The sequence below is a fragment of the Condylostylus longicornis genome, unplaced genomic scaffold (genome assembly GCF_029603195.1).
Source record: "Condylostylus longicornis isolate FDR11 unplaced genomic scaffold, ASM2960319v2 ptg000048l, whole genome shotgun sequence".
NCBI lineage: Eukaryota > Metazoa > Arthropoda > Insecta > Diptera > Dolichopodidae > Condylostylus > Condylostylus longicornis.
The window spans coordinates 2,347,213-2,635,570 of NW_026578017.1; the positions used below are offsets into that span (position 1 = coordinate 2,347,213).

Genomic DNA, 288,358 nt, shown 5'->3' on the forward strand with positions numbered 1-288,358 from the left:
TCGCTTCTGGTCATAACCTCCCAGGAGCTTCTTGGCTTGCCGCAGCTCCGGAAGACTCCTCCAGCGCTCCGACCGCCTTCTTTCTGATTCCTTCCTTAATTCCCAACGAATGTGTTCCGATTCCGCAGAGGGGCTCCGGCCCAAGAAGAGCTGTGTTTGCCCCTTTCCTCGCAAGCGCATCAGCACGCCCACATGGCCCGGCACCCAACACAGTGTGACCCGGTTGCATCTGCCTAACTCATTGAGCTTCTCAAAACAGCCTCATACTGCCGCGGAGGATACTGAAAACGAGTTCAGTGCTCCGATCGCAGCTCGGCTATCCGACATATTTTGAGGAGTTTAATAAAAAGCATAAATTCAAACGCTCCTTTTGCTTTATATTAATTCTCAAAAATAGACAATTTTTCGCTAAAGTAGTCATTCTAAAATGCAATATTTTCTTTATGAACTGTTTTTGATAAAAAATTAAATTTAAAGTATAACTAGTTTTAGAAAAAAGTTCCAATTCATTTATTTATTCGAGTGCTTTTAACAATTAAATCTTTAGCAGAGTCGTCATACCACTTAAAATACTGACTGTTATTATTTCGCTTATCTCAACTTTCGGGGACTAGTTTCACAGTTAGAATGTATATTTAATTTTATGCTTCCAGTGAAATTCTTTCCTGGCGTTTCTGAAATTTCTAAAGAAATTTTTTGAAGTTTAATTTGAATTTATTAATGGAAACCATTATGGCATTTAGTCTCCAAGCCAGAAGGCATCTTCAGCTCGTAGTTTTTCAAAGCCCATGCTAGTCGAAATGTAATCGTCAATGATGGCGCCTATCTATAGATGATTTAAGGTTTTCTAAAATGCAGTAGTTCTAAGGTACCAAAAGGTGATGTCGATAGGATGGCGACAAATGCCACATAGCACGCATAACTACTTTGCGGCTATAAAATATAATGCGTTCAGTACTTTCGTGTTTTGGGGCTGTCAATGTATAAAGAAAAAGAATCATTTTCAAATTATAATTTGTGAAAGATATACATACGCGGTAGCCTTTCAATATGGAACGAGTTGCACTAAAATAAATTTTTGTTCGGTCTCTTAGTTTTTCTTGTGTAGTCATTTTAATTCTTATTTTGTATGTTGGAACAGCTTAAGCTTTAAAATTTGTTTTATTTGTGCCAAGTGTTACTTTTTTAAAAATTTAGGTCCTTGAAAATTTTTTTGCAACGGTAGAAGTTGTTCAATTTTCAATGTAAGGTTCGCTAACAAACTTTATTTACTCTTGTTTCTCTGTATGTTAAAATAAGCCTCACTCTTTTTAGGGTTTATTTAATAAGTATTAACAAAAATAAAATATAATTACATTGTTCTTCTCCTAAACATGCTTCTAGCTACTAAAACTCTTTAAAATTTTTGAATTATTGTTTTTAACTTTTACATTATGCCATTTTCAATAAAGTACAAATAGAAATAAATAAAAAAGGATGTAAGTATTCTCCAAATATACTCGTATATATATATATATATATATATATATATAAATTTATTAAATTTATTATAAAGATAAAGAACAAGAGAAAAAGGATAATAATTTCAATGTCATCAAAAAAAAATTTAAACAACAAAAAAAAAGTTTACAGACAAAGTTGATGACTTTATCTGAAGCTAGCAGCAATCCGTCATCAAAAAAATTTTATACTTCATCATGACGTTGTAACTTTAAAGTTGTTTTTAATTTTATTTATTACAATATAATGACTTGAGCAAACCCAATATGCGAATGGGTTGAATTCGGAGTAATGAAAACTTTTATTGAACTAACATTGAACAGTTGATTCGATTAATACTAATTTTGTTAAATTTATGCGTTTGTTAGACAAAGTACACCTGTTATTAATATACTTATATTTGTATATATATACCTGCAAGTATTTTTTCTGTATTCATATTTCGCATCATCCTAAACAATTTTCAATGAAATTCATATATTTGTAGATTGCTGATTGTTATAGTGGGTTTTTGATGCACCGGGATGCAAAAGAATAAACAAGACATACTATATCTTTTTATATTCATTTAAAATTTGGTTTTAATTGTAGTAAATTTAGTTATATTCGAGTTTTCTTCAAAAATTTATCATTATCACCAAAAAGTGGATTACCCACATAAATTGGATAAAGTGATTTTTTTGTGTTATTATTCTTATTAAAAAAATCATTTTCATTTTTTAATTGACATCATCTGGAGTAAAAATAATTATTCAATCTGACACTTTCATTAAAAAGCAATTTAGAAATTTTGCTTACCGGAAAATTTTGTTTCCGAAACCTTTTTCATTTTTCTACTCGTGCTTACTTTATTAAATAGAAATTAGTAGAGAAGTGCTATATGAGCAGGAAGTTTTTTTTTTTTTGATACATACATAACATTACAATAATGTAATAACTAAGAATTTACCAAATATTATTTAATATCATAAAAAACGTGAATATACAAACGTGCCACAATTTAATTAGAATTCAATTTGTGGAGAGAAGGAATAAGACAATTTCAATATGATAATCCTAATTGTAATTATCCTAAGTGGAAGCTGAATTAAAATATCCTGGCATGTAAATATAATTTTAGTTAAACAGCAAAAATATTAAGTCCTTTTTAAAGAAGCGTTTTCAGACTATTTTGTTTTTTATCGCCCTTAAGGTATTGCCCAATTGAAATTACCTTTTAATTGAAATTAGAATTTGAACAGATATCATAACACATCCATACATATATGTTGATATTTGTTGTTATTCTTGTTTAATCCTGATTTATAGAAAAAATTATTGTCATAAATCCTTAGCACATGGCCCTTGTTTGATTCCTTAAAATCTCCAACAAACAAATAAAAACAAAATTTTAATATGAATACGCGATTTAATACAAAGAGATTTGTTCTAAAGATCACAATTACAAGTAAAATATTATTAAAAGTATACATTTTTATTAAAATTTTAAAAATTGCCTTGTTTCAAAATTTTCTGTAAGTTAATTTAACATTACCTGATGTTATTTAAGTAATATAAGTAATTAATTTAAACACGAAATGTTAAAAATATCATCCGGAAGTGAACTTTAATTTTTCAATTGATGCATAAAAATAGAAGCTATCTGTACCGGGAGCTTTCCATATATAGGAATAAAGTATTGAATTGGCTTACAAAATGTTAGATGAGGGCTTAAATAAAAATCACAATTTTTATTAATATTAAGGTTGAAGACAAGAAGCTTGACTTCCTCAAGCAGCTTTTTGTCTTCCATTGTGTTTAAGTTTTGCAAACAGGTTCACGGACAGACGGACTAACAGAGTGAAACTAAAAAGCAGTTTTGGGACCATGTTTAACTAACATACAGCGTTTTGTTTGTTAGTTAAACATGATCCCAAATAATTTCAATCATTTCAGATTAATTTAAAAATTATTATGAATTTATATAGTTTATGATAGTTCAACATAAAAAAGAATCATTTTTATATGTATAATTAAATTTCAAATTTTTAAAGTAACGTAGATTCTTATCGATTTTGAATAGAAAATCATCAAAATTATTTAGAAAAACTTTCCTTTATTTCAATATACTTTTTTATATAAATAATTTATGGTTCCTTGAAATATGTGACCTTTAAAAAAAATTATCAACTAATTTTGTGTAACATGTGAAAATTATTTTGGTATATAGACACGTTTAATATGATAGATAACGTTAAATGAATACAATATCCTTATTCATTTAACTCACATGCAATATTTATATCTAAAATTACTAATTCTTTCTTTTCGGCAAAATCTGGTTATATTTAAGTTTTACATATATGTGTATAAGGTATGTACCACTACATCTTTATATATTTAATATGAAAGTTAAAACACTAAAATAAAGGCCCGAAGTATACAATAAATTTCATGAATTTTATCCATTATGTGAGAAGTTTGTGTTTTATTCAACTGAGTTGCATATTGACATTTACTTGTCAAATTATACGACATATTTACTTGTCAAATTTACGACATTATTACAACATAATTACTCGTCAAATTTATTATTTGTACCATAGTGTATAGTTGTCAGTACTTTTAATAAAGTTCAATTTGCACATTTTTTTCATGGCTTATCACTTCGAATTTCAAAAAAGAAATTTTATTGCTCGCTGAAAGTTTCGATGTTCTTATAAAGAAAGGTGCTGTACCAAGTTCATATAAACAGAAACGTAAATAAATTAATTTAAATTTTAGAATAAATTCAAATCAAATCAATGGTTGGCAAAAAAGCTCTTTTCCTTTGAACAATAATTTTTCTATTAGGTCTAGTGAAAATACTAATAAACAATCTTTATTCTCTTTAAAATAACAAAATTGTTTTATGCAATAAGTAACTATTACTTGTAAACAATAATTTTTTATAGCACAAATTACTTTTAGGTGGTAAAACTCAAAAGTGTTGAACCGGTAGACAAGTGAGTTTAGATCTAATAATAAACTTTTTGATGTCAAAAAATATACCTTTATTTTTTGTAAAGAAATTTATAGCTTTGAATACATATGAAGCGGAAGATTAAGGTTTTTACTAATTTCAAAATTAATTGATTATATCTAGAAACTTTTAAATATTCCGAATTTTCAGCATTTGAAAAATTCGAAAAATGTGGAAAAATTTAAAACCAATTTATTTATATAATTTTAAATAAAGTAGTTCTACTGTACATTAAATAATATTACATGAAATAATACAGGTGTAGTAATACTACTGTATAAAAGTTTTTTAATAAACACATAAAAATAATTATGACGGAAGCGGCGGAATAAGAAGTGTGTTCTTTTTTTGTGTATTATAAAATTAATATCCTTGAACTTTTCCAAAAAAATCATTAACAACATCAGACATTGGTGTTTTTTTTTATTTTTTTTTGCTAAAAAGAAAAACGTTAATTTTTATTGAAATAAAAAAAAAATCTGATGTGATCGGCACATAACCCACCGCAATGTGTATTGCCTAGTTTTGTGAAAATGTTACAGAAACTTTTAAAAATGAATTATTAACCATTCTTTTCAATTTTGAGGAAGTTAGTAAGCTTTTACATAACATACCTAGCAAAAAGTAAATTTATTGGCCACTCGAACTCCTTAAAAAGTTCACCAGTTAATTTCGGTAACAACCTAAACTCAAATACTAAATTTTAAGAAATTCCATCAATCCGTTCTATAAATATGTTAAAAGAGGTAAAAGCGGCTTTATAGATTCATTGCTTTAACACCTTGAATTTGAATATTAAATTTCAAGGAAATTGGTTGATAATTACCCTTTATATACGCAGAAATGTATGTATAATCGATGCGCAAAATAATTTAGTTGCCAAAGTCTGACATATTCCAAAAGTTGATCAATCCGTGCGAGAGTTAAAATAAGCACACATATATAATTTTATTAAAATCGGTTTTGCCAAATTTGAGATACACGCGTCCACACACAGACCGACAGAATCGACAAACCCACATGTCTCTAAAAGAAGTTTATCTACGCTTGCTTACTATTGAGAAGTCCGTTTCCACAGAAAACTCGACATCCGAAATTTGGTGCCATCACATGACCTCTCTTGTTATATGCAACGCGGTCGGTAAAAAGCTCAATATTAATAATGTAAAATTATGTTGGCGGATATTTTTGATGATTTCCTGTAACATGTGCTTTTGAAAAATTGAAAACAATTTAAATATATTTGCATACGTATATAACGATATATTCGTATATTGTATTTCTGAGAAATTTTTAATAGTGGGCCGCATCTCAAGTATGAGTAATTATTTTTGTATATGTGTGAAAATATTTAAGGATACGTAAGAAATATTTTAGGAACACTGTCAGAACAAAATTACATATTGTAAATTTAAATTTTAATTAAAATTATTTAATTTGTTTTTTATTTCTATATAAAAATAAAATTATAATTACATAATTTTCATACCTGTGATTAACACCAAAAATTGTGACAATCAAAAATTCATTATGTAGACACATGCAATTATAATAAATTTGGAAAGGATGCATATAGCTTTATGGAAATATTATGGAAAGTCTATTCAATATACATAATCTTATTACTTAAGCAAGTATGAGAATTAAATAACTATGCACACCCACAAAATTTTATCTTCTTTTATTTTCGTATTGTTTGTTAAACTCAATTAATTATATATTAAAAATATAATTATGTAATATTTACGAATTTAAAAAATTCGGTGCATCGGAATGCCGATTATCGGAGAAGTATCCGAGTAAAACTTGTGTAGCTCTTTGAAACCTCTCCACCTATATGTCGCATGACCACAATTTTTGCAAATTTTTCTGTTATAAATGTATGGATTTTAAATTTTGAATAAAAGAGTTTCAGAAATCTTTTTAATTACTACTTACATAATATTTTACATTAAATTTAAGTCTCACTTGTAAAATATTTAATTTTAAAATATGTTACTGAAATAAATGTGCACATACGAATTCTTAAATTAGGAAGTTGTTGCTTAAAACAGCAATGTGTTTGACAAAATTGGTTAAGTATACCCACAATTTAATGTGGTATATTATTTATTAAGCTCGTAGGTAAGGACTGGGAGAGTCATACTATATCTTCCTTTTTTATCCTCCTTAAAATAGAATTTTGTACGATTGATTAAATTTTTGTTTACGATTGAATAAATAAATAAATCTTTTGATAGAAATCATCTACTAGTATATAAAGTAATATTTTACCTACATTTACATATATATTTCTGCGTATTGCATTATTGTGTGAAGTTCAAATAACTGAAAGAAAAACTAATAAACTGGTCGACTTAAACAGCTAGTTGAATCAGTTACAACATATACATAAGTATTTTAGTTTTGTAAAAAATTGTTAATTTTAGAGCAGACTGCTTAAGAAATTAAATATGCTAACTATGAAAGGCATCAACTTTCGACAGGAAAAAGGCAATAAGATGCCTTTTTAGTACTTTTCAAAAAAAAAATTTGAAAAGAAGTGCTTATTGGTTTCACTCTGTGCGTATTGGTCCGTCCGAACCGTCTGTCCGTGGACATGTTTAAAAAACTTCTACACCCTTGAAGATAGAAAGCTGAAATTTTATATGTACGTAGATCTTTACGAGAAACTTATTTCCATAGAAAATTTTTACCTATCTTTCCCACTCTCTAAAACCCTGAAAATGGCATTCTTTAACTATTTATTGCAGTGAAAGTATAAGCATTTTTCAAACTTCGCAAAAGCAGAAGAATAGTGGCTGACTCCTTTAAAAAATTAAAAATTGCCATTAAAATTTATCGTTATTTTAAATTGGTTTTTTCTAAATTTTTTTCATTGTTTTCTTCTAAACTCCATAGGTTAGAAAAAATTTTTTTCCTACCTCTTTCCCCTCGAATATGGTCGGTTCTCGAAATTTGGAAAATTTGAATTTTAAGAATCTTATATTTCCGAAACTATAAGCTTTTGAAAGCATCTTATATTTCCGAAACTAAGCTAACGGTAAACTTTATTAAAATATATAATGAACGAAAGTAATTCTAATAGAGTTGTATAGGTATACGCATTGAATGTTTTTAAAACCTGTACACACCAAGCAAGTAAAGTGCTACATTACAAACCATTGGCTTGACCTAATTTTATTTAACTTAATAGAGAGGAAGTTCAAATATTATCTTCTTTAAAAATAACATATTTCAGAAAATTATTCGAATGCAGATTTTCTTAAAATTTTTTTATTTGAAGTGTTTATTTGTATATGAAACGCTAATTCTAATCGGTTCTATTAAATGAACTAACTAACAATTAAGTTTGGTGGCATTAACATGAATTAAATTTAGCAAAGCAGAATTTCCGAAAATTTTTATCGAAAAAAGTCATTATTAAGGTTAAATTTCAAGAGGTAAGTAGTTCTATATAATTAGCTGCTCAAATTTTTTTTTAAATGTAATGTTATCTGGCTTTAGTTCAAGTTGCGTGAAAAACTTAAAACCTGTATATATTATGTACTAGAAGCTGCTCATGTTATATTACATTAAAATACAGTACTATTGCTGCTAGCAGGGGATAGATTTTATACAAATATATTGATTAGAAATTTAAATTGAATATATGCATGGATAGAGTATATTTGACTACACATACAGTCTTCATAAGAGCATATTATTGGATTTAAATTTACTTATTACTCGGAAGCGCAATAATATTAATTTTTCCCATAAGTCGGAAATATTTCTCCCACGACTGATAAATTTTGATTTCATTTAAATACATTTTTAGTACTTCAAGTGTTTGGGCGTATTTGTAAACAATTTTGTAAAAGCTGAGTAAAAGAAAATATATTGGTGTATGTTGAAAGTATGTAATTTATATAGATGTATGTGAATTGAATTTTCAAGGTAATTTTATTATACATAATAATAAATATATATGTATAAACATTCTAGTATGCCTTTGGGCAAATAATTTTCTGAATAAAGTATGAGGTCAAATAACTTGACGATACAGATTTATAAATTGGATTACGTACCTAGAGTTAACTGAATAACCAAGAGTTATTTGCATTTTAAATTGAATGCTTTCCAATTCATCCCACGTAAATAACATTTATATGCAATAAAATTTCAACAAACTTAAATATAAAATTTGTTTATGTACATATATGTATGTGTTCAGTTCATATAATCGTAAATAATACGAAATTTTAAACATAGTTTGTACTTTAATTATTTGGTTACATAATTTGCTAGTTATTTTGTCTCAAGGTCTAATTTTCTTTCGAAAAAAAAAATCATTTTCCATTGGCAATGAAAAACTTTTACCTTGATAACGTTGAAAAGAAAAAGAAGAAGAAAAGAACCCAAAAAATCTGAAAAGAAAGAAGAAGAAATCTAAAAAGAAACACGATTAATATAAAAAGTGTTTAAATTTTTTTTCGTTTGATGTAGGTCTGATATAATGTATAAAATAAATTAGGATGCTCGGCTATGTGCTGAACTAAATACATATGTACACACATAATGTGTTTCTGTTTGTATATTTGATTTTGATTTGTGTTTTCTTTGTATTTTTTATTATTTTTTTTTTTTCAAGGCAATTACGGGCTACTAGATAGGGGTTAATATACATTAGCTTTTTTTCCCTTTTTTTAAAAAAATTATTCTTCGTTTATTTAGAAAAATTTCGGTTGGTTTTCTTGCGGCTTCAAAGTTTGTATGTCATGTGTGATATTTTTTCGTATGCTTTACGTTGATTAGCCTTAGTGAAATTTATTTTTAAAGTTTTGTAACAAAATATCGATTTTTATGTTTCTTTGAGATTTTATTTTAATTTATTATCTTGTTTTTGTAGCATTCATACAATAAATATTTTTTTTTGGGAAATGATTTGGTACCTTACTTAGTAAACTTGATTAAAGCATGTTTAGAGATAAGTATTTTGTTAGGGTTTCTAAGAAATTTGGAAAATTAAAAGAAATTTTATATAAAACCTTTATTTAAATAATAAACATTAAAAAGAAGTTGGTGTACTAGAAACTAAATTGCAGTATTGAATTAAAAGAATATTTTGTTATAAAAAGTTGTGGTAAAAAAACCTGTTTATTTTAAAGACCATTTAGTCATGAATTTTTGTGTCCAAATTAATACGATTTTCCAAAAGATTTTAAATTAAAAAATTTTAAGAATACAACGAAAATAAATTTTATGAATTACCGCAGAATTTTTGATGTTTCTGATAAGCTCTGAAAAGTTTATTTTATTTTTGTGTCGCTCGAGGCCAATGAATTTATATGTCAATGGTCTAAAAATCTGATTTGCATTTTTGGATTACATGTGAATTTTTTGAATTACTCACATAATAGATTCATTTGGAACTTTTGTATTTTTCAAAATTTAGCAAAAGCGATACATAATCGTACACAAAATTATTTGGCTTGCAAAATATTTTCAAAGTGCATAAAATTTATAGTGTAAATTGATTCACAAAAATTACGTGATCTCAAAAATTACCTTTAGTTTATAAAACTCCAATCAGAAAATCGTAAAATTCTACATAATTAGTTAATTTTAAAATTACAGAAAACGTTTTTCGAAATTATTGTCATGTTTTGTTTTAGAAGTTCATTAAAAATTAACTTTAAAAGGCCGCCAAAAAATGTTTAGCTATAAAAAATTTTAAGAAAAAACCTATTTTAACTCCGAAATTTGTATGAAAAAATTTTATTAATCAAACTGTTCTTCCTCAATGTTGACTTTTAAATTAATTTATGTAAACATTTTTTACGATTTTACTTGAAAAGCACTGAATTTTCTCTGTTAACAGTTTTAAACAAAATTTTCTTTTTAATATTTTGAGGTTTTAGGAGATTTTAACATTTTGAATATGCAATTTTTATAGATTTTTTATGTTGAAATTACTTTGATAATGGCAAATACTAAGGATTTTAAATTTTGAAATTCTCATTGTTATGAAAACAACGAATGTTGTATTTTTTGTTTTTTTTCATTTACTGTAAAATTTATAACATCTATTTAAATTTATACGTTTTTCATGTTGGCTTATCCTGGTGCCATTGAAAATATTAATATTATAATAACGAAAAATGTAAATTTCAAATTCAATTAAAGTTTCTCTTGCAAAATTTCTTACTTTAAACCTAAATGGAATTTTATTTAAATTTATACGTTTAAGAAATGAAATAAATTGTATATGACATAGCATTGCACCTATTTTAATTGACTTAAATGTCGCCTAGAAATTTACTGCAGGAAGCAGAATTTACAATTCATATTTTAAAGTTTATGCAGCAGAGACTGAGATTTAATTAACTTAAATTGTTAAAACTCAAATATAAAAGTATAAAGAAACATGATTACTCTATCATAAGTATTCTAACATGCAATTTAACAATAAAACAATGTGAAGTTAAGAATACGACATAAGAGAGATTTCACGACAATAGTTAATGCAATATATGTTGTCAACTTTTCTTCATTGTAAAAGTAATTAATTGGATCTGGTTTAATGGAGACAGTGGTTGCAACCTTATTCAAATTAATTTGTTAAAAAAAATTTAAGATGAAAACTTTGTATATTTACATTCTACCGCATGACTAGTAAATCAGAAAATAATATATCAGAAAGCAACAAATTATCAGAAAGAGGTCGTAATCGGATTTTGAAAACAAAGTACAGAGAAAATGCATTTCGACAAATACATTTCAAATGTAATTGTGATTGTAGACGAAATTCTAACTACAGCAGAGATTTAATATAAGAAAGTGTGACTGAAGAAACAGAAATTAAAAAAAAAAAAAGGACAATAAACTGTAAACAAAACATAAATGAACAAGTGGATTCAAACTTTTTAACAATGTATGCAGAGCCTAATGCCCTCGTATTAGTTCAGTTGGAAACTGTAGGAAATAAGTTAATAATTTAAATAGTTAAAAATTGAATTTAAAATTGCTTGATTTTTTTTTCTGAAAAAAAAACAAAGTATTTAATTTTCAGCGTAAAATTGAAATTGGAAATATTTCAAAATATAAAATAAATTTTAAATATTTAAAGTCGAAGAAAAACAAAATTAGAAAAATGCTACCAACCTATAAAAACTATTCTTAATTTATAAAAAATTTCAATATTAAATTCAAGTTTACCAAATTTAAAGTTATAGGAAGTTGTTTGTTACAATGAAATGTTTAGAGAATTGCAATGAAACGTTTAGAGAATCGAAATAAATTTTGGCAAAAGAAGAAACTTAAGAAAATTGGAAAAAAATATTGTTTGAAAATTATAGTTAGAAATCTACAAGAAAGGATTAGGGTTTTCGTTAGATAATAGTTTGGCATTATTTTTGCGAGTTGTCATTTACCTTTCAATAGTTTTCCTTTCTTATTTTACTTTCGAATTTCGAATAATGTTTCTTTCGGTATGGGAAATACCATTTTTAAGTTAATATTACCATTGAATTGTTTTTGTAATTTTTTTAGTTAAAGAAATTGTAAATTTTCAATTTTCATACGCTTTTTTTATTTGCCATTTTATAAATATTAATAAACATTTTTTTTACAAATTTTCAACAAAATTAACAAAAAACATTTTTTTTACTCTTTTGTCAATTTTCTAAAAATTCTACACAATTTAGGATAGAAAGCTTATATTTCCTAGATTTTAAGTCTAGATTCTGATTTCTAGAAACCATAACAATTTTTTAAATATTGCAAGCGTACAAATACAAAGACTTGCAATTCTTCTACCGTGAAAAAGCATAAGTAACAGTTTATTAAACTAACTAACAATTACTCTAATTAACTAACAGTAAATAACTTCCTGTTGAAATATAATTACGATTGTCTTATCCGTGTTTAATTCCAACAAGCCGTAAACTTCGGCAATTTAGTTAATGCCTTCTAATAAATCCTAAAAGTATGCAATCATGCTGCTGCGTTAGTAACACAATTATCTCAATAAGTCATTGTTTTCTTGAAAGAAGACACAATAGCTTATAAGATAAATGTGCTTCTTTACGAACCATTGATTTCAACTTTTAACTGAATTTATTTCATTTTTATTCCTTTATAATCGGATTTTTTGCCTTTTCCGAAACTCTTTTTACTTTTTTGAATTTAAAGAAAGATTTTTACTTCCAGGACTTAAAAAGGAAAGGAAAAATATTTTTGACAAAACAAAAAAAAGCACAACTGAAATATTATTTAGTTAAGTTTGCACGTTTATGTTTTTTGGAATGAGTGTAGATACAAAAATCCTTCTAGGTATAATGGGAAATGATGAATAGTAAAACGCGAAACTTGTTTCTGATTTTCTTTGTCTCTTTTTCATCTTATTTTCCAACTTTCTTTGTTATTTTTGCCTTTAACTTGCTTTTTGTTGCTTCAAACGGAAATGCCTTAAAAAATGGATCACCTTTTGATCCTTTTCAAAAGATATTTAAATAAAAACGAAGTCTTGTTTCTGTGAAAAAATTATTCGAAATTGGATAAATTTTGAATAAATTTTTAATGCAATAAAGGAATATTTCAAAATGTAAATTTTAAAGCTCTCTTCTTCTTTTACTATAACAGTACTTATGAACTTCGTTGATGATATGAAATAAAAAATTTATATATAAAATAGGCAATTGCAAAAGATGTCCTTTTTCTAATACATTACACTTTGACTTTTTAATAGAATAATGCACAAGCTCAAACGCAGTATTAAATCTGTATAATAAATTAAGTAACAAGTTTTAAATGAACGAACGTTCGAACTTATGTTCGAAGCGTATATTAAATTTGCTTTACTCTTTGTAACGTTAAGAAATAATGGTCTAAGATATAGACTCAAGTATACATTTTTGATCAGCATCGAATTTTGAGTCGATTTAGCTTTGTTTGTCAGTCTGTCCGTCCATTCGCCAGCTCATCCGGCCGCCCGACCTTCAAAACGATAACTCAAAAACTAATTGAGCTAAGTTCATCAAACTTTCTCAAATGGTTTATAATACTAAATGCCAGATCCCTATTTGAATTGGATATAATCGAGGTACTAGTTCGGGTAGCTGCCATACAATTTCTAAATTTGTTTGGCTTTATCTCAGGAATTATAGAATCCATATTATTGAAATTTCGCACAAGCAAATATATTATTAAGATCATTGTGTTTGATTAAAGTCTTTGAAATTGCTTGGCCCCTTCTGGTAGCTGCCGCACAACTTAAATATAGAAATTTCGTGAAAACAAGTGTATTATTAGTGGTAGTTGCCATACAACTTTAATAGTAGTTTGGTCATATCTTAAAAAATATTGAAAAGACAGTACTGAAATTTTGCATAAATTAATATGGTAATACGGCAACTTATAGTCATAGTCTGTCCCATGGACAGCTATGGCATATTTACTCGCATATAGGATAACAAATTCGTACGGGTATTACAGAGTTGATACGGTCACCTCTATTTTTTCTCGTTTTTGAATCATTATTTACCTGTACAATTCCATAAAATTACTATCACGGCAATATTTCATTTTTGGACTTTTAAATAACGTAACCCAATAATAATTTGAGTGATTCTAACAAAAGGGTTATTCTAACTAAATTGAATACGTACATAAAACTTTATAATAAGAAAGGATTACTAAGAGCTACTCAAAATAAATAATTATTGCTTGCTGAAAAAATTTAAGAAAAAAGATTCGATATTAATCCGGAAAACACTCAAATTTGATTAAAGCTATATAAATTTCAAAGAAGGTATCATACAAGTTATAGAATTTTTATAAATATTTGTTCATTTAATGATTTTTTTGCCTACTTATGATACGCACAATGAAAACCTCTTTATTTCTGTAAATAATTCAACCTACATGCAATCATGGTTTTATTTTTGTAAATTTGAGCAATGGACTTTCAAACTTTTTGTTTTTATTCCTTTTTTAAATTTTTGAGTTCAAAGTTCGTTCAATTTTTTGTACAAGTTTGCAAAATTTAAAGGCGTTTCGTAGAAAAAGGATGAACTTTTATAACATTTATGGTTTAAAAAATTTTCAAAATTCAGTTGAATAATAGTCACTTGAATCATATAAAATAATACATTATAAATTCAAAAATGAATCGGTAAGATACTTTAAACTTAGTTTAAAATTTACTTTGATTGAAAGTGAAAAGGCTACAGCAAAAAATAATTTGAACATACGAATTCAATAGAAATACACAGAAATTTGTTCAGAAATTTTCTAAAATTATGTTGAGAATGAATCCATTTTTCAAAAAGTTTATGTTTTGAGTATGAATTCGAATGAATTTCAAGAGCGACGTGGTATTCGGAAAAAAGATATAAGACGTTTATCAGAAGAAGAAAAAAACTGAATAATAAAATTCATAGAAATTAGTTTTTAAAAAATTTCTAGAAAAATATTTTATAAGTTGTAAGTAATTTAAAATAAAAAAAAATTTCTTTTTTTTAATAATCAACAAAGCATACAATATTTTTATATTTTTTGTACAGGAGCGTGTTTTAGATTTTCACTCATTCACTTAATGACAGCACAAAAATAAATATATTATAATAAATAAGTTCATATTACGATTATAATAACCAGATGGCGTTGATTTTATTTACATATTTTAAATACATATGTCGAGTTATGGCTTTTCTCTAGTACTGTAAGAATGTAAGTAATCTGAAAACTGAAAATCTCACAACCTAAATTTTTCTTATGCATCAATGTCGTAGTGTAAATGTCTCATTTCGGAACAAATTATAAAATGCCAAATTATAAAAATGATGAATAGATCAGAAAACGGAAATATAGAGGACAAGTGAGATATGAAGTCACGTTTGATTATTATGATTTTTATTTTATTTGGAAAATACTTGAAATAGCTACCTACATACGTCAAAACTCAAAAAAATCAAAATTCTTTGTTTTTGCTTAATTAATTTTTGAAAGGCACCATAATTTATTACCCATTATATATTACTAAATGGATTATCAATAAATTTTTCTATGCTTTCTGGTCATACTTTGAATGAATTTTAAACAGTGATTTTAAATTTTTTTTCAAGACTTTTAAATGTAATTTAGGGAATTTTATATTAACTCATTTGAGAAGATTGAATTTAATTGAGTTTGAAAAGAAGTAATTGAATATTAAAGTTAAATTGAGAAGAAATATTAATATGTACAAAAATCAAATTGGACTGTAATTTAATTATTGTGGTTATGACTCGTGATTAGTACGCAATAAGAACCAAAATTAAGCCCATTTAATGTTTTTGACAAACAGATATTTTAAATTGGAATAGAAGAATTGGAATTGAAAATTTTAAATTTCTCCTGTAAAGAACTAGGTTAAATGAATTTCTTTATTTATACATGTCTACATACACACGATCTTTATTATGACTTGATATATACAAACGTACTGTTTGTAGTTGTTCATATTTCTTTTCATATTAATATCAATATAATATGTATGTACACCCTTTATATATTTTTTTGCTAATATATTTAGCTGTACCTACATAGGCACATCTATTGTATACATATTACGTTGTTCACCATTTTGAAATATTTTTCTTTGATATAGAAAACAATGGTAATAAAGACGGTTACTAAGACAATTGTTGCCGCACAGATTCCTTTTTTATGTCGCAATGTATTTGGTTTTATTATAAATAATGATTTTTTTATGCTCCCATTCATATGTGAATGCTCCTGTTATTAGCCACATAGAAATTTCTAATTTTATAAAAGCAGGTACACTGTAAAAAATTTTAGTATATAATTAATACATTTCGCCTATATATATAATATAAATCCAATATTATAAATATTAATAATTTAAATAATAATTAATTAATTAATTGCTTATAATCTTATTAATTTCGAAATCAAAATTATATTGTACGCTATATAATAAAATCTGATGTGGTCAGTACAAAATTAACCGTAAAGTCTAGTTTAGGAAAATGTTTCACAAGATTATGAAAATGCTTTTAAACATTTCTTCCAAATTTTAAAGACATCAGTAAACTTTTAGTTATTTTAGACATCAGTAACTTGTCTTTTAATAGAGTTTCGCTTTGCGCTACCCGAATTCAGGTAATAAACAAAAACCCCAATATTTAATTTCAAGAAATTCCGTCCATAGTTTTTTTTTCCTAGAACATACGTGGCGTCGTACAAACACTAATATATTTTATAGAATTTAATTTTATATGTAGATAACATATAAAATTATATTCTATATAAACAGAAAACTAATAATTTCAAAAATTTCCAAACAAGGACAATAAAAAGGTATATTGATATTTACAAGCTAATGTAAAAAACTTACAATCTAACAAATCCAACAAATTTAAAATTAAAACCCAAAAAGCTAATAATAATATTAATACTCGTATAATTCATATAGACTATTACGTTTTTATTATATTTCTCATAATATTTTTTCCTTAGATATGGTAAAAAAATGTAAAATCGGCCCCTAATGAAGTTCAGTTTCCGGGTCCCGATATTCCCAAAAAATTTATAAGTTCATTGTTTTCACATCTTATATTCAAATATTAAATTTCTCTTTATATGCATAAAAATAAAATATGGTCCATACTAAAAGTTCAATTGCTTGATTACCTTCAAAAGCTATGGGATTTCGTGTACAATTAAGTGAAACAATATACATATATATAATTTCACGTTAATCGGTTGAATATTTTCTTAAAAATAATCAAAAATATAGAATTGGCCCGACAAAAGGTCAGTTCTCAAGGCCTGGTGTATCCCAAAACTTGATCAAACCGTCTCACTTTCAAAGCAAACTCATATATAAAATTTCATCAAAATCGAACTTTAGATTCTGACCTGCACAGACATATCGACAGACATCTCTGTAAAAATAGTTTACTCGTATATCACCTCCCTTATTGTAAAAACAGTTTTAATATTTTTTAATAATTAACTATAATATTTTTAGTTTAATAATATTAAGAGACTAGCTATACATAATGTATAAATATGAGTTTTATTAGACAATTAATAACTGAGTATTCTTTTAAAATTTTGAAATTTATATTTAATGTACGAAAAATCTGACATTAGGTTTGTATGTATATACAATAAAATACACATACTAATAAATTATATTCCTAAATTTTTAATAGTGTACGAGAATAGCATTAACTTTTTGTAAATTATTCTGTTTTAGGTGTTTTCCATTAAAATTGGAAAACTGTCCATTCGTCTGTTCTTGCATCTGATTAAAAAATTTTTAAATTCCTTAAAATTTATAGTTAAAATTTCATACACAAATTAATTTTTGTGACAAACTTTTTTTTTAGAAGAACATTTTTACATAACCTCCTTTTCTATAAGCAACACTCTTTCAAAGTCCTTAATATGTAATTTTTTTGACAATTTATCGTATCGAAACCATAAAAAATTTGATTCTTCCTTTCCAAGTTATCGCCTTTCGAATTGAGTAAAATGACAATTTTCAGCACGTTATATTTTGATCATTATGCTAATATGTATTTTTTTCTAATTTTTCTTTCTTCTCCGAAAAAAATGTATATTTTTTCTCTTTAATGTAATTTGGATAATATCGACGGAATAGTTTAAATAGACAATTGTTAATTTTTTAAAAGTAGGCATATTGTTTAAAGGAAAAGTGCTACTTTATAAACCAATGGATTGATCCAATTTTATATTTATTTGAACCAAGAATAGAAGTTTAAATTTCATGTTCTTTATTTCTCCATCCTACGCTTCAATAGCAAAATTATCAAAGGTAAATTATATAGAAAAGATGTTGTCATAACTACCATTTTGCTGTCTGAATTTATTTGGAATTTTTTATTTATTCTTGTCTTTCACATACACATATGAAAATCAAAATGTGTTCTTTTTTTTGTCAATAAATTTTTTATTTTACACAAGGTCAACGGAATATTGCCCGTAACCAAAAAATTTTGTGTTTGAATTCTATTGAGGCAAATGTGCATTTTACATACAATCCTTCAGCTAGATGATTTTTAGTTTGTGTGATCAATTTTATTTTCGTAAAATACCGCCTATGCTTTATATTAAAATTTAGTGGATTTTATTACATTTGATTTATGTATAGCTATATTATTACTACTTTTAAAATTAAAACTAATTTTAAAAGTAAAATTTATTTAAACAGAAGCATTTTATTAACAAGAACAATTCAAAATTTTGTTTTTATAAGATTACATTTGAAATGATAAAATACAGAAAAATAAATCGGCAGTAAACGGATTCTTATTAACATCTTACACGCAGAAGTTTTTCGTGAATTTCTTTTTCTGTTGGTTTGGCTTTTAATTTATGTTACAAACAACGTACATTTATTTTGGTGCATGACCATCGTTAAGAGTAAATTTGAAATGGTTCAATAAAAAAAAAAATTTGATGTGCTCAGCACATAACCGACCGCATTGTATATTGTCTAGTTAACTGAAAGGGTTACAGAATATTATAAAAATGTCTTTTAAATACGTCTTTCCAATTTTTAGGACATTAGTAAGCTTATAGTTAACATAGTAAGAAAAATGTAAATTTGGCTCTTAGTACAGTTTCGCTTTGTGCTACCCGAATTCCCTAAAATGTTCGCCAGTAAGTTTCGGTAACAACCAGAACTCAAATATCAAATTTCAAGAAATTCCATCAATTCGTTCCGTAGATATGGTGAAAAATGTAAAATCGGCCCGCAAATCAGTTTTCGAGCCCTGATCGTTGCAAAAAATTTATATGTTCATTGTTTTAATACGAGGAATTCAGATATTAAATTTCAATGAAATCGGTCAATTATTTCTCTTTATATTCGCAAAAATGTATATTTGGCCCGTAGTAAACGTCCAGTTGCTGATGCCTGATTTGTCCCAAAAGCTAGGAGGTTTCGCGGACGGTCGAGCAAAGCTCATATATGAAATTTTAAAGTAAATCGGATGAATATTTTCTTCAAAATGGTGAAAAATGTAAAATCGGCCCGCAAATCAGTTTCCGAGCCCTGATCTTTCCAAAAAATATGTTCATTGTTTTAATACGAGGAATTCAAATATTAAATTTCAATGAAATCGGTCAATTATTTCTCTTTATATTCGCAAAAATGTATATTTGGCCCGTAGTAAACGTCCAGTTGCTGATGCCTGATTTGTCCCAAAAGCTAGGAGGTTTCGCGGACGGTCGAGCAAAGCTCATATATGAAATTTTAAAGTAAATCGGATGAATATTTTCTTCAAAATGGTGAAAAATGTAAAATCGGCCCGCAAATCAGTTTCCGAGCCCTGATCTTTCCAAAAAATATGTTCATTGTTTTAATACGAGGAATTCAAATATTAAATTTCAATGAAATCGGTCAATTATTTCTCTTTATATACGCAAAAATGTATATTTGGCCCGTAGTAAACGCCCAGTTGCTGATGCCTGATTTCTTCCAAAAGTTGAAAATTTTTACGGACGGTCGAGAAAAGCTTATATATGAAATTTCAAGTAAATCGGTTAAATACTTTCTTCAAAATGTTCAAAAATGTAAAACAGGCCCGCTAAAAAGTGCAGTTCCCGAGGCCTGATATATACCAAAAGTTGATCAATCCGTGCCATGGTGGAAATAAACTTACATATAAAATTTCATCAAAATCGGTTCAGCAGAACTTGAGATACACGCGTGCACACACAGACCGACAGACGGACAGACCGACAAACCGACAGACCGACAGACCGACAGACCGACAGACCGATAGACCAACAGACCGACGGACCGACAGGTTGCTAAAAATAGTTTACTTACACTTCCCTACTATGGAGAAGTGCATTCCCACCGAAAACTCGATATCCAAAATTAGTTGCCATCACATAACCTACCTATTGTTTACACAATACGGTCGGTAAAAAATCGGATAAATGCAAACTGTTCTACAATAGCATTAATTATGTCACGGATTGATCAATTTTTTGGATATATGTATAATGCTTTCGGAAATGAACCTTTTTGTGAGCCGATTTTATGTTTTTGTGCATATAAAAAGAAATAATCAACAAATATTCTTGAAATTTAATACTCAAATGCAGGATTTTAAAACAATGAACCTATAATTTTTTGGAAAGAATTTTACATTTTTCACCATATCTAGATTGATGGAATTTCTCGAAATTTTATATTTGAGTTCTGTTTGTTAACGAAATTATCTGTTAAACTTTTCAGCGAATCTAAATGGCACGTAGCGAAACTCTACTTAGAGCCAAATTCACATTTTTCTAGATATTGTAACAAAAAGCTTACTAGCGTTCCTAAAATTGGAGAGAAATGTTTAAAAGGCATTTTTCTAATATTCTGTAATATTTTCGCTAAACTAGACAATACTTGCGGTCGGGTTTGTGCCGATCACATCAGATTTTTTTATTAGCTGTTGTATGTAGATTTTATTATGTTAATCGTTAGTAATTCTTAAATTTAAGGTACGTATATTTCTTAATTACGTCCAAATGCTTTATAACGTATTTATTAAAGTGTTTTTGTATATTATGTTTTTGTTACTGTTTTAAAAGGGATTTCCAAGTGATCAAATTAGTATGACAGAGGACTTTTAAAAGTATTGCGAGAGATAATGAAAAGGTTATTTTCATACACATACTAATTTAAAATTTTAAGAATTTGTTTCGTTATAATTGAATAGTCTTTTGTTTTTCCAATTAAACAAAATTCGCGAAATTTTACACATCCAACTTTTATAAATTTTTTTTTATCAAACAAAATCCATAAAGAATGTTTGATATAGGAAAAGATGCCTAAATCGCTGCAATTTTCAGCAAAATTTATTATCATAATTTATTATTTGTTTATAATAATAATATATATAAAGAATTATACTCAAAATTACTCATGGGCTCAAAATATGAATTTGATCCGATTTGCCCCAAAATCGACTAATCATTCGCAAAGTAAACATAGATTTACTACATAAATGCATTTTAGTTAAAAGCTACACATACGAAATTTGTTACGATCACAATATCTTCCTTTCATCTATGCATGGCGATCGTTATGTAACTGACTATAGTAAATCAAAATAAATGCAATATTGTTGGCTACACTTGCGGAAAATTGGCTAAAACTATATGGCTCGGGTTGAAGTGAAATTTTTTATGTTAGTTGCTTCATGAATATTGCTATGAAACAAATTAATAGCAGAGATTTTACAATTAAGTTTGTTGCTAGCTAGTCTATTCTAATATATTTTTGTTTCATTACTTTAAATATTTAGGTTAAGAATAATAAATGGATTGCCCATGTTCTGATTATGGGATGTGAAATCACTTTGAGCATTTTTCCAAAAAAAAATTGGAAAAAAATACTTTTTTTCACTCTGTTCGTGCGCCTGTCCAAGCTTCCACACCCTTTAAGATAAAAAGATGAAATTTTGTATACAAATAGATCTCTATTAGAGCCTTATTTCTAAAATGTTAAGAAAATTTTTACTTCTAAATATCCCTATCTAATATGTAATTTTTTGACTAATTATTGGTTCGAAACCACAGAAAAGTGACTGGTTTCTTCTGTCATGATATTATCAAACATTAAAGTGACAAAATGGCCGTTGAAATTAACCGATACCTGAAACCAGTTTTTTTCAAATTTATATCGTATTTGTTCAAGACTGTAATTTATAGTGGCCTAAAATTTTACCTTCTTTTAGACACTAAAAAATTGTTTATTTTATTAATAGTTTTAATATTTTTTTCCACCTCAACCTCTTCCCAAATTATCGTCTCGCGAAATTCGTGAAACTTCAATTCTCAACGCCTTGTATTTTCGAAACTTTAAGTTTTTTCAAATTTCTATATGCCATGCCATCCAGAAATATACTTATTTATTTTAACTGATTTAACTTCCGATTTTGATCACTGTGTTGCCTCTTCTTTGAATTTTTATTTGCTCATCCTAAATATGTGCATTATATTGATATATGGATGAAAAAATATAATTTAAAAGCAATATTTTCACTTGTTCAAGTGAAAAGTGCTACGTTACAAGCCCTTGTTTTAACTCAGCTTTGTAAGAATTACATTGAGTAAAATAACCGGAATTTGTGGTCAATTTATTAAAATTTCATTCTTAAATATTATACAAAAATAACTAAAAACTTAAATAATATTTTCTTATTCTTATTAACTTTCATTATATTTTTTGAATAATTTTAACATTTTTTTATTATTTTGTATTTTCATTATTGTAGTTTGATGTTTTTTGTGCACATTAAATTTTCGTTTTTGTTATCTAATTATTGTAGAAGCAGAACGCAAAGTAATAAAAATATTTAAACAAAAAACAAAAAGCAAAATGAAGAAAATCTGAATAAATTCAATATTTATAAAACAATAAAAATTTCCATATGAAAGTTAAAAGAATTTTGCTCCTTTTTAGCACTTTTCCAAAAAATTTTTGAAAAAAGTGCTTATTAGTTTCACTCTGTCCGTCCGTCCGTCCGTCCGTCCGTCCGTCCGTCCGTCCGTCCGTCCGTCTGTTCGTCCGTCTGTCCGTCCGTCCGTCCGTCTGTCCATGTGTCTGTTTACAAAACTTCTACACCCTTGAAGATAGAAAGCTGAAATTTTGTATGTACATAGATCTTTACTAGAAACTTATTTCCGTAGAACAAAATTTTTACCTATCTCCCCCCCTCTAGAAGTTATACCCCCCAAAAACCTTAAAAATGGCCTTTTTAACTATTTTTTGCAATGAAACCATAAGCATTTTTGAAATTTTGCAAACGCAGAAAGGCAGTGGCTTGCTTCCCCTTGCGCGGTATACTATAGTTCAACTTAAGAAAAACAAAATGGCCGCTAAAATTTACCGTTATTTAAAGTCTTTTTTTTCCAAATTTTTGATATCGTTTTTCTTCTAGACCCCAGACTGTAGAAGCTTGAAATTTTAGGGGCTTTTAGACATTAACAAATAGTTCATTTTGTTAGAAGAAAATTTTTTTCCATCTCTACCCCCTCTCAAGTTATCACCTCTTGAAATTCGTAAAACTTGAATTTTTGACACCTTATATTTCCGAAACCGCAAGCTTTTCCAAATTTTTATAAACGCAAAAAGCTAACGGTAAATTCCGTGAAATTAAAAAATATAATTATTTTTCTTAACTCACACAATTAACCCTTAAAATCGAGCATTATGTTAACCCCTTTTTATATTAATTTTTGCTTTATTTCAAAGACTGCATATATGCGTCATCCTAAATATATGCAATCCTAGAAATAGTTTTGTATATGAATGAAAATAATTTTAATAGTGTGATAGCTATACATAGACTGTATTTAAAAGCAGAATTTTCACTTGTTGAAGGGAAAAGTGCTACAATACAAACCATTGGTTTGACCCAACTTTATTTTCTTTTACTTTTGAGATTTTTAAATTCTACATTTATATTCAATGTATGTGCATAATATGTATGTAAAAACAAATTACAAAGAATGAAGGAGAAAAATATCAAGAAAAATAAGGGAACGTAAACAAAGTTCTTTCTCATATTATTTTTTTTTTATTCCGAGTATTTAATTTATTTAATTTTATATAATATTCTTTGCAGTCACTCCTGCAGCAAAAAAAAAATAAAGTTGCTTTGCAAGTTTTTTTAAAATTTGTTATAATTTGCATTAATTTATAAAAAAAAATCCAATTAGGAAAAAAAATGGTAAATCATCCAAACTTTTATTTTTGGTTTATATATCATTTACATGACATACATATATATACGATATTAAAAGATCTTTGTTACAGGAATACCTCGAACATTATGATTGATTGGTTTGTTATTATTTGAAATTATGCTCTTCGATAGTTTGAAACAAAATTGAATTCTACGTATATATACATATATATATACATATATATATTTTTTTTCGAAAACAAAAAAATATTCAATTCAGAAAAAATCATAAAGAAGACAAGCATTACAAAATGTAATGTAAATCATACTATTATTTCTCAGTGTTATGGGCAAAGTGGTTATATTTATAATACTTTAAGCAGCCCAGATGTTACTTATTTTGCACCCTCGACCATTTTAGAAAATTGTGTTCCCTACTCTATATTAAAAGTTTTAAGTCATTTCTGGAAGTCGAATTACTGCAAATAATATTTGATGTGCAAGTTACACCAAGCAAAGTGCTTTTCATTTGGTTATCCGTCTCGCATTGGTACCAATTTATTAAAGATAATTCCTCTTTATATGATTTTTACAATCCCCTAACAATATATACCGATAGATTATCTTTAGTAATTCTTATATAATATGAAGAAGTTGTAAAATATGATATTTGAACTTTACTTAACTTTTTCATTTTTTTCATTTGTGCATGAAGTCATAAATTAAAAAAAAATTGTTAAAAATTTCAGATTTTTCAAAAAAAAATAATAAAAATGCTTTCAAATTTCTTTGCATTTTTTTTATCAAACGGCACTTTTATTTTGAAAAGCTCGGTGCAAGTTGCATATTTCGCATTTATATTGGAACAGATCTTGACTGGTATGTATTTCAAAGCTGTTCAACCTATATTGTGCGGATATCCATTAACAATGAGGTGCTTAAGCTTCAAATATAAGGAACTTGATAGTACGTTAATTGATTTTCAAGTTATTCAAGTGTTTGAATTGAGATTTTTTAATATTTGAGATTTTGTGGTTACCGAAATTAATTTATGAACTTTTTAGCGAATTCGGATGACAAAAAGCGAAATTCTAGTAAGAGCCAAATTTACACTTTGCTAGGTATGTCAGCTTAAAACTTGCTAACTTCCTTAAAATTTAAAGGAAGTGTTCAAAATGCATTTTCATAATCTTCTGTAAAACTTTCACTAAACTATTCAATACGAGTATACATTGCGTTCGGTTATGTGCTGATCACATCGAATTTTTTTTAATAGTTTCTTGAAATTTTTATTTTTCAGTGGGAAGTTAAAATTAAGTATCTACGAGTATGTACATATATACGAGAAATTATTGAGTTGAAAATTTAATACACTCATAACCAAAGCATATTTTGGAATTCAATACAAAATTTTTAGATTTAAAGAGTAGATGATATTTTAAATGTCATTCTCACTTTTGTGAAGGTGTGTTATTTGCCAAAATATCTTCGAAAACAAAAATTTTTTATAAAAACCAACATACATATATATTACATGCAGCCTATAAATATTACATTTTCCTATTGTGTAAACATTTTATGAATTTAAAATTCTGTAGATTTAAGAATATTTCAATAATAACAAATATGGATTATAATAAAAAAAAATTTTCAATGTCTTTACCAAGAAAGTGTTAATTGCCATACAAAATCTATTACGCGAAAATGTCTGCAATTTCATCACTGTCACTTTGACCATCAGTGATGAAATTGCAATAAACACGATTATTTTACAATCCTCTGTTTTGATGAAATTTTTTGCTCTACCATTTAGAAGATTTTTTTAGAATTCTTTGAAAACTAGAATTTATATTTAAGTCTTTTTTTTTCTAAAGAATTTCTGGTAAAGAATACCTGGGACTTTAATTTTTATATTTTATTTTAGACAAGTTTAACCGAGACACTCAATTTTATTTAGTACTTTAAGATTATATAAACTGCATATAAAATGAAAAAACCCCTTCCAAATATGTGTGAATAATTTTCCGCAAGCCACGTATTTCTCTTTTATTTTAAATATTTTTCATTAAACCAAATTTTTACTGTTTTTTTCTGCGTTGTTTTCCTTTAATTGTCTTGATGTTTACAATTTTGTGTTAAGTAATATTGTTATTGCCCAAGGTAATTTTCCCGCTAAGGAGTTATAATATTTGTTTTCATTATTATTTTTTTTTGAAAGAAAACATTATATTAAATAAAATTAGAATGAAGGATTTACATTTAATTTTGTTTTATTTCTTTGCCGCTGCTTACTTTTTATATATTGGTGTTTTTTTGACAATTATCATTTATATTATATTTCTAGAGGAAAATTAATTATTTTCTTAGCAAAAGATAAGCCTGAATACTCATTGTGCTAGAATGAGTTCTGAGAATATTCAATTATTTGAAAAAACTGTTTATAGTCGCGTATGCAAACATAAATTATAAATAAGGTAGAAAACAGATGTTGTACACAAGTTAATTGTACAACAAAGTGACATAGAACTTAAAAAAAAAACGAATTTGCATTTGGAATCTACTCATTATAGCCGTACGAACGTATGATCGAAGAGTATACTAAATTTGCCTTACCGTTTGTAACGCTAAGAAATAACGATCTGAGATATAGACCCAAGTGTACGTTTCTGGTCAGCGTCGAATTCTGAATCGATTTAACTTTGTCTGTTCGTCTGTACGTCCGTCCGTCCGTCCCAACGATTACTTAAAAACTAATTGAACTAGGTTCACCAAATTTTCACAAAAGATTTATTGTGGTAAGTGCCAGAACCATATTTAAATTGCACATGATCGGGGTACTGGTTCATGTAGCTGCCATACAACTTCAAAATTTATTTGGCTATATCTTAGAAAATATGAAGTTGTGGTATTGAAATTTCGTACACGTAAATATATTAGTAGGACCAATGTGTTTAATAAAAAATTTTTGAAACTACTTGGCTCCTCCTGGTAGGAGCCTTACAACTTCAAAAGTTAATTGGCTAAATCTCAGAAATTGTAAGAGCTGTGATATTGAAATTTCGCACAAGTAAATATATAAGCAGGTCCGATATGTTTTGATAAAACTTGTTGAAATTTCTTGGCACTTTGCGGTAGCTGCATACAACTTCAAAAGTTATTTGACGTTATCATGTTTTAGAAAATATTAAAAACACAGTACTGAAATTTTGTATAAATTAATATGGCAATACGGCAATTTAAAGTCATAGTCTGTCCCATAGTCAGCTATGGCATATTTAATCGCACACAGCATAACAAATTTGTACGGGTATTACAGAGTTGACACGATCAACTCTAGTTTTCTCGTTTTTGAATCATTATTTACCTGTACAATTCCATAAAATTACTATCACGGCAATATTTCATTTTTGGACTTTTAAGTGACATAACGCAATAATAATTTAAGTGATTCTAACAAAAGGGTTATTCATATTTAACAAGGTGACAAATTTGAATTTAAATTAAAGCACATTTTTCCGCTTTATTCACGAGATGATAAAGCTGAAAAATAGAAAATTTCATTAGGATTTTAAAGCCTGGTTGTGCCAATTTTAATAGGCGATAATGTGGTATAAGGAATCAAAAATCCAAACTATTACTTTTGTAATAGACATTTAATTGTAACTTTTGAACAAAACATATGTAACGTAAAGATGTCAATTACGTTTTTATCTATCAAACAAGTTTTGAATTTTCTACCTAATTTGTACTTTATTTCATAAATAACGTTACGTACATAAACATATCTCAATCCTATACATAGAGTATACATATGTCGTTTACAAAAACCGTGCTCATTTATGCGTAAAATTTTTTGTATATGCAATGTACGAGTATGTATGTGATCTTAAAATATACGAGCAATTCAAACAAAGTGGCAAAAATAATAATACAAAAAGAATTTGTTTTATTCACTGATGTGATGAATGAATTATAACATACATTATTATGGTAAAGAAGTAAAATTTGAATTAAATATACATACAATTTAGGTAAATAATATTACAAAATAACAAAATATTTACTCATAGCTATGTATTATGCATGTACATATATATATTGCATTTATAATAGAATATATTTAACTGTTTTCATCTTTATAATCATTTACTTTATTGATAAGGATGCTGAGGATGCTGGTTTATGTACAAATTGTGCTGTATATACATAATATACATATACATATAGGAATATAACAGATCCTAAGTATGTATATGCATATTATGTACCTAAAATATATGTAGGTCGTTTTTATATACAATATATTTAATATTGTAGTCAAGGATAAGAATATGTCACATTACACACGAATCCTTAATTTATGAGTTTTATATACATTATTATTTATGTTAATGGAAATAAGATGTACAAGGAGCGTGGAAGAAACAATAATAATAATAATAACAAGTAATAGAATATTTATATAAAAGTATACTTTATAGGTAAGGTATAACTTGTGTAGCATTATAAAACGTTTCAGTAGATGTTCTTGCGATATTTATTCTTTTATCAAATTATTAAAGTCATCCGTCAACAACGCAATATATTATAAAAAAATATTATGAGATTAATATCAGTTTTTCATAGCTTTTAATTTGTTTAAAATGAACTTATAAAATGATTAATATGTTAGAACATTTTGGTTCCATATACATATAATATGTTTGATTATATCTGCCTATTATACGAGTATTCCGCCTCGTTTGATTATATTTCCTGTTGATAATATGCATGTTTACATTGCATTGAATGTGTATTAAATTTTTAATACAGTGAGATTGGTAATGATATTCTGGAAGATTATCAAAAATTTTATTTTATTAAAATATTAATTAAATTATTGGCTAGATATAATGTACTTTTAAATGTATATTTTATTACATGGCAGCTAGCAGTTTGCCATTTAATGTAAAATGTTATAGAGTTAATATATTATGGAGTAATATATACAATTTCTCTACATATTGTTTTCAATTTGATAATTCAAATTTACTTTTTCATAATTATTAGAATTACTTTGAAATAAATATACTCATATATACTCGTATGAAAAATGAAAATATTTGTATAGTACACGGTGTTGGTGTGAGTAATGGATTGGAATAAATTATAGTCTGACAATATGAAATGAATTATAAAATTATTTTAAATATTGTATAGTATTGTTAACAATAAAATATTTTTCCAAAATACATACTGTACTTATGTATACATATATCATTACAACTATCATGTGTTAGGGAAATTTGTTCAGCTTGTTATTGAATAGATAAACCTACTCAGTTGAATTAGATGAAATAACCTATTCGATGCGAATTAAAAGAGATTAAATATAAAATGTAAATGTTTGCAATTTGCCAGAAATTGTATTTGAAGTCATCAAATTTTGTAGATTGACTGATAAATGAAGGTAGTTCTTATTTAAACTCGAACAATAAAACATATTTCATCAATTACAATTAAATCATCACGTTTCATGATATTTTGGAAAGAAAAATTATGATTACCAGTTCCTTTTCTTCGATTTTCCTACATTGTCGTAAATTAATAACTCATGTGGTTGATATTAAACCGTAATTTAGTCAGTTAATGCTTATTAATTTTATAGCATAGAAAATAAAAAGCTAACAAAATTATATTACACTGATTTGCTAGCAAATTCTTCAAGATGTACGAATAAATTTTTATAGATGACATTTTTAATATACCCGTATTAAAATACAACATTTGGCAACGGTATGATATGACGTATAGATATATTTGTACTACGCTATATTATATAGATTTTTCAACCTTTTCCAGCCGCGGATGAAAATTATTAAAATATATTTTTACTTATATACCATTACAAAATGGTTTCGTACATAATATTTTTATAAATACGTATTATAAAATGACATTGTATTTTATTGTCTTCATATATGTATGTAGATATATGTACATACAACCAGGTTTATAGTAGCTCTAGAAAAATAAAATTTTCTTCAATCATAATTTTATTTTTGGTTTTGTTTCTTTTTTACCTTAAGTGGAATGAAATTTAAGGAACAGGTGTAATATTTTTATTTTATATTATTTAAAAAAAAAGTAATTTTGTTTTCTGTTTTGTTGTATAACGTTAATGAAAATTATAGGATAGGAAATTATTTTTTACGAATGCCTTACAATTATACTTGTGGGTAAATTTTATGTGTAAAGGATATATATGCATATCGAAATATATGTATAATAAACAACTCTATATTTTAAGTATACTTTTGCAAGTAATTAAACTTAATGCTTTTTTAAATCGTTCCTTAAGTCATTTTTTATTCTGTTTAATTCTTAAAAGATTAAATAATTTAGAAATATCGTTTTAATACCATTTCAAGCCTCTTTGTTATTACCTACGCCAATGAGAATAGATAAAGGATTTAAACTCAATTTTAAATATTGTAAATTTAAATTGCAAATAAATTCGCTCTTTATATGTTTTTGATGCATAAAAATAAATGATATTATTAATTTCAAATAAAATGTATGGCTTACCCGTACATACATAAGCACTTTTGTAATCTAACTAATAGATTTACTTTTAATTTTAATTTGTTAATTTTAGAAACGAAATCAAACACATAATTTAATGAAATATAATAAAATTGTTCACGGTAAGCAAAACTATTCACTCACATACAGTATTGCAATGGTAGTGTCAATTTCTGATGACTAGGTTCGCATTAATATAACGTCTGTAAATAAAGGAAAATATTTAGTTAAAAGGGTAAAAAATATAGACTGTTTGATTTTATAATATTACCTTTCTTTTTGAAAGTAGAAATATTTTTTAATAACTTAAGAGTGAGTTCTATTCGGAGCGTAAAGGTTTGGTTCTATTACTAATCTATCTCATTTTATCCTTCACTGAGTACGCATATGTATTTGTAATATAATATTATAGCAACATTATCAATCTATATAAATAATCATACCCTCACTCCGCAATTATATACTCGTATACTCATAAAAGGCAAACATAATTTTTGAATGTCCAACAAAATAGTTTTCAGAGCAACGATCGTAACTCAGATTAATATTTAATGGTAAGATGATAAATTATGTGGTAGTTCACTGCAAAATTGATATACCAATTTGCAGGCCCGGTTTTGGCTTGATTTTTTCAGTTATTTTTTTTTTAATTTTTAATGCCACTCCTGTTCTCCGGCACTCATTGCAAATGCTTACTTGGCATATATGGAAGATCCGGCTCTGCCATATTGTATAAAGAGTTTAAATTTATAATTAATTAATTTAAAAAACAAAATTGTTTACACTAAAAATATTTTCTAAATAAAGGTACATTGAGCTAATTATAAAGGCTAAAAGCACTTGCATATTTAAAATATGTATATAATTTTGTGTATTTTGGCAATATTTATCCGTATAAAAATTATAATTAAAATTTAATTAAGTTAACTTCAATTCAGCTCTATACAAAAAATCTACGTATGTTTACTATAACCATTTTGCTACTCTATGCAAAAATAAATTTTCAAAATATTCAATTATTTATTGTGTTGTGTAACAATTATTTAATTTTTAAATTTAAAAGGCTTATGTATTGTACAGGTGATATATTTATGTGAATATTATATAAAATTGTATGTGTGCAATATAAATTTAGATTTTGGTCTGTCTTGCAATGTAAATTTGAATAATGTAATTAAAAATTTAATTTCAATAGTATAAGTGATTCCCATAATTTTGTTATCCCTAAATTAAATTTCGTTTCCATTTTATATATTTATTTATTTATTAAAATGTGAAAAACACAGTGTTTTTTTTTGGAGAATAATGTAAGGGTGGAAACTGAATGTCAGATGTACAGGAGATTTAAAATGAATCACGTGTTAAAAAAGAAATTTTGCAAAATAATTAAAAGTCATTGTTTAATTGAATGATCAACACTAAAATAAGTTAAAATATTAAAAACTGCTTGTTAGAATGAAAAAACGAATGATTTTTAGAATCGAGGGAAATGCAAGTAAATAATATTAAAAATATTGTTATTCGACAAAAAATTTGCTGGTTTGAGAATGTCTTCTTAAGACTTGTTCTTGAAGTTCCTTCGGGTGTTGAACGAAAATATTCAGCTGAATTTTAAAAAAAATTAAGTTTTGTATTCTGCGTCACAGATGGGAACAATACTAAAACATTCTTTTGTTACTTTAGCACGATCGGAACAAAAACGATTTATTAATTTTTATTTAAAAAATTTTAAATGTTAAAATTAAATTCTAAATGTTTTAATTTAAATGTTAGCAATATTGGCAGTTTATTAAAATTAATGTTTTGGTTTTCAAATAATAATGTAAACTGAAAACCAAGGTAAAACTTTCTAATACTATTCTAATAAAAATTGAAAAGTTGGTTGAAAGCTCTTGATTAACATTACAATAAAATATTGATTGCAGAAATAGATTTACAACAGTGTAGAAAATTATTAGAATTAAGGTAAAATAAATTATTTTGTATATACATAATTATATTAGAGTATTTGGGTTCAACATTAATCTAAATATCTTCTGGTAAAGCATTATCTATTCAGTTATTTTTAACTAAAGTTTTTAAAGAGTTAATTAGCGTTAAAAAAATTAACATTTTCTAAAGGATCTGGTTATTTTCCACAATTCTTAGAAATTGTTTTCATCCGAAAACTCAATTTTGCCTAAACATATTATTACAATAAGGGTTTTTTTGTTATTTACGTAGATATATGTATATGTAATTTATCCCTTCTTGTTAATTTATTTTACGTTGGCACCAGCCGCGTACTGATAATTTGTAACACTTTTTTTTCATTGTCGCCACATATTGTCGTCCTTGGCTCATTTTAACTTAGGTTTTTTTTGTTAGACTTCAGAGAATATTTTCAATTTTCCGCCAAAGTGTGTTTTTTCTCTTTTTTCACTTATATAAGAAAATAAAATACAAGCTTACATAAATGTGTTTTTATTAAATAAATTCATGTATATATTTACAGGCTTTTATCAGGTATACACAAATACACATATTATAGACTTGTTTTTTTATATAATATACACATATAACAAGGTAAAGTACATACGTGATGTGCTTGTTTTTGACAAGGTAATATGAATTAAGTACAAAAAAAATTCAATAAACAGTGCAGGGAGGGTGAGGAAACAGAACTCAAAACATGGGATGTTTTCAAAAAATTACATTTAATTTAAGATTCTGTCATAATTTTTGACTTTTATTAAAAATAAATTTAATATAGAAATCTGATGTAAACTTTTTTTTCGGTCTTATTAAATTTCAAAACATTCGGACACAAAAAATTTTATCAGTCTAAAGTATATTTAGGTGTATAAAAATTGTCAAATACTTAACAATCATGTCTTTTATAAGATTTTAATGACCTGACAATTATTATAGAAAAATTCGTAACATATGGTATGTTACGAATCAACATACCATATGTTACGAATTTACTTAACTTTTATAAATAATCTCGCAAAAAATATTGTATACTTGATCTTATTGAATGAATTTTAAAGCAATGAATGCGTACTTACACACGCTGTTTTGAGCTGAAAGTCATTCAAAATATGATTATGGTTAAGGACAGCTTTTTACACTTTTATTGTCTAATTTATTGTCTTATTTTACTCTCTGACACCTCATGGTTTTGTTGCAGAAATGAGTGGTGTGAAAAATTAAAACAGGATTTCATAATATAAAGAATATATGAGCATGTTCGTTTTATTTGATCGCATTGCATTGATGGAAATACATTACTAGCATAGGAATACAGTACTAGGAGATTGTAATCCCACTAAATTTTACATGGCAATTATTTTTCCATCTGATCGAAACAGAAACAAACTATTAACATGATGTCGATCTATTTATCTGTCGCTCTGTTTATTTTGTCACTCTGTCAGGCTAATTGATCTTCAAGAATTGAAAATGAATTCAAAGTACTTCAATTTCCTTAGCAAACATTTAGCAATATTGACATTGGAATATTTAATAGAATGTAAAAATATTTTTCTATTACATTTGAATAATAATTTCAAAATGAAAAAAAATTTAAAATTGCCATTTTATTAAGAATTTTCTTAACAAAATATGAAGTATTTTTCATAAAACCAATTTTTTTTTGCAGTACAATGCTGTAAATCATTTTTTGTTTTTATTTATGATTTTCATGGTGTAATATTTATACCCGTACGAACGTATGTTCGAAGGGTGTACTAAATTTGCCTTACCGTTTGTAACGCTAAGAAATAACGGTGTTAGATATAGACTCAAGTGTATGTTTTTGATCAGCGTCAAATTCTGAGTTGATTTAGCTTTGTCTTTCCGTCCGTCCGTCCGTCCGTCCGTCCATCCCAACGATAACTCAAAAACTAATTGCGCTAAGTTCACCAAATTTTCACAAATGAAAATATTTGGCTATATCTAAGAAACTATAAAAGCTATGGTATTGAAATTTCACACAAGGGAATATATTAGTAGGGCCGATGTGCTTGATAAAATTCGTTAAAATTTCTTGGCTCTTTCTGGTAGCTGCCATACAACTTCAACAGTAGTTTGGCACACACAGTATTTTGAAAAACACATTGTACTGAAATTTTTCATAAATCAATATACGGCAACTACATAGTCAGTTATGGCATCTTTATTCGCACATAGGATAACGAATTCGTACGGGTATCACAGAGTTGACAAGGTCAACTCTATTGTTTTCTCGTTTTAATATGTGACACCTTAAGTTGAATTAAAAAATATTAAATATGCGGGCCGATTTTACATTTTTCACCATATCTACGGAGCGAATTGATGGAATTTCTTGAAATTTGATATTTGAGTTCTGGATGTTACCCACTAACTGGCGAGAATTTCAGGGAATTCGGGTAACAGCGAAATTCTGCTAAGAGCCAAATTTACATTTTTGTAGCTATTTTAACTATAAGTTTACTAATGCCCTAAAAATTGGAAAGAAGTATTTAACAGACATTTTTATTCTGTAACATTTTCACTCAACTAGACAATACACATTGCGGTCGGTTATGTGCTGATCAAATCAGATTTTTTTTAATGTTAAGTATTACATTCGTTATACGAATCTTTTACAAAGAAACAAAAACGTGTGACACATAGAGATGAATTGCTTAACAGTTCATGTGCATTTTGGGTGGAAAACAATTATTCTTTAATTAAATTATCATGACAAATATTAATTAAACAAAAATATTGTTTTGTGAAAATAATATGAGACGTTAAAGTATAAACGTTAAGTTAGTTTGTGATGAAAAAGTTTCGCAGACATAAAAGTAATCATGAGAAATTTAATTCAAATTCACAATTTTTATATTACATAACATGTGTGTGTGCAATGTCCATATGTGTTTAATACTTATCTAAATAATTAATATGAAATATAAAATTTTTCAATTTCTTTTACAAAAATTTCTAAGAATTTCTCATAAAAATAACCTTTTTTTTATTATTATAGAATTTAAAAAATTTAAAATATGTATGTAATAAATTAAGATTTTAATTTTCATCTAAATTATTTATAGCACAATAATTTCAAGATGAAAAACAAAATTATTTTAAATTCTCTAAAACGGTACAACTTTTCAAATTTAGTATTCGTATATTAAAAGAAATTTGTATTTATTATCCTTTTCACGATACAATTCCTATTTTCTAATATTAAATATTTACGTCCGGATCCTCAATTATCATTAGATAATTCAATAAAATAAAATATTCAGTTTCCTTTTTTGTGCCTTATTTAGGGTCTCGAACTTTTTTTTTAGTATTTCACATCACGTACGAAATAATTAATTCATTAGTATAATTCCTTTCGTCGCCGGAGCTTGAAAGTTTTGCTATTGTGTGAAGTATTGTATAATAAAGGCTAAAATATAAAGAGAACAAAATAATGACACAACATAATATTAATTGTTTATATATGTATAGCTGTGGTACACAATATGTGTTTATATATATATATATATATTCATGTATAATTTAGATAAACATTAATTAATTAGAAACACTTGCTTGTGTTATTATGTACAGAAAGTGGACAGTGTGTAAAATTTTCGACATCAATAAACTGATGTTGAAAATTAAAATTAGGTATATTAAGGACTATAATGTCGAAAGGCAAAAAAAATCTTGGGAAAGCGAAAAAATATTAGAAAACTTGTAAAATTAAAGAAACTTCAAAAGAGATGTCGATTTATCTGTTTTAAAACTATAAAAGTAAAGACAAATTTAACTATTTTCGCTTCATTTGAAGCATGAGGAAGGCTAATGTGATAACATACATTTCTTATGTCCTTATATATTTGAAATTTTTAGTAATTTTCTGTCTTTTTATAGGTTTTGCCTTATTTGAAGTAAATTTGAAGTCTTTGACTTATTTAAAGTAAAGTTATTTGACTTCATATACTTTGAACAATATTTGAACGATTGTAAACTTAGAATGTGATAATACAATTGCGATACGATATAGGTATAATGCTGTTGCTATAGTAGAAGCATGCAGAAATTTATATATTTTTGGTATTAAAGTGTTTAATCCTTTTCATTTTACTCTTAAATTTGTTACTACCTATATAACTAATTTTGTTGTTAATATCAAAAATCTTGAAAATACTTTTCAATGATTGTCTAAATATTTAATTAAAATTATAAGTTTGTCAGAATATATCGAAATATTACTTTGAAAGGAAATATTGTTACAATCAAAAGTTCAAAAAATTACTTGATTCACAAAATCTTCCAAGAATGCGTCTGAATGTTAGGAATTTAATGTGATTTACTAAATAAATTAGTTTTTATGTCTGTCCAATTTAAAATCCACAATATTAATGAGTTTATCATTTATTATTAATCAATTTAATTTTGATTAGAATAAATCAAAAATCAAATAAAATATAATTACATTTTCTTTACTTAGTTTTTTTGCAATAGGACTAAGTGTATTAAAATATTTCTGCTTTAACATTTATATCGTACATAATATTTATATAGCTTTAAAACTGAAAATATAAAATGTAGAAACACATATTTGCATATTCGAAAGTATTCAATTTTTATTACAACATTATTAATTCATTAAATGTTGTAGAATCTTTATACTTCGAATAACAGTATTAATTAAATAATTTAACTTAAGTTAAAAGTAAAGTAAGTTAATACAGCTTAAGGTTTATGGTTTTATTTATATTGATGACATTCAGTTTGCGATATTGAGCTCTTGTAAGAACTAAAAATTTAAAACATACATGCAGGGACAAATTACAAATCTAATTCTGTTTTGTGAAATACTGTGAGAGCCAGAGCGATGTTATGGATGTGTAAAAACTTTTTTTTGGCAATACTTACCGCAACGCTCCTAGCAAAAGACTGTGGCTATGCACGCTTTGTTAGGCTTATTGACACCTACGCATCAATTGTAAAATGCCGCGATATTCAACAAACGAGTCTGCCGGGGAGTTATCGGAGCAATGTTAACGACTTACTGCTTTTTCTATGGCGTGAATAAGGCAGGAAAAGAAGTTGGCTTGTACAACTCACAAAAACTTCACTGAACGTCCGTATCCTATTCTGAGAATAATCATGTCGAATTTTAGCCCGGCATGTTACAACTTCGACTGCAAATACAGGATCCTGTTTCCCAACCGGTTGATGAGGAGTCAAGTACTTGTGTCGAGTTTAAGTGTGTGGTGCAAGGATGATTTTGAAACGATGTCAGGTGCCTTTCAGAGCACTGCCTTCTACCTTTGTGGGGCTGCATGGAGGGGTGTCGTCAAGCGAAGGTATCTCTTCTATTGTGCTTAGAGAAGTTTTAAGTTATTGGAGATGAAATGAAATTGCAAATTTCTTTACCTGACCCTGCCTAGTAAAATGCCATTTGCACAAACTGGAAACATCGGGTTCTCTCTTGTAAAAATTCTTTGTGGACAGTGATGAAATATACATTCCATCATTTGCGATCTATATACGGGAGCGTAGCGCTTGCAATAAGTGTCGAGTAGCTGCTGTGATTCGGTGGAAAATGTCCTCATTTGATAATTTTAATTCCTACGCAATGCAATTTTACACTTTTTTAATTTTATCTTTTTGAATAATTTATTATTTTCTTAACTTATTAAGACAAAATACATTCGAAAATGTTTTTATATTTAAAATGTTTTTGTTCAAACAGGACTTTAGAGTCGAAGTTTAGATTAAATTTCATCTGTAAATCCTTTTCAAACGACAATTTTTTTAAAATGCTAATTTTCAAACAATACTTTCTTAAATTATGTTAAAATGTTTCTTAACTTATTCAGTGCTATACAATTATATTGAATATTTTAAAAATGATTGTGTTATTGTTGATATTTAAAGAATTTTCAACATTCGCAAAAATAATTCAAATGGAATTGGTTTTAACATAATCATTGTGAATTGATCATTATTATAGGCTTTCAGCTTAACGAATTAAAATTTTGAACGAATTAGAATTTTAAATTGAATTGAAATACAAATTGAACAATATTTCTTGTTGTTCGCATTTTAAGTGGGTTAAATGAACTTTTCTTATACTTGTGCTGTATTCTACCTCTGATTGTGTTTTATATTATTATTTTACAAATATACATACATATGTATGTAACGAAAAAAAATAATGGTCTGAGATGTAAACATTAAAGTATAATCTGTTGACACACCACTGAATTTTTCTAAATGTATATCCGTTTATCACTATGATTTTTCTTAAACTAATTTCAGTCAATTCACCACAGTTCTTTCAAAAAAGGTTTCAAGGGATCACGGTCCATTGAATTATCACAGAGAAGACGTCGCAGTTTTATTATTTTCTTTTCTACACAAAATTTTGAATTTTCGTTCAAAATTTCGCTGCAATTCGTAAAAGCTATGTAGGTATAGTTTAGAACTTTTAAATACATACACAGTCTTTATTAAATAAAAAATAATGAAAATTTTAATTGATTTGAAAAAAAAATTCTTAAAAAATTATTACTAATATTATGATGTTATGCTTTAAATAGTTTTACTTAGAAACACTTTAAATAGTTAGTTCTAAAATTAAAAAAGGTTTTTTGTTTGATTCTAAATACATAGATATATTCAAACTAGTTAAATAATATACATATGCATATGTATATACAATATACAAACATATTTGTATATGCACAAGCAGGTTATATTTTCATTTATCTATCTGTTAGATTTTTTTTTTATTTTGGGATTCTTTGAGATATTTTTGGTTTAAAGTTGCTATAGCTCTTCTATATTATTTTATATGTTTGCCACTAACATATTAAATGAATTTGTACATACAAACCATAATTTTACATGCCCGCAATATGTGGTTCATTTACCTTCTATTTTATATAATGCTAAATTCTTTCAATGAGGTACTTATGTCGATGCTAAATTATATAATGAAAAAGTTTTCCAAATCAAGGAGTCTTCTTTTTTTTTTTGGAATGCTTTACTTTATCTGTTTGGGGTAAAGGTTCTTTTTAATAAAAATCTTATCGATTTTTTAGTTTTTTTTTCTGGGATAGCTTTTCCTCCTTTTGGAAATATTCATAAGTTTTGTATGTAAATAAATTTTTAATTTCTGTTTCACAATAATACATAGAATTAGTGTTGTACATAAAATGTAGTTCTGGGAGTGGTGTAGATTTAATATTTGCAGATAAAAATTTAAAAATTTTAAAAATTTTATTTAAAACTTTGATAAACCCAAAATGAAAATTTTTTAACTTCAAGGTTTTCACAATCGTTGTAAAAATTTTTTCAATTCCTGTTATGGTTTTGCTTTTAATTTTTAATAAAACTAAAAACATGCAGTTACAATAAATTTAAAAGTTGTATTGTAAAATTTTTAAGCTTAAATTTTTAATTCTCTTCTATTTTTTTCCATTACAAGATGCAGGACAATAATGAACAAAACATCAAACAAAATAGTAGAAAAAAATAATCATTATATAATGTGAAGAATGTTAAAGACTTTATTCAAGATTTAATCTTGGATTTTGGTGTAAACAGTACATCAAAACTTTTACTTTATGGTATATAAAAATAAATAAAGTTGGATAAAACATAATGGTTGAACTGGACGTTTAAGTAAAGTTTAACTACCTCACTTAACCCGCAAATGACTATGCATTATAGAAGTTTGCAATTCGGAGCCCTTATGTTCAGAAATTCGAACTTTGTGAATTTCAAGAAGCGATAACTTGGGCGAGGATTGTGATGGAAAAAAATTTATTTCTAACGAAATAAGTTAATTTTAATGTCCAAGAGCTGTCAAATATTACACTTGTTCAACTTAACACGTAGGAGAAAAATATCGGAAATAAATAGCGAAAGCGTGGCATTTTTGTCTAAACATTTTGTCTTAGACATTTTTCATTTAATTTGTATACGGTTTAACTAAATTCTTTTTTTTGGTTCTATGTGGGTATTATGTATAATTCGTAATAGAATTTAAAGCACCACCGTATAAGATTCCGAAAGTATTCAAATTTATTCAATTTAATTAAAAATCAAAAGTTTTCTAATCTGATTAGATTCGAAACAGTCCTACTTTTTACTAAAATGTGGTACTAACTGTTAGTACCACGTTTTAATGTAATATAATCGAAAAATATTGGTGATTTTTCTTTAAGTTTTATTAACTTTGCTGTGCAGTATAATAAATTTCTAGATACATATTATGTCTATGTTCCTGTAGAACTTTCAACTTAGCATTTTCTAAAAGGAATAAAAGATTTTGTAAAGTTTTGAAATAATGAGGTTATTAAATATTAAATTCTATATTCATAGTACCATTTTTTCAGTATATAGCCACAACCCATAAATTACTTGTGCTTTTAATTCTTCTATGAATGTATTGAACTTTTCTGTATACACGCACAAATATAAAATATTTCTAGTACCTTTGTACATACTTAGGTAATTATCAAATAAATTTATTTAACTAGTCAAAAAACAAAACAAGAAAACTTTACTACCACATAGTTTTTTTTGTTGTTTTAATTTTTACTTAGAAAGGGTATTTATCTCCAGGTAATTTTTAAGAATAGCTTTTAAATTTAAAATAATACAATAAGAATTTTAATCGACTGCCATAATATTTTTCCAATTAATTATTATAAGAAATGCAAATGGTATTAGATTAGTTCTCCAAACCGTCTCAGAACATTGAGCATATTTAATGAGGATTTGCATCGCACATTCACAACTGATTGTAAGAAGAAATACAAAATGGGAAATGATTTAGCTAACAGATAAATATTGTGTCTAAAATAATTTGATGTTTTTGCTTTAATCCTGCTGCAGATATCTTAAAACGCAAACAGAAGGGGACAAATTGTGTTTTATTCGTTATTGAAAGAAAATTTAACATATTATTATATTTCTTACGATATATTTCAACTCCAATTATTTGTTTCAGCTAAAATATAATTAACATTAAAATTACGATAAATTACTTTTAAGAAAAGAAAAAATGGATGCGTTCCGGACGTAGCTTTTTTCTGATTTGGCGAAAGTGTTGCAAAAGATAAGGAACTTGTCTAGAAAGAAGATGCCTAGAAAAATGTAAATTTGAAAAGTTCGCAAATTAGTTCCTGTAACAAGGAGACTTTATATACTAAGTTTCAAGAAAATGACAGGTAATTTCATTTAAAGATATGGCAAAAAATGTATATTGATGAGAGTTGCGATGTTCTGAATAAAATAAAAAGTTCTCAAGCTTTTATATAAATTTCATATTAATCTCCCAAGTAACAATCCAAGAGACACTCCAATACTCTCATAATTTTGTTTTTCTTTTTTTTGTTTTTATGCAACTCTCGTAAGGTTCTTATAATAAAGAATTAGCACTTGTAGTGTTAAAAATTCTGGTACTCTCATAGCAAAACTACTTGCAGCAAGCCATAAAAAATTATAATTCTCATAAAATATTTTTTATAAAATATTTTTATAAATAAATCATATACTTCTTAAAAGTTGTTAGGCACAGCCATTTTAGTATTGTCATTTTTTCTTATCTAAATTTTAACCCTAATGAGACTGAGAATTCTTTTTCTTGGAAAGAAGCTTGAAAAATATTTACTGTACAGAAATTATTAAATTAAAGGTAATGAAATGCAAAATTATAGTTTTATTTGAATATAATAAAGCTTTAGTTGGAATTTATGCACATTAGAATATTTATTTTTTGCTTGATAATTCTTAAATTTTAAAATTTATGTAAAAAAAATAGAATTAAGATATTATAGGGTTAATAAATCTGTATAAAAATTTTTTAAATTTTAATTATTTTTAGTTGGCGTTCAATATCAACTTTTATCAATAAAATTTTAATGCCAGTAACTTTTTGATTTATAATTATGGCAAGAAAATTATTTTAATTTTCCATATTTATAATTTTATAATATGAAATTTTTAAACACAAATGTTTATTGATTACATATCATATACATATGTACGTAAACATATATACATATGTATATTTTGTTTCAATTTTGTTAAAAAAATAATTATTAAAATCGAAGTAGATTAATATTTCTTATAAAGTTCGAAGAAAGACCGATATATTTATTCTACAATGTATTGCTTTCTCTTTCTAGTAACACTATTATAAATGGCTTGTGAGAGTTTTCGTATACCAAAACTGGTATACGGAGCTTAACTCTCATTAGAAGAATTAATAACTCTAGTAATTGCGCTCTTTTGATCTTATAAAGATCTCATTAGGGTCTTTAAGTGTCCTACAAGACTGAAATTATAAGAGCAATATTTTTAAAGAATTCTTAATATAGCTTTACAAGAGTCTTATGAGATAAAAATTGTTACTTGGGGCATTACTATAATTAAATTCATTGCTCTTTAATTTCATTGCTAAAAATCGATGATTTTTTAAGATTTACATTTTTCTTTGGAAAAAATCCTATTTTCACTGAATATATAGTTGACTGTATAACTAAATATATAACTGAAAAGGGAAAAAGAGTTTTTAAAAACTATTTCGGAGTGTTTTTAGCAATTTCTACATAATATATTGGCTGATGCAACACAACAATTTTTCTCTGGGTTTCAATCAAGATGGAATATCTTTGAAAAGATTCAAAGATATTTCGAAAGCTACAATATGTGTTTTCCATTTTTGACGAAACTTTGAAAATGAACATTTTAACACATCTTTAAATAATTTATTTTAATTTTTTTTCCATGTTTCTAATAATTTATACAATATAAAACTTCCTATAAGCCTGTGATAATTTCCTTAAGGTTTTTGGGTTAAAAAATTTTCTATATTTTAATGAAAGATATAAGAAAACCCACAATCATTCATTTTTAACTAAATGTGAAACAATAAGTTGTTTCTTGTATTTCCTACCCAAAAATGAAGAAAAAAAAAAATGAAAATAAAAAATTAACAACAATAAAATTTGTAAAGTTTCCGTGGTTTTGCTAGAAAATCTTATTTCATTAAATATTTTCATGCTATTCTGAAAAAAAGGGTTGTTCACTTTAATTTTTTCTTTCAAGTTTATTCAGAAAATTTTGTCACATACAAACAAACAAGTATCGCATTTTTAGAAATAGTTTGCAAATATTTTTTTTGCAAATAAAAATTTTCTGGAGCTACACTACAATATATAATAACACTACAATGTATGATGTTTTGTGTTATCGAAAACTCTTGCTAGTATACAATGAATAAAAATATTCACTATAGAGAAACAGTTGAATATTGCGGTTACTGTCATAATTTTGTATAAAATGTGAAGCATTGCATTATTTTCGGATACTACAGGAAAATTAATGTAAGGGTAACATAAAAGTTACATACTATTTAAATTGAGTTTGAAAGTGTTACCTAACTTGCTTATAATTAAATGTTAATTCTTAGTAGAATGATAGAATATTTATACTTGAGAGCGCATTTTTCCATCTATAATAAACAGGATGTGAGCCAGAATTCAAGTATTAGAATAATCTTATCTTGTTTTATTAATTATTTCCCTTTATTAAATATAATTTTAGTTTTACTTGTTTTACTTACTTTTACAGTGGATAACACACGCAAAGATTTAGGCGGTTCTTAACAAAAAATATATTTGTTTATCAGAATTTGAAATGGAATTGGAATAAAAAAACAAAATCTGATGTGGTCAGCACATAACCGACCGCAATGTGTATTGTCTAGTTAAGTGAAAGTGTTACAGAATATTATAAAAATGCCTGTTAATTACCTCTTTCCAATTTTTAGGACATTAGTAAGCTTATAGTTAACATACCTAGAAAAATGTAAATTTGGCTCTTAGTAGAGTTTCGCTTTGTGCTACCCGAATTCCCCTGAAATGCTCACCAGTTAGTTTCGGTAACAACCAGAACTCAAATATCAAATTTAAGAAATTCCATCAATTCGTTCCGTAGATATGGTGAAAAATGTAAAATCGGCCCGCAAATCAGTTTTCGAGCCCTGATCTTTCCAAAAAATTTATATGTTCATAGTTTTCATTCGAGGAATTTAAATATTAAATTTCAATGAAATCGGTTGATTATTTCTCTTTATATACACAAAAATGTATATTTGGCCCGTAGTAAACGTCCAGTTGCTGACGCCTGATTTCTTCCAAAAGTCAGGAGGTTTCATCGCCGGTAGAGCAAAACTTATATATGAAATTTCAAGTAAATCGGTTGAATATGTTCTTCAAAATGTTCAAAAATGTAAAACAGGCCCGCTAAAAAGTGCAGTTCCCGAGGCCTGATATATACCAAAAGTTGATCAATCCGTGCCATGGTGGAAATAAACTTACAGATAAAATTTCATCAAAATTGGTTCAGCCGAGATACACGCGTCCACACACAGATCGACAGACCGACAAACCGACAGGTTGCTAAAAATAGTTTATTTACACTTCCCTACTATGGAGAAGTACGTTCCCACCGAAAACTCGATATGCAAAATTTGTTGCCATCACATAACCTACCTATTGTTTACATAATACGGTCGGTAACAAGAGTTAGTTTTTGTAAAGCCAAAAAATTTTTATTCCACTTTTAAATTATTGTTTGTGAGCAACCGTAAAGAAAAACGAAACATATTCATATTTATTAAATTACTTCTTAGACGATATTAGGGTTGATTTGAGGGAGTAATATACATATATTCTACAATTAAGTAGAGTCATATTAAGTAGGTTCTTTCTTCCGATACAAATAATCTAAATTGAAAATAAAACTGTTATATTATTAAATAATAAAACAGTTAAAATATTCGATTGAAATATTCAAAAACCAAAGACGAGATTTTTCAATTGAGGTGGAGAGTTTTTAAAACTACATACCCAGTTAACGAGGACAACATTCATTATATTATATTTTGGAGATCTCTTATCAATAAATGATTCTTCATTTCTTCCTATTCTACAAATTTTTACCGACCGTACTGTGTAAACAATAGGTAGGTTATGTGATGGCAACAAATTTTGCATATCGAGTTTTCGGTGGGAACGTACTTCTCCATAGTAGGGAAGTGTAAATAAACTATTTTTAGCAACCTGTCTGTCTGTCGGTCTGTCGGTCTGTGTGTGCACGCGTGTATCTCAAGTTCGGCTGAACCGATTTTGATGAAATTTTATATGTAAGTTTATTTGCACCATGGCACGGATCGATCAACTTTTGGTATATATCAGGCCTCGGGAACTGCACTTTTTAGTGGGCCTGTTTTACATTTTTGAACATTTTGAAGAAAATATTCAACCGATTTACTTGAAATTTTATATATAAGCTTAGCTCGACCGTCCGCGAAAATTTCTATGTTTTGGAAGACATAATCAGGCATCGACAACTAGACGTTTACTACGGGCCAAATATACATTTTTGTGTATATAAAGAGAAATAATCAACCGATTTCATGTAAATTTATTATATGAATTCCTCGTATTAAAATAATGAACATATAAATTTTTTGGAAAGATCAGGGCTCGAAAACTGATTTGCGGGCCGATTTTACATTTTTCACCATATCTACGAAACGAATTGATGGAATTTCTTGAAATTTGATATTTGAGTTCTGGTTGTAACCGAAACTAACTGGCGAGCATTTCAGGGAATTCAGATAGCACAAAGCGAAACTCTACTATGAGCCAAATTTACATTTTTCTAGGTATGTTAACTATAAGCTTACTAATATCTTAAAAATTGGGAAGGAGTATTTAACAGACATTCTTATAATATTCTATAACACTTTCATTTAACTAGATAATACACAATGCGGTCGGTTATGTGCTGACCACACCAGCTATAATTATATGTGTTCGCATATAATTAATCTTGCGTTCTCGTGACATTTATAAGCATAAATAGAATTTATGTGTTATCATAGTGTGTGTATTTGGTTTTGTGATGTTTTGAACTCGTGTCTTTTCCAATTAACATTAGTTTGCATTTTTATGTAAATAACTGCAACTATTAAAGTTTAATTACATTATGTGAAAAGGTTATGAAGTATGCACACAAAATTGGCTTAGAAAAGTGTTCTACTAAAAGCAAATAATTCAGACACGAATGTGTATAAATTTTATGCTAGTTTACAGTAATACAATGCGTTTTTGATTTTTTTTCCATATATACTTATAATACTATAGTTGGTTAAAAGAGTCTTTAAAAAGCAGCTCAAAAAAACTGGATCAGTATAGAATCAAAGTTCAAATTCTATCCAATTCAAGTGGTGCAATCTATCCAATTAAATAAAATAGCAAAGTGGAATTTCAATAGTAAAATTCAATCAAAATTACAAACCGAAGGCTTTTGTAATTTGAAATAGTTTCGTATAAGGATTTTTTACACCAACTGCATTAGGTTTTAAAAAATACATCCAAGTGTAGTTTTTGGTACATAGATGTATGTTAAACCTTTATATATAGAATGTACATATGTAATTTTGTTACAAGATCTTGGAAAAAGTTTACTTTATAAAAGCCGCATTGAAAGTTAAAATGTTCGTATTTTGTCAAACAAAAAATTTTAAATTAAGTTTATTTAAGTAAATATAGTTCTATGTACACTTTTAAATTAAATTAACCCCCAGGAAATTTTAAACTTTACAGCAAAACTTTTAGATGAATTAAATCACATTCTTTAAAAAATCTGTATTTATGTGAAAGTTATGGATGTACTTATACAAATACGATAAAATATAAACTAATTGAGGTTTTCAGTTTTTGAACTTAAACTTTTAAATTAAATGAGCGTAACCCGTAAAGAAATACAAACGATGCATCAAATTTTGACCTAACCTTAATTAATTTTTTAAAAATATTTTAATAAAATTTGAAAAGAAAATTTTTTTAGTTAAATTCTTATTTAAATCGAATTCAATTGAGGTAGCAATTTGCCTAGCTGCCTTCAAACTTTAAAAACAATTTAATTATTTTTTTGAAATCAAAAGTGAAATCAAATTAAGACGAAATTTTAAGGAATTTTACTTGTTTTAATGGGCATTAAAAAAAAAATACGACATTTTATTTATTTCTTCGCTTATTACATTAAATTGGAATTTCATTGCAATTGGGAATAAACTAAAACTTTTTTTAAGAATTGAAGCAATCTCTGCTTTAACCGACCATTGCATACAAAAGGGAAGGTCATATGATTAATCCAAATTTTACTTTTAACTCTTGAGTAGAAATGTATTTCTCCATGATAAAAAAGCGATGCTGATTTGTCTGTATATTCGTGTATTTAATTTTGGACTTACTCAATGTTGGGAAATTTAAATCTGAGTTTTAAAATGTGAATAGGCAGAGTATGTTAGGCACCAGTTACTATCACATTTTCTAGAAAGTTTTTTAATAAGCTTCTTTTAAAAATACAACCCGTCTAGCTTGTTAAGAAATTTAGTGTCATTAATTAGCAATTTCATCGACTTCTATCATTATATTAACGCTTCTTTAAATTTTCTTCTATGCTTTTCTTCTTATTCAAAATGTATGTACTATAAATGCGTAGCAGAATGTTCTATTACGTTGGTTCAAGAGAAAGATGCTACATTGCAAATCATTGGTTTTACCAGAATTCATTTTCTTATTATACACAATACCTTTGAAATATGTATATTTCAATGATTAAACTTGTTAGTTTCGTTAGTTTATTGTTAATGAACAAGAGTTGAATTATGAGATAATTTATCCATGTCCGTTCGTCCAAATTGTTTAATTCAAATTTATTAAAAAAAAAATATTCAATAATTTCGTAATCTTATAATATTAACTCTAATATTATATATGTATGTAGTAGAACACATTTTCTGATTTTTCATAGAAATATTTTACATTTCTTATAGCAATATTGGAGTGTTATCTTGAAAATTTTTTGAAAATTGTAGTCTTTTATTCATTTTGTGTAAAAACCAAATTTTTTTCAAATTATTTGAATACATGAACTTAAGTGTAATCATAATTAATCCCCTATGATAATGTTCTGTGATGGTCTTTTCTAACTATAAGCCGTAACAATCTTGAAAAAATATAGGAAAAACAAAAAATTTATATGATAAATAAGCGCTCATTTTGTAGTTATTAAAGGACATTTGCTAAGGGAATATTTTGTCATAAGATTATATTTGAGTAGTACATTTAAAAAAATCTCTTTTTTAGCAAAAAGTTTTGAAATTAATACGGGAAAAAGTTTTTTTTTTCCTGTTATGGAAAGTAGTAGATATTTTTGCTTTTCGCAGTCTTTTTTTTCGAACACATCTTTAAGATAATTTGAATATAAACGATCTTCAAATTAATTTCAACATGGGACATTAATTTGAAATTTAATAAAATACTAAATTTGAAGTATGTATGTACATTATATACATATGTATATTGAAAAATTTCTCGGAATATTTCATTACATTAAGTCTTTTTGTGGAAAAAAGAGCCTGTTCTGTTTTTTTCATTCATCAAGGGATAAAAAATTGCGAAATTAAAATGAATAGAATATTCATAATTTTATTTCAGTTAAATAATTTATTTATAATTTTGTTCTTCTTTGAGGTCCTTTGTCAACAAAAGGCCGAATAATTTAAGGATGTCCTTGAATATACGAGTATTTTAAATAATCAAATAGAAGATTATGAATATAATCTATAGCACGGTTATATTATATTTATATAAAGAATGAGTGGGTATGGTTGTAGGTATTCTTAGCGATTACAATTTGTTATATTCTTGTTTAAACTTTTTGTGGTTCCAGTTTTTTTATACTTTAATGTGATAAAGTAATATAAAATAGTGAAATTGTACAAGAAATTCAACTTCTGGAGCAAAGCTAACATTCTTTTTAGAGTAAACTCTGACGAATTTTTGTAACTCATATAGCATATTTTCCATAATTAGAGAAGTTTGTAATAAAACATTTTAAGGCAGTTTTAAAAATATATTTTATGTCATGAATATAATTACCGACCGTATTGTGTAAACAATAGGTAGGTTATGTGATGGCAACAAATTTTGCATATCGATTTTTCGGTGGGAACGTACTTCTCCATAGTAGGGAAGTGTAAATAAACTATTTTTAGCAAACTGTCGGTCTGTCGGTCTGTCCGTCTGTAGGTCTGTCGGTCTGTGTGTGCACGAAATTTTATATGTAAGTTTGTTTCCACCATGGCACGGATTGATCAACTTTTGGTATATATCAGGCCTCGGGAACTGCACTTTTTAGCGGGCCTGTTTTACATTTTTGAACATTTTGAAGAAAATATTCAACCGATTTACTTCAAATTTTATATATAAGCTCAGCTCGACCGTCCGCAAAAACTCGTATGTTTTGGAAGAAATCAGGCATCGGCAACTAGACGTTTACTACGGGCCAAATATACATTTTTGTGTATATAAAGAGAAATAATCAACCGATTTCATTGAAATTTAATATATGAACTCCTCGTATTAAAACAATGAACATATAAATTTTTTGGAAAGATCAGTGCTCGAAAACGGATTTGCGGGCCGATTTTACATTTTTCACCGTTTTGAAGAAAGTATTCAACCGATTTACTTGAAATTTCATATATAAGCTTTGCTCGATCATACGCAAAAATTTCTAACTTTTGGAAGAAATCAGGCATCAGCAACTGGGCGTTTACTACGGGCCAAATATACATTTTTGTGTATATAAAGAGAAATAATCAACCGATTTCATTGAAATTTAATATTTGAAATCCTCGTATTAAAACAATGAACATGTAAATTTTTTGGAAAGATCAGGCATCGGCAACTAGACGTTTACTACGGGCCAAACCTACACTTTTGTGTATATAAAGAGAAATAATCAACCGATTTCATTGAAATTTAACATATGAATTCATGTTAAAGCAATGAACATATAACTTTTTTGGAAAGATCAGGGCTCGAGAACTGATTTGCGGGCCGATTTTACATTTTTCACCATATCCACAGAACAAATTGATGGAATTTCTTGAAATTTGATATTTGAGTTCTGGTTGTTACCGAAACTAACTGGCGAGCATTTCAGGGAATTCGGGTAGCACAAAGCGAAACTCTACTAAGAGCCAAATTTACATTTTTCTAAGTATGTTAACTATAAGCTTACTAATGTCCTAAAAATTGGAAAGAAGTATTTAACAGACATTTTTATAATATTCTGTAACACTTTCATTTAACTAGACAATACACAATGCGGTCGGTTATATGCTGACCACATCAGATTTTTTTTTTTATGTATTCATTTACGCATTACATGTTGTAGAGATTCTTAATAGGTCGAACGATTTCATTGTTAAATAGTTTCTTCTTCATGCTTTACAAATCGAAAACTGTTTCCTAAAATGTTCTTCACAGTTTTCTTAAGAATGGGTAAATTCAAGAGTAAAATATATATTTTAAATTTTCAGATTTATTTAAGCAAAAGCAGCTTATTCATAATTTGGGGTATTATATCAATGTCTACTGTCTACTATGCAATTAGATTAATGTTTTCAATAGTACTTGTGTCCAGAATTGAATCGTGATTGATATTGAATCGTGGTTGATATTGAAAAATTAACAAAAATAATATGGAATAATATGACAAAATTTAAGATGCGAACTTTGTTTGCTCAGAAATCATCAATAGCTTAGTTTTTCCTTTAAAAATAAGAATTATGCGCTAAATGGAAGATCAATAACAATAGGATATTTCACATATTTTAAAAATTCCAATGCATGCACTTCACGTTTTTGTATATATGCTTTAATTTTGCTCTTAAGTCTAAAATAGCTCAATATAATCAATAAATGATGTTTGTAAACACAATAACAAAGTATATGATCAATCATTCTGTCTGCGGTGAACATTTTAACAATTTACAATTAATTGAAAAAACTAAACATTTGGTTTTGATATGTAGACAATAAAATTTCAACAAGTATTAATAGTATTGTGGCTAGGGGTTGCTTTATAAATTATTGAATTTAAATTTATTGTCATATTATTATACTAAATATAATATTAAAGTAGATTGCAACGATAATGTTATGGCACATTGTTGAAGACGGTTGCAAAATTTTGTCTAGACACTTAAAAAAAAAATGTTGTGTAAATTATTTGAAATGGTAAAAAAAAAACTATTGATGCTTTTTTGTTGAAAATATCACGTATTGCTGTTAAAATAATTGGTCAGATTTGACCTTGAAAGTATTTATCCTCCATCTATATACTGTAAATATGTATATGTATAAAATATACTTTTTATTTATTTCTGAAAAGGAATATTTTTATTTATTAAGTGGGCGGGATATTTTGATAAAAGCAAATAATATATAATAGTTCTAGAAAAAAATCATCCTCGTTATTATAGGGAAAAAATATTGAGCAAATATTACTAATTAAATTTATTGGTAACTGTAAAGGTACAGAAAAAAGTAAAAATGAATTGGACAATCTATTAACAACTTCTAACTTATCAATATTTTTTTTATAGAATACTCGTAAGAATTTTAAGAAATATCCGAATTACTCAGTCATGCGAATATTCAAAAAGCTTTTAAGTAATATTAAGGATATTTAATAAGAAGTTATGAGCTCACTCCCTTTGCCGACAATTTTTTACTGTCATGTAAAATATTCTATGGTATTCATTTAATTTTTTTGAGAAAATAAAATAAACCCAAGGTAAATTTTTAATCTTCCTTTTAATAAATCCTTTTTCTATTTTTAAAGTCCTTCTTACTTTTTCCAATACAAAATTTAGGCTGCCACAGCGAAATATTGCTTGAATGCTTTTTTTTAACTGCTTTCATTGTCCTTTTTATTTCAAAAATTAGAAAATTTTTTCTCTTAAAACGTAAAAATAAAAACTAAAATTAACAGTTTAAGAAATTAGTATAAAACACTAGTAAACTAGCAACAAAGATAAGAAAATTCTTCAATTGATTTGCGCGGCTTTAAAAAGTTTATATGGTTCTTAATAACATAGACGAAACTATAAAACAATAAAATATACATAAAAGTTTCCCTAATTGTTTATTTTTTTGTTAAAATTGAAAAATTTTTTAGGGTTTTTTTTTAATATCAAAGTTAAATGGTTAAAGATAGAATTTATGGATACACAAAAATTCCTAAACTTTTTGTAATATTCAAATATTTGATGAGAATAAAATTTTTACTGAAAAGAAAAGAGAATGTCCTTGAAAGGACATTCTCTTTTCTTTTCAGTAAAAATTAGAAGTAACATGTACACTTCTATATGTAAGCATACATTATGTAAATTTTTAGTCTATTCAATATTACGCATAAATATAATGTATTTATTAGATAAATTTTATTGCCGTTTAATACAAATAAAATATTTATTAAGAAGAAAATATAAGATAGTGTATTTTTGTGTATGTACATTATGTATGTATGTATGTAGATAAGACTAAAATTTTATATTATTTACAAACAATAAAATATCCACAACATAAAACAAATATACTCATAGTATTTTGAAAGGACAGGGTGCAATTATTAAAATTGGATTTGTAGGCTGCAAATTGAATAGAAATAATTGTTGGGGAATATGAACTGAATGAAAACTATACCTTTCGAAGAATTTTACATGATTTTCTACTGCAATTTGAAACTAAAAATGCAAAACGAATGTACGATCGTTGTTGTTACTTCTCATAAAATCAATTTGATCGAAAACGCTGATTCGGTATTCCAGGAAAAATATACAATTAGTTATCAATTACATTGGCAAAATATCACGGAATCTGTTAATTTTTATGGCAATGTATTGTATAATTTATTTAGCGCTAATGCGGATAAGATAAATATTCGCCTTGATAATTTACCTGATTGCACATTCTACTTGTATATTTCCACATCAATAGCCACTGCAGTGTTTTATCAAATTTGTGTTTCAAATGATGTGTGGTGTGACCTCTCAGCTAATATTTCTGCCATACAATTTTGGATATCATTTTACATCATAAATATCTTTAATTACTTCTATTTTTGGGAAAAATATTTGCTGCCATTTTCTTGGAAAACTTTTTGTTTAGTATTTCCAATTATAAATTCCCCTGTAATCCAAATTTCGTTTTATTTATGTTTATACTTTCTTTATACTTGTTGTTTGTTATATGCTAAATTTGACAATTTTGATAAAGATAATAAAAACTTTTGCTTTAAACTTCTAATATTCGTTTAATGTTGATATAAAAATATAGTTTTTGAATTGAATAGAATATATTGTTGTTATGTATGTATATTTATTATGATAAAAATTTCATTATCATTTTTCAAACAAAAGAAAGAGAAAACAAAGAAAGTTTCTAACTTTAAAGTAAATGGAAAAAATTAAAAAATAAAGATAATAAATAAAGAAAGATTTGAACTGATGAAAGTCTGAAACACCTATAGGATATTATGCCATTAAGTTGTTAAATTTTTCAGTTTAAATGACTAGAATATCATCAAGCCTTGAAACACTTTCAAGTATTAAACTGAATGCTAATTCGAAAAAATTCTTGTCTCCTTAAAATTACATGATTTGTTACTCAACTGTTAATTAAAATAGTGAGATACACATTATCTAAATCTTTAATTTCTTTTTAAATTTGTATATATGTATGTAAGTTTCAATAATTTTCGAATAATTTTTGAGTATAATAAGTGAAATTCTTAATTCCGTTATTATTTGAAAATGGCAATAGAGAGAGAAATCGCATTCAATTTCAGAAAGACATTCGTTACTATTCAAGTACACAATGTATTTCAATGTCCGTATGGTATTGAGTTTTAATGGTTCTATATTTATATGGACTTTTCTTTTAGGTTTATATATGGAACAATGAATTCATAAGACATTTCCAGTAATGAAAATTATATGAAGTATTCCTATAAATTTTTCATTTCAATCTGAAAAAAAATTGAAGCTTAGTATCTAAGTTTAAAGTTAAAGAACTTTTTCAAGGATGTTTCGTAAAAAAAATTTTATAAATTTTTTTTTTTGAAGTAAGTGAATTTTCTCATTAATTTTTTTTTTTACAATAAAAAGGATATGAAAAAAAAATTATTATTAAAAATGGTTCTAAGAAATCTAATTATTCCATTTAAATTTTTGATATCAAACAAAATTGAGGAAGTTTTAAACCTTTTTAAAACAATATTGTTTTTTTATTTTTTGCGTTTTTCCAACAAAATTCGAAGAAAAATGTTTATTAGTTTCACTTTGTCTGTTCGTCTTTGAAATTTTACATAAAAATAGACCTTTAATAGAAATTTATTTTAGTACAAGAAAATTTTTTCCCAATTCGCCCACTCCAAAAGTTGTAGTTCTTGAAAGTGCTAAGAAAATTTCGATATCATTTTTTTTCTTTAAACGCAAGCTATAGAATAGTTTCTAGGAATAAATGTATAATAATTTTTTGATTCCCTTCTATTTATTTCAAAATTGTCACTTGCTAAATAAGTAAAATTTCAATTTTCGGTACCATTGAACTGCAAGCTTATCCAAATTTCGAGATAGAAGAACCAAGGAATGTCTTGCAATCAAAAAATATAAATGCTCACCTCAACTCACCTATACTTAATTTTCCAATTCGAACTTTACAATATTAACGTTTCTTTTATTATGGTCTATGCTCCGAAAAGTATGTAATATTATTATCATAAAAATTCATAAAAACATCAGCATTGAAGTGTGCAGGAGAATTATATATAAAAGGGCGTCTATCCTTTCTACAAAAGATTTGATGATTTTATTATATATGATCAATTATTATTTAATTAAGATAAAAAAGCAAACGCTTACATGATAATTACTTTTTACTGCTTTGTACATGCATGATTAATTACCTTGTTTAAGTTAAAACAACTTTTTTGCTTTAATAATACACAAGTAAATTAGACATAAATAATCATTTATCAAAAATTGAATAACCATATAACTACCGAATTAATTCTTAAGTAACTTGGTATAGTTAAATTTATAAATGGAAAAATATGTAAAGGTAGAGGTGGTGTGCCCAGAATACAAGAGAAAATATTAACATATTTTCAATTTCATCGAAAGATTCGATAAATATTTCATAACCAAACTTATTTGAGATAGTGGCATATTGAAATATCAATAGCGTTCTTGATTTCGATTAATAATAATTTCTTTCAGCTCGTATAATTCAGGAAATAAAATAAACCTAAAGTTTAAAACTTTTTGCGAAGTACATACCTAAACATTAGTTTTGATAGAAGTTGGCTTTTTCGCATAGCTCTACCTTTGTATAAAGGCTGGGCAAGTAAATCAAAAACCCAAACATTAATCTACACACCATGTTAAAAAAGAGTTTTCTTTGCTACTTTATTATCAAAAAAAAAGTACATTCCTGTCAAGATATCGATATAGAAAATTTGATGGAAAAGCAATACTTTCACTATTTTTTATTGAATGACATAAAATAAATAAAGAAAATCGATACTAAAAAAGCTGATTTTAAATGTTGGTTTTATTAATATATTTTATATGATATTTACATTAACATTAACTAGGCTGACCAGATTTTTACGAAGTAAAAAGAGTATTATGAATGAAAATGAAACAAATGTGAGGCTTTAAAAATAAAAACTTTTTAAAGATTACCTTTTTGGGAACAGAACAAAAATGTAGGCTTTATACTTATAAAGCCCAAAATAACCCAAAAAAAAATGTAAACCGATTCACAAACTAATTTCGAAACTTACTATTTTTCGCTATACTAGAGTTTTAATTACGTATAATTTACTGTTTCGCTGTTAGCACCATTATTAGTAATAATTTGTTAATAATTTCTTAAGAATCGGAACTAGATACGCTAATTTTCAGTTTTATAACATTTTCTAATGTATTTTTCTAAAACAAAGCCGCAGTTACCTAAAGATACGATCTAAAATCATTATATATGCATTCCAACAAGAAAGGTGAGCTTTTGGATCATATGCTGATACTTACATAATATGATAGTGATAGTAAATAACTTCCTGTTTATTCAGGTCTGTATATAAATAAAGACAAATATTACATCAGATAGCAGTAAGGTAACAACAATAGAAATATCAGTATCTATAATTGAAAAAAACACAGTTATCTATTAAAAATCTTTACGAGTATTTTATATTTCATTTAAAAAGAGTATTTTTTATGTATGTTGAAGAAGTGAATAGTAAATGGTATTCTAAGAGCGTATATCTGGTCAGTCTACTTAACCCAATTAATGTGCTCGTGTTGATTTATGCCTGTTGGTAAAGTTCAAATAACATAGAAATATACGCAATTATTATATTCATGACGACAGAAAAAATAACCAAAGATCATAAATTTATTACTTTGACTTATTGATATTTTTATACGCTTAATTAAACTATTATTAATTATTATATATCGAAACAGCTCTAATTTGGAGCACACGCAGAAAAAAAGAAATGAAAAAAGTTTTTATAAACTTTTGTAAGTTTAGAGCATTAAAATTTAAGTATTATTAAAACAAGGGAGTGGAAAACTTTTAAGGAATTTCCAGTGACAAGATATGATAAATAATCAGTTTTTATACCCGTACGAACGTATGTTCGAAGGGTATACTAAATTTGCCTTACCGTTTGTAACGCTAAGAAATAACGGTGTTAGATATAGACTCAAGTGTATGTTTTTGATCAGCGTCAAATTCTGAGTTGATTTAGCTTTGTCTGTCCGTCCGTCCGTCCGTCCGTCCGTCCGTCCGTCCGTCCGTCCGTCCGTCCGTCCGTCCGAACGATAACTCAAAAACTAATTGAGCTAAGTTCACCAAATTTTCACAAATGATTTATTGTAGTAAGTGCCAGAACCCTATTTAAATTGGACATGATCGGGGTACCGGTTGGGGTAGCTGCCATACAACTTCAAAATTTATTTGGCTATATCTCAGAAACTATAAAAGTTATGGTATTGAAATTTCACACAAACGAATATATTAGTAGGGCCATTATGCCCCATAAAAGTCGTTGAAATTACTTGGCTCCTTCTGGTACCTGCCATACAACTTCAAAAGTTATTTAACTATATCTCAGAAACTATAAAAGCTGTGATATTGAGATTTCACACAAGTGAATATATTAGTAGGGCCGATGTATCTGGTAAAAGTCGTTGAAATTACTTGGCTCCTTCTGGTACCTGCCATACAACTTCAAAAGTTATTTGACTATATTTCAGAAACTATTAAAGCTATGGTATTGAAATTTCACACAAACGAATATATTAGTAGGGCCAATGTGTCTCATAAAAGTCGTTGAAATTACTTGGCTCCTTCTGGTTCCTGCCATACAACTTCAAAAGTTATTTGACTATATCACAGAAACTATAAAAGCTGTGATATTGAGATTTCACACAAGTGAGTATATTAGTAGGGCCGATGTGCTTGATAAAATTCGCTAAAATTTCTTGGCTCTTTCTGGTAGCTGCCATACAACATCAATAGTAGTTTGGCACAACCAGTATTTTGAATAACACATAGTACTGAAATTTTGCATAAATTAATATGGTAATACGGGAACTTAAAGTCATAGTCTGCCCCATAGTTAGTTATGGCACATTAGTTATTCGCACATAGGATAACAAATTCGTACGGGTATCACAGAGTTGACAAGGTCAACTCTATTTTTTTCTCGTTTATTTTAATTTTAGCTACCGCTTTGTTCTATATTTTACGTCATTTACTATTATTTTTAGCACTTTTCCAAAAATTTTTGAAAAAAAGTGCTTATTAGTTTTACTCTGTCCGTCCGTTCGTGGACACTTTTTTTGTTTACAAAACTTCTACACCCTTGAAGATAGAAAGCTGAAATTTAATATGTACATAGATCTTTACTAGAAACTTATTACCGTAGAACAAAATTTTTACCTATCTCCCCCCCTCTAGAAGTTATACCACCGTTATAAAACCCTAAAGTTAGAAGTTATAAAACCCTAAAAATGGCCTTTTTCAACTATTTGTTGCAATAAAACCATAAGTATTTTTCAAATTTTACAAACGCAGAAAGGCAGTGGCTTGCTTCTCCTAGCGCGGTATACTATAGCTAAACTTTAGAAAAAAAAAATGGCCGTTCAAATTTACCGTCATCTAAAGTCCGTTTTTCCCAAATTTTTGATGTCGTTTTTCTTCTAGACCGCAGCCTGTAGAAGCTTGAAATTTTAAATATAAACATATATAACATTATAACATTAAAATAACATTAACTATAATTATTTTTCTTAACTCACACAATTAACCCTTGAAATCGAGCGTTATATATTGATTATATAATGCGATATTAATTTTCGCTTTATTTCAAAGACTGCATAAATCGTTCATCCTAAATATATGCAATCCTAGAAATAGTTTCGTTTATGAATGAAAATAATTTTAATAGTGTGGTAGGTGTACATATAGTGTATTTAAAAGCAGCATTTTCACTTGTTCAAGGGAAAAGCGCTACAATACAAACCATTGGTTTGACCCAACTTTATTATTTGGTAAAATCTCCTCAGCTATTTCGTTTACATTATGTATGTAGGTATTTAACACAGTTAAATGTCTGTTCGTACAGTAATTGAATAGAGAATAAAAGTACCTACCTTTGTATGTTTTGAAGTCCCGTAGCCTGATAGATTAATATGCACAGTTTTATTTTAACTTATAAAGGTATGCCTCAATTTATATCTTTTTGCTCTGGTTGGTTTCTTTTTGAACTAAAAAATTACCTAAATGACCTAGCTTAAATGTATTAATAAAATGGAGAAATCGGCGAAGTTAGTAGTTATTTTTATAAAATTATTTTTACGGATGGAATTTTTATTTTTATTAGCGCTTACAATTTTCTTTTATATTTTGGGTTCAAACCGCATCTTCTGCATCATATTTATGTAATTCGACTTCTATCTCAGCACTAATAATGAAAGTCAAAGAAATTGAAATATTTTCTGTCTTTTTTCTAGTCATTTTGATGACAATTTATATTTGAGTTTTCTTTAACCATGTCAAAGATTGATCAACTTTTAGGATATTTCAGGTTTTACAAGTTTTACTACTGGCCGATTTTATATTTGGTCATTTAAAAAAAATATATATAAGTAAATGATCAATTAATTTGCTTGAAATTTAGTATATCTACACAGATTGTTAAAATAATAAATTAGTGAATTTTTTTGAGATATGACTTTGGCAAGCAAATATTTGGAGCCGATTTCACATTTTTTACAATAATATTTGAAGAACTAGTGGACGAAAGTAATATTTGGGTTCTGTTTGCCAACGGAAACGGAACTAACCGACGAACTTTTTTAAGAGTCAAAATCATGTATTCTTGGATATCTAAATTGTCACTAGCTTTCTTAGACTTTGAAATAAGTGTCAAAAGGACAATTTGACGAAACCTTTGTTGAATACTTTTTGTTTTGTTGAGGTGTCCAAAAACTTATTATTTTTATTATAAATATTTCATAAATGCTTTGAAAATCAATTATTAAATAAAATTGAAAATAAAATTTAGAAATCATAGTTCACCTATAAAAGCAATTATAATCGAAAAATTATACATATTTAAATATTTTATTAGACATTTCTGAAATGCCATTGCGAATTGAACATACAATTTATTGTCGAATGCTTTAATCGAAATTATTTTCATTATATTGAAATTAGCGATTTTTCTTAGTTTTGAAATCAAAAATTTATTATGCTTTTTTTTAATAATAATGAAACTAATGTTCTTTTTTATTTTTATACTTTCAGGTTTTCAACATTTTCGTTTCTGTATCAGGAATTTAATTCGATATTAAACTTTTAACTTTCAACCTTTCTACATGGAACAATTTGCAATATAATTTTTGTAATAAAGAAGAAATAATAGTTACTAATATACACATATTAAACTACTGTTGCTATTACAAGAATTCTTATAACAGCAATGTTATAGGTATTAGAAATAAAATATTACTAAAAAACCAAAGGGAACAAAGTAAAAAAGTATTAAATAAAAAAATCGCAATAACAGCAGTGATAAAATTACAATGTTTGTAATAATTTACCATTATAAATTATCATTATGTTCAGTAAAATTATTCAGAAATGTTATTGGTAGTTTATAGGATGTAAAAAAGTGGGTAATAATGTATTTTCTAATGTTAAAAGTTCGTATAAAAACTAAAAGGTAACTAAAAAATACCTTAAATCCCAATAAAAACAAATTAAATAAAAAAAATTTGAAATTCTACATGTGTATGTGTGTTAAAATTTCATGCCATTTATAACAAAAAAAAATGAAAAATTAATTTAAACCTTAAATAAAATCTATAGAACAAAGTAATCAAAGATTGAAAAGTTATAAGGTATATAAAGTTTTATAAATATAGGAAATTTCTATAGTGTTCGCACAAATTCTTATATTTAATAAATAAATTATATTGTCGCGCATGTTGCATGTTCATTAATCAAAAATTGAACAGGCGGGAAAAATAATTTTACATTAGTCGGTTTTATAATAATTTCATCCCCAAATGTTGTACCAATTCTTTAAATATATATTGCATAAATTGTTATTATAAAAATATAAATTTTTTGGAAGCGTAGGCGACGATCTCTAGGAAAATAAAAAAAAAATATACCTACATAAACATAATTAAAGATAATTTATGTGCATATAAATATAAGATGTGTATTTGAAATTTCTAAAACTTTATGAATGGTGTCGTATAATCAAATCATTGGAAAATTTTAGGATCAATTTGTACAGGAAAATTTTGCTGAAGGGAAAAGCCAGGAGTCTATATAATACATATTATTATGAATTAGAAGTATTCCAAATACATAAGAAAAATAATAATAATAATATTTAATATAATAATATTGAATTGCTCCAAATACGAAATTTATAGGTATAAAAGGACATAAAATACAAAAATTATAATAAAAAATTAATGAGAAAATTTATGTGTGCGTTATATGTATATTAAACCATTATGCAATAAATTCAAATGTAAGTAACCTTTCAACTCTAAGAGATAATTTCACTACTAAGCAATATTGTCGAGTTGAATACACTTTATTCAGGATTTGAACTTAAAGTATACTGAAATAGATGACCTTAAAGTATATAAAATTGCAATGATACAATAATGTGTTTTTTTTCTTAAAAATAGAGCATAAATTTAAAAAACGTAAAATATTGAATTAAATTAAAAATCGTAGCCTAAAATATTACACTAAAATCAAACATATCTGATAACACCTTTTTTAAAATAATAATATAATTTAAAATAAGTGCCATTTTTTAAGAACCACACTCAAGAACAAGTATATATTATAAAAATCATAAACAAAAATCAAAAGGAAAATTCAAATAAAGTAATAATTATGCTGGCGTTTGATAATAAAAACCGTTCTAACAAAAGATTAACTTCAACTTTGTCATCATTGTTATTATTGTTATTATATTATAATATTATTAACAAATTTATTTTAAAAACAATCGATTATGTAGGTAAAATTTATAAAATTTTTCAATTAATTATTTTAATTTTAATTATAAATCAAATCACAACTGTGATAATTATTGTTGAAGCCACTGTTTCTAATACTTCTAATATGATTAATTTCGATGGTAATATTGATAATAATGAAGTTATAAAAATTAATAATTACAATACGAATGGGGTTAGCGATAGTGATAATACAAATAATTTAATAACAAACGATAATAATAACTATGGTAACATGATGTCACAATCTCCATTATCGTCATCTACATCATCAAATGATATGTTATTTATACGTCATGGTCGTTCAAGAGTACGTCATTCGAACGAAAAAGATCATATTAGATGGGGTCTTCAAGCATTCGATAATTTAACATTAGATTATGATATTGATGCATATGATAATGATAGTATAATTATTAATACAGGTAACGGTAATTTCTTATTTGGTAGTGATTTATGGGCATTAACTGACAACAATGGCAGCAACTATTTTAATCAAACATCATTATTATTTAATACGAATATTAATAATATACAAAAATCACGTGGCTATCAATCATACAATGAAAATGGTAATACTGTAAATGAATATGGCAATGCAAATGAAGATTACAATAACAAAATATTGCATCAACAACAAAATTCAATAATTCCTACAGTACAATTACAATATTCAATACCAACACAATCACCATCATTAACAACAACATTTCCAAAAAAAAAATTACGCAAAAAGAAAATTATGGAAAATATTAAGAAAAATGTTGATAAAGGTTTAGAATATTTAAAATCACATAAAGATTTAGATGAAGAAAATTTAAAATTACCTATACCAGTTGTAGTTGTTGAAATAAAGCAATCAATACCACAATCAACAATGCAGCTACAACAACAAAAATTATCAAAAGATGACAAATTAATTTTCAAAAAGCATTTAAGATTAAAAAAGAAAAAACATAAAACAGACAACAATTATAATGTAGATTTTTACAAAAAAGGAAATATTTATGAAAATGTCAACGATAGTATTGATAGTGGCAATGATGATGATGATGGTGGTGATTCAAGTTTTGTTAGCAATGACGACATCAACAATAATAATAACAACAATATTATTAAAAATAAAATTCATGATAATAGTGATGATAATAGCAACGATTTTCAAAATGATAGTCCCACAAGTAATACTGACATAAATAGCGATAACAGTAATAGTGAGTTCTCTTTTCATACTAATTTGCAAGAAAAAAATATGTACACAAAAACAAATGTAATGTTTCTTGAATCCAATGAAGAACCTAAGTTCAGTGAAAATGTAAACAGTAATAGTAACAGTAATAGTGACAAAAGTAATATTAATAGTAAAAGTACCATTAATAGTAGCAAGAATAATAAAAAATTACTCAATGATAATAACAACGACAATGATAGAACTTCCCAGAGAATTGAGCGTATTATTAAAGAAAATGGTGATGTCAACGAGAATAAAGAAATATCTCATAGGATTATCCATCATCCTAAGGATAAAGAGAACGTCAACTTTGATGTTTTTGTGGTAAGTTGTAATTGTATAATATAGTAAATAAATAGGGAGTTTTTTAATATTTAAATATTTATTATGTGTATAATAGAATTTTTTATGGAAATTTATAGCTTTTTTAGTTTTCTAATTTATTTGTTAGAGTGGTATTCTAAAGACGTGTAAATTAGCGAGATTTTTTTTACTTGAAATATAAAAATATAAACTACTTACCTCATTTGTTAATTAAATGAAAAATTAAAACTAATTAGTCTACCATACAAAATTCGATTACTTTACGTTTTATGTTTGTCATTGAAAGTACGGAGTATTACTAAAAATTAATTGTTTTTATGAAAAACTTTTGAATTTTATTAAAAAAAAATCTGATGTAGTCAGCACATAACCGACCGCATTGTATATTGTCTAGTTAAGTGAAAGGGTTACAGAATATTATAAAAATGTCTGTTAAATACTTCTTTCCAATTTTTAGGACATTAGTAAGCTTATAGTTAATATACCTAGAAAAATGTAAATTTGACTCTTAGTAGAATTTCGCTTTGTGTTACCCGAATTCCATGAAATGCTCGCCAGTTAGTTTCGGTAACAACCACAACTCAAATATCAACTTTCAAGAAATTCCATCAATTCGCTCCGTAGATATGGTGAAAAAAATAAAATCGGCCCGCAGATCAGTTTTTGTCCCCTGATCTTTCCAAAAAATTTATATGTTCATTGTTTTAATTCGAGGAATTCAAATATTAAATTTCAATGAAATCGGTCAATTATTTCCTCTTTATATACGCAAAAATGTATATTTGGCCCGTAGTAAACGTTCAGTTGCTGATGCCTGATTTCTTTCAAAAGTTAGCAATTTTCGCGAACGATCGAGCAAAGTTCATATATGAAATTTCAAGTAAATCGGTTGAATACTTTCTTCAAAATGTTGAAAAATTCCACCAAGTAAAACAGGCCCGCTAAAAAGTGCAGTTCCCGAGGCCTGATATATCCCAAAAGATGATATATATTGATCAATCCTTGCCATGGTGGAAATAAACTTACATATAAATTTTCATCAAAATCCGTTCAGCAGAACTTGAGATACACGTGTGCACACACAGACCGACAGACCGACGGACCGACAGGTTGCTAAAAATAGTTTACTTACACTTCCCTACTATGGAGAAGTGCATTCCCACTGAAAACTCGATATGCAAAATTTGTTGCCATCACATAACCTACCTATTGTTTACACAATACGGTCGGTAAAAATATTCGATTTCTAATAATTCTTAAGGAAAAAGGTCTAGGCTATAATAGGAAAGTAATGGATGCAGCAAGGATGTGCAATCATGTAAAAATCATGGAAAATGCATCAATACAGTAATACTTTAAAGTTTGGTGTCCAAATATGTCAAGAATACATACGTATCGTGTGCGCATCATATTAAATGAGTCGCGCATCAATTTTTTTTGCGATTTTGTATTGATGCAAAGTTTTTTAAGTGGAAGCTGAGAAGCAAATAATTTATTATTTTAACCAGTGGTCGAAGTGGGATACTCAAAGTGGTGGGATGGTTAAAAAAAAAAAAGTATTATTTTAGTTATTTTTTATAAAAATAACTCAACAAAATTTACCAAACTTTGGAAGTAAACTAACGAGAATATTTATATTCAAAATTAAATCAACTAAAAATTGAATCAGAAACTGTGCAAATTGTTGCCAAAGAAATGCATAGACTACTATGTAGTAACGAAAATTTCACTAATAGAAAAAAATTATACGTTACTATTTGAAATTGGTCTTATTTAGAATTACATATATTTAATTTTTTGTTAAAAAAATATTTAAAATTAATTAGAAAATATTCTTAAATTTTAAAAAACGTTCCGGAACGCATTTTTCTCTCCTATTAAGTAGTGGGATGGATTTCCAATTATTTAAAAGTACTGGGATGGCATCCCACTCCATCCCGCCTCACTTCGAGCACTGATTTTAACTCAATAACTAAGAAAGTTAATTATTTCTTTGTGCACGGTATTAATATTTTTAAATGTTCCATGGAATTAAAATCTCCAAACCTAAATTGAAATTAAAAAATTTTTAATAGATTTTCAGTTGTTAATAATTTTACACAAAACCTTTTCAAAATAAACGCCAAAAAACATATAATTTAGAAAGTGTCCAAAAAGTCAAAATAATATTGCATTAGCAAGGTAAACGCATCACAGATTTACTTTGAAGATAAGACGACTTCGGGTATCATCGGGTAACATAAAGTGATTCATAAGAGCAGCACGTAAAGTGAATTATTAAGAACAAAATTATAATAGGTACATATATTAAATTTGGAAGAAGTGCTCACAGGCTATTCCCATAATCTTACGCAATCATCCCATAATCATTCTGGTCGATCCACATCTGTTTTTTTTCTTATATTTTGCCTTATTCTAATGTGGTAAAATATTTAGTTGTTTAACTTATTAGATACCAAATTTTGATCATTTTTTTTAAAGAGAATTAGAAAAAGGTGAAAATGTTACTAAACTTAGTTTTGGTTAAAATTTTTTTATTAGTTTTTTTCAGTTTTTTTATGGATATCGCCTTTTGGGAATCACGGTTTTTATAGCGAAGAAAAATTATTCGTATTTTTGTTTTGTATTTTCGTTTAATTCCCACTAAAATAATAGTTTATTCCAGAAACAAATTATTGCATTGCAAACAATTCTAACTCAACAAATAAAAATTTCTCAAATTTGTTCTACGGTTTATGTTATAAAAAAATCAGTCACCAACAAAAAAAAGAGTTTATTCTTTGAGCGAATATTTTCGATACTTTGAAATTGCATTTATTTTCGGAATTTTAAAACAATTTTAGTATGGAAAGTACTAAACGTTATCGTTTTTCTAATTGCAAAATTTAAAGTACGTTTGTTTGAACAATTTTGTTTTTCTAACTTCTAATTTAAAAGTGTGAGAGTTGTCAACGTCAATTTTTACCGACCGTATTGTGTAAACAATAGGTAGGTTATGTGATGGCAACAAATTTTGCATATCGAGTTTTCGGTGGGAATGCACTTCTCCATAGTAGGGAAGTGTAAATAAACTATTTTTAGCAACCTGTCGGTCTGTGTGTGCACGCGTGTATCTCGAGTTCGGCTGAACCGATTTTGATGAAATTTTATATGTAAGTTTATTTCCACCATGGCACGGATTGATCAACTTTTGGGATATATCAGGCCTCGGGAACTGCACTTTTTAGCGGGCCTGTGTTACATTTTTGAACATTTTGAAGAAAATATTCAACCGATTTACTTGAAATTTTATATGTAAGCTTTTCTCGACCGTCCGCGAAAATTTCTATATTTTTGAAGAAATCAGGCATCGGCAACTAGACGTTTACTACGGGCCAAATATACATTTTTGTTTATATAAAGAGAAATAATCAACTGATTTCATTGAAATTTAATATATGAATTCCTCATATTAAAGCAATGAACATATAAATTTTTTGGAAAGATCAGGGCTCGAAAACTGATTTGCGGGCCGATTTTACATTTTTCACCATTTTGAAGAAAATATTCAACCGATTTCATTGAAATTTAATATTTGAATTCCTCGTACTTAAACAATGAATATACAAATTTTTTGGAAAGATCAGGGCACAAAAACTGATCTGCGGGCCGATTTTACTTTTTTCACCATATCCACAGAACAAATTGATGGAATTTCTTGAAATTTGATATTTGAGTTCTGGTTGTTATCGAAACTAACTGGCGAGCATTTCAGGGAATTCAGGTAGCACAAAGCGAAACTCTACTAAGAGCCAAATTTACATTTTTCTAGGTATGTTAACTATAAGCTTACTAATGTCCTAAAAATTGGAAAGGAGTATTTAACAGACATTTTTATAATATTCTGTAACACTTTCATTTAACTAGACAATAGACAATGCGGTCGGTTATGTGCTGACCACATCAGATTTTTTTTATTACTTTCATGTTAAATTTTAATTAGAATACGCCCTATTTGCCAATCAAAGCAATCTTCTCTATTTTTTCAAAAAAATAAAAGGAGCAAGTTATCAAATAAGATATATGCTTAGTTATAGAAAATTAACTTTCAAAAGTTAAAAAAAATTGTGCCATAAGAAGAGTATTTCTGATAAATAAACCTTAGTTTTGAAAAGACCAATATCATATTTTAGAAAATAAAAGCAGCGAATGAAAACATATGCAATTATTTCGGAAAACTAAGTTGTACTAGCCTTCCCTTTAGCAATAAAATTGACCTTGGTAAATGGTATGATGGTTTAATAGTATGTATGATTTTGCATTGTTTTTTTAATAATGACAGAGAAAATACACACACTTACGTTCCTTTGATTTCCAAGAATATGTTTAGCAGAATAAATTTATTGTATAAAACAAAAATTGTGAAAACATACAATTATACTGCCTTATGTAGAAAGTTTTCAACCTTGCCAAAACACAAAATTACAATATTATTTTATAACAGTACAGTGTTTACCTTAATTTTTGGTAAACTCTGGTAGGCTTTTAGTATGTACCTACCGAATTAATTTAAAAAGTTATACCAAAGTTACCTATCAAAAGTTTTCAAAACCCAAATAAATTATAACAAATTAGATATATACATTATATTTCTAGCACTACTATAGAAGTAGAAACAAATAATATAGAAATATTAAAAGTAATTTTTTCCAAGATCTAGTTCGTTGAATAGTGCCGTACCTTTTGCAATAATTTTACAGGTGTCTTAATTTAAAGTTAATCAAAATGTACAAAAATCAATTTTACTCTGTAAAAACTCACTTCACATACATTGCCCAAGCATAGTTTTTTTTGTTTGTTTTAATTTACATATACATTCATTGAGGAAAACACCTTTTTTATGCATATAAAAATCTATCCTTTTAGTATTCTGAACATTATCTGGGAAAATGAAAATGGGAAACTTTTTCAATTATTTCCACTCTTTGTGGTAATAATTTGTAATGAAGTCATTTTTCTGTTGATTAAGGAAAAGACATGACCAAAAAATTCTAAAATGAAGTAAAAATAATCATGAAAAAAAACTTGCCAAAATGGAAAACTTTTCATTAATTGATCTTTATAATAAAATTTCGTATGTATGTTATGTGCTAGTATGTAAATATTATGTATAAAAAAAACTAGTACAAATTAATTGCTAAAACAAAAGAAAAAATGTGGACGTTGACTTGCTGGCAGTTTTGATTTCCAAACATACTTATTACAAATTTTGCATATCAAGTTTTGGGTGGGAATGCACTTCTCCATAGTAGGGAATTGTAAGTAAGCTATTTTTAGCAAATTGTCGGTCTGTCGGTCTGTGTGTGCACACGTGTGTCTCAAGTTCGGTTGAACCGATTTGGATTTTGGGCCTGTTTTACATTTTTGAACATTTTGAAGAAAATATTCAACCGATTTCTTTGAAATTTAATATTTAAATTTTTCATATTAAAACAATAAACATATAAATTTTTTGGAAAGATCAGGGCTCGAAAACTGATCTGTGGGGCGATTTTACATTTTCACCATATCTACGGAACGAATCGATGGAATTTCTTGAAATTTTCAGTGAATTCGGGTAGCACAAAGTGAAACTCTACTAATAGTCAAATTTACATTTTTCTAGGTATGTTAACTATAAGCTTACTAATGTCCTAAAAATTGGAAAGAAGTATTTAACAGACATTTTTATAATATTCTGTAACACTTTCACTTAACTAGACAATACACATTGCGGTCGGTTATGAGCTGACCACATCAGATTTTGTGTTAGTACTATATATATGTATATATGTATTAATGTATACATATATGTGTGCAATTACCCGAGTCTATTTTTGAACTGTAATCATGCATTCCCATCACAACTGGTTTAATAATAACGGGTGGTACTTTTTTGTACTTAATTATAAACGACAGTATTTACCTATACTACGTGGTAGTTTAATAAAAAAAACACTGTAAATAATGGAGATTAACAATTTAAGATATTTCATTGAAAACAAGCTTAATATAAATACAAATGTCAGTGTATAAATTTTTACCGACCGCATTGTATACAATAATGGAGTTTATGTGATGGCACAAAATTTCGTATCGCAACTCAACGGAACTATTTTTAGTAAGATGTCGGTCTGTTCGTCTATCGATATGTCGGTCTGTTTGTCTGTTTGTTTGAGTAGATGTAAAGTTGAGATACAATTGCGGTTCAATCAGTTTCCTCGAAAATTAATATCTGAGTTTACTTTGGTTATTTAACGGATTGATCAACTTTTGGTATATGTCACAGGAGCTGGATCTTTACTACGGGTTCATTATAATATATTTGGTAATTTTTAAGATAATATTCAATAGATTAACTTGAAATTTTATATATAAGCTTCGTTCGACAGTGTAGGATACAATCCAACATTTGGTAGAAATCAGGTGGCAGCAACCGGACGTTTGTTTACGGGCCAAACTTATATTTTTGCGCATATGAAAAGAAATAATCAACCGATTGCCTTGATTAAAAAGTGAGTAACTATCATATGTTTGTATAATTTAATTTTCGAATGAGAATAATTATTAGGTATTGCGCATCCCGTTTTTCTCTAAAATGTATACAAAATTTTTTCACTTTGTTTTTAAAAGTGAGACGTTCAGTCGATAATTTAAGAAAAAATGCAAATATCCAATTGAAAAAACGAGTAACCTTATTTGAAAAATGGAATATCCATTAAAAAATGGAGAGTTTTGATTTGAAAATGAATAAAAAGTGAGTAAAAAAGCGAATTACACGGTTGTGTTGTTAATATATGAATTCAGGGTTTTAAAACCATGAACCTCTAAAATTTTGGGTAGTATACAAGGCTCACAAATCGATTTTACATTTCCTGTTATATCTAAGTCGCCAACTGACGCGATTTTCTGAAATAGTTTAGTTTGCTACTAAAAGAAATTGATGAATTTCTCATAGAATTCGGATGGTATAAAGTAAACATTTTTTTTAGATGTGTTAGCATACTTAAAACTATAGCATACTTAAAATTGGAAACAAATTTTTCTAATATTCTGTAACACTTTACGCTAAACTGGAGAATACACGTTGCGTACGGTTATATGCTAATCACATCATACTTTTTAATTTTTTTGTTGTTTTGAAGAAAATATGGAAAAAGTCACATTTTCTATGATAAGGTTGCTTGCATTTACCACATCCAAAAGTACCACAAGTGCTTTTCTTTAAACGGTGATGTTTTTTATGTATGAATTACATTGTATTTCGTGCAAAAAAACATTGTGTGAAAATTTTCTATTTTTATGGCGGGCAAAATATCAATTCATAATTTAGGAATTCTAGTTTAAACATTAATGAAACTGAAATTTGGGAGTCCCATGTTTAATTATAGGACAGACATATATAGATTTTTATGGATTAATTTGACAGGTTCTAGTAAGCCATACAACCATTAAACCTAGTTCTAAATATTTCAAAAAGAAGATTTTATACTCAGATTATTAAGGTGCAGGGTATAATACAGTCCGTTTAGACTATTTGAAACGTTTTTATTTGTTTTTAAATTTTATTTATTTATAAAATTCAGCTCCAAATTTCCAAAATTTTTGCAGTGAAAATTATTTTAAAAACAGGACTTTTACAAAACATTATTATTTATTATGAATTTTAGAATTCAGTGGCAAGTTGAATTATCGACCAGTTTGTAAATATGTAATTATTTTTTTGGTGTCAAGTTTATTACTTTATAATAAATTGAGACTCAACATCAACTGGACTAAATATTCTATTTAGGTAAACATATTTTTCAATTATTGTTAATTTATTTTCAAAATAATATATAATTTGTCACAAGATTTTTTGTGTGATTTATGATTTATTCATATTGGCGCCATTGTGTAAAATAAAAAGAAAAAGAAATTTTGATAATATTATGGTGTGGAGTGAGTTTTTTTACTTACATATTTTAAAATAAGTTGAAATGTGTTACAATTCATTTTTAACAATTTGATATACTAGAACAGAAATTTTAATTTTGAATTTAGAATATGTACATATTATGTACATATAACTCTTACTTGACTTCTTAGTTTAATGATTCTAGATACGCATGAATCACACCTATTCTTTTCATTAAATTATTACTTACCTTTTATTAAATAATATACTTACATTATCGTTTTGAACGATATAAATCATATTTTATTCGCGTCATCTACATTTGTTTACGTGAAATTATACTTTGGGTAGATACATATACGTACCTATAAGTATTTACATGAGAAAGTACGTACATACATATACATTCGTTAGTTATATTGCGTCAATGAGAATGTATATGAAATTAAATAACAATCCTTAAGGATACAAAAATTTAATTTCATAATAAAAATAATGCGTATTAAAGAAAAATATCTCAATTGATAAACATAAGTACATAATGCATGTACATATGTATGTACGTACCCGTACATATAATGCTCTAGCGATATTCTACTGTCTGATCAAGCTTTCTACTTTCCCGACCATATGCAAGAATTTTGTTTTGGCAGATTTTCGGTAATTTGTTACATCTGATTCTATCAACACAAATCTGACGACATTGTCCATGTATAAATTGAAATACGTATTACTATAATTTATAAAGACTAAAGTTTTCGCAACGAAGCCAGCATTTGCAAATTATTAAATAACTTTAATAAGTAAATTATAGAATTTAAGTTCAAGTACCTTTTTGCACTATTTTCAGAAAGTTAAAGGATTAAACTATTGCCAATATCAGTAAAGTTTTAGAAAATAAACTTAGATCAAATGGTTAACTGAATGGTAAAGTGGAATTTATTTATGTCATGCCTATAACGTCCCGAAATATTCTAAGTTAATGAAAATTCCTTGGTTTAAAAAACTAATAAATATTAAACAAAGTGAATAGTTACTCTTTATTGAGAAAAAAACAAATATGCAGATAACCAACACGACAATTTAATTTTTTATTCTGTTTAAAACCGGGAAAATAATCATCCAAAGTGGATGAAAAGTGAAATCATAATTTTTGTTTTTCTATATTTTGATAAAAATAAATTATTCCATTTTCGTTTCACAAAAGTTTTCATACTAAAAATATTTTTTTATCTATATTTTATATTTTACCTTTGTTTTTGCAGGATTCTTCAATGGAATATCAACAGCAAGAACCTGAACATCGTGAGTATAGTAGAAAACATTCGCATAAACAATCAAATATATCACCATCACACAATGTAAGGATCAACAATGGCAATGGCAAACAGGGATTTGAAAGATCTGAAAATGTTGAAAAGAAAAATCATAAACAAGGGTATGGAAAACGAAGTCATATGAAAGTGAAAGAGGAAAATAATAATTTTTCTTCTTTTAATTCGTATGATGATGATCAAATAATAAATAACTCAGCCGGGCAGCAATATGCCCAACAACAAAAAAATGACCAATATTATTTACAAGAACATAAGAACAAAAAACACTCAAACAATGATGAAGTTAGTGCAATTTATGAGAATAATCCCAATAGTAAAGAGGAAATCATTCAGCATAAAAAATTTGAAAATGGTACCGACAATAAAACTCACCTGAATCCAAATTCCTATGAAGGTGAAGAAACAAATCTAACAATAATCAAAAGTAATGTTGATGAGATGAAGGAATCAGAATTTGAGACAAATGTAAAAAGTTTTAACAGCAACCAATTTGAGAGTTCTACCAATAATAATAGATTAATTGTAAAGAATAATGTTGATGACTTCTCTAGATACTTTGATGACACTGATAATTATAACAATAATAAAAACGAAAACAAAGTTATAAATACTAAACAGAACCATGCGGTGTTTAAAGATTCTGAAGACAATCACCATAAAAACGAACAAACACGTCAACAAAATTATCAATTATCAAATAATAATAATCAAAAACTAAGCTTGTCTGATCAGAATACAAAGTATAATTTAATAATTGCTAATTCAAAAGTTGATGCTAGTAATAATGTGAATTATAAGCTAGATGTAGTTGAAGATAAAACTATTCAAGGTTTTGAGGAAGAACATAAATCAATAAAAGATGGAAATGAAATTCTTTATTATCACCCTAATAATGAACAGAAAAATATTGGCTCGATTAACAGTAACAGCAGTAATAGAAGCAGTAATAACAATAATGATAATAAATTTTATCATAAAGATGAAAATAATAAGAATCATAAAAATATTGATAAATATGATGAAATGATATACGACACTATGAATGATGAAACATTTACTGGGGATACAAATATTAATTCAGATCAGGATACAATTTTGTTCGATGATGATGGTATTGGAACGAATGTTGGTGGCATTATTATAGGTAGTGGTGGCACCAGTGATGACAGCAGTATTGAATTAAATTCAGATTTAGAATTAGATACAAAATATCCGGGTACTGTTAAACCTGATGATAATGATAATATTGATAATGATGATTATGATGATATTAGTAGAAAAAATCGTTTAAATTTGGTTAAAGGACGTGATGTGGTTACAAAATTTTTACAAATTGTTGAAACTCAACATTTACTTGGAGCAAATTGTAAAGCTGGTACTGCATTAAATTTAGGAGAAGGTGTAGTGGATCGATATGCACAGGATAGATTCCGTGTTGAAGCAGAGGTGGCTGTAAATCGTGCAAATATGTTGACAAGGTATGAAAATTTTTTGAAAAAAAGCATTATGAAAAATTTATTTATTCGAAATATTGTAGTAGGAATAAGGATATTATTTTCCCTCAACAGATTTTTTTTCTGTCGTTCCTTCTTTGTCATACCTTTTATTTTTTTGTAAGGTTTCATTTTCATATAGTGAAATCATTTGTTAACCAAATCAGCAAACTGAATTTCAAACAGTATTCAAATTTACATTATTAGAATTTTTCTTGGGATTTTTACGTGTTATAATTATGATATTGTTTCTAATTTGTTTTTATAAGTATAAAACTTGTTGAGTATAAAATCTGGGTTTTTCTTTTTATAGAATAAATTTTTACAATATATTTGGTTAATAAAGTATTTAGTCTAGAATTCTGTACACCAGTAGCTTTCCAGTTTCAGTTTTTGTGAAGTGGTTACTCTTACACCGCAAAATAAAACTTGTATATCCTATATGTATTTATCAATGTAAATATTTTATCAATATTCTTTCAGAAATTTATTGATAATATAAATGGAAATTAAAAAAAAAAAACCATTTTAAATAACTGTATAATTCTTATTAATTTTGATTTGAAAGTTTAATTCTATCAAAAGTCGTTGTCATCAGAAACGTATTTAATAAGCATCAGTTTCGAAAGAATAATGAAGAATGAGTTTCACTTTCTTTAATTAAACTTTTTTTTAACTTTCTTCTTTTATTTTATGTTACACGTGAGAAGTTGCTAGAGAAATCCTTTTAATTTTTTTTAAGAACTTTCCGCCTGTTTTACTGTCTCAGTGAATGGTAGAATTCCACTGAAAAATTGATTTTAGAAAAATTCAAAGCTTCATAATAAAAGTAATATAATTAATGATATACATAGGACAGATATGTATGTAATTTCATTATTCAATCAAAGAGCATGTATATCATAAGTCAGAAGCAGTTCTTATGTAGAAAGACAATCTCCCATTTGCCAATCGTTGTAATTACTAAATCGGTAATAATAAAAATTAGTCCAAACGTGAACAAAGAACATAAGTCCTACTATAGGCAGTAGAATTGTGTTTTTATTTTATTAAGCACATACAATTATGAACAGAGTAATTCAAAAGTTCAGAAATCTTTTTAAAAATATTTCGCTGAGCAAATTCTTTTGTACCAAGCAATTTAATTGACTTAGAGATGTCTAATATTTACATAAATTATTATGTATAGTTAAACTAAATTACAGGTAAAATTCAGTATATGTATATACATTGAAATGATCATCGGAAAAAAAAGGATTATTTTGAAATATCTTTCGATTTTCTCATAAAGTAAGAGTGTCTAAGAAAAATCATAAACTATAGAAAATATTTCATTAAACAGTGACGAGACGTAAGGCAAACAATCAAAGTGGTATTTTTTATGTTAAGAAAGCAAGGTGTTATACGAATATTGGTACAAACTTTACCAATTTATAACTGAAAAGAAAGAAAGCAATGCTCTAGGTTTTTCGGAAAGTATTGAAAGAAAAGTTTTTAGAGATATCATAGCACTGGAATGTGAGCTTTATTCATTAAATCAAACTGTAATTAATTCCAACAATAACAATCACTAATAACAATCTAACAATTAAAAAACTTAATGAATAATTTTAATTTAACAATTTTATACCTTGAAAAAATTTTAGGCATTTTGTTCGTAGAAAAACATGTAACATTAAAATCAAAATAGGTTTATAGTACCTATATACACTTAAAAAAATCTGACGTGGTCAGCAATATTATAAAAATGCCCTTTAAATGCCTCTTTAAGTGAAACGTGGTTCACTTTTCAAACTCTTTCAAATTTAGTTTTGCTTCTTAGAGAAGATTCAGGTTATGCCGTCCGAATTTCCTGAGAAACTTGTCAGTTATATTTATTTAGTTCAATTTTATTTATTTAGTTTAACTTCACAAAGTGTAAAAGTGAATTTAAATGATTTTGCCCTAAAATTCAGCGGTTCCGTCTCAGGTTTCGCTCTTATAATACTTGAATGTGGATGCTATTAAATTGATAATGAAAAAAATATAATGAGGTAATGAAAAAAATATCATAAAATTTTAATAATTTTTTATATTTTAATATTTTATACTATTTTAATTTGTTTTTAAAATTACGAGAGGGCACCGCATTTATTATAATGAAATTTTTCTTTCCAAATCTTTTTGATTAAAAGTTTTTCGTCAACTCTGTATTTTATATAGGAAAAAGTGTATCCGTGCTTGATATTACAACAATTTGAACAATGCCACGTGCTGATATTTAACATTTTTCTTTCCATTTTCTACCTGTTAAATTTTTTTTCTTTATTGCTTCCATTTAATTTTATTGCTTGTGTATTTGTATATAGATGTTTCTGCTTATAGATACGTAGTTGTAAATCGTACATACAGTGTATTATAATAGTATAAAAAAGCCGATATAATGATTAAAGCTGCCTATAGATGTTTAGGGAAATCAATGAAAATATGATTTCAATAAAAATGATTTACACAAATATTTTTGTAATGCTTCATCATTTCTTTGGAAATCAAACTAGTGGGAAAGAAAATTAACAAATTCTTTTTATTGAAAAATAAAGGAAATGAATAATTTTCGTAACATCCTTCATATCAGAAATTTATTATATTTAATGGCAGATTACATTTTCGTGAGCTTTTACATTTTTGTATGTTATAGCTGATTTTCACAAAAAAAGAAAAAAATTGAGTTATTCACTTATTTTTAAAGCGGGAATTTTACTACTGTAACTCAATTTGCAGCACCTTTTAATATTATAGATAGGGCATTCGAACTCATTCTTCGTTTTCAATACATTCTTCGTTTGCAATAATTGAATTTAAATATAAATTTTAATAATTTGTTCATTTATAATATTATAAAATAATAGTTGCATATAATTAGTTAATATAATAGTTGCGTATATCTCAAGTTCGGCCGAACCAGTTTTGATGAAATTTTATATGTAAGTTTATTTCGACTATGGCACGGATTGTTCAACTTTTGGGATATATCAGGCCGCGGGAACTGGATCTCTTAATGAGCCTGTTTTACATTTTTGATCTTGTTTTACTTGAATTCATTCGACCGTACCCGAAACCTCCTAGCCGACAGACCGTCAGATAGACCAATACTTTTCTAAAACTATTTTATTTATCTTTTATTGTCAAGGAGAAATGCAGTTCCGTTGAAAACACGATATGTGAAATATTAGGTATGATTGCGATACTTTTGATATAGTAGGCAATTTTTTTAGAGAAGAATTCTCACTTTTGCGAAAATTAAAAAAAAAACTAAAAATTTGGACTTCTTTTCGCCTAAACTTACCTTCGGTCATATAGAATACAAGATGATTGAATCAAACCAATGGTTTGTAATGTAGTACTTTTCCCTTCAACAAGTGAAAAAGCAGCTTTTAAAAACAATTTATGTACACTTTTAAAATTTGTGTACACTATTTCAAGGATTGCATACATTTGGGATAGTCTTTGAAATAAAGCAAAAATAAGTATGAAAAGGTGTTAACATAATGCTCAATTTTAAGGGTTCATTGGTTGAGTTAAGAAAAATAATTTTATTTTTTAATAGTACGGAATTTACCGTTGGTTTTCTGTGTTAATAGAAATTTAAAAAAGTTTGCGGTTTCGAAAATTCATATTTTACAAATTTCGAAAAACTTGAGAGGGGCGGAAGTGGGAAACGATTTTCTTCTAACGAAGTGAGCTATTTATTAGTGTCTATAAGCTGTTAACATTTCAGACTTTCACAACCAGGCGCCCCCAAAGGAAAATAACATAAAAAGTTTGGAAAAAGCGGGATATAGATAACGGTCAAATTTAAAGGCCATTTTGCATTTTAAAGTTCAAATATAGTGTGCCGTGGCAGAAGATCTATGGAATTATAAAATTGCAGCTTTCTATTTTCTTCGGCGTAGAAGCTTTGTAAACATGTCCAAGGACAGAGAGACGTACGGACGGATGGACAGAGTGATACTAATAAGCGCCTTTTTTCAAAAGTTTTTTGAAAAAGTGCTAAAAAAAGGCACTTGTTTTTAAAAGTAAATTTTTATTTTGTCACAAGTTGTTTGCCAATGTATTTCCATATTTTCGAAAGTTTCTCAGAAGTTTTGTTGCATAAATACAATTTTGTATCTAATTCTTCTAAATGTTTATCAAATGTAGAAATATAGCATCTATATATATATGTTTAGTTTCTATAGTCCTTAAATTAATAAATATGAATTTGTGTGTTGTTTTTGAACAGCAAAGTTATGAAAAAGCAATTTTCAAAATTCAATTACAAATAAAATTTTGTTTTGTTTTTTATATTCGCATATTTCGTCAACAGGATATTTGCGTGCATTCAAATTCACAAAATTTAACCAAGAATGAAATTTTCTATAAAGTGCGTTTCTATGATTTCCTTCAATTCCCTTATATTCCCTTCATAATTTCTTTTATACAGTTTTTATTAAATCATAAACGAATACTTATTTGTGAGTTATTTTCGTGCAAATAAAAAATTTTTTTAAAAGTTTTTAATTCATTACAAATACAAATAATATTTTCAATACTAAAATATAAACTTACATTTTTGTTCAGTTGAAAACTTTCTTTCCGGTTAGATTTCAAATTGTAAAAGTTAAAAAGAAATTTCACAATAGAAAATGATTTTGAATCCAAAAATTTGTATGGAGAGCTAAAATGTTCAAGCACTAAGGTTTTTGTTTACGATGTACATTACGCACTTAAAAAACCACCAGTTTAATAAAAAACTAACAAAATTTAAAACAGTAGTTTTTGAAAAAATTGATTTTAGAACAAGTAAAAACGTTTCAGTCGGTATAAACCGATTGAATTATACCCTGCACCTTTCGTTATTGTGTAGCAATTACTCGAACTTGTGAGATCATTCTATAGAAACTTCACGGACATGTCTGACCTATAATTAGACATCCGACTGCCAAGTTTCATCAATCTGACCTTATAATTTTTCAAAATATTTAAAATTAGCTTTTGGAGTTGTATGGTAAGTACCTAAACCTGTCAAGCAATTCCATCAAAACTTCACAAATATATCTGATCTATAATCGGACACACAACTGCCAAGTTTCATGAATCTGACTTTATTATTTTCCCAAATATTAAGAATAAGCTTTTAGACTTGTATGGGATCTACTCGAACCTGTTAAGCAATTCCACCACAACTTCAGAAATATGTCTGACCCATAATTGGACACATGACTGCCAAGTTTTATGAATCTGACTTTATTATTTTTCCAAATATTAAGAATAAGCTTTTAGACTTGTATGGGAGCTACTCGAACCTGTCAAGCAATCGCACCAAAACTTTAGAAATATGTCTGACCTATAATTGGACACACGACTGCCAAGTCTCATGAATTTGACTTTATGATTTTTCCAAATATTTAAAATAAGCTTTTGGGGTTGTATGGCAAATACCCCAACCTGTCAAGCAATTCCACTAAAACTTCACAAATATATCTGATCTATAATCGGACACACAACTGCCAAGTTTCATGAATCTGACTTTATTATTTTTCCAAATATTTAAAATTAGCTTATGTAGTTGTATGGCAGGTACCCGAACCAATCAAGCAATTCCTCCAAAACTTCGGAAATATATTTGACCTATAATTGGACACATGACTGCCAAGTCTCATGAATTTGACTTTATTATTTTTCCAAATATTTAAAATAAGCTTTTGGGGTTGTATGGCAAGTACCCGAACCTGTCAAGCAATTCCACTAAAACTTCACAAATATATCTGACTTTATTATTTTTCCAAATATTTAAAATTAGCTTATATAGTTGTATGGCAGATACCCGAACCTGTCAAGCAATTCCTCCAAAACTTCGGAAATATATTTGACCTATAATTGGACACATGACTGCCAAGTTTCATGAATCTGACTTTATTATTTTGTCGAATATAAAAAATTTGCTGTTGGAGTTGTATGGCAGCCACCCGAACCGGTGCAGCTATCCCATTATAATTTTTAGAGCATGTGTAGAATATAATTGGACACATGTATAGAAAATTTTATATTTATAGCTTTATTAGTTTTTGAAATATTTAAAATAAACTCTTGGAGTTGTATGGCAGCTACCCGAACCCGTTGTCCGACTTAGTCCAATAACAATAGGGTTCGTCCTTGGCACAAAAGAAAAAACTTGTGAAAGTTTGGTGTCGATTGCATTATTCGTTTTTGAGTTATCGTGCGATCGGTCGGACGGACGGACGGACGGACATGTCTAAATCGACGCAGAATTTTACGCTGAGCAAGAATATATATATATGTCCATACCGCAGATGACTCCTTCAAGTAGTTACAAACTCCATACCAAAGTTAATATACCCTTCACGAAGTGCAGGGTATAAAAAGACTAACCAAAATTGTTACCATTGGCAGTAATTTATAAATAATTTCAACTTTTAAGAAAATATTTGTAAAAATAAATTTCAAAAAATACTTTGCACGCTTTTACGAGTATGCAAATACTTTGCGATCCTATATAATATTATTAAATAAAGGACGCCTATATACGTAATACTAAAGATTAGAAAAGTGTCGTTTAAACACTTAATAATATTATGGTTAATATGGTTACAAAAATTTTAATTTGGTTCTAAATGGAAAGTAACTTTTTTGAATTCGATTTTCCCGAAAAGTTTCACAAAATAACTTTCATTGATGTTAAATCATCTCGTAGTCAATACTTGATTTCCATGTCCTGATTTCTTTGAAATATTTATCAATTAGTCCGGTTAATAAACAGAACAAAAATATCAAATTCCCTTAGTCGATAAGGTAAGAAACGTGAATTTAGTCTGTAGTAAAAGCGTGGGTGCTATGGCACATTACCTCATTGGAGAACTTCTTAGCTCGTTATGATTATTCTTAAGGGATTTATAAATTTAAAGTAAATATAACTAATAATAAAAAATTTAAAATTGGAAAAATTTTTGAGTTGCAAAAGTTAATCAATTCATCTCATCTCAAAATGAGCAATACAGCTGGTCATTTTTAGAATAAATTATTTTGGCCAACATCATTTCAACTCATATTTTATTTTTAAGTTTAACATTTCAAATTAACTGCAAAATATAAGGGTTTTCTAAAAACAAAATTGTTTGCTTCAACACCAGTCATCTGAATAGAACTTTATATAATTTTCAGTTTTTTTTTTTCAAATATTTTTCGTTTTTAAAAAAAATTTATTATTTAAAAAAATAAGTGCCGAATCCATTCGGGATTAATTCAGTTTTATTTTCTGAAATTATTCTAAATATTTTATTCATTCAACCATTTAAACCCCAGGGAATTTCGCAATACAAATAAATACTACTTAAAGAGCATTTCTCATAACACATACACTGTGCTTTTATACGTGTACAATATACTCGTATATTGTTCATTTATTCACATTTTTAATCCAACATAAAGGATATTTAAAATTAACAAAAAAATGAAAAAAAGAATAAACCAGACTGCAATAAATTGAAATCACAATGATCATAAACTTCTAATTTGTAATCCTTGTAAACATGCATCAGGAATTTATCGTACAAAACAGTGGTAAACTATGATTAAATTCCAGCTGGATTAAACTAAACTATCATTTATATGTAAAAACTATCAGACAATATTTTTATATGATATAGAGATTCAAGTGAGTTTAAATGATTCTTATTCATTATTATTCTGTTATTGATCTTGTTTGACTTATTCAGTCAAGGATAGCTTTTGACTTATTCACATCTCTCATAACATTAGTTTTCGCTTGAGTAATTTAATTTTGAAGTTACTGGTACTAAGATCATTTGTCAAACACGTGAATGTGTACCATTTGTACTTAACAAGTATTTTAAAATTTTTATTATTAACATAGAACTTCGGTAGAACAGTGACTGAATAATAAAATAATTAGATTTTCAATAAGAAATAATATTAAAAATAAAGATATTGTGTAAAATTTGTATATTTTTACGGGCGAGTTTCATCAAGGAAAATCTCCCTTATGTTTAATATTTTTCTATTAGTTATTACATGCATTTCGAACGACTAACTTACTTAACAAGTCTAAGCATTTAAAAACACTAAAGGAAAACATTTCTTAATTTTTTTTGGTACATCTTATTTTCAAGGAACTTTTCAAGTTTTTTCCAAACTTATTGAATTTTCTACAATTATAAAATCATTACAATTATCTATTCCTAGGAAGGAAAATTTTACAAGAGGAATCACTTAGAACCTTTTACAATTTTGTAAAAAAAATTTTGCATATGTTCTCTGGGGGAAGTTCTGAGAATTTTTTGTAATAACATTTTACCCATTGGGAATAAATTCTATTTTAATTCTTTTTCAATGTTGAAAATATACAAGAGAATATTGATAATTATATAAATGTGTACATACACATATATATATTTTAAAACTTTATGTGAATTTAAATCCATATATTAAAAAATCTTATTAAATTGGATAATTTAGGAAATTGAAATAGGAATGTCCAAACATTTCATCATTCTTATACATAATATGAATTTCTATAGAGATAAGAACTAAAAGTGCTTGAAACTGCACTGCAGTTTTTATTGTGCGGAATGTTGTATATAACATGATACTGTCTATATAAAATATCTGGTATATTCTAACTTCAGGTACAAGGCTAAAGTGTATTTTATACATTGCATAAATATATTTATGTATGTATGTAGCTACAATCATTTATATTATATATGTTTAATTGCATACAAGTACTATTATTTGTATTTCTATACAAACGTTTTTTGGTAAGGTATTTTAAATTTACCACTCTGTTTGTAATTATTTCGTTATTCCGTCGTTGTGATTAAGCTTATTTTCTCCAATTGATTTACAAAGGTAAATGAAAAAAGCTTATGTAATTTGGAGGCTATAAAGACTACAACTTCGAATAGCTGTCGTAAAGCTATCAAATTACTCACAACATCTTACATATTATAAAAGTATAGAAGCAAAAGTATACAAGTATATAGTAGAAATACGAGTGTAACAGGGCCATTATATTCTTCGCTTGAAAAATTTTTAAATTTTATTTTAAAAAATACTGAAATTATTGTTCCAAAGTTTACATGGCTACTTTATTTAAAAAATATTACGAGTGAATTCGTAACTAATTTTTATTAAAAGAGGTTGAGTTATCATAAAGGTATACTATAGTGTAGGTACCACAAGGTTGGACTTTCATCGTTCTCATTTTAACGTCAATGTGTAAAATTTAATAGAATATTTGCTTTTTTACATTTTTATTTAACGTTCACTACTTTTGTTTTGACTTCATTTCTTCCATTATTTGGATTCTAAACCATTTAGTGGTTTTAAATGTAATTTAATTTACCTAGTGGAAAAAGGAGATTTTTTCTGTTCGGATCATCAATTTTTCCGTACACGGTATTGGCTTGGTAAAGAATAAAAATAAATAAAAGCAGATAAAATTTTCTTGACCTTACGGTTTGTATTTGTATAACTTTAATTTTTAGTTGAAGCCAATTACTTCAATATTTTTCTCTTAGAATACACTTGTAATTGAAAATGAATTTCATTTCGATTTTCAATAACATGACGTTATCATTAGCTTAACAACGACTGCAGTTTTTGATATTTATAAATAGACGGATTGAAGTTTAATAGTTTAATTTTAATGATTACTTAAAATTTAGTTTAAATGTTTTAAAATACGTTTTATTATAATTCTCGATTATTGACTAGAAACTCGGAACGTTCAGTAATAACTGCCGCTTTAGACGCTAATATTGATCGTTTAGTTGGCTATATTCTAGTTGAAATGTGCGAAAAAGATTCTCGGATTTGTACTTGATTCGAAACATTGCTCAAAATAAATGTAGGGTAAAACATCTGCCTGTTCAGAACTGTTATGTTTTTGCCTAGAAAGAGAATGAAGTTTGTTTTAAGAAAAAAACCTATTTTGAATAAAAGAAACTTTGGTGAAAGGAAGCTCGCGTATAGTTTGAGCTGGTAGGTGAAATTTTAATCTCGGAAAACATTTCAAAGTCAAAAAAGAATAAAAACTGTAACCATAGTTAAAAAACTAAAAACCATCTGAAAAACTTCCATTGCAACTTATATTATAAATTGGTTTTCATTAATTTAAACTTAAGATGAAACGAGAAAAAATAGAACTTGCTAATAGCGTTCCCACTTGGATGCAATTGTATCCATTTGAATACATTTCCTGCTTTAAATTTAGCATGTATACAAAGATACTCAAATCTACTAAAATGTCGAAATTGGCTACATTGTAAAATTTTGCTGACATATGGATACATTTATTTCTCGAATACTAAATAGATATTACAAAACTGTTAAAATGCTGTTAATATTAAATTGCGAAATTGCTTTATCTTCAAAAAATGTTATTTGCTGGCTTTTCTAAGCAGATTTCCGTATTTACTAGAAGGATAATATTTTACTAAATGAGTACTGCCTCTTCCTGTATTCAAGTTTGGAACATTTAGACAAGAACATACAAGAAATATTTTGGTGTAAGCTAGTTGTAATAGAAAATGCGTTAGCTGTACATATTTTTTTTTTTAAATTTTTCAGTTTTCATTGTGAATTGTGTTTACCGCATAGTTCAACAGCTACAAAACATATATATACAGGGTGATTCAGAAAGGTATACAACAACATAAACCATTAATTAGAGAGTCGAGAATGGGTAAAACTTTTGTTCTGGACTAGGTGCGAAATCTCAAGGGTTTCCGAGATATAGGGATTTCAACGAATTTTAACGAAATTTCTACTTATCCAAGCTTTTTTGGTTATAACTTCCGTTCAGAAAATGGAAGGGGCTTTAAAAAGACAGTTTTGTACAGAGCTTGAAGGCAACATATGACTTGATTTTGTGTTTTATGTACTTTAAGAATTTACTTTGTATTCCATGTACTTTCTTGGCGAATATATCTATAGCTTTGTGGATTAATGTATTTTAATTAAGATATTTTAATGTTGATGCCACATACGAATTTCTATGAATAACTAAATGATGTACATACAAAGTAATTCATGAAATCATTTCACTATTTCGAATAAATCTATACTATCTTATATAACTGGATTGTTAACAATTAAATTTTGTTTTACTATTGCAATTAAAGGCTGCCTGCCTGTAGTAGTCATAACTTATGAGGTTATAAGAAATTAAAATTATGCAAATAGAATTTATTTACTTATAAAATTTTTCTAAATTTAATTTTTTTATTTAATAAAGTTGTAAATTTTTTTCTAAAGTGTATGGTAAGTCAATTTTAACATGAACTGTCAGTACGCAAACACTACTTATGTGTATCTATATAAATTTGAATATTTACTTATGTGTATCTATATAAATTTGAATATTTCTGCAAAACAGAATTGTTTTACGAAGTTCATTAGAAGGTCAGTCTAAAAAAAGTTGATAAATAAACTCTGGTCAAACCACTCACAAAAATTTTTATTTAGACACTGACAATATTAAAAAGATTGCAAATGGAAGAAAGAAAAACTCAACAATTCTGATAATGGAATTAATGTAGATAGCAGTTGTAAAAATCGTTTCTGAACTAGCACATTTTGATTTTGATAATTTAAAATTTGAATTTATTTCCGAATGGCTATTCTATTTAGGCTTCAAAAATGAAAATTATTTTTGAAAAAGTTTTATTTTGCCAAACAAAATATTGTGTAAATTTTCGAAACACTTAGCGATAAATTTCAAATAATTTGCTAATACGAAAGTTGAGTTTGGAGAAACAGAAATTTAATACATTAAAGCATACTCTTAATTTAATAAAAGTGCGATAAATAAATTATTTATCGATACGAGTAACATTAGGTAACAGCAAGTTTTTAGAGTTACTTTGAAATTCTGAAATTTCTTTGTAGTCTTCTTTTTTTGGTTAAAATGAGTAATTGCTGAACTTTTTGCATTTACAAAATTGCCTCTTGTTTTGATATAGTAGCTTTTCAAAAAGTTTGAATTTATACGACTTCGAAGGGCTATATTTTCAAAGAATAAATAATTTATATAGTTTTAGTTTTCCAAATTTTTGTAAATATGAAATGAAATGGAGTAGACGAGCAAAATTAATAAGGATATTATTGTACTAAAAATTTTTTAAAATAAATCAATTTAAGGGATTTGCATCGTCTCTTGTTTTATAAAAAGTTTTTATTTAAAAGTTTTTGTGGTCGATGTTATTTTGTAAAAACTAATTCTATTAACAAAAACCAAAAATGTTCTAAATTTAAAATTAATTTATTTTATAACGGAATCAGCGACCCCAAATGATTACAAATATGAAACATTTTGTTTGCCATTTCAAACTTTAACTTATTAAAGACCTTATCTTTGATATTAAAAATTTTACTTCCTTTAAGTATTTTAAGATTTACTTAATTTAAAGTGATTTTAAATTTTGTAAATTTTATTTAAATAGTAAAGGACTTAATATTTGTGTGTCAGAATTTCTGAAGCATCTGAAGAAATTTTTGTACATTATTATTCGAAATTATTTAAAGATTTTTTTGTTATCGTTTTGCAATTAAAAATTTTTCTCGTAAGTATTTCAATGAAATTATAAATAGCTACATATTTTAATTTTTTGGAGACTATAATCAGTCTGCAGTTTAATTGGCATTTACATAAAATTTAATTGCTTTTTGTTTCTTTCTAATATTACCTTGGTTACGTTAAAATCTTTATGATTTATTTTTTGAATATCTCAAAAATATACGCTCGTTTTATTGTAATTTAAAAATTAGAGAATTACTTAGATATTTTTATTATTAATTGATTTATCAAATTTTTATTTGAAAAATAGCGAAACTGAAATGCCTTATAGCGCCGTAAACATTTAAAAATTTTTTAATGTTTAAAAAAATTAAATTTAATTTTGGTGCTTCATAAATTTGGTATTTCCAAAAATGTATATTCTTTTCCATTTTTAAAGCAATTTTGATAAAACAACGGCTGGAATGAAAACAAGTTCAGTAACGCAATAATTTCATAAGTACAAAATAGCAATATATACATTAAGGTTCCATTATATAAAACTAACTTACTGTAAATGTAAATACGTACCACTTCTGCGACACATAAACAAGTTATATAGGAGTATAAAAGTTTTATTATAGCTCATATACGTTTGATGCAATAAAAGCACTTTAAATTTTAATTGCACAAGTATGAAAAAGATTTTTTGCACGTACATAGTACATATGCCATACAGCTATAAATCTTATAAAATAATATGTGAACTACGTCAAAATTATGATTTTAAATAAAAATTTTTATAAAAATTTTTGTCTGCCACATTTTTATTGTCTGTAAAGTAAATACTCAATCGTACAGTCATACAAAATATTACATTTTATTTTGTATGACTGCTAATGTGAACATTTTTAATACTCGTAGTTGTGTGTTGTATAATTTGAATATCACTATAGAAATGTAAAATTTATAGGAATATAATATTCAAAGAAAGAATGAATCCAGAAAAACTTAAATTTTAGGATATCTATCTGAATTGAATCTATGATACCTTATAGGTATACGCAAAGCTTGGGAACTAAGAGTTTGGGAACTAGCTCATTATTAACTATTTAATCTAGTTAATAATGAGCTAAATTTTTACTTAAGATTTCACTAAATTCCCCACAAGACGTTTGATTGATGTCATTTCCTTAGTGAAAATTTTGCCAATTCCTTTGGCTAATCAATTTGGTTTTTCAAAATGTTAAGATTAAATTCCAATAAATAATCGTTCAAAGCTTAAACTTTAGAAAATTTTTACAAATAAAAAACTGTAAAATTGAGGTAGTTTTGTTTAGCAACATATTCAAACTGCACATAGATAAAAATTTTATGTGAATTTAATATTTCAACTTGTTGAAAAACGCAAATGATTGCGGCTTTTAAGTGAAATTTTTTATAAATAATTCAAAAATAAACAGTGGCTTGTAAATTAGCAATTTTTCTTGAAAATTCTCTATTAATTTGATTGATATGCAAAAATATATAGATTTAGAATAAAAATTGCATACATTTAGGTTAAAAAAAATTAAGGAAGCGTTGACACAATGGTTCAATCCGATTTTTAAGTGGGTTAAGAAAAATAATTATACTTTTTGATGACATGACATTTACCGTCAGCTTTTAGCTTTTACTGAAATTTTACTTTTATTGAAACGATCATGAAAAGCTTTTTGTTTTTATTGAAAAAGCTTGCATTTTCGGAAATGTAAGGAGCCGAAAATTGAAATTTTAGGAATGTTGAGAAGATATTTGGGAGAGGGTGGAAGTATAAAAAAAATGTTTCTTGAAATAAAATTAACTATTTCTTAGGTTCCAAAAGCAGCTAACATTTCAAACTTTTACAATCGGTGCAAATTTAAGCCACCATTTTCAATTTTTTTTTTTTGTGGAAAGTTCTGAGCAAAATTTTAATCATTTCTTGCTGTTAATCATGTTCTTATGTGTTTGAGTTTTCAAATTGAATTTCAGTAATTTATTAGTTTATGGAAACAAATATAATTGAAAATAATTAATTTTAAATTACACTTTATTTAACATAATTCAATGAAAAATAGTATAACTGTAACAAAGCGACAAATTCATTTTGTGGAACATTTCTATTTGACAACATCCGTTATTATGTAGTATGTCCGTACAAGGTTTTGAATTTGACAGCACGATTTTTTAATATTTATATTTTTATACATTCTCAATAGCTTAACATAAATCTGTCAACTAAAAACAATTAACAATTTGAATTTAATTGGAATAAAATATTAATGTTATATTTTAATTAAAATGTAAATGCCTGAATAACCAATAAGCACTTATATCAAGTAAAAGTGTTGTACATGTAGTTATTACGACATAGTCGTCTATGCAATTTCAAAATTATGGTGGAACATGGTTGTGTCGTTCTATGCAACAATGCGTACAATAAATAAATGCTGTAATTTTATTAAAAATGTGACAATATATTTTATTTATATTAAAATTGAAACAACTGAAGCCTTTAGACTTGCAAAAATTAATTTGAAAATACGAGTACATTTCAGGAATTGATGATCGGAAAACAGTTTTGCGTATAGTAGCGATTTTGCTTGTTAAAGAAATTTTTTATATATTTTTACCGACCGTATTGTGTAAACAATAGGTAGGTTATGTGATGGCAACAAATTTTGCATATCGAGTTTTCGGTGGAAACGTACTTCTCCATAGTAGGGAAGTGTAAATAAACTAATTTTAGCAACCTGTCGGTCTGTCGGTCTGTCGGTTTGTGTGTGGACGCGTGTATCTCAAGTTCGGCTGAACCGATTTTGATGAAATTTTATATGTAAGTTTATTTCCACCATGGCACGGATTGATCAACTTTTGGTATATATCAGGCCTCGGGAACTGCACTTTTTAGCGGGCCCGTTTTGCATTTTTGAACATTTTGAAGAAAATATTCAACTGATTTACTTGAAATTTTATATATAAGCTCAGCTCGACCGTCCGCAAGAATTCGTATGTTTTGGAAGAAATCAGGCATCGGCAACTAGACGTTTACTGCGGGCCAAATATACATTTTTGTGTATATAAAGAGAAATAATCAACCGATTTCATTGAAATTTAATATATGAATTCTTCGTATTAAAACAATATACATATAAATTTTTTGGAAAAATCAGGCATCGGCAACTTGACGTTTACTACGGGCCAAATATACATTTTTGTGTATATAAAGAGAAATAATCAACCGATTTCATTGAAATTTAATATATGAATTCCTCGTATTGAAACAATGAACATATAAATTTTTTGGAAAGATCAGGGCTCGAAAACTGATTTGCGGGCCGATTTTACATTTTTCACCATTTTGAAGAAAATATTCAACCAATTTACTTGAAATTTTATATATGAGCTTTACTCGACCGTCCGTGAAAATTCCTAGCTTTTGGAACAAATCAGGCATCAGTAACTGGACGTTTTACTACGGGCCAAATATACATTTTTGTGTATATAAAGAAAAATAATCAACCGATTTCATAAAATTTAATATTTGAATTCCTCGTATTAAAACAATGAACCTGTAAATTTTTTGGAAAGATCAGGGCTCGAAAACTGATCTGCGGGCCGATTTTACATTTTTCCCCATATCCAAAGAACAAATTGATGGAATTTCTTGAAATTTGATATTTGAGTTCTGGTTGTTACCGGAACTAACTGGCGAGTATTTGAGGGAATTCGAGTAGCACAAAGCGAAATTCCAAATTTACATTTTTCTGAGTATGTTAACTAGAAGCTTACTAATGTCCTAAAAATTGGAAAGAAATATTTAACAGACATTTTTATAATATTCTGTAACACTTTCATTTAACTAGACAATACACAATGCGGTCGGTTATGTGCTGACCACATCAGATTTTTACTTGTCCAAATCTTATGTATTTTACTTGTGGATTGTTTAATTCCCTGCCCTAGAAAGTAAATATTAGTTAAAATACTTCTTGTATTCCAACTAATAAAAAAATAGATACTCATTTTTTATAATTTGGATGTACGAGTATTAGATTCTAAATGAATTTTAAGCTTTAGCTTTTTGAGTTTAATTTTTCATATAATTTGGCAGAAATCGAAGCTTACCTAACTTTCAAATTTAATGGATAAGTCATTCATAAATTTTACTGAAAACTATGACTTTTGCATTATGAAAAAAGTCAAAGTAGAATTTGTGGAAATGAAATTTTATTTTAGGCCTACAATTTGATTTAATTTGTATCTTGGATTATATTATAACACTGGAAACAGTGGATTAGGTAACCTACCGGAAACTAACTCTGGGACAGTAATAAAAATTTGAATTAAAATAATTTTTTCCGTGAGTTTCTCTGAGCCCGTTCTTCTGTCTGACAATTTTTAATTAATGTTATTAACTATAAACTCGGATGCATTACAATTTTCTTAAACAGTGCACATATTATTGTATCATGTCCCTATAAGTTCTATTGCAAACTATTAATTCTATTTTTATGTTCTTACGTTTTTCTATAATCAAGTTTTTATTAAAAATATGTCAAAATGTAAAATTAGTGTCCTGAAGTGATTTATTTATGTGCTATATACACTTTCAAACAATAATTGTCTCGAACTATAACCACATTTATTTTGTAGAATAAATACAAAGATCCTTTTTTCAAGTTTGTCGTAGGATTTTTGTTTCAAATGTAGGAAAACTACTCGTATAATATACGTCCGAAAATATGAATAATGGTGAAAAAATTTAAAGTCGTATTCGTAATTTATTTAAATTTAGGTTCTTAGTTTATTTGTTCATTAGAGAATTTCATGAATTGGTGTGAATGAGGTGTTACAGTTTGCGTTCTAAATGATTTCAAATACTTCGATTTTAATGGAGGATATATTTTGGAGATTCTTTAAAATATCCCAAAAGTCTCTATAAATTTTAAAACAAACTGAGTAAATTAGCTGTTTCGGTCCAGAACGCAGCAACATATTTTATAAAGTATTGTTCGGTTTTGATTTTAGTACGTAGTTTCTTTTTCAAAAGCAATCCAAATGAAGTACTGTTTGGCTGAAATGCTTCAAATAAATTTTCATTTTATTTTCTTGTGCACATTCCACATAAAATTTAAATTCATTTTTACCGACCGTATTGTGTAAACAATAGGTAGGTTATGTGATGGCAACAAATTTTGCATATCGAGTTTTCGGTGGGAACGTACTTCTCCATAGTAGGGAAGTGTAAATAAACTATTTTTAGCAACCTGTCGGTCTGTCGGTCTGTCAGTCTGTGTGTGCACGCGTGTATCTCAAGTTCAGCTGAACCGATTTTGATGAAATTTTATATGTAAGTTTGTTTCCACCATGGCACGGATCGACCAACTTTTGGTATATATCAGGCCTCGGGAACTGCACTTTTTAGCGGGCCTGTTTTACATTTTTGAACATTTTGAAGAAAATATTCAACCGATTTACTTGAAATTTTATATATGAGCTCAGCTCGACCGTCCGCAAGAATTCGTATGTTTTGGAAGAAATCAGGCATCGGCAACTAGACGTTTACTACGGGCCAAATACATTTTTGTGTATATAAAGAGAAATAATCAACCGATTTCATTGAAATTTAATATATGAACTCCTCGTATTAAAACAATGAACATATAAATTTTTTGGAAAGATCAGGGCTCGAAAACGGATTTGCGGGCCGATTTTACATTTTTCACCATTTTGAGGAAAGTATTCAACCGATTTACTTGAAATTTCATATATAAGCTTTGCTCGATCATACGCAAAAATTCCTAACTTTTAGAAGAAATCAGGCATCAGTAACTGGGCGTTTACTACGGGCCAAATATACATTTTTGTCTATATAAAGAGAAATAATCAACCGATTTCATTGAAATTTAATATATGAATTCCCCGTATTAAAACAATGAACATGTAACTTTTTTGGAAAGATCAGGGCTCGAGAACTGATTTGCGGGCCGATTTTACATTTTTCACCATATCCACAGAACAAATTGATGGAATTTCTTGAAATTTGATATTTAAGCTCTGGTTGTTACCGAAACTAACTGGCGAGCATTTTAGGGAATTCGGGTAGCACAAAACGAAACTATACTAAGAGCCAAATTTACATTTTTCTAGGTATGTTAACTATAAGCTTACTAATGTCCTAAAAATTGGAAAGAAGTATTTAACAGACATTTTTATAATATTCTGTAACACTTTCATTTAACTAGACAATACACAATGCGGTCGGTTATGTGCTGACCATATCAGATTTTTTTTTCTTTGTTCAGATGTACCAATGAAAAGTATTTCAAATTGATGTTTTATGGGTTTTTCTGAAAATTTGTTAAAATCTATTGTATAACATGAACTTTTCACTTTAAATATTCAAATAACTCTCGAATTTTGGACTTATAATAACAAATGGTTTTGCATTGCTCGAAATTATTTTTCCATGTAAAGTAGCCGCATTTTTTTTTTTTACCTACGGGTTTGAAAATATTTTTTTTTCAATTTAATTTTTTATGGTTTTGTTTTACTGTTCTTGTCCAGAGCACTCATTTCTCTGCATCCTTTGATTTTCTTCGCTAAATCAAATTTTATTTTCCATATGCATATAGGTATACCATAGTTGGAAATGTAATTTTTTTGGTGCCATAACCAATTTTACAACCCATAACAAATAATAAAAAGTTTTTTTTTTTTTTTTGCCGTTTTTGTGTCAGCAGTGACCCGCAAAAAGAAGATGTTGAAAATTTAAAAGAATTTTTTTTTAAAGTGTGCTGTTTCCTTTTTTCTTCAGGATGTCAAAACGTATTCGAAAGCAAAATATTTTAGTAAATATTTGCCTTTAGCTGTTTTTGAATTATTTAAACAAAACTAAAACTTTAAAGTAAAGAAATGAAAAGGTTATATTGTACGTATTTGATTATTAGAATTAAAAAAAAAGGTTGAAGAACAGAAAATTTCATGTGTGTTATATGTTCTCCCGATTTTATTCAACAAATTTTGGATATTAACTAATATTACATGAAAGCTTTCAATAAAATTACCCAAACTATAGTTATACTTACTTATAATCATAAATAATACAGACTGAGGAAGAAGTTTTTTCGAAAAGAACGTTATATCTTCTACTTATGATCTCCAGTTTCGGATAAAAATATAGAAATTAATCTCCCAACGTATATTCAGTTAGTATTATCAAACCTTTCGGAAAATCACTTTTTTGACTATTAAAAAATTAATGGAAAACGAAAATATGATTGGAGATTAATCTTTTGTATACCCTGGCGAAAAAACAAAATTCTATTTTAAAGCCAATTAAGTGTGAAGTTTAAATTACGGGCAAAACTATAATTTTTAATGCTTTTCTCAATTAACACTTTGTTCTTTACATCTTATGCTTTTCTCAATTTACGAATTAAAAATTTGTATTTATCTTATTATTGAAAACAGTCAAATTCGACTAAGACTTTTCTATTTTATAAAGACAGAGCAGCAATTTGCAAGCACAGGGGCTATTTTCCTTTAGATACTAACAGACAGGAGCTACTAATTGAAAACATCTTACCATAAAATCCGTCCTCGGACGCAAAAAATGGAAAAAATTCATAAGTAAAATACATAATTTTTTTTATACTCAAACTTCGAACGAAAATGTTTGTAGGAGGATTATATTAACTTACAGTTCCTTTATGTTTCTGAAAACACTACTGAAAACAATCGTTTTTCTTAACCGGAGATGAAATTTTGCTGAAGAGCTCTACTATGTATTTTACACTTATTGCAAAACTCATTTCGCACTGATTTAAATTTAAAAGTGCTGCAATTTGAAATGATTAAGAATCCCGTAGTTTAAAATGTTAATATGATCACATATTCTTTCTCAACGTCAAATTCGGAGTCTATTTAGTTATGTTTTTCCATTCGTTTATCCCAGTCATAGTTTAAAAATTAATTAAACTTAGTCCGGTGCTTGGATAAATCAATTGACTTTTCCCGGGCTTAACCTGAGTTGTATTAATAGCAAAATAGTTGACACGCCAAACTTTTCCTGTTGTCACTTTATATGAAATTAGAATTTGTTAGGCCACACACAGAACCTTGGTATTTTTATAAATCGATTTCAATATTGATTTTAATTTTTTGAATCACAAAAAAATTAAAGGAAAATAAAACAGATATGAAATTTCATTAATTGGTTTAATTTGATTGGTTTTTTTTGTTCGTTTTACTCGTGAATATCAATTTAAGAGCGATATGAGAAATATTATTTTGGAAAGAGAAGTGGAGGAGGGATGCAATGAATCGGTTAAAAATAATAAATTTTATTTTCAATGTAAAATCCATACCGTTAATATTTTCGTGTTTCTAGTGAATTTCCTTTTTTATTTTCTTTTTAATAATATTTCATATTTCATTTCGACTCCTTGGACCTTAATAATTCATTTTATTTAGAATAAATCGCTGTAGCACCCTCTCTCTTTCTCTATTCATACTTTATCTATTCTGTCGCTATAAATTTTTCAAAAATTTTATCTTTCGTTTGGTACTTTTTTTTAATTCAAAGTATTTTTCAAAGAGAAATTTATTATTATTTCTCTTATGTTTTCGTTCTTTTTTCGGATTTTTGAAGCTGGATGTCCTTTTTTTCGTTTTTTTTTTTTTTGTGAAGAATGGTTTTTTTTTGTATGATATATTTTTAGTGTTATATCTTTTTTTCTCGCATTAACATAGCATTAAACATTCTTTAATCGTTTCGAAAAAAAAAAATTATTAGACATTGATGTGGGCTTTTTACAATGTTTTTTTTTTGTAATTTCTAAAGATTTTGAAATCTTTTTCATTATTTTTTTCTGTTGTATTTTTGGTTTTTGTTAAAGATAAAAGAAAATTTTCGAAAATTTAATTATTTTCTGTTCGTTTTAATGTTATTTTTTTTGTAAAAACATTTTTTGCTCTGGTCTTAAAATATTATGATTTTGACATTTAAATTTCGTTCGATGGGAAGAAAATTGAAGAAATTTTGAAATCAATCGAGTTTTCTTATGGTTTTTAGATTTTTTGTTAAATACCAATTGAAAGTTTATTTTTGGATAATAAATCCAGCTATGACAATTGATTTTTAGAATATTTGTGAATCATGTATTTTTTACATATATTCTAAAATTTAACTAATATTTTGAGTTTATAATAAAGGATTCCCGTTTTATGGTTTTGTGTTTTTCAATTTACTTCACAAACAAAAGAAAAATTTGTTAAGACTAATGAAAAATTAAATTTTCAACGCTTTATGCTTTATAGTTCATAGAACCTGAAATCAATTTCCGGTTATTCATTCGTGCATGAGGCACTCTGTATATGTACGTATAGATGAATCATATGTTTTTTTTCTTCTGACTAATCTAATTTTTTTGCTGCTTTTTCTGTTTGTTTTTGCAATGATACAGAAGTTTTATTTTTGAAAAAGGATATTATAGAAGGAGATCATATAAGGGTATTGGAATTTTAACGATATTATTGTTCAATAACAATTCAAATAAATTTTTTCATTACTTATGAAATTTTATAATACGTGGAGAGTTTATATAATACTTAAATTATATCCAGGGCTAAACTAATCTAATGAATTATATCGATAATATTTAACAGTTTCCAAACACCAGATATCTTTTCATAATAATTAATTGATGAAAATTTTATTCCATATAAAATAATTCCTATAGAAATTCGTAAAAACATGCTATAATAAAGGGTTTATATTTGAAGAATTTTTAATTATAAAAAAATATTTTAATCATACCCCGAAGAGTATTTAGGTAAAACAGACAAAGAAATCAAAATACTATAGACTACAAAAATAAGTAAATACATCTAAAACACTTATAGGTTTAATATTTTAATAAAGATTTTAAAATATTCAAAACTTTAAATCAAAAGATACATATATATAACAATTATTTGAGAAACAAGTTTTAGTCGACATTAACCGACTAAATTCTACTCACATCACATAATAACTCGATTATAAAAATGGTAATTGATGTAAGATTTGTGTGGTTGACCAGAATATTCAAAGCATTAGGAATATAATTTAATGGAAATTGCATTTGTAAAAATTCTTAATTAATTGAACCAAATTTTTGAAGCGTCTGGTTACTGTCGACATTTTCTCACAAATTCCAAAGCATTAGCATAATTTGCTTTTTGAATAAGGTCAACCAGATATAGGTTTACTATTTTCTCAAATATTTAAAATTAGCTTTTAAGTTGTATGGTTAGACGGAATTGTAAAGCGTTTCCATAGAATAATTCAGACATAGGATGATTTTAAAAGTAACGTTATTACTCTTTTTGAGATGTGGAGCAGCTGATCAAATGATTGTGTTATTGTTAAAATATGATCGACTGTTTTATCACAAAATCTATAAATTTTGTTATAACAATATAATTTGTTTGTACTTCATAAGGCTTTAAAATTTGTTTCATGAAAACCACAATGTTTCATGAGATTATCGGTTTTTCTCAAAAAAATTTAAGTTAGGTATGAATTAATGAATGTAAAAAGATGATAATGAAATACGGTATTTAAAGACATTACGAAATATTATGCGAATTATTGTAATTACAGTATGAGTTATCATTTAGTGGTAATTGTTATATTTATTTATTTATTTATTTATTTATTTATGTTTAGCTCAAACATTTTACATAACTTAAAATTAAAGACTGCATAGGTATACAGGTACATCTTTTTTAGACAAATTTTTGACTTAAAAATTAAATTTAAAAATTATATAAAATAAAACTTAGTAATATTCCATTAAATATATGAATATAAACAATGAAAAGCTAAAACAAGAATTTGTTAAAATAAAGCAAAGGGTTATAATTAACTACTCGTATAAGTAAGTAGAAGCTTTTTCATCGTGTCTTTCTTCAGTGAAAAGTCAAGTCTGTGTGTTGCATAAACGCAGCATTCTGTAGACAGGTTCATGTTTCCCATACTTGGTCCTATGAAAAGGAACCATGAATCCAGGGATCGAGACCTAAGGTTGGAATTAATCACAATTTTATTTAAAATGTCGGGGAGATAAGGTCAGTTTTCGTAAGCTGAAAAATGAATAACAAATCCGCGACGTCACGTCTTTTACCCAGTGTGGGTAGGTCAATGAATGTGAACCTCAAAAATTTTTTTTGATTAGACTCAATCCTCTTAATATGTATATCGTAATAGGGTGACCATATTTGCGAAGCATATACAAGATGAGGACGGACCAGGCATGTGTAGAGTGATTTTAAGACATAAGGATCATTAAACTCCTTTGTTATAATGTATACAAAATTTTTTATTATTCTGTAAGCTGTAGCAGAAAGCAATTCCTCGAAAATTCGTGATAATTCTATTCAATCAATAAAATTATCACGAATTTTCGAGGACTTTTTTTTTTCGTGAAATTCTACGTACCTACGAATATATGAAAAATCTAAAAACTAAGAGATTTGACCTTAACATTTTTATATCTTATAATATTAAAATTGAATCTCTTGAGTTCGATCTTAATATTTAAGGGTTTGCTAACCCAATATTATAACCACATTAAATCATTTATTATACCCATACGAGCGTGTGTTCGAAGGGTATACTAAATTTGCCTTACCATTTGTAACGCTAAGAAAGAATGATCTGAGATATAGACTCAAGTGTATGTTTTTGATCAGCGTCGAATTCTGAGTCAATTTAGCTCTGTCTGTCTGTTCGTCTGTCCGTTCCAACGATAACTCACAAATTAATTGAGCTAAGTTCACGGGGTTTTCGCAAATGATTTCCTATGGTAAATGCCTGAACCCTCCTTAAATTGGTTATGATCGTGGTACTGGTTCGTGTGGCTGCCATACATCTTCAAAAGTTATTTCACTGTATCTTAGAAACTATAAAAGTTGTGGTAAAATTTTTCACAAATAAATATATTAGTAGGGTCAAAGTGTTTGATAAAAGTCGTTGAAATTGCTTTGCTCCTTTTGGTAGCTGCCATTCAACTGCAAAAGTTATTTAGCATTATCTAAGAAATTATTGGAATTATAATATTGAAATTTCGTGAAAACAAGTGTATTATTAGAACTGTTATGTGTTATAAAAGTCGTTGAAATTTTTTAATTCCTTGCGGTAGTTGCCGCATAATTTTAATTGTTGTTTGGCCATATCTTAGAAAATATTGAAAATTACTGAAATTTCTTTCACAGTACTGAAATTTTGCATAAATTAATATGATAATAGGGTCACTTAAAGTTATAATCTGTCCCATAGACAGCTATGACACATTTATTCGCACATAGGATCGCAAATTCGTACGGGTATCACAAAGATGACACGGTCAACTCTATTTTTTCTCGTTGACATATATTTTTTACCTTTTTTATTATTTACTTCAAAAGTACAAAAAAAAAGATTTTTTTTAAAGTAATTCATTTCTTTTGATAATATCAAGCTCAATATTATTTTGATCAAGATTTATAAGTATATAGGACATAAAAACAAGAACTAAATTTCTTATGAATGCTTTAGAATCCTGTGGTAATAAATTGTAAAAATAGAAAATAAATAATTGAAAAATATTTGTGTTTGTGATTGGAATCGGCATATTCTTTTGAAAATAACTCTATTGATTTTTGGGTATTAACCACCTTGTTTCTTGTGCTAAAAAATGAAAAAATAAAATTTTCTTTATACATACTTACATATATCAAAAACATAAACAGAACCATAAATAATCATTCCAAAATTGAAAATATTTTGAAGAAAAACAAATTGACTTAATGGCAACTTATGGTTCCCCAACCATTTAATATAACCTCCATTACAGAATTTTAGCCACCTATGTGTACATAAATACATTCCAAGTAAAGGGGAAATAAAGTTAAATTTGGTATGTACGTATTATTATATTTGGTATGTATGTATTGCAAATTCCTAAAATAGCACCAAGATTTTAGTTTTTTAAATTTATTTCAACTCTTTTTATGTTCACTTACATATGTATGTATGTATATGTATCGAGGTTTAATTTAAAATTTAATATTAAATTTACATATGAGTAAAAGATGTACGTTTTCTGCCCTTAAATTTGATTTCAGGTCAGGGTTTTTAAATTGAAAAAATTAAATTTTTGTAAATTTAAATATTTGCAAGAAAAAACGCTAAATATATTCTTTTAACCTATTTTGGTTTACTACTTTTTTGAAAGAACTTTAATTCAATGCTTACTTAAAAATTTAATTCATGAATGAATTACTTTTTAAGTAATTACTAACTTCAATTTATTCAAAACGTGTTGATTTTTCAACTATCTTCAACATTTTAACACTTTGTTGACCGGTCACGAGTTAACTCGTGTTTTTATTGCCGAACGTTGTTGACCGGCCACGAGTAAACTCGTGGTGCGTTTTTTTTCGCATCGCTGTTGTTTTCTCTGTTGGTAACCGATACAGTGCAATTGTTGATCAGTATAACACAAACTGTTTCTCTCACTTATAAGACCCGTCAAAAATTTTGTTGTAAAAAATATTAAATAATTTAAAAAATTAAAAAAAAACGTTAACGGAACGTAATGAAGAATCTTTCAATGAATTGCAATCAAAAGCGGATGCTTTATCTGATTGTCCGAGTGATTATGAATCAAATTGTGGTAACTGTGAAAATGATACTGTATCAGAATCGAGCGACTCTGATATTAGACCAGCAAAATATTAAAAATTGAAAAATAAATAAAATTTATTAAAGTTTATTTTTATTGTTTCACTTCCAATTACGAAATAATAGACGGTGACATGAGATAAATTTTCAGTAAAATGGCCGGTCAACAATGTGTTAATATCATTGTACTAAATTATTTTTTTTATGTCCGTATAAGCGTATGTTCGAAGGTTATACAAAATTTGCCTTACCGTTTGTAACGCTAAGAAATAATGGTCTGAGATATAGATTCAAGTGTATGTTTTCGATCACCATCGAACTCACGATCAATCATCGAACGTCTGTCCGTCCGTCCCAACGATAACTCATAAACTAATCGAGTTAAGTTCACGAAATTTTCACAAATGATTAAGTAAAGTAAATGCAAGAACCATATTTAAATTTGATATGATCGGGGTACTGGTTTCAGGTAGCTGGTCTGCCATACCACTTCAAAATTTATTTGACTATATCTTAGAAACTATAAAAGCTGTGTTATTGAAAATTCGTACAAGTAGATAAATAAGTAGGGCCGATTTGTGGTAGCAACCATACACCTTCAATAAAAGTTTGGCCATATCTTGGCAAATATTGAAAACACAGTACTGTAATTATTCTCACATAAGATAACAAATTTGTACGGGTATCACAGAGTTGAACCGTCAACTCTATTTTTTCTCGTTTTTTTATACCCTGCACGTCGTGAAGGGTATATTAACTTTGGTATGGAGTTTGTAACTACTTGAAGGAGTCATCTGCGATATGGACATATATATATATTCTTGCTCAGCGTGAAATTCTGCGTCGATTTAGACATGTCCGTCCGTCCGTCCGTCCGCCCGATCGCACGATAACTCAAAAACGAATAATGCAATCGACACAAAACTTTTACAAATTTTTTCTTTTGTGCCAAGGACGAGCACTATTGTTATTGGACTAATTGACAACGGGTTCGGGTAGCTGCCATACAACTCAAAAAGTTTATTTTAAATATTTCAAAAACTAATAAAACTATAAATATAAAATTTTGTATACATATGTCCAATTATATTCTACACATGTTCTAAAAATGATAATGGGATAGCTGCACCAGTTCGGGTGGCTGCCGACAACAGCAAATTTTTTATATTCGGGAAAATAATAAAGTCAGATTCATGAAAATTGGCATTCATGTGTCCAATTATAAGTCAAATATATTTCTGAAGTTTTAGTGGAATTGCTTGACAGGTTCGGCTACCTGCGATACAACTCCAGAAGCTAATTTTAAATATTTGGAAAAATAATAAAGTGAGATTCATGAAACTTAGCAGTTGTGTGCCGAGTTATAGATCAGATATATTTCTGAAGTTCTGGTGGAATTGCTTGACAGGTTTGAGTAGCTCCCATACAAGTCTGAAAGCTTATTTTAAATATTTGGAAAAATAATAAAGTCAAATTCATGAGACTTGGCAGTCGTGTGTCCAATTATAGGTCAGATATATTTGTGAAGTTTTGATGGAATTGCTTGACAGCTTCAGGTACTTGCCATAAAACTCCAAAAGCTAATTTTAAATATTTGGAAAAATTATAAAGTCAGATTCATGAAACTTGGCAGTCGGATGTCCAATTATAGTCAGACATATCCGTGAAGTTTCTATAGAATGATTTCACAGGTTCGAGTTATTGCTGTCGGTCTGTCGGTCTGTCGGTCTGTCGGTCTGTCCGTCTGTCGGTCTGTCGGTCTGTGTGTGCACGCGTGTATCTCAAGTTCGGCTGATCCGATTTTGCTGAAATTTTATATGTAAGTTTATTTTGACCATGGTACGGATTGATCAACTTTTGGGATATATCAGGCCTCGGGAACTGCACTTTTTAGCGAGCCTGTATTTGTGACCATTTTGAGGAAAATATTCAACCGATTTACTTGAGATTTACTTCAAAATTACATATATAAACTTCGCTCGGCTGTCCGCAAAACCTCCTAACTTTAAAAATCAGTCATCAGCAACTGGACGTTTACTACGGGCCAAATACACATTTTTGCGTATATAAAGAGAAATAATCGACGGATTTCATTGGTATTTAATATTTAAATTCTTCGTTTTGAAACAATGAACATATAAATTTTTTGGAAAGATAAGGGCTCGAAAACAGATCTGCGGGCCGATTTTACATTTTTCACAATATCTACGGAACGAATTGATGGAATTTCTTGAAATTTGATATTTGAGTTCTGGTTGGTACCGAAACTAACTGGCGAGCATTTCAGGGAATTCGGATAGCACAAAACGAAACTCTACTAAGAGCCAAAATTAAATTTTTCTAGGTTTGCTAAAAGCTTACTAATGCCCTAAAAGTTTGAAAGAAGTATTTAACAGACATTTTTATAATACTCTGCAACATTTTCACTTAGCTAGACAATATACATTGCGGTCGATTATGTGCTGAGCACATCAGATTTTTTTTATTAATTAGTACGTGTAATTTGGAATTTGTATCAAATGTATGAAATATGCATATTTCGTAGGTACGAACATTATTGTGTATGAAATTGTGTTTAAAAAGTTTGTATTTAAAAAATTTAGATTTACAAATTAGTACTAAGAAGTACAGCACTTGTGTAACATCATAGTACCTTCCAATATTTGTTTAACTATGGGGAGTACAAAGGCGTTGTAGCAAAAACAAAAGAAAATTAAATTACAAACAATATAGCACTAACACAGCAAGAGGTCTTTGTTTAATCGTTAAGGCATTTTCATTTGAGTTTTTTCAATCTTTAGCTTTGAAATGAAAACCTATTGAGAATGCTCAATAGGGGAAACAATTTTTACTATTTTTTATGTAATTGTTATTGTCGGTAATACAACATGTAGCTTATTAATATTTTCTTAACATTATTTTCTACAAGTTATTTCCCTTTGATATTTTGTTTAACTGGTCAAAATTTTTTTTTATTTGAGTTGAATTTTTGATGCTTAATTACTTTTTTTTCGTAACTTAATTTGCATATGTTTCGCTTTATTTACAAATCGTGTTGCGAAAACAATGTCTCTGCATTTTCTACAGACATTGTTTTGACACCCTTTTCACAAAATTTATTTTTTGCTTTGATACTTAAAATTGTACGTATCAAATCATTTTAGTTTTCCCCCTAAGTTCAACAAGTCTTTATTAAAATTTAAAATAAAGTTGAAAGTGATATAAAAATTCGAAACAATCAAAATAATTCTGCGTCATTCCTTAAAAAATTACAAGTTATTACAAAATAACAAAAATTTTTGAAACGATATTTAAAATTACGAAATATTTTGTATTTTTTATATTGTCATAAAAAGAGAAAAATCGTAAATTCAAAAAAGTTAGAATAAAAACTTTTAAATTGTGACGTGAAATGCAAGGGTTGAAGTTTTCTTCAATTGAATGATTAAATGTGAATGCAACACATTATTTTTTACGCTGCAAGTTCTCAAATAAATTTTTATTTTTTTAAGACTATTTTTCAAATTATATTGAAATTACAGATATATGTACACAAAAAATTGTTGTTTTGCAAAAATATAAAATCTTTTAATGTTTCAGTAGTCTTTTTATCTCAGCTTCTGTTACTTTGTTATTTACGTACTAGATATGTACGTAAGTCGTAAATATCTAATCCTCACTTTAATAATTTTCGATGTTTAGTAAAATATTTTTTAATTTCAATTTTGAAATAGGAAAATGTTTCACAGTAAAAATGATAAAAACAAATAAAACATTTTAGGCGATCATCGACTAAATAACACCTTAGATCGTGTTACTCTTTTTACAAAATTACTTTTTGAAATGTAAAATTAGCTTTTAGGATTGTATGGCCGTTATCTAAATCTTTCCTCCATTAAAATGCCTAAAATATATTTAAGCTATGTATATAACTGCAGCTATCTGTATAATTTCCATGCAGGTGACTTTATTTTTCAAATATTTAAAGTTAGCTTTTTGAAATGTGTGGTAGCTATACGAATCAGTACACCTATTCCATTAAAACTTCCAGTATATAAGAAACAGGATATAATTAGACAAACTTTTACAAAATTTCAAAATTAATACTTTTTTAATAAGGATAATCGAACAGGTATCCAAAACGGATTTGTTCCAAAACTAAGTTCGAAGTTCTAATTACAATTGCACCCGTCCGCGGTCAAAAAGAAATAATTTGTAAAAGTTCAGTAGTGTTTATTTTTTTCTTTTTAATATTTTTGTTTTTGAATATTGTGCCGTTGAACGAATGGATGCATGATATGTAGGTGGTTATCAGCTCCATACGAAAGTTAATATAGTCTACAAAATATAGTAAAATAAAATACGTTTTGGCTATTTGCAAAGATATTATAATAAATTGTAAATGTGTTATATTCCCAATAGAATTTAGGACACAAATATAATAAATCACAAAATAGAAATTATTTTGCATATGCATATAAATCCTAAAGAGAAACCTAAAAGAGCCCATCTCAACTCAATTTTATTGGTAATTTATATTATTATTTATTGTAATTATGAATATCATAGTCCTTTATTTTTTTCATTGAAGACCGTTATGTCCAATACCCTGGACTTCTTTGATATAAGGATGCTTCGAATTACTAAAATTATTTTGAATTTCAAAAATATATTTTTTCGGAAATTTTTGAATTTTGAACTTGTATTGGAAATATTTTATTCGTTTTCATGTTGTATTTAGCCTTGAACTGAGATTCAAAAGAAATATTGGTATTGTTTATAAATGTATGTATATATAGGTATGTACATATGTAAATATGTAAGTGCACAATATATCTTTTAATTTCCAGATAAACGGTAATATATTATGAGGGTGTGTTTTTTGATATATTAAAATTATTGGCAATATTATTTCCCATTATATTTACTAATATACATTTACCGCGCTCTTTCGTATCCTTGCCGAATAAAAAAATATTAAATTTCAAATGTTGCTAAAGCTCTTGTGACTTTTTCTTTATTATTTTTTCGAAATTACTTTACACAGAGATATATAATATGTAGATAAATAGTTGTTAAATACAGCAATGTTTAAAAGGTTCCTCAGCAAGAAAAGTACGATATTGAACGAGAATACTTTATTAAAACAAAATCATAAACTTTACGTCTTTTAATGTTAATGATTTCCAAGAGTTTCAAGTTCGTGTAGTAGTAGGACTGGAATGAGTATTGTTTTGTATATACGAATGTATAACATTTTTGCATTATCGGTTATAATTGTACAAAAGAATCTTTATCTATTGAAATTAGAAATAAATGGTTTGAATGAATTGAATTGGGATATCTGTGTGTATTCATCTGCACTTTAAATTCACCCATAATTATTGGATAAAAAAATTTTGAAAAATAAAAAAAATTGGGGAAAGTTTGAAACGTCATGCAATTTTAATGAAAGCTGTTGAATATGTTTTAAGATCATCAGGATGATCTTGTACGTTTTATAATTTTAGAATGGAATTAAAACCAAAACTGAAACTTTTGTATTACATTTACATTATACGCATACATACTGAAGAACTCAACATTGGAACACTTCTTTTATTCTTTATTCTCGATTCCAATTAGGTACGAAAATATTGTGGAGTAATAGCATATTCCGTAGTTTATTATCGTTGCGGGCATTTCATAAAGGATGAACTTAAAATGATCGGACAAAATGTTACTGTAATATAAAATGATGAACAAAATGAAATTCGATAATAATAAAGTTGGGTCAAACCAATGGTTTGTATTGTAGCACTTTTACCTTCAACAATTAGTGAAAATACTGCTTTTAAATACAGTATGTATGTATATCTACCACAGTATTAAAAATATTTTCATTGCATATATTTAGGATGAACGATTTATGCAGTCTTTTTGCTTCATTTATCCAAGCAAAAATTAATTTAAAGAGGGCTTAACATAATGCTCGATTTTAGGGGTTAATTCCGTAAGTTAAGAAAACTAATTATATTTTTTAATGTTATGGAATTTACCGTTAGCTTTTTACGTTTATAGAAATTTGAAAAAGCTTGAGGTTTCGGAAATTTAAAGTATCAAAAATTCAAATTCTGCAAATTTCAAGAGTCGATAAGTTGAGAGGGAGTGGAGATGGAAAAAAATTTTCTTCTAACGAAATAAACTATTTATTAGTATCTAAAGGCTGCTAAAATTTCAGGCTTCTACAACCTGGGGTCTAGAAAAAAAACGACATCAAAAATTTGGAAAAAGCGGATTTTAGTTTTACTGTAGTATGCAACGATAGGAGGTTTGCAAAATTTGCAAAATGCTTATGGTTTCATTGCAACAATTAGTTGCAACAGTTCAGAGTAAAACTAATAAGCACTTTTTTTCAAAAAATTTTTGGAAAAGTGCTAAAAACGATGTTAGAATAACATAGAGAAAAAAGAAAACAATACAAGAATAGGGAGGAAATTTCGATAACAACGAAAAGAGGAAATATGTACGTATCTCGCGCTCTTGTAAATTTAGAACTAATTGAATGCGAATTGTTTATTGAGTTTTCCTCCCTTTCTAATTTTGTTTTTGTTAAAAGAAAACTTAGAAAAGTTAAAGATGAAACAAAAACAATAAAATAAGGAACGAACAACAAAAAAATAGATTTATTGAGCTGTAATTAGATTTGGGAATAGCAATAAACATATTATTTTGAATATCACATATAGCCTATTAAGATTATTATTTGGTAGTATGTATGTATTTTATATAGACAGTAAAAAATTTTAGATGGCAATAATTAAAGATTGAAAAAAATCGACTTTTTAGAAGTCAAATTGTTAAATCATGATCATAAAATATTGTCTAATTTTTATTAAACAAATAAAGTACGTCTGTATAGGATAATTGAATAGGAGAAACGAATTTTAAAACTGTTGAGTTGATATTTATGTTATACAGAACAGAAAGCGAAGGCTGCACTTGTTTTTTTAGGGTATATGTGAATATTTGATCTACACTTAAACGTTTTATAGGGGAATTCTTTAGGAGAGCTGAATATTATAAGAGACCTGAACAAACAAAAAATGCTTGGATATTTTTCTCTTTTTTCGCTCCAGCACTTTCGGAAATATAAGGTGCCGAGAGTTTAAATTTTACAAATACGGAGGAGATAGAGGTGGAAAAAATTTAAATTTACTAAAAAATCTATTTATTAGTAAATTTGATTTTTTTTTTCACCTCCAGTAAACGCTCCCAACATGTTACAGTCTAGAAAAACAAAAATAAATTTTTTGCATTTTTCCAAAATATTTTTGAAAAAAAGTGCTTATTAGTTTCACTTTGTCCGTCCGTTCGTTAATCCGTCCGTGGACATGTTTACAAAACTTCTACACCCTTGCAAATAGAAAGCCGAAATTTAATAATATGTACATAGATCTTTACTAGAAACTTATTTCCGTAAAAGGAAATTTTTACATATCTCCCCCAGTCTAGAAGTTATACCTCCCCGCCAAACCCTAAAAATGCCATTTTTATACAATTTGTTCCAGTGAAACCATAAGCATTTTCAAATTTTGTAAACGCAAAAAGGCAGTGATTTGCTTCTGCTATCGCGACATACTATAGTTAAACTTTAAAAAAACAAAATGGCAGTTCAAGTTTTCCGGTATCTAAAATCCGTTTTTTCAAAATTTTTAATGTCGTTTTTCTACTAGACTCCCTTTGTAAGAGCCTAAAATGTTAACAGCTGTTAGACACTAATAAATAGTTTATTTTGTTAGAAGTTTTTTCCATCTCCACCCCCTCTCAAGTTATCGCCTTTTGAAATTTGTAAAATTTGAATTTTTGAAACCTTATATTTCGGACACGGCAAGGTTTTTTATTTTAAATTTTTATAAGCGCAAGAAACTAACGGCAAATTTCATGACATTAAAAAGTACAATTATTTTTCTTAACTCACGCAATTAACCCTTAAAATCGAGCATCATGTTCAAATTAATCACCCTCTTCAAATTAATTTTTGCCTTATTTCAAAGACTGCATAAATCGTTCATCCTAAATATATGCAATTCTAGAAATAGTTTCGTATATGAATGAAAATAATCTTAATAGCGTGCTACGTATACATATACTGTATTTAAAAGCAGTATTTTCACTTGCTTAAGGGAAAAGCGCTACAATACAAACCATTGGTTTAACCCAACTTTATTTTTTCCTCTTTTCATTCGTAGAAGGAGCGTAGGGCTATTACAGGAAACCATAGATATTTTAGCTCGGTAGGTGACTAGCCTACCGTGGTTTTTTGCTTTGTATAAAAAATTAATTATTTAAGGTTATATGAGTACCTGATTATTTTCTTTTAATATCGGGTATTATGGAGAATTTAATAGTTTAAAGGACCGGTGCCATAATCACTGCTTTAATGGGTAGGTTATGCTCAACTATGCTACTCGTAAGCTCAACTAATAATAAAAACACAAAAAAGTAATTTTTAGCGCTCTGAGACGCTACAACCTTCAGGGGGTGGAGATAGGTTAAAATTAGTTAATGGTAAAGATGTTTTTGTATATAAAATTTCAAGATTTTAATTTAAAAGGTGTAAGAAATTTTGTAGGAACCTCATCACCATTAAGTAAAGTAGATTGTGTCAAATAAAATAGGTGCATTCCCTTGATTCAACTAGTAATTAAAACTGGCTCTTTGAATTTCTTACAGTGTAATTTTTTCCTGAGCTGAGTGCAAATTCAAAGTAGGTTTTTCATGTTCTAAACACTCAAAAGCGTTAACATTTTTATTTTAATTTGCTACTTTTTTTATTGAGTGAACGACTACTTAATTAAAGCATTATTTTTCTAATGGAATTTTAGCAAGAAACTCTTGGTTTAGCTTAAATACTCAATATTGGTGTTTTGAAATTTGTTTAAAAAATGTCTTTATGCTATAGAAAACTATTTAGACTTTTTGGTATCAAACCTTTTCTTTGCTCTAAATGTAGATTTCTTTTCGGAATTTTTCGAATATATGTTCATTTAGTAATTACATGATTTAAATTTTGATGTAGTAGCTAAAATAAACTGTTTGACTAGTCAAAATTTGAGGCAGTGAAATTTTATTATTTTTCAATTAAGCATGGTTTGCTTCTATTTTTTACATGAAAAAAAAAACTTTAAGTTAACCAACATTGATTTGTCCTTTTTTCTACGTCTGTTTTTACGTCTGCGAGCTTTAAAATATACTTAAATTACATAAGAAATTTCCAAAAAATATTTAACCGAATTGGATTATGAAAGTTGGTGTGAGTGTGCTTGCATTTTCGTTATAATTTTTTTTTTTTGTGGAAGGATTCCAAAATCAGTGAAGCGCGAAAAATTTCAATTTCAATTTTACATTTTCAATATTTTAATGTCGTTTTCTACATATTTTTGCATATACTCTTTCTTACTTTTCTTCGTTTTTGGCATTTAAGGGGTCTTGATTGTAATTTAAGTTTTCTTTAAAACACTAACGAAAAGTTTTTTTTTTATATAAAAGAACAAAAAAATTGGGTATAGAAATTTTTTTTGTTTTAAATATTAAAATTTAATATTTTAAAAAATGAATGGGAAGATTATTTTTTCTTCAGTTTCAAACATCGTGTACAGGTTATTAAAATAAAAAAAATATTATTGTGAAATTTAAGTCTATTGTGAAATTTAGAAATTAAAAATTTTGTAACAGTTAATTTTAAGAGGTTTATTAGAAGAGATAGAAGGATAAAATTTTTAAAAAATTTGCGAAATGTGAATATTTAAATTTATAAAAAACATGCTTATTGGAATAGTAATAAGCCTCGCATTTGGTATTCATAAAGTAAATTGGGGAGAATGTGAAAAGTAGCATACAAAATTTGTTAAAAAATTGCAAAAACGTACGTTTTCAAACGAGGTTTGAAACTTTTATATGTGCACTAATTTTATTAGTTTGTTGATCCTGGATATAAGCGAAAACCTCTAATATACAATCTATCCAAATCTTAAATAAGATTTGCTTTGGGTTTTTCGTTAACCATATGAATATATCCTGGAATATTGAAAATATGCTGGAACCCAATAGAAATCTTATTTGACTATGTTGTATGAATAAAGTCCTTTGCTTTCTTAATTTGAGCAAGAAAAAAATAGATTGTCCACATAATCAGCATTGCATTGGAAACTGGAACTATGAATATATGATAAACATGTATAATTGGAACAAATATCCCGGTCTCTTATCCTTTTATGGAATATTTTTGGAATTTTTTTGGTCTTTCTTTGGTTTACATTGGAATATAACAATAAGACTTTATAATTTTTATTTTAAATAGACATTGTAATTTACAGAAAGTGTCAAATTCTTGAAACATCTATAGAAAATTATAAGAAAATCGTTTTGTAAGGAAGCTAATGGGAAGTTTCTTTTCAAAAATAGAGGAGAAATAAATTTCTTTCCTTGAATTTCCTCCTTTTTTTCTACCCTATACAATGTGTTTTTAAATAAAAATAGGAATTTCATGAAAGGATTAGAAAATCGAGAAGAATCTAAATTGTTTATTTTCATTATATTTTATTTTCCATTGAAGTTTATTTTACTTGGAAAATAAATCCAATAAAAGAGTTTCTCCTCCTAAAAATACAAAATGTATAGAACGTTCTTTATTAGTTTATTCTTCTTTTCATATAAAATTTTTTATTCTTCTTCATGAATGTGGTGCAATTGCATGTTTATATTTTTTTTTTGTACAATAGAAACATTTCTTTGATTATGCAATGCAGTTTTTGTAAGCGTGTTTCTCAATCGGTATTTTTCGGTATCTTAATTTGAACACCCAATATTATTTATCAAATATTAAAAAATAAAGAAGCGTTTTCATCTAATCAAATCCAACAAAAATATAATTTTTATTTCGCCAATATTTATTGGAAACAAATTAGTAATATCTACTGAAGTTACCCCTTGAACTCTTATAAAATTGTTTTAGTTTTACTATTGTAATAACTATCATATTTTATGAAATTCAAAATAGGCCATTTTTGTTCAAAAACAAAAATTACTTCTTATTTTTATTTTCTTACTAGACCATGCTAAGGCATGAAAATGTTCTGTATGTTTGATTTTTTATTAAAAAGTCGAATTAATTCAGCGATTTTCAAGTTACCTACAAGCATTATATGTGGCATATATTTTAACATGTCACAATTTAAAATCAAATTTTGAGATTTACTGGTCTAAAGTTTTAAAATTGACAATTTTCTTTTTTGGAATTTGAAATTTTGTTAAACCAAAGGAAAAAATCTGAAGCCAGAGGAATTTAATGGTATTGAATGTGGTTACTTTTGCATAATATAATCAATTGAAATTCAATCGATTAAATCGAAAAAAAAAAATTCAATCCATTTTTGAAAAATTTTTTTCAGTATCAGGAACTCAATACATAATTTAATTGAACTTTATTTCCGCATACATACATATGTATATGATTTTTTGATTTTAGATTCATGATTTAAACGTATACAGCATTTCCTTTTAAGAGAACAGTTAATTTTCACTAAATTAATATGCTGCTAGTATAGGAATTTGAAATATGAAGATTATTTTAGAAGTTAAGGAAGAACAAAATTGATATTGCAATTCTTATTTCAAAATTTCGTTTAGATTAAAAGATTTTGAAATGCAATTTATGAAACTTAAAAGCAAATAAGGAAAGAAAATAAGAAAAGATTTAATTGCTTTGTTTTTGAGGCTCTTGACGGCTTAATTGATTTCAAAAAAGAAATATTTTTCAATAAGAAGTTTTTTCTATTGCGATGTACAAATGGTAATACAATTGTTTGAAGATGATTTAAACTTATGGAGAAATATTCTGGGATACAAATACAAAAAAAATTATTTGATAATGCTTTTGTTCAGTTGGATGAATAATTTTCTCATAAAGACCTATTTCAACGAGAGTTTTGAATTTTTAAAAAATAATTTGATACAGTACTCAGTATAAGAACCAGTTTCGCTGACAGGTAGATCTATAATTACTGTGACTAGCAAATAAAAATATTACCAAAATTTTTAGCTTAGTTTAATGTTTAAAATATTCAAGAACTATAAAGTCACCGGTTTTATATTTATTTAAATTATTGTTAAACAATGAAAATTTTATAGTTTTCAATAAAGTTGTAATGATTATTCGCCAAATTTCACTATATCAATATCCCTGCTATAAATAATTTCGGATATGTACAAATTTAAAGAATTTAATAGCCAAAGATATCATTTGAATATTTTATGAAATTCTTATATAACATAAAAGCGATCACGTATTATTAGAATTATAAATCCTTTTAAAGATTCGAAGTCAAACTTATACTTGTAATATACAACATGAATTAAGTGAATGCACATATGATTATTTACGATGAAATTACATAGACATTCATATACATAATATAACCATAAAATAGTTACAAAGAATTACTTGAAATTTTATTATATTTTCATATTAGTATAAAATTGAAACAGATTTATGATCCGAGAGAAGCGCAATGCAGTAAAATTAGGAAAAAAAAAGTTTGAATATTTTTCTATAAATTTTCCCATAAATTTGAACGCTTCATTTTAAAAGTAAGAATGGATGCATATAATTTAAATGTATAAATGTATGCATACGAGCATATTACCATCGTAAAAGTAAATAAATCTACATACATTATATATGTATATTACATACCTATATATTATTGCATAATATACTTCAGTCATCATGTTGTATAATACGAATTTAAAAATATTATCCTTTAATGCTATAATGTAAATCCTTACATCGCATTAAATTCTAATTTCAAAATAATTTAAAATAATATTTTAAGTTTTTTGCTTTGTTTCTTTTTTTCACAGAATTTTTAAGAATACCTCACCGGAAATAATGTCATCGGAACCTCTCTTACATGCATCCGTTTTATCAATGGTTGCTTTCGATGATGATATATTTGCGGCTGGTCATTGTTTTGATTGGGATCAGCATCCATCGAAATCAGGATTATTTTGTCCATTTGCATATCGTTTACCACCACCAGATCAAGGGGCAATTTTAGCTAAAGACTTAGCTTTAGAATATCATTATTTAGGTAATACATCAGAGTGGTTTTTTCAAGCGAGAAAAAATGCCGAAAATGTTATTGCTAGAAATGATCAGTTTAATAAAGGTAAGTTGAAAACTTAAAAATTGAAATTATGATAATATTGGTTTTTAAGAACAAAAATGCAAGTTTTAAATACCGTTCATGACATTAATAGCTTGTAGCCTTGTACAGTTGTGTAACAAAATTTCAAACTTAGTATTCGTCACATTTTATTAATTGACTTAATCCTTTTTGAAAAAATTTGATTTGAATTATTACCTTAGTTGCGGGGTGAATGGTAAAATCTAATTTTTACTATTAAATTTGAAAATAAAATTTTCAAAGTATGTGTACTCGTATAGTAATATTATAGTTATAAAAATTGATTCTGATGCAATAAAATTGTATATTCTAAAAATGTCTGACTGGTTGAAATTTATTTTTTGTCTAACGGAACAGCGATTTATTAAAAACGAATTTTAATTTCGATTTGACCTCTCAATAAATTAAACAAATAGAAAAGATGAAACTGCTTACATATATGGTGTCTAATATTTAAAATGTTATTTTTTAACAATTTGCCTTCTTATTATGCTCGAATTAATTTTTATATTCTTTTAATTCACGAAAAATTACAACAAAAACTTTGCTGGATTCGATGACATCAATATTTTTTCAGTGTTTTTAAGTTGCATCTAAGAATTATTCAGGTTGATTTTTCCAATATTTGCAGTTATACGGTAAGCCCTAATGTTGGTGCAAAACGAATCTTGATAAAAATGATGCAATTTTGCATTGTTGCAATGTTATTTGAACAACATTGGAATAATGCCGAAATTCAAGAGTAATATAATAACTTTGCAAATGGTTTGTGTAAAATGTCCATTATGCAAATTGGATTTCAGCTTTATATCACTTAAATTATCTTTATTCATGTCCGATTTACTAATTTTTAGCACTTTCCCAAAAAAATTTTGAAAAAAGTGTTTATTAGATTCACTCTGTCCGTCCGTGGACATGTTTAGAAAGGTAAAATTTTATATGTACATAGATCTTAACTGGAAATTTATTTCTGTTGATAAGAAAATAACTTATTTCTGCAAAAAAATGTTTAACCATCTCCCCCTTCGAGAAGTAAAAATGCCATTTTTTAACTATTTATTGCTTTCCCCCAGCGCGATATACTGTAGCTAAATTCTAAAAAAACAAAATGGCCGCTAAAATTGACCGTTATCTAAAATCAGTTTTTTCCAAATTTTGTATCTCTTTTTTCTTCTAGACCCCAGGTTGTGTGAACTTGAAATTTTATCACCTTTAGACACTGATAAATAGTTCATTTCGCTAGAAGAAAATTTTTTCACCACGCCCTCTCAAGTTATCGCATCTTGAAATTTGAAAAATTTGAATTTTTCCAAATTTCTAAAAACGAAAAAAGCGGTAAATTCCATAACATCGTAACGGTAAATTCCATAACATTAAAAAATATTTTTCTTAACCACGCAATTACCCCTTAAAATCGAGCATTATGTTAACCACTCTTCAAATTAATTTTTGCTTTATTTCAAAGACTCCCTTCATTTGTTGAAGGGAAAAGTGCTACAATATAAAACATTGGTTTGACCCAACTTTATTTTTTTTTAAATCGAAGTTAAACTTTTTTTTCACGCATTTATTTTTGTAAAATTATTGCATGAACCTGGCCACATTACATTTAAAATTTATTATTTTAATAAAATATTTATTAAGAAAAAACCTAAAATAATTGGAAAATGTTCTAGTCAAAATTTTCTAAATGAAACGAAGAATTTTGCTTCAAATATTTTCTTCGTTTTTTATTGAAATGAAATAGTCGCAAGATATGATTTGTTTTAGATTCTTAATATAACAGATTTATGCTATTTTTCTTGCTTTTCTCAAAAAAAATTCTGAAATTTTCAAATAGATTTTCTATTTCAGAGATAATTTATTCGTGGCACACACATTTATTTACATACTCTTTTCAACTCATTTATTTAGGAATAATTGACTTTCCAATATTGATAAATGGTATATGGTATTGCATTTGCACTAGAGATTTAAAATCTTGCTGCATTATTGGAAAAATCAGTGAAAAGATTAAAAGCATTACAGATGAAAATTTATTACAAGTCGTACGGATATGATTAAGATTTATGGATTTATGCTATGGTTGATTTGAAGTTGTAAACTTTTTTATTTCAGGAATAAATCTGGTATTCTAAGAGCAAACCATATTTGCATAAATACAATAAAAGTTATAAAATTTGTAACTGAGACGAAAAAATAAAACATAGAAATTACAGAATTTTTATTAATCTTGAACGTTTTTATACCGGTACATATATATTTTGGTAATATGAGGAATCTGACTATTTTAAAAATATCTTTTGGTTTGTAAAATTGAAATGTAAGTTTTGACAAGTGTTAGGAAGTGACCTTACTTACTAACTTATGGGACAATTCACAATGATACATACTGTTTGTATTAGGTCTATCGGGCAGTTTAAAATTCAGTTTTTCGTCAATAGCTGATAGCCTAGCAGTTGTATAAAAGATATTCGATAAAACTTAATTTGTCAGTTAGATTCAATTCAGCTTGGAAAAAACTTTTGATGGAACAGTTCTATTTTGAAAGTAAATTTTTTTAGCATAAACGTGTCCTTTGATAGAGGAAATATAGTATTTATATTTTTTAAATATTTTTGCTGTACAATACTTAAAAGACTTATTGCACATAAAATTGCTGAACAGTGTACAAAATAGTATACAGAATTAGCTATATGTAAGGTTTGCTTAATTTTGAAGAGAGCACTTAAATTTTTAATTAACTTACAATTAGGCTCATTAAAAAAATATATATGAATTTCCAACAGGAAAAAAAAAATATGAAATTGAATACGAATAATTTTCTCAAGTTTTTCTAATTTATTTAAATACTGAAGTTATTTAAATTAAGAAAATTTTAAATTAATTTTAAAGTTTACCAAAAAGGCATCATGACATTCTTCAGCATAATTAGTTGTGTACGAAGTTTAATTATTCATGTAAGCGTAGTTAATTAACTACATTCAATTTTTTTTCATTACTCTATGCAAAATTCTTTAAATTTTTATTTGAACTGCATTTTATTTTGCAATATGCATAAAGAAAGAGAAGTGGACTTTGATATAATAACTGGAAAATATTTTCATCATACCGATAGTTGGATTTTTTTTGTATGTTTGTATCAAAAGAACCTTTTGTAGAAAAATATTTGATTTTCGTTTTCATTTATTTTTTTTTTATTTGTACAACAGTGATATTAAGAAGTCCTTTATATATTTGAAATTACTTTTGATAAAAAATTGTGCTTTTTGTATATAAAGACTGAAAGGAAGATGAAAAGAAAGAAAAACTAAATATGAGCCAGATTTTTTTTCTACATAAATAACGAAAATCTGTACAATGTTACACGTTTAATATGCAGCTCAGTGTCAGATCCACAGATATAGATGCCCTAAGGAATAATTCAATTACCAATATAAATTTTCCAATAGTTTTCGAAGGAATAAAGTTTTAAGTTTACAATAAACTTTTAAATAGCTGTATATCCATCAACTCTTTGTACAATGTTATAGGAAATTCATTTTATATTATTGTGAGCATTGGATTTTATTGATATGTATATAGAAATAGAAAATATTTAAAAGTAGTACAGCTCGGGAGTATTATAGGTAATTCTTCTAACTTCAATGAGGTTATCTTAAACTTTTACGAACTAATTTTAATGTTGATTTAATAAGTGACAATTCGTTTTGGCAAATAGATATGAATAAATAAATTTTCTTCATCAATGAGAAACTATTAGAATCTCTTTCCTTTTATGGTTTACTACATTATAAAAATAAACTGCTTTCATTCATATACGAATATATTTAAAAAATTGCATAGATTAAGGATGAGCTATGTACTCAATCTTAAATAAAACAAAAAAAAATTTAGAGGAATTTAATTGCGTGAGTTAAGAAAACCTATTATATTTTTTAATGGCATTTACTGTTCGCTTTCTGTGTTGACAGAAATTTGAAAAAGCTTACAGTTTCGGAAATATAAGGTGCTAAAAATTCAAATTTTACAAATTTTGAGGGATGATAACTTGGGAGGGGGTGGAAGTGGAAAAAAATTTTCTTCTAACGAAATGAACTGTTCAAAAATAAATTTCTAGTAAAGATCTATGTATATATGAAGTTTCAGCTCTTTACATTGTAGGATACAGAAGTTTCGTAAATGAACGGACAGAAAGAGCGAAAATAATAAGCACTTTTTTTCAAAAATGTTTTGGAAAATAAGTCAAAATGGAAATTTTTTGAAATTCTTCATTCACTTTTATTGCTCAACAAATGAAAAAGATATAAGTTTTTACTGATTTTTAGATTTTTCTTGAAAATCTGCTTTTGTAAAATGTTTTCTTCTGTTTGCAGTTACTCCAAAAAAGTATAACATGGCTGTGAAATAAAAACATGCTCAAAAGATTGCACATATTTGTGTATTCGCAATTACTTTATTAACCTTATTGCTGGAAATATTCCGAAAGCATGTTCCTAAGACGAAATGGGTGAAATTTTGTAGCTACACTTAAGTAATTAAGTAATTTTTCAAAGAAAAACTTGTCAATTATGCAATTCAACCTTACTACGTAATGAACAGCCTTATTGAGATGTTAAGTATATTTAAAAATGAAAAGCAAAAAAAACGAGTTAAAACAATACATTTGAACACAAGAAACGAGTCAAATTTACATTTTTCCATATATGTTAATTAAAAGTTTACTAGCGTCCTTAAAATTGTAAAGAATTCTTTATAACGCATTTTCATAATCTTTTATATTGCTGTCACTAAACTGCACATTGTCACCATATTTTTTCTCTTATCTGAAATATTACTGTAAATTGTTAATTATTTTAAGTTTTAAACCAAATGTAAATTAAATACTTTTTAATGTAACTTTTTACTTTTAGTATGAAAAAGCCAAAAAAACAAAAGTACGACACTGTTTGCTTAGCAAAGACACTTGAAAGACTTCAAGTTGTTATTAATGCTTCATTTTCATAAGCACACATACAATATATGGTATGTCTACAATATGAACACTTATGACAAGGAATCACATCTCTATGTAAACAATTTATTCATACAACATGTATAGGAGTGCATTGGAATTCAATAATTCCATTTATAAACATGCCATAAAAAACATATTCAGTTAAACGATATCTAATTACAAAAACTTTTTGTTATAGGAGGTGTGTATTCCTATACGTGTTTTCGTGAACATTCTAAAAAATTTGTTTTCAAATTAACACTGAAAATGCTTGCTTCTAAAATATCAAGGGAATGTCAAATGAAATTTTTTAAGGATTAAACTTTCTACTTTTTTCAGGTTAAAATTTAAATTGAAAAGAATTTTTCCCAAACATTTAAATTTTTAAAAAGGGAAAACGTTTTAAAAATGTAAGAAAATGTAAATTTTAAAAGCTCGTTGACAAGTTTGACACTTTCTGGATTAAAATTTTTTTTTCTGCATATTCTTCTTCTTTTGTCATGGTGTGGAATGAGGAATCCTTTTTTTGAATTCTCAATTTCTGTACGTAGGGAAATTTAATATAAAAATTGTTTTATGAGCTTCTAATCTTCCCGAAATTTTACTTGTTCAGTGTTGTCTTTTATTAAAAGCATTTACATTAATATTTTTCTTCAATCTTAGGAATACTTTAGAATAGCGTAAATAACAATAGTGTATGTAACAAGTGCAAATACTCAATACAATATCGATTAAAAAATAAGTCCAAATAAAATAATACATCACCGATCGTAGAGTATTTTCTGAACAAACTTTTAAGGTTTTATTAAATTTATTGTTGTTGGTTTAGCTAAATGTTTGAAGAAAGTTACAGTAATGTCTTTTTTATACTTATTTCATAGTTTAAAAACTACTTAGAAAACTTCAATTTCTGGAATCCTTGTTTGCTAAAAAATTTATTAGTTATCTTCATTGCCCAATGCCAAAAAGAATTCAAACATAAAATTTCATTTACATCTGGCTCTTGCAATTTAAAAACACTTATTATAGTCCGAGAAAATCCGTTCGTTAATTGCTTGTACGTGGGCAAAAATTCAAATTTAATTCATAGTTAAGGCCCAGTTATTAAGACCTAAACAAGTGCCATTTGGTATGATAACATTACTTTCATTGTTTTAAGCAATCTGTTCCATAATCATGTTTAAAATTATGAAGTAGGAATACAGTTACCATTAACAAGGTTTTATGAATTATGAATTCCCTCTATGCAGAAGTTTTTAAATTCGATTCACTCAAAATAGTTTTAGGAAAATTTAATTTATATAGGAATTTTAGAATATCTGGTTTCTGTGAACCATCCTTGGTTTAAAAATAGTTCTGTAATTAAAATCTAAATTTGAAAATGATAATAAATGTTAATTGGTTATTCAAAATGAAAGGAAAATGAAAATATTTTCAATGGAAAAACAATAACCAAAGTAAACTATTGTGTAAAATTTCATCAAAATAGATTCAGCCGAAATTGACATACTATATAAACGCACACACAGTCGGACGGATATCTTAAAGATCATAGTTCATATATATGCTTGCTTATCATGGAGAACTGCATTTCCCTCGAAAACTGAACACGTAAAATTTTAATAAACTGGACACGTAGAATTTTAATATCCACTTTTGCAGAATAGATAAACGTGAAAATTGTTTTCGAAATTAAAAAAAAAAATTGGAATCTTAACACGGAATTTGAACATAAAAACTTAGGTATTACTCCGAATTATTCCAAATGACTATCAAATACTTTCTCTTATTTGTTATTTAGTCTTAATGTTTTGTTTTAATGACAACAAATGGTACATTTAATAATAACATACAAACACACAAAATGAATTATAAGAAAGTGCCTATAGGTATGCACGTAATTAAATTTCTTTCCTGTCAATTGTTTAAAGCCAATTTTGAAACTCAAAACACCTGTATATTTCAATTGAATTTCACATATAGTAATATAATGTGAATATATGTATATAGACAATATTATAACTTGCCTAAAAAGCTTTCATGGTTCTAGGTGTTACAGCAGTTCTATGTATTGTATATTCTTTATTCTGTATATGTGCAAATTTCAGTCAATTTTCTCATACAAAACACTTTACAATTCATCTAATGAGATTCGAGATGAAAATTGGAATGAATGAAGGAATAGAATATTGTGCGAGAAGTTGAATTATTCAACTAAACACACAAATTGCTACATCCACATGTATAGTATGTATAACATTTGTATACGAAGTTCGTACATAGCAATAAAAGGAATGATATTTATATTTTCCTTTTTATTTTGTCTGTGGATATTTTGGAAATCCTAAGTTCTTTATAAATAATAAATCACTTAATATCCTGGTATTTTAATAGTGATTTTTATATATTTTACTTTGCCATCGTATATTTTTTTTAATTTTCTCTTTTGTTTCATTCGTTTTTCTTGTTTTACCATTTATTTGCTATGGCAAAAAAAACCACAGGAATTTTCTTAATTGAAATTCAAAATTGAAATATACATACATACATCTTGTATAATAATAATATGTATACATGTATGTATGAACGTTTGTGTAGAAAAATTTGTATTTATAACTTTAAGTGTTTTTAGCTATGTATCTGTGTATGTAATATCAGGAAGTGGGTTCAATAATTTTAAAACGTTTGTAAACTAGAAACTGTTGTTCAGTTATGCAATATTATTACTGCTGTTACAATGCTACAGACTGCTATTGGATTTTATCGTATGCAAGCAATGGGAATATTATTGAAATGTGATTGAATGTGTGAAAAAATTTCATTTGCTTTTGTATTTGCTCTTTAAATTTTCATGCTAAATTTTAATGTCAAAGGTTAGTCAAAAAAAAATTTAGTACATAAAATAGCAGTCTGCCACTAGCAGTAAATGTTACAATTTATGTAATAACTTTTTTGATAGACGACAATTAACTGAACAAAAAAGTAATAATGTTTGTTGTATTTAAATTTACATACAGCTAAACTTGCCGGGTTACTGTATTTGTAGTTAGAATCACAAATTCACAGATAATCTATGTACAGTCGGGCAGGCAATCTAAAAAGTATCGACCAGCAAACAATTTATATTAATAAATTTAGTCTTGAATCGAAAATAAAATTCAATCGCTAAAGTGAGGAGCTATTCGTATTTGTTCTTTTAAATTGATTCAATAAAATATATGCTCTTAATTAAGTTGCACACTGCACAGTTAAACTGAACATTTCGTATTCATAGCTTATTTTAACAAAACTTACACTTTTCTTATTGTATTCTCTAAGACGCTAAAACCTTTATTAATTAATATAAAGATTTTTACAAAATTTAATCAAATTGTGCGATATAATTACGTTGTGATGCTGAACAAACACTTATTTCAAAGTTTGTAAATATGCAAATTACATAACTGTAAATACAATTAAAAAAAAATCTGATGTGGTCGGCCCATAACCGATTCAAATATTTATTGTCTAGTTTAGCGAAGGCGTTACAGAAGATAACGAAAATGATTTTTAAACATTATTTTAAACTTTAAGGAAGTTAGTACGCTTTTAGCTAGAAAAATAGAAATTTGCTTCTTAGTAGAATTTCGCTTTCGGTAACATCCAGAACTCAAATATTAAATTTTGCGAAATTCCATCAATTAGTTCCGTAGATATGCTAAAAAATGTTAAATTTGATCCCTGGTTTTCCCAAAAAATTTATAGGTTTACTTCATTATTTTAACACCTTGAATTTAAATATTAAATTTCAGGGAAATTGCAAGCGAAAATATCTAGTCCCTGGACTATGATGTATCCGAAAAGTTGATCAATCCGTGACACATCAAAAATAAAATTTGAACCAGACAGAACGACATCTCTCTTTCGGTGCGATGTCACACCGAAAACCTGATATCCGAAATTTGGTGCCATCACATCGTAACTGTATGAAATGCGGTCGATAAAAATATCAAAATATCGCAAAATAAATACGTTCTTTTAGCAAATACTAAAGTGAATATAAGACCATTTTAATTTTTCTTGAGAACTTCAAAATTTAACTTTTACTTTGCGTATAGAAATTTCTAAGTGAATGAACTAAGCCAATTTATTCAACGTTTACTTTCATCTAGTTGTTCCTTTCACCTTTGTTTAAGAAAGATGAGTTGGAGAAATTTTTTGGAACATTAATCATTTAGCAGACAAGATATTTTACCAATTAAAGCAACAAAATGAAAATTAAATTTATTTTCACTCACACTTCTATGCTAAGTAATTATTCAGTGTAGAAAACTGATATAGTGTTAAAGCTCTTAAGAAATAATAAGATATTTAAATTGAGTATATATATGTAGATGAATGTCTGTAGTAAAGAATCCTTTGAGGTGGGATTAAATAAGAAAATTAATTTTATTTTGATCAAAAATGTGGTCAAAAAAGAAAGATCGATTGATAAACGATACTTATTTTTAATAGGTTTGATTAAAAAATTAAATGCATATCCAAGTAAATTAAAAAATTTGAAATTGAAACGATTGTGGAAAAAGACATGGAAATCACGTGGAAAAAAAATTTATTTCAATATTTTATAATTTATTTTTATTTAAAACAGTAATTTGTTATAAAATTTTGTAATTTCGGAAACAATATACCGTCCTACAATAAAATTTTCCTCTAGATTTCCGTCTTTTCAGTTTTCATTTTATAATACGCAAAATGTTATATGAATAACAAATTTTTTGTTTAAATTTTAAGTATAATTTATCGCATAAAATTGAGTATTTAACTTTTAATCAATATTTTCTATTTTATAAGAAATATTCTAAGAGTTTTGCAAGTATTTTAAATTAGACTAGATTAATTCGGTATAAAACGAGCTGTTTCGTTATAGGCACAATTCTCTTAAACAATTGAAAACAGTTTTTTTTTTTAAATGAAAATCGTCATCCCAAACGAAGGTCGACGTAAGAAACGAGAGTTGGTTTTGAAAGGCCGTATAACCATAAAATTTCTTATAAAATCTCTAAACTTTCCCTACATATGGTGATTTACTTATTTTTAGGTAAATTTTACGTGAATTTATTAGTGACATAAAATAAAGACCATAGTCGCATTGGCTGCGTGGCGGGCTTACTCGGCTTGTATTACATATTATAAAGGCTGAATGTAATACGCAAGTAATATAAAATTTAAATGCCTAATAATATTTTTATATTTTTTCAATGTTATATAAAAATGAAATTTTTGAAATTGTACCAATAAAATATTTTTTGATCTATTGTAGTTCAATAATTTTTCAATTAACTAAATAGATATTGCATTGTTAAATTGTTTTTCAATCAAATTCCAATGTATACTTTAAATTAAAAAGACATTTTTTTAATCGAATACCAATTACCTTAATTTGTAAATTGCAATTTCATTTAAATTTTGCAATTTTTTTAGCTTAACAAATAAATAATTTATGTAACATTTTATAAAATTACTTTTACATGTTACATATGTAAATGTTACTAGAATTGATTAATTATAATTAAAATAATGTTCATAAAACATTATGAATTCCAGGAAATTTATTTTTGAGTACAATTGAACACAGAATGAATTCTCCATAAAATTTAATTTGAAATTAAACATGTTTTAGCATTTTTCGAAAAAAGTTTTAAAATAAAGTGCTTATTAATTTCACTTTGTCCGTCCGTTCTACAGTCTGCCTACCCGTCCTTGGACATATTTACAAAACTTCTACACCCTTGAAGATAAAAAGCTTCAATTTTATATATGCATAGAGTTCTTTTAGGAACTTATTTCTGTAGAAGATTTTTAAGCATTTCTATAGAAATTTTTAAGCACTTGAAATTTTGCAAACAGGAAATTAGTGTCAGACTACTTCTAACGCGATATAATGTACTTGAACTTTTAAAAACACAAAATGGCCGTTTATATTTACCGTTATCTAAAATTAGTTTTTTTCAAAATTTTTTATATTATAATATCATAAACAATTCATTTTGTTAGAGAAAAAGTTTTTTCTATCTGCACCGCCTTTTGAGTTATATTCTCTAGAAAGTTGTAAAATTTGAATTTTCGGCACCTTATATATTTCCGAAACTTTTCCAATTTTCTGTAAATGCAGAAAGCTAACAATAAATTCCATGTCATTAAAAAACATAATTATTTTTCTTAACTCAAGCAATTAACCTTTTAATACCAGCATAATTTTGACGTGCCTTTCAATTTTTTTAGCTTCATCCTAAATGTATGCAATCCTTGAAATAGTTTCGCATATGAATAAAAGTAATTTTCAGTTGTTTAAGGGGAAAGTGCTACATTACAAACACTACATTGGTTTGGACAAACTTTATTAATTTTGTATTCATTGCCATGTATGTAATTTACAAATAATATGCACAAGAATGTGTATCATATTGAGAAATATTCTACTCTATAATAACAAATATTATTATAATAAAATGTAATATTTTTATATATTATTTCCTATTTAATAATTTTAAATACAATTATAAAATAAATTTGGTAATTCATCGTTTCACTATTCAAAATTTATAACTAAATTGAAACTAAATCCTGCTAAATCGGAAGAATCCTACCGGTTATGGCGAAACGAATGACTATGTAATTTGTGAATTTTTAATTATATTTGTAAACTATATATATGTATGTGCATAAATTTGATCATATTAATCGATAATGTTATTAACAAATAAAAAACGATATTTTAATTTTCTAAATTTAATATTTTCTTTTTTTTGTTACAACAAATAGTTGTAATTAACTCATAGAAATTGTAAAATGTTTCTTCCTCGTATTATGGTTACATTCCCGTATGAAGTTCTCAACTAAATTGTTACCGACTTTTCCATGTAAATTGTTTATAGTATATTAATGATTATTCAATTACAGACTTCAATCTAGTTGTAATTGTAATCAATGAATTTTTAATTAAAACGAAATTTTACTAAATAAAATAAGTATATTATGTTTTTAATGGAAATAGAAACCAGAAAAACAATTTCATACTGTATATGTAAGTACCCGTTTTAGAAAATTTTATTTCGAGGTCAAATTAAAATACTGTGCCATTTAAGACTTTTTTTATTATACAATAATTTATTTATAAGAAAATGAAACAAAACTTAGAAAATAAAATGACCATCAACGTGACCATATATTTTGTCCTTGAAAATATGATTGCGTACATTACACTACAACTACACACATATAATAAATTTTTGTTAATGCCTACAAAATGGAAAAAGTAATGCAAAATAATTTCACGCGGTATTAAAACTTTTGGCAAAGTTGATTTGAACTTCCTTTTTATTGAATTGAAATAAAAATATCTTCAATATTAGCATTTTATGACATCATTTAATTGTGTCAGAGTAATATTTTTTTAAATATTAGCTACGACTATTATGATACAGAAATACAATCAAACACGTAATAAAAAAATTATATTAAATATGTTAAGTATACACTAGTTTATATGTGTGTAAGTATCCAAAGAGCCGATTTGTTTTTCGAAATTTCAGGAAAATACTTTAATATGTTGGATTTTTCTTCTATGTTTCATTGATATTCTATCAATGAGATGATAGAGAAGAAATCACGAATTATTAAAACTAAATTAAGAATCTGTTAACTAATGAGAAAACACTTGGGTCAGTTCATTATTTAGCTTAAACGTTGTTTCAAAATTTTGAATAAGTTATACAAACATTGCATTAATTTGTACAAATATGGAAAAAAGTTCATTTATTTTTCACACAAATTTTATCGTAGAAAATGCAAATTTGGTCATCATTAGTTAAATGAGAATATTCAAAAACTTTTATTTCTGCATATTTAGATTTTACTTTTTTATCAAAATTTTGTGTTAATTTTCTGTCACAATAATCTACAATTAAAAATTGTATAAAACGTTTGAAAACTTTTTTGTATACTCGTAATATTATTCATGCAAATAGTTGTTAGTCAAAATCAGAAAAATCTTTGCATAAAATTGAAACTGATCACAAATGCAAAAAAAATTAATTGAAAATGCTGCTTGTTATATAATGAGTAAATAGTTTTGGGATTTAATTGTTACCATTCTATAGACTGTTTAGATCTTTAGATAGACTGTTTAAATATGTTATGCTTACTTATAAAAGCCTTACGAACATCTCAGTTTTAATTTATAAATAAGATATTAAGCCACCAAATAATACGACTTATTGCAACAAATAATTTTAAATATTCTGCGTTCAGTTTACGTAGAAGTCATAGTGAGCGGAAAAACACAACATTTACGTACTATTTTAGTTTTTAAATAAATATTTTAAGTTACATATTATGTACTGTGTGTTTATACGTGGCTTACACCATTGTAAAAATATTCATAAAAACTTTTCCTTCGGTAATATTATTATTTTTTGTTCCAATTTCCAATTAAAAAAAAAATTATATTATAAAACGAGAATAATTTTTTTTTGCTGTCGTAAAACTAAAACAGAAACATTTTCAACCCATTTCTTTTCATTTAGTTTCAGTTTTTATATATTTTTTGTAGACAATAATTATGAGAAAATCAAATTATATTTAAGGATGTACATACATATATATATGTATGTATTCGTAAACACTTACATACATATGCATATATTTATTTAGAAATATAATTAGAAATTAAAACTATACTCATAGAGTAGCATGAAAATGTTAACTGTCATTGTATGACATAATACGTGTACTACATAACAATAAGCCATTTTGGATAACACATTATTTTTTTTTTTGACACATACTTTATGTCAAAAATGTTATTCTTAATATGTGTGTTTGCTGTTAAGTCATATTAGTTTTTTTTTGTATAAAATTTATTTAAAACTCTATTATAAAATTAATATGTTATCTAAAATTATAATGAAAAAAACTATGATTGATAGAATTACGAAAATTTGACATTATTCAGTTGTAAGTATGTAGTTTTTGAATAAGTTATAAGCTCTTCATACACATACACACATATGTATTTGCATAAATGTCGTGATATATTCTCTTACAATGGGAAAAAATTATTTTCTTAGAGTTTTAGAAATGAGACCAGAAATTCTTTTGTAAATTAAGGTTTTTTCACTATTATTAAAAATTATTTTGATTTTATTAAACGTGTATTTTGTTGTATGCGTATAAAAGGACTTTTAATAAAATTAACTTAGAATTATGGACGCATTTTTAAGTTGATTGTTTATGTCATCGTACTGAAAAATAATTTAATATGAAAAAAGATTGGATTAAATTATCAAATTAGTGATTTTTACCGCTATGTACATATTTCGAAATTAAAGAAAATTTTCAATTAATTTCTTGATGATTACTTTTACAATATTAGTTTTTAATAATTAATACTTTAAAATATTCTTGTTTATTTCGGAAAAAAAATTATTTTAAAGCGGAGATTTTACATAATTTTGTTCAAAAAATCTAGTGGATTGCCCTTTATTTGTGAACTCATCTGTACAAATATTGAGAGATAAAAAAAAATTCATTCAGTTTTATAATAAATTTTTAATAGTATGCACATACACAATGTACTTAAATATTTATTTAAAAATTACATCGTATTATAAAATCGTTTATATAGTTTTTATAGTAGTTCTTATTTGAGTTTTTTCTTTATTCAACAACTCATTGTAACAAAAACGTACAATATAAACATGTGTATGTGTTCAATTATTAACGCACGTATATGTAGATGTTATGTAAGATTTTTTTTATCCATAATATTTATTTATAAATTGTGGTAATTCTATGGTTTTATAAACTTTTTTTTAATCCGCCCTTTAAAACTCATTATATAGCGATTGTTTTTCAAAAAGTAAAAAGTTAATGTTTGTTTTGTATTTCTATATTTTTATAAAAATGTTCTATAAGGATATTTTCAACAAAATTGAAAACAAAATCTACTTATTAGTTTCAGTCTTTTCATCCATCCGTCGGTAAGAATATTTTTTCACCTCCTTTCTCTTTTAAGTAAATAAAAAATCAAAATGAAATTTCAACATAAAAAACTAGCAATTTCTTAACATCCATCTCGTTATTTTTCGAAACCTCTAAAGATTTCCAAATTCCTACAAAATCTCTTAAAAATATAGGTAAGAACGTATAATTAGTTACCTTAACTTATCTAATTAACTGTAAGAAATTCGATCATTATGTTAACACTTGTACTTTAGAAAGTTTTTTTTAGAAAAGTATCACTTTTGTTTAAGGAAAATGTGCTTTTTAACAAACCATTTGTTTGATCTGAATTTTTTTATATTCAATACGCTAAAAGGCAAGTTTTCTTTAAATTGGTATAAATTAAAAAATTTAACTAAAGTTAACAAAAGTGAATTAAATATGATTTTAGTAAGATGTATAGACACCTTTTCTTTAAAAATTATAAATATTAAAAAAAAAGTACTTATAGTAACTTTTAAAATATAATTTGAAACTCCATTATGACACAAAAAGTCGGAAAAACAGAAATATTTTTATTTTGTGTTCTTATTTCTGTCAGAATTTTGTTATAATGAACTTTCGGATAGATGTTTACAGCAATAAATATTTATTACACAATATTAAAGGGAAATTAATATTAAATTGTTTTTTTTTTTCATTTATTTCGAACAGTTCTTGAAAATTTTATGTATAATGTTATTAACTATATTATACTTAATTTTACGATAATAGTAAAAATTTCTATTATCGATTTTTGATTCTTCCAGATTTGCCAAATTTTGCGGAAAATTTTAGGAAATAGGATGACATATATCACTTTTAATGTTTAGATCAAAACACAAACGATCTCATTTATTGTTTGAATAAGTATCCTTATAGGATACCTAGGAAGCTTACCTTATTATAGGAAGCTTACCTTATGATTTGTTAATTTTTTCCAATGCAGAACAATGCAGAAATTGGGAGTTGCTTGGGGTAAATAAAGTTAAATATTTTATGGAACTTTGTAAATTGTAATTTTTTTTTATTTGTTGAGATTCGACGTGGCAAATACTGTAAATTTTTGAAATAATTTCCTGGTATAATAACTATGTGTTCCAAAATTTTTGGTATTACTTGGTTTATAGACTGTTGTGAAATATATTGCGCATTATTAGAAACAATTTTAACTTTAAATAATCAATAGTAAGTTTCAAGCAGTTTTCAATATTTCCTACAAAAAATTGAGGTGTATTTAATATCTGTGATCGCAATATGATTTGGTTTCTTCACAATCGGCCAAGTTTGACGTTTTAACTAAGCTTTATAGTTTTTAACGGTACACAACAGGTATTCGTCAATCCCAGGTACAGTATTTTAACTTTGGATATGTACAAAGTAAGAGAGTTATTTAAAACAGCACAATTGCAGATTATATTTTACAATCTTATGTAATGAATTTTGTTTCTTTGCAATGTTTGGAATTGTCCAAAATTTCTTTTTTTTCTGTTTTGCTTTTGTAAATTACAAATATTAAAATTCTGTTAGGATATAAAGGAAAGGAATATTTCATGCACTTCCATCTTTTTTTTTTTGAAAAGAAAACTAATGAAAATTTAATCAAGCTAAAAAATTTTGTAGGTGCATAATTAGAGGTTTTTTTTCACCAGACCTTGTTATTAACAAAAAAAATATGCAGTTTCTTTTTTAAAAGGTTTTTTTGTTTCCGTTGTAATGTTAAGTGAATGCAAACACATACTTATATAATAATTTTTGAGTTACTCAGAAATTGGAGGATTCTTCTAGGCGTGTTAAAAATAGTATATCTTGTAATTAAAAATTGTGGCAGGGTTCTAAATTTTTTTTTATATAAAATATGCGTTTTATACAATTCGTTTTGTATAAAAACACGTTTAGGTAAAAAGAAAGGAAATCTTTTAAGGCGTTCAGAACATTTTGTATACCTGTTATGTGTCAAATTAGTGGGTAAAATTTTAAGGAAAAAGATATTGTAATATGGAAAACTAAATTATAATTTGAAAATAAATGATTCCCTTGAAACTTGATATTTTTTAATAACAAGTTTCTTATCTTTATAGTCAAAAAAACTGACAAAAAATTGCATGCCCATGTAAATATAAAAAGTATTTTATCGTAATTAAAATTACATTAGTATTGTAAAAATATTGTAATTTGTAAAATATATTAAAAAATTTTGACATTCCTTTTTGATTAAAATTACTATTAATTTGAGCCTTTCATTTTAAACATTCTTGTATCTGTACATTTTCAATCACCAAATATTCAGTAAAAATGATTGCGATCGCTCCAAACTTCACATGTTTTTCAAAGGAAATGCTTTTACGTAAACTGATTATTTTTTGGATGATGTTAGTTTGTCTGTTTATGCGCTCTTGTATCTCAATGTTCACAGAATCTATTCTCACGAAAATTCATAATTCGTCCGTGAATCTCAGAATCGGGAAGATTACATTCAGAGTTTGTATTCTGTGTTTTTTATGGTAATGTATAAAACTTTCTAAGTTATTTTTAAAAAGATATTGAAATTATCATTCACTTACGTAGGTTTGCAAAACTATATTGATGCTCACAGAAATCCAAAATTTAATTAATAATGGCTGTATGATATATGCAGGTTTAAAAATTGAGAACAAAAATGATTGTAAAGCTTTCAATTAAAATTTTAATGCCAGTTGGGTTGACTCTATTTACAATAGTTTTGTTTTTTTTTTTTTACTTTCATTGAAACGTAAACATAACGGCATCTGGTTCAAATACTTTTGATATTGATTTTTGCTATTAGGTTTATGATAAATCCATTAGCAAGTTAAAAAGTTAAAGCGCGGAGTTTTTTTTGTTTCAAAGAAAAACGAGAAAAAATTGAGTTGATCGTGTCAACTCTGTGATACCCGTACGAATTTGTTATCCTAAATAAGCCATGAGACAAACTATGACTTTAAGTTGTCGTATAACCATATTAAACAATGCAAAATTTCAGTACTGTATTTTCAATATTTTCTAAGATATGGTCAAACTATTGAAGTTCTATGGCTGCTACCAGAAAGAGCCAAGCAATTTCAACGACTTTAATCAAACGCATTGGCCCTACTAATATATTCTTTTGTGTGAAATTTCCATATCACAGCTTTTATAGTTTCTGAGATACATATAGCCAAATAACTTTTGGCTATATGTATCAATTTCAATAACACAGCTGTTATAGTTTTTTTAGATGTGGCCAAGTAACTTTTGAAGTTGTATGGCAGCTTCCAGAAGGAGCCAAGCAATTTCAATGACTTTTATCAAACACAGCCCTACTAATATACTTACTTGTGCCAAATTTCAACACCATACCTTTTATAGTTTCTAAGATATAGTCAAATAAATTTTGAAATTGTATGGATGCTACCCGAACTAGTACTTCGGTCATATCTAATTTGAATAGGGTTCTGGCATTTACTATAATGAATAATTTGTGAAAATTTGGTGAACTTAGCTCAATTAGTTTTTCAGTTATCGTTGGAACGGACGGACAGACGGACAGACAAAGCTAAATCAACTCAGAATTCGACGCTGATCAAAAACATACACTTGAGTCTACTTCTGGGAGCATTATTTGTTAGCGTTACAAACGCTACGGCAAATTTAGTATATCTTTCGAACATACGTTCGTACGCGTATAAAAACACTCAAACAGTAGTCTATTGTTAATCATAAATCGATATTTTACATAATTTTTTCCGAGCAACTGAAACGTTGACCAAAGGTAGACGAGTTGTTAAAAGTGATGAAAGGGAATTGAACATTTTTGACTCCACGGACAATATGAAGCGAGTGGATCTAAGGTAAAATACTCTTAAGTTTTATATAAATTTTTTTCTAGTTAACTTTTACAAAAATTAAAATTTTTTTTACAAAATGAAATTCGGCATATAAAAATTTTTTTGACACATGCAAGCATATATTTTTTCTGAATAGGTCGATTATGTATCAGAAACTTCCTATTTAATTGGTAACGAGTTTTAGGACTTAAATGTTATTAACACTTTTTCGAATTCATTTTTTCAATATTGAAAAATAATTTTGTAATAAATTTTATTTTTTTTTTTATTTTCAGCTTTTCATCTGTATTCTAATAGTACGGTACGCGAAGAAGATGAAATATTGGCCGTAAAATATGAAGATGGTAGATGGTCAAAACCATATTATGATTGTGGTGGTGGTAACATTTGGATGTTAACGTATACTGTACCTTTTTTTGGCTACGATCACGAAAATATAACATACTTTTTCAAGTACGTATAGCTTTATATGCATAGTGTTTTTTAGCCTTTATTATTTTGGATTTAAATAAAGAATTGTGTTTTGAAGATTTTACATTTTTCAACAAGCTGAAATAACAGTAGGAAATGTGTTTTTTATAACCGTGTAAAAGGATTTAATATTTTTAATTTTTGTTCTGCTCATGTTAATGCTTGAATACTTTGTTTCTTTTTTATTTGGTCTTGTCAGATTAAAAATCCAATTTAGTATTGTATGTGCTAAAAGACAACAATACGTCAAATTTATAAGACTTTTTAATTTGATTTATTATTTTAGACGGTTCACAACAAGCTTGAAACAAAAAAAGTGTAGGGTAACTATGCTAAATATTTTTTATTTTGTTTTAAAAATTTTGAAGCGGAAACGATTTTAATAATACTTGGATGAAAAATGAGAATGTAAAAAAATATTTCTGCATAAATTATGGTATTATATCGGAATTCAGGAGTTAGAAATTTTGAATGTTACCTGATTTGCTATTTTTAGTATTCAACTAACAAATTACACTTGGTAAAACTTTCAATCTCTTTGTTAGCCTAATACAAAGTTGAGCATGTAACCGTAAGCTATATACAAATTATAACTGTAAATACGAAATGCCAAAATGTGAAATATTAGGGATGTGATATATTAGGGAAAAAGTAGAGATTCATTTTAGAAAAAGCTTTGAATTTCGAAACTAGAAAATACTGTCCATTACTGCTAGTCATTGTCAGTTTTTCTTGACCCAAAATGTGCCATAAGCAATAATTGCTATTTTCTTATAAGTACAAAATACGATTTTTCCAAAAGCCGCCTTTCATATAGCTTGATAACGTCTTTGTTTCTAGAAAAACTAATTAATTATTTGCATGCAATATATGCATATGTACATATATGTAGATATGCATATTTATATCAAGAAGGTATATGAGCGCAAACTTAAATTTAGAAACCGTCTCTTTTATTTAAATTAACATTTTCTTGCAACAAATTGTTTAAATTTTATTAAGTGTTAACATAAATTAGTATATACATACATACCTATGTATATGGTAAAGACCATAACTTACACATTTTGCTATCAAATCTGAAGGTCTAGACATAACCACAATATAATTTGTTGATCAATATTTCAAATCTCAACGTTATACTTAAATTTATTTATGGTTGCTATACTCATGGATATTAAATATGAAAATTTTAATTAATAGTTAAATAGAAAATTCTTCTACACAAAAATCCATTTCTTTTCAAATATTTAAATTTTAATCTTGTTTAAAAAAAATATTAATAATTTTTGGTTTGAGAAATTTAAGAATTTGCCTCATGATTATAATTTTCTTAAAAAATTTAATTTTGTAATTTTAAATTTAGTGTTGTCATGACAATGAATTATGTTTAAGAAGACTCCTATGGGCATTTTGATTCTGTGACTAAGTCGAATTATTCCTCATATACTTGTATAAATAATAGTACGTGCTGGCTTTTTAAAGCAATCTATGTAGGTATTACGTGATTGAAATTACTTTTACCCATATACATACATATGTAACAAAATATTGCAAGAGGTTGCATGTATTTCAGATGAGACAAGAGAAAACTAAAAGAGGCGTTAACATAATAGTAAATTGAAAGGTTAATTGCGTGAATTAAGATAAAAAGTTACATATTATTATGATACAGCATTTAATTTTAGCTTTCTGTATATTTATAGAAACTTAGAAAAGCTTGCAGTTTCGATAATATAAGGTGTCGAAAACTTAATTTTTACAAATTTTGAGAGGCGATGAGTTGAAAGGGGACGGTAGTAACAAAAAAAATTCTTCTAACGAAATAAGCTATTTGTTAGAATCTAACAGCTGGTAAAATTTCAGACTCCTACAAGTTGTCCTTTAGAAGAAAAACAATATTAAAAATTTCTAAAAAACGTATTATAGATAACGGTTAATTTTAACCACCATTTGTTTTTTTTAAAGTTCAACTTTGGTAGCGCTGATACTACTTTTCGGTCTACACAGAATTTAAAAAATGTTTGTGGTTTCGCTATACAATAAATATTTACAGAAATGGTATTTTTAGGACTTTGAAGCGCTACAATTGTTAGGGGTAAAAATTTCGTTCTACCGAAATAAGTTTTTGGTACAGATGTATTTACATATAAAATTTCAACTTTCTATTTCAAAAGATGTAAAACTTTATAAATTGACACACAGACAAACTGGCGAACGGATCGACAGCGTGAAACTAATAAGCACATATTTCAAAATTTTTGTGGAAAAGTGCTAAAAATCCTGATGTTACTATAAGTCTTTTTAACATCAATTTGGAATTTTCTTGATCTTTCTTTAAATCAATAATGAAACACGTCCAAATATAAAATTCTGCAATGCAAAATTTTTGTGTTAGTATTTAACCGATCAACTCTATCATTATACCTTCTGCACAAGAACTCAAAAACGAATAATGTAATCGAAACCAAACTTTTCCGAGTTTTTTCTTTTCTGCCAAGCACGGTTGCTATTGTAATTGGTCCAATTCGGACAACGGGTTTAGGTAGCTACCATACTACTCTAAGAAGTTTTTTTAAATATTTTGAAAACCTATATAGAGATATTAATATAATTTTACAAATTAGTTACAATTACATTTTACATATAACTTTAATGGAATGGCTGCACTCATGAAACTTGGCAGTTGTTTGTCCAATTATAAGGCAGGTTCGAATAATTGGTATATAACAATGACAGCTAGTTTTAAATTCTTTTTCAAAAACAAATTTTTAAACTCAGATTGTCAAGGTATAATTCGGTCGGTTTATACCGACTGAAACGTTTTTACTTGTTTTTTTTTTTAAATTTGTATAATTAATCAACTCATATACATGTGTATGTATTTCAACCTTTTTCGACTAACACATTAAAATTAATCAGATTTATGATTTTAAAAGTTCAATGTTAGAAACGTACACGTGTATTTACGTAAATTTGTTAAAAATAATTTAAAACGAGAAAAAAAATAGAGTTGACCTTGTCAACTCTGTGATACCCGTACGAATTTGTTATCCTATGTGCGAATAGCTAATGTGCTATAACTAACCATGGGGCAGACTATGACTTTAAGTTGCAGGATTACCATATTAATTTATGCAAAATTTCAGTACTATGTGGTTTTTAAAATATCTACTGTATGTGCCAAACTACTATTGAAGTTGTATGGCAGCTACCAGAAAGAGGCAAGAAATTTTAGCGAATTTTATCAAGCACATCGGCCCTACTAATATATTCACTTGTGAAATCTCAATATCACAGTTTTTATAGTTTCTGAGATATAGCCAAATAACTTTTGAAGTTGTATGGCAGGTACCAGAAGGAGCCAAGTAATTTCAACGACTTTTATGAGCCCTACTAATATATTCGTTTGTGTGAAATTTCAATACCATAGTTTTAATAGTTTCTGAAATATAGTCAAATAACTTTTGAAGTTGTATGGCAGCTACCCGAACCGGTGCCCCGATCATGTCCAATTTAAATAAGGTTCTGGCACTTACTATAATAAATTATTTGTGAATATTTGGTGAACTTAGCTTAATTAGTTTTTGAGTTATCGTTCGGACGAACGGACGGACGGACGGACGGACAGACAAAGCTAAATCAACTCAGAATTTGACGCTGATCAAAAACATACACTTGAGTCTATATCTAACACCGTTATTTCTTAGCGTTACAAACGGTAAGGCAAATTTAGTATACCCTTCGAACATACGTTCGTACGGTTAGAAATATGACCGTAAAATATAAAAACAAACTTTATTGCACAGTTTAATCACCTTTAAATAAAAATAATCCTTAAAAAGAAAAACTCGTCTATCAAGAATCACATTATGTGAATTTTCTTTAAAAAGGGTATTTGAATTTCTTGCTTGTGTGGACAATATTATTGTGCCACCAAAAAATTTATTAAGAATTTAAAAAGTGTTTTTTTGCATACTTATTTGCTGGTTATTGAAGAACAAATAGTTTTTGAAAATCAGAAATGACTAGTGTATATGAGCACCGTAGTAAAAATAAAAATATAATATGATAATCTTGCTCCGTATAAAAATTCGATATAAATTATGTTAGTTAAATTAAATTTTTTGTGCTAAAAGCCTGCCTACGTCTTTCAAAGTGAAGCATAAAAATATGAATCTTACAACAGAACATTATCATTTATTTCAGAAATTTCATTTAAAATTGGTTTTCATGCTCTTGTTAAGCATCATATGACATGTAAAATATTTTCAAATAAAATTCTTGTCAACTAAATTTTCCTTAAAGTATTAAAGAGTAATGTTTTGTTCAAATACGAGTATTAATCCCCTAAGTATTTTTTATTTTTTTTTTAATATTTATTAATTTTAGAAAATTCTATTATGTATATATCAGGATCTTTTGAATGAAAATGATACCATCTGCTTTTTCTACTTGTTTTTAATTTTAATACAAAAAAATTTTAATAAAATAAAAGTTATTTTGATCTCTTATGAACGATAGTTTTTCAAATACATATACATACATCGTGTTTTTTTCTTAAATTTTGTAAAAGCAAAAAGGATATTTTGAAGATACCGTAATATTGTATAGGAATCGTTGAAGTGAATTTGTAGAAGAAAATTGTTAAATTTTTGACAAAAACTTTTTAAATCTCTTTCCGAAAAAACATTTTTGCCCTTACTTGTTTTATTTTTACAGCTCCTCTCTTTGTCGTCAAATAGAATTTGATAAACTTGATTGGAAAGAGCATAAAATATGAGCTATAAAATTTATTTTATGTAGAAGTAAATTCAATTATTCTACGATCTATTAAAATAATTGAATTTTCTTTCGTATTCTATTTTATTAATATATATTCGATTAGTTATAGACAAATTAAGTACGTAAAATCAAGTATGTACTTTAAACACTAAATTGAAAAAAGTGCCCCTCAAGCTATTGCCTTCTGAAATTCATTAAATTTAAATTTTCGAAGCCTATTGTTTCCGAAACATTATTTCCAAATTTCAATAAAAACAAAAAGCTGTAATGATAAATGTCACACCAGAAAAAAATAAAATTACCAAATGCACTTTATTACAACAATATTTCAATTTTCACTGGGGTAACACAATTCAAAATAAACTTCCATACTTTTTTACTCTCTTTAACATCTATACATATATATAGATAGATATGTATATATTTTAGTAAATTTCAGGAATTTTTTATGTAACGTAACTTAACCAAACATAAGAAAAAGCATAACAGGTAATGTTATTTTTCAGTATACCGCTGGGTTCCCATTCTAGAAATGGGTTTCATTCAAATTACGAAAAGTATCCTTTCTTAAAGAGATACAGGAGAATAAGGATTTAACAAATGCACATTTTATATGCATGTATTTTTCTCTTCCCTAACAGACAATCAAGTGCGCATAAGTTTTTTAATAAGATTATCATGAATAGAAAGGTCAAAATCGTAAAATTTATGGTGGTTCAAGGTCATTTCATTGAAATATTCGTCATTCTAATGAAATTTAAGTTTTATTTTTAAAAAAATATTTGGGGTATCGTAAAAGAGTCTAGATGATTCACTTTGTTTTCTACAAGCATCAAATACATATTATATGAAACGTAATTCAAAGTTATTGTTATTATTTAAATCTCGTTCCTTTAAAATTTTATGTACATACATATATGTAAGTAGACATGTAAAAATACATATTATGTTGTTCAATGTAATAAAAGAAAATCATATTATTGTTTAAGAAAAAATTTATTAGATTAGAATTATCTTGTTTAACTATCAGGACCATGCCTTATGTATTATGTAGTCAAAAAGTTGATAAAAAATTTATGTTTGGTTATAAATTTAGAAACTTTAACGATTGATGCATTTAATTCTCACAAAATTACTTTCGTCCCAATTCGTGACTTGGAATTGTGACAAACAGATTTTGTCATATAGTTTATATAGTAATGTAAATTTTTTAAAAATAAATTTTTTTGTTGAATGCCGAAATTAAGTAAATTAATAATGAAGTAAGTAGACGAGACATCTTTATATATTAAATATTGGGAGTTGTAAGATTTTCAACTAGTTGACCTATTCATATCAATAATTTTATTACTTTTGGTATAAGAATTTGATAAAGCAACCGCAATAATTTTTTTCTAGCAAAATCATATGTGTTTTAAATTACTCTAGTTGAAGTCATAACTTCAAAACATATTATTATACCCTGCACTTCGTGAAGGGTATATTAACTTTGGTATGGAGTTTGTAACTACTTGAAGGAGTCATCTGCGGTATGGACATATATATATATTCTTGCTCAGCGTAAAATTCTGCGTCGATTTAGACATGTCCGTCCGTCCGTCCGTCCGTCCGTCCGATCGCACGATAACTCAAAAACGAATAATGCAATCGACACCAAACTTTCACAAGTTTTTTCTTTTGTGCCAAGGACGAACCCTATTGTTATTGGACTAAGTCGGACAACGGGTTCGGGTAGCTGCCATACAACTCCAAGAGTTTATTTTAAATATTTCAAAAACTAATAAAGCTATAAATATAAAATTTTGTATACATGTGTCCAATTATATTCTACACAGGCTCTAAAAATTATAATGGGATAGCTGCACCGGTTCGGGTGGCTGCCATACAACTCCAAAAGCAAATTTTTTATATTCGGCAAAATAATAAAGTCAGATTCATGAAACTTGGCAGTGATGTGTCCAATTATAGGTCAAATATATTTCCGAAGTTTTGGAGGAATTGCTTGACAGGTTCGGGTACCTGCCATACAACTCCATAAGTTAATTTTAAATATTTGGAAAAAAAATAAAGTTAGATTCATGAAACTTGGCAGTTGTGTGTCCGATTATAGATCAGATATATTTGTGAAGTTTTAGTGGAATTGCTTGACAGGTTCGGGTACTTGCCATACAACCCCAAAAGCTTATTTTAAATATTTGGAAAAATAATAAAGTCAAATTCATGAGACTTGGCAGTCGTGTGTCCAATTATGGGTCAGACATATTTCTAAAGTTTTGATGCGATTGCTTGACAGGTTCGAGTAGCTCCCATACAAGTCTAAAAGCTTATTCTTAATATTTGGAAAAATAATAAAGTCAGATTCATGAAACTTGGCAGTCATGTGTCCAATTATGGGTCAGACATATTTCTGAAGTTGTGGTGGAATTGCTTAACAGGTTCGAGTAGATCCCATACAAGTCTAAAAGCTTATTCTTAATATATGGAAAAATAATAAAGTCAGATTCATGAAACTTGGCAGTTGTGTGTCCGATTATAGATCAGATATATTGGTGAAGTTTTGATGAAATTGCTTGACAGGTTTAGGTACTTACCATACAACTCCAAAAGCTAATTTTAAATATTTTGAAAAATTATAAGGTCAGATTGATGAAACTTGGCAGTCGGATGTTGAATGATAGGTCAGACATGTCCGTGAAGTTTCTATAGAATGATCTCACAGGTTCGAGTAATTGCTACACAATAACGAAAGGTGCAGGGTATAATTCAATCGGTTTATACCGACTGAAACGTTTTTACTTGTTTTTTCAATAAATTTTTCAAAAAGTACTAAAAATTTTACTATATTGTCCAAAATGTCATATAATCATAACAAACAAACAAATAGTTCAAATCGAATCACATTAAAGTAAATACATTAACAGTAAAACTCCTAAGTGATTATTTCTGTAAATCTGTAGTTCATTTCTAACGGAGAATTTATATATCTAATTTCACAGAATTTGTAATTTAATTTGCTTTCAAAATTTTAAAATATAACACTTTATTCACTTTAGTTCTGTATTCTCAATAGGATTAGAGATTCTCAATAATTTTAAAGTGAATTATCATATTTCGTAATGCTTCAGTAGAACTGTATTCTCCTAAATCAAAATTCTTCCTAATTTTTGTACATATTTAAATTTATTTTAAACAACGAATGCATATTTTTGCATTTAATAGAATTCAAAGTTAACACTAAAATAAAATCTACTCAATGTGTTTAATTTAATGGAATTAAATTTGAACAATTTTGTTTTTCAAATAAATTCTTGTAAAGGGTGGTTTTTTTAAGCTCAAAAAAACTCGAATTCGTTCAAATGGTTCAAAAAATTGAATTTAAGTTTACCGAAAATTAATTTTTTTTCAGTCAAAATCTAGGAATTTCCATAGCTTTGCTGGAAATACTTGAAAAGAGTCAATCGTATATACCGATCTTATAACCTCGACAATGTTGGAAAAGTTCTTTTCTTGAAATTATTACATCAATAATTTTGATTTCTGTAAGTCGAAGGGTGCAATGCTGTTGGAATTAAATTTTATAATTCGTGTTGCTAATATTGTTTATGTTAACAGCACGAACATCCGTCTTATTTTTGAAAGGTTTTTAAATGCAAACCTCGGGTAAATTTCAATAATATCTTGAAGTGTTATATTAAACCGTTCTTAAAGGTTTCATAAGTTTAGCAACAAAAAACACCTCTTAACAAATCACCCTTTACAAATAAAATATCTATAAAAGTGTTGGTTTTCAAATTTCTTCTTTTCAAATGCAACGAATTAATTTTTTTTTTCATACTGGTTTCTGTTTTAGAAATTTAATATTTGCTAAAGTATTTGAAATTTTCTGTTTTGAAAAATTTCTCCTATTTTACTTATTGTCCTTTATTTATTTAAATTTGCATTTACATAAATAAAGAATTAAAATCTATTTTAAGGATTTATTCCACAGGGGTTTCAAAATAATTCAAGGATTTATAATATACACTATGTAGTAGGCTAGATAATATTTATATCGAAAATATAACTAGATATTGGATATGTTCAATAGGTCTGCAACGTTACAAACACTACACATACATTAATCGACTTCCAGTTCACAATATAAGACAGTATAGAAAAGGTTTCTGAATTATTATAAATAAATAAAGTGTGAATGCGGTTGGATGTGATTTCAATTATGTATTTACTTCATATAGTAAAATATAGCGTTATAGATAAGAGGAGAAAATAAATTTATGATCGAACTGCAACACTTTTCAGAAATTTCATAAATACGTGAAAATAGACCTTTAAGTATCAAATATATACAAACATAAACTATTATATTAATGCACATATTTTACAAATAAATTTTTGATAACATCGTAATAGAAACACGGTTGCAAATAAATTAAAAATTGACGTAATTGTAAAAAAAGTAGTGTAAAGATTAGATAAATTGCAACTGGAAATAGCTATTATGCAAATTTTTAATTTATGATTAATCTTCTATTTGTAGGTACAATATAAATTTTAATAGTCGAAACTTTCTACAAATACATAAATACATATGTATGTATGTGTATATGGCGAAAACCGGAAATTTGAGTTTAAAAAGTATCTAAAAAAACAATTTTGTTAAATTTGTTTTTGAATACTAGACTGGGTAAAATTGGCCATCATTATACCCATACGAACGTATGTTCGAAGGGTATAGTAAATTTGCTTTACCATTTGTAACGCTAAGAAATAATCGTCTAAGATATAGACTCAAGTATAAAAAAGGATTTAACTTTTTCTGTCCGTCTGTCGGTCCTCGTCCGTCTGTCGGTCTCCGTCCGACCCAACGGTAACTCAAAAACTAATTGAGCTAAATTCACCAAATTTTCACAAATGATTTATTATGGTAATTGCCCTATTAAAAACGAATTATATCATACATTTGACACGGTCAACTCTATTTTTTCTCGTTAATCCTAAAATTGAAAATTTTATTGCATTCCGAAAAAAAAATCTTTTGCTTTTCATTCTGTTTCTAAAATAGTATTTATGTTTATATTAAAGTTTGTTTGAATCAGCATATAAATTTAATTATATTACGTGAAATTTACCAAAAATAGCAGGACCAAAACTTTGAGAATAATAGATTATTTTGGACTTTTTAAGTGTTTTTAAAATTTAAAAACTATATTAGCAGTTTTGAGTTAGAAGTAGGTTGGGCTTTTAAAGCGGCACTTCAAAAAAGATTTAGGATGGCAACACTTTTCGAGTTGTTAGAATAGCTTTACGTAATTTTGAATTGAACAGTGAAAAAATATGAACACGGTGAATGATCACGTGATTATTCGTGCAAAAGGAAAATTTGGATCTTCATTTATTATTTTTCTCAAAAGGATTTTCCATTAGAAACTCTTTTTTTTGATTTGCCACCATATTATAGAAATTCCTTTTTATCTTCCAGTCTTCTTCAAAGTTTTAACACGCTGAATACATTTAATTTCAACGAAGTTGGTCGATTATTTTAGTAAATCTGAAAAGTTGATCATTGCTGACACGTGATTTCTTTTAAATGTGTAGAAGGTGACTTTTCGTACTGTCAACTTATATGAGCGAAATTTCAAGCCAATTTGAAGAATTTTTTATTAAATATTATTCGATTTTGATGCAAATTTATATCTGGTTTTCACATTCCTTGTAAAGAAATATTTTTCTGATAAAACTGCCTAATTCTTTCGTTGACAGATTTTTAACAGCGCTCATCTACTTACTTCACTTTCATGAAATGTTATTTTTATCTTTTTATTGTATTTGTAAGAGAAAAACTAAATTTTGAATTTATTCTGAATTTTAGTTTCAGTTATTTGTCTTTAATGATGTAATGTTCTATTTAACACTTTTAAGCAAAAATTTTAGTTCAAAATTAAATTTTTATAATGGCAATAAAGTAGCCCGTTGAATGAAAATTTTAAATTATATGAGAATAATAATTAATAAATGATTTAATGAGATTATTTTCATAAATATTATTGATGAATTTGTGCTTCTCTTAATTCAAAATCTATAAATTTGTAATAAAAATTGAAATTAAATAGTGAAAAAACAACAAATTTAATTAACTTTTTATAAGTTAATATTAAAAGGTATTACTAAGTACACATTTTTTTAATGAAAATTCTATTTAATTGGCAAAATAGATAGCAAAAAATTAAAGGATTTATAAAATCCTAAAAGCAATTTCGTTTTCTGTATAAAATGAAGTGTGTGCAGTTGTACAATTGTAAATGTGTTTTGCTGGTGCAACAAGAAGTACTTTAGAGACAAAAGTAGAAACTTTACAATATTTAAGAATTAATAGTTAATAATTTTCGCAAAAATAATTTTTTAACTAGCTGCAAAGTATGACATTTCTAGCAAAAAAAAAGCCGATTAAAGGATCCTTTTGCAAAAATTCGAAAATAAGGGTATATCATGTAAAGAAATAAATTTCAAACGTTGTACAAAACATATTTAACTTTCATTTATTTGATCTTCACAGCTTCAGTACTTAAAAAGGTATATTTTTAATATTAAGTAACTCGTCGTTAAAAATGCATTTGCAAAAGTTTATTTCATTTTCATTGGAAATCATGAATCGGTAACAAACTTTTCTGATCAAAAATCAAAATTTTCAATTGGAATAAAAAATTAATTTTCTTATCGGGTCGCAAATCGCAACACTGCAATAAAAGATTGAAGAATATTTTCTTACTCTGTATCATCTGAAATGATATTATAGGGGGAATATTAAATTTTAGGTCGTATCAAATTTAAACCTCCTATCATGTTAATTTAATATGCATTTTTAATATATGTAAATGTTTTTGCGATTTTCCTCAACCAGAAACGGAAAATACTAGTATTCCTTCAACCATAGAAAAAATATAATACAATTTTCACCGTTCATATAAAATGTTTAATGTTTGAACATAAAAAGTTATTTAATTTCTTTTATTCAAGTAAAACATAAAGTAGAACACCTAGATGTACGAACACATGATTATACGTTTTTTTATAAGTTATATATATGTACATACAAGTCTCTTCCCTAGTCTCAACATTGAAAATATAAAAAAATTTTTGTAGTTCTGTAACAATTTTTTTAAGTTTTTTCATATTCATCCTGATGGAATAAAGTTTATAACCCATTTGATCCAATTTAATTTTTAGTGAAATAAAACACAAAATACGTATGTATGTATGTAGATAAAATAAAAAACAGCATCCAAAGTCATGTTTGTGCACTAACTTCTGCAACTATATTCTTTTGTTTGTATTGTTGAATGTTTTCGTTTAATACAAATGAATTTACACCATTAATTCTTTATGTAACAAGAACCATATAATAGAAAACGGAATAACATGAATTTTAATTTGAAGCCTACAAAAGAACTGCAATAGTTTTATATTAAACGTATAATAATGTAACTGCTCAAAATTTGCTATCTTGCAGCTACTTAATTAAAAAAATTTTAGTATAATGGGATCAAATTATCCGTCGCTTACTTAATTTTTTTTAAATTTATGGTTGCTTAATTTTAAATGATTATTGAAAGTTGATATTCAGCGATAATTGTTGTGTGAAATTTTTAGAAAAGTAATGTTTTTACATAATCAACATGACGCAGAAAAAATAATTGCATAATATAATAACCCATAAATAAAGATTACTGTTCAGTTGAAAGTTAAGCTGTTCCCTTATCATTGACTTTGTGTTTATTAAAATTTTTAAATATTGCGTATTTACTACATTCTATGTACGTGTGGTATGCTTGAGTGTAGAAACGCTTAAAAAGTTAATAGAGTGTAAACGCTTAAATTTTGACTTGAGTCAAAAATTTTTGCCGAATTTTATAAATTTAAAATAGAGAAAAACGAGATTGTATCTAACCTTTCTATAAACTTAATAGTAAATTTATTTAATATTATCAATAAATAATGTGGGTATACGTGTGCTTTCCAATAAACTGTAATACTTGTGTAGATATACTTAGTCGTATCTATGATATGAAAATATATATGGAACTTTTATGATAAAAGAACTGAGTGAATAAAGCAAAAATGAGGTTAAAAGCGATGATTTCTGAAAAAACAAAAACAAATCTTTAATTTCTATTATTACCCCATATCTTTCTTCCCTGTTATGAGATCACGTTAAACATTTTTAAAATATAAAAGAATGGCTGCTTTATATTTGAATGGTCACGTATCATTTTTCATTTAATAACATTTTGATTACGTACGAATATTCAACCATGCTCTAAACGGTTTCCACTCATATAAAAACTTGATAAAATTATTATTTTAGGGAAATCTATGTTTGATAATTTTGAAATAAGTGCAAAAGCTAAAATGAATATTAATACTATTAATACTAATATTATTGACGTTCAATAATCTCTTTCAATGATAGTAAAATAAATTGAAATAATATAGAATAAAAAAAAAATTTTTCTAGCGTGGATAAACTACATATCTACATATATTGGATACTTCAACCATATAAATATTTCTTCTCTTATTCATAAATTTAAATTTTAAAAACTGAAAACGTGGGTCGCGTTTTGATGGAATATATTATTATTTAAATTCTCTTCGCAATTTAATTATTATGAACACACCAGGTTTTCAGTTTCATTAAGATGTTTTACTAAATTGAATGGAACTTTTATTAAATGCCAATATTTTATTCGTTTTTGTAAAAGAAGCTATTTTAATAAATAATATATATAATAAATAATGTAAAACCATTACAATAGAAGTTGTGTCTTTTTAGTTTTCAAATTTATTCGGATTATCAGGGCTTGTCGTGTGAATTAGTTAGCTATATAAGACTAAACACAATCCAATAGGACAAACACAAGCACAGACAAAAAAATTAAAAGAGGAGAAATTTAAGAGTCAGGAGGAGGCTGACGAAAAAGTTTAGGAACAAAATTTTTGTTTTTATTATCTTATCGAATATTTTAAATTATAGCCATTTTTCTAAAATTATAAACAATAGTAACTCTCGAAATTTGTAAAATTTGAATTTTTGGCACTTATATTTCCGAAATTGAAAACTTTTCGTAGCTCTCCGAATGTTAAGGTTTTGGTGTCGACTGCATTATTCATTTCTAACTTATCGTACGATCGGACGGACGGACGAACATGTCTGAATCAACGCAGAATTTTACGCAGAGCAAGCAATATATACACGTGTCCATACCGGAAATGACTCTTTCAAGTGATTAAAAACACCATACACATTGTGTGTGCATACACATTTTTGTCACCTTGTACTAGAAATGAATTACAGAAATAGTTTTAAGATCCTTAATAAAGTTATACTTTGTGCGCCTTCAAAAATACTTTATACATAAAAAATCTGATGTGGTCAGCACATAACCGACCGCAATGTGTATTGTCTAGTTAAGTAAAAATGTTACAGAATATTATCAAAATTTCTGTTAAATACTTCTTTCCAATTTTTGGAACATTGGCTCTTAGTAGAATTTTGCTTTGTGCTACCCGAATTCCCTGAAATACTCGCCAGTTAGTTTTGGTAACAACCAGAACTCAAATGTCAACTTTCAAGAAATTGCATCAATTCGTTCCTTAGATATGGTGAAAAATGTAAAATCGGCCCGCAGATCAGTTTTCGAGCCCTGATCTTTCCAAAAAATTTGTATATTCATTGTTTTAATACGAAGAATTCAAATATTAAATTTCAATGAAATTGGTTGGTTATTTCTCTTTATATACACAAAAATGTATATTTGGCCCGTAGTAAACGTCTAGTTGATGACACGTGATTTCTTCTAAAATTTAGGAGGTTTCGCGGACGGTAGAGCGCAGCTTATATATGAAATTTCAAGCAAATCGGTTGCATAGTTTCTTTAAAATGGTCAAAAATGTAAAACAGATATATCTCAAAAGTTTATCAATCCATGCCATGGTGGAAATAAACTTACATATATAATTTAATCAAAATCGGTTCAGCAGAACTTGAGATACACTTGCCCTTAATTTTTTATGTCGCATTGGAAAACTTACATTTTTAAGTTGATATTTTATTATTGTAAGTAAGAAAAAGAACAAAATAGCAAAGTCCTCTGCCGCTCTCTTTTGTAACGTAATTCCTAAGCCAAAGAAAAAGTAAACAGTGATAAAAAGCACAAATAAGTTAATAAGAATAAGGAATAAAAACTGTGGAAAAATCAGTAAGTGCCTCAGTGAACTATTTTATAATTTTTTCTTAAAAAATACAAAAAAACAAAAAATTACAAAGAATTTAATGAATTTTTTTTCTTAAATAACGAAAGAAAAATCAATAAAAGTATTGATAATAGTTTTTATTCCCCATTCCACTTGTAAAATAATTTGACTAATTAAATTCCTTTGTAAAGAAGTGAAATTTATTAAGGAATTTTACTTTACCTTACGGCTAAATACTTTACTTTTTTGTTATAACCATATTTTTTACTGACCGTATTGTGTAAACAATAGGTAGGTTATGTGATGGCAACAAATTTTGCATATCGAGTTTTCGGTGGGAACGTACTTCTCCATAGTAGGGAAGTGTAAATAAACTATTTTTAGAAACCTGTCGGTCTGTCGGTCTGTCGGTCTGTCGGTCTGTCGGTCTGTCCGTCTGTCGGTCTGTGTGTGCACGCGTGTATCTCAAGTTCGGCTGAACCGATTTTGATGAAATTTTATATGTAAGTTTGTTTCCACCATGGCACGGATCGATCAACTTTTGGTATATATCAGGCCTCGGGAACTGCACTTTTTAGCGGGCCTGTTTTACATTTTTGAACATTTTGAAGAAAGTATTCAACCGATTTACTTGAAATTTCATATATAAGCTCAGCTCGACCGTCCGCAAAAATTCGTATGTTTTGGAAGAAATCAGACATCGGCAACTAGACGTTTACTACGGGCCAAATATACATTTTTGTGTATATAAAGAGAAATAATCAACCGATATCATTGAAATTTAATATATGAACTCCTCGTATTAAAACAATGAACATATAAATTTTTTGGAAAGATCAGGGCTCGAAAACGGATTTGCGGGCCGATTTTACATTTTTCACCATTTTGAAGAAAGTATTCAAGCGATTTACTTGAAATTTCATATATAAGTTTTGCTCGCTCATACGCAAAAATTCCTAACTTTTGGAAGAAATCAGGCATCAGCAACTGGTCGTTTACTACGGGCCAAATATACATTTTTGTGTATTTAAAGAGAAATAATCAACCGATTTCACTGAAATTTAATATATGAATTCCTCATATTAAAGCAATGAACATATAAATTTTTTGGAAAGATCAGGGCTCGAGAACTGATTTGCGGGCCGATTTTACATTTTGCGCCATATCCACAGAACAAATTGATGGAATTTCTTAAAATTTGATATTTGAGTTTTGGTTGTTATCGAAACTAACTGGCGAGCATTTCAGGGAATTCGGGTAGCACAAAGCGAAACTCTACTAAGAGCCAAATTTACATTTTTCTAAGTATGTTAAGTATAAGCTTACTAATGTCCTAAAAATTGGAAAGAAGTATTTAACAGACATTTTTATAATATTCTGTAACACTTTCATTTAACTAGACAATACACAATGCGGTCGGTTATGTGCTGACCACATCAGATTTTTTTGTATGGCAACAAAAAGAAAATAAGTATATAGATTAAAAGTTGAAATATTAAAAAAAAAACCATCTACAATAATTATTTATGGCATTCCAAGTATAAACGGGAAAATTTTGTAATAATTTCAAAAAAAAAGAATTTCTTTTTAAATTACCCACCATAAATCAAAACACCCTATCTAGTTTTAAATAACATTTCTTGGCAAAAAATTTCTTTCATTGCACAGTAAAAGCAACGCTTGAACCTTTATTATTCTTTATAAACTTTTCAAAGTACTTTGATTACAAAATGATAGTACTGTTATAATTAAAGTTTAAAGTACGCAAACAAAACTGTAGACATTTAACCATTTAATTTAGAATTTCTTATAATGTAAAAAAATCTGATGTGATCAGCACATAACCGAGCGCAATGTACATTTCCTAGTTAAGTGAAAGTATGACAGAAGATTATGAAAATGCATTTTGAAAAGTTCCCTTCAAGGAACGTAAGGAAGTTACTTCTAGTTAATATACCTAGAAAAGTGTGCACACACAGACCGACTGACCGATATCTCTCTAAAAGTAGTTTATTTACACGTCCTTATTATGGAATAATGCGTTCCCACAGCCAAAATTTAGTGCCATCACCTTATCGTATACATTGCGGTCGTAGTAATATATAAGTGCGTAGTTTAAAAATTTGCCAAACTTGTTCAAAGCTTGATTGTTGCCTATTATAAATTTATTTTTCATTATTTATTAGGAAATAACGTGGTTCATTCAATCTAGTTTTCAATAAATTACTTAAGATATGAATAATTAATTTTACTCTGTTCGTCTGTCCGTCTGTCCGTGTGTCTGTTTATAAAACTTCAACACACTTTACTAAAAACTTACTTCAGTAGAACAAACACAGAAAAGCAGTAGACGGCTTCTTCTACCGCAGCATATCATACTTGAACTTTAAAAAAACAAAATTTACCGACATGTAAAACCCTTTTTTTCCAAATTTTTGATGTCGTTTTTCTTCTAGACTCCAGGTTGTAAAAGTCTGAAATTTTAACAGCTTTCAGACGTTAATGATAAACTTCATTTCCTTGAAAAAACATTATTTTGTATCTCCACCAACCTCAAGTTATCGCCTTTTGAAATTTGTAAAATTTAAAATTTTGGAACCTTATATTTCCGAAAGTGCATCCCTTCTCAAATTTCTATAAATGCTTTCTGCTAATGGAAAATGTCATGCCATTAAAAATATAATTACCTTAACTCATGCATTTGATCCTTAAAATAGAGCATTATGTTAACACCTCTTTAAATTTGTTTTCGCTTTATTTCAAGGACTGCATGTTTACCCTAAATGTATGCAATCCTTGAAGTAGGTTCATATATGAATGAAAGTAATTTTAAAATTGTAATATATAACTCGTTTGTACCGCTTCGTAACTGTGCAACAATAGTTTTTTTTTAATCACGTATTTTTCTTCATTAATTTTTAATATTTTTATGCTGATTTCATTGCTCGCCATTTATAAAATAATCCTATGGTTTAAATATTTTAATTTTCCAATATCAAAAAAAATTCTTTCAAATATGTATGGTATTACATAATAATTTTAAATAACAATTACACTTAAGGTCATTCAAATGAAAAGAAAAGAAACTGCTGTAACACTTGGAAATTATATTTTTTCTTTAACATTGAATTAGACAATTAATTTAACCACATTAGATTGATAGACATTTGCACCTTTCATTAACTTTTCCTATTGATCTCTATTATATTAGACATGTACCATTTCTTAGTGTTTGATTAAGGTTTCGTATTTAATAAAATTAAAGTAAAAAGTAATAAAATGATAAGTATATTTTTGAAGAGCGCAAAAAAAAGCTTAATTTTTCAAAAATTTTTCATGTGTAAATACCATGATAAGTTTTATGACCTTTTTTGTGAATGCGTACTTACTGTGTGTAAATGTGTAGTCTAAGTACCAAAAAATAATTTCATTCACAATAGTTCGTTGGTTTTATTTACTTTATATATCATTTAACTTTTCATGTCCTTGTTTTTTTTTTTTTTGAAAAATATAACAAAAAAAATTTTGATTTATTCTGAATTTGATTTGATTATTGTTACCTTATACCGAAAATTAATTGTTAATTGTGGAACTGTTATCATAATTAAACGTGCAATGAATTTTCGAGAGATATGTAGGACAATGCACTGTTTTTAGTGTTATATGGTTGATATAAAATCGTAACGGGTTTCAGCTTACTATCAATTTAACTTAATTCGTTCCTGATGCTGAACTTCCTCAATACTAATTGAAAAAAAAATTCACAATAAATCTGCATTTTTATTCACTGTTTGTTACATTTCCATGTTTTAAGAAATTGTTAAATTACTTGGATTGTAATTTATTTTAAAAATTGCAATTACTTATCATATCCAACCTTAAAATTCTAAAATATTTTTTGTGAACTAAATTATCGTGGAAATTCCATTGTGTCGGTCACTATGAAATATGGATTGTGTTTTATTTACTACCTTTTTCTGTTTTATATACATATATACATAATGTACATGTGTGAATGTAGATGTCTATTTTACAAAATACCTGTAAAATGTTCTAATAAAATTTTCCATTTGAAATGAAATACTTTTATGACTTCTTTTGAAAATTTCATCTTTTGCTGATTTTTGTGTAAATTAATTTAAAACGTAAACTTTAATGTTAATAAGAAAATATATCATGTATGTACATATATATGTAGATATAAGACAGCCTGTGTAAAATGTGAATAAAAAACGAAAAGCTAATTTTCTATTCACTTAAGTGATGCAATGAATAAAGTTCAGTAGCGTAAAAGAAAACTGGAAGAATAAACTTTAAGTGCAAATAGACATTAAAATATTTTCGCTTAAAGCCCATGGGGCAAAATTTATGATAGTAACGCAATATGGTATATAAAGAAATGAAAATGAAATGCTGTTAAAACTTTTTTTATGAGTTTTTTTAAAGGTTTCATTTGGTTTTTCTTCAATTGAAAAAGATATATGACACATTTTACTTATTACACTTGATATTTAAACGAGAGTTGTGTATCCAAAGTTCAGCTTCATTAATCCACTAAAAAATATGTCATATCATTGCATACATTTAGGAGGATTAAAAAAATGTTTTTAGTTTCGATACAACAAGTTGCCAAATAATAGGATTTTTGGGATTTTGTGCAGGTGCTAAACCTTTGAGAAGGGTGGAGGTAGGTTAAAATGTTTTTAAAAGAAATTAGTTTTTACCAAATATCTATTTACGTTTAAGATTTTAGCTATCAATCTTTAAGGATGTAAAAGTTTCGAAAACAGGTAAACAGATAGACGGATGGACGGACAGTGTGAAAAAATTAAGTATTTTTTCAAATGTGTTTTGGGAAAATGCTAAAAATGAAGAAAAATGAAATTGTACTTTCCGACGCTAAAAAAATGTACAAAGTTCTGTAAACTTTATATATTTTGGACTAATTATAAAATGTTGACTAAATTTTAGCCATATTAAATCTAATTAATGATCAAACTATAATACTCGTAAAATATTAAAATGAATATTGAATGATTAGGTTACATGCAAAAAATTTATGTGTCATTTAACTATAATTACGTAAAATAATTTTGTCTTGCCCTTCAGTTCGTTTTTAATGTCCTTACACTCGTCATCTCAAAACAGCTTTTTTTAACATTTCGTTACAAAAATTTCTTATCAATTAACAAATAGCTAATCTCAAATTCTTTGCCATATTAAAATTAAAATATTGCAAGGCATCGCGATTTGTTATTTCACTAGAAATAAATTTAAATTTTATTGGAATTTTTACATAATAAAATATGCATAAAAATTTTGTACACATATTCAACAAAAAAAAAATAAATAAAATGTCCTCAAGGAAAACCACTGTCACAAGAATCTAACAGTTTCTTCCGTTTCCTTTGCAAAATTTATTTTTTTATTATTTTTTTAAAGTGTAAAATAAAAAAAAAACTATATGCCTTCTCAACTTTAGGAATGTCTCAATACGTCAAATTTGCAAACTAGTCAACGGTCCGTCACTGCTTATTTTAAAAGACTTAGAACAAATTTAAATTAAGATGTACTTGTTTAAATTGCAAACTTGTTATTTATTGAATTTGGCCAATTCTGACACTGGCACAATTATTTCAGTTTTTATTTTTCGCTTTAGTTTTTACAAAATTCAATGAGTTCTTAGTGTTAAATATAGCACGAAGAAGACACAGTGGGTTAAGGGTATTATTAAAAATTTGCGATATTCATAATAACTTTCGAAAAACAAAAAATATTTTATTTTAAAGAGAAAATTTTTAGTGTGGTATTAAAATTAATAATTCAGAATTTTAATTCCCGTTTGTCTATAGTGGGGTGTGGTTTATCTAAAGTTTCATAGTTTATAAAAATGAAAAATTTCAATTCCATTGGGATCCCAGGTGATCACATTAAATTTATTTAAAAAATAAAATCATGTAGAAAAATGGAATAACTTTTTAATTGGGCTGCATTTTTGGTGCAGTAGTATGAAATTATATTAAAAGTTGTTTGTAAAATTTAATTTTAATAGCTTTTGACGCCTTTCATTGCGCTTAAAATTTAAATAAGAAGTTGCAACAGATTTAAAATCAAATATAAGAGGTTTTTTCTTTATTTTACATTTCATTTGGTTTTTATGCCTTCATTTATAAATTAGATTTTTTTTAATAGGAGTATCTTAAATACAAATAACAGGATCGATGAATTACTTCCTGGAAATGGCAAATAATAATTTATTTACTGACGGCATTATACGCATTTCTCCTTAATAGGGAAGCGTAAATAAATTATTTTTAAAGTGATGTTGGTCGGTCTGTCTTTGCGTGGAGGCGTGTTTCTCAAGTTCGGCTGAACCGATATTTTATGTATGAGTTCACGTTGGCTATGTTTGAGTTTTTTTTGCTAGTTAATCAACTTTTTGGATATAATAGGTCTCGGTAATTGGGCTTTTTACGAGTTGAGTTTTCATTTTTGATTATATTTAACAATAGTCAGCATATTAAGTTCAAATATTAGGCTTTCAGGGATTTATAAAGTTGGGTCAAATCAATGGTTTGTATTGTAGCACTTTTCCCTTCAACAATTGAAAATACTGCTTCTAAATACAGTCTATGTATACCTACCACACTATTAAAATTATTTCATTCATATACGAAACTATTTCACTAAGGATTGCATACATTTAGGATGAACTTTATGCAGTCTTTGAATAAAGTAAAAATTAATTTAAAGAGGGGTTAACATAATGCTCAACTTTAAGGGTTAATTGTGTGAGTTAAGAAAAAAAATCTGATGTGGTCAGCACATAACCGACCGCATTGTGTATTGTCTAGTTAAGTGAAAGTGTTACAGAATATTATAAAAATGTCTGTAAATACTTTTTTCCAATTTTTAGGACATTAGTAAGCTTATAGTTAACATACCTAGAAAAATGTAAATTTGGCTCTTAGTAGAGTTTCGCTTTGTGCTACCCAAATTCCCTGAAATGCTCGCCAGTTAGTTTCGGTAACAACCAGAACTCAAACGGACGGACAGAGTGAAACTAATAAGCACTTTTTTTCAAAAATTTTTTGAAAAAGTGCTAAAAAAGGAGAAAACAACATTTGATATTCTAAGCACATAAACCGCCATGAGTGTATTGGCCCTGGGGAATTTTTATTTTAAAAGCAGAAGTTTAAAAGAAGGCTACTTTAGTGGAAGTGTTGCACCATATTAAATAAAATTAAAACAGAAAAATATATTTTTACAAATTCTGAGAAAGTTAGTAATTTTTTAAACAATACCTATATCCAGAAAAAAACAGTTTCGGTTGTTACTAGTGGCCCGTATTCTACGCAATCCGTCATATGGCTAAAATAGACTAAGATATCTTGTTTTTTTTCTGGAAATACAATAAACATGATGTATTTTAAATTTATATGCTTATTACATGTAGAAATCTATGTAGAAATTTTCAGGAGCATCTGCATAATTTTGAAATGAAACAAATTTGTGGCAAGGACATTATAAGAGTATATGCAATATGATGTCCAATAATATGTAAAGAAAACTTATATAAAGTGTTATTTGAAATTTAATATGGTTTTCAACTTTTAGATGCCATCTGCACATATTGAATGCTACAATTTTAGCATGCTTTTACAAATATAAATATTTATAAAAACATTATGTGGAGGTTAAGGGAACAATATGTATGTTGCACTAGATTTTCCAAAGTTTTTTATTGATTTTTTCTGTCACAGATTGTTGCTAAGATTTTGAAACGCGTGTTAGAAACAAATTTATTTTGGTAGAACAGAAATAAAAAAGTTTATTTAATTTTTTTTATCTATAAAATTTTTTTTTTGTATTTTTAAAATTTAAGGTATTTTTTTTTTTAAATTATTTTCCATTTCAGTGTTCAAAGTGTAGTTTGAATAAAATTTATATAATGCATATATTCGAATACTCCAGAAGGTAATTGAAAAAATTGTATATTAGATCGTATGAGTTTTTGGCCAGGTTTTTTATTGGCCTTTTTACACTGCTGTTACTATACATACATTTTCAAAATTTATCATGTATTCCTAATCATTTTCAATATATTCTGAATATTTTAAAGTTAAATGCCTATCATTCGATTAACTGTTTTAGTCGTGAATTTTAAGAAGCTACGCTTCAAAGAAATTGCTTTAAATATTTTTATATAAAATTTCCAGGCACTTTTGATGGGTTTTTGAGTCATCAATGAATATAGCAATAAATAATGTAAATCTGTAGTAGCAATAATTGCCAAAAAAATATTATTTATGTTCTGCACTATCATAACCCGCGGGCCTTTTGTAATTTGTTGTTTGTATTTTTTTTTTACATATAAAACGCATTGATGTGTTCCATGCGAACTTTAAATAATTGATCTTTCAAATAAATTTATATTGCCAGATTATTTGTATTAGTACACAATAATCCATAGATTAGTATAATTTAATATAAAATTTCACAAAGATTTCAAAATGTTATTGTGTTGCCATTTATACTGTATTCATAAATTGATGAAGCATAAACATATTGTGTCGGACCAAATGTAATTTTCATTTTCGAATCAAATTTCATTAAAAATTCATAAACTTAATTTTTTAATAAAATAAATTTTCAAATTAGATAATTTATATTTTATTATTTACTTTTCAGATTAATAATTCATATTTTAATTAAATTTCTAAATAAACCTTTAAAATGCCAATTTGGCATTTTTGTTACATACATAATTTATATATGTACATACTTTTGTAGACATAAAATATGTAGAGATTTACTTGTTTATATATACATCATCTTATAGAACTGCAGTGTATCTTATAGAACTGCAGTGCTATATATACCATTGTATAGGTTTTCATAAGTAGACAAAACTTTTGTATGCATACGGTGTTCGCAGCTTAACAGTTACGGGGCTTAAAGTAAATTTCGACTGATTTTTTTACTTTTCGAAATTTCAAAAATAACTCCGTACCTGTAAAACACAGGCGCATAATTAAATATAATTTGGAAGCCTCACATTCATAAGGGCTTTCTTATGAATATCTACATTAGTTACAATCTGTTCATATTTCAGAATCACACGACTTTAAAGTACGAAAATGTTGAAATTTTAACTTCTCGTTTTTAACAACGGTAATTTTCTAGCTAACGTAACATTGAAGTTTCCTCCAATTTTAGCACAGCTCGTGTCCTTATCTACTGGCCTTTAATTTGGTGTGTTGATCTTCCTAACGGTTCGGAGTTATTAAGAAAAATAGAGTACTGCAAATGTTATTTTGTACTAAATTTGTTTCTACAATGACTTGGAAAAATGTACAACAACCGTTTAAAATAACGTCTTTCTTTTATGCAAATATTCAATTTAAAAGCCGAGTTTCTCTCACATTTGCAAAAATTAATGACCCAGAGAAAATCATGTGTTGCCTGCCTCTCATTGATATAGCCCTGTAGGTCAGTTTTGATTTCAATAATCTTTTGAGATTATAAAATCAATTTTGTGCTTAAATTCAGTTTTATAACACTAGCAGAAAAATGTGGATGAAATTTTTACATTAAACTTGTCCAAAATGGCGAATATTAATAACAAAAACAATATAGGATTTAGAATATCGTTCATTTCAACAAAAAGTTTATATATATTTTACTGTGTAAGCTTTCAGATGAAATTTGTATTAAGTGTTGCATTAATATTTTACTATTAATGCTACATCTAATAATACATATCGCAATTTGATCGTGTAACAGTCAATTTATTTGTGATCACAGGCGTGGTTGTTTACAAAAAGTTTTAATACTTTTGTGTTTTTAGTGAATATTTATGGGAAAGTAGTAAAAGGAAGTAAAACACAACAAATTATAGTTTTGAATATGAAGTAAAAACATCCAACAAATAAAAACTTGCGCATGTTTAGTATATAAACTGTTATCGAAAATTCACGTTAAAGTTTTGTCGGCCAACATATACGAACATACATGACTACTATGCACTTTTGATTTGAAAATGTTCGCAGCATGGTATTTGTTAGAAATAGTATGAAATTTTTATTAAATAATAAATTTTCACTAGGGTAGATGTAATTATAATTTTTTTTACAAATGCCCTTTTTCAAATGCACATAGTGTGCCTAATAAAAGTAAGGCATTGAATAAAAGTATTGGAAACTTACGAAAGGCAATTTTTGGAACAAAGAGCTTTAAATTTCATTATTTACATCAGCAATTTGTAAGTTTTGTAGTTGATTTTTGTAAATTACATAAAATCTTTTTTCACACTATTGACTTTAGCTGCTTTTAAATAGTTTTAATGTGATTTAAAAAAAAAAGAGAAAAAATAGAGTTGACCTTGCCAACTCTGTGATACCCGTACGAATTTGTTATGCTATGTGCAAAAAACGAGAAAGAATGTGTACTATTCTTGTTTTTCTGAAATTGAAAAATTGGTTACTTATTATGATCAGTTGTGTATTTGTAATAAAATTAGTAAACATAAAATTAATTGGAAGATTATAGACTGAATACATTAAATTTACGTTTATTTAATTCAAAATCTATTGTGTCCAGTTTATCCACAATTTTACTACCATGTATTATTAAATTAAGTTAGAAAATCAAATAAAGATTTGTGAAAAATTCATTCCATTGTATATACATATAATTTTCCTTTTAAATGACCTCATAACTGTTTAGTGTCGTTAAAGGAAAAAGTTTAGCTTCTTAACAAAACAAAAATAAAAAATAAATGCCTTCAATGAATTTATTTTCAATAATCTGTAAATAAAATTTTATTTTATTTTGAAACAATTTACATTATAGATAAAAGGATAAATAAAGAGATAAAAAGAAATGTGTGAATTTCTGTACTTTAATAAGAAAACAATTTTTTCAATTCTAGAATTCTTTAGTCATTTGCAAATCATATAACCTTTTGTGCTTCTATTGCTTTTCGTTTTTGTTTAATAATGATAGACAAGTATTATAATTTTAATCGATATTCGCTTTGAGAAAGAAAGAATGACTATTATATTTTATTTCTATATTAAATTCGATTTCAATTTTATTTCTTTTTACAGGGGAACATCTGGAATTGATATTGACTTGAGACGTGTAGATATTGATCAATGCCCACAGAGATACGTGCCTGGAACGACAACACCATTAAATATTTTCGCAGGAACAGACAAGTGTAAACAACGTACAACAATGGTAAGCAATAAACGTGATTTAATTTAAGTTCGGTAAATTATCCTTTTGAATTCACTTACAAATTTATATATAAATATACGTTTCATTTTTACAATATTTAGTAATATACATACATATGTATATATATATAAATAACACAAATGTGCCATTTGCATGCGTGTATTCATCAATGACAAGTTTGATATATGATGTGTGTGCTCTATTTGTACGTCTTATATAATATCATAGAAGCATTAAATCGTAACCTTTAAAGAATAAATCACAGCTCCATAAAATATTTAATTTTAATACCATTACGTTAAGTCAAAGTAACATGGTATATAGGAAGTATTCTGTAAAATTTAAACTGTTAAGAATTTAATTTTAAAAATATACAATTTATTTTATACGGTAAAAAGTATAAAACGAACCTTAAAATGGAAAAACGAAATTGCTTCTACTTTTTTAATGTGTTAAATTATTAAAATTTCAAAAAGACCCCATTGAGAATTCAGTTGATATGTAAAATTTTATGATGATTAAGTTTTTAAGGGATGAAAAAATGCAAAATGTGAATAAGATGAAAAGCAATTTTTTTGATTGCTTCAGAAAAAATATTAAAGAATATTGAATGAGAAAAAAAAATTTTTTAACTTTTCAAAATTTAAATAGAGTTGTTAAAGATAAACAAGAAGAAAATAAGAACACATCTGAATGATGGTACCTTCTCGCTTAAAACTTTCACAACCATGTAAAGTAAACAGAATATTTAAAATCAAAGTATTGCAATTCTTAATAACCTAACGAATATTTTTCAACTTCAATTTTTATTGATTAACTTAAAGAAAGTGTTACTCGTCGGAACAGAATGAAATGAAATATTCATTCAATACCGTAAAATACATACGAGTAATAAAAAAGGAATTGTTTTCATATCAATTTAAAAAATCTGATGTTTATTGTCTAGTCATGAAAAATATTGCTCAAAATTTTAAAAACACTTTTTAAACACTTCTTCTTAATTTTAAGAGGGTTAAGCTTTTAGTTAACGTACCTAGAAAAATGTAAATTTGGTTCTTAGTATAGAGTTTGGTTTTGTCCCATACGAGTTCCCTGAAAAGCTTACCAGTTAGTTTCGGTAACAAGCAGTACCCAAATTTTAAATTTCAAAAAATTCCATCATTAGTTCGGTAGACATGGTAAAAAATGTTAAATCGACCCAGAAATATCATCGAAAACACTTAATCAACGCCCTCACGCGACATATGAATTTTGTGGAGAATTGTTTAGTTTTTACTTAGTATGAAGTTATATGTAAATTATAAATTCATATACGAAGTAGATATTATAACAATTTTCAAAAAAATTTTGCTATAAAAGTAGATATTATAAAAATTGAAAAACAAATTTGAAATTTATTGTACACCATCCAAGTTGTGATTAAAGAAGGAAAAATGAAAGTACTCGTTTAATATGCAATAAGATTCTACAAAATCGATTTTAAAATTGGTCAAATTCAACAGCAAAATATATTTCAGTTAAAAAATAATTGTTTTTCTTGTTGAGGGAGGGAGGTACTCTTATTGAGGAGAGGAAATGCTTAATTTAAATTAAACCAGTTTCGGATACAACATAAAAATCACACAATGTTTGAATTGTGTAGGTTTTTACACTGCAATCCAAACATTTTGCCAAGAAAAAACTACAAATGTATGTAATATGTAGAGAAATAATAATCAAGAGCTAATATTTGGCTTGTTTGAGGAAAATTCAATTATGCCAACATATTTCATGCCAATGGTTTTTTTAGAAACCATATTAAATTCATATTTTTTGTATCGAAGAAAAAGTCGTTTAAAATATCAGAGTGTCTCGTCAGAAGTTATCGCTTTATCGTCGTTATATTAAAAGAATCTACATGACATTGTGAATTTGAAAGATGATATGTGAATATTTAATATTTTCGTTACAATGGTTTCTTATGTCAGAATTTTCTCTTATATTTATTTATAAGAACTTGCTTTCATATTTGCAAGTAATGCATAAAACATTTAAATTCAAGGAAAATATGCATAAATTTTTACAAAATCTGTCATTTAGTTCCTTAAATATGGTAAAAACAGGAAACCTGTTCTCGACGAAAATTCTGTTTTGAGCCATGTCAATGACTAGTCAATAGTTTTAATAACCAAAGTTGAAATATTAAATTTCAAGAAAATTTCAAAAATTTCGTGGAAAGTTCGATGACTTTTTAGGAAATTTTCCGACGAAGCTTCCATTGATATTTCCTAAAAGTATTCAAAACTTTAAAATTTAATATGACCGTTCTCTTCAAGTCAGAGTTTCTGAACTAAATTCGAAATTCACGGGCGTCGTCCGCAGTACATTTTTATGTTTAAAATTATATGAATTTCATTAAATTTGTAAAAATAAAAATATTATTATTGCTGCACATGGTCTTTTTTATATTCTAAATAAATTTTATGTTATAAGGCAACGATTTACGACTTTTAGCCTTGATATTGCAGACCATTTATTATCAAAAGCAATATTACCAGATTACAATACACGAGGACAGCCTGGCGATACTACACTTCGATTACAGGCTAGCAATTGGGGTGATTTTCCAGGACGCAGTTAGCTTGTTAGTTGCAGTTAATTTCTATAAAAGAGAAGCAATATTTTATTATTATATATTAATGAAATTAAATATTTTATTAGGTTTTATATCAAGAATTTTCTTTCTTTCATCTTAATTTCATTATTACTTAAAGTCTTTCAATTTATATTTCAATCTTTATTTTTCAATACTATTTAATACTATTATTACTTAATAAACCTGTATTACAAAAGAAATAGTTTGTAGTTTTATATAAATAGGTTAAATAAAAACAAAAATAGCTATGTTTTATTTTATGACAATTTCACTCATATAATTGCGCTAAATTTAAATGTCTGCACTATTCTTCGAGATTTAATCGAAAGTCAAGGGGTTATATTATTTGTTACGCATGATAATTTCTTTGGCAGACTTTTGAGGGCTGTTTTTATTACAAACTTAATATATGATTACTCCTTTACGAATATTCGGAGCAGAATTTTAATAATTTGGAATTGATTATATCACATTTGTAATATTCTGAATCTCAGAACTACGATCGAAATTCATGATGAGGCTGAATATTTCTCGATTAGTCGTTAATGCACTTCAACTTTTTCAACAAAATTAATACTATTGATATTATTCCGAAATGAATGCAACAAAGTATTGTACTAAATCTTTTTTTGGACTTGAAAATATTTTTTCTTTTAAATATGTTCAAAAAATAGGAATCCTAAATAAATTAGGAGTAGAAAAGTTAGAGGAAATCATACCTCCTATTAAATATACGAGTATTATCATAAAATAATTATGTATTAAAAAATGATCCATAGAAAACAAATTGCATATGTAAGAGTAAGAGAAATCAGAATGTGTAACATTTTTAGAGTAGCAAAAGGTACTGCTATTATTTTTTAACAAGATCTTTAGAATTTTAACAATTATTGGGCTCTAGATTTCTAAAATATTGCTCAAATGCATATCGTATCTAGGTTCGAAAACATTTATATAATTATAAGGAAAATTAACCAAATCGATAATACCCACAGCTATGTTATTAAATCTACTTCCTCAGGTTTTGGAAAAAAAATACATTTGAATTATATTGCGTCATTTCTGCTTTAAGTTCTTAAAAATATTATTACCGACCTTATGCATACAATTAGAGAGGTTATTTGATAACACAAAATTTTGCATATCGAGATTTTGGTAAAAACGCACTTTTCCATGTTAGGAAAGCGTAAAAAAAATATTTTCAAAGAGTTTGTCGGTCCGTGTGTGCGCACGTATATCTCAAGTTCGGCGTTTTTAATCAAATTTTATATTTGAGTTTATTTCAATTTTTTATATGTGAGTTATATGTGAGTGTATCAGGGCTTGGAAACCAAACTAGGGGCCAATGCCACATTTTCTACCATATCTATCGAACTAATTGATGGAATTCCTTGAAATTTAATATTTGAGTTCTGTTTGTTACCGAAACTAACTGGCGAACTTTTTAGGGAATTCGTATGGCACAAAGCGAAACTCTACTAAGAGCCACATTTACAACTTCCTAGGTACATATGTTAACTAAAATACTTTCACAAAACCAGGCAATACGCATTGTATTCCATTGTGTTCTGATCACATCAGATTTTTTCTAGTTATTACGACATTATTAATTGAAATGACTATAAAATTAATAATCAGATTAATCAATAAAAATAATTTAATGACTATAAATAACAATAGCTGGCATAAAATATTACGATAGTTTTATTAGTTCAAAAATATAAATTATTTTTAACGGCTTCAAATCATTTAGTAATACCAAAATAAATATGTGGCACGCTATTGTTGCGCCGTTATAATATACGTATTTAAGTTACAGGATTGAAATTGTGAACAAAAGTGATTGGATTATGAATTAAATTAAATTATACTACCCCAATACATGCATAAATAGCTATAGAAAAAACACACACATTATGCAAAGTTAAAAAAAATCTAATAATTTATAAAACATAACATATAGACTACTAAAATATAATATAAATAAAGTTGGGTCAAACCAATGGTTTGTATTGTAGCACTTTTCCCTTCAACAAGTGAAAATTCTGTTTTTAAATACAGTTTATGTACACCTATCACACTAATAAAATTATTTCCATTCATATACAAAACTATTTCTAGGATTGCCTATATTTAGGATGAACGATTTATGCAGTCTTTGAAATAAAGCAAAAAGTAATATAAAGTTGGGTTAACACAATGCTCGATTATAAGGTTTAATTGTGTGAGTTAAGAAAAATAATTATATTTTTTTATGTCATGGAATTTACCGTTAGCTTTTTGCATTTATAGAAATTTGAAAAAGCTTGCGGTTTCGGAAATATAGGGCATCAAAAATTCAAATTTTACAAATTTCAAGAGGCGATAACTTGAGAGGGGGTGGAGATGGAAAAAAAATTTCTTCTAACGAAATGAACTATTTGTTAATGTCTAAAAGTTCCTGAAATTTTAAGCTTCTACAGGCTGGGGTCTAGAAGAAAAATGGCCATTTTGTTTTTCTAAAGTTTAACTATAGTATACCGCGCCAGGGCACGCAAGCAACTACCTTTCTGCGTTTGCAAAATTTCAAATATGCTTATGGTTTCATTGCAACAAATAGTTAAAAAAGATCATTTTTAGGGTTTTGGTGGGGTATAACTTCTAGAGGGGGGGAGCTAGGTAATAATTTTATTCTACAGAAATAAATTTCTAGTAAAGATCTATGTACGTATTAAATTTCAGCTATCTTCAAGGGTGTAGAAGTTTTGTAACGAAAACAAGGACGGACGGACGAACGGACGGACAGAGTGAAACTAATAAGCACTTTTTTCAAAAATTTTTTGGAAAAGTGCTAAATACTACAAAATTTTTGTAATGAAATCTGACAAATTTTAAGTACTGGCAAAGGAATTAGCTACAAAACGCTATCTTTTTGTATTAAAATCTATAGATTTGCATATAACATAATGTAAGTATAAAAATTCCTTTGTAACAATAAAAAAATCTCCACAGTATACGCATGCAAAACTATGTACGTGTAAAGCAATAACATTTTATACATAATATGAAAATAGTTTTTTGCATATACATATACGTTTCGAGCTTGACTGATTTGGAAGTTTATTTATTCATTCGATAATCCATTATGAATCTAAATATACGTATTTATGTATATTAAATTAAATTAACTTATATAAATACAGCTTGTTTAGTAATTTCCCCAGCCATAACTAATATATTCGTAAACAAATCATTAGAACATTAAAAAATATACTCTATATTATGTATGTATATGTATACACTCATGCTGTTATTGGGAGAATGCGAGAAAAAAATATCTGTTTCTTTAAAATCGGCCGAATTCGAATTAGAAAAATGCTATCATTTAGGGTTTTATAATATTTATGAACCTGGATTTAGTGTTTTATGGTATAAAAATAAGATGGCTTGTTCTCCATATGAAATTCTCAGTAACTCTTTATTGCGTTCTATCCGTTACACTGGAAATAACAGCAAGTAATGATTCTTCACCTCTTTCAATGCGCTTGTTTTAGTAAAATTAATGTAGCTATTGCATATTGATTGAAATAATGCATTTTATGGGAAATTATACCATAAAATTTATTAAAATAAAAAATAGTTTTCGTGTAAAATTAAATAAGTTAGGATTTTCTTAGGTTAAATGATTGAGTTCAAGCATAAACTAGCTTTTTTTCAATAGAATTATTCTACCTTAGTGATTCGTCGGATTCAGAAAATTCATTATAGATCTTAAAATTTTCTATTATGGATGCTGTGAGGATGTTTTCAGTTGAACAATAATATCATATCAATTGAAAAATCCAATTGTAAATTGATCAGTAATATTATTTCACTTGAAAATAAATTTTTAATATATTTACCATCGCTATATGCAAACAATAGGGATAAAAGTTATGCAATTTTATTAGAAAATGTCGAACTTTCAATTTTGCAAATTATTTTGTTGCTTTTTCATCAAAAATTTCGAGAAATTATGACAACAAATTTATGAAAAAAACACTCTGTATAACTAATTTTCTTTTAAATTTTTCTTTTTATATGCATATATATTTTTTTATTTACCGTATTTTGAATAGTGCTTACCAATTCCTGGATTGGGATTTCGTCGTGGCTCATATAAATGTGTATGTCGTAAAGGATTTTATTATCCGGATACAACTGCTTCGCAAAAATATTTTAATGGAAGTGTTCTGGAAGAAGAATATGAAAAATTAATGCTGGTATGTAACTAAGTAAAATATTTATATTCTATTATTGCCATAAAGTAAATATAGTGATGGATCTTGAACATATTAAGTATATACATATGTAAATTTATATTGTATAATATGTATTTTAAGAGTTGTATATTAAGGCATGGTAGCGGTTCATATGTACTAATAATAATAATAACACTGACGTATATATTGTTTTATGACAACGAATAATAAAAACCCAAATAAAAATGGAAATATAATATTAATTTATATGGATATGATTTTGATTATAATTATGACACTGAGTTCTTATGAGGGGTGAATATAATCATATATTTGTATGTATATCATACATATTCATAAATAACAATAATTTTTTATTTCATTGTATTCATACATTTTGTGTTACAGTATTTGTAATACTATAATAATAATAATTGAATGTTATGTGTGTGCTCGATTCTGAAACATGTACTCGTATGAATGATTTTATTACTATCATTCATTACTGTAATACAATTCATTTGACAGTTAACATAAAAATGGAAAAATGGTGATGAGAATGTTTGGTGAAATAATAAAAATAATAATAATTATTATTATTGAAATTTAAATTTCCATATAGAAGATTTTTTAATTTTTTATCTATAAAATAAACAAATTTTTTTTATGATGTTCAAAAAAAAGCAAATATGCAATTATGTGGATATTATTAAGTTCAAACTCAAAATTTATAATGCTGGAAAAATTTTATCTCGTTAATTTGACCGATATTTTTCATTTATGGTCTTCTTAACGCTTAAATTTTCGAAAGCATTTTTATAAGATTTCTAAAAGAAGACAAATATTAAGGCATTCAAGCAAAATTTCAATGTGTTAGAATTCAACTGTGTTACAGTTAAAATCAGAAGTAAGACAACTTTCTCATAATTTGTATTTTAGAAATTTTAAAAATGTTTAAAACTTCGGTATAAAATTTCTTTAAAAAAAATTTTTTTCCGTTAATTGTCGAATCTATATTTCTAAATAATTTTGAAACAAATTGCTCATTCGTTTCCTCCTATTTCTTCTATATTCTATATAAGAAAGACAGCTAAAACTTGAAAGCTGTATTGGTAAAAAATAAGCAATAAATATTTCTCCTTTACTTCCTTTGAGGAAATTATAAGTTTTTGCGTCTTAAAAATGTCATATTTACAAATTTAGTTAAATCAGACATTTTACTTATTCTATTTAAAAAATCTCTAATAATCTGTTAAGATGTTGGATTTAGTTTTTAAAATTACCATTGCTTAATTGTTTTATTACAATAGAAGATTGTTTAAAACTATATATCTACTAATAAACCCGATGATTGGCTTCTATTACGAGTAATTAGACGAAAAATTGTAAAGTATTATTTTAGCAAAAAAAGAAGAAAACAAAGTTCTGTTTTGTTTTGGATTAAATTTGCAAATTTGGAAACAATTTAATTCATTTATTTATTCAGCATTTTGATAATAAAAACAGTGTTTGAAAAAAATTATAACTTTTTAAGGGGATTAAGAAAAAATTAAATAAACAAATTAAATAAAAAAAATGTTTCTAATAAATATTAATATGTTGCCGTTTTTTTATGAACATAACAAAAAAATTCCAATCAAAATTTTATAATTTGCTTAACAATTAAATTAAACAATAAAATTCTTATAAAATTATGTAAGTAATGTGCGAATGTGTTACCATTCGTGCATGTTATATGAGTACATTATGTATAGGTACATCACATATTTTAACGATTATTTTTACAAAATAAAGTTTTTTCGAAATTAAATATTAACGAATTTTATATTGTTGCAAAAAAGAGTCTGAAAATTTTATTTTGTTATAAAACAAATCCAATACAAGTATATAAAACGTTAAAAACTTGAAGGAATATCATAATTTAATCTTTGTGTTAAAACGACACCCAAATCGGTTCACTAATTTCGTACATCCAACATGCTAGGGTAAACATGAAATTACTTTGAGGAAATATACGAATATGGAATGATACCTGATCGTAAAACAGAGAAAACTGAAATAAAATGAATATGTTTTGTACCTATGATGAATGTAATAATAATGAACTGATTATGAAATTATTTATTTTGTGCGGCAAAAGTAATTAGCAATTTTAATTGAAACTTACCAATTATTGCTTCTGTTACGACGCAGGTTTTGAGCATAAAAAGCACATACCTTTTAGTTGAATTATACCATATCGATCCTGCGTAAAAGGTTTAATCTATTCCTTCATATATTTGGTATTTGGATTTTAATTTGCTATTAACCAATGCTCCTCTGCTTTGTATATGGGCATAATCAGCAATTATACCAAGTTTTTATGAAATTCATCAAAATTATTTTCATCAAGCTGACCTTAAGTTCAAGTGGTGCAAACTTATTATTGTAAACAAAAATCATTTATTTGGTGAAAACCTTGGGTATAGTCGTAAAGTAATCGACACAGCATTGATGGGTAATCATGTAAAAATCATGTGCGAAAATGCATCAGTACGGTAATGCTTTAAAGTTTGGTGTCCAAAAATGTCAAAAATACGCATCGTGTGCGCATCATATTAAATCAACTGTGCATCAATTTAAATTGATGGGAAATTTTTTAATGGAAGCTAAGAAGCAAATAATTTATTATTTTAACTCTTATTGAGTTATTGAGTTATTATTGAGTTAATAACTAATAAAGTTAATTATTTCTTTATGCACGGTATTAATATTTTTAAAAGTTCCATTAAATTGAAAAATCCAAAACTTAATTAATATTAAAAAATTTTTTTAAATAGATTTTCAGTTGTTAATAATTTTAATACTTTTACACAAAACTTTTTTAAAATAAACGCCAAAAAACATATGATTTAGAAAGTGTTTAAAAAGTCAAAATAATATTGCATCAGCAAGGTAAACGCATCACATCGGTATAATATCAGCAAGTTTTTTTTAAATTGATGCTGCATTGATGCACATTTTTGATTACTTTTCGATTATACTCCTTATCACGAGTAATTGTCTTGTTTCATAAAATGGATATACATATTCTAAGTCATTCATAACTCGTTCTCCTTGATTTTTGTTGTATCCCAAGGGAAGTTGTGCTGCAAAATTTGATTAAATAGCTGATCTTAATCATACTCCTTTTCGCTTTGCATACAAAATATGTAAAATACATACTGGTCCTTGCCTTAAGTGTATTTATATTTTTTTGTTTTTTATAGGGATTAACCAATATTTTGAAAGCTACTGAAAATTTCAAAACAAGTCAGTATTGTTTTAAAAGGTAGTATCATTTTGTTGATTATGCCAATTTTTCTCGAAATATACACAAAATCTTGCATTGAATTTTTCGCTGCTTTTTGTCCTTTTTTTTGCTTAAAGCAAAAATCTATATTTAATAATTTTGAATGTTATACGACATTAAAAGTTTTTAGTACGACATTTAGAGATAATCTATATTTTGAAAAACCCTGCATTAATAAAGGCGAATTGATGAACCAACAGGTTGTTTATATTCAATAATATTATGCAACAGATAATGTCACTGAAAATGTTTAGTAACGTCAATTTGAAGAATAACTATTTTAAAATCCAAAGTGCATTTTGTATTTTGTTGTCCTCTTTAAAAAGTGAATATTGAAAAATAATTCAGACAGAAAAAACTGAGTTTGGCTCGTTTATTATATTTCATTTCCATTATATAAGTACAATAACATCATACGACACATACAATAGCAGTATATAAATTCTATAAACTATTCCTCTACTACTTTTTTGTATTTATTCTGAATTTCTTACAATGTAATGAATTTAGAATAAACCCATTTTAATTACTTACATTAAATACTTACACAGTTTTATTTTTAGTTGCAAACCTTTTATTGCAAAAATTAGCATACCACTTATTATGCATTTGTAAAAATGAATGTAATTACATATTTAAATATTTAAAGCTGTCTTTTACTTTCTGAGCATCGACCCAAGTTAAAACTTTACCAATACAATTCCAAATTTTTTTATAATTAAAATTAAAACAGAAAAATTTGCTTTACACAGACAACAGTTCTTTAATTGAATATTTAAAACAGCATGCAATTACAAAACATCTAATTTATTTCCAAATGAAAATTTAATATTATTTACCTAGGTGAAAAATGAGTTGACAAAGAAAATTCGTTTTCCGTGTTAAATTACCATTTGAAAAATTATATCTAACATAATACATGCAAAACACATGTACATGTAAGCAATACTGTAGAAAAATTAACATTGCTATGCTCGATTAACGCTGTAAAAGTTCTTAAATTGTCGTTTTATATTGTACAAAAAATCCTTTATTCTTTAATTTAACGTCTCTATGTGCATTCTTTGATGAAAATTTACTTTTATTGTTATTGCTTACCTGTAAATATGCAATTTAAGTTCTCTAAAGGGAAAAACAAAAAAAATAAACAAAAGTATAAACAGAAAATTTTCTTTTCAGTAATTAAGGATTTCCTTGCTTGCATTCTTTATTCCTTTTATTTCTGTATGCCGCATTTAAAAATAACACTAATGTTAGTTCAGATAATATACAACAGGACTCTTATACATATGTATACATAAATAAAAAAAACGCAAAAATAAACATAAAATAACAAGGTCCTTGTCCAATTGTTATAAAAAAATTAAATTGGGTTTTTTCTTTTTTTCCTTTACTTTTTATTTACACTTTAAACGATGCAACTTTTAAACAAAATACACGTGTATTGCGATGAAAATGTGTGATGATGACACAATAACAACGGCAATATAAAAATAACAAAAACAATATTATAATAATGATGTTGATGTCTGCGATGGTTCATGATGATGTTGATGTTGTTGAATAAATCAAAAGGGTGATAACTCTACTTATAGTAAACCATTTACATATGAGTGTTTACCATGTGCTGAAGGATGCGATTATTGTGAGGATGCTTCACCTTGTGTTGCTGCACTTAATTGGCCTATGAGGACTAGTATACTTGTATTAGCATGTGCTGTTATCGGATTTTTACCGCCAGCAGCATGGTTTACCTTCCGTTATCAACAAGTAAAGGTAAGAATAGAGTTTTATATATGTTTGCATTTATAATTATATACGAACATTATTTTTTAACCAGAAATAAATTAATGGTTTACTTTAATCATTGTATGCATGGTTTACGTAGTTAAAAGATACGGGTTTTATGTAAATTAAACATTTAAGATTTAAATATCTAAACAAGATGAGGGAGTTAATGTAAATATGTGTTTTTTGTTGTTCCGCTATTAATTGAAGCACTTATATGAAGTACCTCTGGACTCTCATGCATTTCAGAAATTTTAATTATTTATTATTACTTAATAGTGTTTGTAATATTATAATTAATTTGAAATTTGTTGAAATCGTGTGAGACAATTAGTGCTTTCAGTGATTGTTATCATTCCTCATACACACATGAGTACTTGTAACACAAGTATATAGAATATTATAAACCAGGACTGCTCTCAATTAAAGTAATATGATAATTGATTTATTATTAAAGAATTTATTTGTGGATAGTAATTGTTGTTTTGCCAACATTCTGAATTGAGTTTGCAAAATATTTTTCAAAGTTTCAGTGGAAAACTTTGTATTAAGAATGCATTTAGATCGACTATTGGGGTTTTATTCATGTAATAGAAAATGTCTAATCATTTTAATTGAAAATTAATGTTGAATAAAATTCGGATGCAAAAAATAAAAAATATCGAAAGTTCTGTCAATCTTTTTTTAATGGAAAAAATATGCAACTTTTTTATCATTTTTCAAATATCTTCAAAATTATCTACGCTATATTTAAAAATAAGTAACTTATCGTTTTATAATGTAATATTAAATCTGCGGAAAATATTCAAAGAACTGCATATACATCGTTTGGAAATTTCATTGCATTAAATTAAAATTTTTTTTTCTCAATGTCCCAGAAATTTTAAAATTTCTGGTTTTATTGAACAAAAAAAACCAATTTTTTAAATTTAATGCTTTTTAAAAAAATGCGATAAAAATTAGCTTAATGTTACAACAAATGCTGTATATTTGAATGAAGAGGCGTGTTTTATACTTAGCGATAGTGTTCGAAGAATCTTTTATTTTGCAAATATTGTTTGCATATACATACATAAAATTTATTCTTTAGAAATGTGGATTGAATAATTTGAACAATTTGAATCATAGCCAAGTAGTAACCATTAATCCAATAACCATAATTTGTTATAAATTACACAACATTTTCTGCACTAGACTTTTAAAATTTACTTAAATTTCGATATATACTTAATAATGTGATAGGATTATAAAACATATTTTATAATTATATTACCATACCAGAAGCCCATAGTGCGAAGCGCACTAATTTCAAATATTGTTGAGGACATTAAAACAAACTGAACACGTTGAGCTTCATTGCTGTAAAAATATAAAAAATACTTACGTTGAGTCCCATCGTGTAACCCATTGCGAAATCTAAAAGGTTTTGTAGAGACGTGCTCACCTGTGAGCAATTCATTTTAAGTCATTTTATCACAGATGTAATCTTACAGTTTAGAGAAGCTAAGTATATGTATAAGTAAAAGAGCCACAAATATAACATTGTAAACTTTTATTTTCAAATTTATCTAAGGATTCACGTAGTTTTTGAAATAAAGTAAAAACAAATTAAACAGTCTTTAACATATCGAACGTTATCACGGTTAATTGCACGAGTTAAGAAAAAAAATTATATTTTTTAATCGTATGGCATTCACCGTTAGCTTTCCGCATTTATAGATAGTTCGAGAAGCTTGCAGTTTCAGAAATATAAGGTGCCAAAAATTTAAATTTTACAAATTTCAAGAGGCGACAACTTGAAGGGGGTGGAGATACAAAAAAAAATTTTTTTTCAAGGAAATGAAGTATTCATTAACGTCTAAAAGCTGTTAAAATTTCAGACATTTAACGTACAACCTTAGGCATAGAATATTAACGACATCAAAAATTTGGAAAAAACATTTTAATTTTCAAATTCGGTATGCCGCGGTAGAAGCCACCCACTGCTTTTCTGTAAAAAATTTGAAAAATGCTTGTGGTTTCACTGCAATAAATAGTTTTTTTTTGCGGGAAAAAATGGCATTTTAGAGTTTTGGGTGGGTTTAATTTTTAGAGGGAGAGAGATGGGTAAAAATTTTGCTCTACGGAAATAAGTTTCTAGTAAAGATCTATAAATATATGTATAAAATTTCAACTTTCTATCTTCAACGGTTTTAGAGTTTTGTAAACAGACACACGGACTGACAGACGGACGGATACAGTGAAACTAATCAACACTTTTTTCTCAAATCCGATGATTGCGCCATCGGATTTGTCTTGTATAGTAAAATATAGATTATTATTATTTATATTAATATTATTTAAGGATAAATATTATTCTTTTTAAAAATGGGAATATCAAACTTGGATCAAGGCCGCTTGTGAAATTTAACGGGTGAAATCGTTAGATAATTCAATGTTTAAACTTCAAAAAAACTTGTAAATTATTTTCTTAAAATATTCAAACAACAATAATCAAACAAAGGCACAGTAGCTAATAACTGGCATCATACATTATATGTATATCCAAGTAAACTCAAGCATAAATTTATATCAAAATTGGGTTACTCGAAAATGAGATATAGATGAAGAAAAACAGACCAACATAAATATGACGAAAATGCAAAACATTTATGTTGTGCATAATATATGTATATACAAAACTGATCTATTACTAGTCTTGTGTCTAATAAATGATATGTAAGCACATATATATTTCGCAGATCTAAAAATTGCAAATTTGTTTTCGTATATAAAAATGCCAGTTCTTTTAAATCAGAAGAGAATAAGAAATTTTTTACTACTTCAATATATTTTATATCATTAAGTTTTATACAATTTCATAAAAACTTTCATGTCCTCCAATAAGATTAAATTTTAAATTAGATCAACAAATCTTTAATTTTAAATTTTAAATCGTATCTTTTTGTTGTGGCTAATATGATCTTTATTTTGTGTGTACGTCAACAATATACTCGTACATACAAAAAATAGTATACCTATAACAAGATTGGTTTTGATAAAGTTTTTGGTTTCATGAACTCATTTGTAAATTTTTGCAATATACTTTTTATACTCGTACTTTTTTATACATATATTTTTTAACTAGAAACTATTTTCATTTATTATATCAAAACCCTTTAAAGTGTTATAGCTGATGTGAATTGCACATGATCGAAGCATTGAATATTTCCTAAATTATGTTTAATTTTTATACTAACAAATCCATTTGTTAGTATAAAAATTAATCAAATCAATTAGATTGACGAAAAACTTAATCGTAAAAATGAATATTGTGTTTTGTGGAAAGTCATAAGAAAGTTTTGGAATTGGTGGCTGTTACTTAAGAAATCTTTAAAATTAAAATATTTCCACAATAACTTTATTTATCATTTCCATTGCGTGTCAAAGATTTAGTAAAAGTGCAATAAACCATTTTTTTGGAATTAAATCGATCTATCTAATTTAATAAGTACCGCTCAGTCACTAATTTTCATACAAGTTGAGGTTTTGATGTATATTTTGCATCGCAGATTAAGTTTTTTGAAAACTCGAAATGTTATATTCGTAAGGATTACCATACCTCCATTATTAAATGCATAAGTGCAGTCACTAAAAATGAATATTTTTTCGTTGTAATTACTTTTTCATTTTCAGCTGTCCAAAACTAAGTTTATCCCTAATATATAACGAAGATTAATACTAATGAGTCTATTGTGCTGAAAACAATTATGGGAACTTTTAGTTTATAACAAAAAAATTTTATTCGTTAATGCATTAGTTGCTTTAAAATTTTTGTAAAACAAAACAAAAAAATTAGTGTATGTGTATGTATACCAAATTATACTAGAACTTTGAATTATTTGTGCAGTTTTCGGTTAAAAAAATATAAAAATTTTATATAAAAGAGAAAGTTTTTTACTAAAAAGAAAATAATATTATTTATGCTTAGTTTAACTTTGTAATATTTAGATTGCATTCTGAATCTATATTATAAATAATCGATGAGTTTACAACAATTTTTGAATTAAATTCATTGTTGAAATAATTAATTCCTTTCACTGAAGTTTAAGATGCCTGATGGTGATTAGATTTTTTAATTTTATAACTTTCATATAAAACTCAAAAATATACCTCTGAAACTTAACACCATTATAAATGTCGTGCAGGTAACGTAGCCAGTTAAATACAATATTGCTATAAAACACTTAATTTCGTTTCTCCAAATACATATTAGGATTTTGTTTACCTTTGAAAACGGCATAATTAGTTATTTGTTTCTGCGGTAAGAATATCAATAATGTCGCCAGTAAGAAACATTTCAAATATCTTAATTTGACTTTTGCTAAGATATTGCTCATAATTTTCAATAACAATATCCCCCTCAAATTTTATATCCCCATCAACCCAATTACGACGCATTTTTCTATTGGAAAATGACGGCCCTTGATTTATACTATTCACCTAAATTTACCCGAATTAATATTCAGCCAAAAATTCCGATTTATCTAAAATATCTAACTCTTGTACATTTCACTCATATAGGTTCTGGTATATTGTGGTAAATGCATAAATTTAAAAATTAAAATTTTTTTTATATCAATAGTCAAATTCTGCTTTTTTACTAATTACAGGTTGTAAGAGCAGCTAGTCCAGCTTTGCTTAGAGTAATTGCACTTGGAGCATTTTTCATATATTGTACGGTAAGTAAACACTTAAGTAATAAAATAAAAATTTAATCTGGCCGTCCATTCGAACGCACGATAACTTATTAGCCAATTAACTCAATAACTCATGTTGTATGTCAAATATATCCATGGAGTTTTGGTGGAATGGTTCGACATGTCCGAGTAATTGCCATACAACAATAAAAACTAATTCTAAATAATTTAAAAATAAATTTTTAAATTCAGGTTATCACGGTGTAGGGTTTTCAGTATTTTATACCGATAATTCAGTCTTTTTATAAACGTTCTTATTTGTTTGACCATTTTTTTACATGAAAAATACGAGATTTTTTAACCTAATTAATTACCTGAAGTAACTTTTAAACGCTCTTTATCAAGTTGTTATAAAATATCGTAATATTTATTCACTTGTGCTTTTATATCGTTTCACTTGCATTAATAATCTTTCTTTCTTCTTATAACCAATCTTTCACATGCATTTATAGGTAAGTTCTTCCTTATTCTAATCTTGGTCAGTTTTTCTCTCAGTTTAAATTCGTTTTTTGGATTTCTCTAACGTTATACTTCTCTATTATTTCACATAAATAAAATACAACTTTTCCACTTTGCCTTAAAAAAAATGCACTGAGGAATGGTTTTTAGAATTTTTATGAAAAAAAAAAAAAAATTTATTTTTAAAAAAGGATTTAAAAACTCATACATAAAAATATGTATGTCAATGAAAATCCTCGTACGTGCCATTTTGGGACCAATAAAAACTTTGAAATCTTATCAATTACTAATTTTTTTTTTCAGTTTAGAAATTTTAATTTAATTAGCGAATAGAGAATACTAAAATTTGTATTAGCAAAAATAATTTTTTGGATGTTATCACTATAATTTAAAAATTGCAATATTTTTGTATAAGGCTGGATAACAGCGATTTAAACATAAATCATGATTTTAATGTGATTAATACACATCATACAACAAAATTATCCTCCACATCCTGTTAGTCGCGTCCTGTTAGTCCTGTTAGTAACAACTGAATAAAACCATTTTCTGAATAAAATAAATTTCGAAATTTAAAATTCTATAATAAAAACAAAAATATTTTTCAATAATGTCCCATCACTTCAAGTGAGGCGAATAACGGATATATTTTTTTAGTAAATTTTATACGTTTTATATTTCTTCGGGTTACACCAGCTTACCTAGACAAGATTTCCAATTTTAACTATTAATATTAATAGTTCGAAGAGGTCCAAATGATCTGGAATTTTTAGTATCTTCCTAAATATTAATTAATATTAAAATAAATAATTTTGGCTCAAAGCAAGGGTTTGCAAAATAACGCTTTTCCCTTCAACAAGTGAAAATACTGCTTTAAAAAAAACGACTATATTGAATACTATATTTATTCATATATCGAAATATTTCAAAGATTGCATAAATTTAGTATGAGCAATGTAAGCAATCTTTGAACTAAAACAAAAAAAAAATGATTTAAAATGGCGTTAACATAATGCTCGAATTGAAGCGTAAATTACGTGCGTTAAGGAAAATAATTATATTTTTATATGGCATGGCATTTACCGTTAGCTTTGTCATTTATAGAAATTTTACAAAGCTTCCAGTTTCGGAATTATAAGGAACCAAAAATTGCCGTGCCATTTTCAGTGAAGCTATTCAACCAAAAATAGGCCATAACTTCGCTGAAAAAACGCATATTTAAAGTTATTATAAATCATTTTAAAAGTCGTATTTTTGCTTTAAAAATAAAATATTTGACAATTTTTATATAAAAATTGATAACATAAAATTAAATATAATGTATAGCAATTTCGTAGATAAAGCAATTTTGACACATGAATACATATTCTAACGAAAGTATACAAATATCTTTATTGGCAACAGCCCTCTTTTAAATGTTCCTCAAATTCTTTATTCGAAAAATATTTTGAATTTGGCTGTAAATTTTGTACAAAATTATTGTAGTCCATTCAGAATTTTTTTTTGTTCTAACTAGATAATTTATTTTCATAAATGGCTCAAAAGTATAACTAATTTGCAAACAATATATTTTTAAAACATCTTTAAAGAATATTCAAAATAAAAATATAGGGGTAGGAAGTATATTCATGTGAAATAGATATAGGATAAATGGATACGAGTATAATGCATTCGTGATTTTGGATATAAAGGTGTAGAAGTTTTGTAAACGGGTCCACGAACGGCTCACTGGCTCGAAACCCAGTGTATATATACACACATATATTTCATCTATTTAAAACTTCAACAGGTACTCCAATAGCTCTAAAACACTAAGATAATATTTATTTAATTCAACAGAATTATTTGTGATAAGTTTTTCTTTAAGCTAAAAGAAATTAATAAATTCGAAATCAGTTTTTCAAGAAACGAGTATTAAAAGCAGGTCTTCAATTCTTTTATAAAAAATACAAAGTAACTCTAAAACAAAAAAAATGTGCAATATTAATAATTTAAATTTCACAATTGTTGCAAAATTAAAATTATAGAAACTATTGAACCAATTACAACATTTCATTACTTCATCTTTTAAAATAAAAAATTAATAAAATATTTACTCATATTTCAGATTCTTAGTTATTTAATATTTTAAAGATTCATTCTCAAATAAATCAAAGATGTTCTGTTGAAAAATATAAGAGCAGAACAAGATTTTTTAAAGAAAATTTATTCGATTGAATGGCAACTAATTTCAGAGGAGAAAAATAAATAGAAGATAAAACAAATTTTGAATGTTTTCTTTTCTTATGTTCACTAACCCTATACAAATTTATTTCCGCTCAGAAAGTGAAATATGAGTACCGGTTTGTACACGTGCAAATACGTGCATTATTATGAAAGTCAAAATCTTTTTCATTTATTGGTTTTTTTTACGAGTTGTTTTGGTTTTCAAAAGGTCGAAATTAAAAATTCAAGTATAAAATTTTAGTAACGTAAAAAGATATTTTTAAAAGACTTTAAAAATTTTTTTGCCAAAAGGATAAAATCTTTCAAAGAATAATAACAGTCTTCAACTTACAATTTTTTTTACGAGTTCAAATTACAGAAACATGTTTTGTAGAAAAGCTATTGTAGAAACTTTTGTACTGTAAAATTATTTTCAAAATATAAATTTTCATAGGCCTGACTTCTCTGTTTTATTCTTTTTCCTTTAAACTGTGAGAAAAACAATTAAAAGTGACAATAAGGATTCGAAATAAAAATATTTAAAAATGTATTGTAGCTGTTGAGAGAAGCTTTACGATAAATAGCATCTCTGTATTGCATTTAACGAATCTTCTGTAAAATTTTGCTGATACTAAAATATCAGATAATATTATAAAAAGATTGGTTGCGATCATGATTTTTAAACATTTGGGCATTTTTTATGGCAATACCATAACTCCATTTTAACAGTTTTGATCTATATAATATATAGTTTATTGTAAAACATGTAATTCGACTTATAATATAATAATCACAAAGAAAACTAAAATTTTCAATTGCTAATAATTGTTGAGAAATGAAGAAGGCAAATGATGTACTAAGGGATGGCAATATTAGAAATAATTATTATTACTTAACTGTTTTGAAGAATGGTTTAACACGTTTTTTATGTCATTCTTCATTTCATTTGTTACTCCTTTAGATAAGTTTTTGATAAAGTTTCTCCAAGTATAATGAAGTATCAAAGAAGTAAGTTACATCTGCTTTCGTCTTAAAACAGCATCATGAAAAATATCACAGGAAATTACTTCTTTCGTTTTTGGCACTTTTCCAAAAAATATTGAAAGAAAGTGCTTATTAGTTTCATTCCGTCCGTCCGTGGACAGGTTTACACAGTTTCTACATCTTGAAGATAGAAATCTTAAATTTCATATGTAAATAGATCTTTACACGAAACTTATTTCTGTGGAAGGAAATATTTACTTTACTTCCTCCTTCTAATACCTAAACATACCTCTGTAAACGCAGAATGGTATAGTACCAAGCACTTTTTCAAATTCCATAAACGCGGATGAATGGTACCGAACTTCTTGTAGCGTGGCATAGCACAGTTGATTTGAAAGGAACAAAATGACCGTTAAAATTTGCCGTTATTTAAAATCCGTTTTTTTTTTTTCAATTTTTGGAATCATTTTTCTTTCAGACCGCAGGTTATACAACCCAGCTATTAAACACTAATAAATAGTTGACTTCGCTAAAAGAAAATTTTTTTCGTCCTTCATCCCCCCTCTCAAATTATCGCCTTTTGAAATTCGTAAAATTTAAATTTTTAACACCTTGGAAGCTTTTCCAAATTTCTGTAAACACAATACTATCATAAAATATGTAATTATTTTTCTTAACTTACGCAATTAATCCTTAAATTCGAGCATTATGTTCGCCCCTCTTTTAATTTTTTAATGCCCAATCCCATATAAAGGCAACCTTGAAATAGTTATGTTCATTATATATACTCGTATGATTGAAAATAATTTTAATGATGTAACACATACATATGTACATTGTTTTTAAAGTATTTTCACTTCTTGAAGGTAAAAGTGCTACATTACAAACCATTGGTTTGACCTAAATTTACTCTTTTTTCATCCTAAAATATTTTAATAATCGAAAAATATTTTGCAGATTTTTATTTTGCTTTTTAAATTTTTTTCTTTTGAAATTCAAAAGGATTTTTTTTTTTTTATTTAAAGGAAATAATACTCGAATGTTTTTTTATTTGCATATTAAAAAATTGTTGCCAAATTGAAGAAGCTCCTTGAGGTTTCTATGAAGCTATTTCCTAATATTTAGTTTTACTCTTCTGTTTTATCAAATTCAAAAATTTTCTTTTTTCTGTTCGATTTCTCAACTTCTCATTGCCAGTTTTTGGATGTTTCAATTTTTCTAATGATATCTTCAAAAAATGATCATAATCTTATGCAATGTGGTCAGAAATAATATTGCAAGCGATATGTTGATAAGAAAAAAATATCTTTGTAGTTAAGAACTCTTCACTATCTAGTTTTTTTTTTCGAAAATCCATAGAAGTAGTTCTATGGATATTTTACAATATATATATTTTAAAACTTGGAAAAGATAACAGTTTGTACAAAGCTTTATACTTTTGAAATACCAAATACTTTTGGAGTCAACTTGACCTTAAGTTATACAATAATCTTACATTATAATAAGTGTGTAAATATCTTAGAGTGTCTTATTAAGTACCTAAAGAGCACCCATGTGTACATATTTAGAAAAACTTTATTCCAGAAGGGAGCCTTTTTACCGATGTAGGCCAAATTTAAAATAACAGTAACTAAAGAGGCCGTCTAATACCAATAAATGTAGCTTTTGTACAGTTATTGCTGTGCAAATTCCATTTTTTTTATTTTAAATTCAGTTTTTATTTACTCCAAATTAATTTTTTTTTTATTCTGAGATCAGTATTTTTTTAAGCATACATACATAAATACATATAATAATTAATAAAATTATATTAATAAAACAAAAAATCAATTCAATGAAAAGTAAATAATTAAACATAAATAACAAAAAAACAACTTCAAATTCACTGTTTAATAAGTTTAATTCAAGTTAGACTATATTTAGTGCAATATTTGCGTTTGTGTAATACTTAAAAGCAATTGAATATTTAAAGGGCATGCAAATACAAATGGCGGCGGGGTAGGGCCGCAAAAAAAAATCTCTTTGATGGTCTCGAAGCCGCAGGTTACTCGCCTCTGCTTTATTCTATGGTAATTTAACACTACTATATAATGTATAATATATACTTCAAGGAATACTAGAGAAATATGTGACTTTAAATTTTAAATGGCTCTCAAAATTTGGAAACGATTGATATTTTTATTTCTTTAGTAAATCTTTAAATATAGGAAAAATTAGTGAACATCTTATTAAAAAAGAGCTCAACGCCAGAGGCCATCTTTAAAAATAAAATAAAGTTTTATGCGTAAAGAAATTTTATAGAATTTTTATGGATATTTTTTAGCATTTTCATGACTACAATTAAATTCTATGAAAAACATTTTATATACATATGACGCAAAAATTTATTGATAAATTTGTTGCGATGATTTAACAAAATATCCCGATGACTTTAAATAATATTATTCTTGTATAGCAAAACATAAAAAGCAAAATCGTGGGATTTTTATTTTTATCGTTAAATTGTTGAATACGTGCACAAGTTTGATACACAATTTTTTCATTATATAATAATTTTTGCAGTAATATGCGACGCTTTTAAGGTTTTTCCGCAAAATATTTAATAAAGATTAAAAATTTAAATGGAGCATTAATTAAAACCTTTTTTTTGTGTTCAAGACAACTTATAAATCCATATGAAAATTTGAAATTATTTTGAAATAATTTACGATTGTGCTGCAAAATTGAATAATATGTTTACAAATTCTAAAAAAAAATATGCGTTATTGTTTATAACAAAAAGAGCTCCACAAAATCCTGCATTTCCAGAGTTAAATTTTATTTTTTAAAAGTGATTTTCAATATTAACCTCTATTGGTTTGTTTTAATTTTTTATAAGGTTTTTGAAAAGTACAATCTACTGCACTAATAAAAATGTGCAATAAATTGTTCATAAATAAAAATTCAATATTTAAAGACATGATAACAATACTCGTAATTGTGAACGAAATTTTAGTAAAAGTTGATCAAGAGTTGGCAAAACTATAAACAATAATTCATTTTGCAATTCGTGGCAGAACTATAGAATAGAAATGTTCGAATATTTGTTTTAAACTCAAATTTTCTTTATAATACCTAATTTATGTATATACAAACATTTTAATTTATTATATTCGAAAGATATACAAATTTTTATATTACAGAAAGCAAAATATATTTTATCTGACTGAATATTTTCTTTACATGAGTATTATTTAATTTATAATTTGTTATAAATTTTATATACAGTATGAATCAAAGTGTATTCACTGTAATTTCATTCTCTGCTTACACAAGCTTAATGTAGTTTTTTACATACCATTCCTATATTATTGCCATGCATAGAAATTATTGTGAAAGAAAAATTAAGAAATGCTTATAAATGTCGTGTCGGAATCCGTTTTTTTATTTATCTTGTTTTCTTCACTCCAAATTGATGGAAAAAATCTGATGTAGTCAGGCTGCTAAAAATAGTTTATTTACACTTCCCTACTATGGAGAAGTGCATTCCCACCGAAAACTCGATATGCAAAATTTGTTGCCATCACATAACCTATCTATTGTACACACAATACGGTCGGTAAATATATTAAATTATTGCATATATTTAGGATCAGTAAAAGAAAATTGAAAGTAGTGTTAACATAATGGTAAATTAATAATTACGTTTTTTGATGACATGAGATTTACCGTCAACTAATGGAATAATTTATCCGTTTGCTAATAGAAATTCGTAAAAGCTTGCAGTTTTGAAAATGTAAGGAGCCAGTTATATTTAAATTTTACAAATTTAAAGAACTTGGAATGGGGGAACAGGCGAAAAAAAAGAAGCTATCTTTTAACAAAAGAAGCTATTTATTAATTTCTAAAAGGTTTGCTTCCGACTTTTATAATTTGCCATCTTGAAGAAAAATGATAAAAAATTTGAAGAAAACGACTGCAGAACAGATGGATGACGTAATCAAAGGAACGATGTAATTAAAGTAAGGAATGATGTAATTAAAGGCAGAAAAATTAATTAAAAAATTTTTCTCCTCGTACAGGACTCGAAGCAGTGACCTACCGCTTACTAGGCGAACGCTCTACCAACCGAGCTACAGGGGCATGAAGAAATTGCTGACGAAATGTTCTCTACATTGCTTTATACTGTAATTCACATGATTACTAAGTATTTGTTTTGTTTACATTGATTGCTACATACAATCTACTATTGAAACACACAATAACAAGAACATATATATTTATAGGATTGTGCCTATTTCACTAATTTAATTATGAATTTTAAATTAATTAATTTTAAATTAATAAGTAATGTGCTTATTACACTAATAATTTATCTTAATGGAAATTTCTTCATGCAACTGCAGAACAGATGGATGACGTAATCAAAGGAACGAGTTAAAGGCAGAAAAATTCATTAAAAAAATTTTTCTCCTCTGCAGTTGCATGAAGAAATTTCCATTAAGATAAATTAGTAGTGTAATAAGCACATTCTTATTAATTCCGCAACTATGATGTTGTATTAGTAAAATTCAAAATTTAATTAGTGCAATAGGCACAATCCTATAAATATATATGTTCTTGTTATTGTGTGTTTCAATAGTAGATTGTATGTAGCAATCAATGTAAACAAAACAAATACTTAGTAATCATGTGAATTACAGTATAAGCAATGTAGAGAACATTTCGTCGGCAATTTCTTCATGCCTCTGTAACTCAGCTGGTAGAGCGTCCGCCTAGAAAGCGGTAGGTCACTGGTTCGAGTCCAGTTCGAGGAGAAAAATTTTTTTAATGAATTTTTCTGCCTTTAACTCGTTCCTTTGATTACGTCATCCATCTGTTCTGCAGTTACATGAAGAAATTTCCATTAAGATAAATTTTTAGCAGACATTTTTATAATATTCTGTAACACTTTCGCTTAACTAGACAATACACAATGCGGTCGGTTATGTGCTGACCACATCAGATATTTTTTGAATAATTTAATTGATTTCGCCTCAAAGTAAAGCTTGAAAAAATATTTCATTTTTTTTACCTTCACCATCCATGTTGAAATCTGAAGCGAGTAAAGGTCCAAAGCTTTTTTTTTTTGGATAAAATGTCATTTTTTGCTTCCTCAGAATTGAATTTGACAATGTATAAACAGCTCTCTGTAGAACCACCAGTTTTTGTTTTTTTCTCCAATGGTGTTACGGCAATTGAATTTTCATTTGGAATATCAGCATTTACTTTTTTGAATATGTTATGTAAAGATGCATGTTTTTAATCCAGATGGTAAACCAGCAACTACGATGTTGTTTTTTCTTTTCAGTTGGTTTGTTTCATCAAAAGTTGCCTCCATTCTGTTTAGTTTATATTCCAATGCACTTGCGTGATTTTCCAGATGAGCAATTTTAAGACACAATTTTTCATTTTCTTAATTGATATCAGAGTTATCCTTTAGAGCTGCATCCAATTTCTGACTTAAGAACTTCAAAGAAAAGTTCATTTCCGATACAGCACGTCCCAATGTTTTCAAGTAATCTATGGGAAATTTGTCCATAGTGCTGTTTGTAAAATCGAACGTCCTTAATTCATTTACAGCATCCTCGCATATTACTAGTGGAGTTTGTTCGTCTATATCTTCAAGTTGTGGAAGTGAATTATTTAATTCTGGCGGGCAGATGGAGCATTTCCAAACAATATTTCCAGACTTTACCAGTTCATATGTTTCGTCGGAAATATTTGCACACTTAGTGTGAAATAATTTCTGGCAAATTTTACATTTTAAAGCCTTAGATTTGGCAGACATGTATTTGTTACATTTTTTACAATTCACCATTTTTTGTTTTTTTTTTTTTGAATGATATTGCTAAGTTTTAATAATAAGTTGTTTTTTTTTCTTTTTTTCTAAAGTTTTAATATTTAAATTAATAATTAGTGGAGAAAGAAAAAAAAAAACACGTCTTAACCACTTGACAGCAACAGCTCTTTTTAGCACTTTTCCAAAAAAATTTTGAAAAAAAGTGCTTATTAGTTTCATTCTGTCCGTCCGTCTGTCCGTGTGTCTGTTTAAAAAACTTCTACACTCTTGAAGATAGAAAGCTGAAATTTTATATGTATATAGATCTTTACTAGAAACTCATTTACGTAAAAGAAAATTTTTACGTATCTCCCCCCCTCTAGAAGTTATACCCCCCCAAAACCCTAAAAATGTCATTTTATAACTATTTAGTGCAGTGAAACCATAAGCATTTTTGAAATTTTGCAAACGCAGAAAGGCAGTGGTTTGCTTCCCCTAGTGCGGTATACTACTGTTAAATTTAGAAAAACAAAATGGCCGTTCAAATTTACCATTATGTAAAGTTCGTTTTTTCGATGTCCACCTCCCCTCAAGTTATCGCCTCCTGAAATTTGTAAAATTTGAATATTTTTACACCTTATATTTCTGAAACCGCAAGATTTTTAAAATTTCTATAAGCGCAAAAAGCTAACGGTAAATTTCATGACATTAAAAAATATAATTATTTTTCTTAACTCACACAATTAAACCTTAAAATCGAGCATTATGTTAACCCCTCTTTATTTTAATTTTTGCTTTATTTCAAAAACTTCATAAATCGTTCATCCTAAATATATGCAATCCTAGAAATAGTTTCGTTTATGAATGAAAATAATTTTAATAGTGTGGTAGTTATGCATCATAGACTGTATTTAAAAGAAGTATTTTCACTTGTTGAAGGGAAAAGTGCTACAATACAGACCATTGGCTTGACCAAACTTTTTTTAACTATGCTGTTCCATGCCAAAATTTTATATTTAAAATTTATTTAACAATCTTAAAATCAGTATATAAGGCAAAAAAGTCGAAATTTTTGAGACTTTAGTAAACTAAGTTACTTATTTAGATAATGTTATAGAGAATCGTCTGTAATAAAACAATTGTGAACACAAACATTAGTTATTTATAATTTTAATAACAACAGTTTTTTTAATACATCATATGTTTCTTACCACAATCTGGGATCGAACCTAGTACCTTTTGAATGAATAGTCTATGCACTTATAATATATATATAATATAAACATATAATATTGTAATATTATAATAAATCTATAAAAAAATGTTGTTTCGACGAATTTAATTCTATTTATATTTGAAAATTTGGAACTGAAAACTGCACTTTCATAGAAAATCAATTTGTTCTATGTACATATGTATATGCTTACAATGCATGCACCGAAAAAAAACCATGTTTGAAATCAAACACAAAACGTGTATGATTTTGCGTCAAACATGAAATGTGTTTAATACTGAAAACGAATAATAGTCAATTTTTGAGAAGAAAAAGTTACTATTTCCATTGTTACTGCAACATTATTGTGTTTAAATAAGTAGTTAATGTAATATTTTTAATATTCGGCCAACAAAAAACGTTTTACACTAACTTACCGAACTTTTCACTGTACTCTAAATAATAGTTAGCTTACAACGTTTAGTTGTGCAATAACAATGTTGTGCAGTCAAATTATCACTTAAAGTTGTTGCTCTACTACATTTCATTATAAATTTACATTTAAAATTGTAAAATTACAATCTACATAGCACTCAAATAACGATTTTGAATTATATAATGATTTTTGCATAATATAATTACTTAAAAAAATATGCAAATTATTCAAAATCATTAATTGAGTTATTAAGTATAGCTTATCATCTAATTTTTCAATTTTAAATGTAAATAAATATTAAATAATTTGTGTCTCATTTTCGAGGAATTAATTAAAAGTTTTAAATTTTGAAATGTTATTAATTTCTTTATTTGAATAAGATAATACAATGTTATTTAACTGTGTATTTTCAAATATTTTTAGAAACAAATACATAATTATGTAATATCAAAGTTTTTACTATCTTTTTGTTGTACATATGTACTCTAGTAATTTTAATAAGTAATAATGGTTCTCTTAAAATTTAACAAAAATATTATTTATTTTAACACATTGTTTATTATTAAAAACTTAAATTACATTTCTAGTATAAGGATCTCCAGAATACTTGGCTTTCATAGAATTTACATAGTTAGACAAATAACGCAAAAATAAAATATACGAGTATTATGTAAGTGCAAACCCAAAACCACAATAATACTCCAAGAAAATTTCAATTACGAAGTTTTCATATTTAAATATTAAAGTATTCATATCTAAATAGCCTTAATTTTTTTAATTCATTAACATAATATTCTACATATTTACGCCTACGTAGAAGACAATATTTAAAAAAAAAAAATTTAATATATTTCTGCAAGAACGGGAAAAATGGCGTTTGAAACTTTTTAAATTGTAGGTTTGTTTACAATTAAGGCAAACAAAATCATCAGTTGGAAGTAAATTGTGGAAATATTTATAGTGATAAATTAGAGTTTGTACTTCACTAAATGAAGTAGTTTTACATATATAGCAAATTAACATTTTTTATTAAGCTCGTTTATTAAAACCAAAATATCCAAAATTTCAGAGTACTTTAAATATAAAACAAAAAAAAACTTAAAGCAAGTGTCAAGTGCGGGAAGTAAGAGCTCAAATTTGTACTTAATGTCGTCGTAGTATACTAAATATGAGTTGTCACTTACATTAAAAATAATTACTGGCTGAAGGGATTGTCCCTGTTTTCTTAATTTAGCGGAGAGCTCATCAACTGCTGGATAGATATTGTTTGGCGTGTAACCTTAATTAAAAGCGACTGTTGCGAATCCTTTATAGTTGATTTCAAAATTTTTCGTTTTTTACAATCTAATTCCGTGGTACTGGAGCAATGTCTAATTGATGGCGGCAATAGCGCATGTAACAGGTCTAAAATTAAATGATCAACCGAACCTAAAATTGGTTGTACAAGATTTTATATTAGATACTGATTATTTTATTTTTTAATTATGCAACAGTTGAATCTGGAATTTTTTTATTGTAAAGGGAAATTGCTTGGAATTTGTGAAATATGTGCTGTTTTCTAGTTTTCTTTTATATCTGCCGATATACGAAGTGCTGAAAAGATGAGTTGTTACCATATAAAGTGTTGAAACAGTTGTTAAACTATTAAAGCTGTCTCTTCAAAACTCAGTGTATCGGTAAGCATAGACAAACCCAGAGGAATTTCACTGTAATACATGAATATTCCGGAATCAACTGGTATACATGATCATAATTATTATTTAATTTTAATTATTACAAACTTACTGTCCGATATATCTGTGGAGTTCAATTTATTTAAAATTTGCAGAGACTCCCTGTCTTTTATTTTGTTGGAAAAATTCCTTTTATTTTGACTTTGAAAGTGTCCCATTATTTACCAACATAATTTTACTTGTGCAACTAGATTTCATATCTTAACTGCCTATCAACATTTTCTTCTTGACTTATATACACATATTACATTGTTATCTCCAAATTAATAAAAATAAATTCCACAAAAATTTTTGTTATTTTTCAATAAAATTTTTTCAACTTTTATATTTTTAATACTTTTTTTTTCAAATAAATTACTAATATTTTAAAATTATTCAAACTTTTTTATTTATTTTAATTTTTTTTATAATTAAAAAGGAATTATAGCAAAACACTTTTTTCTTTCACTTTTAGCTTTTAAACTTTAAACAAACTTACGAGGTAGACAGTACAATTGAAATGCGGAATTTTTTTTTCTGATTTATTATCCGTATTTTAACTGTAAAATGGCATCAACAACGTTTAGTTTTGAAAACAAAAACGAACATAGTAAATGTATAATGATTTCGTTTTTAGCACTTTTCCAAAAAATTTTTGAAAAAAAGTGCTTATTAGTTTCACTCTGTCCGTCCGTCCGTCCGTCCGTCCGTCCGACCGTCCGTCCGTCCGTCCGTCCGTCCGTCCGTCCGTCCGTCCGTCCGTCCGTCTGTCCGTGTGTCTGTTTACAAAACTTCTACACCGTTGAAGATAGAAAGCTGAAATTTTGTACGTGCATAGATCTTTACCAGAAACTTATTTCCATAGAACAAAATTTTTACCTATCTCCCCCCCTCTAGAAGTTATACCCCCCCAAAACCCTAAAAACGGCCTTTTTTAACTATTTGTTGCAATGAAACCATAAGCATTTTTGAAATTTTGCAAACGCAGAAAGACAATGGCTTGCTTCCTCTAGCACGGTATACTATAGCTAAACTTTAGAAAAACAAAATGGCCGTTCAAATTTACCGTTATCTAAAGTCTTTTTTTTTCCAAATTTTTGATTTCGTTTTTCTTCTAGACCCCAGCCTGTAGAAGCTTGAAATTTTAGGGCCTTTTAGACATTACCAAATAGTTCATTTCGTTAGAAGAAAATTTTTTTCCATCTCCGCCCCCTTTCAAGTTATCGCCCCTTGAAATTTGTAAAATTTGAATTTTTGACACCCTATATTTCCGAAACCGCAAGCTTTTTCAAATGTCTATAAACGCTAAAAGTTAACGGTAAATTCCATGACATTAAAAAATATAATTATTTTTCTTAACTCACACATTTAAACCTTAAAATCGAGCATTATGTTAACCCCTCTTTATATTATTTTTGCTCTATTTCAAATACTGCATAAATCGTTCATCCTAAATATATGCAATCCCAGAAATAGTTTTGTATATGAATGAAAAAAATTTTAATAGTGTGATAGGTATACATAGACTGTATTTAAAAACAGAATTTTCACTTGGCGAAGGGAAAAGTGCTACAATACAAACCATTGGTTTGACCCAACTTTATTCTTAAACTATTTCAGTATTTGGTCAAAATCACGAAGTGTTTGAATTCAAAATCGAATGTAGTATATATTTTAAGAAATAAGATTTACAGTTACCATAATCGCAATCATTATTGTTAGCTTACACTTTTCGTGTGAAAGTAACAACTAAAATGTATGCTAAATTATTTTTTTGTTTATGACGTATTATGACATGTATAAAATCAAAGCTAAATGAAGCATATTTTGAAAAAAAAAAAATTTACAGTTACCATAATAACAATTATTGTTTTTAAATGACCATTTTCGTTTATAGGTAATAACGAAAATGTTTGAATTTGCAATTAAAATGTGTACGTATAACGTGTCGTTTACATAAACATTTTTGGTATTGAATGTACTATGTTTTTAACAACGAAATTTTAGTTTAACAATTGTTTTGTATTTAATTTATACACTACAAGTGTTTAATATCAAACATTTTAATATGTGTATCAACTTTTATTTAAACTACAATTTTAAGTGTTTAAAATCAAAGATGCAATCGATTTTAATATCAAACATTTCCTTATTTAATTTTACCACTTTACGGGTTACAACGGAACGTTTTTGATTTCAACAAGCTTTATTTTTTCAGTGTGCGCTTCCAAAAAATTAATACAATTAATAAAATTAATAAAAATAATTTTTTTTTTATTTTAGACTATAGTTATGTATCCACATCCGTCTTTGTATACATGCACCGCACGTGTGTGGTTGCGTGAAATTGGTTTCTCTTTGACGTATGGTGCTTTAATGCTAAAAACATGGAGGTAAGCTAAGTTTTCAAGAAATACAATTTTAACTAAATATAAAGTTTTTGATTGTCTTTTTGATTTAATTTAATGTTCTTTTTTTTAATCACCTCGTCCAGCGGAAAACCAAAATAAAAAGTTTCTTTGTTTATTAGCAGCTTTCGAAACATTGACTAACTTTAGGATCAAACACAAATGGTTCACCTAAGCTCTTTCACAAGGCAATTAAACAATTTTTCTCCCTTTTTTTTAATTTCAGAAACATTGTTCAAAATTCAAATAATTCTTTATGCCCGTACAAACGTATGTTCGAAGGGTATACTAAATTTGCCTTACCGTTTGTAACGCTAAGAAATAATGGTCTGAGATATAGACTCAAGTGTATGTTTTTGATCAGTGCCGAATTCTGAGTTGATTTAATTTTGTCTGTCCGTCCGTCCGTCCGCCCGTCCGTCTCAGCGATAACTTAAAAACTAATTAAGCTAAGTTCACCAAATTTTAAAAAAAAGATTTATTGTAGAAAGTTCCAGAACTCTGTTTAAATTGGACATGATCGGGGTACCGGTTCGAGCAGCTGCCATACAACTTCAAAATTTATTTAATAATATCTCAGAAACTATAAAACCTGTGATATTAAAATTTCACACAAGTAAGTATATTAGTAGCGCCAATGTGTTTCATGAAAGTCGTTGAAATTACTTGGCTCCTTCTGGTACCTGTCATACAACTTCAAAAGCTTTTTGGCTATATCTCAGAAACTATAGAAGCTGTAATATTGATATTTCACACAAGCGAGTTTATTAGTAGTGCCGATGTGCTTGATAAAATTCGTTAATATTTCTTGGCTCTTTCTGGTAGCTGCCATACAACTTCAATAGTAGTATGGCACACACAGTATTTTGAAAAACACAACTTATATTAGTATTTTGAAATTTTGCATAAATTAATATGGTAATACGGCAACTTAAAGTCATAGTCTGTCCCATAGTCAGTTATGGCATATTTATCCGCACACAGCATAACATATTCGTACGGGTATCACAGAATTGACAAGGTCAACTCTATTTTTTCTTGTTTTTAATTAAATATGAATATCTACCCTAAAATTTATGAAAATTTGTGGAACCAAATGAAAATGTTTTTTTTTTTTTCACGCGAACCTTAGGTTTCTATAAGGACGGCAGTTTTGCTTAATCAACCAAAAATAATTTCTCTTTGACACAGAATTTTATTGATCCGAATCACTAAGTAACGGGTATTATTTTTTCATGGCTTTAATATTGCAATTTTTTTTTCAAAGAAAACGAAATTGAAAAGTATTACAAAGTGGAACAATGTATTAACAAGTTTTTCAGAAAGAAAAAATATGAAAAATAAAAAGAACAAGATCATGAAATAAAACAATTAAAAAAGTCGTATGTCCATTAAAGCGGATTCATCAAATTATTTTCAATTTATTGAGTGTTGTAAATTTGTTTTTTGCAAATTGCAGAATTTTTATGGAAGCTTTCAATATTAACTATTACATTTTTTTCTCTACGAAATGCAAATGATTAATTTTTTTTTCTTTTCAATTTTTTCAATAGTTTTCTCGACTCAAGTAGTTTTTACTTACAATACTTTGTATGTTACAATTTTGGTTTTAATATTTTGTTTCAATTTCGTTGCCATGAATTTTACTAACACAACTTCGGACAGAAATATCGTTTTGTTATATTTTGAAAAATATCAAACTAAAAACAACATACAATTTAAAACACACTAAAAAGACAAATTATAATACTACTCAAAAAAAAAACTATCAAGCCTCATAAAAACTTTATCTGTTTCGCGGAAGTTTCTCAATGTTTCGAATGCGCCATGGGTTCTTCAAGATAATGCATGTAACTTTTTCTGTTATTAAATTAATTAATAATGACTAAATTTTCAATAATAGTGCATTTTTTTTATTTTGTGTAAATTTTTCCTTATAGAATATCAGTAATATTCCGGGTACGTTCAGCGAAAGCTGTTAAAATCACAGATGCTGCATTATTAAAAAGACTTGGAGTTATATGTGGTGTTATTGGTGCATGTTTATTAGTAAGAACAATAGTATCACCACCAGAGGTCGTTGTTGGTCGTACAGCTGACGATTTGAAAGCATTCCTTTGCAAAACTGATTGGTGGGATTACACGTTTACATCAAGTATGTAAAAAATTTTATTAATGAAAATAAAATTATTTTATAGCTAATTTTATTTGTCTAATATTTGATTGAAATAATAATAGACCACAGTCTATTACTGTTTCAATAACATGTAAAAAATAATTGATTTTAGCATTATTCAAACTTTCTGAATTTTTAATCTGAAAGTAAAGTATAGATGAACTACATTATACCACGACGGGAAATTATCGTGACACGATTCAATTACTCAAGATTCTGGAATATTTCATTAGTGTACCGAATTGGTAAATATCAGGACGACCAGTATTACTTACTTTAGTTTTAACTTTATGCGTTAAGGCCATTTTTTAGAATATATTTTGAAATATTGAAATATTTACCATGACTACATTATTTAGAGCATATTATCGTCCTTGAGTGAAGATTTATCTACGTATAAGAAGGTTTACTTACATCAAAATCAATCAATTTTCGATTAACTTTCTAGATATAATTTCTGCCTCAAAATGAATATTTTCATATAAAAGAATATTTCTCAAAAAGAAAATTTCTGGTTACTTCAAAACAACAAAGATACCAAAAACTTGATGCAAAGAAATAATTCGGCAACGCTGTCTGTTTTTAAGTTTAAATTTACTAAATTAAAGCACTCAAGGAAATATTTAATAATATTAATAAATTAATAAATGCACTTATAAAGATTCCCTTTACAATACTTTCTTAACATTTTGTTAAATATTTCATATGTACGAATCGTGCTTTAATATAAATAATGTTAAAAGTCGTATTTGAATGTTTTTCCTCGAAATTCAGTGAACTGTTAATTATAAATTTATAATATGTTCAAATGAGTATAAGTTTCTGTTATTGAGAAATTTATAATTATAAAAAAATTGTGATACACTATACAATTTCAACATTTGTATTTGCAAACCAAATTTCATATACCCAATTTTCAAAGGTCACGGGATTCTTAGAAAAAAACAGGTCTCAACAACTGAATTCTTACTACGGACCTATATCTTTTAATTTTTCAAGAAGAAGAACAATAACATCTTACATGTGGCGACAGTTGCTATTCGACAGAATTTTTTTAAAAAATTGTTCCAAAATACACGTTGTTTTTAACATTTGATGAAAGGAAAGAACAAGGCTAGGTCTTAAAATTATAAAATATACTGATACTCAAATATTGGTTAAAAGTAGGATGTTACGCACTTTTAGTAGTATTTTAATGACCTTTTTAATAACATTTGATTATTGAAGCAAAATCTTTTGTAATAATGATTTCTTTTATGCGAAAAAATTTTGCGCACAAATTTATATATGTACGTACATACATAATCATGTATGTATATACATACATAATTTTAATAAAACTCTTTGAATAAAAAGGATAAAACTTATTGTAATTACAATTACTTAATATTCGGTTAACCCATTCGCTGCCAAGCCTAAATTATATGAAGTCATTCCCATTGCCATTTATATTATCATACTAAATCATTTAGAAGCAGAAAACCAAGGACGAGTAAACTCGTCTTCGGTAATGGGAAGGCAAAAGGACTCGATATTCTTTTTCGTATTTGCGTACCTTTTAGTAGAAAAACAAATAATAAATCAAACAGATGAATAAAATAACATTCTGTAAAGTGGAAACACTTAGAAATTAACTATTGTCGATTACAGTGTCTCAGCAAATAACGGGATAATGTAATACCGCGTATTTTTATTACACTTCGAGCTGAGCAAAAAAAAATTGGCTAATTCAAAAACCTGCAAATTATAATATATTTAAAGTAGGACGAGTATACTTGTCTTGACAATGTGTGACACCCTGCCAAATACGAGTATACTCGTCCTTAGCAGCGAATGGGTTAGAAAAAAAGTTATTTTGCAAACAGCTCTGATTTTTTTTGTACGTTCCAAGTTAATGTTTATTATTAACTTTTTGTGAAATTTTTCTTTGTTATTAAAAATGAATAAAAAACAAAAAATTATTATTAAGGACTACTTTTATAAAATCCTTATTGAATAAATGTTTTTGCTTTTCGTTATCAACAGTGGAAGTATTGTTTTTGGCATGGGGTGTACGACTTTGTATTATGGTAAGGAAAGCTCCATCAGAATTCAACGAAAGCCGTTTCATTTCTATGGCAATTTATAATGAATTTTTGTTAACGTGCTTTTTAAACGTATCCATGTAAGTAAATTTTTGTTATTTGGAAATTAATAATTACAATGAATGTTTAATAAATTTTCGCATTACTTTATAGAAATTCATTTTATTTAAATAAGTTATGAAATAGTTTTTTAATGCATTTCTATTGTTTTCATAATCAATTCAAAAATGAAATTAATTGCTCTATTCATACTCTATACTTGATCAAACCTAAAATGCTCGCTTTTTACACGTCTTTTCTAATGTTAGTCGAATCGACTAACAGTTTAGAAAATGATCTACATATATTAAATAATTTTTTTTTAAACCCGTAAGAATGAATGTAATATAAATTTGCGTTTCCGTTTGTAACACTAAAAATAACGTCTGAGATGCTACCGCAAGAACTTTATTTAATTTGGATTGAACCAAAGCAAATGTTCGAATAGCTGCCATACAACAACTTTGAATATAACTTGGTTATGTTTTGGGAACTATAAAGGTAAAAGTATTAAAATTTCGCATAAATCAGCAGTGTTTAGAGCAATATTTAATTTGCTTTGGTTGTAGAAGTTTATGCAATAGTTGCCACACAAGTTCATAAATAATTACGCCATATCTCAGAAATAGCCTGATCATCTGGCGTTCATACCCTGATCAGGTCATTATAAAAATTTGTCTTAATGTTATATAGGTCAATACACCATATGTCCATATCATAAAATAAATTGTTAATATAAATGCACGAAATAATATAACACCCATGAAAGGGGGGAGGGGGGAGAAACTTTTTTAACACCATGTGGGGCACAGAACAAATCAGAACTGAGCCTGTTCTAACTTAAGAATAATTTATAAACTTCCACTGTACTTCAGAAAATCAAGTGAAAGGCCGTGATGATCTCAAGTGGAATAAAAAAAAAGTTTCGGAAATAAAAAGAGTGTTGTATTCAAATTTTACTTTAGTGAGTGAATCAACAAATTAGTGAAATTTGTTTGCGATTGTATAAATTCTTTCATTTATATTTTACTTTGATATCTGCAATATGAATTCAAAAATAATTTACACATACCATACAAATTGCAGTATATCGACAAATCGACTATACTCAAATTTAATAATAGAAACATTCTGGAAAATGTTAGTATTGAACTCTTTGGTAAGTGTCAAATAGCTTTTGAAAAACATTCGACACCGTCTTTGAAATACTTAACTTAGGGAACCGTTTTAAAAAAAACTGTTTTACATTATAGTATAAACTAAAAAATTTGTAATATGTCATTACCGACCGCATGGTATACAATAAGGTAGATGATGCAAAGGCACCAAATTTTGGATGTCGAGTTTTCGCTGGGAATGTACTTCTCCAATGTTCGGCTGAACCGATCTTCATGAAATTTTATATGTAAGTTTATTTCAACTATGGCGCGAATTAATTAACTTTCGAGATATATTAGAGCTCGGGCACTGCACTTTTTAACGGGCCTGTTTTACATTTTTGATCATTCTAAAGAAAGTATTCAACAGATTTACTTGAAATCTCATATATGTATAAGCTTCATTCGACCTTTCGCGAAACCTCCTAACTTTTGGAAGAAATTTTGGTGTCAGCAACTGGACTTTTTCTACGAGTCTAATATACATTTTTGAGCATATAAAGAGAAATAATGAACGGATTTCATTGAAATTTAATATTTAAATTCAAGATATTAGAACAATGAACATATACATTTTTTGGAAAGATCAGGGTTCGGAAACTGATCTGAGGGCCGATTTTACATTTTTCACCATAGCTACGGAACGGATTTCTTGAAATTTGATATTTCAGTTCTTGTTGTTACCGCAACTAACTGGCGAGCACTTCAGGGAATTCGGGTTGCCCAAAGCGAAACTCTACTAAGAGCCAAATTTACATTTTGCTAAATGTGTTAACTAAAAGCTTAGTAACGCCCTAAAAATTGGAAAGAAGTATTTAACAGGCATTTTTGTTTTATGTTACGGAATAACACTTTCACTTAAGTAAACAATACACATTGCGGTCGTTTATGTGCTGACCACACCAGATTTTTTTTCTATATTGTAACTGTATTTTTTTTCTATATTCTAACATAATATGACGTCACAAAGTATAAGTAAGCAAAACTGTTTTCGCTTTAAAAACCCAAAACTGCTTTCTTTTATAAATTATTTGTATTATGGTAAAAAATTTGGAATTTTCAGACGAATAAACTTTACCAGCTACAATATGCAATAAGTATGTGTACATAATATACTCAAACATCAAAAGCTTTAAACTATTTACTGTCAAAGATTTAGAGGACTCAGACGAACCTTTAATTAAACAAATGTTAATGTATACAAAATTGGAGTTAAATTTTGTCTTGAGAAATTTAATAATAAATTCATTTTAAATTATTAAAGTAAAGTTTAGTGGATATTAAAATATAAATTTTGAAATTCAAATCTTATAAAAAGTGGTAAATCAGACTTTTTCGAAAATGAAAAGTTCTTACATTTTATTGTTGTATATACATAGTTCGTTAATATAAGATGGCATAAGCAAAACAATTTTGGTGGTTAAATATTAAATTTTAATCTTACAAGGAAAACAATTTGAATCGAACAAATGAATAGTTAAATAGGACATTGAACTGTGAAAACACTTAAAAAACAGTCTTTTACTAAATTTAGCGAAACGCGTACAACTATAGACACTCTGAAAATTCCACATAATTATTATTACCCCAATTGGTATAGCGCTTTTGGAATATTAAAAAACCAAAAATAATGATGGATTCTAATCATTATGAACTTTAATATGTGAATTTAGTAACTTTTGAATAATGCTTAATTTTATGCCTAAACAATAAAAATTAAAACAAAATATTTTTTAATGATTATAAAATAGGGGTGTTAATAACTGATCAAATTGTCGATAAATTTGAAATATTAACACGGAGTGTCAATAGTTATAATGTCTGAAAGTACAATTATTAACACTGAAAGTCTGAAAATACAATCATTGACAGTTTGGTCAGTGATTTGGTCAGCATTTAAAGTACATTTTTTCTTTTTCTACATTGAGATTTGAGGTAACCTTGAATTAAATCTTACATATGTAAAAAGATCATGCCAAATGTAACAGATAAAATTAAAACTGCATACCTTCTGCTATCTACTTGTCTCTGGTGTATAAAATGTATAAAATTAATTTTCAAAAATTATTATTTTTATTTTCTCATAAAGATATGACAATAATTGTACATTTCTACCAAGCCAATAGTTTTATTTGGGTGCCAATAATTACACTATTAAGCCATGTCAATAATTGCACCAGTCAACAATTTTGCATTTTTGTATTCATGCAAATAAACTTAATTTTTTATATTTTTACTTAACATTCGATACTTTAGCACAAAAACCATTTCTATGTCAAGATTTTATGGTCCAATTTTCCATTATTTTTGATTTTTATTCATTTTAAACGCTATAATTACCAAGTGTCATTAATTTTTTATGACAAAAGTCACTCGAAAAAACAGTTGACATTTTTAAGAGTCGTTATTTTGATAAAAAATCTGAATTTTAATGTTTTTATTGAAATGTAACAAATAATAACAAAATTGAAACGAAATTTTATACAAACTTTTAGTTTGAAAAACAAAAATTGATTTTAAAAAATTTGAAATTTTTGAAAAGAAAAACTAGAATTTTGTATTACAAAAAAACAAAAAAAATTTAAATGCATTTTTCTCAGATTGGGTGCAATTTAAAAATTTGAAAAAAATATTTTCCAAATGTAGACACCATTTGGCATCTGAAGTTATTAAAATTAAAATTCGTACAAATAAATACATTTGTAAGGCCAATGTGTTTTATAAAAGTCGTTGAAGTTGCTTGACTCTTTTTGGAAGCAGCCATACAACTCCAAAAATTATTTGGCATTATCTCAGAAGTTATTGAAATTATAACATAGAAATCTTGTGAAAACAAGTGTATTTTTAGGGCTGTGATGTGTGATAAAAATTATTCGAATTTCCTGACTCGTTTTTCATAAAAAATATTAAAAACATAGTACTGAAATTTTGCATAAATTAATATGGTAATATGGCAAATTAAAGTCATAGACTGTCCCATAGTCAACTAAGCATATTTATTCCCACATAGGATAACAAATTCGTACGATACGGTCAACTATATTTTTTCTCGTTTTCTACAAAAATTTGTTTTTCAGCAAGATAAATTTGTGTACAAAATTTTGGTTCGCTATATATCTTCAAAGTATATATGTAAATATAAATTTTGTAAATAAATACACCCACGGTAGAACGAATGAACTTATAAGCACATTTTTTGCTTATTCTGTTGGGTATAAGTCAAAAAGAGTTTGTATGAATTTGAAAAATTTTGTTGTACGAATTTCTACTTTAAAAATAGAAGCTTACTAGAGAAGTGTGTTAAAAGCTCATTAAACTAGAAATTGCAAAAGAAATCTATTTTGATAAATCTGAATAAATAAACTAAAAACCTTAAACTTCCGTTAAAAATTAAAAACAAATTTGTTTTTGAAAATTTTATAAAAATTTTAATATCTTAAATAGCTATTTTAAATTCTAAAATATCTGCTTTTCTATAAAAATCTCTTCAAAAAACCTGGTTAATAATAAATTTCATAGAGTTTATGTTATAAAAAAAATTAAAAATTTCTTAAAATTAATTTTTATTATTCTTATTTTTTAACCATCAAGAATAACAAATAAAAAGACGGAAAAAAAATTTTAATAATAATAAAAAAATTAAATACATACAATCTCAGTGAATCTCTTTACACCTTATAAATTTTGTAATAAAAAGTTAATTTTCTTGGTAATTAAAAATAAATGAATTTTACTTTTTTTTTATTATAAATTTCAGGTTATTTTTGCAATCGCCAGCGAATCCAGATTTATTATTCATAATATTTTTCTGTCATACTCAATTAACAGTAACACTGTTGCTGGGTTTAATATTTGGAAGTAAAGTAAGTAAACCATATTTATGTAAATTTTTGTACATAGTGGAATCTTAAATAATTCCAGCTAACAAATGCTGAAGTTTTTTATAATTATTTATAACAAACATGAAATTAAAAAAAAATAAAGTTGGGTCAAACCAATGGTTTGTATTGTAGCACTTTTCCCTTCAACAAGTGAAAATTCTGCTTTTAAATACAATCTATGTGTACCTACCACACTATTAAAATTATTTTCATTCATATACAAAACTATTTCTAGGATTGCATATATTTAGGATGACGAATATATGCAGTCTTTGAAATAAAGCGAAAATTAATATAAAAAGGGGTTAACATAATGCTCGATTTTAAGGTTTAATTGTGTGAGTTAAGAAAAATAATTATATTTTTTAATTTCATGGAATTTACCGTTAGCTTTTTGCGTTTATAAAAATTTGGAAAAGCTTGCGGTTTCGGAAATATAAGGTGTCAAAAATTCAAATTTTACAAATTTCAAGAGGCGATAACTTGAGAGGGGGTGGAGATGGAAAAAAATTTTCTTCTAACGAAATAAACTATTTGCTAATATCTAAAAGCTCCTAAAATTTCAAGCTTCTACGGGCTGGGGTTTGGAAGAAAAACGACATCAAAAATTTGGAAAAAAAGGACTTTAGATAACGGTAAATTTGAACGGCCATTTTGTTTTTCTAAAGTTTAACTATAGTATACTGCGGTAGGGGAAGCAGCCGCTGCCTTTCTGTGTTTGCAAAATTTCAAAAATGCTTATGGTTTCACTGCAACAAGTAGTTAAAAAAGGTCATTTTTAGGGTTTTGGGGGGATATAACTTCTAGAGGGGGGGAGATAGGTAAAAATTTTGTTCTACAGAAATAAGTTTCTAGTAAAGGTCTATGTACGTACAAAATTTCAGCTTTCTATCTTCAAGGGTGTAGAAGTTTTGTAAACAGACACACGGACAGACGGACAGACGGACGGACGGACGGACGGACGGACGGACGGACGGACGGACGGACGGACGGACGGACGGACGGACGGACGGACGGACGGACGGACGGACGGACGGACGGACGGACAGAGTGAAACTAATAAGCACTTTTTTTCAAAAAATTTTTGGAAAAGTGCTAAAAAGTTGAATAAGGGCTTTTTCGATAATTCAGTTCTAACTTAGTTCTGAATGTAAAGCACGTTCGATAAATCGAATCTGCAAAATCTGTAAAAGTAGAATGTTCGATAATGTTCTCGTGCAAAAAAAGCTCGTTCGAAAATACGATTGAGCTTTAAGTTCTTAGGCAATTTTAAAGATTTTTTTTTAATACTGCAATAAAAGTGAAAATTAATAAAATAGAAAAATGTCGGATATTGAAGAATTAATGGGGTAAATTTATGCAATTTTTGTTTTGTACATTTAATAATTTATGTTTTTCTTTCATAGAGAGCTAGAAAATTAAAAATTTTGGGATAAATGTAAAATAAAAATGTTGATACAAGCCAGACTTGATGATGAAACAAACTACTACAAAACAATCGCGCTCCATCCTGAAATGTTCAAAAAATATGGTATCCGGCATCAAATTGATTGTTTCTAAGTAATTGGGTACCTTAGGTACAAGGTTCTTTTCGTTTTTTTTAATGTATGTTAGTAACAAATGCTATCGTCTTCTTTTATTTTCCAGATAAAAACGTATATTACTTTTTTCAATTTTTTCATTAAGTAGATCAATTATCTGATCTGTAACATATTTGCTTAGAAATTTTTTTTGTTCTTCAGACATCTTTCTTTTTTTATTTTTATAAAATTGACAATTTGCAAACAACAAAATAAAAGCTTGTTAAAAAAAAATTTAGACATTTCAGACATGCAAAGATATGTCATTCAGATTGTAGAAGTTTGTAAGTATGCGTAAAAAGTTTTTACAAACCTAAGTTACATCTTTCAGTACAGAACTGAATTATCGAAAAAGCCCTAAGTTGGGGTGAAATTTAATAATCGCGAAGGTTTATTTTTAGGAACTTATTTTGAATTTACGATATATTCACTTCCTTGGATTTTTGGAAAAAAATTTGTGAATTTTTTTTTAAAATTATTTCTGTCTCATGGTTCTGAAGTTAAGACTTTATTTAAATGCAGGAAAAAACTATTGCCAATAAAATTTTTTACTGATTATCGATTATGAAACACCCCTCTATAAATATATCAATATAGCACATATGAAAGAGAATAATTAATGATTATTTCAACAATAAACAACTTTTAATTTATATGTTTATATATAAAAAATAATTTAATTTTAAACGGTTTCTACTCGAGAAAACTTTTTTAATCCCACTCTTCTGAAACTGTAAAATATAAATTATTAATTAAAAAAAAATACTTTTTCTTTTAAGTTTTATTTAGAAGCATTCTAGTAATTCTACAAATTATTTTTTACAAAGAAAACATTTCATTCTTATACCGTAGAATATTATATATTTCACAGTTGTTTGGTAACGTAGAAAATTGTTCGTAATACACAATGTATTAATTATAATTTTAGGTATATATTTTAACAATGTTTCAAAACTAATGGATATGAATTCACCAAATATAAATAGATGGTCAATAATAGTAAATTTCATAAGCCTACCAAGTTTTTTCACAATAGATGTAGCATTTTTCATAGCTGCAATATTTGAGGCGTGTATAAGCTACACATAACTCGGCACCTCCTACTAATTTTCATGCTTTACATACATACATTAGGTTTTGAAATATACAATTAATATTGCAATACAGCCATCTGAACGTATGTAGCCATTCTAATAAAACTTCTAGCATGTACCTTTGTCATAATTGACTTCAAAATTTCATGTGGCTAGCTTGATTATTTTTTCAAATATTTAAAATGAGATTTTAAGGTCGTTGGACTTGATTCAATTTGAAAAAAATGCGTGGCAGAAAAGAAACAATTTTTGAAAGTTGAGTAATGTTTGCTCTTTTCGTTTTTGAGTTCAAGCGAACTGATGAACAGACGAACAGCGTAAATCAAAGCATCACTGCATGCTATTGTTCAAAAGGTTATGAACCAAAATAAATACATAATATACCCTTTACAAATGTTTAGAGTATAAAATAAGACGGTAATGTGGTATGAATTCGTTTTTCCATACTGTACCTTATTGTTACCGTACAAGTCACTGATACTGAAAGCTGACTTCCAATTTTCGTTCAAATTCAATTTATAAAGTGCAAAATTAATTCAAAAGCTTTTTGTCTTTATATTTTGCACAAATAATATTACTTAATTGTAACAAGTGTGCTTTTTTCAAAAACAGGGGAGCATATTGGAGAGAGTTCAACAACTTAACGTTGTTTATACCCGTACGAACGTATGTTCGAAGGGTATACTAAATTTGCCTTACCGTTTGTAACGCTAAGAAATAACGGTGTTAGATATAGACTCAAGTGTATGTTTTTGATCAGCGTCAAATTCTGAGTTGATTTAGCTTTGTCTGTCCGTCCGTCCGTCCGTCCGTCCGTCCGTCCCAACGATAACTCAAAAACTAATAGAGCTAAGTTCACCAAATTTTCACAAATGATTTACTGTAGTAAGTGCCAGAACCCTATTTAAATTGGACATGATCGGGGTACCGGTTCGGGTAGCTGCCATACAACTTCAAAATTTATTTGGCTATATCTCAGAAACTGTAAAAGTTGTTGTATTGAAATTTCACACAAGTGAATATATTAGTAGGGCCGATGTGCTTAATAAAATTCGTTAAAATTCCTTGGCTCCTTCTGGTACCTGCCATATAACTTCAAAAGTTATTTGACTAAATTTCAGAAACTATTAAAGCTATGGTATTGAAATTTCACACAAGCGAATATATTAGTAGGGCCAATGTGTCTCATAAAAGTCGTTGAAATTACTTGGCTCCTTCTGGTACCTGCCATACAACTTCAAAAGTTATTTGGCTATATCTCAGAAACTATAAAAGCTGTGATATTGAGATTTCACACAAGTGAATATAAGTATTAGTAGGGCCGATGTGCTTGATAAAATTCGCTGAAATTTCTTGGCTCTTTCTGGTAGCTGCCATACAACTTCAATAGTAGTTTGGCACAACCAGTATTTTGAAAAACACATAGTACTGAAATTTTGCATAAATTAATATGGTAATACGGCAACTTAAAGTCATAGTCTGCCCTATAGTTAGTTATGGCACATTAGTTATTGGCACATAGGATAACAAATTCGTACGGGTATCACAGAGTTGACAAGGTCAACTCTATTTTTTTTCTCGTTTTATATTTAAAATTAAATGAAGTTGGGTCAACCAATGGTTTGTAATGTAGCACATTTTTCAAATTTTTTTTGGAAAAGTGCTAAAAATTGTATTTATTAAAAGAATAAACTATTAATATTCAAATTTTATTCTCTGTCTTGCCCTCTTGTTAAGACTTCTTTCAGTAGGATTTTATATTCCAAGGTTTTTGCATTTATTCATAAAATTATCAACACAATTTAATTCTATGTAAACAGCTGTTTTAATAAAATTTTGCTTTCGTACTTAGACTATTTCAAGTTAAAGATTTTATATCATTATTATACATTTTCATATAGAAAAAGAATGTATTTACTGTTGCATATAAAAGTATATTAGTGGTAAATTAGTTTGAATCATTATTTCCCTTCATATGAAAAATGCGAATATATTCCTATAGCAATTTTTACACAGAGCTATAAAACATCTTTACAGCAACTATTAAGAACAAAATTTATTCATTTATTGTAACGGTATAAGTATTACCATAGAATCCGTCACCACATGCTTAATTCCTATTGATAAATAATTGTGTGTTTATATACTTTTACTTAATTTACATAAAATAATTTTAATTGCTTGTTAAAATTAATTGAATAATAATCTTGTTAGGTTTACATTGTCTTACGGAGTGGTAAATCACAAGAGGCTATTGCAATGGGTGGCAAACAATCTGGAGCAAAGTTTAACTTTAGACCTCAAATACGTACATTTGCAAATCCTAGCACTTCAACATCAACAGCACAAATGCATACAGCTGGTAAATATATTTTTTCTATACACATAAAAAAAATAAAAAATTTACATAAAAATTTTGCATTTCTATGAAAATAATTTCTTTTGTTTAAAAAACATGCTGTTCTACTAAAAATAATCCAGATTTTAATAATAAAAAATTATTAAGATTTATTTATCATTACACTTTTTCAATAAGGGAAATTTATCACAGTTTTCAATGTTTAAAATAAAAACAAAAAAAATTAATGTGGTTAACACGTATGTTATCTAGTTTAGCAAAAATGTTACAGAAGATTATGTAAATGCCTTTCAAACGCTAATAAGCTTTTAGTTAACATTAAACCTTTTTCGAGGGCTGATTTTATATTTTCACGCATATAAGAGAAATAATCAACCAATTTCTCTGAAATTTAATATTCGAATTAGAGATGTTAAAACAAAGAATTTACAAATTATTTGGGAAAATCAAGGCTCAATATCTAGAAAACTAATTTGTGGAATTTCTTAAAATTAATTCTTAACATTTCAGCCCTGGTTGCAAAAACTAACTGATGAACTTTTCAATGATTGAAAGTGAAACTCTTGTAAAAGCCAAATTTTCCCCCTTCTAAGTATACTAACGAAAAGTTTCCTGACTTTCTTAAAAGATGTGTTTAAAAGGCATTTTCACAATAATATAACGATTTTGCTAAACTAGCCAATAGTCCTTGCATACGGTTATGTGCTGATCTCATCAGATTTTGTATGATCAAAAAATTACCAAAATTATAAATTTTAATTTTGAAAAAATCTCTTCAGTGACTCGCACGTTAGTGAATTCAAAGTTTGCTGTATACTATTTAAAATTTCAGTAATTTTACAAGTAATTATTGAGAATAATTGTATAACATCTTCAAGAAATTTAAAATAGCAAATAAATTTAATTTTTATTTTCAATTAAATTAATTAAATTTCTTTTAGTATATTTTTACTTTTTTTATTGCTCATAAGTAATAATACAATAAAAAAAAACAAAAATTTTTTCAGAACATAACCGAAAACTATATACATATTTACTTATACATATTATAGTTTCTGCCATAATTATTTTTTGAAATTATGCGCACCACTTCGAGTTTCATTTCAAAAATACTTTCGAAACATCTTATTAATGAAGTGTTTTAATTAATGGAGTGTAGAAGAACTCATTTACAAAATAATAGCTCTTCTGTTTTTACCATGAGTGGAACAGTATTGTCCTTTCAACGTTATATATTGGTCTAAGGGAAAAATCTGTTTGGAGTGCTTTAACATCTCCGTCAGAGTATAAATATTGTATTTCATGCCAATTGAACCTCAAAAGTATTTATATTAACATATTAGTAATGGTATAATAAAAGTAAACTTTAGGAAAATTTGTAAATATCTGCTACGAAAATATTCAATTATAGCAGTTTTTTGATTAAATTTCTTTTTTTTCAATGAAGATGTATGAGGCCAAGGTAAGAAAAAAAAATACCCATATTCTGTTAGTCGCATCACTTGACGTGATGGGTTATTATTTAAAAATCTTGCAATTTTCTGAATAAAATCAATTCCGAAATTCGAAATTTTACATTAAAAAATCAAACTTTTTTTCAATAATATCCCATCACCCCAAATGATGCGACAAACAGAGTATGGGTGAAAAAGTAGCTTATTCAGAGTTGTATCTTATTTGGAGAACGAAGCTCTGCTGTTCTCATTAATTATGTCACTATTGTTTTTTTTCATCAATCTGTTTGTATATTATAAAATGTACTATGTACGTCATAACTAAAATAAATTTTACGCTTCTTCTTCTTTAACAACAATTAACTTTTGATTTAATTTAGAGGTTGGTTTAGATAAATATATTTGTTTTTAATATTTCCAACATCGCTATTGTAAAAAGTTTTTATAAAGCATTGTACAAAATATTCTGTTCACTTCTACCTTTAGTACCATTAAATAACACTTAGTTCAACCTTACTTTTACCATTAAAACTTGATCATAATGTATTTTTTTGTATAATTTGCATTTAGATACGAAACTGTCTGACCAAGAAGCTCTTGAAGAAATTCGACAATTAAGTTACCAATTACAGCGCATACAAGAATCAGCACCACCAAAAGGAATTGCTGTTATGACAATATCAAGCCTTTTAGATAGTCTACGCACAACAAGTCAACAATTAAATTTAGTTACTAAGTCGACTACTGCATCCAATACTGGTACGAATGCAACTAATAACAATATCGGTTCTTTATCAATATTTGCCGTTAATGATATACAGAAATTTGCGCAAAATAATAATAGCACACCAGCTGCAGCTACAGTAGGAAACACTCAGAAACAAGTAACTATTATTGAGAAAACAACAAAAACAATTGCTGTAGAAAAATCAATCAATACATCATTAACAGGTGATGAGTTTTTAAATAAAATAAATAGTGAGAAAACGGATTCCGAACCAATTTGTTCAAATTGCGCTAAAACAATTTCAAAAGTATCTTCGTGTAATCAAATCGACTCACCAAGTAATAAAAATATATTAAGTTTTTCTAATTTAAAATTAGAATGTATGTGTTCAGAATCTGTGGATGATTTCAATGAACGCCAAGCTATTTCAATATCAACAAAACAATCACCTATTAGAAATATCACCACAAAAATTGAACAAAATAATCAATTGTATAATTTTAATTCTCCACAACCGCCCACCGCTAAAGTAACTGAACCAGCAGTTTCATCAGTATTAACTGTTCGTACATCATCATCACTAAAATTACAAAAAGAATTAAAGTCACCCATTATTAGCACATCAAGCATTTATAAACAAAATTCAAATAGTTTAATGCAATTACCGCAATTGCATTCAATAAGTAATCAACAGTCGCAGTTGTCATCAAACAATCATCAACATCAAAAAAATAGTAATCTCTATCAGCAAACTGTTCCAAAATCATCAACAATAAATTCTAGTAATTTAAAAACATCGAAAACAATTGATGAAATTTCGATTAGTTTAACCAACGTTGCACAAAAATTGGAAGCACATTCATTAAAATTAGGTAATAACATTAAAGCCAACTCAAAATGTGATAATCAAAATAAATTAATTGAAACTTTTTTAATATGTGATAATTGTAAAAAAAAATTGATAATTGTAAATAATGAAAAAATTATGTGTAATAACAATGAATGTAGTGAGTTTAATCGTATCATTAGTTTGCTAAATGAAGATCCTGATAATAGAAACCTAAGTACTACTAGTAATAAAATAAAATCAAAAGTTAAAGATTCAAGATGTTGTAATAATATTAATAATAATAATAGTAATAATAATAGTAATGGTAGTAAAAATAACGGTAATAGTGATAATAGTAGTAATCTAATAAATAGTAAAAAATGTGACATCGAATTAAATATAGTAGATAGTGGTGATAACACAACACAACAATCAATACCTATACAATATGCTAAAAGAAAATTAAGTAAAACATTAATTCACCATGATGATGATATATCATTTCATTCAACAGATGATAGCAGCTGTTATGGTGATGATTGTACTGCCGATGGTGGAATAAGTGAAGGTAGTATATTAGCTAGTGCACATTATAATGTTAAAATATCAGGAAATGATGAAATTAAAGCAAATATAATGGATTCTGACAGTCCAATATTATTACATATTAGTAAATCACCACCACAAACTGGGAGCATTGTAACACCAAGTTTTGATGATAATGATAGTGTTCATAACATAAATTTATGTGATGAAAGTGGTAAAAGTATAACAGGAAGTTGCAGTGGTAATGAAGAAAATATTATAACAGCAAGTAGTACAAGTATAAGTATACATAGTAAAGATCTTGCCGGTGATTGTGCCGATAATGGTGCTGGGGGTTGTGGAGGTAGTAGTGGTGATTGCATAGCTAGTAGCAATAACAGTAGTGTTAAAAAACGTAAAACTAAAAATGACAAATTAGTGCTAGATTTAAATGATCGAACTAAATATACTAAAGAAGTTTCCGTATGAAAATAGCTATAAAAATTTGTTTTATATGAAAGAAGCTATAAAATTTTATTTTATAATAATATTAATATTATGAAAACAATTTGGTGTTATATTTTGAATTTGCTATTATTTTTTCTAATCAATTCGAATGAAAAGAAAATGTAAATTTATTTTAACGCAAAATTATTAGAACTATTTTTAAGAAATTCCGTTATTGTTATATTGAAAAAGGCATAACCAAACAAATATTTTTGCTTAAATTAAAACTGCATTATGCAATATATGCGTTTTCTAATAATTAATTTTGTTAAACTACTCTTCTAAATTATTTGAAAGGCAATTTAAGACGAAAATTAATGAAAAATTTGTTAAAATTTGCTGCTGTATCATTTAGCATGTTTTTAATTCTTGTGGCAAAAAAAATAAATTATATAATAAGTTATGTAATAAAGCTATATTAATTTAAAAGGCATTCACTAAAACATAAACTCGTAAAGTTTTAAACTTAACTTTTGTACTCCACTAAGAACTCATAAATCTGAGCTTTTCCAAAGGTTACTACTATTTTACTTTCAAAATAATTTGGGGCACTTATACTCGAAATTCAATTAACATAATTTAAATTCTTTTGAAAATTATAGTTTAATATCTTTTGTAATTTATAATCTTAAAAAATTTAAATCTATTCAAAATACGCACTTTTCAATGAATTCCCTCAAATCTTGAAGATTGATATGAAACTCTATAAATACTTGGTACCGATAATAATAATTATTGTATTTGTATGAGTGAATTAAAAAACAAAAAAAAAACAAAAAAAATTAAAAATTAAAAAAAAACTGTCTTCTCCTTCTATATTTTGTCCTGCCTTCTTTTTCAGATTTTCTCCCTTTGTATTATCATTCATTTTTAACTTTCAAGGATTTTGAAAAAATTAATTTTATCCAAATAATATAAAAACAAGTAAAAATGTGTCATTCGACGTTAGCCAACCGAATTACACTGTTCAATTATAATTCAGAATTTTCTTGCCAAATTTCATGACATTCTGCTAGCTTTAGAAATATTTAAAATTATCTCTTTGGACATATGAATTCGATACATAAATGCTAACTTTATTAAATTTCCAAATATTTAAAACTAACTCTGTACTTTAACTGATCAAGTGAATTCGTCCAGTTACATTACCAATGCTCCTGAGTTTAAATTTAAGTTGTGTTTGTTCGAATTGTTATGCGAACGGTCGAACGAACAAACAGATAGGTACACAAGCCTCAATCAACACAGATTTGATTTTATCACATGCATTCATCACTATTTCTATATTTTGACCATGAATATGTATTGTACGTATATACATGTAGGGTATATACAGCTCATGCTTCACTAAATTGTATAACACATATAAAAACAAAAAAAAAATTAATACTTTTTGCCATGAAGTGTCATTTCAATATGAAATTTTTTGTATTAGGGTTTTATTGTTGGAAATACAATATATTTTTTTTTAAAAATATTTTACAATATGATATTTAGAAATACCTAAAAAATATTACTCACAAAATGTCCTTGAAAAATAATTATCGAAAGAGTAAAATCCGAGAACAATCCCATTATGGGTGAAAGGTTAAACTTTTAACAATGATAAAGAAAACAATCAGAAGAGAGAACGACTAACGTTTATTGAAATGTGAATATGGGAATAATGTTGGAAAGGAGTTAAAATTAAAAAATTTACGTCCTGTACCTAAATACATTAAGGTCCTGCATTATACCTAATTTGTTTTTAAAGCTTTTTTGAATTGATCATTACAATGTAGATCAAGAGAAAATTCTGTTCTCATAACTTCAATATTTTCATTTTGCTGTCCAAATTAACAAATTTGGGGCAAAGAATACTTAACATTTATCAGATACTCTATGGACAATCTGTGAAGATTTATCAAATACTAGTTTAAGAAACACACACAATTTTTCCAGCAAAAATCTTTCAAAATGTTATTGTATCAATCAAACTGAACTCCACCATTCAGGTAAAACCTTTTTGTTTTAATTAAGTAATATTGTATATACTTTTGAATATTTCCTATATGTAGATACTCTTAGGTATTCAAGCTGAGGAAAAAAAATTCAGCTACAGAAAAAAAATTGAAAAGTTTTTTTTCATCATTTTTTGTTTTTATCCTTTTTTTTCTAACCTTTGAGAACGTACAGACAATCAGTTTTTTTTTATAAAATTTTTAATTTATAATGTCTAAAGTTTTAATTTAATTTTTAATAAATTTGAAAAACACAAGAAATTTGGAAGGTGATGATAAAAACAATGTAGTAGTGTTAGAAATATGGCATGTTTAATTATTTCCAAGTTAATTCTTTCAAAAAAAAGGGGTCAGTAATTTTTCACAAAACAGGAAAAATACAATTAAATAAAATAATAATGAGACTTTTAAACAGAAATGGTCTTTGTCGTACAATTTAATAAAATTTTTGAGTTTCCCATTGTATTTTCTTTATTTTTTCCTTATAATATATCCAATATTTCTTTTGTGTTCAGTAAGTTCTTCAGAACTTTTAAAATTCTTTAAAAAATTCTTTCTTAAAATTAAAAGTTGGAATCGTATCTCAACATCAGTCCAATTTTCAAATCTCAGAACGTTAGAGAAAAGTTATTTTCATGTCGAGTGTTCTCGAAGACACAGAAACTTTTTTAGTATTTGTTATCTAGAACTATGATATTTAAAATGGAAACAATTCTAAAAAAATTTAAAAGTGGCAGTTATACAGTGAAATAGAGCGGAATACCTATTGATCGCTCGAAAAACGAAAATTTAGGCCTTAATATTTTATTTTACGCTTAAAAATGTCCATAGTTTTCTTTCTTGTTTTTAATCAGTTATTTCAATCTAGTATTTAAATATTACTACATTAAATATTATTGTAGTGTGTTATATAATAATGTATTATATTAAATACCATTCTACATATTCATACCAATATTTTGGCTTTTATGTAAAATGGGTATATCTCCCAAATTATTATGAATTATTTGGGAGATATATTATGAATTATTTGGGAGATATACCTATTATGTAATGACACCAAATTTTGGATATCGACTTCTCGGTGGGAACGCACTCTACATAGTAGGGAAGCGTAAATAAACTACTTTACAGATATGTCTGCGTCCATACGTCTGTATGGACGCAGATAAAAGCATTGTGCCACTAGCGAAATTATTGTGAGTAGCGAAGGTTAATTTAAAATTAAAAATCTAACTAATAATGCATACTTACCCAAAAGTTTGTTAAATTACGCCATCTAATTGTTTTTATTTCAACACGATTTTCTTTTGTTTTAGAAATTTCCGGTGGTCTTAGAATAATCGAACCTCATTTTGTATAATTTACTCCAGTAAAATTTGTTAAGGAATTTCTATTTTATATATTTTTTACGGCAGAAAGCATTTATGTAAATTAAATATAGTTGTAAAAAAAACAACTATTCAAGTCTATTAACGTAATATCTATGTTTTTATACATAAACTTTTTGAAAATTTACCATCTAACCATTATTACCTACTGTATTGTGTAAACAATAGGTTGGTTATGCGATGGCAACAAATTTTGCATATCTAGTTTTCGGTGGGATTGCACTTCTCCATAGTAGGGAAGTGTGAATAAACTATATTTAGCAACTGTCGCTCTGTCGGTCTGTCGGTCTGTGTGTGCACGCGTGTATCTCAAGCTCGGCTGAACCGATTTTGATGAAATTTTATATGTAAGTTTATTTTGACCATGGCACGGATTGATCAACTTTTGGGATATATCAGGCCTCGGGAACTGCACATTTTTAAAGTGAAAATATTCGAAAATATTCAACCGATTTACTTAAAATTTCATAAATAAGCTCAGCTCGACCGTCCGCGAAACCTCCAAGCTTTTTGAAGAAATCAGGTGTCAGCAACTCGAAGTTTACTATGGGCCTATATTTACATTTTTGCATATATAAAGAGAAATAATCAACCGATTTCATTGAAATTTAATATTAAAATTTTTCGCATTAAAACAATGAAAATATAAATTTTTTGGAAAGATCAGGGCTCGAAAACTGATCTGCGGTCCGGTCCGATTTTACATTTTTCACCATATCTACAGAACAAATTGATCTAATTTCTTGAAATTTGATATTTGAGTTCTGGTTGTTACCAAAACTAACTGGCGAGCAGTTCAGGAAATTCGGGTAGTACAAAGCGAAACTCTACTAAAAGCCAAATTTACATTTTTCTAGGTATGTTAACTTTAAGCTGTCTAATGTCCTAGAAATTGGAAAGAAGTATTTAACAGACATTTTTATAATATTCTGTAACACTTTCACTAAACTAGACAACACACATTGCGGTCGGTTATGCGCTCATCACATCAGATTTTTTTTTATTGTTTTCTTAATTTAATTTTGCTTGCAAGCAAATACTTTAAAATTGTTCAGTATATTAGAGTATTAGACTAACAAAATAGAATATATAAACCCATGGTACAAGTGGAAAATAATAATGAATTATTTTTTTCTCTATTGAATGCAAAATTTAATAGGAAAAATGTATTTTAATAATAAAAATTACAATTTATTTCAAAATAATATTTTTAACCTGCAAATTATGTAAATTCTATTTTTTCTGACATTTACAAATAAATATAAATTTTAATTTTATGCATTGCTCAATAAGTTTTTTAAAAATATTTATTAAAATACTCATTTTAAATTTGTATAATTCTGATTTATTCATTCATTTCATATATTTGAAACATTTTCATGTAAGGATAGTCAATAATGGAAAAATGTTTTGAAATATTTCAATTAATTTCTATCGTTTCATATTCAGCATAATTACATTGATTTATGCACTTATGTATAGCAAGTAACCTATTTACAATATCTTGTTCATGATAAAATGTTCTGCATTTCAAAATAATTTTTTTATAATATTATGGCTATAAGATTCTCTTTTTGTTTCTTTATTTTCTTTAATAATGATACAATTATTTAAATATTGTACTTGAAAAGGAATTGAAAATACAAACAGAAACCAACCTTTCCACCACATAAACTCATATAAATATTTCTTGCTTATGAAAATCATAAATTACTGAAACTTCCTTAACATTTACATAATTTATTAAGTGGAAGTTCTGAAGTTTAAAATGGATTCATATACATATTATATGAGAAAAAATAGAAATATTAAAAAAATATATTATATGCATACATACATATGTATGCCTGTATATTAAAAGTCCTTGTTTTGTTTATGTTGATATCGTTTTAATTTTTTTAATATATTGTATTTTTAGTAAATAAATTATGTACAGGACACGAACAAAGCCATTATAAATTTATTTCATTTATAAATCAAAATAAAGCACACATATACTTACATATGTTAAATATACAAATAATAATATACATGCATGCAAGTACATATATTTTATAAATATTTTATGTTTGTAAAACAAATACACTTACATATCTATGTTCCAAAAAAAACTAATCTTAATTTTAGAGAAAAAAAATAAAGCCAAAGTAAAGGGAAAATATTGAAAATGCTGACATAAATTTTGTTTTTTGTTCTTATTTTTTTTATTTATGAATATTTAAGCAAGGGAAAAATATTTCAATTATCCTTTGAGCGAATAAATTTGAATGTTAGAATGAAAGCACAAAAAAAACAGAGTTTTTTTAAGGGTTTTAACTTTATTCCAGCATTATTAAAGAATTAGTTTTATAAAAAGTTGTTTTATAAAAGTTGTTCGAGATATGAGCGGGGTTTGAAAAAAATATGAAAATACTAATATAAATCTTTTCGATTACAATTGAATTTTCTAAATTTTATGGCTTCAATTGTTAGAAATTCATGAAAATTATGCGCGAAAATTTGAGATTATAAATTTTGTGATAAAAATTTATTAAAAATTTTATAATTTTGTGATGGAGACTTTTTAATGAAAGCCCTATTTTATGTTAATTCAACATAGCTCTAATTGCATACGCAAAAAATAATGTTAATTTTCTGAAGAAACAAGCAAAACTTCTATAAAATTTATTTGTATATTTTTATTTCCATTGATCATATTTATTTATTTATACATATTATATCATATGTCAGTATATATATGGGTACTATAATTTTTCAAATTTATTTTGGATAATTAAATTAAAGGTTGGTAATATCATAGCTACAATTGCTTTAAAATATTGCTTTTTAGCTGCAGATTGAAAGTCCAAAATGACAATTTTCTATTTAAACGGTTTTATATGGCGAGGTGGCAGCTTAATCTATGAAATATTTACATATGTATGTAGATCCGAAATTACCGCAGCCAGATTAGAAACATTTTATTTGCTGTAAAAACTATATAACAAACTGATGTGCAGCACGAGTAAAAAGTGTCCCCTATAATTATAGTTTCTCAGAATTATAACAAATTCCAATTTTTGTAAATGAAATGTAAATGCCATAATAGCTAAAATCATAATTGTTTATCTTATTAACTAATGTGTTCACCGGTCGAAATCAAACTTTATTATAAGCTTCTTTTGTTTTATATTCTCAGCCTAACAATATGCAATCGTACAACATACTGTTAAAAAATACATATCTAATACATAATATTAAAAGAATAAATTAAATAAGAAAAAATTTTAAATAAACTAAAATGGTTGGAGGAGACTCACTTCACAAATTCACTGAACTGCTTTTATTTCTCATCGGTTAAACTCACTGAACTCTTAACAAAATTAGTACATATTTCCATTATAAGACAGAAGCTCTACTTTTTTGACATTGGAAGTAATTAAATTTGAAAATTACAAAGCCTTTTAAATTTAATTGTTGTACTTAAAATCTGAGTTCGTTATAATTCATTTCTTGACTCTCAAATAGAGTATTGTGTATTTAAACCAGTTTACTTCCGCATATTGTTGTTCTTATCTTCTTTTGAATTTGCATACACATTTTTATTAATAAAAATCCAATCAAAAATTTTCTAATTTTTTATTCAAATCTTATTATTTATAAAACTAAAAAATATTATTAATTAAAATATAAATATGTATGGATCAATATGTTATTTTGAATTAATGTGGCAAACGTATTATTGCCTTTATTATGTACAACTATAAACATAAATCACAATATATATTGTTATTGCATTTATTAAAAAATAATATTAAATTTATAATATTAATTTTAATAATTAAATTATTTTTTATGATCAGAATAATTTAAACACATATATAGTAGGATAACACATATATAATACAAGTATTTTCATTTATTAGAATAAATTACATATACATATATATAACATATGTGTTTGTTCATGTATGACGCAGTGTACATATACAATATAAGTCATAGATAAAACACAATAAAGAAAAGTTTCTATGAAGCAATTCATATATTATTAATGAAAAAAATGAAATATTGAAATTTTCCTATTTATTGACTATATTAAATTTAATTATGATGTAATCGTATTAAGTAGAAAAAAAACAATTTATTTCATCAATTTACTCAAAATTCAATAATAATTCACCCTCATATATTAGTTTTTAATAAGAATATTTAAATTAAACAATAATATTTATAATAATTATAATTGTTATATAAATAAGCATAATAAATTCATTCTCCTTTTTTTTTGGCAAATATCCAAAATTTAAAAATAAAATATTAAATGGAAAAGTTAGTCTAATGAGCCCCTAATATTTTCCATGATTATATTGAGAACTAATTAATATTGCAATTAAAAATATGCTAATAAAATAAATAATTAATATAACAATCACAGTTGAACTTCTCTTCCTTGAACTCAATTAACTTGTAAATTTAAATTATTTTTACCTTTTATATTTGATATTTTTCTTTTTAAAATTGATTCTAATAAATATTTAGTGAGCTCGAATTATAGAAGTTTCACTGTATAGTATATGAATTATTTATTATTTAATTAAGTAATTGATGGAATAAAAATGTTTTTTTGCTATTATTAAAATTTATTTGTGCTATCATTATAAATTATTATATTCTTAATAGTTCTAAAGAAATACTGTTATAATAGTTGTAATATATAGCTCTAATACATATATGTGCATGTACGAAAAGATTAGCACATAGTATTAAAATAATATAATGTAGTCAAAAATTAAATTCACTAAGTATATATTTTTAATACATTAGTTATATATTAGTTTAGCTTAAATAACAAGTTATATAGTATAGAACAATTAAAATACAATAATTATTTCTGTATTTACTGTAAATAATAGTAATCTTAACTGTATTGTGAATAAAATGTTAGTCATATAATATTATATAATATATGTATAGATTCAAATAAGTAGCAATATATATTATTGCTGGAAAATGAGACAGAAAGTATATTATTATTGAAAAATTTAAAATTTATGTATATAAAAATTTAACACGTTGTATAAAGTGAAATAATTTGGTAAATATATTTGTAAGCATAAGTTTTGTAGTTTTTAAAAGATTTGCTATTATATTGATAAAATTTATGTTAATTTAACAAAATAGGTATTTATATTAATAAATTTAATATTTTTTTATATTATATGTATATACATACATAATGTTGTGTATGTATATTTGTTGTTTTTTTAAATTATAAACTTTATAATTTATTGTAAATATATTATAAATATTTCAAAGGACCTTAAAGCACCAGCTTAGTTTAATAAACCAAATAAAAAAAATAAAATTTAAGAAATAAAATTTTAAATATTAAACATAATATGAACTAAAAATATATTTATATACTGTATTGTTTTTATAATTAAATTACAATAAAAAGTAATATTTTAAAAAATTTATTAGACCAAATATTTTCCAGTATTCTCAATAAAATTACAAGAGTTTATAATGTTATTATAAAACGAGAAAAAAAATAGAGTTGACCTTGTCAACTCTGTGATACCCGTACGAATTTGTTATCGTATGTGCGAATAACTAATGTGCCATAACTAACTATGGGGCAGACTATGACTTTAAGTTGCCGTATTACCATATTAATTTATGCAAAATTTCAGTACTATGTGTTATTCAAAATACTGGTTGTGCCAAACTACTATTGATGTTGTATGGCAGCTACCAGAAAGAGCCAAGAAATTTTAGCGAATTTTATCAAGCACATCGGCCCTACTAATATATTCACTTGTGTGAAATCTCAATATTACAGCTTTTATAGTTTCTGAGATATAGTCAAATAACTTTTGAAGTTGTATGGCAGGTACCAGAAGGAGCCAAGTAATTTCAACGACTTTTATGAGACACATTGGCCCTACTAATATATTCGTTTGTGTGAAATTTCGATACCATAGCTTTAATAGTTTCTCATATATAGTCAAATAACTTTTGAAGTTGTATGGCAGATACCAGAAGGAGCCAAGTAATTTCAACGACTTTTACAAGACACATCGGCCCTACTAATATATTCACTTGTGTGAAATCTCAATATCACAGCTTTTATAGTTTCTAAGATATAGCCAAATAACTTTTAAGTTGTATGGCAGGTACCAGAAGGAGCCAAGTAATTTCAACAACTTTTATGTGACACATTGGCCCTACTAATATATTTGCTTGTGTGAAATTTCAATGCCATAACTTTAATAGTTTCTGAAATATAGCCAAATAATTTTGGAAGTTGTATGGCAGGTACCAGAAGGAGCCAAGTAATTTCAACGACTTTTATGTGACACATTGGCCCTACTAATATATTCGTTTGTGTGAAATTTCAATACCATAACTTTTATAGTTTCTGAGATATAGCCAAATAAATTTTGAAGTTGTATGGCAGCTACCCGAACCGGTACCCCGATCATGTCCAATTTAAATAGGGTTCTGGCACTTACTACAATAAATCATTTGTGAAAATTTGGTGAACTTAGCTCAATTAGTTTTTGAGTTATCGTTCGGACGGACGGACGGACGGACGGACGGACGGACGGACGGACGGACGGACAGACAAAGCTAAATCAACTCAGAATTTGACGCTGATCAAAAACATACACTTGAGTCTATATCTAACACCGTTATTTCTTAGCGTTACAAACGGTAAGGCAAATTTAGTATACCCTTCGAACATACGTTCGTACGGGTATAATAATTATAAAGGTAAATAAAAAATAAATAAAATTTAAAAAAGAAACACAAACTATAACATATCTTCCTTAAGGATATTTTTAACCTCCATAACTATTGTAATAAGATGCATAAAGCACGTTGGTATAATATAAATATCTAATATGTATGTGTAAAGTAAATTTGCATAAATTATCTATAACACATTTGCAACTACAATATTCACAATGGTATTATGAATATAAAATAAAATTTTTTATAATATAAATATATGTAATATTTATAGAGAAAATTAATTAATATTATAATTTTTCTAAATTAAATCTACAATGTTAAATTATATTTTAATACTATGCATATTATTTTATGTAAAATTATTTTTAGGTTATTTGAATTATTTGAATAGAATTATGAACATTTTTGTAATACACCTAAATAATGTAAAGTATTAAGTACATGTTTGTTCAATATAAATTGAGTTTGTGAGTTTTTAGATTTTGCAAACGTGAAGTGGTAATAATGAATCTCATAGTTAACTTTATAGTCCTGTCGTAATTAATTTGATTTAGCAATATGGAAATGGCGAATTATAGGATAACCAATTTTTAAAACTGTTATAGTTTCTTAAATGTAATAACTACTATAAGAACTTTGTATTATAAATAAAAATAAACAGCTGCATGTTATTATTGTTTCTTTGGATTTAAAAAAAAAATCTATGACAAGTAAAAACTTATATCTTAAACAACTTAAACAAAAGGAAGAAAACTTCCTTCACATAAAAATTTTTTCGGGTTTTTTACCACATTTCCACTTAAGTTGAATAAATAAAAACATGTGCTTGTTAGGTTCTCTCTGTTCGGCCATTCACATGCCGATATGTTCCCTCCTTTTTGTTTCAACTTATAGTGTAAACCCATAAATGATTTTAAATTCTGTAAATGTAGTAAATAAGAACGTGCTTCTTTTACAGAAGAATAACAAAATGATCCCAGCAATTATCTGGCACCTAGAATCCGTTTTTTTTTTTTTTAGTTTTCGGTGTCGCCTAAAGTTTGAAAGCAGTCTTACTACTTTGCTCATATCTGACCATTGGTGCAGTGGTTATGGCACCGGCCCTTTAACCGAAGGGTCTCGGGTTCAAACCCCGGTCAGGTCACTATAAAAATTATATTCAATATTATATAACTTAATATGCAATACTAATAAATATTATACAAGTAATTTTCAAAATATTCATAATATTCAATACTAAAGACTAAGAAAAATAAACAGTAAAATATTAATAAACTGAAATATTTAATATAAATAAAAACTACGGTAGGCTAGTCACCTACCTAGTTAACTCTCTATGACTATAGAAACTAGGGCATGATAGATATCATGCACTAGCCCTATACTCCTTATAGGAGTGAAGAAGGATCAAAAAAAAAAAAACTACTTTGCTCATATAGATACTTTTTTCCGAATTTAGCCTCGCAAAACTTGCAAAAGTAGAATTTGCATTTTCTATTCTTTTGCGAAACTTAAAACGTTTTTAAATATTTATTCAAGCAGAAGATGTCTTGCCGTAAAAAAATGCATAATCATAGCTTATCTATAATTAGACGCCGAAATAGAATATAAATTTTTTTCATTTTACAGAAGAGGGCAATAGTTTTTTTTGTGAATAATAATATTTTTTTTTTGATCATTGACAAAAAAAATTTCAATAATAATAAATTTTTCAATAATTTCTTTTAGGAAAATTTTTGCATTATTCAAGGAAAATATTCTTCTTTAAAAACCTTTGATTTGATCCAAATTTTTAATATATATGTATATTTTCGAAACCTATATGTAGACTATATAAAAATTGAAATTTAAATTAATTTTATGGAATCGAAACAAACAAATAAGTTGAAAATTCGTACCTTTGTTTTTATTAAGTTACACAAGTACCACATTAGATTCTAGTATTATGAAATTGGATAAAAATTTATTAATAAACCAAATTGAGAAAAACTAAATTTGTTTTTGCAGGTGTAGCTTACCAAAAATATATCAATTTATTTAAATTTATTTAATTAAATTTAAATATTAATTTATATATTAATATTTAAATTTATTTAATGTAGAACTTTATTAAAACTTGTTGCAAAACATTTTGGTATTTTTTCCGTTATACTTGAACTGTAGAATACTTAATACTACAATTGAAAAGAATTATGTAAATATTATGTTTAAGTTTATATATTCAAAAATTTATATAATACCAATGAAAGACAAGAAAAAAGAAAATATTAAAACAAATGAAAATAAATGTTACAATCAAAATAACTATTATTTTTTGGATATTTTGATAAAAATATTATAAAAGAAAAGATAAAAAAAATTAAAGACAAATAGATATTATAATTAAAATAATATAAATCAATGTAGTTAATTACAATATGGTTATGTATAACAATTACAACAGCAAAACGAGAGGGAGATTGAAAAGAAAGTAAGGATCAGAATACCAAAAATTAAAATTAAAAAACCCTTTAATAAAGGAGCATAAACTATAAAGTAGTGAATGCTAGTTTGTTAAAAAACTTCTTGCTTTCATCTTCACCTTTTTGTCGTTTTTCTCTCGGACTATAAATATCTAGAATACTACGCACCAACATTTAGTGTCTAATATAGTGATATAAAAGTTTAGTAAAGGGACAAATAATGATGCTATTTAATTTTAAATTCTTATAAATTGAAAATTAAAGCGAAAGCAGTTTTGCAAAAGAAATTTTCAGATTTAATTGTTACCTTGCCTTTTGTTATATATAAGAAAAATCATGTTTTCCAATTTTTTAATGTTCCCTCAATACGTTTTTCCAAAACAGCTTTTGTTTTTCTATTTTACACTAAGCATGTGGAAAAAAACTTAATAGAATTGCTTAAAAAAATTTTTTGTTAAATATGGTTATTAATGAACAAAATCTGATGTGGTCACCACATAACCAACCGCAAAACATATTGTTTATTTAAAAATAAATAAAAAGGTTGCATAAGATTGTGAAAATTCCTTTTAAATATTTCTATCAAATTTTAAGTACCCTAGAAAGATTTTAATTAACATGGCTAGAAAAATGTATGCCATTCGAATTCTCTGAACTAAACTCAAATATTAAATTTCAACAAATTCTGTGTATTAGTTCCTTAAATATGGTAAAAAATGTTTCCGAGGCACGGAAAAAGATGAGTTCCCGAGGCCTAACATATCCCAAAAGTTGATTAATCCGAGCCATAGTTAAAATGAACTCACAAATAAAATTTTATCAAAATGGGTTCAGTCGAACTTGAGATACACGCGCGCACACACAGATATACAGACGGGTAGACCGACATTTTGCCAAAAATAATTTATTTACGCTTCTCTATCATGGAGAAGTGTGTTTTCACTGAAAACTCGATATACAAAATTTTATGTGAATACATGGCCTCCCTCATTTTATGCAATGCGGTCAGTAAAAATTCGGGAAAAGTTGTTATGTAGATTACTTTATAAAAATCCTAATAATTTGTACTGAAATTAAAGATTAATAATACTTTTTATAGCTAGCATATTGTTTCTACACTTTTATAATTTTTAAACTTGAAGTGTCCGTAGTTAATCTAACTGAACTTTTAGTGTTATACCAATTGAATAAATTATTTCTGTAACAAAAAACCAAATTCTCATATCTCCTTAAGGTCATATTATTTCGTAAAGTTTTAAGTTGAAAGCTTAAAATGAAATTTAGAACTGCTTTTATTATCATAAAGGTGGAGATTTTACTCTGTTACAAATAACGTTCTTGCAATACTGTAAAAAAGTAAAATTTATAAATTTTTAAATTCTAAGTTGTTTCCATTTTACAATAAAAATTTAATTTGAATTTTGAAACATTTTTTTCTGTAAATTGAATAAAAATTGTATGCTTGTACATCGGTCTAAATACTTGTTAAATTTATTAAAAAAGTTTGTAAAAATAAAATTATTAAAAACTTAGAAAATACAAAAAAAAAATTGAACAAATCAAAATTTTGTATAATAATTATTATCTGTATGTATTAATTATTGTAATTAATACACACACACACCCTTATAATATTAATAATGTAGAATATATTCAATAAAATAAATAAAATATAATGGTAGCTAAAAGAAGTATAATAAAAATTTAAATTATGTAAAAAAGAAAAAAAAATTACATTGAAAAAAAACAAGTAAATAAAACAAAAATTAAATTGGTATTTATTGAAGCATTTATTAAAATTTATTATTTTAAATATAAATAGATATTAAAAATTATAAAATAAAATTATTGAATCAAAATAAATAAAATAAAAACAAGAAAAATAAATAAAATGGAGAATGTATTTCGTTACAAAAAAATGAGTTCTTATTGGAATTAATTTTTTTTCCAGGTGAATTGTGAAAAGAGATCATGTAAGCACATTTTTGCTTACATGTGCATGAAAAACTGTACGTAGCTATTCAAAATTTATTTAAATTCTTTGTTCAGTAGGTGGGTTTTTTTACATAAAAAAAATTCATTATATTTGCACCTATACGAATCTTTTTGAGTCTGCTAAGGCAGCACAAGAACTTTTTTGTTAGCATGCTTATGTTGTTTTATGTTGTTTTACAATATTAACTTTTTCTTTTACGTAAAAATTTACTATTTTCGAATTTGCAACGTAAGAAGAACACAAGCAAAGTGTATGGTTCGCCTGACTGTAACATTTTGCGTTCGTTCAAGATTTTTGTTTTCTTTACTATTTCGAATTGTTTATTAAATTTTGTTATTGTTCAATTGAGAACAAAGAGAATATTTTGTATGATACTCCAAATATTCTGAAATTTTAGTAAAAAGCTCGTTATTATAATTCGATTCGAACAGATAGATTTTCTTCTAAAAATTTTAGTAATATAATAAGAAGGTGGTAAATTTAATATAATCTTCTGAGTTTCTGATATCCAAGACAGCTGCAAGAATCTTTCGAGCAAATTGTATATATTTTTGTGTTACCTAATTTTAGTATTGTAATTAAAATGACATAAAATTTTCATCATTATATTTTTTTACATAAAGAAATACGCATAATGGAATGAGCCTTAAATTTCTGATAGAACCAAAAACAGAGCTTAATTATGCAAGAACCTTCCAAAACAAACACAAATTTGAAGTTATTTATACAAAAACCATAATATGGAAGTTTTCCATAGAAAGTTAATAACATTAGTTAAACAGTTCTTGTGACTGCAACCTTATCGAAATATTTGAATTAAAAAAATATCTACAAATAACTTCGCATAAAAAGTCAAAAATTATATACTAAGTGGCTTACTATAAGGTTTATGTTATCGTCGTTATAATTTATAATAGAACGTACAATAAATAAAATAAGGTTTGTTAATTTCATGAATTTATTGTAGATTTCTAAAACATAAAATAAGCATGAACTTTATCTAATCTTAATGTTTTTTTCATCTTGCTGAATTTCTTAAAAGAATATGCACGTATATAAAATATATATAAATCAATTATACGAAATATTTTCTTAAATTTATAGAGTATTTTTTAATTTATTTTATTTTGCACGATTTTTCAAAATTAGTCGCTTTAAAGTGCTTTCTGTTAATTTAAAATGGAAAACGGAGAACATCCTCAAAACAATTAAATTAACATAAAATTTTAGATGTTATTTGTCAACAGATGTGATTTATTATGAATATTTCTAGACTAACATAATCCCTTTTTCTTCCCTTCTCATATTTCTCATATTTCTCATGAAAATGAATTCTCATATTTCTGTCATAATATCAAATATTATACAAATGCATTTTAGAAAGGTTTTCAAATTTTCATACAAATGAAATTTAAATGAATGCTGAAATGAATCAAGTTGATAGCAACAACTCTTTAGCAATTTATGAAAATAAATTTTTTAAGTGCAGAAAAGAAGATTTAAATGTTTTGTAAAATTAAAAATTTTATTATTATGCGACAAAATTTATTAAATAATTCAAATTGATAAGTCTTAATACCACGCATAAAATACATGCACATATGCATAATAACTAACTTTATAGCTAAATCTTTACTTTGGTTTGGTCTAAATTAATGTGTGTTAATCTAGATACCAATATGTAAACAGTTCCTATTCAATATTGTTCTATATCGAGCGTATACCCAGATTGTTTGATTTAACATATATATATATATATTATGGGGGAGGGTGGCCCGTTTTAAAGAGGACTATTAATATAATATTTTCAAGATATAAAGACTCATAATAAATAATATTTCATACAAAATAGAATATATTTGAAATTAAAAATTAATTAGCTTTTAGTTATCTACCTATGTTGTAAAAAATTACTTGGTACAATAAATATAGAAAAATTGTAGTGAACATTAATTGAAGTGGATTGTCATTTTCAATTGATGGCGACGATATTTCTCAATTTTCTCATACGTTGCGCTACTAGTTGTATACAAATTTCTATTGAGGTTTAACTCCATACATAATCTCAAATAATTTTACATTAATTAAATTTTAAATTTTTGTCAGAAATACCAATACAAAATTAAAAATACTGTCATTTTACTAGAAGAAAGAACAGGAAAAGATAAAATTAGTTGCGTCGAGTTCATGTCCTAATTGAATTATAAAATGCCCATGGTAATGTGTCTAACTTATATAATGTTTCAGTTATGACGTATTTTAGACGTGCTTAATTTTATTATCTAAATAGCATTTAAAATCTATTTTATTTGGCAAAAGAGTTGTGGGTGAATGTCTTTCTTATATATTTTTTTTAATTTAGAAAAAAAGTTAAACAATTAACCAAGCTTAATAATATAAGGATTAAACCTTTGGAATCTTTTATCCTTTAATCAATTTATTAGTGGATTTAACAGAAAAGTAAAAGTAATTATGAAAATTTTTATGAAATTTTGGCAAATCATTTTTCTTCCCTCTTCAAATTTCTTTTCCATCAAAAAATTGCTTTATGTACCAACTTGTTATTTTATAGAATTGATCGTGTTTATAGTTTAATTGTCTTCACTCCATAAAGTTTCATTCGATAATCAAGATGAAAATCACTGCCGATCATTATTATATAACAGAAAGGACTTATATGCGTACTTTTGTTTGCATTGTTCAAGATTAAAAACTGCGAAAATTTGGTTTTTTTCTTCTTCTTGCCATTTAAAAATTAGCAGATCAACTGAAACCTTTAATGTTATTTAATCCTAATCAGAATTTTGTCTAAAAAATTAAAAACAAATTTTATTAAAATCGAAATAAATCTTTTTCAGTGTTTTCTTTTAAATACATAAAAGAGTCACCTACATTAGACAATCAATAAAAATTTTACTAAATCAGAAAGGTTCCATGATTCTGTTGTCTATGTGTGTATCTAAAATAAGTATAGCGATGAATATTGCATGAAATTCAACCATAAATTTTTACAAGGATAAAAAAGTTAAAAAACTTTCATGAAAACAAGTTGTTGTGTTTTTGCATATAAGATGAAATAAAATTGTATAAAATGAAATTCTTTCCAAATTTCCATAAAATTATCAAGAAGCATAAATTTAAAATTCATGCTACATCAACTATTTTTGTTTTTGTTTAAAAAATCAGAAGAACGCGATTTTTTCTAGGTGATAAATTTCAATGAATTTGAAAAATCTTAAAAAAATGTTTGTATTTTAAATAAGAAAAAATATTGAATAAATAGCTATGAAAGTTTTTTAACATAAAAATTGAAATTTAGTGTACATGAACTTACAAAGTTATGTTTCATTATTAAAGTGCTTATAAAAATTAGTGTTTACAAGGAAATATTTCTTTCGCGTTATTGAGATTTGCAATGCATTTATTGTGCTAGCTAGTAAAGAAAAAATTCATAATGAAAAAGTTGAATTTTCTCATAACATTCAAATAAGAAGATTAGTATTTAATATTTTACGTGTTGAACTTTCAGAGAAGTTAACATCTCTTGTTACAATCTAATTATGTAAGTAATATAAATTTTAACGTTTGCATTATTGCATTAGTTAACGTCGCAGTTATCATAAATGGTGCCACTACATAAAACAATAAGTTCTTAATTTATAGAGAAAACTTTTAAGCTAGGGAATAACTAATTTCGAAATTAGAAATGACCACATTTCAACAGGAAGTAAAACAATTGTAAATTTCATGCAATACTAAATTTGTAAAGTGCGAAATACGTAGTGTTTGAAAAATTAAACTTTAAATTGTAATTAAATTGCCGAGGAAATTCTATACATTACAGAATGTTGTGCAAGTTTAAAAAATAACGAGCATTACGAGCATACTTCATAGTTTAAATAATCAAGGAAATATAAAAATTGAAAAGACATTATATTCATTACCAACAATTTAGCTTCAATTCGACAGTTTAAGTTTATTTTCAAAAAGGAATTCATATTTAACGAAATTCTTTTCTTCAACTCCACTTGATTATATGTTCGCAAAATATATATGTATTTACCTGATTCATATTAAATTCTTAGTTCGCTATATCCCTACATGTAGAACATTACGCATTTATAGTTTAAAGAACATTAGATTTATTACATTTTCACAAAACATTAACAAAATTCCTGAGGAGAAAACTCTTTTCTACAAAATAAAATTCTGTAAAATAAAATTTCATAAAAGTTTGTATTTGTCATATAAGTTCATATTTTTGGCATATTTCCAAAATATTTTAAAAGAAATTTGTGTACTCCTTCCTTCTGGTTGTCAGTCCATTTTCAAAACTACTATCTTTCCAGATACAAAGCTGAAATTTCGTTCATATCTATACATAATAGATCTCAATAAAAAGTCAACTAAATCATTTCCTTTAAACCTGTAGCTGCTCGCAATAATGTAAATGCAAGTTTCTGACAAGTTACTGAATACAAAACAAAGATAGAGGACACTATCTACTTTAGCAAACAAAGGGAATTTTTATATTTTTACCGACTGCATTGTATACAATAAGGTAGATGATGTGATGGCACCAAATTTTGCGTATCGAGATTTCGGTAGGAACGCACTTTACGATAGGAAGGAAACGTAGATAAACTACTTTTAGAGAGATGTCAGTGTACGCATGTATTTCAAGTTCGGCTGAACCGATTTTGACAAAATCTTATATGTGAGTTTATTTTGGCTATGACACGGATTGATCAATTTTACGTTTAGAGAGTACATAAAGAGAAATAACAAATTTCCTTGAAATTTAATACTTGCATTTTGGAAAGATCAGGCCTTGGAAAACGAGCTAATCGAAAGTAGACTACGAGCCAAATTTAAACTTTTCGAGGTATGTTGGCTAGAAGCTTGATAACTTCCTTAAAATCTTAAAGGAAGGGTTTCTTCCGAATAATAATCAAATTCAATTTGTACGATTTTTTTAAAATCGAAAAAAATTAAAAACTTCAATTTAATTTTTTGTTTTCTAAACTTATTATTATATGAAAAATTAAAAATTTTGATGCATTGTTTCAATTTATTTTAATTTAAACTGAAATGAGTATATAAAAAATCATGTATATATCTGATGCATCGTAGATGCAATTCCGAAGTTACCCGAAGCGTTTAAAATGCTTTTATAAAATCTTTTAATAACATTTTCAATAAACTAGGCAATATACATTGCGGTCGGTTATGTGCTGACGCATCAGATTATTTTAGTTTTAATTAGAACATATCGAAGACAACATAAGTCATAATGGAAAACAAAGACATTGTTTCAGCTTTGTTTTGGCTAAAAGTAAGGTGTAAAATCTTCTAGTTTTCACTAATCGCATTTAATAAAATATGGGAGATCATGTGATAACACCTAATTTTGCATGGCGATTTTTGGGGAGAAATGCGTTCTTTTATGCTGTGGACGAGTGTGTAAAAGATTTATAGAGAGATGTCTGTGTATTTGTGCAGTCCTGTATCTCAGTTTCCACAAAACCGATTGTCAAGAGAATTTATATCTGAGTTTACTTTGAGAAAGAGATAGTTTAATCAAATTTTGGAATATGTCAGCTCTCTAGAACTGGATCTTTCCGACTGGCCGATTTTACGTTTTTGCCTATTTTTAAGAAAATAATCAGTAGATTTTACTAAATAATATATACGTTATAAGTCTCGTTCAATAAGTTCATAACAGTAACAAGTTGAACAGTGGGAAAAAAATTGAAATTACGTAAGATTAATGAGTTTAACGTTTCAGTATGCGTTATTTATAAAGTTACCATGAAATTTACATAATCAAAACTAATTTGTAGATTATTTGAGAAAATTTCAATGAATTTAAATAATTATTTTTCATAATGGATCATGAGAAACCGACAACAATTAGATAAATTATGTGTACTATAATTTTTAATTAAAACTTTTCTATACAAATAAATACAAATGGTTTTTTTACTTCTACAAAATTAATTTATTTATATTTTACGCATATTTAGGCCATAATTGAAATGGAATAAATACAAAAAACTCAAAAATGCTTTAAGGAAGCAGCCATTTTTTTCATTTGCCTTCATAGCTTTGCTTTTAAAAATTACAAATTGCAAATAATTAGGTAAATTAGAGTAAAAGTAAAGGAAATAAAAAATAACAGGATGAAAAAAATTAATTTTTATGATGTCCTTTTTCTCGTTTCAGTGGAATCTCTATTCATAGAGAGATTTAGATAAAAGAAGAAAATATCAAAAAATTTAAATAATTTCCATTTTGCTTTCTTTTTAGTATAGGAAAAATTGAATTATTTTAGTCGCAATGAAAGACTTTTGGCTGTATAAACTTTCAAACTGTTATTCTATTTTCACTATAAGGTATAAGTAGTCAAAATTGTCACTCCAGTGTTCATTTTTCAAAAAGTTTATTCATTTCATATGTACAGTATATATAAAACTCTTATTGGAAGATTCAAACAGAGAAAAAAATTCAAACACAAAGTAGTCTTGCAAAACTACTTTTTAGTATTTTTACCCTTTGAAATAGAAAGCTGAAATTTTATATGAACACAAACCGCTTCTTTTACCGTGAAGAGGCTTGATCAAACACTACAATTAAAAAAATAGTCTTTGATTGTTATCAAAGATAGCATTCGGAAATTTTAGTACAGGTATTAGACACCAAAAAAAAGTATTTGTCCTTAGAAGAAAATTTTTTCATCTTTCGAAATTATAGTAAAATTCCAGTTATTAGTAAATTATTCATTAGAGAATTATTTATTCGTTTTTTTAATGATTGCGAACACTATTAGAACAGCAGATTATTCTCTGCAAATCCATCATTCTTAAGAAAGAAGTCTTTAACTTTTTCAGGAGTTTGTTCAAAATTCTCCACTATGAAAGCCAAACATTTATTTGTAACAATATCTATGGCTTTTATTACCAAAGAAAGAGGTTTTATTATTGTTTTTGTAAGTAACTGTTATTTATGTAAGAGATTTATTTTCAATTATCGTGTAATTTTAAATCCTTTACTAGTCCATTATCAGTAGTCGCATTTTTAAATACGTCAATTTAAATACTTCATATTTTTAAAATATACTTACTTATTCATTTTTCAGTCGATTTACCTGAGTCAAGCGAATAAACAAGTTTCGTATATTGAAAAATATAGTTTTGATTGAAATGAAGTTAATGTTTGCCCTCCTATATTTCGAGATTTTGATATTTTTTCGCGATTTTCGGATATTTTGTGTTAGTTTGTTCTTTAAACTAGAAAATTTGAAAAAAAAGAGAAAAGAGTAAACTAATTTTTCATAAGAAAAATTTATTACCATAGTACACATACGACCATTTCATACTTACACACAGTGCTGCCAAATTGACTAGTTCAAATATCTTTATTTTCTTAAAATAAAATCTTCATTTCGATGGTTCTTCAATTGAAATTCAATTGAAAAAAGTTGAAAGCCAAAATATGAAGATTTCCACTCGAACCAAATCTAACAATAAAAGGAAAACTAATGCACAATGACATATGAAATCATAAATCAATGCGAATTTAGTTAATGCACCAAGTCAATTAATATAGAGTTAGATTTAGTTACTAACTATTAGAGTTTAATATTTGCCCTTTGAACTATTGGTGTATTTCAAAAGTTTCCACGAGTTTTTATATTATGTCGACTTAAAAAAAGAAAAATTTCAAGACTTTGCAAAAGGCATAACATCTTAGGTCGACTTAAGATTATTTGCCGTTTTAGTATAATTAAAGAAATATTAAGAATAATCTATAATTTAGTATAATAAGAAATATAAAAATAAAAAAGGTACTTTAATATCTTAAATTCGGCTTAAGAAGTTTTGCTTTGCGCAGAATTGAAAAATATGTATTTAAGATGATTTTAACAGGTCTATAAAATGGTAACGGAGGGGGATGAAGAGACCGGAGTCAGAGCAAAATATAGATCTGGTATTCGGAAGTTCAAAAACGTTTTGCCTTGTGGGTATCGATATAAGAACAATATTTATATGTATGTAGCATTTTTTACAAAAACTGTTATGTTCTGTTAGTGGGGGAACTTCTACCGATACCATCATTTTATTACTAAAATAAATTTTGAATGTTAGAAAGTGGAATAATTAATGTCACCTGTTGATATAAGTAGATATTTTTAGTTTAATATTAAATAATAAAACTAAAATGTTTTGTGTTTTATTAAATATTTTTTGACTATGTACAATCTGCTATTCTTCTTAATTTTTCTATAGAAGAAGCAACAAATTCTCTTAAAATCAAAATGAGGAGACATATAAAAAATATAGAAACTTCTTCTCCTTTTTTTGTTAAAAAAAAAGAGAAAAATTTTGTAAAATATTTCATTAATTTAAAGCACGACAAAAATTTACAGATATTAAAGAAAAGCTAAATTGAATAAAAAGTTTTTTCTTGCTTCCTGTGTAATAACTTTGGACAGTTTTTCCTTTCATTATTCTCATCACTTGAAAATAATCTAATGCTGTGTAGAACACACTTCTAATTTGTATATACAAGTATGTAAGTATAAAAACATAGAATGCGTACGATATACTAAATTCAGTGCTGTACTTACAATTTTAGTCAATAGCATCTATACTAATTGTTTTTAATCTTGTTGAAAAATTAAGCAACAAAATCAGCCTCTGTATTATAATAGATAAGGAAAATCTTTTTAATTGGAAATTATGTAGGTAACATTGAAAAATATTCGTGTTCGCCATGACTTCGCTTAACAAAGGAATAAAAACAAAAATTAAACATTAGTTTTGTATGTGGAACTAGAGAGGACTAAATTATGAAATTAGAAAATTTTGGTAGTGATTCTTGCCAATTTAAGGATATTTCAATAAATATTATTATTGAATAAGATAATTATTGTTTAGTAGATGACTAAATGAAATCATTCACACGTACATAAGAATATTTTTTTTTACAAAATTTCTAAAATTCCTTTGATTTGTTACCGATTTATCTATGCATTTCTGCATTCCAATCTTAAATTTATAGAATTTGAAAATTCATACTTGTTCCTATACAGTGAAGTTACTATAGTTTTTAGGGTATATCAAGTCCCACGATCTGTAGATATAGTGATAATTTCTAATCACTTTAAAAAGCCGGGCTCAAGAAAGTGTTTGTAGATTGTAGATTTTTCAAGGGAACCACTGCGAGCAGGCAGGCGAGCCTAACTCTCACGACGGAAGAAGGCAGACCACAAAAAGGCAGCGGCTGCACAAAACTATCTCCAGATCCCTTCCGCGCCAGTTCATCGGCAACCTAGTTGCCCGCATGTCCACTGTGGCCAGGCATCCAAATAAGTGTTACTCTGTTTACCGATGCCAATTCCACAAGTGCAGTAAGGCAGCTTCAGACCAACCTGAATGTAACCTGGGCCGACTGAAGTGCCAGCAATGCTGCCTTGCTGTCTGAGAACAGATAAATGGTACGATTGCTATACCCCCTTTCCAAACTGACTGTCAGACAGATCTCTATTGCATTAAAAAACTCATTTCACAAATCTGATAAGAAATAATGTACAATTGGAGTTCGTAAATATTATTCAGAAATGAAGCCGGTTGATACCTTTTTCGTTGATACGTTGATACCTTTTTTTTCTAAATTCCAGACTTCATCAACTATCATTGCTGAAGTAAATTCTTACATATTGTTTTTTATTCTTACGACCCACACTGGAAAATTTCTATTTGAGCTTGTTCAATTAGTAAGCCAAAATCTTAATTAAAAAAGAAATTTAAAAAAAAAAATAAAATGCTTTTCTATAATTTTTTTTTTAAATTTTACAATTAGAAATTCAGAAGACATTAGAAATGAACTTATAAATTTAGAATGTAGCTCAATTTAAATTTTTTCGAAAAGTATAAAGAATGAAGATAATAAAGATAAGAGGGCTAATGACAAAACTTGAATATGGAAAAATACAGAACAGAAAAATTTTCAAAACAAATTAAAATAAATGATCCAGAAAATGAAGAGAATAAACAGTTTGGCATCCTTAAAGTATTTCTAAATGAGTATTTTCTAGATTCGTTAAGGACAATACAAATTGTCATCCAGTAAACACATTCATACATATTTTGTACATAGAAATTTTTCTTTCAGCAACTAAATATAAGCAAAACTTTCAAATAATAATTACATCTATATAATATTGTATACTTGTTAAATTATGTTTGTATTTCTATAGGTTTTCACAAAATGTGCGAGGATAGAGAACGAATAACGAAAAATAAAAGTAATAATTGAAACCTGTTTGAACACCTTTCGGTTAATGTTACTTAATTCAGATTTGTTATTCGACCTATTTGGATGTGGATGTTGTTGATGAATAATGTGGGTTTGTAACATTTTAATCATATTGTACATTAGGTAGTCCAGAATATATAACTGCAATAAATAAAATGTTACATATTGGGCCTCTTCCATTTGTTCTGCATGATAAATGAAAAATGATACTATTCTCTTTTCTTGTTATTCAATTACTATCGTCTATCAAAAATTTCTACATCCTCCTACTATGTAGGTACATTTTGCATTCTAATATATTACACTGTATTTATACAGAAAACGTAAACAGGTTGTTTCACAATTAAAATGAAAAATAAAAGGGAAATTTTCAAAATACGGCAATTCCATTAAAAAAATTTTAATTTATTATTCGCATTAACTATTTATATAACAATGTTCTAATTTAAAGTGATTTCTAGTTTTTAGTCCCCATCATATTGAACTTAATTGTGTTTTAATTTGTATACAAAAAGTGCTCTATTTTTAAAAGTTTGGTTTCAAAGCAATATAAACCTAATTTCAAATCACCTTGTATAGAAAGCAAGGATAAAAAAAAGTTCAATGTATAAAACATAGATGGCTTTTTATCGCTATAATCTTTTATCCATTTTATTGTTCATTATTTTATTTCTTGCTTTGTACTATATGTAATGAAATTATACACTCACATAAATACAGCAACAAATCTCTATAATAATAAATTATTGGAAGTTTTTATTAAGAACATAATTTTTATAAAGGATACAAAGGATACGATATAATCTGATTTTTATCAGAATCTTAAAATATAAAATAATCAGTTTCGTTTCCAAGTGAAAATCACATTAATCAATTACGTTTATGTACAAGTTAAAATATCGGATAAACTTGATGAATCGAAGTATTTTTTTCTTCTTATGCTTACAATAATTAGTAACAAGAATTATTGCGCTTCCGTTTTTATGTTATGGCTTTTTGTTTTAGTTATAAATATAATAATTTTTTAGTAAAAGGACTGATAAAAATTATTCAGGATACGCATAAACGTTTTAAACACACAAAAACGCAATATGAAACTCATGAAATAAATTTGATTACATTTTTCAATTCAAAAGCCTTTTTATTGTAAATTGAAGTCTATATGACACAAGAACTTCTGGTTAATTTTGCAATATGCGGTACTAGAAGCGTTTCAGTATTACCATCATTATTAAATTAAAGAACAAGCGTAAAAGTTGATATGAGTAATTTTAAAAAGTATGTGAGAAAAATACGCCTGTCAATTCACGCGAGCTTGCCCTCGCTCAAGTTTTTTAGAATTCTTAAATTTTTAAGTCTGGAAAAAAGCGCATTTGATGAATTGAATAGTTTTTAAAGTGAATTAACTAAGAAACTTATAATTAAAGTAACTTCAATAAAGTTGGGTCAAACCAATGGTTTGTATTGTAGCACTTTTCCCTTCAACAAGTGAAAATTCTGCTTTTAAATACAGTCTATGTATAGCTATCACACTATTAAAATTATTTTCATTCATATACAAAACTATTTCTAGGATTGCATATATTTAGGATGACGCATTCATGCAGTCTTTGAAATTAAGCAAAAATTAATATAAAGAGGGGTTAACATAATGCTCGATTTTAAGGGTTAATTGTGTGAGTTAAGAAAAATAATTATATTTTTTAATTTCACGGAATTTACCGTTAGCTTTTTGCGTTTATAAAAATTTGGAAAAGCTTGCGGTTTCGGAAATATAAGGTGTCAAAAATTCAATTTTACGAATTTCAAGAGGTGATAACTTGAGAGGGGGTGGAGATGGAAAAAAATTTTGTTCTAACAAAATGAACTATTTATTAATATCTAAAAGCTCCTAAAATTTCAAGCTTCTACAGGCTGGGGTCTAGAAGAAAAACGACATCAAAAATTTGGAAAAAAAGGACTTTAAATAACGGTAAATTTGAGCGGCCATTTTGTTTTTCTTAAGTTGAACTATAGTATACCGCGCAAGGGGAAGCAAGTCACTGCCTTTCTGCGTTTGTAAAATTTCAAAAATGCTTATGGTTTCATTGCAACAAATATTTAAAAAATGCCATTTTTAGGGTTTTGGGGGGGTATAACTTCTAGAGGGTGGGAGATAGGTAAAAATTTTGTTCTACGGAAATAAGTTTCTAGTGAAGATCTATGTACGTATTAAATTTCAGCTTTCTATCTTTAAAGGTGTAGAAGTTTTGTAAACAGACACACGGACAGACGGACGGACGGACGGACGGACGGACGGACGGACAGAGTGAAACTAATAAGCACTTTTTTCAAAAATTTTTTTGGAAAAGTGCTAAAAAATGAACTTCAAACATTTTTTTTGGCTATATAAGGCAAGTTCGACTACTTCAATATAATTCTCAATATTATAAATGACAAGTATTTAACTCACCCACAAAATTTTATTGCATTTAAATTTGAATGCCCTTATTTTTATTGACTTTTTTTTAATGACTAATACAGCTTTAATTTTCGGTTATGCTTTTAACTAAGATTTTCATTTCATATTATTCTTGTACAAAAACAATTCAGCTTTGTAATTAGAAGATTGCGAAAATTTAATTTATGGTTGAATTTCATTAGAATACATTTTAAAACTTAATATTTTCTTAAGAAGGTTATAATACTCTTGTAGGTGTGTATATTAAACGTTACATCTGGATGCATATTTACATAGTTATATTATCTTATATTGAAATATTTTCGGAAAAATTAATTAATGTTAATTAAAAATTCAAAATAATAATTGGCAAATCGCATTTAAAAAGATTATGTAGGCATCTTTTCCGATTAAAAATAAGAAAAATCGCCTGAAGGTGGAATAACGTTGAAAATAAAAATTTTATGCGAATTACTTACTCAAAGTTCTCTATGTTTTTTGTGAAAAATATTTCAGTTTTAATTGACTAGAATATTTTAAATCGAAAGTAAATTTGTAAATTTTTTGATAAAGCAGTTTATTTATGAGAAAAGCTATAAAGTTCCATTGTCTAGAATTGATAACTTAATACCACAAACGCAAAAGCTCGAAAACTTTTTACTTGGAAAACCTGCAGAAAATTTTATTGTATCTCACTAACTTGTAACTTGTGAATAATATTGTTTTTGGATCCTGATTTGTAGATATATCGACTTTTATTAGATTTTCAAAAATTCGTGCCCCGATCATCATCTTTTAAAATTAGCAATATGTTAATTTTTGTTGATTTTAATTGAAAATTTAATCCCTATAGAATTTTTACAAACAATTTCTTTTCAATTCCTTATTCTCGCGGCATGATTCCAAAGGAAGACAGTTGCAGTTTGTTTATCTCTTATTTTATTTCCTTTAATTTTTTTTAGCTATAGTAAATTGCTAGCAACATATAGTGGCTATCATACGAAATATTGATTTGACTGGAGTATTTCAAAATATGAAAGTTATCCTTCTGTAAAAATCTTCTAAAATCCTGTCCTTCTTTTTTTCTAATTTTTTAGTTTGGTCTATAAAATAGTACCAAATTAGTTTTTAAGATGAAAAATAATTTTATGAAATCTTTAACATAGAATTAGTAGTAACAAAGTAGAATATTTTAAAATTATTATAAAAATAAATAAAAATGTTTTTTTTATTGGACTTTTAAAAACCAAAATATGCTATACAACCAAATAGCATCTACTTTATATAATTATGTTTGCATTCAATTTGTAAATATTAAAAGAAGAGCAGAAAAATAAATACGATAGTAGTATAGAGATTAAGATTAGTTCGTAATTATTTTTCATATTCTCAGAATCTTTCTACTTGCATTAAATTTGTTGGTATTAATATTATAACTTCTAAAATATGGATGTGTGCATACGTATCTTTGTTATTTTGTATAACATATACACAATATGAATGTGCAAAAAAATGAAGAAACTAAAATTAGATTGGCACTAAATGAAATTTATTATTTTATCATTGAGTATTCAAATTAGAATCTTCTCTTTTAAATTAAAACAATAAAAATCAAATGAAATTATTTTATAACATTATTTTGCAACAATAGTGTAATGAATTAATTTAAAGACTAAGATTTTCATTTTCTTTCTCTATGTATTGGAAATCTTTTTAAGTTCATTTATTTTACTAATAAAATGAAAGATAAAATCTTTTGTAAAAGGCACATTGATTTATTCTTGCATAAAATTGATTATTTAGCAATTTAATATTGTATTTGGATTTAAATTATAAATATTGTAAGAGCATAATGTAGGCAGAAATTTATTTTTTTTAAATAATTGTTGGAGAGCTCTTTAATTTAGTTGAATTTGTAAATTGTTTTTCATTTTAAGTTTAACTTTTCGTAATATCTAATACATTTATCATTTATGGTAAAAAACTAATGCACACATTTTACTGTTCCATTATTGAATATACATTTTAGCATATTCTAACAAAGGTGGAGAAAATGTGTTTTATAAATTTCAACATGCCCGTCCTTTAAATTTCATAGGCAAATGGATCTTATTGAAAATCCTTTAAAAAATTCATAATGTTTACTTCTTTTGAATAGTTTTTTATTTTATTTATTAAATTCATATCTCAAATGAGCTAAAATCTTGTACAGTTATATTCCTTCAAAACGTGAAACACATTGTAGCTACAGATTAATCCCTTCTGTTAAATTTGGTTTTTTACACCAGCACGAACGTATGTTCGAAGGGTATAGTAAGTTTGCCTTACCGTTTGTAACGCAAAGAAATGGGGGGGTCTGAGATGTAAACATAAGTGTATGTTTCTGATCAACCCCGAATTCTCAGTCGATTTCATGTCTGTCCGTCCGTCCCAGAGATAACTTAAAAATTAATTCAACTGAGCTCGCTAAATGATTTATAGCGGTAAATGCCGGAACAAAATTCGGATTATTCAAATTGGATACGATCGAAGTACTGATTCGGGTGATTGCCATGCAACTTCAAAATTAATTAGGCTATATCTCAAAAATTATAAAGAAGCTTATATGGTATTGAAATTTTGTACATTATATTATTGGGTTTGTTACTTTTACTAAAAGTCGTTGAAATTGCTTGGTTCCTTTCAGTAGCTGCCATACAAATACAAAAGCTATTTGGTTATATTTTAAAAACTGTTCAACCTATAGAACTGAAATTTTACAAAAATAAACATGTTAAAATGCAATTACATTCATTAAAAGTTTTTGAGATCTCATGAGTACTTGTGATAGTTGCCATACAACTCCATAAACCACGTCTTCATAACATGGAAACTATTAGGGCTACAAAGCTGAAATGTTGAACAAAGGATCGTTGAAACTTTGAAATGTTGAAAGGATCGTTGAAACATAACATTGGTTTTACTGATCACTTTCAGTAAAACCCTTTTAGATTGTACGGGTTCATGTGATAACTACCATGTATATATAAAATAACACTAGACATATAAAAAGAAAGAGGTATGAAACTGATGTTAATTATCTCAGACACTTAAAATCATTTATTCATACAGGCATCATAGACTTGGCTCATTCAACTAAATCTATTGTCGCTTTTTTTTATTTTTAATATCGCTTTTTTACTTAATTGACTCGTACGGTTAAGTCTCAATTTTTACCTAATTCTTGAAATAAATATAAAATTAATTTTCTTAAAGCAACTCATAAGTTATGTATTTGTTGATAGGACCATTATATTGATATCTGTTGCCTGGCTACAAAAGCTTTCGCGATATCTGCCCTTTTCTTACAACCAGTGTTGGGATATTTCGCCGAGTAAATTGCACTTGAATAGGCAAAATACAATTCCATTTGATGCCAGACTTTGTTGTTCGAAATTTGCCAAATTTGACACTAAAAATGTTAATATCCCAACACTGTTCACTACGTTGAAAACTATTTTTGTCTTGTTTCAGAAGTAATTACAAGAACAAGTTTAGTAACTGGGTCACCATTTTGAAAATTAATAGTTGTTCAATGAAATATTTTTTTTTAAATATAATATAACTCTTTGAAAAAAACCCACGTACAGGTCACCGTATCACAGAGCTAATACGGTCAAATCTAGTGACGTTCGTGGAGGAATTAAATATTATTTGACATATCATAAAGAAGATCAAGTTGAGAAAAAACAGCCTAATTATATACAAATTGGCTGTATTAGAAAAAAGCGTAGAATAATAGAGATCTATTTTTGCATAATATTATTTTTAAGTACTCAAACTACAAGGACTTTGTATCACTATACTTAAAATGTCAGTAATATTTAAGTTAAATATTTTCTCCTATTTTTGTGTGCTATTTCACATAGGCATTTTGTTTTTATTTTCTACAATAAATTTTCTTGTTCATGTCCTCCATAGCATTAATTTGACATATTGTTTAAATCTCAGTCCTTGATGATGGCTGCACAGGCTTTATTTATTTCTTCTCTTTATTATTCGCTAAGTTATATTAATTTTATGAGCATTTCGCTTTTGAACTTTTCGTTTGAAATAGCAATGAACCAATTGAACTTTACGTTTGAGTTACTTTCAAACTTGAGGCAAAATGCTATAAGTATGTTTTACACATATTTTAAATTCTTCATGGTAAATCTAAAATATTGTTTCGGCCTAATTGACAAAATATTCAAATGTTGAAAAAACTATATCTAGCCCTAAGTACTTAAGTTGCCCTCGAGCTTTTAATAGTGTCCTTAATCACGCCACTACCGTGCTATGTCTGTTAGTTTGATGCTCTTTGTCAGTTTTGTTCTTTCATAAATCTGTTAATTCTTTAACCAATATAAAAAATATTTAATCGTTATTTAACATCTGAATAACAATTTTTAAATTTCAATTGCTCCTAAATACTGCATATTTTCCGTTGCGAGGGAATGAGCATTGTATATACATATTTTGTGCTTTATATATGTACATATTTCTTCTCCTTCTTGCTGATAATTTAAGTTTTTTTTTCTCTTTAGCTCAGCATCAGACAAGAACAGAAATTAGTTTCTACATTGAAAAAACAATATTACAGGAAATTCATTTAACTGTATAAGAAATTTCAAGGCTCATTGAAATCAAATGGGTACAAATGTATAAAATAATAAAAGAATAAAATATTTTTTAAGGAAAATAAAAAATAATGACATGTGTTATGGATTACTTCGTCCTTTAAGAAAAAAAAAATTAAATGTGAACGACACATAACCGATTTCATTGTTAACATTTTTCAAATTTTATGAAAGGTATAGAAGGTCGCTTTTAAGATAGATAGAAACTTCGTTAACAATTAAAGCTTAAATATCAAATTTCACGAAATTCTGTTCATTTTTCTGTTTGAAATTTTGTTTCCACACCAGGTATTCCCGAAGAAATTATTGGTTCATGTTGTTTTAATAAGCGGATTTCAAAGAAATTCTCTTATTATTTCTCTATACATCAGCAAATGTCTAAATTCGGTTCGCAGTAAGAATCCATTTGTTGACCCTGATTTTTCTCGTATTTTCCGATAACCGAAACGCATATCTGATTCACCGAAAAGTCGACATGAGAAATTCGGGTCCATCACATAAGCTCCCTTATTGTATTCAATCCGGTCGCTAATAAGCATAAACACATAATGATAAATAAAAAAAAATCTGATGTGGTCAGCACATAACCGACCGCATTGTGTATTGTCTAGTTAAATGAAAGTGTTACAGAATATTATAAAAATGTCTGTTAAATACTTCTTTCCAATTTTTAGGACATTAGTAAGCTTATAGTTAACATACTTAGAAAAATGTAAATTTGGCTCTTAGTAGAGTTTCGCTTTGTGCTACCCGAATTCCCTGAAATGCTCGCCAGTTAGTTTCGGTAACAACCAGAACTCAAATATCAAATTTCAAGAAATTCCATCAATTTGTTCTGTGGATATGGTGAAAAATGTAAAATCGGCCCGCAAATCAGTTCTCGAGTCCTGATCTTTCCAAAAAAGTTATATGTTCATTGCTTTAATATGAGGAATTCATATATTAAATTTCAATGAAATCGGTTGATTATTTCTTTTTATATACACAAAAGTGTATGTTTGGCCCGTAGTAAACGTCTAGTTGCCGATGCCTGATCTTTCCAAAAAATTTACATGTTCATTGTTTTAATACGGGGAGTTCATATATTAAATTTCAATGAAATCGGTTGATTATTTCTCTTTATATACACAAAAATGTATATTTGGCCCGTAGTAAACGCCCAGTTGCTGATACCTGATTTCTTCCAAAAGTTAGGAATTTTTGCGTATGATCGAGCTAAGCTTATATATGAAATTTCAAGTAAATTAGTTGAATACTTTCTTCAAAATGGTGAAAAATGTAAAATAGGCCCGCAAATCCGTTTTCGAGCCCTGATCTTTCCAAAAAATTTATATGTTCATTGTTTTAATACGAGGAGTTCATATATTAAATTTCAATGAAATCGGTTGATTATTTCTCTTTATATACACAAAAATGTATATTTGGCCCGTAGTAAACGTCTAGTTGCCAATGCCTGATTTCTTCCAAAACATACGAATTTTTGCGGACGGTCGAGCTGAGCTTATATATAAAATTTCAAGTAAATCGGTTGAATATTTTCTTCAAAATGTTCAAAAATGTAAAACAGGCCCGCTAAAAAGTGCAGTTCCCGAGGCCTGATATATACCAAAAGTTGATCGATCCGTGCCATGGTGGAAACAAACTTACATATAAAATTTCATCAAAATCGGTTCAGCCGAACTTGAGATACACGCGTGCACACACAGACCGACAGACGGACAGACCGACAGACCGACAGACCGACAGACCGACAGGTTGCTAAAAATAGTTTATTTACACTTCCCTACTATGGAGAAGTACGTTCCCACCGAAAACTCGATATGCAAAATTTGTTGCCATCACATAACCTACCTATTGTTTACACAATACGGTCGGTAATAATAGAACTTCAAATAAATTGTATATCATTCTTATAAATTTCGGGCTGTACATCTTTGAATGTTCAAAATCGTTGATTATAGTTTCACACTGCAGGTCCGTCCGTCGGTCCGTCTGTTCGTGTGTCTGTTTACAAAACTTCTACAACCTTGAAGATAGAAAGCTGAAATTTTATTCGTACATGTATCTTTACTAGAAACTCATTTCCGTTGAAGAAAAGTTTTGCTCACTCACCTCTAAAAGTTATATCCTCTCAAAAACCTAAAAATGGCGTTCTTAACTATTTATTGCAGTAAAACCATTTAACATTTTTCAAATTTTGCAAACGCAGAAAAGCAGTGACTTGCTTCTTTTACCGCGACATTCCATACTTGAACTTTAAAAAAACAAAATGGCCGTTAAAATTTACCGTTATCCAAAAGCTATGCCATTAAAAAATATCATTTTTTTGCTGAACTCTGGCAATTAACCCTTAAATTCGAGCATTATGTTAACGTCTCTTTAAATTTTGTTTTAATTTTATTTTAAGAATTAAATACATTATTCGTCTTAAATTTATGCAATTTTTGAAACATATTCGTATATGATTGAAAGTAATTTTAATAATTCAGTAGCTACATTTTTATTAGATCGTTTTTAAAAGCAGTATTTTCACTTGTTGAAATAAAAAGTGCTACATTGTAAACCATTGGTATATTTATTGGTTATTTTTATTATAGCTGTACTAATTTTGTTTGTGTATAGAATATTTAACATTCCATTCACAATGCCCAGGAATAATTATTTGTGAAAAAGACACAGATAAAAATACATTCTGACTGAGTTAGCGTACAACTTTAAACGTAATTCAATTAAATCTAAGAAGTTCTCAAATTTGCAGTCATGTTATGTATAATAAGAATAGTTCTCAGAACCATTCATCTGAATATTCAGGGTTCACCAATGAGCTTAAAACGATTAATAAAATAATTTATTCTCATGTAGTACATAACGAACGTAAAAGTAATTAATGTCAATGGATAACAAATAATCTGAATCTAATTATCATTTGCAGACATTTAAGGAAAAATAAAATTCTAAAATAAACACATCCTTCCAGGAGAATATACCACTATAATATTTTTTTAAATTTTTTAAAAATATTAAAGCAGAAATTTATTTTAAATTTTTTAATTTTCACCTAATATAACAAAAGTTGTCTAAAAATAAAAGAAATCAGTAATTATTTTTTATAACAATGTTTAACATACATTAACCATTACGCTGAAAACTCGTAAAAGAGAAAGGTTATTAAAATTTTTAATTTAAAAAAGAAAAACTGAAAGTGAAAGATGAAAATTAAAAAGAAGCAAGATAAAAAAATAAAGAAGGAACTTGAAAGGATTTTTTTTAACATTTTTCTTTAATAAGGACACCATCATCGTAGAGAAAATAATATGACGGCGCCGCCGTTATACTGGGAAGAGTATTAAGTATCCTTTTTAATCTCTTTGAAAATTTTCTTTTACATTTCTTTATTATGTACATATTTTATTTAAGCTTTATTTTTTTTATTTTTTTTGTGCAGAGATTTGTTATAAATTGATTTTTTATAAAAAAATATAAATTTATATTTCAACAAGTTTTATATATAGATATGTGTGTATATGTGTGGTTTTTTGTCAAATATTTTGCTTTAAAAGTTATTAAGAAAAATATTTACGCTTGCCTAAACTTGTAAAATTCCCGCAACACACTTAAATAAAAATTTAATTAAAAACAGCTAAAACTAGTTTTGATTTAGACTTGCCCTCTAAAAATAGGAGATTTTCTTATTTTCAAACAAGTTTTCAAATTTTTGAAAATTTCAAAATTTTATAGACTTTTTATCGCGTCATTTTATTTCACAAAAATTTATTCTTATGAACTACATACTTGGCTTTCAATGATAATTTGTTGCTTTACGAATTTTTAATTTTTACATGACAATTAATCGCTATAATCCAAAATTCCTAAACATTTTTTAATAAATTTTAAATAAATTTGAATATTTTCTGAATATCTCATACAATTATTCAACATGATTCAATTCCTTTTTCTTATTCTTAAGAATGTTTTTGAAAAATTTACAATAATTCATTTTCAAAATTAGTTTTAGCATATGAAAAAGCAAATATTTAAAAAAAAAAACCATGTCCTTAAAAACTTTTCCATTAAGTTAATTATTTTAACTGTCGTGAAGTTTTATTAGCTCTTCATTTAAGTGGTAACCCATTCACATTGTTGTTGAAAGTAGAAGCGCATATATGTGTAATTTGTTTATAGATGTATAATATGTATAAATATTAAGGGAAGATGATGAACCTTTGAAATTTAATGCCTTAAAGGGAAAGTGAATAAATGTAGTATAATGTGTATTTTATAGTATTACAAAATTAAAAACGAAGTATAATGTAATGTTTGCATGTTTGTGTGACAGGAAAATACATTTAAATTTACAAATTCATTTTCTCATCCATTTCATGAAATTTCTTGTAATTTAAAATTACGGCCATAACAATGATTTTTACTGATAATAATAATAGCGAAATACACAACGGGCTAGTATAAACGTTAATGAAGAAAATACAATTTACATACAATAGAATAACATTACCAAATTATATAGAACAAAAATGGGAAATTTTATCGACATCGAAATGAAAGGAAGATGAAAAAGAGTAAGAAGTGTGTATACGATGAAATTAACTTTTTCGATACTTACACAGTTTTACATAAAAGAATAATCTCTTAGCATGACAAAGGAAAAAGTGTGATATGGTCAGCATATAAACGCCTGAAAGCTCTAATGTCTAGTTTAGTACAAGTGTTGCACCAGATTATGAAAATGCCCTTTAAACACTTCTTTAAGGATTTGATTACGTTAGTAAGCTTTTAACTAACGTACCTATACAAATGTTAATTTGATTCTAAGTAAAGATTGAGAAAGTAAAGACTTTTTGCCATCCGTGCTCCTTGAAGGTTCGCTAGTTAGTTTCGGTAAAAAACAGAACTCAAATATTATACTTCAGGAAATTATTTCCTTAGATATGGTAAAAAATGTGAAATCGGTCTTTATGCCATTGAAATTACCAAAAAATTGATGAGTTCATTGCTTTAGCACCCTCAATTTAAATATAAATTTAATTTATATAAAAAATTGGTTAATTACATAAATCAACCAATTTTTTATATAAATTAAATTAAACTCAATGTAATTAAAAAATTGGTTGATTATTTCTCGTTCTATACGCAAAGATGTACAGCTAACCCTTGTAAAGTTCCAGCTCCCCAGGTTTTATATTTCGTAATTATTGATCAATCCGTAACATAACCAAGGTAAACTCGTATAAATTTTAATCGAAATTGGTTCAGCCGACCGATAGACCGACATCTTGCTGAAAGTAATCTATTTGCGTTTCCTTACGAAATTTGTTGCGCCATCGAAGTTGCACACGACATGCGCCATCCGAAATTTGTTGCCATCACATAACCTGTCTTATTTAATGCAACGCGGTCGGTAAAAATTAGATTACCAGCTTGTTGTGAATTTTTAATGTGATGTGAAATTCTCTTTTCTAATTCTCCAAGTGTTACCACCATAAAAGTATTAATTTTCCTACTTAATTAAATAATACCGCATTCTCCGAAAAATGTAAATTGGATTAATTTGAGACGGAAAGAAAATTACTATTATAGGAGAATTTCAAAGAAAATCGTTGATTTGTATTGTTTTGCAACTTTTTTCTAAATACATGAAATATTTAGAATTAAAGAGAAACATCTCTATAACTAATTCAAAATGTTTTTTGAATATCTCAAAAAATTTAAGATTTTACCAACTTTATTATAAGTAACAAAATGACAAATTGTAAGTAAGCTGATTGTAAATAATTTTAGTGATCAATAATTACAAAATAATTATCGTAAAAGAAGAGTTGATCATCTCACCTTATATAGATAAGATATTCAAATAAAATTTTTTGAAAAATGTTGTAAAGAGTGTTTGAAGACTAATAAAAACCATACTTTCTTCATTTTATACGACAATTGAATTGATTAATCAGGTTTATTAAACTTTGGAAAATTGCGTCATAAATCATAAAATTGTAGTAAAAACTCTACAATTACAATAATCAATCAACACTGTTGTAACAAATAAAGAAGTAATATTTGTAGAATCAAAAATGAATTGAGGGCAGACACATACATAATTACTTTTGATAATGATTCATTGATGGCGGAGATTGTGTTGATGACTTTGTTGAAAATCTTTCTTCTATCATTGAGATACTGTTCTTTTTGATTCTTGTAAAATCAAAATGTATTTACAACACTGTTGATAATAGTTGTAAATCCTAATGATGAATATTACGATAACAAGAATGTCCTGTTGAGTAAAATTAAATTAACCAAATTATTTTAATGAGCATAACATTAAAATCAAACCCACTTTACCTTTAAGAACTTTTTTATGTACATAGATTGACTTTATACGTGTCCAATAAAAGGAAAAACAATTTTTACTGCTTTGCTATTGTAATTGTCTATGTGTATTGGTACAATTTGAATGTTTTAATAAGACTACAAATCGAAATAAAACTTCTAATTACTTTCTCCTATGCAAAATGTGCTTTACCGGCTACTTTGACGAAATGGTTCAAATTAAGTTTAATTTTTAAATATTTTATTTTTTGAAAGAAAAACTCAGTTCTTGCTCTGTAGTTATTTTCAAGTTTAATTTTAATTTGAAAGCAAATTAGACAACAAAATTCTGAGGGATACTGCAATGGCATTTGCTATTTGTTGTAAGTATAATACTTTCAAATTAAACAGGGAACATCTATTCATGGTTTTGTTAATATCAGTTGAAAATGTTTTGGAGGATATTCATATAAATTATTGTTGCTTTATCGAAGTTTGTATTTTTTCGTGTAAAGAGCCGACATAATACGTATTCATCCCATTCTAAACGTTTGTGCTTAATATATGTAGCTACTTGCTTCGAAATTTAGATTTTCATTCAAGTAAAATAAACTCTCAATTTTTGTGGCATTTGCATTTTCTATTACGACAATTTAAACTTCATATTGGAATGCAAATTCTAATTAATGGTATTATCAATTATTAGTTTCAAAAATGAATATTTAAATTTTCTTTAAAGATATGCTGATAAGGTATGTTATTTGAAATTGAAACTTTAATGATGCATAATGATTTTAAGGTAATAAGTTCATAAATTCATGTGAAATTTTAAAGAAAAATTCAAATTGCGATGTTAAAATTTGCAAATTTGTAATTAGAAATCAATTATTTAAAATTGTGGAATCATTCAAAATTCACGTTTCCTGAAATAATAATAAAACATTCATCTAATGAATTTTAATTGCAATTTTATTATCTTTAATTAATTTTGTATGAAATTGTAATTGATTAACCACATCTACTTATGTTTTTATATTGCAATAATTTATCATTTTTTACCAATATAAAAAAAATTACAATGATATGTACCGAATATTTGGATAAAGTACATATGTGTGGTTGTATGAATTTATTTTTCTTGAAATTTCATAAATTGATTTGAAAATGTGAGAAATTTCAGGTGCTTCAACAATCTTTAACAATTTATCAAAATATTTTATTACGGTAATTTAAAAAAAATAAATAAGAAGAAAACCAATTTCTATTTGAATTGCTAAATATCCTTGATGGAATTGTAAATGTATGTTAATGTATTATATATACACATATATAACATATGTACGAGTATAATATATGTATGTAAGTCTATTAAATAAACACAATTATTCTAGTATATGGAAAATGTAATTTAGTTTGTTTAATTTCTGAATATATCTGATATCAATATTAAAATTTATATTTTTCTTAAATGATATTTAAGTCCAGAAATGTTTGGCACTATATTTTTTTTCTATTAGAAATCTATTTAATTTTAAATTATGTAGAATATCTTAAAATTTATTTTTGAATTTTCAAAATTAAATTTTAAACATAATAGATAATAAATATCTTTTTATTTCAGGAGGTTGATTTTAGTATACGATTTTACTTTTAGGAATCAATCTGGATTATATAATGTGAGATATTGCATTATTCTAAGTTTATAGTTATGCAAGATTAAAATAAAGTCAACATTTAATTGATTGAATTTTTATTTCAGTAAAAGTTTTTTGATATTTGATTCGGTTTCGTAATTTGTTTTAAATGATTATAATTTCGAAGAATTTTACTTTTGGAAAACTGATTTCATTTACTTTGCCAGATAATAAGTTAGAAAAACAAAGAAATAAAAAATTTTATTTTAATTCAACGAAGCAAAGAAAAAATCAAAACTTCCGACAAGGGCAATAGTAAAAGAATGTTATTCATTTGGAAGCTTTATTCATTCGGACCGGTACAAAACAACAATATTAACAAAGTGAAATAAAATTTGTTTGAAAACATAGCCATTTTTAAATTACGGATAGAAGGTATCAGTTCCACATGGTTAATATAAAAAACAATTAAGAAACTACAATCCTTAGATAATTATAAAGTGGGTTATACTTGGTAAGTGTGGTAGTAAGTGTATGTTTTAACCACTTAAATGCTTACATATAAAGAAAAAGCAGTCCGTTGGAAATTTTTTTTTGAAATCCCTTATATTTAAATTAATAGATTAGTTTTTACTTTTTACTTAATTTTAGAGAAAAATTGACCCAAATACAAATTATTTATAACTGGTTTGTAATATAACTTATAGTATTATAAAAAGTTTACGATGATTTAAAAGTTTAAATCAACCTACTCATTATCACACAAAAATTTAGATCATACGTTTCTTTCGTTTTTATTATTAAAAATATTAATTATCCAATTGGAAAATTTAACTTAGAATTATAAAGAATTTAATTAGAATTTTGTCTCACACTGCTATTCCAAATAACTTAAAAAATAATGAAAAGTACTCTTTATGATTAAATCTCGGAGTCAGTTATTATGTTATATTATAATTTACTTTAAATTAAAAGTAAACGTGGTTGATGTATGAAAATTGTTGCCAAAACATTAATGAAAATCAAATTAATAGCACTCGTAGCTCAAAACTGTACTTAATGTAATATTCGCTTTCACATAGTTTTGATAACCTATACGAATGGTATTGTATAGTTTCCAATCAAATACATTGAGAAATGGACAACTGAGATGTCGTCGTACCTTAATTAGTTTTGTAGATACGCCGATGTCATTTTGATCCACCTCGTCCCTCAATTCGATTCGGGACGCATTTTGATCCATATCTAAATTCGTTGGCTTATGGATCAAATTTTCATATAAATTTTTCAAAAAGTTTTTGAGTGTTATAATGACTCATGTCATAAAAAAGTTTTTTTGTATGACATTGATCATTATAGAACATTAACTGTAAATTATAATTAAACAATCCAATTTCGTTATTTACAAAGCTCCAAAAATTTTTTTATCTGATAAATTACTTTTTAATTTATTAACCTTACCTGTTTTTTTCACATACTTAACTAAACAAAAAATATTTTCAAGCTTTAGATTGCTTTGTTCTTATATTACAAGGAGTGCTTGCAAAATATCGTGTAGAAATTTTAGTTTTGTTAAATATTTGTAAACCTGAAACAAATTTTTATTATGTTCCTTATAAAATACCAGTTAACTCAGACATTTGATAGTATCTTACAAAATGTAATAATAACCAGAGTGTCCAAATTCTAAATGGAAAAATTGAGGATTCAAAATTTTTTTTTTTGGAATAATTTAAAAAACGTTAAATTCCTTTACGATTCGTTATCAATTACTTGAGTTTATTGACCAACCTTAAAGTATGATTGAAGTATTTTTTTAACTAAGCTGACAAATTCAAAACATAAATATCCTTCGTTAAAATATTTTAATGCCCGAATCTTTTAAAAACAAATAAAAATGTTTCAGTCAACCTTTATAGATATGAATTGCAAATATATCTTGATAATCTGATTATAAAGTGAAGTCCAAGCGAACTAGCTGAAGAAAACTTTTGAGACATGTATAAACTATAATTTGACACTTTGTTTCCGAATTTTTTCTTGTGCCAACCACTACCAAATTTCTATCGAATGTCCTGGTGCTACCCAACTACCCGGAAATGCCAAAACATATCACTAAACCTTTTAGAATATATCTGAGTTGCAATTGGACACTTAGCTGCAACCCTTTACGCCTCTTAAAGCTTTATTACTTCAAAAATTTAAAATTAGTGCTTAGTGTTGTATGGCAGTTATCCAAACCTATCAAGCTATATTTCGTAGAAACATCTGAGACATACCTGAGCTGTGATTGAACACAAGACTTTCACTAGTGACTCTTCGTGAGTGCCATGGCAGCTAACCGAATCCATGTTTCGAATAGTTTCCCTAAAAATAGCAACAGTCCCTGACAGAAATAAAAAACAATTTTCGGGAGTTTGGTGGTGTTTGCTCTTGCTTGGGTAATTGTGCAATGGAACAAAGGCGGGGAAATATGTTTAAATATCTATATAGAAGAAAACTCTTTCAAGTAATTCCGGACTTCATTCCGAATTATTAGTCTAGTAAAAGTCATTGTTCAAATTCTTTCCATCTAATTAGGTTAAATATTCATATTTTATCTATGTTTTAAATTTAAACTTCTTATTTTAGCGATATAATCATTTTTACAAGTGTATGAAAAATAATGGGATATGGAGAACAAATTTTTTTGAGTGTGTCCTATTTTGATTTATATGAAAAGTGAACATTATTGATCAAAAAAGTGGATATGGATCAAAATCGCACTGGACTTTTTCTAATTAACTTACTATAACTCTCGATCCCTTTGTCGAAATTGACTGAAACTTAATAGTCAAGCTCTTAAAACTATAATAAAACTACTAACAAAAATTTAAGAGATCTCATCGTTTAGTTTTGAAATAAAGTGTTGTTAAACTTCAAACGTGATTTTCTCGATTTAAAAGTTATACCGTATAGATTAAAATAGCACTCAGCCAAAAATGTGCCAATTAACGTCACAAAATCTATTTACAAAATCCTTATTCACAAATGCTTTTCGAATAGCTGTCGTACAATTTTAGAGAGGCAGTGTACCAATTTCCAATAAAGCAAACTGTTAAAATTCTTTTCAAATTAATTAAATTAATTAAATCTTACAATAATAATATCATAATTAAATATGTAATACGTTAGCTACCATAAAACTTTAAAAAAACATTAAAATATTTATATTATCATAACCTGAATTATAAAATAAAGTTTGCATAAATTAATTCGTCAATGCGCAATTCTAAAAAATAGTTAGCAGCGACTGTATAAATCCTTTTGTCAGTAGTCGTATACAACTCTTAAAGAATCTTCAAACACATATCACAGAATCAACATGACCAACTCAATCTTTTCCCATTTGTATGTTACAAAAATGTGTCTTTACATCTTTAAAAATTGATTGAAATCAAACATTTGGAAAATTTTTCTTCAGAAAAAAAAATTACTATATATACACTTACGAATGGTGTATGTTAATGAAAATTTTAAAAAATAAAAATTAAGCAAAAATCAACAAATTCTCAAAAAAACAACTGAAAAACCTGATGTAAAATATGTAAACGAAATGAAACACGCTTTTCCCGACATTTTAACTTAATTTAAATTTCCTTATCATCCTTTTTCATGTTCTAGGACATAGACTATGTTTTTAACTCTTTGCATTTTCTTTGTCAAAATTTTACCCAAATGCTTTAGCGATTTTGTAATTTAAAAAAAAATTTTTTTTTTTTTTTTGGCAAAGAAGGTTTTAAGTTTTTCTTTTATTTTCTTTTTCGCTTAATTCATTTTAAAAATGTTAATGTAGATTTTGGTTTCGGGTATGGAGCATATCTTTATCTCATGGGATTAAAAACCGATTTACGTTAACTTTTTTATGCTTTGTAAGAAAAAATTTAAGATTTTTATTGCAATTATGTTCATTTCATATATTCAAGGATAAAATGCATGAGGGTTGAAAACATTTAATTTTGTGTTAATTTTGTTTCTAATGTAAAGATGTAGTAATAAAAATGCAATCAGACAAAAAATAAGAATTTGGACAATTTTATGTTATGACGAAAATTAATCGAATACCATTTAACATGGAAATTACATAAAATGAGTAAAAATAAAATATGTTTCAAATGTAGATTAAGAGAATGATGCAATGATTTTGTAATTTCTTATTACATCAAGGTCGTGTATAAAATTAACGGTCAAATACGAATATTTCTCTTTCTATTATTATAATAAAATCATTAAAAAATAAATAAGTACTGAAATAAAATATTCTCATTTTATTGAAAGAGAGAGCAAAAGAATCTATTTATGGCAATGTACGTGATAGAAGATGTACCGCTTACAAGCATAGAAGTTGAAGAAATCAATACTTGCATATTAAAAAAGTGTGCAATAATAGTTTTTCACTCATAAGAAATGTAAATATTTGGTCCCACATTTCCCATTTGCAAATACCACATTCCCATACACAAATGAAAATACTTTTTACTAAAAAAGTTCTACTTAAAAATATTATCATTGCAAAATTATTATGATGGTTAAGAAATTATTACATACTATAAAAAAAATGTTGATAAAATTATAATGGCCGAATTCACTGAAAATCTTTGTTTTTGAATTTTTGAAATTTGTAAACTGTAAATGTTCTCAAATCGTCAAAAAAGACATTGTTAATGTTGTAATCATCCCTTTCAAAGCTCTGACATAACCTAAAAGATATTTCTGAAGATTACTTTCTGATTCAAATATTCAAACTCATCTAAATATCAACTGAAGTGCTAGATTTTCATAAGATTTTAAATTTAGTTAAAAACATGAATTTTCATTGGTCTTCTTGAAATAACGGGCAGTATTCTGGTAAGGGTGGGATATATTCGTTTTGAATAACAGTTACTGTCTGTGAACGTTTTTCAAAGATTATGCCCATTGCTAATGCATTTAATTGGTATTTATATTTATGTGGGTCTGTGAATACATCTTTCTAAAAGGGTTGATGTCGAACAGCAAAACAACCAGTTGATATAACTGTCGACCTCATTGCACACAATGAGGAAGGTTATGCGACAATAAACATACCAAGCTTTCGACAAGAATGCATTTCTCTGAGATAAAGAAACGTAAATAATATATATTTTGCGGTAGGTGGATTGGCGTCCGGGGAAGTGCACTCGTTTGTCTTAGTTTCCGTTGAACCGTTTTTGATACAAAATTATATCAAAGTTAACTGTAGCCATTTACGAATTTATCAACTGTAACATATGTTAGACCTCAGGAAGTTGACCTTTCCTAGTGCTGGTCTTATATTTTAATTTTTAGGAAAATATTAAACAATTTTTTCTAAAATTTTACATAAATGTCATATGTGACATATATGACGAGCCAATAAATGAGACAAGGTGATGCAGCAACTGGATGGTAACTATGATCTAAATTGACATTTTTCTCTTATACATATGTATAGAGAAATAATCAAGTAGTTTGTTCCAAATTTAATATTTTGGCGCTTTTTGTTGAAAACAATGGGAAAATAAACTTTTTGGGAATGTCACAGTTTGGAAATTGCTGTTTAGCTAGGGGCCAATTTTACATTTTTTGCTATAATATCTAAAGAACCAATTAACACAACTTCTTGAAATTTTGGCAACATATGAGTTCTATTTGTCCATGACATCAAATACTGAACTTCTTAAGCGAAGTCACAGAAAGTGAATCATCTTTGAAAATTAAATTTACATTTTTCTAGAGGGTTTATTTATTGAGGTAAAAAATAAACTTTGCGGTCGGTGTACAGTGTTTCTTTGAAAGCACTAAAACAAATAAGACAAAAAAAACCTTAAATACAAATACAAAAAACGCTTGCAAATTTTTGCATTTGCTTCTACCACGTAAGCTAACTAAATTTCCATGCTTCGTATAAATCTCCTTGGCTATTTTCTATTTTTATTTCTTTATCTTTTATAGTATTTTTATGTAAAGCATTTTCGCGTTTATCGCAATTCCAATTTTTATTTATTTTATATTTTCCTTATATTTCTGTCTTTTTTTTTATTTGTATTTAATATATTTTGTGTTTTAATAAAAATAAATAAATGTCTAGCAAGTTCAAATTTTATTTTCCAGACATGTCCTGAAGAAATTCTATTTTTATGAACTCATATTTGGGAACAAAAGTAAAATTAATATTTTGTATTAAATGCACTTTTTTTATCCCAAACTAAAGAAAAAGTCTCTTTTTTCTTACGACCATTTACCACGTCATCTGACACTACATTTTGTTGCAAGTATTTCATTAAAGTCTATAATTTACTATATTCTTTTCCATAAAATTATTTGCTTTAGGAATTTAAAAAATTTTTAATGATTTCGTAATTTGTACGTGAAAGTAATGTTCACGTACATATTAAAACCATATTATTTTTTGTAATATGCTATTATTAATAAAAATCTGATGTGATCAGCACATAACCGACCGCAATGTGTATTATCTAGTTAAGTGAAAGTGTTACAGAATATTATAAAAATGTCTGTTAAATTCTTCTTCCAAATTTTTAGAACATAAGTAAGCTTATAGTTAACATACCTAGAAAAATGTAAATTTGGCTCTGAGTATAGTTTCGTTTTGTGCTACCCGAATTCCCTAAAATGCTCGCCAGTTAGTTTCGGTAACAACCAGAGCTTAAATATCAAATTTAAAGAAATTCCATCAATGTAAAAAATGTAAAATCGGCCTTCAGATCAGTTTTCGAGCCCTGATCTTTCCAAAAAATTTATATGTTCATTGTTTTAGTACGATGAATTTAAATATTAAATTTCAGTGAAATCGGTTGATTATTTCTCACTATATACGCAAAAATGTATATTTCGGCCGCAGCAAACGTCCAGTTACAGATGCCTGATTTCTTCCAAAAGTTAGAAGGTTTCATGCACGTTTGAGCGAAGCTTATATATGAAATTTCAAGTAAATTTGTTGAATATTTTCTTCACAATGGTCTAAAACGTAAAACAGGCCTGCTAAAAAGTACAGTTCCCGAGGTCTGATATATACAAAAAGTTGATCAATCCGTGCCATGGTGGAAATAAACTTACATATAAAATTTCATCAAAATCGGTTCAGCAGAACTTGAGATACACGCGTGCACACACAGACCGACAGACCGACAGACCGACAGGCCGACAGACCGACGGACCGACAGGTTGCTAAAAATAGTTTACTTACACTTCCCTACATGGAGAAGTGCATTCCCACCGAAAACTCGATATGCAAAATTTGTTGCCATCACGTGACCTACCTATTGTATACACAATGCGGTCGATAAAAATAAGAGATAAAAAGTGAGCAAAAATAAAGAAAAATTGAATGGTCGACAGACTTGTAGTTGTGTTGAGCAAATAATTTGAAAATAATTTAATTATAAATAAGAAAATCAACAGGATAAATATGTGATTATGTGGTCTCGACGGGATGCAAACAAAAATGTATACAATATATAAAATATGTAAAGGTTAACAATGGTATAATATTGAACTAACAGCAAGAGACAAAAGTAAACAATACGCCCAACAAAACTTAATGTAATATAAAAAAATTAAATTAAAAATTTTAAACAGATTTATGCCATTTATTGTTTTCAATAGTATTATATTTAGCACTTTTTCAAAAAATTCGTTCAATGGTTCGTCCGTCCGTCTGTGAGCATTTTTACAAAACTTCTACACCCATGAAGAAGGAAAGCAGAAAGTTTTAGCCACACAAAGTTCTAAAAATGCCATTTTTTGACTATTCATTGTAACGAAACCACAAACATTTTTCAAATTCTGTAAACGCAGAAAATTAGCGGCTGGCTTCTTCTACCGCAGCATACCATATTTGAACTTCACAAAAACAAAATGACTGTTAAAATTTATCGTTATCTAAAATCTGTTTTCAAATATCGTTTTTCTCCTCGACTTCAGGTTGTAGGAGTCTGTGCAGCTTTGAGACAGTATATGAAATAGTTTATTTTATTAGAGGATATTAATAAATCTGAAATGTTGCATCGGTCACATTCAAATGAAATAGACTTCTGAAATTTCATATTAAAATCAAATAGTTTGTAAAAAAATTTAAATTAGTTTAGTTGTTTTTCGAATTACTGTTTAAAAACGTTATTTTTATAATGACTTTTCGCCGAAGAACTCCAATTATCTGAAATTGGAATAAATTTTTGTCAATATTTTATCAACAAAAAGATAATTTCGTATAAACCGTTATGTCGAATCAGTTATTGTTTTAATTTTTTTGGAAAAGTTTTCGTCTTGAGAAGCTCTTCAAGCAAAAATCTGGAAAGTTCACAGTTCTTATTCAAGTCCTCTTTTTACCGACCGTATTGTGTAAACAATAGGTAGGTTATGTGATGGCAACAAATTTTGCATAGTAGGGAAGTGTAAATAAACTATTTTTAGCAACCTGTCGGTCTGTGTGTGCACGCGTGTATCTCAAGTTCGGTTGAACCGATTTTGATGAAATTTTATATGTAAGTTTATTTCCACCATGGCACGGATTGATCAACTTTTTGTATATATCAGGCCTCGGGAACTGCACTTTTTAGCGGGCCTGTTTTACATTTTTGAACATTTTGAAGAACATATTCAACCGATTTACTTGAAATTACATATTTGAGCTTTGCTCGACCGTCCGCGAAAATTCCTAACATTTGGAACAAATCAGGCATCAGCAACTGGACGTTTACTACGGGCCAAATATACATTTCTGTGTATATAAAGAGAAATAATCAACCGATTTCATTGAAATTTAATATTTAAATTCCTCGTAATAAAACAATGAACATGTAAAGTTTTTGGAAAGATCAGGGCTACGGAACGAATTGATGGAATTTCTTAAATTTGATATTTGAGTTCTGGTTGTTACCGAAACTAACTGGTGAGCATTTTAGGGAATTTGGGTAGCACAAAGCGAAACTCTACTAAGAGCCAAATTTACATTTTTCTAGGTATGTTAACTATAAGCTTACTAATGTCCTAAAAATTGGAAAGAAGTATTTAGCAGACATTTTTATAATATTCTGTAACACTTTCACTTAACTAGACAATACACGTTGCGGTCGGTTATGTGCTGACGACATCAGATTTTTTCTTTTGAAATCTCTTCTTTTCAATTTTAACGCATATGATAATTAACGTATAAGAAAATAGTAGATTTTGACATCCTTATTGAGAAAGTAGAACAACTTGATATACGAAAAAAACTTTAATAGAAAGTTAAATTAAACTTTCTTTGATTTTTAGAACTTTGAGAATTTTATAGAAATAGTTTTTTCTATAATTTCGATTAGGGCAATTGGAATGTGTTCATTCTTATGCGAAACTAATATGAAAGATTTTGAATAGTGGTAAAAATTTGGTTTTTGTATATGCATGGAGTATATCGTCGGTATTATGGAAGGGTCACGAAACTGCTTTTTTGAGATTTTTGTGTTATGTATGCAGAAAAATTCAGAATTTTCTATACTACCTTTATAAAAAACCCATATTACTCTAACGTAACGTTAGTATTTTCGGTAAAATAATGATGTAAATTGGCATAAGTGTGTAAATTGTACTGCAAACAGTTAATATGGTACACGTGCTTGAAAATTTGTAGGTATAAAATTTTATGAATTTGGTTGAATAACGTAAATTGGCGATAAAATTGTGTTAAAACTCGAATGGAATTAGAAATTCTAATTTAAAGTCTGTTAAGACATTTTAAATGGAAAATCTTGTGATTAATTTAACATATGTTATTGTTTTCACATAATTAATGAAAACAAAAATTAAAGTAATTGAGTATATGAATTCATTTAAATTATTTGTACTTAAGTTAAGTACTTTAATCGCTAAAGAATCTTTTTAAATTTTAATACAAAAATTTACGTCAGTTAATTTTTAAGAATCAAGCTGAAAGGAATCTATTTTTTGTGTTAATTTTTACGACACAGAAACAATTCTAAAATATGTGTCTCATTTAACGTTTCAAACACTTGTATCATTTTTGCCATTAGGTTTCTAACTGCATTACATATTAAACGAGAATAAGTAAGAATTGAATAATAATTGGCACATTATATTAAGAATTTTACTAATACAACATCATAGTTGTGAAATTAATAAGTAATGTGCTTATTACACTAATAATTTAACTTAATGGAAATTTCTTCATGCAACTTCAGAACAGATGGATGACGTAATCAAAGGAACGAGTTAAAGGCTGAAAAATTAATTAAAAAATTTTTCTCCTCGAGTCCAGTTCGAGGAGAAAAATGAAACGTCATCCATCTGTTCTGCAGTTGCATGAAGAAAATTTCCATTAAGTTAAATTATTAGTCCATTAAGTTAAATTATTATTATTAGAGAACATTTCGTCGGAAATTTCTTCATGCCTCTGTAGCTCAGTTGGTAGGGCGTCCGCCTAAAAAGCGGTAGGTCGCTGGTTTGAGTAAAGTTCGAGGAGAAAAATTTATTAATTAATTTTTCTGCCATTAACTCGTTCCATTGATTACGTCATCCATCTGTTGTGCAGTTGCATGAAGAAATTTCTATTAAGTTAAATTGGCACATTGTTTTATAATGCTTTTGCTTTTTTTATGTACAGTGCTATTTTATACATATATGGCAATTATCACACAAACCCATAAAATCTCAATTTCTTTTATTGAACAAAATGCCCAAAATGCCAAATAACTTTTGATGTCGTATGACAGTAGCCTGAATAACTTTTTTGATCTCAACAGATTCAAATAGGTTTTTGGCATTTATTACAATAAATTATTTGTGAAAATTGATGAATTTATCTCGGTTAATTTTTGACTTATCGTTGAGTCAGACTGAATGATGGATAGACGTGGCTCAATCTATTCAGAATTCGACGAACTAATAAATAAAAGGACAAGCTTGCGTCTATGTCTCAGACCGTTATATCTTAGTGTTACAATCAATTGCAAATTTATTATACCCTTTGAAAATACGTTCGTCTGGGAATAAAACTGGTTTGCAAGAAACTGATAATATCAGTAAATAAATTTTTCTCCGGTTTTTACAGAGAGTTAGGAAAACACAAATAATTAGTTTTTAGTTTAATAATTTTGTAATTTGTTTTATAATTTTTAGTTTATAAATTTGTTATTTTGTTTTTAAGATTTTACTCAAGAAAAGTGATTTGATATATGTAGATATATCCAATGACTAACAGGAACTTATTGAACAACGTAAATTTCTCGATGGACATTTTCACTTCACAAACTTAAAAAATACGTTAGTACATATAATGTCGTCTTAATGTAAGAAAACATCAAAAGTGAAAATAAAAAGAAATCATGTATTTCCTATAAAAGGGTCTATAACTATTTCATATTGGAATTATTATGTAGGAAATAGATAAAATACAATACAATAATTTATGGCAATCGGATAATAAAAAGGATATGGTGTACGAAATAAAAATAAAACAAAGAAGTAAGATAAACTATTATTTTATTTTCTGTACGAGTATATGCTTACACAAATGTGTTCTATCTTTATCTTTATTTTCTCTTTACTCCACATTCTGTTATTACCCATCGTATTGTAAACAATAAGGGAGGTTATATAATGGAATCGAATTCCACATGTTGAAACCTTGACATTTCTTTGTTACAGAGTACTAAAACAGTGAAGCTGTAAGTTTTTTGGGAACATTTTGACTCACAAATCGAACGAAACTTTTTGTCAACAGAACTTGCTGAATCTCTTTTAAAATAGAAATATCCATTTTTAGCACTTTTCCAAAAATTTTTTGAAAAGTGCTTATTAGTTTCACTCTGTCCCTCCGTCCGTCCGTCCGTCCGTCCGTCCGTCCGTCCGTCCGTCCGTCCGTCCGTCCGTCCGTCCGTCCGTCCGTCCGTCCGTCCGTCCGTCCGTCCGTCCGTCTGTTCGTGTGTCTGTTTACAAAACTTCTACATTCTTAAAGATAGAAAGCTGAAATTTAATACGTACATAGATCTTTACTAGAAACTTATTTTCGTAGAACAAAATTTTTACCTATCTCCCCCCTATAGAAGTTATACCCCCCTAAAGCCCTAAAAATGGCCTATTTTAACTATTTGTTACAATGAAACCATAAGCATTTTTGAAATTTCGCAAACGCAGAAAGGCAGTGGCTTGCTTCCCCTATCACGGTATACTATAGCTAAACTTTAGAAAAACAAAATGGCCGTTCAAATTTACCGTTATCTGCAGTCCTTTTTTTCCAAATTTTTGATGTCATTTTTCTTCTAGACCCCAGCCTATAAAAGCTTGAAATTTTAGAGACTTTTAGACATTAATAAATAGTTCGCTTCGTTAGAAGAAAATGTTTTTCCATCTCCACCCCCTCTCGAGTTATGGCCTCTTGAAATTTGTAAAATTCAAATTTCTACAAACGCAAAAAGTTAACGGTAAATTCCATGACACTAAAAAATATAATTATTTTTTTTAACTCACACAATGAACCCTTAAAATCGAGCATTATGTTAACCCCTGTTTATATTAATTTTTGCTTTATTTCAAAGGCTGCATAAATGGTTCATCCTAAATATATGCAATCCTAGAAATAGTTTCGTTTATAAATGAAAATAAATTTTAATAGTGTGGTGGATATACATAGACTATTTTTAAAAGCAGTTGTTGAAGGGAAAAGTGCTACAATACAAACCATTGGTTTGACCCAACTTTATTTAATTATTAGTTAAAAGTTTATTATTAGTTAAAAGCTTACTATAACTTCTTTAAAAGTTCAAAGAAATGTTTAGAGAACATCTTTATAGTCTTATGCAAAATTGTTATTAAATAATACCCTGGTCGCTTATGTAATGACCACATCAAATTATTTTTTGTAAGTCTTGTGCTAGATTTTGACCCATACAACGACCTTGAAATTTATGTGGAATACGAATGTACATTGTATACCAAATGAATTTAAAAATATTTTCTCTCAATATTTTAAAGTATAAATAAAAACTTTTGATTGTAGAAATATTAAAGAAATTTTAACTTTAATAATTTTTTTTATTTGCAAACAAAACTCGTACAAAATATTAAATGTGCTAAGGCACAGTGTGTTTATTTTCCTTTTCATAATAAATAATTGAAAATAACCTTATATATAATGTAAACTAAAAATTTTAAACTAAATTATTTGAGGAATTTAAATTCTAAGAAACTTTACAAGTTTTGGGCACTGTTAACCAATTTTATATACAGTCAAGTGATTTCAAACGTTAAAACTTAAGAGAACTTGAGTAAAAAATAGTCAAATTGTAAAGTAAAAGAAAAAAACCTGATGTGGTCAGCACATTACCGACCGCATTGTGTATTGTTTAGTTAAATGAAAGTGTTACAGAATATTATAAAAATGTCTGTTAAATACTTCTTTCCAATTTTTAGGACATTAGTAAGCTTATAGTTGACATACCTAGAAAAATGTAAATTTGGCTCTTAGTAGGGTTTCGCTTTGTGCTACCCGAATTCCCTGAAATGCTCGCCAGTTAGTTTCGGTAACAACCAGAACTCAAATATCAAAATTCAAGAAATTCCATCAATTCGTTCCGTAGATATGGTGAAAAATGTAAAATCGGCCCGCAGATCAGTTTTCGAGCCCTGATCTTTCCAAAAAATTTATATGTTCACGGTTTTGATACGAGGAATTCAAATATTAAATTTCAATGAAATCGATTGATTATTTCTCTTTATATACACAAAAATGAATATTTGGCCCGTAGTAAACGTCTAGTTGCCGATGCCTGATTTCTTCCAAAACATAAGAATTTTCGCGGACGGTCGAGCTGAGCTTATATATAAAATTTCAAGTAAATCGGTTGAATATTTTCTTCAAAATGTTCAAAAATGTAAAACAGGCCCGCTAAAAAGTGCAGTTCCCGAGGCCTGATATATACCAAAAGTTGATCAATCCGTGCCATGGTGGAAATAAACTTACATATAAAATTTCATCAAAATCGGTTCAGCCGAACTTGAGATACACGCGTGCACACAGAGACCGACAGACCGACAGGTTGCTAAAAATAGTTTATTTACACTTCCCTACTATGGAGAAGTACGTTCCCACCGAAAACTACATATGCAAAATTTGTTGCCATCACATAACCTACCTATTGTTTACACAATACGGTCGGTAAAAATTCTTTTGAAAAATGGTTTTCAATAAAAAGTACAAAGGGACTTAAAATCCTAAGTCAATAAAACATTATTTGTTTTTTTTCTACCATACACAATATTATCTTTAAAAAAATTATAAGTAAACATTTATCCTGTAATTTTGAAAAGCATCAATTTTTAAATTTTGGGTTCTAGAAGCTCAAAGGAAATATTCATAGGAATGGTAAAAATTCTGCAATGCCACATAAAGTTATTTATTAGTTTTAGATTTTTTATTTTTATTGTTACAAAAGATTCGATATGTCCTTATGGTTGTACTAAGAGAAAAGGAGTTAAGGATTTATTTTACCTAAAATTTGTCAAATTTCTGCCACTCAAGTCATAAAATTAACTCATAAATTTTAATATTGCGTGTCTATAACACAATATTCTGTGTTCTACTTCTTTACCAAGCTCTTCTTTTTTTATACCCGTACGAACTTATGTTCGAAGGGTATACTAAATTTGCCTTACCGTTTGTAACGCTAAGAAATAACGGTAGTAGATATAGACTCAAGTGTATTTTTTTGATCAGCGTCAAATTCTGAGTTGATTTAGCTTTGTCTGTCCGTCCGTCCGAACGATAACTCAAAAACTAATTGAGCTAAGTTCACCAAATTTTCACAAATGATTTATTGTAGTAAGTTCCACAACCTTATTTAAATTGGACGTGATCGGGGTACCGGTTCGGGTAGCTGCCATACAACTTCAAAAGTTATTTGACTATATTTCAGAAACTATTAAAGCTATGGTATTGAAATTTCACACAAGTGAATATATTAGTAGGGCCGATGTGCTTAATAAAATTCGCTAAAATTTCTTGGCTCTTTCTGGTAGCTGCCATACAACTTCAATAGTAGTTTGGCACAACCAGTATTTTGAACACATAGTACTGAAATTTTGCATAAATTAATATGGCAATACGGCAACTTAAAGTCATAGTCTGCCCCATAGTTAGTTATGGCACATTAGTTATTCGCTCATAGGATAACAAATTCGTACGGGTATCACAGAGTTGACAAGGTCAACTAAATTTTTTTTCTCTTTTTTTTTAAAACGACTAACTATGAAATATAAGCTTTTAAGGTTTGTATGTTGCAAAGTTTATAAAAATAAACTTCAAAACATACAAAACAATGGTTTGTAAAGTAGCGCTTTTCCGTTCAACAAAGTGAAAATACCGCCCAAATATTCAAATTTTACAAATTCCGTGAGGCGATAACTTGAGAGGGGTGGAGTTGGAAAAAAATTTTCTAAAGAAATGAACTGTTTATTAGTGTCGAAACGCTGATTTCTAGAACCTGCGGTCTGTAAGAAAAATGATTCCAAAAATTTAAAAACAAAAAACGAATTTCAGATAACGGAAAATTTTAACGGCCATTTTGATTTTTTAGAATTCAAATATTGTATGCCGCGGCAGAAGCAATAAATGATGAAAAATAGCATTTTTAGGACTTTGTGTGACTATCACTTTAAAAAAGGAGGGAAGACAGTTAAAATTTTCTTCTATGAAAACAAGATTCTGACAAAGATCTATTTATATGTAAAATTTCAACTTTCTATCTTAAAAGGTGTAAATTTTTTAAGACTACCCACGGACAAACGGACGCACTGACAAAAAGCTTTATTTAAAAACCGTTCTTGTAAGACTTGCCATTATGAAAGTAAGTTTCGAAATGTAGAACTTCAACTCCAGTTCCTAGAAGCATAATCTTCAATTCTAGTCACTAATTGTCTATCCGCCAGCATTAGTTAATTTCTAAAATCGAAAAACAATATGGGGAGAACAATACTTTCCAAGTTTTAAAAAATTCCAAATTTTATGCTGTAAATTCTACTCTTAATACAAGAAAGTATTTGTTTTTCTAAATGTCAGTTCATCCAACAATATTACGCACCCTAAAGATTAAGCAACGCTTTTGAGGTTACTTTAATTGTATTGATTTTGTGTTCCAATTGAAAATGGAATCCCAAATTAAAAACTAGATCTCCATATCTTTCTTTAAACTTTTATAAAATTTTTCAATAATTCATTCATGTAATTATTCATAATAATTTACATAATTAAAATAGGGTATTTATTTTTTCGTTGATAAATTAATTTTAAATAAGAAAATTCATACTAAATGTATAACATAGCTTCGTATATGTATATAAATACAAATATTACTGTGTTCTCGTTAAATATTGCAGTAATCTTTTGAATAATGAAATATTACTTTTTAAAAGATAGGTGAACTTAATAAAAATTTCAACGTTGTATCGTCAACATTTTGTCATTATAAATTTGCTCACGAAATATATTACCTAGAATTAAAGAAAATAAAGTGAAATTCCTTTAAGCAAGCATAATTTATTAAAGTATTATTAATAGGAAAATAAAATATTACTTTTTTTTACTTTTTTTCCAAAATTTTCATGTGAAAATTTTCTTTTTTTATTTATATAATCATATACATATGTATATGTATACAAAACCTTCTGTATTCATGATGAAATCAACCTACATATGTATATACACAATGTACATACATATAATGCTGTAGCTTTGACAAATCTATGTATGTGTTAATTTTAACATTGCGAGGCCTATTGTTACAAAAATTGAATTTAAAAAACAAAAAAACAAAAAGAAAAATAAAATACGTGAAATGAAAAGACAAAGTTAACCCCTTAGCTAAAGGTGTCAATACGCATTTAGAATTACTTCAATCTTGATTGATATATTGATGAAATTACGATGCATCAATTTTATTGTTTCTGCCTTCTTTGTTTTTCTCACTTTAGAGTTTGTTAGAATACAAATCGTATAAATATTTTACATACCTACATACACATTGTATGCATAGATTAACACTCCTTTACAAACTTAAAATTTTCTCCTAAGATTTTTCTTTGGCTTATTTTGAATTTATAAAAGTTAAAAAGAGTAAATCACTCACGTCTCAACCATAAATTTTCCGAGAAAATAAATTTATAAAAAATAAGAACGCTAAAGTATTTTTGAAAATAATCAAAAAAAAAAACTTTATGAAAAAGTTCAATACCACATCTCTAGTGTTTCCATCAAAATTGAAGCGAAGTATCCGGCGTAGGAAATACAAATTGAAATCGCTTGTATGTAATTTTCCCGGCTTATTTTTGACTTTATTTTGCGTGGAAATTTTATATTTTTTATTAATATTTAAATATATTTATAATCTTAAATGTTTAACACCTTTTAAAATATTACAATAATATTACATTTGTACTTGACTGCTATAAGGTAGTCGTCAATTTTTCATCTTCTGTCTTCAATCTTTATTTCGAAAACAAATACATCAGATCTCAAATATTTTGAAGAGCTTTAATTGAAAATCTTCTCCATGAAGATTACCATTGGCAAATGCTTAAAAACTTTTATGATCGGTGTTAAGAAGTGAAAAAAAGTAAACAAGATTTAAAGAAAATTTAAATCTCAAATCACGTGATTGAAAGTTATTTGATTTTTTTCTCTATAGGTAGGGGTGAGAGCTAACAAAATACATTAAATTCTGTTTTAACATACCAGAACAAATAGTTTTTAACAGAGAAGTAATGTATGGGCAGTGTGTATGATTCATCTACAGCATGTTAGTAACAGAGTAAATTTTAAGTTGAATTTTTATACCCGTACGAACGTATCTTCGAAGGGTATACTAAATTTGCCTTACCGTTTGTAACGCTAAGAAATAACGGTCTTAGATATAGGCTCAAGTGTATGTTTTTGCGTCGAATTCTGAGTTGATCTAGCTTTGTCTGTCCGTCCGCCCGTTCATCCGTCCCAGCGATAACTCAAAAACTAATTGAGTTATTTTCACCAAATTTTCACAAATGATTTATTGTAGTAAGTACCAGAACCTTATTTAAATTGGACATGATCGGGGTACTGGTTCGGGTAGCTGCCTTACAACATCAAAATTTATTTGGCTGTATCTCAGAATTTATAAAAGGTATGGTACTGAAACTTCACATAAACGAATATATTAGTAGGGCCAATGTACTTGATAAAATCCGTTAAAATTTGTTGGCTCTTTCTGGTAGCTGCCATACAACTTCAATAGTAGTTTGGCACACACAGTATTTTGAAGAACACAGTACTTAAATTTTGCATAAATTAATTTGATAATACGGCAACTTAAAATCATTGTCCGTCCCATAGTGAGTTATGGCTTATTTATTCGCCCATAGGATAACAAATTCGTGCGAGTATCACAGAGTTGACAAGGTCAACTCTATTTTTTCTCGTTTTAACTAGATATTTAAAAAAAAAAACCAAATTTTTGTATTGTGAATTTAATAAAATTTTGCTCAACAATTTAAACAAAAAATTAATTTTTTTCAGAAGCACTACATTTACAACAAAGTTTTTGAAGGCTCCTTGTAGTCTTACAGTCAAGTGCCAGGATCTGTTTTTCATTTACATTCCTTGTTTTTTACCGTTTTTTCGAGATAGAAATTTAAATGATTATTGAAGTAATTTAAAAATCGTAAGAAAATATGGAAACCAATCTTTAAAAATGTTATTTCAACTTCATTTTTGGAAAGTTTACTTAGATATCCACATGGATATTTAAAAACAACGACCAAAGAAACAATAATTATGGGAAGAAAATAGAAAAATGTCTGTGTTAGAACTTAACTGCTTTTCCGTGTTATCCTTGAGATTTTGGTTTAAGAATAAATAAAAATGTTCTTACCATCAAAATTTTTTCAATTTCCTTTTTTCATACTTCATTTATAGAAAATCTTAAATATAAACTGAAATGCTTTTCTACTGAGAAATCAATGTAAGTAAAATTACAGGTTTTCAGTCACAAATTGTATTAAAAATTTTTTACAAAAAATTTATATATTTTACCTATAAATAAATTATAATTTTCTTCTTAAACTGGCCACAAAAAAGAAAATAATCAGTTTAGACGAGATTTTACTTCTAATAAAAAAATAACAAAATTTCGAAAAAAGGAAGTTGTTAGCTTAACAACCATTAAATTTTCAAAATGAACACGACCAAATTCATTCAAAGAAATTTTGACTTTAGAAAATTATTATTTAAATCTTGAATTTAATTCGAAAAAAAAGTTTTTATTTAAGGTTGTTTTTAAGATGGAAATAGTGATGTAAGTAGCAACTTCCAAAAAAATATGAATCAAACGGCACAAATTTTTGTTTTGATCAGCGAAAATATTTTTCAAAAAAACAATTGCTTGCTTAAAAAATATACCAAAAAGTTAAGAAAAAAATATTGCTTAACTTTTTGGGGTGAAAACAAAAATTAGAAGAACAAGACCACACTTTTTACCGCCCGAAAAGGAGCATAATTTCTAGACGTAAAGAACTACTTGTTCTAATTTGAGGTTTCTATTTGAAATAGGTTAGAAGTTTTGTAAATATACAAACGGGCTGACAATTTGTTGGGAAAGTAGTACTAAAATTAGATGAAGCTCATACTTTCAATAAAAAAATTTTCTGATCATATAAATTTTGTGAAATTGTTCAAAGGATTTTTACACATTCCGACTTATAGAACGACAGATGGATTTTTAGACAATCCTAGTCAACATTTATAAAATAGGGTTGATGTATTTAATCTTTAAAAAAAAGTTCATAAATGTCCTCCGCGACATTAATTTTTGCAAATGTAAGGGAAATTTGGTTGTTAAGAAAAACATTTGCATAAGGGAAGAGAAACATCATTTTGAACGGTTGATGTACATTTTTCTAAGTCACTAATGAAAAACATTTAGAATAAAATAACATTTTCAGTAATTTATTTTTCTCCATAACTCCTAAACAAGATCAGGTGGTGTACCAAATTAAAACTCAGTTGACAAGACTGCCAATAATACTAAAATTTGAGAAAATGAAAATTTAAAATTTCAAATTTTTTAAACTTTAAAGTTAAGTGATTTCGAAATCTTAACAGTTTGTGACTAATGTAGACAATATTAATTAATGTTAATGAGAATTTTAATATAATGTTATAGAGAAAGCCTTTATTCTGAGGTTCCCAAATCATATTTAATGCCTGTCTCATACAAGCACGGAGTCATACTTAAAATTTAAAAAAGTAAAAAAATCAGTGTAGATTAATTTTAAGGCCCTGTAACAACGAACCTGCTGCGCTGGGAACATCGTCTTCATACAAAAGTTTTCCTACTCATGAGGGCCTATACAAGAGTATATAGTAATGCACTTAGATAAGAAACACCTTGTTTCTGTACATCAATCCCTAAATTATCTCTCTTGTTCTCTAAATTATTCTCTCTTGTACAATGTTGCTCCTATCTAGGATTGTAGCCCAATATACGTACTCGTATTCTCTAAATATATGTATCGTATTCTAACCCTGTTAAATCTGAAAAATAATACGTGATTATTTATATTTAAGTTTGTTTAATGTATTGAATTAAACTTTTATCAATTGAATTATTAATATTGATTAAATAGTAATTAAACTTTTTTAATTAAACTAAGTAATAATTAAAATTAATTTAATTATTATGATTTGATATTAAATGGTTAATTGAAAATTTATATGTACGAGACGAGAGATTATTGTTTTACTGAGTCATTGATAAAATGTGAATTTTTAATTTTTGCAAAAATAAATGAAGTGACAATAATAAAATTAATAAACATATTAAACTTGAATCAAATCAATGATTTATGAGATAGCACATTTCCCTTAAACAATATTTACGTTTTTTTAAAACATTCTTTAATAAAAAAACCTATATGTTTTCTACGAATCACAAGATAGAACCTTCGCACTATTTTTACATAATTGCCAAATTACAGTATGGTAACTAAAATTGAGTTCAGTTCTTTGTACGTTCATTCAAATTTTGAAATATTTTCATTACATTTCATGCTTAAATCTTTTTTTCGTTAAATAATTCCAATAACGCGGATATTCTCAATTTTTGAAAGATGTGGGATTTTAAGCTGGTATATAAAAAATCCTCTGGTAAATACTGTACAGCTATAGCAATACTATTTTGACTTATTAATATTAAATTATGATTTATGAAGTTACATTAAAAAATAGCTCAGCCAACTTTGAACAAAAATACTTTAATTTTTGAGTTAAATGTGAGTCGCTTTTTTTTGGTCGCAAAATTTACACATGGGGACACAGGTAAACGTTTTTTCCCCTTCTTCTAGAAAAATATCCATTTTTCATATGCTATAGAAACAGACACACGGGTAGACACAATGAAACTAATAAGAACTTTTTTTTATATTTTGTCGAAAATGTGTTAAATAAAATATTTTGCTTACAAAATGAACAAAAATAAATTAATTACAACATTTAAATTTATTGTTTTATGTATTTAAGAATTTAATAATATTTACTTTCTGTATTGTTGCAATTTTTTATTTTTTTCGTACAAAGTGAAGCATTTCACCTATTTATGTATATACATATTGTTTTAAGTAAAAAGTAGATCTTTATATTGTTAGTAATTTCAGTGCAGTTAGGGACATATGAAATTATATAGGCATAAAGTGTGATCGTATGAATAAATTCAGTCAATCACGAGTAGTGCGGTTTACATTATTGCACTTTGTATATTATACAATATTTTTAAACTTTACCTCAATGTGACTTGTGAATTACAGTACAAGTCTCCTCAGCCTATTTATTTTAAAATAAATAAGACTCTTTTCCTTTGTACCGACTTCATTGCATAAAATATGGGAGGTTATGCGATGGCACTAAATTTTGGATTCCAAATTATCGGTATTCAAACCATGGTAAGGAAGCGTAAATAAACTATTTTTCAAGAGATTTCGGTCTGTCTGTCTATCGGTCTATTGGTCTCTTTGCCTGTCAGTCTGACGGTTGATATTTTATAACTGAGTTTATTTCGGCTATGTAACAGATTTACCAACTTTTGGAATATATTGGGCCTCGGAAATCTCAGGATCTTTTTGTGGGCCGATTTTACATTTTTGGGCAAATCTACGGAACTAACTGATGGAATTTCTCAAAATTAAATATTTTAGTACTGGATGTTACCGAAATGTCCGAAACTAACTTGCGAGGTTTTCAGGGAATTATGGCACAAAGCGAAACCCTATTTAGAGTCAAATTTGCATTTTTCAAACTATATCAACTTAAAGCTTGCTAACTATCTTGAAAGTGAAAAAAAAATTTAAAAGGTATTTTTATAATTTTCTGTAAAACTTTCACTAAACTAGAGAACATACATTGTGGTCGGCTATGTGGTGATCACATCAAATTTTTTTCAATTCAAAATGAATTTAAACCATTTCACATGTTCATCATAAATACGTTACGAAACGGAAACCTCCGCACCATTAAAATCAATAATAATTACACTTCAATTATCAATAGTATTCGACATAGAATTTTAAACGTACATATCTTTTTTGTAAATTTATTCCAATCATATTAAGGACTTTTCATTGGAATTTAGATTATCTAATGCTAAAATAAATATCTTAATTTAAAATCTCCTTTATTTTCTTTAAAATTTGTGAAAAAGAATTATTTTAACACAAATAAAACGAAACCATTTTTAATGAACTTTTGTTAACATTTTTTTAGGAGAACAAAAAAAAAAAAACAAAAAAAAACACAAAAAAAAAATTAAATTTTATTTTGTTGGGTTTCTAAAGAATTTCTATGTTCAAACTAGAAATGAAAAGTCCTTGAAATATTTAGGGAACAAAAACGAAAAATAAAAAATACCATCTAGATATCAAGTAAAGTCCGTTTTCAACATAATTTTCCTTTTTAAATTGAACACATTTATATGATAATGAAGTCTATTTTATACCCAAAATATCTAACATTTGAGGCTCTTAAGGTTACAGTGGTGAAAAGTAAATGACAAAAAGCAAAAATTTAAGGAAATAAAATTAAAAAAAAAAATTGAAATTTTCCATCCGCTTAATAATAAAATAAACAAATTTTCTTGATATAATATCGAATTGGTAAAATATTTAAAATCATTTGCATATTTCAAGCCAACATTTTTTTTATTTGAATTTTATTGGAGCGTGTAAATACTTTTGTTTTTGAAAGATAAAAATTTGTTGTTTTACAGTATTGTTAATAGCCTTTGGACAAATTAAGAATGATAACCATTAAAATTAAAATCTGAAATATTTCAAATACAACTTTTTAATGTATTTACATTTTTTGTATAATTGTCCAATTCCAATGTAACTTCACAATTTTAGAGTTGTGACTAAAATACATAACTAAAATAATAAAACTTAAATTAATATTAAATAATATTACATTTAATTTCTTTATGGTAAATTAATGATAAAGTTAAGGGGGAAAAAAATAACAAGAATTTGCCAGAGAATTGGCATTCAATTTGATATAGGGACGTCTTTTTATATTATTATAAATTAATTTTTGTTGCTTTCCAACTTTTATTCATCTTGAATATCTAAATGTTCTTCTTTTTCATTAAATGTCGACTGATAAGACTGTACACTAAATACAAATCATAATTATTATTGTCGATAAAATATATGTCGAAGGTGTTGGTAACTTGCTTATGTGCCTTACAATTTGTGAAGATCAATAAACACAAATTTAAAGTAACATGATATGCATATATGTATATGTATAATCAATACTTTAAGAGTCCTTTTAGGATCTATACATTCACACTATGTTAAATTTTAGGTTTAAATTCTACTCATATCAATTCAACACCAAGTAAAAAAAGGACAGCACAAAAAGTGGCAAGACGCACATTGAAAATACATTAGGGGACGGTAATAATCTATAAACCGCACCAAATTTAATATTTTCATGTTTATTATACACCACAGTATCTTTTTTGTTTAAGTTTTTTTTTAGGATTTTTTATTATATTTTAAGAAAATAACATGGTATTTGCACATGCGTGTTGATATAGAAAATTTTGGTTTTTCTGAATATTAAGGAAAGTAAATTTTGCTTCAATTAATAGAATACTTTTATAAATATCTACATAATATATAGACCGGAAAGAACCGGCAGATAAGGAAAAAAAATTTTGCTGTGTAAGATGTTATAAAAAATATTATAAAAAAGGATTTGGAATGATTTTGCTGAAACCAAAGAAAACAAAAAAAAAGAAAATTAAATTTGAAAGTCCGAGAAAAAAATTTGCGTTTTTTTTGTGTTTCACTTTTTGGGAATCTGGCCTATTAGGTCACTTGTTTAATAATTTTTTATATACAAACTATTTTAATATGTTTACAATACTAAAAGAAAGCTCAAACTGAAAATTAAATTATATAAAGAAAAGCAGAAACTCCAAATTATATTAAGAGATTTTCCCTTAAATAAAGGTAATGTTTTCCTTTTCTTCAAATCGCAAAGGTTATAATTGCTTCTAAACTCTAAATTGTAGAGGTTATATCCGTAGGTTAACATTTCATGGTCATATTAAAATGATTTTGTGAAGTAATTTATTTAGGGGAACACTATTTTTAAATTCTTTAATATTTTTATAATAACCAGAAAGTTGTTGCAAGCAAAATGTTCGAAAAATGCAAAAAAGGGCACGAGCTGCGTTGACGAATGTGCGCTATATGAAACATCTGTGAAATAAGGTGTATTTTCAGTTGATAAATTTAGGTAGCATTTGTCAATATCATGGTAGATTGTATGATTTGAAAAGGTAAGAAAAGAATAAAAGCATGGGAGGGAGGAGTAGAAATTAATTTATTCATATCTGAAAAAGTCAAAGACTTGTTAAATTTTGTTTGTTTAATTACAATTCTTTAGTAGCAGGGCTTACTATTTTTTCAACTCAACTCGCTTTTTAAATGCTTAGTAAAAATTAGCTATGTTAAAGCGGTATGAATACTTCCCTTCGATTTTTTAACTCTTAGAAAATATTCGTGTGGGTGTCACAGAATCAACACGGTTGATTGAATATCTTTACTAAATTTTATTTTATTCAAAATTTTTTAAATAAAGAACTACGATATTATTCAGGTGTAAATTATTACTTTAATTTAACAATTAGGTACTTTAAAAAATCGTTTTTAAAAAATCTGACAGACTGACCAAAAAATATTACTTATGTTAATTTTTTGTTCTAATTTTCGGTTGTTTCTTTGGATAGCAAAATCTAACATACCACTGCCAAGCAACATAACTCTCTTCTTAAACGAACAGGATTGTAACAGTATTTCGATACAAAAACAAAAATAGTGCAAAATCTAAATGTATGTAGATAGGATTTTGCTATAAAGTCCCAGATTTATCGTTTTTGTTTCTTATAATTCTCTGATAACACAAAAATATGCACAAATTCTCTTGAATTTTCTAGAACTAAATCATAGAAAAAATAATTGAGTTATTCGCAATTATTTAATATTTAGTACAACGTATTAGAATCACGAATTGAAGTCATGCAAAATAAGGATCTTTGGAAGAATGTTTTCATGTTCAATATATGTCAAAATTAAAAAAAAAAATCTCAATTTACACGTGGCAGTCTTGAAATTTTCTTCATCGAAAGGGTAGATGTTTTTGTAAAGTTTTTTAAAACGAGCCAATGATTTGAATTCCGTGCTTCTTCTGAAGGTTAGTTTTTTTTAGAATTTCATGAAAACTTTCTTTTCGCAATTAGATAAAACAGTACCTTTTAAATACTTTTCAACTTCATTAAAAAATTAATTTCCAATCTCATAAAATTTAAAGAATATGAAAGATATAAATAAAGGGGAACCCACACCAGATTTTGGTCTGATTTCTTAATGAGTTTTTTTTTCTAGCAAAAAAAGTTCTAAAAATTATTATAAAAATACTTCATTTCCAAAATAATTCAGTTCTAATTACCTTATGTGTACACATTATATTTCTCTATGTGTACACATATATACATTTTGTATTTTTATACATATGTATAAGGTAGCAATGCAAATGCTAATAGCAAATTTCATTAAACATTTTCTGCATATTAAAATAATATTTTTTTATATACGTACCTTTAATATAGACCCAAACAATTTGACGAATGTAAGATGGCCAGAAAATTAATGCTTTTGGGGAGAAGTCAAGGTAGGTCGATCATTATTATTTATCGCTTTACAAAATAATCATCAAAAATGTAAAGATCCTTTTTGTTTTTTATAAATTACATCAATTTTTTTACTAAACATTTTATTGAAAAACTCTACAAAACATTCATTGTGCAAAGTTATGATATACGCATATACAGTACAAACAAAAGTAAAAATGTATTTAAGGTAAAGAAATAAAGATTTATGTATATTATTTTAAATGAGGTACTGAATTTTATTTGAAAGATGTGCCATTTATAAACGGTTTTCTTCTATACCATTTCTTAAGTAAACAAAAATTTAAAATGAAAGGGTTGTTGTTTGTTTAATATGAAATTTCATATGGTTTTGATGGAGTAATAATTGATTTTCTAAAAATTGTCAAAATTCTGGGAGTTGTTTGCTATTAAATATGAAGATTTAAGAGCAACCAATTACATTTAATTTTAAGAACCAAAAGAACTTTTTTGATAAAATACACGCATCCGTTTTTACAATTTCGTGGATTTTGTTCTCAATTCATATCGTTTTACGATATAGAATGTGGAATATTTAATTTTGTTTGCATTGCATCCATAACTTCTGTAATTAAAATGGTATTTTCAATTGAATTGTGTAAAACATATTATTCACGGGGAGGAATTAATAGAAACTAATAATTACTTCAATATAACAAACCAGTTTCACAAATAATATTTGCATAATTTCTTCATTTGTCCTCAGACTTTTTTTATATACATTAATATGTTAATCACTCATTAACACATTAAAATTTTAAGGTTTTTTGATTATGCGTTTTAAATATTAAACACAAAAGTTTCAGACCTAGTGTGAGATTCGACCGCCTATTCGGTAATATAAATCTTCGGTATTATAGAAGAGTTACAAAACTGTTTTTTTGAGAGTTTTGAGAAATATGCAGAAAAATTTAGAATTTTCTAAACTATCTTTAAAAAAAACCCACGTAACTCTAACGTTAGTATTTTCGAAAAAGTATATTGTACACGTACCTGCAAATTGACATTAGAGTGTATATTTTCAAATGGGTTTTTCTCGAAACACAGAAAAAGCACTTTCGTGACTTTTCCATAATACCGACGATGTATGTCAACATTAAAATTAAATTGAGCAATCTTTCATGTTATGATAATGTTATGATAATGAAATCTTAAATTTTCATTCAGAGAAACCTAAAGGAAGCATCTTTAATATTTTACAAATTCTGTAATAAATTGATCTTTCCATAAGAAAATTAATCAAGATTGCATAGACTGATAATAATAATGGAAGTATGAAATGTTGAGAACAAAGAGCAAAATCTGAACAATTTGCTTCAATTTTGAAGTTATGAAGAATAAAACGGGTTCAATTAGGATAGTTTTGAAAATATGGGATAATCTTGAAGTTTATAATTATATTAATTCTGCATAATACTCTTTTTAGGGTAGTGAAATATTGGCATTTTTCTTATAACATTATTTGAAATTTTTTCTGTAAGGTTCTGTGTGACTGAAATTCAAGCTTAATGAGTGTTTTCAACACAACGCAAACTAAAACCTAAAAAATTTAATAATTGCTTTTATTATCACCTTTACCTTGTTCTTTTTCTTACTGTGTTTTGCTTGGGTTTGGTATTTTCCTCCCCACAATTTTTAGAAGAAACGTAGATCGTAAATCATTTTCACACTGGGAAATTTCATCAAATTTGTTAAAAAAACTTTTTTGTTTTATTTATTTTGCTTTTTTTATTTTTTTTATTATCTTTTAAATCTGATCTCAAATTCTCATTTACTTTATAAATTCGTATTAGAGTGGCAAAATAAACAAACAGGTGTATAATTTGTTAAAAAGCAAGAAAATTTTTTGATAAAAATAAGAAATAATACGCAGAAAGAAAAATCAAAAATAAAAAAAATTTATAATTAATGATTTTCCTTTTATATAATACACAAAAAGGAAAGAAGAATCCTCTAGTTCAAAGAAAAGTAATAAAACAAGGTGAAAATTGTGGTGTCGGACTCTGAGACCAGTCTTTATAGTTCAAATTGTATTTAAGTGACTTCCTAAAGCCTTAAAGTTATGCAATTGAAATACACACGCTTCAAGATACAAAAATATGTTCTGATTAAATATCATTTGTCATCTGCTTACTGTGCACGTTTTTCCTAAAAAACCAATAATTTTTACTAAATCGGATAAAAAACATTATTATATTGTTTAAGTTTCTTAAAAAATAAGGTCAAAGAAAACTTGGAAAACTCATTGTCAAACTAAGGCTTGTTTGCAAGATTATTCTGTTCTTTTGAGTTATTTGAGTTGTTGAGCTAGTATTATACAAAACTCAGTTAATTAACTGAAAAAATCGTTTCTCGCTTTCGTTTCTTAATGCAATTGTGTATTTTGTCAATAAAAATTTTGTATTAGGTAGCATAACTTTTTACTCATTTTTACTTATGCCTTTTAAAAGTCTGTCTCTACAACAAACAAAGAATCGTTCAAAATTTCCTATTTTATTTAATTGTTAACAAAACAAACATCTTATGTATTCCCCACGTTATTCTTATAAACATTTTATAAAAGAAATGAAAAGTCTCGTTGATCGTTCGGAAGTAGACGGTGTTTTTGAATTTCTGCAGCTTCCGGGTTGCGATCTCATATGTTTTAACAAAGTATTGCATTTTTTGCAGTATATTTTATGTTTAGCAACCCACAGGAATTTTGATTTTTGGTTGAATTTAATATAAGTATTTATTTCTGTAATATAAAAAATATTTCTGATGTTTCACACAACGCGTATTAAGCATTATCAAATTGTTGGTAAAATCAATTGTTGGCTTATTAGGCATGATCAATTGTTGTCGCAAAATGGGTAAAAATTACTATAAAGGTGAGTTAATTTTTTGTAATTGTTATAAAACAAAGGTTTTTTAAATAGATTGTTATTAAAATTTTCATTTTGTTCTATTCCAATAACCAAACACGTTTTGTTTTCCTTTTCGCTGTATTATATTACAGCTAACATTTGCCTTCGTTAATGGCCTAACGTTATAAAAAACAAATTTTAAAAAATTAATGTAAAATAATTATGTAGGATTCAAAAAAATTTTGCTTGCACTTATCAAAGAGCAACTGAGATAAAATAAAAAAACTTTTATAGAGAAGCGTAACGTTACATTCTTTGTTGCGAGATCTAAACTTTAGGTTTTAGTGAAAAAGGTTGAAAATTTTAATCTGTTTTTTAGAAGCAGGGTATGAAAAAATCAAAAAATAATAATTAAAATGAAATGATTATGAACAAGTAGTCTTCTGTATTGCCAAAAAAAGCGAATATAATGATGTAAAATTTTAATTAATATATTTTAGAATTATCGCTTTATTTTTCTCTATTTGATTAAAATTTCATGGAACATTCTTTGATTTTTAATCATAGGTTTTTTTTTTTTTTTTTTTTTTTTTTTTCCTTCTTCACTCCTTTAAGGAGCATAGGGCTAGTGCATGATATCTATCATGCCCTAGTTTCTATAGTCATAGAGAGTTAGCTAGGTAGGTGACTAGCCTGCCGTAGTTTTAATAGGTTTAGGGAGAGATAAATAATTTTTATTTAAGAATTTCGCTTTCGACATATGGAGGAAAGGGTTTGGACAAAAATATTAAAGAGAACGAGACCTCTCGACTTAGGCCAAAGTACTGTGACAGCATTTCCGTGCCTTCGTTTACAGAATATAGACACAAAAACACAATAGAACAAAAGTAATAGTTAGTCATTTTAACTAGTTTTGGGAGTGTATGACCATACAGATGCGTTTTAGGTTGGCTTAAAGTCCTCTACTGTTGATAGGTTTGATGACAGTTTGGATCCGCCTTTCTTTGTCTTTCAATGGTTTTTAACAGCTGTATTAAAAACAAATTTTTTTTTCATAAATAATAAAAGTTTAGAAAGCTGTGAAGAAATTTCTTAATTGACTGAACGCAAGTATAAATTTTGTTAAACCCTGATTAAAAAATGAATGTACGAACAAGAAGCGTTTTCTTCCATCAAAGCAATCTAGAAAAAAAAACATTTATTACTTTTGTCCACTATATGCATTCAAGTACGAACAACAGTTTGGGCTGTTTTTGTTCTAAGTGAGAGCGGAATATATGCGCATGAAAGGGTTCATTGGATTACATTTAAATGTGCACTGAATCAACACATAGCTGAAACACTTTACACATAAAAATCTGACGTGGTCAGCACATAACCGACCGCAAATTCTGTTGTCTCTCATAGTAAAAATCTTTCAAAAATCTTAGAAATCCTCGCTTTATGCTATTCCAATTCAACTCATAATAGGGTTTGTTGCACAATATCAGACCATCAAGCTATAGAGATAAGGGTATGTACAAGTAATAAATTTTTATTTAATAAAATTAAATTCAACACTATTAAAATAAATAAAGAAAGGTTAGAACAATTTTTAAATGCAGAAAATTTTCAAAATTTATGTTTGGTTAATGATGTCAGTATATGTTGTAATTTATTGAAACAAATGTTGGAAAAAGCAACGGATTTATTTAAAAAGAAAGTAATAATACAGTCTTATCACCAAGAATGGTTTACTCCTGAATTAAGGCAACTTAACAACATAAAAATTATGGCTTACGAACGTGCTGCATTGTTTAATGATGAAAATTATTGGAATATTTATAAATAAAGTTGGGTCAAACCAATGGTTTGTATTGTAGCACTTTTCCCTTCAACAAGTGAAAATTCTGCTTTTAAATACAGTCTATGTATACCTATCACACTATTAAAATTATTTTCATTCATATACAAAACTCTTTCTAGGATTGCATATTTTTAGGATGAAAGATTTATGCAGTCTTTGAAATAAAGCAAAAATTAATATAAAAAGGGGTTAACATAATGCTCGATTTTAAGGGTTAATTGTGTGAGTTAAGGAAAATAATTATATTTTTTAATGTCATGGAACTTACCGTTAGCTTTTTGCGTTTATAGAAATTTGAAAAAACGTGCGATTTCGGAAATATAAGGTGTCAAAAATTCAAATTTTACAAATTTCAAGGGGCGATAACTTGAGAGGGGGTGGAGATGGAAAAAAATTTTCTTCTAGCGAAATGAACTATTTGTTAATGTCTAAAAGTTCCTAAAATTTCAAGCTTCTACAGGCTGGGGTCTAGAAGAAAAACGACATTAAAAATTTGGAAAAAAAGGACTTTAGATAACGATAAATTTGAACGGCCATTTTGTTTTTCTAAAGTTTAAATGTAGTATACCGCGCTAGGGAAAGCAAGCCGCTGCCTTTCTGCGTTTGCAAAATTTCAAAAATGCTTATGGTTTCATTGCAACAAATAGTTAAAAAAGGCCATTTTTAGGGTTTTGGGGGGGTATAACTTCTAGAGGGGGGGAGATAGGTAAAAATTTTGTTCTACGGAAGTAAGTTTCTAGTAAAGATCTATGTACATATAAAATTTCAGCTTTCTATCTTCAAGGGTGTAGAAGTTTTGTAAACAAAAAAAGTGTCCACGGACGGACGGACGGGCGGACGGACGGACGGACAGAGTGAAACTAATAAGCACTTTTTTCAAAAAAATTTTTGGAAAAGTGCTAAAAACCCAGGAACGATTATAATATGTCCATAAAAAAGACCAAAAACACATTTATTGAATCAAAATTGCAAAATTGTGAGGTTGATGCTAAATCAATGTGGAAATCGATAAACTGTATGTTACGAAAACCAATAAAAATGAAACAATTGATGAGCTACATGTAAATAATTATGTCACGAGTGGAACTCCTTCCATAGCCAGTGAATTGAACCATTTTTTTGTAAATAGTATTATTGAAATTAGGAATAATATCGCTTTTGTAGAATATCAAAACTTAATTCAAGAAAGAAGAAGCAGATTTAGATTTAAAGTGGTAAACAAAGAGGAATTGTATGAAATAGTAAAAAAAATGAATGAAAAAACGGATTAAGAACATCATTTTAGAATTATATAGTACATTTGGAGATGTTATGGTACATATTATTAATTCTAATTTATTACAAGGTTTTTTTCCTTTAACCTGGAGAGAAACAATTATCCGTCCAATTCCAAAAAAACAAAGGCTAAAAACATCAGAAGATTTTAGACCAATTAATATTACTCCATTGTATGAAAAAATTCTTGAGAAAGTTGTCTATTTTCAATTAGAAAATTATCTTAACGAAAACGACATTTTGTGTGATGAGCACAATGGTTTTCGTGGTCTACATTTATGCGAATCGGCATTAAACATGGTGGTATACGATTGGAAAAAAGCCAAAGAAAATAATCTAGTCATTTTAGCTGTTTTTTTAGATTTGAAGGGAGCATTTGAGACGGTAAATAGAAAAATATTAGTTAGAAAATTGGAAATGTTACTTAGAAAATGGTATCTGTGATAATGAAGTGAACTGGTTCAAAAGTTTTCTCGAAAACAGAAAGCAAAAAATTTAAATTAACTATAACTATTCAGATAGTATTTTTATCAATGATGGAGTTCCACAAAGTGCAATATTAGGTGTATTAAGTTATTTGTTGTATATAAATGATATTAAATTGGGTGCCCAGTCTTGTAAAATAGAATAGTCCTGTTTGCCGATGATGCTCTTATTTATATTGTTGAAGAACGTTGTAGTAAAACGAAATGCATATACACAAACGTTATTTAACGTTAAGATTGGTAATACATCTGTTGAAAGAGTCAGTTCAATCAAATACTTAGGTGTTATAATAGATGATAAACTCGCATTTGACAAGCATGCAGATTATATTACCAATAAAATAGCCCAAAAAATCGGATACTTAGCTAGAATAAGGAGTCAACTAACTCTAAAGTATGCTGTAACAATTTATATTACAACAATTTTGCCTTATTTGGATTTTTGTACATCTATTTTATTTTTAAGCAACGAAGGCAAAAAAGATAAGCTGCAAGTTCTTCAGAATAAAGCAATGCGCGTAATTCTTAAATGCAACAGAAGAACGGATATTCAGTATATGTTAGGTAAATTAAAATGGATGTCAGTTCGTCAAAGGTTGAATTGTAATGTTATTGTGTTTGTCTTCAATATAAAAAACGATTAATTGCCACAGTAACTGAAGAGATGTCTGAATTATGTTGGGGAAGCAACGGACTATAATTTAAGGTCATCCAGTATGTTTCGATTGCTTTTATTTAGAAGAAATAACACTCAAAATAATCTGTTTTACAAGGGTGTTCAGCTATTTAATAATCTACCATTGGAAATTAGGAACAAAACAAGCCCGAATAATTTTAAAAGCTGTCTTCTAAAATTTTTATTACTTAACGAAATCTAATTTTTAATTTTTTTTTAACTTATTTTGAATTTTGTATTGAATTTATTATTGAATTTATTTTGAATTTTCCATTTTATCTTTAATGTTCCAAAGCTATTGATATTTAATTAACTAAGAATGAACTTTTTAAATTTGTTATAATAATGAATCAAAAATGAATTATATAAATTTTGTACCTAGATTTAAATATAGTATTCATACTAATAAAGTTAATAAAAAAAAGGTATTATGAATAACTGAACACTACTATAAAAATTAACTTATTTAAGTTAGCGCTACTATCAAATTGAATTGTGAATTATTATTTAACATTGGAGTTTTTAAATTTACATTTGACATTAGCTTAAAATAAGTCTTGAGACAACTGCGGAGTTAATTTTGTTATTTCTATTTTATATCGAAATAATGGAAAGGAAGGTATCATCAAAACTTCTTCAACAATTTGCTGATTACTTTTTCATCAATTACAGAGTTTTAGTTAAGAAAACCTTTTTAAAGACAAAATCAGCGAGAAATAGTGCACATGGTGATAAAAATAATAATTTTGTTGATATTGAAAATGACGAAAATAAAATATAAAATATTGCACGAGTATAAAAGCAAAATGGGTATATCTTTTGAATGGCTTGTAACAAATTGTTGATAGATAATTAATAAATATCAAAACACATCTGAATCGACACGACGCAAACGAACTAAATTAAAACAACTTCATATCAAAAAAGAAACAGCCATATTGATAATACAATCGATAACATAAGTAAAAGTTCATTATCAAAGGAAATTAAAGAATTAGAATAAGGCATAGTAATGATCGTGAATATGCACAATTTACTTTTTTCACATATGATTTTTATACTCCAAAATAGGTAAAGGAATTCAGTGTTTTCGAACTAAGGCTGTTGTATTGACCTTTTTCAAAAATGTCATATGACGATCATATGATTTCAACAAATGACCATCATCTGCAAAGTTGATAATGACATTACATGACTTTAACCATTTGATTTGTGAAAATAATAACACTTGCAAAAAGTTATTTGATATCTTTAAATCCAAGTGTTATAAACCTTTACAAAAATCACGTAAATTAATATTTTTATATTTCTATAAAGAAAGAATCAACACTTACTCAGTTTCATCTCCATCAGAATCAGTATTTTCACTTAAATTTCGAACCTCTTCCACTTCGCTCAAGTTCGCAATTACTTTCCTAAAGATGCATAAATGACACAATTATATCTGCAAGTTTGACATATTTGTCATTTTTGACAGTGCTGGCAATATAAATTGCAAAATTTAAATTATGACGTTTCTCTAACTTGCAGGGTAGAGTTTTTAAAATGATGACAAATATCACATGATCATTATGTGACATTTAAAAAAAAGGGAATGTACTTGGACCAAAAGGTAAAGAATCAAGAACAAGCCACTTAATTCTAAATTTTCAATCTTATTTGATGAAACTACGAACATAAGTTGTTCAAAAGCATTAACTATAATTACTGGAGCTTTTTATAAAAAACAAGAAAAAATTCAAGACAGATTTTTTGGCTTATTAGAAGTGAAAAAAACTGATGCTGCAACATTGTATGAAGTTAAAAAATATTTTTACTTGTCTGATACGTACATTATTTTAATTAAGGATTATTTATTGCTGGAAAGCTTTTTACTAGTAATAGGAACTATCGAATATCCACTATCGAATAATTGGAATTGTACGAATAATTGGAATTGTATGAATTCTAAATTTTCCTTACTGTTTGTAACGCTAAGAAAAAATTATCTGAGATATAGAATCGAGTGTCCCAACGATGACTTAAAAACTAATTGAACTAAGTTCACCAAATTTTCACAAATTATTTATTATAGTAAATGACAAAACCCTACTTAAATTGGATATGATCGGTGTACTGGTTCGGCTGGCTGCCAACCAACTTCAAAATTTATTTTACTATATCTTTGAAACTATGGAAGTTCTGGTATTGGAATTTTGCACAATTGAATATATTAGTAGGGCCAATGTTTTTAATAAAAGCCGTTGAAATTCGTTGAAATTGCTTGGCTCCTTCTGGTGGCTGCCATACAACTTCAAAACTAGTATGGCCATTTCTTAGAAAATATGTAAAACACAGTACTGAAAGTTTGCATAAATTAAAGGTCATAGTCTGTCCCATAGTCAGCTATGAGATATATATTGGCACATAGGATAACAAAATTGTACGGTATCAGAGACTTTACACGGTCAACTCTTTTTTTTCGGTTTTGATTAACAATTTATAGTTTTAATAGCTTGAAATGGAATTTTACCTGATTTAGTTTGTTAATGTTGAAGCACCTTCGTGAAGGGTATATTAACTTTAGTATGGATTTATGTAATCACTTGAAGGAGTCGTTTGCGGTATGGATAGTATATACAGGGTGTCTCGTAACAAAGTGCACTGCTATATGCCATTGTGTAGGCCCTCATGTGTAAACAAATTTTTTGTACTGTGTAAGACAAGCGTATTAAAAAATATGATTTGGTATTCTCAGAGTAAGGGCTATTTTATGAATATCTACATTAGTTATAATCTTTTTTTTTTCAGCAAAGGAAGAAGCAAAGCATGAATGCTACTGCCATTCCTTTTCAACCCATAGTCAGTTATGTGTCTTACCACAAAAACCTCCTCCTTGTATTCTGATACTAGTCCCTTTAGACCAATCATCAGATTTTCTTTAATACAGATTGAAAGAGATTCAATGCACCCCGATTTGTTGAAGCGAATTTTGCGCTAAATCAGAAGGCAAAGTCCTCTACGTTGACATGTTGCACTAGACGAATTCTATGTCTCACCGCCCTTTCGTTAATTTCGTCAATTACACGTAGATCTCTGTGCAAATCTCCATTTCGCACATACCAAGGGGCATCCACCATATTCCGCAAAACCGTATTATGGAACGTTTGTATTCGCTGGACACGTGTTTGTTTGGTACATCTCCATAACTGTATACCATACAATCGAACCGGTTTAAGAATTTGGCTATAGAACTCGAGATCTAATTCTGTATCGGCAACCTTAACTTGCAACCTGGGAGCCAATACATTTCTTTATATTTTAATTCTAATTCTGCCTTTTTCTTCTTAACTTGTTCCTTCCATTTTTGCTTAACATCCAGTGTCATTCCTAGATATTTTACCGCATTTTCCTGCGCAATATGTTCCCTATTTAAATTAACACGTGGGGGGTTTAGAAGAACTTTATTTGTAAAATTTACTTGTGCAGATTTATTTTCATATACTTTTATTTTCCATTTTTTGGTCCAAGCATCGAAACTATTGTTTACCTCCTGCAACTTTCTTGTGGCGTCGTCAATATTTCATGCTATTTCCATAATTGCAGTATCGTCAGCATATGTTGCCATAATTTTGTTTTCTATTTGAGGCGCATTTCTTGTAAAGAGTAGATATAGTATTAGACCCAAAATACTACCCTAAGGCACACCTGCTCTTATTTCTCTAAGTGTGGAATAGTCCCCCTTCTGTTTGACTCTAAATAATCTGTCGGTTAAATAAGAAGAGAGAATCCTTCGTGCCAAACCTTGTCAAAAGCCTGTGTCAAGTTTACAAAAGTTGTTGCACAAATTTGCTTTTCCTCTAGAGCTTGCTCAATAATATTTGTAATTCTACGAATTTGATCAGTTGAATGTTCTGCTCTAAACCCAAATTGGTGGATGGGAATTAATGACCTCTCCTCAATTATAGGTCCCAATGTTTTAAGTAAAAACTTTTCAAAAAGTTCCGACAAAATTGGTAGCAGAGAAATTGGTCTATAAGACTTGGTCTAATTTAAAGGTTTACCAGGTTTTGGTAAACCTCAGCCACCTTCCAAGCATTAGGCACATACTTTAACCTTTATGCAGAATTCATTTAAAAAGTCGACGTTGTTATACCCTTTTTTTGTAATTGCTTCAGTATCTCAGAGGTAATGAAATCATAGCTTAAAAATTTGCTAATGTTTCAGTCTTATCCTTATTTTCTATTGCCCATTTACCATCCCTTCCGCTAATAGGGGGGACATGTAAAATTGGATTTTTAATAATTTTTGCAGTTCTCCATAAGGAATAATTACTTTCTTGTTCGACTGACAAATTTTTAATGTAATTATCAAATGAATCTTCTTTGATTTTTCTTATTTTTCTTTTTAGATTTTGAGTGAGTCGATTGAGTGCAGTTTTATCTCCCGGATCTCGTGAGTTTTGCCATTTGCATCTAGCTCTTCTCTTTTCGCTTATCATATTCAGTATTTCTCTTGGGTAAGTCACACCCACGGATTTATACTCATATTATTTTGTATTATTCCAGGCAGCAGAATGATTCTGTTAAAATTCTCTGCCTCAGAATCCAAATCATCTTGGGCTCGTACTTTAATTCTTAAGTTTATTTTATTCTATATCTCATCTTTAAAATTAGCTCCAGTCAGTAGATTTATCAATCAACATGAGCTTATTTTGTTTCTTTGTAACTATCTCAGTTAAGTATAATATAGCTGCAGAATGATCCGAATCCAAATCAAAGTTATCTTCTAAACTAATGAAATTTGGCGAGATTTTTTTGACAATAAAGAAGTCTGCAGATCTGGTATCTTATTCTATCACTTGGCCAAT

The 288,358-nt window shown here is 27.0% G+C and overlaps 1 protein-coding gene across 1 annotated transcript; it reads left to right on the plus strand.

Annotated features, from left to right (window-relative positions):
• Positions 1-60,708: 60,708 nt before the first annotated feature.
• On the plus strand, positions 60,709-210,099 carry LOC129611022 (uncharacterized). The gene is made up of 14 exons (XM_055523927.1): positions 60,709-63,869; positions 73,050-74,599; positions 113,809-114,116; positions 133,274-133,451; positions 159,617-159,749; positions 166,482-166,625; positions 171,511-171,711; positions 176,376-176,444; positions 191,555-191,664; positions 193,620-193,834; positions 195,881-196,019; positions 200,893-200,998; positions 205,905-206,052; positions 208,074-210,099. Exons 1-14 carry the CDS (start codon positions 62,190-62,192, stop codon positions 210,071-210,073), a joined length of 6,981 nt encoding a protein of 2,326 aa, XP_055379902.1. The 5' UTR covers positions 60,709-62,189; the 3' UTR covers positions 210,074-210,099.
• Positions 210,100-288,358: the final 78,259 nt, after the last annotated feature.

Coding starts and splice junctions, on each gene's coding strand:
- LOC129611022 (XM_055523927.1), top strand. CDS start 62,190: ATGCTGGCGTTTGATAATAAAAACCGTTCTAACAAAAGATTAACTTCA. Junction 193,835..195,880: donor GGATTACACGTTTACATCAA/GTATGTAAAAAA, acceptor CGTTATCAACAG/TGGAAGTATTGTTTTTGGCA. Junction 200,999..205,904: donor GTTTAATATTTGGAAGTAAA/GTAAGTAAACCA, acceptor TAATCTTGTTAG/GTTTACATTGTCTTACGGAG.